This window comes from Dipodomys merriami, unplaced genomic scaffold (assembly GCF_024711535.1).
Source record: "Dipodomys merriami isolate MVZ:Mamm:240054 unplaced genomic scaffold, mDipMer1.0.p SCAF_400, whole genome shotgun sequence".
Classification (NCBI taxonomy): Eukaryota; Metazoa; Chordata; class Mammalia; order Rodentia; family Heteromyidae; genus Dipodomys; species Dipodomys merriami.
The window spans coordinates 305,358-560,000 of NW_027205605.1; the positions used below are offsets into that span (position 1 = coordinate 305,358).

Below are 254,643 nucleotides of genomic sequence, written 5' to 3' on the forward strand. Positions count from 1 at the left end.
GGGTTTGAACTCAGGGCCTGAGCACTGTCCTGGAGCTTTTTCTTTGTTGGTCGTGAGGCCTGGGTGCTGTCCCTGAGCTCTGCGGCTCAAGGCCAGTGCCCTACTGTTCGAGACACAGGGCCACTTCAGAGTCTCACGGACTTTCCTGCCCGGGCTGGCTTTGAACTGCGATCCTCGGATCTCAGCCTCCTCAGTAGCCAGAATTACAGGCGTGAGCCACCGGCGCCCGGCTTCCTTGAGCTTCTTCAGCTCAAGGCTAGCGCTCTACCATCTGAGCCACAGCACCACCTCCAGCCTTTTCTGCTTATGTGGTGCTGAGGAATCGAACCCAGGGCTTCATGTAGGTGAGGTCAGCACTCTACCACTGAGCCACCTTCCCAGCCCTTGACACTTTTTCAAATTGACAAAAATCTCCAATCTGGAGAAAAGTTGCAAGTGTAGTAGAATGCAGATCCGTATGCCCTCCATCAGTTGCTAATATTTTGTTAATATTTCATTAAATTGTTTGATGAAGTAGCATGTCAGCGCTAACTAAATACTGCAGCTGGCCAAAAGCTGGAAGTGAGGGTGTACTAGAGGGCTAGCCTTTTGGGCTTCTGGTCTTCAGCACACACACACACACACACACACACATATACACACCCCAGACCTGTTATGATATTGCATATATGAGTAACCCCCAATCACTGAACCTTTAAGTTATTTCCAGTTGTGAAGATATCTGTAACGAAGTTCTGCTTAGGACATTGTCCAGCCCTTCTCTCCCTTTCCTCAACAAAGCTCCAGGAGAGACACAGGTGGAGGAAAGGGTGGCTGGGGTCCAATCTCCTTCCTGGAGATGAAATGCACCCAGGGAGGGCTGGGAAGGTGGCTCAGTGGTAGAGCGCTTGCCTTGCATGCATGAGGCCCTGGGTTTGATTCCTCAGCACCACATAAGCAAAAAAAAAAAAAAAAAAAAGCCAGAAGTGGCGCTATGACTCAAGTGGTAGAGCGCTAGCCTTGAGCTGAAGAGCTGAGGGACAGCGCCCAGGCCTAGAGTTCAGGCCCCACGACCGGACACCCCCCCCCCAAAAAAAAGAATTGCACCCAGGGAACGTTCCAGTAAGACCCTCCCTCCACAGGCAGGCTCTGCTGTCCATCCGGCATCCCTGAGATACGAGGAGCCCCCATCACCAGAGCACTGAACTAGGCCCGGGCTGCAGGGACTAATACGAACCACGTTGTTATAAAGGTGAGGTTCCTGTTTTGATAAGGAACCTGCCTGTGTCCGGCTTCTTGTACTAAGTGAAAGTTCCAGTTCTCTGTCCCCTTCCAGCCCTCTCGCCACTTCTGCTCATGCTGTGTCCCCCCCACCCCCATTCATGCATATGTCTTCACCCGCCACCTCCACTCTACCCCCCCCCAATGTTGCAGCTTAGTGCCGGGGGGGGGGGGTCTGGCATAACGCAGGTGGCCCAGCCTGGGTGTGGTAGAAGGTATTGAATGGGTTCCACTCAGATCTGGGTGCAGTGCCATCTCTGCCATTTCACAATTTAACTTGACTGGTTTGGGGTTCACTCCTAAGAAGCTGATATCCTCAGGATCCCAGGGCATGGCAATCACTCATGATCCAAGACTCTGGGAGGCTAAAGCAGGAGGATCATGAGTTCAAGGCCAGCCTGAGCTACATAGCAAGACCCTGTCTCTCCCTCACCTCCCCCAATCATGTGTGATGCTATACACTGCTGTTCACTCAATGGGATGTGGGGAGTCCTTTTCCCTACTGCCCCCCCAAATATAGCTCCCCTTTGCTGCTCATTGTGCTAGCTAGACATATCCTGTGATTGAGTTCTGCTGGCAGCTGTACTTTCCAAATACAACCAAGACCTTGGCATCCAGCTAGGCACCAGTAGCTCATGCCTTCTTCCTAGCTACTCAGGAGGCTGAGTTCTGAGGATCACGGTTAGAAGCCAGCCTGAGCATGAAAGTCTGTGAGACTCTTATCTCCAGTCAGCAGCAGAGGTGTGGCTCAATTAGTCTGGGGCATAAAAGCTCAGCAACAGCTCCCAGTCTCTGAGTTCAAGCTTCAGTACTGACACAAGAGGAAAAAAAAAAAGAAAAGATCTTGGCATCTCATTGGCTTTTCCTGGAATAGGGTTTGATGTGTCTCCCACGGAAAGAACTCTGTCTCCTCTGGGGTAGCTGGGGGGAGGGGACCCATGACTGTGCTAGAAGCAGAAGTGGCCCACGAAGTCACTGCCACAACCAGCCAGACAAGGTCACAGAACTTCCTTTCTGCCCTGGGACCCCTGAGGGGCCTCAAGCACTTGTATGCCCCAAGACTGCCAAGTGCTAAGCAAGCAGGAATTCAGCTGGAGAGGCTCCAGGCTACACGAACACATACAAACATCCAAGCAGTCTTTCCACATGGCCCAGCCCCCATCTGATTAGCACAGGAAGGACCTGAGACCTGGCTACTCAAGCTAAGCCCCTCCCAAGTCCGTGACCCTCGGAAAGGAAAGACGTTTGGTCCCTTAGGCCTTTAATGTGGTAGATGGCTTGCAACGCAGCCGTAGCTAACCCATGACTAAGCAGGGTGACAGGAGGCTGGAAACCCAGCCACTAGAGAGCCAGAGACAGGAGGATGGTGGCTTCCAGGACAGATCCTCTGCCTTAAAAACGTATTATAAACCCAAGGGGCTGGAGCTGTGGCTGGGATAGAGGCCTTTCTGTCACTGAAGTACAAAGCCTTGGTCCCACCCTCTGACGTGAGCTGGCTTCGTCTATGGTGGCAAAAGCCTTCCCAGCCTGAAAAAAACAGCTCTAACTCAGAGTGCCGCCCACCAGAGCGCCATGACCAGAAGCTGCCTTCCTGGCCACAGTGTCCCCCTGTCCTGTTCCGGGGGGTCTTGGCCCTCTGAGCGTGCTCATCCCCCCTCCTTCATTAGACCCCAGTCCTGGGACGTGGAGAGGTAGGGGCTGCCGGCCCCACTGACCTTGTGGCAAGCCCCTGGCCGGACCTCGGAACTGCAGAGTCAGGGCCGAGCCAAGGGGAGGAGGACTTTGACTCCAAACTCAGCGGATTTGGAGCACTTCCCCAGGCAGCATGTGACAGGGTCAGAGGGCAGCTGACCCCAGAGCTGGCCTGGCCATTCCTACATGTGGATCTAGCTGTGGGTGCCCCAGTGCTGGGCCTGAGCAGTGCTGAGGGAGCCATTCCCATGGGGGAAGGGGAACACAGTGACACAGGTGGCATCTTGCACTCTGTGTTAGTCCTGAGCTGGGGCTCCCACGATGCCATCACACACCCCTCTCTCCCTCACTCCCCTCTCGAAGGCGGCACATGATCACAGGCACCTCAGCTTCTGCTGGAAGGCTGAAGGCTCTCGGGACTGTGTCTTTAAGGAGGGGCGTGGCTACGCTCAGGGGCGTGGCCGGGGGCGTGTCCGACATTGGGCGTGTCCGGGCGGGGCGAGAGCGGCGGGTTCGCGAGCCGCGGAGCCGCGGGGAGCAGCGGCGGGGCGGGGCGGGCGTGCTGGCGGATCCGCGGCCCCGGAAGGTCGCGCCATCGGCGGGGACCAAGGAAGGGAGGCCGCGAGGCCCGGCGGGTGGAGGCTCGGAGTTGGCAGATCCGGCGCTGGCCCGAGGTAAGAGGGAGGCTTCGCTCCCCCACCCCTGCGCCGCCGGCCTGGGACCCAACTTCAGCTCCTCAGCCGGGTCCCGACGGGGGAGCGCGCGGACGGGGCCGCAGGTCCGCGCCCCCCGCACCCCGGGGGTCCCCCTGGCTTCGGATCGGGCCTGCGCCCCTTCCCAGGCGCCTGGCTCGGGCACGTGCACGCTCGCAGGAGGCGCCGCGGACGCCACGGGCGGCCCGTGAGCGGCTGCGGTGCCCATTTCACAGATGAGGCCCCGAGACGCCCAGTGACCTCCCCGAGGCTGCACAGCGCGGAGCGCCCGGGACCCCTGCGCTCCCCCACCGTGAGTGGGGGCCAAGGGACGCTGCACCCCGCCCCCCCCACAGGTGAGAGACGAGCCCTGGTCCCGCCTCTCCCTCGGGGTCCCCCCTCTCCCTCGGGGTCCCCCCTCTCCCTCGGGGTCCCCTCCTTCTCCTCCCCTCAGCCGCCAGGACTCAGAAATGTTTGTGCCGAGACTGACCATAATGCAACAAAATCTTTAAACTGGTTTTTTTCAAGATCTGAGGATCTCTGTTCGAAGCCAGCCTCAGCTCTGAAACTCTTGTCTCCAATTAACCAACAACAACAACAACAACAACAACAAAAGCCAGGAATGGATGTGTGGCTCAAGTGGTAGAGATCCAGTCTTGAGTGGGAAAAGCTCAGGACAGCAATCAGGCCCTGAGTTCAAACCCCAGGACCGGCGCCAAAAACAAAGTCCATAGATCATGTGGAAAACCAAAAAGAAAAAAGAAATGAAGTTGGGCAGAGTTTTTCCAGGCGGCGTGTGTGTGTGTGGGGGGGGGCGGGGCTTGAACTCAGGGCCTAGGCACTGTCCCTGAGCTCTTTTGCTCAAGGCCAGCACTCCACCACTTGAGCCACAGCTCCACTTCTAGCTGTTAGGAAAATGGAGGAGAAAGAAAGGAAACAGGCTGGACTCAGTCTTCCACAGGCGGGACTGTTGGTTGAGAAAGCAGCAGGGGACACAGACTGTAGGTAGTGCTGGGACAGGAGCTGGGTTTTATGAGGTCTGAGCAAGGAGGCAGAGGCTAATAAAAAAGCCAGTAGGTCTAGGGAGGATGGAATGCTTACAGCCAGGCTTAGAGAGATTGCTCTGCTGGAGTCCAGCAGTCTTCACTTATCTTTGGTGGCTTTTTCTGGTATCTGTTTGCACCTGGGAAACAGGGTGGGAGTTGAGCCTTCTTAGTATCTTTGAATACATAGAAAGAATGGACCAAGAGGGGTAAAGGTCTTTGGATTCATAAAAAGAATGGGCCAAGAGGGGAGCAACAGGGAGTGAGGAGAAGAAAGATTCCCATCACTGGCTTCTTTGGTGGTTTAGTGGCGATGAGAGTCCCACCCACTTTCCTGCTTGCTGGGGCTGCCTTTAGATCTCAGCCTCCTAAGTAGCTAAGAATATAGGCGTCAGCCACCGGTGCACAGCACAGTTGACTTTCTTTAAAGAAGAAATGGAACCCCCTTTTGTGCTGAGGGAAGTGGCAGACGTTGGATCCCAGTTCTGGTCCCAGGCTCGGTGGCCTTGAGCAATTCACCAACTTCCTTATTCACCAACTTATTATTCACCAGCTTTCCTCACCAGAGGAGCAGTTGTTGGCTATGTGGCCTTCTGGCTGTGTGACCATGGGGTAGGTTGCCAAACTACCCTTAGTGCTGACCCCTCCTCCATAAAAGCTGCAGGAGCAGCTTTGCTCTGAGGGAAGTCAGATGAGGCAGCTGAGGCCCTGACCTCTCCGTGCCTCACTTTCCCCAGTTGTAAAGTAGGAGTGCTGGGATTAAATGAGATTCCTGGTGGACTTGTTGAGCGTGCACGGAGACAGTGGTTTGGCAACCTCTCCCAGGTTCAGGCTGGAGGCCTGTGGGCCAGGTGTACTATTCAGTGTACTGCTGAGCTCTTTCCGGGACTCCACCCTCGCCACAGGCTACATGACGAGGCAGTGGCCCAGACGCTCTCTCTGCTGGCCCTAGAGATGCCCATGCCTGGTGTTTTTGCTTCTGTGATGATACTGGGGCTTGGGCACTCTTTAGCTCAGGGCTGACACCCTACCACTTGAGCCGCAGCTCCATTTCTGGCATTTTGCTGGTGAGCTGGCGATAAGAATCTCACAACTGTCCTGCCCCAGCTGGCTCCACACAGATCCTCCCATGTCAGCCTCCTAAGTCGCTGGGATTGCAGGCGTGAGTGATCGGCACCCAGCTAGAGACACGTGGAGGGGGTTGAGGATGGGGGTGACACCATCTGCCCACCCCATACACCGGCCCTGGTCCTCTGAGGGAAGGGATGCCCTGGTGATGTGGGCTTCTACATCCGGTCCTTTGGTGGGGGAGGAGGGACTTTCCATCTTGGAAATGACCTTTCTGAGTCCTGGGACTCACAGTGACACTGTCCCCTTGTCCGGCCTTACCCTAGAGCTACAGCTGCCTGGCCCGTGAAAGGAAAGCCCGGGGTGAGGGTCAGGCCCCGGGGCCGATGGCTAGCAGATGGCTGGACCCGCTGGTGATGAAGGCAGCATCTCCTGGGACAGGAGACCTGTCAACAAGCGTCCACATTGGTTCCCAGTTTCCAGGCTCAGGTGTGAACCAGACCCCCATGGCAGACGTGAGTATCCAGGGTGAATCTGTGCAATGGACAACTGTTTCCCGTCCCTGTGTGTTTAGCATGGACGAAAGTGCCTGTCTTTGTGACACCGACAAAGACAGAGGGCTCGCCCAGGCTCCAGGGTAGGTAGGGTGCTCCGGCCCCATGGGAGGAGCATGGGGAGATTGGAGGTAGGAGCGTGCCCTCAGGCTCCGTAGGGGGCAGAGGACACAGCAGATCCTGGGTCCCCGCAATTTCTTGGCATCCTCCCCTCCCCCCACACCACAGCCCCCAGCGTGAGCCCAGGGTTTCCCAGCCGTACCTCCTCTGGCAGAGATCATGAATCTAAGCACGGGGTAACAAGTGGCCGCTTGCTGCCCTTTGAGCCATTTCACAGAAGGGGAAGTGGTTTGTGGTTATGTGGTGCTGCCTCTTGGGGCAGGGAAACTGGGGTGGTCCCTGGCTTTGTGCTGGGTCTGTCCGGGTTCCTGAGCATTGAGGTGGCATGGTGCCGGGCTCCCCACATTCTTCCCAGTCCTATCTGGTCTTATGAGGACATGGGGACTCGGAGGGTCGGGAGGTGAAGCTGGCCAATGGGGGGGGTTGGTAGCAGAGCCAGAGTCCTGGAATGTTTCTGAGCACCTACTACGTGCAGGCAAGCGCCTGCTGTGTGCGCGAACGGTGCCGAGGCACCAGGATGCGCTTTCAAAGCAACTCAAGAAATGACTCCTCCCCGCAGTGTCGCGCTGTGTGCACGCTGAACGTGTCTGAGCGCTGCGGGTTCATCCGGACCAACCCCGACTGCCGCACGGAGGGCGGCTACCTGGACTACTTGGAAGGCCTCTTCTGCCACTTCCCTCCAGGCCTCCTCCCTCTGGCTGTCACCCTCCACGTGAGTCCCAGCTTCGGGCCCTGGGACTGAGGAGGCCAGGGACCCCCCCCCCATCCACCCACCATGGGAAATAACTCACCCCTGCGGGCCCTCCCAGGTGCTCTGGCTTCTCTACCTGTTCCTCATCCTGGGAGTGACGGCGGCGAAGTTGTGAGTTTCGGCTCTGCGCGCATTCTAATCGGGCTTAGCGATGGGAAAGGGAAATCCCAAGAGGCCAGCATCTGGCGGGGGGGGGGGGGGGGGGGGGCGGGGGGCGCTTTGGGTTCCAGCATGGGGGGGCGGGGGGGGACGAAGCTGTCCTTCACGGTCAGCTGACCCTGGGCTTCCCTCCCTAGTTTCTGTCCTAACCTGTCGGCCATTTCCACCACCCTCAAGCTGTCCCACAACGTGGCAGTATCCTTCTTCCCCGTGTGGTCCAGGGTTCCAACGCCCTCGTGGAGGAAGGGGGGGGCAAAGGGCATGGGAGGGCACGGGAGGGGACGGCCTGGCACAGAGCCTCCTTGACGCAGCCCCCCATGGTGTCACTTTCCTGGCGTTCGGGAATGGCGCCCCCGATGTCTTCAGTGCCCTGGTGGCCTTCGCAGACCCGCGCACTGCCAGCCTGGCCATCGGCGCTCTCTTTGGTGAGTGTGGCCACGGCACGGGGGTGGGGTGGGCCCAGAGGGGCGGCTGAGCCCCAGCCCACCGTGCCCTGTCGCCCTGCAGGTGCAGGGGTGCTGGTCACCACCGTGGTGGCCGGGGGTATCACCATCCTGCGCCCCTTCACGGCCGCGTCCAGGCCGTTCCTCAGGGACATCACCTTCTACATGGCGGCCGTGTTCCTGACCTTCACTGCGCTGTACCACGGCAGGGTCACGCTGCTGTGGGCCCTGGGTGAGCAGCGGGGCTGGCCCCCCCCCCCCCCCCCGCAAGGTTTCTGGGGGAGGGGGAGGCGCTCTGATTGGCTGTGAGTGACGGAGACCCCACCCCGCTCCGGGAGGGGCGGGGCAAGCCAGGCTCAGGTAACCAAGGGGAAGGCGGAGATGGGGGCCATTTCCCAGATCCATCATTTTCTCTTACTGGTACTAGGACTTGAATTCAGGGCCTGCACTTGCTAGGCAGGCGCTCTATAGCTGAGCCACACCCCTTGCCTTATCATTTCTTCTTCTTTCTTTCCTTTTTGTTTTTGTCGGTCCTGGGGCTTGAACTTGGGGCCTTCCTGGACACTGTCCTTGAGCTCTTTTGCTCAAGGCTAGTGCACTCTACCACTTTGAGCCACAGAGCCACTTCCAGTTTTCTGGTGGTTAATTGGAGAAGAACATCTCAAGGACTTTTCTTCCTGGGCTGGCTTTGAACCTCAATCCTCAGATCTCAGCCTCCTGAGTAGCTAGGATTATAGATATGAGCCACCGGTGTCCAGCCTGATTGATTGATTTCTTCCTTCCTTCCTTCCTTTCTCCCTCCCTCCCTCCCTCCCTCCTTGCCTCCCTTCCGTCCATCAGTCCTTCCTTCCTTCCTTCCTTCCTTCCTTCCTTCCTTCCTCCCTTCCTCCCTCCCTTCCTTCCTTCCTTCCTTCCTTCCTTCCTTTCTTCCTTTCTTCCTTTCTTTCTATGTGTGTATGCCAGTACTGGGGCTTTAACTCAGAGCCTGGGCACTGTCCTTGAGTTTTTTTGTTCGAGGCTAGTGCTCTAACCATTTGAGTCATAGCTCTACTTCCAACTTTTTTGATGGTTCATTGGAGATAAGAGTCTTATAGAACTTCCTGTCTGGGCTGTTTTTTGTTTGTTTGTTTGTTTGTTTTTTGTCGGTCGTGGGGCTTGAACTCTGGGTCTGAGTGCTATCCCTGTACTCTTCAGCTCAAGGCTAGCACTCTACCACTTGAGCTACAATGTCACTTCTGGTTTTCTGGTGGTTTATTGGAGATAAGAGTTTCACAGACTTTGTTGCCCAGGCTGACTTTGAACCACGACCCTCAGATCTCAGCCTCCTGAGTAGCTAGGTTTATAGGCTGTTTGTTTTTTGTCGGTCGTGGGGCTTGAACTCTGGGTCTGAGTGCTATCCCTGTACTCTTCAGCTCAAGGCTAGCACTCTACCACTTGAGCTACAGTGTCACTTCTGGTTTTCTGGTGGTTTATTGGAGATAAGAGTTTCACAGACTTTGTTGCCCAGGCTGACTTTGAACCACGACCCTCAGATCTCAGCCTCCTGAGTAGCTAGGTTTATAGGCATGAGCCACCGGCGCCTGGCCTGGGCTGGTTTTGAACTATGATCCTCAGATCTCAGCCTCGTGAATAGCTAGGATTACAGGCGTGAGCCACTGGGCTTGATTTTAACAGTGCCACCTCTGCCTGCAGGAGCCTGGCTACAAACATAGTCCGCTAACTGGCTGCCAGCACAGAGGTTCCAGGCCTGCCAGGGACAGGGCACCACAGGGAAGAAAGCCACCAGAGCCAAACCCTCCCTATTCTCTCCTGTGCTCTGACGCTTGGGGTGAACTCCTCTCAGCCCTTGAGTGGAAGTGTGGAGATTGCTGGGTACCAGCCTCTCCTCCGCGATATCTGCGTCCTGAGGTAGCAGAAAGGGGAGATGGCCAAGAAAGGCAGGAAGGAGGGGAGAGCGTACAGGAGAGGGTCGCTCACCTGCTCAGATGACACTGGGCAGACCCCATGAAGGCCCACGGGCCACAGGGTCAGTGATAGCCGGCCCCTCTCCACAGGCTACCTGGGCCTCTACGTGTTCTACGTGCTCACTGTGATCCTCTGCACCTGGATTTATCAACGGCAGCGGAGAAGGTCCCTGGTCTACTCCATGCCAGGAACTCCCGGTAAGAGAGGACACGGGGACCGGGTGTCTCCCTGCCTGGCACCGCTGTCGCCTGTCCCCTAGGCCATTGTGCTCCCTGCCGAGTTCTTCTCTTCCTGCGTTTTCTAGTGTTCTCCCCGCACCATGGCCCGGCCTCTGGTCCTGACCCCCATCTCTGTCCACCCGTCAGGGCCAGCTTGCTTAGAACTGTCTATGACTAGACACTAGTAGCGCCCACCTGTAATCCTTGCCACTCACAAGGCTGAGAATCTGAGCAGGATCAAGGTTTGAAGCCAGTCTGGGGTAGGAAAATCCATGGGGCTCTCATCTCCAAGGAACCAGTAAAGGGCCAGAAGTGGAGGTGTGGCTCAAGTGGTAGAGCGCCAGTCTTCAGCAAAAATGCCAAGTGAGAGCATGAAGCTCTGAGTTTGAGCCTCACTACCAACAGGAAGGAGGGAAGAAGAGAGGGAGGGAAAGAAGGAGGAAGGGAGGGAGGCAGGCAGACAGGAAGGAAAGGAAGGAGGAAGCCATTCAGCAGCCTCACTGATCGGGGATGATCTTGAGCACGCGCAGAGGTTGCTGAGAAATCTAGAGCAGCTCAGGGCAGAGCAGGCGCCCAGCCTGTGTGAAGCCCTGGGCTCCATCCCCAGCAGAGGGGGGAGTCCCCTAGTCCCAGGAGGTCGTGGGCTCTGGGGCTGGGGGTCATTGCTGCCCGCTTCCTGCAGAACTGTCAGATTCAGAGGATGATCGGGTGTCATCCAACACCAACAGTTACGACTATGGTGAGTTCAGCTGGGGGTGGAGAAGAGGGGGGGAATGGGAACACCCCTGGTCCACAAGATGGTGCTCCAAACCTGCCCCACCTGGGCTGAGCCGTCGCTGGAGGTGGGGGGGCAGGGTCCCTCGAAGATGGGGCCAGTCACAGCCACCTGCTCCGCCCGGCACAGGTGAAGAGTACCGGCCGCTGTTCACGTACCAGAATAGCACGGCCCAGGTCCTGGCGGAGGCCCTGAGCCCGCTGGACTCTCAGAAGTGGAGAAACCAGTCAGTGTCCTGGAGACTGCTCAAGGTGCTCAAGGTACGGGGTGGGGAGCCAGGCTCTGGCTTTGTGACTGCACAGTGGCCCCGGGCCGCAACTCAGCCTGCGGGCACAGGGGCGTCCAGAGGATGCCGGCGACATCATCTTCACTTTGATCCCGGGCAGTAAGAGAATAGGAGTGCACAACCCCTCCCAGCACCTCCTTCCGCCTCCTCCCTGAACCCTCCTCCCGCACTGACACAGCTGCCCGTGGAGGTCCTCCTGCTCCTCACCGTGCCCGTAGTCGACCCGGACAGAGATGACCGGAACTGGAAACGGCCCCTCAACTGTCTGCAGCTGGTCATCAGCCCCCTGGTCCTGGTCCTGACCCTGCAGTCCGGAGCCTGTGAGTCCCGCCACCCCAGCCCTCCCAGGCCCTCCCCGTCCCCAGCCCTCCTCTTCACAGAAGCTGGGTAGAGAGCAAGCATTTCTTGTGTGCAGGAAGCAAAAAGAAAAAAAAAAAAAAAAGCAAGCAAGAAAGGAAAGAAAAATGTTGAGATTCCATATCAAATTCTAGATTTGGGCCGGGCATGGTAGCTCACGCCTGTCATCCTAGCTACCCAGGAGGCTGAGATCTGAGGATGAAGGTTCACAGCCAGCCAGGGCAGGGAAGTCCGTGAGACTTTTATCACCAATGAACCACCAGAAAACAGGAAGCGGCGCTGTGGCTCAAGTGGTAGAGCGCTCACCTTGAGCTGAAGAGCTGAGGGACAGCGCCCAGGCCGAGTTCAAGCCCCAAGACCGACAAAAAAAAAAAAATCTAGATATGGCATCTCAAGATCCAGGATACATTCTAGAAGGTGTCGGCCTGATTCCCGGGGACCACTCTGATTCTCAGGGGGTCCTTTGATTCCTGGGGGCCTATGGACACATACGCAGCCCACATCCTCTCTGGCCTTCCCTGCCCTGCGGGGACCAGCTGGGCTCGTGTCACCTGACCAGGTGATTTCCTGTCCCCACTGCACTGGACTGGGAGGGCCGGCTTCTCCCTTCCGCCTCGTGGTGACGGAGGAGACGCCCTCTGTGCTCAGGCCTCTCACTCCTGCCATTCAGGGTTTTCCGTACTGTCTCCCTGGAGGCTTTCCTGATGCTCCTCTCTGTCATCTGGGCAGGGACAGCAAGCCAGGGTGGGAGTTAGTGCCTGGAGGAAATGAAATCAGGGCCAAACTGCCTGAGCCTGGCCCCGGTTTTTCTTTTTCTCTTTGTCAGTCGTGGGACTTGAACTCAGGGCCTGGGCACTGTCCCTGAGCTTTCCTACTAAAGGCTAGCACTGTACTACTTTGAGCCACAGCTCTACTTCCCACTTTTGAGTGGTTAATTGGAGATAAATCTCATAGGTACTTTTGTGTTAGCTTTGAACCACTGTCCTCAGATCTCAGCTTCCTGAGTAGCTAGGATTACAGGTGTGAGCACTGGAGCCCAACATTTTTTTTTTTTTTTCTGATCCAGTGTCTTGTTATGTAGCCCAGGCTTGCCTGGGACTTGTGGTCTTCCTGCATCAGTCTCCTGAGTGCTGGGTGACAGGCGTGTGTCGCCAGGCCTGGATGATATTTTTCTTAGCTCTTTAAAAGAAATTATTTTAAAGGGGGAGGAACAGAAAAGGCACAATGCCTCTGTGGCTCTGATTGCATAAAATAGTATTTATTGAAATAAAAAAAAAAAAGGAAGCTGCTTTACCTCCATTAGCAGGACATTGGCTTCGTTTCTAAAACGAATTCGGGGTTGTCCATTGATCTCAGAATTGCCCCTGGAAGCCAGCCACCTGCTGGGTGCTGCGTACAGGGTGTGAATCCAGCCCCTCTGTGCTCACAGAGGTGACAGCCTGAGAGCCAGACCCCAGGAAGGACAAGAGGAAGGGCTCAAAGCATGGATCTGGGCCTTGGAGACGTTTATTGCCTTTGGTGCTGAAAAGCGTAGTAGGCTCAGAATTCTAGAATGTTCTTCCCAGCAGTAGGCTTTCAGTGTTTTGAGACCTGTAGAATCTTTGTAGCTTGTCCAGAGGTTGGTTTGTGGAGTGGCATGGCAAGAGCTCAGGAGCTGGCCTGGTTGTCAGTGGGCAAGGTTGGTTTGATCAGCACCTTCATCCCACTGAGAGTTCATCCATTGGTGATGCCTGGCTGGAGGGAGCTTCCTGAAGCTCATTGGACAGAGGCATCATGGTTGATTGGTGATGTCTGCCATGAAGGTGTGTGTGTGTGTGTGTGTGTGTGTGTGTGTGTGTGTGTGTGTGTGTGTGTGTGTGTGTGTGTGTGTGTGTGTGTGTGTGTGTGTGTGTGTGTGTGTGTGTGTAAAGGTAGTGTTAGCTATTTCCTGTTTCTGTGCCTATCTTTTCTTTCTAGTTTCTCTGCCCTCCTCCCTGTTAGCCATTTCCTGTTTCTGTGCCTATCTTTTCTTTCTAGTTTCTCTGCCCTCCTCCCTGAAATGCCAGCAGGCAGGGCTAGGCATACAGGGAGCTAACCTCATCGCCAAGCAATCCAGGCTCGCTGGGCTTCCCTCTGAGTATTTGCACCAGGCCCGCCCATCTTGCCTGGGGCTCTGGGAGGTGTAAGTAGAGACACCATCTCCTTCTTGTCCCACAGACGCTGTGTATGAGATCGGCGGGCTCGTCCCCATCTGGGCCGTGGTGGTGATTGTGGGCACAGGCTTGGCCACAGTGACCTTCTTTGCCACTTCCAACAGTGAGCCCCCCAGGCTGCACTGGGTGAGGGTCCCAGCTCTGTGGGTTGGGAGAGGGGGTGCGGGGTGGGGGGCTGGGCATAGGTGCCCATGGGCATCTCCAGGAGGCTTGTCAAGGGGTCACTAGCAACCATGGCAAGGGTACCTTCAACTTGGGGATTTGTCCCAAGTTTTGTTTTGGGGGAACTAGCTTCATTTTCTTGAGGTATAATTTACAGACCATGCAGTTCACCTGTTTAAAGCCTACGGTTGAATGGTATCTATCTACTTATCTATTTTTTGCTGCTACTGGGGCTTAAACTTAGGGCTTCACACTTGCTTAACTTGCTTGCTCACAGCTGATGCTCTGCCACTTAAGTCATGCCTCCAGTCCAGCTTTGTTGTTGATGGTGGTGGTGGTGGTTGTGGGGCTTGAACTGAGGGCCTGGGCACTGTCCCTGAGCTCTTTTGCTTAAGGCTAGCACTCTACCACTTTGAGCCATAGCTCCATTTCTGGTTTTTGAGTGGTTCATTGGAGATAAGAGTCTCATGGGGACATTTCTGCCTGGGCTGGCTTCAAACTACAATCCTTAGATCTCAGCTTCCTGAGTAGCTAGGATTAAAGGAGTAAGCCACTAATGCCAGGCTGCTCCCCCCCTGCTCCCCCCAATTTTTTTTAATTTTATTTATTTATTTATTTATTTATTTTTGGTCGGTTGTGGGGCCTGAAAGCTGGGCCTGGGCGCTGTCCCTCAGCTCTTCAGCTGAAGGCTAGCACTCTACCACTTGAGCATCAGCCCTACTTCCGGCTTTTTCTGCTTATGTGGTGCTGAGGAATCGAACCCAGGGCCTCATGCATGTAAGGCAAGCACTCTACCACTGAGCCATCTTCCCAGCCCCCCCAATTTTTTTTTAAAACAAAACTCTATAAACAAATGCAGCAACCCCTGGGAGGCTGAATTTACAACCATGTGATGAATTTTAGAAAATGGCTCCAGCCAGTGTCCTGGCGAACTTCCAACCTATGACACGGAGCTCACCCTCGAAAACACTCACTCAGTGACCGAGGCAGTGAAAAGGGCTACAGCAAGTGGCCCCCTCATAGTGTACAATGGACAGGTGCCCAGGGGCAGGAGATAGCAAGATTCAGGAGAATCAAGACATGAGCTGAGCTTTTTTTTTTTTTTTTTTTTTTTTTGGTCGGTCGTGGGGCTTGAACTCTGGGCCTGGGCGCTGTCCCTCAGCTCTTCAGCTCAAGGCGAGCGCTCTACCACTTGAGCTACAGTGCTACTTCCGGTTTTCTGGTGGTTTATTGGAGATAGGAGTCTCACGGTCTCTCCTGCCCGGGCTGGCTTTGAACCGCGATCCTCAGATCTCAGCCTCCTGAGTATCTAGGATTACAGGCGTGAGCCACCAGCGCCCGGCTTATGAGCTGAGCTTTTATTGAGCACCTGTGAACACCTGTTATGAATGAGGCGAGGCACGGTTATAGGAGGTTACCGAAGGGCTTGGCAGTGTCCCTGGTGGGGGCCGGCCTTAGTGCTAGGAGGCTTCTGTCCCTCCACAGCTCTTTGCTTTCCTGGGCTTCCTGACCAGCGCCCTGTGGATCAACGCGGCGGCCACGGAGGTGGTGAATGTGCTGCGCTCCCTGGGCGTGGTCTTCCGGCTGAGCAACACGGTGCTGGGCCTCACGCTGCTGGCCTGGGGGAACAGCATTGGAGGTGACTCGAGGCACAGCCAGTGTCGTTGTGGGGTCTGGGCCGCCGGCCGGGCCCCCAGCCCCGTGTCGCCTTCCCTCAGGGTGTGCACACGGTCTGCTGTCATTTTGCCCTGCCCCTTTTGCTGGGGCTGTGGGGGGGATGGCGCCAGCTGCCCCTGGATCAGGACACCCGTCTGAGGTCCCCGGGGCCCAAACTCAGTGCTCCCAGAGCCCGTCACAGTGTCCCCGCCCCCTACCCCGCACACTCCTTTATTGAGCTACAGCAGCCATTTTGGCCAATGGAGGCGGGAGGGGGCGGGGCTTCACTGCTCTCCCTCCCTCCCTCCCTCCCTCTCTCTCTCCCTCCCCCTCCTCCCTCCCTCCCTCCTCTCTCCCCCTCCTCCCTCCTTCCCTCCCTTCCTCCTCTCTCCCTGCACAGATGCGTTTTCGGACTTCACCCTAGCCCGCCAGGGCTACCCTCGGATGGCATTCTCGGCCTGTTTTGGTGGCATCAACTTCAGTATCCTTCCTGGGCCTCCAGGGTCATGGATCCCAGAGCCAGGGGTGTGCTCTTGTGCCCTGCCCCTTGGGGTAGTCTAGAAAGTTCTCTGAGGGGGAGCACCTGGGGCAGGGCTTATGGTTCCTTGAACCTCAGCTCCTGGAAATGGGCCACGGAGAGGACCAGACGCCAAGGGCTGGCGGATTCTTTGCAGCTGGTAAGCGCTCAAGATGGCGCTGCCTTTGCCCTGGTTAGCTGCCACGTGGTGAGCCCAGGTGCCCCAGGAAGGAAGGTGCGGCCCTCACGCCTGTAGGGGTGTGTCATGGTGTCAGTGGGTACCCTGCTCTCGGGCAGCACCTGCTCTCTTTGCGATGAGTCACCCCATGTGTGCTATGCAAAACAGCTGCAGACTGGACACAGCTGGTCAAGTGTGACTCTGCTCCCAACAGACTATAAAGCAGGCTTGGGTGCGGTTTCACCCCGGGGCTGTTTGCACAGCCAGAGATGGTGGCACACCTCTGTAATCCCTGCACTTGGGAGATTTGAGGCAGGGGGAGTTCTAGTTCCAGCTAGACCCCGCCTCCAACAAGAACCAAATGGGGCGGGGTGGTGTGGCCTGTGGAGTGGAGGGCCTTGGAGCCGCTCATCGGGCGGTCCCGGGGGTGCCTGGGCCTCTCGAGGGCCCTCTGTCTTATGGTGGATTGGACTAAAGGGGACAAAGAGGCAAAGTGAGGCCATGGACATGCGCAGTTGCTTCCTGAGCCAGGCTGCAGACATCCTGGTGGGAGTCGGGCTGGGCTGCCTGCTGCAGATCGCCCGGGGCCACACAGAGGTGAAGGTGAGCGCCAGGTGCGGCAATCCCTTTCCACGCGCTTCCCTGCACTCACGAGGGAATTCCAACCACCACCTGCGGTACGCAGGGAGAGACACACGGCACAGTGCATTCACTCCCCACGGCCACCCTCACCAGTGACAGCATACAACGTGGAGAACCAGATGCTCAGGCTCCCGGTCGAGAGGCCGAGCTCTGGTCAGTTGCCAGCAGGGCTGGGCCGGCTCTGCAGGCACTCACGCGGGGCCCTTCCTGGCTTTTCCAGTCTCTGATGGCTCCTAGGTCCCTGTGGCTCTTGGCCACTCTGGTCTGGGGTCCATCTTTACACAGCCTTCTTCCCTGTGTCCTCTTCCAGGACCTCTAGTCGCTGGATTGAGGGGCCACCCCATGTTCAGGATGGCCTCAGCTTTAGGCCCTAAATGATACCTACAAAGACATGCTGGGGAGAGCTTGCACTCAGCCTGGGCGCTGTCCCTCAGCTCTTTCACTCAAGGCTGGCGCTCTACCACTTGAGCCACAGCTCCACTCCCAGCTTTTTGGTAGTTAATTGGGGCTAAATCTCAAGGACTTTTCTTGCCCGGGGTGGTTGTGAATGGCACTCCTTAGATCTCAGCCTCCTGAGTAGCTAGAATTACAGGCGGGAGCCACGGTGCCCAGCCTGCCATCCAGCATCTTGAAAGAGTTGGCCTAAAATAGCCTAGAATAAAAAGATCTAATCCAAAATGCCAGGTACTGAATGGAAGAGAGAGAGGGAGGGAGAGGGTTTTTTGTTTTTGTTTTTTTTTTTTGGTTTTGGGTCCGGTCTTGGGGTCTGAACTCTGGGCCTGAGCGTTGTCCCTCAGCTCTTCAGCTCAAGGCTAGCGCTCTACCACTTGAGCCACAGCACCACTTCTGGCTTTTTTCTTTTTGCTTATGTGGTGCTGAGGAATCGAACCCAGGGCCTCAGGCATGCAAGGCAAGCGCTCTACCACTGAGCCACCTTCCCAGCCCTTGTTTTGTTTTTTTAAAGGAAATTCAAACAGAACTGTGGCCTTTCAGTGCTCACCCAGCTCTGTTCAACTCTTGCTTTGTCCTTCTGTCCATCTAACTGCCATCTCTGCTGTACTCCACGGGACGTGAAGGCTCTAGCAAGCTCACGAGTGCTTGGTAGTTAAAACCTTATCCGGCTGGCTGCATCTGACTGGGTGTAACAGCCGGGCAGCAGGGCGGGGCCAGGCCTCTGTGGAAAGTTCTCTTGTACCTGGGTAACTGCAAGGTGGGCCCCCGGGGTCCCCTCTGGCCCCGCACGGTGGGCAGCGGTGGACTGCAGCAAGCCAGCGTCTCCCTTTCCCCGCAGCTGGAGCCGGACGGACTGCTGGTGTGGGTGCTGGCCGGCGCCCTGGGGCTCAGCCTCGTCCTCTCCCTGCTCTCCGTCCCGCTGCAATGCTTCCAGCTCAGCAAGGGCTACGGCTGCTGCCTGCTCCTCTTCTACAGCAGCTTCCTGGTCGTGGCTCTCCTCACCGAGTTCGGGGTGATTCATCTGAAGGCCGTGTGACCCATGCTGCCTGGAGGTGTGCAGGCCGCACAGACTCCTGGGGTAGCTAGATGGGGTGACCGTGTACCTCGGCTGAGCCCTGGCCGCCGGGGCCCTGGAGACCGGCTCTGCCGGGCATGTGGAGTGATGGCAGAGCCCTCGGCACCCCAGGGCAGCCCTGCCCGGCCCTCCTCGCTGGGCGAAGGGCTGATGTGAGCCACTGAACTGTCCCATATGGAGTGTCCCAGTGGCCACGTTAAGAAACCCAAGATGGAGGTGGAATGAATGGCAACCTGTTATTGAACCCCGGGTGTCCAAAACACTCAGCTGCGCCCCTGCCTCGGGAATGGCCGCCACACGGACAGCGGCTGCGGACCCGGCCCTCCGGACCTGTGCACAGCAGAGCCTACCTGGGAAAGGAGAGGGCCCAGGGCCTTCCCAGGGTGGGTGGCCGGGCCTCGATTTTTAAAGAAGCAGTGTGTTTGCCTTCTGCAGTCAAGGGGTTCGACTGTCCTCCAACCCCCGCAAATAAAAACAGATGCAGTGCTTCAAGTACCCGGGATGCGGCATGCACCACCGCTGGCTCTTGCGTACCTGAGCCGGGTGCTGGCTTGGCCGCCAGCAGGGCTTCTTGGCAAAGCCTGGTGGGACCAGGGGTAGGGTAGGCAGGAACGGCTGGGGGCGCCCCCACCCCCAAGTCAAGAGGCAGCAGCCATGCCTACAAAGCAGAGTGCTTTTATTAATATGCCAGAAATCGGACCCAGTGGGTTTCTAGAGTAAGAAATCACAATGTACAAAACCTCGTGGCGTTGCTCCCATGATCTGAGCCGTACAAAATGATTGTCTGCCTGTGTGGAGTAAGGCTGGGGTGGGGGAGGGGAAGCGAGGAGGAAGGGGGGCCCCTGGCGGTGACCCTCAGAGCATCTATGCACCCCCGCCCCAGGCCGTGGTGTGGGGCTGTCAGTGGTCATCCCCGGGGGCCCACTGAGCCACAGTGGAGCCAGAGGCCTGAGCTAGGTCCCGTCCTGAGCCCTCCGCACTTAACTTCCTGGGGGACCCTGCTCCCAGGTCTGGGGCAGGCGTGGGCCGGTCAGCACCTCCTGCCTCAGCCCTGCCTTCCCTTCCCTTGGGACCACAGAATGCTCAGTCCAAGGCCGGAGCCCTGGGTTACCGGCTGCCCCTCCTCCTGCTTCCACAATGCCCGTTCCAATGCTCAAAGGCTAAAGGCACCTGCTTGTGCAAACTTCCTTCTCTGCAGAGAACGCTGTGGCCCGGGCTCCGGCCACGCTCCTGTGATGGGGGCAGTGTCGCCCCTGCCAGTCCTGGAGGACCAGTGCTTCTCAATGACAAGGGCTGGGCTTTACAGAGAGCATGAGTCCCCTCCTTCTACCCCCCCCTGGGGTCTGTGCCAGTGTGGCGTGGGGTGGGGGACCACTCAGGTCCATGGATCAGCTCTGCCCGCTCCTCTACAGCTGTCCCTGGTTCCCCCCCACCCCGCCTACCAGCCCCAGGAACCAGGGGGAAAGCCAGGCTGGCTGGGGTGCCCTCCAGCTCCCCACCCCAGCACATCCCCGGATCCGTGATCAGGACAGCAAGGCTGAAGATGCCATGGCTCTGACCCACACCCCCTTTGGCTGCCACCCCCAGCCTGCTCTGCAGCCGGGCACCGTCCCTACCCCAGCACTGCTGGGGTGCTGGGGAAGGTGGCTGAGACCCTCCCTGGACCTCTCTTGCAGACCCCCACCCCCCGACCCTGGGTGTGCTGGGCCCCTGAGCCCCAAATCCAGGAAGAGCGGCCATCCTGGGTGCCATGAGCGCCAGGACACAGATCCCCAGGACCTGGGTCCCCCAGACACCCTTCTGCTGGAACAGGTTAAGCCGTAAGTGGAGAGAAACATGGTGGAGAAACGCATTGCGGAAGCCGCCGGTCCTGGGCCTCCGGCCTGCTTCCTCCGCAGAGGCCGAGGCCGGGGACTTGGCAGCCGCCAGGGCCTGGGGGGCCGTGGGAGGCAGGATGCAGACTGGCACGCCAGTAGCTGCAGCCCAGCACTGCGGGCTGAGACCTGATGGCAGGTGTCTACCCCTCTGTCCCCAAAGGGCTGCCCTGGGGCCTCGGATTCTCTCATCTAAGTGGTTCTTCCCCGAGGGCCAGGCTAGACACCCGTGCGGGCCGTGGAGCTTGAGGGACGCGTGGGGACTTGAGCCCCAGGCCGCTGCAGCAGGCACGGGGGGGGGGGGGGCAGAGGTGGTCCCATCCATTCTTGAGGAGGGGGCTTCTGGATCCACCCCATGGACCCCCAGGCCCAGGCCGACTGCTGGAGTGGAGGAAGACAAGGGGAGAGGACCGCAAGGCGGTGGCGGCGTGCAGCCCTGCCTGCTCTGTCTCTAGGTAAGTCTGCGCCTGTGTGGGCACATGGGCACACGTCATCGGTGCGCCACGGAACGTAACACTATTGGGTTATTGCATAGAAGAGATGGCTTGGCGGGCGGGGGGGGGGGGGTGCCTAGGTGACCGTCTGGGAGCGCTGGCGGCTGAGGGGGGGCTGCTGCGCGGCAGGGCCTGCGACCTGGCTGCCGATCTGCTGAAGCGACTCCTGCTCGCGGGCGTGCTCCTCGTACCACTCCTGCACAGAGCGGGGCAGGGCTGAGCCGGGGCCACCCCCACTGGAGCGGCCCTCACCCCCACCGGCCGGCCAGGAATGCCAGGCACAGGACAGCAGGTCCAGGCCGAAGGGGGGGGCGGCGCTCCCTGCGCCCCAATGACCCCCATCTGCCCCCCGCGGCCCCGCTCAGGGTAAGAGATGGAGATGTTCACAACAAACCAGGTTGCCCTGAGTAAGTGAAGGGTCCGCCAGAGACCCAGACACCGGCAGCAGTGTCCCTGCCCCTGCCTCGGGGGACCATGGACCCCTCCCATCGTGCCCATGGGTACCTGGATCTCCTCCTGGTACATCTTCAGGCTCAGGTCACTCTTGGTCCTTGATCTCCGTCCCAGGAACACCAGGGAATTTTGCTATTGGAGAGCGGAGATGGTTAGACACGTTGCCAGGTCCGGCCACCCCAGAGCCTGGGTTCCCCCCCACAACCCCTCCCCCCCCACACCTGCGAGTGTCACCCACAGGAGCAGGAGGACACAAGGCCAATGCCCACTCCCGTGTCCCACCCTCCTACCTGGTATTTCTCCATCTGCGCCAGGGTCTCGAGCAGCTGTGAGATGTCGGAGGAGGCCCCCCGGCCCTCGCGGTAGAGCTCCAGGACGGCAAGCAGCTCTTCCTTGGAGATCTCTCTCTCCAGGGTGATGCCTCCGTCATCTGCAAGGGGTAACGGGGCGGGCAGCCGCAGAGCCCAGCGACCCTCCCCAAACACACGCCGGCCCAGTGTGCCCCTGCTCTGTGCCCCTTCCTTCCCTGCCCTCATCGGAAGGGCAGAAGAGCAGAGGGGACCCGGGAGGCGCCTCCCACCGAAAGGAAAATGGTCAGATAGCACGTGGATGGTCAAGGCAGGAGGCTTCTGAGTACAAGGCCAAGAAAAGAGAAACCCTGGCTCAAAAAACAAAATCAATCAATCAATCTATCCATCCATCCATCTATCTATCTGGTCAGCCTAACACAGGGCCTGTGCAGCTGTTGGTCATTCCCGGCGCTGCGGGTCCAGTGCAGGGAGGGCGGGAGAAGGGCAGTTTGCAGGGCAGCCACCCAAGGCCTCCTCCACATTTTCAGTGATGTGCCAGGCTGACTTTAGAATGAGATCACAAGCATCGGTCTGCTATTAAACATTTGACCATCACGGCAAAGAAGAGATCGGGACGGATAGGCCAGGCAGACAAGCTCAACCGCTAGTGGCTGGCAGCCAGATGGCCAGCTGGACATCCATAGAGAGAGAGAGAGAGAGAGAGAGAGAGAGAGAGAGGGGCTGAGAGCCAGCGGGTCAATGGTGCCAACGCCTGCCAAGGGAGTCCCTGCACAGACCTTCCGAGTCCTGGTTCTTGCGGCTGTAGTTCATGCGGAAGACAAAGGCCTCCAGGATGAAGGCCACAATGATGGTCATCACCACCTGGCCAGCAGGGAAGGAGGGCGTGGGTCAGAGGCGTGGCGGGCCACAAGGGTGCGGGGTGCGTGGCTGGGTAGACCTACCATGGTCACGATGTAAAAGGTCATGAAGTAGAGGCGGCTCCAGTGCGAGGTCTGCGAAGTGACACCTTCCTGGATGGGGGTGGGGAAGCCAGGGAGCATGCGTGGGGGGCAGCGCCAGGCACCGGCACCACGCATCCCCAGCTCCTCCCAGCCCTTCCTGCCCCACCTGGGAGCACAGGGACAGGAGTGGGGCCTCGCCCCACTGAACGTGACCCCTGGCCCCTCTCCCGGTGGCCAAGGGAGCCTGGGCCTCCACAGCTGGGTCTTTGTCTTAAGCAGCAAGGGACTTAGGAGAGTTTAAGAATTGGAAAAGAGGGCTGGGAAGGTGGCTCGGTGGTAGAGTGCTCGCCTAGCATGCTTGAAGCCCTGGGTTCAATTCCTCAGTACCACATACACAGAAAAAGCCAAAGGAGGTGCTGTGGCTTAAGTAGTAGAGTGCTAGCCTTGAGCAAAAGCAGCTCAGGGACAGCGCCCAGGCCCTGAGTTCAAGTCCTAGGACTGGCAAAAAATTTTTTTTTCCTTTGGAAAGAAAACCAGCAATGCTTGTCATACTGCTTCTGTAGGGGCAGAGCGCTGCTGTGGGGGCTGGGCTGGACTCCTGATCCCAGCTCCATGCTTCTTCAGCTTCAGCTCCCTGAGTAGCCGGGATGACGGGGGTTTGCTACCATGCCCATTCTGCCAGGCTCTCAATTTTTCTTTCTTTAGGTGGTGCTGAGGATTTGAACTTGGGGCCTTGCACTCACTAGGCTCGACCACTTGAGCCACATCTGCAGATCTTTTTGCTTTTGTTATTTTCTGACAGCCAGGACTGCAATCTTCCCACGCTGCTGGGACGACAGACGCATTCTGCCACACAGCTTATGGGTTGAGCAGGGGTCTGGCTGGCTTTTTTTTTTTTTTTTTGGGTCCGGTTGTGGGGCCTGAACTCTGGGCCTGGGCACTGTCCCTCAGCTCTTCAGCTCAAGGCTAGCACTCTACCACTTGGGCCACAGCGCCACTTTCGGCTTTTTTCTTTTTGCTTATGTGGTGCTGAGGAATCGAACCCAGGGCCTCAGGCATGCAAGGCAAGCGCTCTACCACTGAGCCATCTTCCCAGCCCCGATGGCTGGCCCTTTTGTTCTGTTCAGGTTGGTCTCAATCCTCCTCAGCTGGGTTTACAGGTGGGAGCCCTCATGCTCAGTCCCTTTCTGTTTTAGTTTCGAGACAGGGCCTGGTTCACACTGTGGCCCAGGCTGCCCTGGCGTCCGCCTCCTCACTGAAGTACCCCCCCCTAACTGCGTCTTCACTCTTCCCTCCGTGCTGGGGTTTGAACTCAGGGCCTCGTGTTTGTCGGGAAGGTCCCAGTCCTCTCTCTCTTCGTGTTTTAGATAGGGTCTCCCACAAGCTGGCCTGAGCCCCCCGGTCTTCCTCCCTCTGTCTGTCAGCGGCTGGCACCACAGGCCCGGCCACTGCTCCTCATCTGAACAGCTGCTCTCCAGCTTACAGGGGACGGGTTAAAGCCGCAAAGCCCGCTGGGGCGGGGGCGCCAGGATGAAGGAAGAGGTACAGGGATGAGGTTTCCCCGCAGACCCGTGCTGGGGGAGGAGGGGGAGGAGGGGGAGAGCAACGCCCCCCCCTACACACACACACACACACACACACACACACACACACACACTTACCATGATGATGTACCAGTTGTTGACCACCGTGAGCTCAAACAACGTCACTGCAGAGGGAGAGAGCCCCGGTCAGCCCCGCTCCTGCAGGCCCGGACGAGAGGCCCCTCCATTGCCTGCAAGCCACTTCACGGGGAGTCCCGTGCAATGGCCGGTGCCTCAGCAGCCTGGAAAAGCGCTCCCAGACAGTATGCACACCCGGCCTTGGAGCGCCCCTTCCTCTTGGGTTTAAATCACCCTAGGTTTCACCAGGGAACCCGAGGGCACGCGGGCCTGGGGGCAGCCCTGGCGTGGCTAGGCGCTGTGCCCCTCCAGCTCTGGTTAGAAAAGTGCCAGGCAAAGGGCCTGGCAGCCTGGACTCCCGCTGGAGACGGGGTCTCACACATCCCCGCTGTTGACACCCCTGTGGACCACCCCCCCCCCGCCCCCCAAGACCTGCAGGGCCCAAGCAGCACCGCCAGGCCCGCCCTCGCCACAGCCCTCCACGCACCAAAACTGCTGAGGATGTTGTCGAAGTTGTTGAGATAGTAGTAGCCCTCCTCCACCACGGTCCTGTTGCCCACCGTGTGGTTGAGCCAGCGGTAGGCGTCCGCCACTGTACTGGTGCTGCGGATGAGATGAGGGCGTGGAGCAGGGTCAGGCGATGCTGCTGCTGCTGCGCAGACGGCGGGCGGGCAGGCCAGGGCCTAGCAAGGGAGCTGTCCATCCTGGCCCTGTCTTCCTGCTCTTGGCTCTGTCCTGTTCCAGGGGGGCCCTGGGCTCCCCCCCCCCCGTCACCTAGCACCTCTCTGCAGCTGATAAGGCTTCCCTCTTCTCACTTCCCACCATGGAGGGAGGAGGCGGAGGGGGCAGGGAGTAGCTCCCGGGGGTGGCCTCACACTCAGCCCCGCTTCTCCCCTGCTTTGCCCGGTGCATCCAGGTTTGACCAGGCAACCTTGATTTTGGAGGACATTTTGTTTGCCATTCTCCTATCCCACCCCTCTCTCCCCCCACTTTTTTTTTTTTTGGTTGGGTATGGGCTTGAACTCAGGGCCTGGGCACTCTCCCTGAGCTCTTCTGCTCAAGGCTACCTCCCTACCACTTTGAGCCATAGCTCTACTTCCAGTTTCTGGTTGGTTAAAGAGTCTCATGGGAACTTTCCTGCCTGGGCTGGCTTCCAACCATAATCCTCAGATCGCAGCCTCTTGAGTGGTTAGGATTACAGGAGTGAGCCACCGGCACCCAGCTTCCACCCTTCTCTTTTTGAGATGGGGTCTTTCCGTGTGACCTGGGAGCTCTATCGTAGAGCTCCGTGACCCTCCTGCCAGGTGTCTGTCGTCTGTCTGTCTGACCCTTTGAAGCTGTCCAGCGAAGCTTGCAGGTCCTGCCTTCTGGATAGCGGTGGGTGGGAGCTATGGGATTCAGGATACTCAGATTTGGGGACGGGGGGTGGCCAGCAGAGACCTGGACCGTTCTGGGACTCAGATGCCCTCCTTGGAAGGCTGCCCGAGCCCTGGCTCTGCATATGCTGAGGCAGACAGCAAAGCCCAGGGAGCATGGGGCACGCGGAGGCTGAGATGGAGACAAAGCCTGGGGAGCCCGGGGCACGAGGAGGCTGAGATGGAGACAAAGCCTGGGGAGCCCGGGGCACGCGGAGGCTGAGATGGAGGGGAGCGAGCCTGGGGCACGCGGAGGCTGAGATGGAGACAAAGCCCGGGGAGCCCGGGGCACGTGGAGGCTGAGATGGAGATAAAGCCCGGGGAGCCCGGGGCACGCGGAGGCTGAGATGGAGACAAAGCCCGGGGAGCCCGGGGCACGCGGAGGCTGAGATGGAGACAAAGCCTGGGGAGCCCGGGGCACACGGAGGCTGAGATGGAGAGAAAGCCCGGGGAGCCCGGGGCACGTGGAGGCTGAGATGGAGATAAAGCCTGGGGAGCCTGGGGCACACGGAGGCTGAGATGGAGGGGAGCGAGCCCGGGGTACGCGGAGGCTGAGATGGAGACAAAGCCCGGGGAGCCCGGGGAGCCCAGGGCACGTGGCGGCTGAGATGGAGATAAAGCCCGGGGAGCCTGGGGCAGGCGGAGGCTGAGATGGAGGGGAGCGAGCCCGGGGCCCATGCCTGGGCGGGTCCCTGCTGGCCACTCACTTGCAGCAGTTGGGGTAGAGGAGGTCGCAGAAGAATTCCATGCCCACGATGGCGAAGGAGTAGTAGAAGGTGAGCAGTGTGAGGCCGAGGCTGGGGGAAGGTCAGCGTCAGGGGGAGGTGTCCGGGCGGGCGGCTGCGGCCCTGGCCTCAGGCCCCGTGGGACAGGCTTGCCCCCGGCCCTTGACAGGTGACCACTGGTAAGGGGCCTCATGGCTCCACTAGGAACAGATGCCCCTGGACCAGACCTGCCTCTTCCCTGTAAAGGCACCTGCGGGTGACTCCTTCCTTCAGGGGTCAGTGAGCTGACCGCCACCTGCCCTCCCTGCTAGGCCATGGAGAAGTGGCATCTGTGGGCCCGATCCAGTCCTGGAAGCCACTGAACCCCAGATCCAGTCCTTCTGATGATCCCCTTCACCCTGGCTACCGCCCCATCCGGCCCCTATGGGTGCAGGCCTTGAGCTACCGGGACCTGTGGACGGTACCTGGCCATCCGTGGCAGCAGCTCAAACATGGTGTCCAGCACGTTTCGGTAACGCTTCTTCAGCTTAAACAACCTGAACCCCAAGAAACAAGAGTCGTGCGCTGATGCCACCACAGCCTGCACCCCTGCTTTCAGATGCGCGGGAGCCTCGTCCACACCTCGCATGACGGACGTGGCTGGGGGGGGGCCCTCGTCTGCCTGGGCCTGTTTCCCTCACCTCTCCCGCAGCCCCAGGATGCGGGGCAGGGACCCCCACGGGGGGAGACGGGGTTCTGTAGCACCCCTCGCAGAGGTGCACAGAGCCGCCCAAAGCAGGCGGCTCCCGCCTCGCTGCGGAGTGGCAAGGCAGGGGGAGGGGAGACACCCGAGATATTCGGCAGAAGGAGGCGGCAGCGTGGAGGAACGAGGGACCCGGCCCAGGGCCACCAGCCCAGAGTCCCCCCTCCAGATGGGCACAGGATGGCCTCCGCCCGCCCCCGCCCCCCAACCTCGTTCTCCAAGGAGAGGGTAAGGTGTGGACACAGGTGGACTATGACCCTCTAGAGTTAGGGGGAAAGCCTGGCACCCAAGGCCTTGGGAACCCCCGGACCCGAGTCAGGACGAGGCTGTGGACAGAGCAGGGCTCTGCCAGCCCCTGCTGGTCTGGGAGAGCGGAGACCCACATGGTGGCTTCTCCGACCAGAGGCCATGCTGGGGAACACAAGGGGCCGAGGCGCTGACCTATGACCTGCCTGTAGGCCAGCGTTTGGACCCGCGGCCCCGCTGTGGGCAGAAGCCACGGATGCCGGTGTGCAAGAAGGTCCCCGCAGCCTGCACACCCACGGGAGACCCGGCCCCACCCCAGTGTCCCTGCAGAGCTGCCACGTCTGTGGCTCCTGCTCATGGGTCTCCCGGTCACCTCAGCAGCTGGAGGGGCCGCAGGACCACGATGAAGTAGAAGGGCTCCATGTTGAGCGCCAGGGCCAGCAGCCCCAGGAAGGCGAGAGCCGTGACTGAGAAGTCAAACCTGGGGGCGAGGAAAGGCCATGGGGGTCAGCGACCTTCAGGCTAGACCCCTGCCCCTCCCCACCCCTGCCCTGCTCCTGGTCAGCCCTGGTCAGTCCTGCCAGGACTGTGCTGTCCACTTACAGGTTCCATCCGGAGGACAGGTACTCCACAGGGCCCAGGCCGGCCACTTTCAGGAACAGCTCCACCCCGTAGACTGTGGACAAGAAGTGGCGGTCAGCAGCTGACCTGTGCCCTCGCCCTGCGTGGAGCGAGGGCAGCCGGGCCAGCCGGGGAGAGGCAGGGAGAGGCCACTTTCTGCTCATTCCCTTTCGAGAGGGGCCATGAGACATGGACACCCATCTAAGCTCTCCCGGCCAGCGCTGCAGCATGCAGCCCAGACACTCACTGGTAAGGAAGACCAGGGAACTCCAGGGCACGTGCTTGGGGAAGAAGTTTCCACCTGGAAGAGAGAAGCAGGCTGGAGACAAGCCCAGGGTGCCATGCAAGGGACAGGGGTGCGGGGGACAGGGGTGCCGGGGACAGGGGTGCGGGCTGCGCTCACCTTTCAGCATGAAGGTCTCCACCAGGACCCACACCCCGTTCATCGCCACCACCACGTCTGAAAGAGAGAGGGCATGGGAGAAAGGGGCAGGCCGGGCAGGCCGGGCAATCTACAGGCCACGGCTGCAGCCCCAGTTCCTTTCCAGGAGGCCCTGGACACTGGAAAGGACTCGTCATGCGTTCTCAATTCATTGTTAAGGGAGGGCAGGGAAGATAGAAGAGAAACTTCTAGACTAACAAGACTGAAGAGACCCAATAGTAGTAACATTGCATGTGTGGGTCCAGACTTTCCAAACACTTGGATCATCATCCCCCTCCAGCCCTCCTCCTTCTTTTGCTTTCTCTCTTCCCTCCTTCCCATCTTTCTTTGAGTCTCTAGGACAGAGCTGAAGGCCTGGCGTGTGCTAAGCACATGCGCACTCACTCAGCCGACCCAGAGCTAACACCACAACCCACAGGACGAACCTCTCTCACCCCTCCGCCATCTAAAACCACAAAGGACTCGGGAGGAAAGGGGCCTGGGGCTGTGGCGTGTCACACTTACACATGAAATACTGGAAGGCCGGGGATTTCACCAGGATGTTAATTCCTATGTGAAGGGAAAAGAGGTTACACTGGAAACTTCATACTCAGGCGAATGACCCCACGTGAGCGACCAGGTCCTGCGGCCCCAGGGCCACAAGGGAGGGGCATCCCGAGAGCCCATCTCACGGCTGCCCAGGCTCCGGGCAGCACCGGCCCATCACAGCTGCCCTGGGCACAGCCTGGCATTTCAGTACAATGAAAACTCCTCTGCCCATGGCCTGGCTGGGGCAACCACACACAGATCATGCGCTCTGTGCGTTTTCAGAAGGGCTGTAGGCCAGGCTTGAAGAAATTTCCAGAGGGCCAAACATAGTCCTCCCCGCCCCGCCCCCCCCCCCATGGTCCTTCAGAGCTGGTACAAGCTAAGGGTAGATGCCTGTTAAGTAAGAAGCATGCACACGTGACTTAAGGGTTTTGTCTTGGGGAAGGGCTGCCTCTTGAGGACTGGGATTATCGCAGTGCACCACCACGCTGGTCCAGACACTGGATTTCTAAATGACTGATTAGAGTCCTTCCCTAGTCCAAGTCCTGCCACTTCCTCTGCTCAGATAATCACATCCCGCCCCCCTCCCCACCCCCACCCCCCCACCCCTGTGAACAGACCCCAGGTCCTCTCCCCCCCCCATGGCTTCTGGGAACTTCCCTTACCCCAGCCGCTGAGCTCACCTTTGAAGATGAGGAAGGCTGTTCTGGGAAGCTCATCGAACCAGTGCTCTCTGTTTCTCTTTGCCTGCAAAGCAACAACAGGTCCCGGGCGATCAGAGGTCAGGCTGGAGCCCAGGACTAGGCCGGGCTGGGTGCCGGCCTCCTTCCCCACCTGCTCCGCTGTGCCAGGGAACGGCGTGGACACTCAGGGGTCAGCGCAGCCGGTCGGTGGCCTGCATCTGCCCCGCCCCCTCACACCCTGTAGTCACTCTAGGCGGGGTTTTTGTCCCCCTATCTCCCAGGGGAGCCGTGGGGCATTCAGTCCCCTGCCTCAGCCACAGAGATGCGAGGAGCCTGGCTGAAACCCTGGGCCGCTGGGTGAGGGTGGACGCGGGGGCCTGGCCTGGCTGTCCTGAAGGGTCTGAGCCCCGCTGACAAGGGCGCTGGGTCTTGGGGAACACCGCCCCCCCCACCCCGGCCTCCGCTCCCACAGAAACTCACCCTCCACTTCAGGGCAGCAACTTCGTAGATGTCATAGAAGTCTTTGAGGCTGTGGCAAGCAAAAGGAAAAGAGACATTGACCCCGCAGCCCCAAGCAGCACCTCGCTCGCCTGCCTGCCTGCCGCCGTGCATCTCGAGAGAAGAGGGGACAGCTCTCTGTGCCCAGGGCATCGCCTGCAGAGTCCCGATGTCCTCTGTTCCCGAGGACTAAGGTTATTCACTCTGCTCGGTCCGCTCAGACTGTGGGCAGTCCCTGGAGGGGCATGGACAGAGGCCAGGCCTCGCTGGGCCCCGCACGGAGCTCGCTCAGTCTCAGCTGCCCGCGAGGGGCGCCCCTTCCTGGTCTCCGCAGTGTGGAGGCCAGGACCGTCCCTGAGATTTCAGGCTCAGTCCTCCGAGCTGCGTGTGTGCGTGCAGGTGTGCTGTGTTCTCCCCCTGTCTCCTCTGGCTCACACAGGACGATCCCCCACCCCCAAAAGCTGGGACTTGAGGGGGAGCAGCAGAGCTGGTCCAGATGAAACACGCTGGAGCGGGGCTTCTGTGGCTCCCAGACTCCTGATGAACAGAGTCAGCGTGTGCAAAAGCAGCCTGCTGGGGGAAACTAGAGGCTCTGGCCGGCTTCTCTGCAGCCGTCCCACCGCCAGACCTGCCCCCCCCAGCACCCTCACCTGAGCAGCGGGGTGTTGCTCTGGCTCAGGGCCTTGAAGGTGAGGAAACGCTCCCTGGCACTCATCCGGGGTCTGTAGAAACGCATCAGGCCTTCGAACTGCCTGTACGAGATGCCGGCAGGCCTCTGGGGCAGAGGGGGCGGGAACAACAAACATGACAGGTGGGACCCAGGAAAACCCAGGACCCCACCGCCCCTCCCCTGGCAGCCACCCCAGGCCCGGCACGGCTCCCAGGGCTCCCGCGGGAGAACAGGGTGCTCAGGAGCCGCTGTGGGCAGCGACAGTGGGGCTGCGCCTCCTTACCCGCCGGCTGACGAGCAGGCGGTAGGCGTGCTGGATGGCAGTTCGCTTATGCAGCAGCAAAGACTTGAACTTGCGCTTCTCAATGTCGTTGAAGGTGTCAAACACCACAGCCAGGAGCTGGAGAAAGCACGGAGGCCTGACTGCCCTGTGTGGTGCCCTCTAGTGGCAGAGGCTGTCATCTGCCCCCAGGGAGGGCTTCTGTCCTACCACTCTATAGAGGCCCAAGGAGATACTTAAAGACCTTGTTATCAGATGCTTCTAGATTCTTCTTGCCACATGCATTCTCAATTGGCTGGCCAGGAGGCCCTGTGACCCTCCCCTCCCCAGGGGTCTGTTCCTCGTGTCACATGTGTGGTCCCAGAAAGAGAAGGAGCAGGAGAAGAAGGATGAGAAGGAAGTCATATTTGGAATCTCCTAAGAGCAACACCAGCTTCTTAAAGACACAATCAGCCAGGCACCCGCAGCTCACGCCTATAATCCTAGCTACTCAGGAAGGCTGAGATCTCAGGATCATGGTTCAAAGCAAGCCTAGGCAGGAAAATCCATGAGTTAATCACCAAAAAGCCAGAAGTGGAGCTGTGGCTCAAGTGGTAGAGTGTCAGCCTTCAGCCAAAAAAAAAAAAAAAGCTCAGACTAGCACCTAGGCTCTGAGTTCAAGACCCAGGACCAGCACTTGTGTATGTAGTGCATGCACATGCACACACACACACACACCATGTTTTGCATGATCAGAGTGAGGGAAGAAGAGAAGGAATTTGAAGGAATCTTTTTAGAAACACTTTTCTCTTTCAAAAATGTTCTGAGAAGAATTCTGTAATTCTTTCAACCTCTTTAAATGAATCCTCTAGTTTCCTATATAGAGAAAAGATAAACAAATGTGGGTTTTTTTTTTCTCCTTGGTAGTACTGGGATTTGAACTTAGGACCTTGTGCTTGCTAGGCAGGTGCATTACCACTTCAATCAGGTCTCTAGCCCTTTTTACTTCAGTTTTTATTTTTTAAAGGGTCTTGCTTTTTGCCTGGGTGGGACTGGATCATGATCCTCCTATTTATGTTTTCTATATGGCTGAGATGACAAGTACTTACTGCCACACCCAGCATTTACCGGCTGAGATGGAGTCCCATGAACTTTTCTGCCCAGGCTGGCCAATCTCAACCTCCCAAGTAGCTAGGATTACAGGCCACAGTCACCATGCCGGCACCAACAGCCAGCAGTCACCAGAGGAAAAGGCACCACAGTCCTGTAACTGGGACCTGAAGTAGGGGACAGTCTTGGGGATTAAGTGCTTGCTCTGTGGGTTGATGGCAGGTAGAAGGCATCCACTGAGGAGGTCATGCTGTACTCTGTCCCTACCACAGATATGAGCCACAGTAGGCTGGAACTCAGGGCCTGATTGCTGTCCCTGAGCTTTTTCACTCAGGGCTGGTGCTCTACCATTTGAGCCGCAGCTCTACTTCTGATTTTTGTTGGTCAATTGTGGAAAAGAGTCTCCTGGATTTTGTTGCCTGGGCTGGCTTCAAACTGTGATCCTCCGATTTCAGCCTCCAGGGTAGTAGCTAGGATTACCGGTGTGAGCCACTAGGATGGGGCTTTATTTTCTGTTTTTATCCTGGGCTGATTGGTGGCCAGGATGAGGGAGTGTCAGAAGCTCGTAAATGAGCATGAGGGGACACGGTGGCTCAGGGGTAGGCCCTGGGCCGGCCTGGCTAATACGAGCAAAAGCTTTGGGGCTCATCACTCCCAGCACTACCAAAACAGCAAAACCTCCAAGACTCTCTGGAAAGCTCCTCTTAGGTTAACTGTGGGTGTGAAGTGGTTGGGGCTCTGGCCCTATCTGCTGATGAGAGGGGCTCCTGGTGGCAACCTGGTATCCCAGACCTCACCAAAAAACCTAGTGTGCAAAGGGGCTTTCTGTCCTGTTGGGCAGATGTGTGCTGTGTCCAGTGTTCTGATGGTGTATGACTAACAGGGCTGACATAAACGCACCCCGTGTTCTCGACACATGGAGGCGGTGCTGAGACCCAGCTCAGGCTCTCTCCCAGGCTGCCCTGCACCATGCAGATCAGTCTGTCAGTCTGTCAGTCTGACCCAGTTTTGTCATCGATCCATTTAGAATTCCAGCAAGACCTCCAGGGAGCAGCGTTAGGCCGCTGTGCGCTTGTCGGGCAGAGGTATCATCAGTGGAGGCTCCTTCACTTGCTATGGGGATGCGAAGCTCCTAGGGCAGCCTGAGCCCCAACTCCAATACTATAGGCAGTGGCACTGTATGCTGGCCGCCGTGACCAGTGCGGGCCCTGCGGTCCTCCCAGGACAGTCCCCAGAACACCAGCCCTGACCATGGATGGGCCCCGACTCCCCGCCCGGATGCTCTGCCCAAAGGCCGGGGGGGGCCGAGGCAGCCACGCACCAGGTTCATGATGAAGTAGAGCTCGATGGAGAGGTACACGATGAAGAAGACACAGGACCAGGGGTTCCGGGAGTAGGAGGGCATCATGACGTCGGGGAAGCTGTATGGCAGAAGGTCACCACCTGTCTGCATGGCTGCCCCCGTTTCCCCCAAGGCCTTATGAAGGACAATCACCTCCCCGCCCCCATCACTTTGGGGGGAGGTGGGAGGGGGAACCCAGACTTACTTGGCCGTGGTGAGAAGGACAAACAGGCTGACGATGCTATTCTCCAGAGTGCTGAAGTACTGTGGGGCGGAGTGTGGGGGGGAAGGGGAGGAAGGAGCGGTGAGGCTCAGGGCCTGCCCCCCCTCCACGCCCCATCCTGCCCTGCCTCCTCCCTAAGGGCCGCAGAGCAGCGGTGGCGTGGGCGTGCAGGCCTGTGCCTTCCTGAGCTCCCAGCCTGGCTGACTTTGGGGCACATGTTTCCTGGGGAGTCACATGCTCGACTCTGCCGGAAGGCTGGGATGTGCCAAGCCCGGGTCCTGGAAATGTTTCTCCTAAGGACGGGAAAGGGGAGCCCCTCGGCTCTCCAGGAAAAGAATGGCTCAGGAGGCAGGGCGGAACACGTCTTCCTAATGTGGCCAGTCATCCCTAATGCGGCCGGGCACCTTGCCTTGAGGGTGAAGGGAGGCAGATGTTTGTTACTTACTGGGTCTGAAGGATTAGGAGAGAACAAGTAGAAACCTGGAAAGTGGTAGCCGAACAAAACAAAAGCTGGTTAGGGCACAGGTGCCAATGCCAGGTGTCCAGCAGACTGGACTAACGAGTGTGTGTGTGTGCATGAGTGTGTGGTGGGGCGCGCACATGTGTGTGTGTGTGCATGTGTGGTGTATGTGTGCAGCTGAGGGAGGCAACAGGGGACTGCAGAATCAAAGAAAACACGCGCCATCTAAAAGAAATGAGAGCTGCTCGGCCTGTGTGCCTGCTGCCACGCGCAAAGGCACCCAGAGCTATGTGTTTAAAAAAAGCCTTGTTAAAAAGATCTGTTTGCTAAAAATCTGTATTTTTACATCAAGTCTCATTTCAAAATGTTGGCTCAAAGTTCACATCGGGGGAGTGGATCCGGAGTCTGGCCTGTGGTCTGGCTTGGGGGGCAAATCCAAAGGGGTCCCTAAGTGACTCGATCAAGAACGGTGGCTGGTGTGGAGGTGCACACCGGCCGTCTCAGCATGCAGGAGGTGAAGGCTAGCCCGGGCGATTAAATAGCAAGAGGCTGTCTCAGAAAAACAGGCTCCTCAGGGCCATCTGGTCTACCACAAGAGGCTGTGAGGCTCCAGGAAGCAGAGGGGGGGGGGGCCGCCAGATGTGGCATCTAAGACTACATACAAGTGGGGATTTCCATGGTGTCTGCAGTGCCGGCCCCCGCCGCGCCCAGGAGCACAGAGCACTCACCCAGGATGGCGAAGATGAGCATGAAGAAGAGCAGCAGGAGCAGGATGTCCACGAAGGGCGGCAGGGACTGGAAGATCTGCCGCAGGTTGCTGAGGGGAGACAGGCCAGCTGACGGGGGGAGAGGGGGACCTCTCCCCACCTGCCACCTGCCTGGTGGGGTGTGTGGTGGTGGGAAGCGTGTGCGTGCAGGGCTGGCCTGCCAGAGGGAGCAGCCCCCGCCCCGCCCCCCACGTCCCAGGCCTCACCGCCGGACGCCGCCGCAGTACCGACAGTCCACCAGGAAAATGCAGCGCAGGGCACGGGTCACCCGCACGTGGGACGTCTGCCGTACCAACACCACGATGGCCTCGACAAACTGCACCACCAGCACGGAGGTCTGGGGGCGGCAGGGGCAGCACGGTCAGCCCCCTGCCACGCTCTCCAGAGCTCCCCTGTTTCCGTCTCTCTCTCAGGAGAAGAATGGGCAATGCGGGCTAGAACGAGGCCACTGCCCGGCCCGTCTGTACCCACGCTGCCCAGAGCTCCACCCGCACCAGGACGCCGTGGAGATCCTGGCGCATCTCCAGCTCCGCCAACCTGGGGACCCTCTCCTACACAGAGAGCAGGCTTGTCACACAGCTGGGCACCGCTGGACACGCTCCTTACAGCCCTCTGCTGTGCAGAGGACCAGATCTGCACGCGACAGTGGCACTTGCAGGTGCAAAGCATGAGATCTGAGCCCCTCTCTCCAGGCCTGACACCCCCCCTCCCCCCGCCACTTCTCTTGTGCCTGGCTGGCTGTGACACAGGAAAGGCAAGACATCTCCCTCAGGTGACGGTGCCAGAGACCCAAACAGAGCTAGAAGGGACCCCAGTGACACGGGGGCTCCCACATGAACAAAGACACAGGCTCCAATACTGAGATGGAGAGACACAAGCCTGTGTCACCGCATGTATCACTGCACACGCGTCACCTTGACCATGGTCCGCTTGTGCCGGATGAAGGAGTGCGGGCCCAGCCACCGCAGCTTCATGCAGAGTTCAAACACCACCACCATGAGGGCGAACAGCTCCAGCGTGGCGTGGACCTGTACCGGAAAGGTGGGCATGGGTCTTCTCGAAGCCATCCAAGGCCGCCTCCCACCACAGCGACAAAACCCTGGCTGCCAGCCACAGCCTGGAAGATGGAGCTTGTCCCAGACAGCTAAGTATAAACTTGACATTCAAGGAACAGACACAGGGAGGGAGCCGAGGTGTGCACAAAGACAGAAAGATGAAACTGTAAATGTAGACTTACTCCAAGAAGGACTGCATACAAGTTACGCATAAAAGATGAAGCAGATGGGAACAAAGGCTTGCAAACAAGAAATGAATGGAAAACCATCGGGGTCCAGTGAACATCTGGCTTCTGAGGCACAGCGGGCCACAAACCCACCTTGTGAAGAGGGAGCAGGCAGCCTGGACTGTACCTGAGCCAGGTGCGGACTCTGTCCCGGAGAAGACAGCCTGGGTGAATCCCCAGGCTTTGTCTGGAGTCTATTTGCAGGGCTCTGTCCTTCTAGACTATTCCCCCACTGAGCCCCCCGCCCCCCGCCCCGCCAGCACGGAGGGCCATGGCACTCCCGGACACTCACGTAAATGCCGAGCCGGAGCGCGGGGACGGCGGGCGCCTCGCACAGTGACAGCAGCAGCAGGAGCAGGGCGGTGAGCAGCTCCATCAGGTAGAAGAGGTGGTTGTGTGCAAAGAGGTAGGCCGCCAGCGCCTTGGCGTTCTTGGGGTGGGTGAAGAACTTGTCGTTGTTCTCGCCTTCCTGGAAGGACAGGGACTCTGGGGTGTGCAAGCCGGGTGTCTGGGGCCAGGGGCCGGGCCAGAAGCATGCCGCAACAGCCCCCACATGGACGATCGGAACTGCTGTTCCTCAGCTGGCACAAGCCACCCCACCCATGAAGGGACCCAAGAGAGTGGCTGGCTGCTGCTGCTTCAAACCACCTGTGGAACAGACTGGAAGGGTCTAGAGAAGGTCAAGAGCAGTGGGTAGTGACCTGACTCTGCAAAGCCTGAACCTCTCGCTATCCAAACAGAGGGCTAGTGGAGTGTGCTGGAGCATGCTTGCAATCTCAGCTACTCAAGAGGCTGAGGTCAGGAGGATAGAGGCTCAAGGCCAACTTAGGTAAAGAGTTCCTGAGACCTCCACCCCCATCCCAACCAATAGCTGGGTGCTGTGGTGCATGTCTACCATCCCTGGTGGGATCCCCCCCCCAAACAAAAAAGACACAGAAACACACACACACACACACACACACACACACACACACACACACACACACACACACACACACACACAGAAATGAGACTGCACCAGAAACCTGGCTCCTCCCCTCCCATACCAATGTCTGAGCCAGGCCTGGCCCAGTGGCTGTGTCCTAGAGAAAGGGCAGAGCCAAAAGCAGCCCAGGTTCCCATGGCCCAAGCCTTGGGAGGAAGCCCGCCAGCTCCTGCAACACCCCGCCATCCTTTGGGGTAGCAGGGGGCGTTAAGCCAGTCACTGGCTGGACAAGATGTAAAAGATAAACTGAGCCCAACAGAGAACAAACAGCTGAGCAGTCAACCAGGGAAGCTCTGGGGTCTCTGCAGGGCCTCCGTCTCCCCACCTCTGTGGAAGCTTCTGGTTTGATTTATTAACAACAAAACAGTTCTAGCTGTTATTGTTGTCAGTTGTGGGGCTTGAACTCAGGACCTAGGCACTGTCCCTGCCTGAGCCTCTTTGTGCTCAAGGCTAGCGCTCTACTGCCACTTCCAGTTTTTGAGTGGTTACTGGAGATGAGTCTATTTAACAGGGACTTTTCTGCCTGGCTGGCTTTGAACCGCAATCCTCAGATCTCAGCCTCCTGAGTAGCCAGGATGACAGGCGGGAGCCACCAGCGCCCCACAACAGTTCTTAAGGGTTGTCTTCCAATAGCTGGAGGAGTCACAGGCTCAAGGGCATGGATTTGAACTCTTGGATTTGAACAGGCGATGGCCATGAAGTCTCTGCCAACAGAGACGAAGAGGGATCTGATCATGCCCCAACCCCCAAAGGGGGTGCTGAGCTTGCTGGAGGGTGTCACAGCTCATGAACTAGATTAGGCTGGATGCACACCAGGCCTTTGCTCGCTGCTCCCTGGCCTGGGGACTCAGGGAACCAGGACTGCAGAGGGTGAGCGAGTTAACTGGGAAGGTGGGGGGGGGGACGACGGCACCCCATGGCATCCTCACGGTGCCTGGCTGCCCCACACCGCAGCTCTGCCGCAATCCCAACACAACCCTGCCAGACCATCAGCAGAAGCAGCCATGCTGCTGCTCCTGAGCTTTACTTATGAATTTGGGGGGTATTGGGATTTTGAACTCAAGGGTCTCGTGCTTGCTGAGCAGACATTCTACCACTTGAGTCACTCCACAAGTACCTTTTTGTGTTATTTTCAAGATAAGGACTCTCTTTATGCCTCAACCTAGTCTAGACTGTGATCCTCCTATCTGTACTTTCCTTTGCAGCTGGGATGACAGACTTGTACCACCCTGCCCAGCCACTGACTGAGATGGAGTCTCGTGAATTTTTATTACTGAGATGAACAAAAGGCATGTTGGCTACGAACCTCAATGCCCCCAACTGCCACCTCCAAATAGCTTGGATTACAAGCTTGAGCCACAGTGCTCAGCTACTGCTGTTATTTTTCAAAAGTGATGCCATTTATCCAGGCACTGGTGGCTCAAACCTGTAATCAGGAGGCTGATATCTGAGGTTTGCACTTGAAGCCAGCCCAGGTAGAAAAGTCTGTGAGACTTTTATTTCTAATTAAACACCAGAAAATCAGAAGTGGAGCTAATGCTCGAAGTGATAGAGCACTAGCCTTGAGCAAAAAAGCTCTGGGACAGTGCCTAGGCCCTGAGTTTAAAAAAACAAACAAACAGAACAGATTTTAAAGGTCATAAGAATTCCATCATCTGGGCTGGGAAGGTAGCTCAGTGGTAGAGTGCTTGCTTTGCATGAATGAGGCCCTGGGTTTGATTCCTCAGCACCCCATAAGCAGAAAAAACTGGAAGTGGCGCTGTGGCTCAAGTGGTAGAGCGCTAGCCTTGAGGTGAAGAGCTCAGGGACAGGGCCCAGGCCCAGAATTCCATCATCCTTCATCTTTAGCCAGCTGTGCAAGGCTAAGTGTGTATACACACATGCACACATAGATATGCACACACACATTTCATATCATATAACCACCCTGCACCAATGTCCTGTCACCACAGCACATGTCCCATTTCCCCACAGGTCTGTGAGGTGAGGCACAGAAATAAGGCATACAGAAGAAAGAACATCGCTTGATAGCCAAGTGGACAGCTGATGCATTGATTGAATGATTGATGGATCGACTGCTTTTCTGTTGCTCTGGAGACTGAATCCAGTGCCTTGCACGTGCTGAGCACATGCTCTTACCCCCAGCCCTGCCAGACAGCAGCCATGCTTGGCAGCCTCCCGTCTGCCCCTCTGAGAACTGGCTGGCATGAGCAGGAGGTGATCATGGTGGCCTGCTGCAGAGATTAGCCCCTGAAGAGCCCATGGCTTTTGCTTTTGCTTTCCTTTTGTTCTTTTCTTGGGGGTGGGGTGGGGTGGGAGGGTGTTCAGCTACTTGTGCTTTTGCTTAGTTTTTTTCCCCAAGGCTGATGATTTACCACTTGAGCCACAGCTCTACTTCCAGTTTTTTGGCGGTTAACTGGAGACAGGAGTCTCTCGGACTTTCCTGCCGAGCTGACTTCAAACCTCAATCCTCAGATCTCAGCCTCCTGAGTAGCTGGGATGACAGAGGTGAGCCACCAGTGCCCGTACTTATCTTTATCATCACTGTTCCTACCCACTTAGAGAAAGAAGGAATTGTTGGATTCCTGGATTCTTCCAGGTCATTCCACTTCTGTGCCCTGACCTGTTCCACCTCTTACTCAACCTCAGAGCAGTGATGTGCACGAGGAGACGTGCCAGATCCTTAGCAGGTGTGCCTGAGTGTCCCAAAGCCCCTCAGACATTCCTACAGGCTTAACCAGGGTCAAAGTGCATTTGTTCCGGAGCTTGTCTGTTACAGGCTGTTTGAAAACGCAAGAAGCATACAGAGGGCCACACAGGTCCCAAATAAATACCCAAATTTAATTAAATCTATTCTTTTTTTGTGTGTGGGGGAGCACGCTGGTTCTGGGGGCTTGAACTCAGGGCCTGTGAACTGTCTCTGTGCTTATTCTTGCTCAAGACTAGTGCTCAACCACTTGAGCCATGGCTCCACTTCCAGCTTTTTTAGTGGCGTATTGGAGATCAAGAGTCTCATAGACTTTCCTGCCTGAGCTGGCTTTGAACTGCGATCCTCAGATCTCAGCCTCCTGAGTAGCAGGCTAGGATTACAGGCGTGAGCCACCAGAGGCCAGCCTTTCAATTTCTTTTTAATGACAAAACAAATATTGTGTTGTCATTTTGCAGTGGGGAGTTGCATTAAAGAAAACAATAGGGGGGCTGGGAAGGTGGTTCAGTGGTAGAGTGCTTGCCTTGCATGCATGAGGCCCTGGGTTTGATTCTTCAGCACCACATAAGCAGAAAAAGCTGGAAGTGGGGCTGAGGTTCAAGTGGTAGAGAGTGCTAGTCGACAGCTGAAGAGCTGAGGGACAGCGCCCAGGCCCAGAGTTCAGGCCCCAAGACCGGACCCAAAAAAAAAAAAAAAAGAAAAGAAAAGAAAAAGAATTTTCTCACCCCAACACTCAGTTGACACCAGAAACTGCATTTTGAGTGTGTGTGCGTGACAGTACTGAGACTTGAACTCGGGGTGTAGGTATCCCTTAGCTTTTTTGCTCAGGGGTGGTGCTCTGCCACTTGAGCCACAACACAAATGAGGCTTTGAGGACGAGCCTGTGCATGCACCGCTCCCCACCCCATGAACATCAACTGGCTGTCTTTCTTCCAGCAGAGAAGACCGAGTAGAAGCAGGGGCAGGGGTGGCAGTCACAATGGGATTTCTGCACACCGCATGGAGCCTGGCAGGCGCAGACAGTGGCTGGAGATGCTCACCTGGAGGTAGATGGCTGCCTCTTGATAATTCATCTCCCAGTTGTGCCCAGTGGGGCTGGAGGGGGATGTGTCCACCCCAGATACCAGGGTGGGGGCGTGGGAGTCATGGATGGCCTGGCTGCCCCCATCTGCAGAAGAAGAGAAAGGAGTCACTTACATGCAACCCAGGCTCAAGACGCACAACAGCACATGGTGGTGGGAAAGAACACCCACGCGTGCACGCACACACACACACACAGATCCTTCTCATACAGAATGACCTGTTAGCATTCTGCTTAGCCAACTGAACAGAACTGGATTTGCCCCCTGGTCCTGGATCATCTTCTACTTTCTTCTACTTGACCCTGGCATCCTCTTCCAGGTCCCTGCCCTGGTTTACCTTGGCAGAAAGCCCTCTCCTGCTCTCGGTGCATGGTGTGGCTGTGGATGAACCACACCAGGCTCCAAAGCAAGTGACCCAGGCCAGGACACAGAAAGCAGTGATTGGTTCAGGCATGGGTGCTGACCCTTGACCAGCCAGTGAGGGCTGGACTTGGAACTTCTCCTGGACCAGACGGGAAGGAGGGGGGTTCTTTCCCTGCTCCGGCTGCCCAGGAAGGAAGTCAGCAGAGAACAGAACAATCACCAAGAGATAAAACCCTTCACTTGCCCAGCGTGAGCCGGGGAAGATCCTGCTGGGGTGGTTGAGCTGGGTTATCTCAGCAATCTGGACCCTCCTGTCACCTGTGGTCAACAGACACACTATGGGAGGACACTCGGCTTGTGGACTTCCTGTGAGAAAGGAAATCTGGATGGAAATCTGCTCCCCTGTGCGAGGTGGAGAATGGAGTGTGCACATTGATATTTGCACAGCAGCACGAAGCCAACATGTCAAGCTCACTAGCACATTGGAGAGGCCAGGGGACTGGCAGGGCTGGTAGGACAGGTGGATAACAAAGACCTCTCAAAGACCTTTCCAGATGTAGAAACAATCGTACCGGTACAACAAAGTGCACTGATTCAAAGCATACAGGTGTGTGTGTGTGTGTGTGTGTGTGTGTGTGTGTGTGTGTGTGTATGTGTGTGTGTGTGTGTGTGCATGCGCGCGTGTGTATGTGTACACCTGCCAGTACTGGAACTTAAGCTAAGGGCCTGGGTGTTGTATCTTCTCCTCTCCTCTCCTTTCAATCCATATTGGGGTTTGAACTCCCCGGCACCCTCAGCCCCGGAGGAGGAGAGAAGTCTAGACACACTGGAATGCCATCTCTCTGACCCTCCGCTGCCCAATGTCAACACAACGGGCTCCCGACTCCAATCTCAGAAACTAAGCCCTGGGCATGGGCAGGAGAAGGTCGCTCCACCACCTGCTCGCGTGGAGCAGGAAACGGGAGCCAACCACGGCTCCGGAGCACAAGCACAGACGGGCAGCTGGCTGGCGTGCGTCCTCCCTGACCTTCACACAGCAAGGCAGGAGCCAGCACCCCATGCGGCACGCTCGCGGAGAGCAGACGATGGGTGGGTGGGGGTGCGCTGGCACTGATGGGGTCACACAGTGCCACCTCCACGCCCCGAGCTAGACAGGAATGTCCGGGAGTGGCTGCCCTGAGACCCCCCTGTGGGGCCTCCCGGCCCCTCCTCTCACATGGGGGGGTCTCAGCCAACTGGCCACAACTTCTTCACAGCCTTTCCAAGACACCTGGCCCTCCTCGCCCACTCCCCCCACCCCCCTTCTCCCTCACTTCATGGCAGACCACATGGCCGGGTGGCGCAGAGGACTGTGCTCATGCCTCGGTTGTGTGTTCAGCCATGGGCTTGTCCTAGGAGAGGTAACCCCGGGGATCTTCTTTTGCCAATCATGGGACTTGAACTCAGGGCCTGGGCACTAGTCCTAATGCTCTTTTGCTCAAGGCTGGTGCTCTATCACTTTGAGCCACAGCTCCACTTCTAGGTTTTTGCTGCTTAATTGGAAATAAGAGTCTCACGGACTTTCTTGCCTGGGCTGGCTCTGGGCTGCAATCTTCCGATCTCAGCCTCCTGAGTAGCTAGGATGACAGGCACAAGCCACCAGCATCTGGCTCTTGGAAACAATTTTTTTTTTTTCTGTCAGTCATGGAGCTTGAACTCTGGGCCTGGGCGCTGTCCCTCAGCTCTTCAGCTCAAGGTGAGCACTCTACCACTTGAGCCACAGCGCCACTTCCAGTTTTCTGGTGGTTCATTGGAGATAAGAGTCTCACAGACTTTCCTGCCCAGGCTGGCTTTGAACCATGATCCTCAGATCTCAGCCTGCTGAGTAGCCAGGATTACAGGCATGAGTCACTGGCACCCAGCTTGGAAATAATTCTTAATGAAAACATGAATAAAACAAATGAGTCAGATGCCAAAAAAAAAAAAAAAAAAAAAACCAAACAGAAATAGAACTGTGGCTCAAGTGGTAAAGCACTCGTCTTGAGTTTAAAAGCTTAGGGACAGCATGCGCACACACACACACACACACACACACACACACACACACACACACACACACACACACACACACACACACACACACACACACACACACACACACACACACACACACACACACACAAATCGCATATTCAGTGCTGGTGGTCTGATTTAGTACAAATAGAGTGCTTGTCTAGAAGGTGCCAAGCCCTGGGTTCCATCCCCAAGCCTACAAAAAACAACAAAATAACAAAAAGGCTTCCGACAGTTGTCTTCTTCACTGGGGCATGTCCAGCAGCAGCGGGCAGCTCCTGGGCTGGGCCTCAGGTGGGCGTCGATGAGCCTGGCCGGCCCTGCCCTTCCCTCCGGCAGCAGCCCCCGGGCACACAGCGCCTCCACAGAGGTGCACAGTCATGAGTCAAGGGTACTTCGGCAGGCAGCAGGGTCACCAGGAGAGAGGGACTGGCACAGCTGCCCTGGCAACTGGCAGCATGTATGTGTTTATAGGAACAGGTGGGAAGGTACAGATGGCCTTAGAAGCAAGCCCAAATTTAGAAAGAAGCTGAACCCCTGAGGGGCCAGTAGCACCTGGAGCGGGTTGGTAGCTAAAGCCTTCTGCCAGTCCTGCCTGGAATGGGGCTTTGTTGGCACTCTGGATGCCCCCCCCCATTAATCTGTCTAGAAGCAACTCAGCTTGAGTGGAAGTAGCAAACAGGGCATATTTGGTGTGCCAGGCTCTCCTCTGAGAACCCTATCCGCATGGAATATGGGGGCACAAAGGGGGAGCCATCAGCGGCAAAGGCAGTACAATGGGAGAGCAGACCTGGGGGACCTACCGGGTCATGCGCACTTCCGGAGCATGGCTACACTGGCCGAGGGCTGTGCTCAGATCCAGCATGGCCCCTTCCCCCCACTCCCACCCCCGTGCAGGTCCAGGAGGAAAGAGCCGGGCACCACCGCCTGCACCTCGGTCTTTCACACTAAGTGACTGTAGCAATTTGTTTTCCCAGAGGTCTAGGAAGTACACGGTCTTGGCCAGATTTTGGGGGAACACACTAAGTGGGGGCTGTCCTGCCCTAAGTTGGGGGCACTTCTTGCTGCCTGTCTTGGACACGTGACATCAAGTCTGGAACAGCAGACCCCAGAGGCCAACCTCTTACAGACAGGGAAACTGAGGGCTGGAGAAGGGGTGAGAGGGAGCCCGTACCATGGGGCTGCTCCCCAGGATTCCTGAGCCCACCACAGCTTCCCTGCGCATGGCTCTGCAGCTGTGGCTACTCTCTTCTGATTGACGGGCTCAGCAGCTCTGACCTAAACCACAGACGGCGAGAGGCTCCCCTGGCAGGGGACGGGCCGCGGAGGGCCACGGGTAAGGCGCAGACAGAGGGACGAGGTCTCAGTGGGTGGCTGACAGCATGTTTGCCTTGGCTATAAGTGCTCATCAAAGAACAGCTGCATCAACACAGGATTTGGGGGCAGCAGGGGGCAGGGCTGGGGAAGTCAGGGAGCTCATTCCTCCCAGGGCCATGGCTGACCGGCTCCTGCCCAGTACTGGCTGTCCCAGACTGTGAGACCTCACCTCCTGGATAATGCTCGTCAGCGATCGTCACCGTGAATGGGTATCAAATGACAGGACATACACATGCGTGGCTCTCGTAGCATCCACCCCACTGGGGTAGGCCCACCCCTGGACTCCGTCTTTTGCAGCTGGCTGCTCTGTCCCTCCCACACCCAGGCCTCCTTGTTATTCTGCAGCCCTTCCCCCCCAGAGCTCATGCACTTCCTGTCCCTCTGTCCCCAGCAACGCAGGCTCCCTGGCATCTTTGGATCTTCTACCCAAAGGCTGCCCTTAGCCTCCCTTTAAAGGCACACGGCACCTATCTGGCCCCAACATTGCCCGGTGTTGCCTATGACTGGGGTGGTGGGGGAGAGGCAAAGGGTGGGGGGCTGTTTGTCAACTCCATGGGGCAGGGGCTTTTGTCTTGGTCACTGGTCTCCAGAGCCCAGGACCAAGTTGGGCACGATGCCTAAGCTGTGAACACCCACCCGAGTTGAACTAAAACAGGAGACCTTGCTCGAAAGATTGCCTGGTCCCTCCACAGGTATTAAACACAGCAGGTGATGGAGGTAGACGGGAGCCAAGCCAGGCCCGGCAGGACTCAGTCAAGAGCAGGCTCTACCGAGTGCCAAGGGTGTTAGCAAGAGGCTCGGTGTGACCTCTTTGTATTTTTTAAGATAACTCGTTTAAAGATTGGCTGCAGAGGGACTATTCTGTATAAGGGTAATTCGGGCAAGAGCCTGAAAAGAGAGAGAGAAAGGGGAAAAAAAAGAAAAACAAAACTCAAGCGTGAAGGGAAAGAAAAGAATCCCCGCTTGCAGGGCACACTTTGTTCCAGGCCCAGCCATTCAACCCTGCGCTGTGTCAGAGGACAGAACTTGGCATCTTCACCAGGCTCGGAAGGCAGAGCAGGGCTGAAGGGCCTGGGGCGACCTATGCTGCGGAGGGGCTTTTCACAAAAGCCACAGGTGACTCCAAAACCCACAAGCCAGCCAAGGCTGCCAGCACACTAGGGATCACGGAAAAGGCCTGATTGGCAGGCAGGAGGCTGCGGTGCCGCCCGGGAGTTGTTGGTATAGCCCAGCCAAGGGCACTGAAGAGGAGGGGCTGGCTGCCCTGGGATCTGAATCCCTGCTTGTCTGTTCTGCTCCAAGGCTGGACCAGGAGGACCGCGGCTGCCCCTTCCTCCTGCATTTCTGCCTTGTGTGGGCTTGGACACTGGCAGGAAAGAGAGGTCCAGGCAGAGACACACAGAAGTAGACGCCACAGTCTCCCTTTTCTCTCTCTAACACATGTCCTCTTGGCGACTTCAACAGGGCCGGCCGAGTCTGGCTGGGAAGAGGACACTGCGCAGCTCTGGGGAAAAGTTCCCCAGGGGGGAGACGTGGTATGTTGTGCTTCTGGTGCCCTGGGCAGAGGGTGGGCAGGTCTGCAGACCTTGGCCACTCAAGATTTATGAGCCTCCAGTCCTGAATTCCCTTCCTGGTTCCCTGGCCACAGGCCCAGGCCCATGGACTGGAGTCCCTGGAGGACGGTGGGAGGGAAGAACAGGAAGAAAGCCTCTAGGCCCACCGGCAATGGTGTCACAACAGCACAGGCTGGAGAAGCTCCACCGGAGGACGCAGCCAGCCCGGGGTGACCTGTTTGCGCAGATGGCCACGCCGCCGCCACGCTGATGTAACAGGCCCAGCCGCTCGCTGTAAACAGCTGGCTGCTTTGCATGCAGCCTCAGAAACGAGCCTGCAGGGAACCCCAGCTTTCCGTTCGCTGGAGCACAGCGTGTAGCAGCATCCTGGTGCTGCAGGATAAATAGAAGCAGTTTCCATATGCCGGCAATAAAGCCGTACCAGCGAGGAGAGAGGGAGGAGGGAGAGCGGGGATGGGAGCGGGCACCACCGCCACCCGGCAGGACCGGGTCAGCGAAGGCTGGGAAGCCACCGCAGGCAGGATCCCAGCTAGAGAGAGGTGGGTTTGGATGGTGGGTGTGTTGGGCAAACCCCACGAGCAAGGAGCAAGGTGGCAGAATGCAGAGTTCTGGGCCTCAAAGCGAGGAGCTGACCCCATCCTCTCCCCTTCCTCCTTTTGATCTCGCTCTCTTAGAGCTCCATGCCTTCTCAAACGCACATCACACACACACACACACACGCACACACACACACACACACACACACACACACACACACACACATCCTCCACCACAGAAATGAACTGCAGCTGGGACCCCCCACCTCCCGTTCACCCTGCCGTGCCCCCTCCTCCCATCGTTCATGATCCTCCTCCCCAAAGCTTCCGTCTCTTCACCCATAAACCGGGGGCTGGTGCCAGCTGTGCTCCAGGCCTCACAGGGACAAATGTGAACACCGACCGAGCACGAAGCCCCCCGGAAACGGTGCCCAGCAGAATGACAACGAGCCATCGCCCAACCGTGTGCCAGTTGTCACAGAGAGCCGCGCTCCATGGGAAAATAAGGCGGCAACGCTCAGGAGCTTGGCAGGCACTGAAGCGGCATGGTGCGCCCGGGCCCCCGGATGAAGGGGCACAGCCACCATGCCGCGCAAAGGCAGAAGGCACGCTCTCCTCCCTGGGCATCGTCTTCTTACTGCTAACTGGCTGCAAGATGGCGTGGAGGGTGGGCCCACGTACCGATGCACGTCAGAGAAGGCTCCGAACCCAGCAGAGCCCGGCAAAGATGCTGACCTCCAGAAAGGCGAGAGCTGGCGTGGAGCCAGCCCAGCTGAATGGCTGGCAGGAGCCCAAAACCTACCCTGCCAAAGGCTTATTTGTGCCCCAGGAGGAACGGAAGGCATGGCAGGATGAGCGCCATGGGCCATGCACTGTTCTAGAAGGAACGCTGGCTGAGGGGCAGCTAGGACACAGCCCTGTGCCCCCTGAGCAGGACTTAAGTGGCAGGGAAAGGGACCGAGGATCGTGAGCACTGACGATGCCCGGAGTAAACAGGGCAGCAGGGCGGAGAGAAGCGCAGGCACAAAGCAAACAAATGCCACTGTCTCCAAGGGCCTGTGGTGCCACACATGGTCCCTACCCAAACAGCCACGGAGATGTCTCTGTGGGTGTGACCTTCATAACAGGGACCCGCAACAGTGCCCCATGTGACTCCATGTGAGCATTCAGTCAACACCTACTGTGCACTTCTCCCAAGCCCACTGCTTCCCAAGTGGAGAGCTACTATCCCCGCCCCACCCCAGAGTCTGCTGGTGTCGCCGGGGGCTCTGTTTGCTCGTGCTTGAGTATTGACTGGACACTGACCACAGGCAGAGTGCTTGGGATACTGCCACGAAGGTTTCTCAGGACACCAGGGTTCACACACACATGCACGCACACATGCACGCATGCACGCACGCACATGCCAGCCTTCCCCTGCCGCTGCCGCACCTGTGCAAACATCTGTCCCACCTTTGCTTGGAAGCATCAGAAATGCTAACTGTGAGCCACACCGGGCAGAATGGGGACCACGGGAGTGTCAGCGGGATGCAGGGGGTGCATGCTGGCACGCTCCGAGCCCCTGCATGAGGCCAGTACATAACCTGTGCTCAGAGGACAGGTCTGGCTTGAAACTCGGCCTGCACAAAAGCTGCTGCCGAAGGTCCGCTCTGGTCCCTAGGGAGGGGCTACCACAGTCATTTGCCCCAGATAAGCAGTGCCCAATCAGGTGGTGGCCGGGCACCCGCACTTAGGGGAAGTGACAGGTGAGAGGAGGCTTCTACCCTGCAGAGAGCTTGAAGAGAGGTGAACCCTGGGTAAGCTCAGTGGCCAGGCACTGAGCTGAATCCTTTTTTCCTCTTCCTCAGTTTCCTTTTCTGTCTAGTATGAAAGAAAGCCCAAAAGAGACACCATGAAAAAAAAATCCACAATAGAGACTGGGTATGATATGGTATAGTATGGTATGGTATGGTATGGTATGTGGCTCATGCCTGTAATCCTGGAACTCCAGAGTTGGAAGCAGGGGGAACCTGGAGTTCCAGGCCAGCTGGGCTACATAAAGAGACTCTGTCGGGGCAGGGAAGGTGGCTCAGTGGTAGAGCGCTTGCCTTGCATGCATGAGGCCCTGGGTTCAATTCCTCAGCACCACATAAGCAGAAAAAGCCGGAAGTGGCACTGTGGCTCAAGTGGTAGAGCGCTAGCCTTGAGCTGAAGAGCTGAGGGACAGCGCCCAGGCCCAGAGTTCAGGACCCACAACCAGAAAAAAAAAAAAAAAAAGAGAGACTGTCATAAAAGCAACAAAAATCAACAGCTCCACCAAAAACAAACAAAAACAGAACAGCTAAGCATGAGAAAAACACAAGGGAGACCAAGAAGTGGTTCCAAAGATTGAGCAGGCCGTGGAGTGCTTGACTGTAACTCTCCCTGAAGTGCAGGGGGCGTGGGGGAAGAGGCCTGGCCAAGGCAAGGAAGGTAATGGCTGTGCTACAAGATGCTTCAAAGACTCGGAAACAGGAAGCAGCTCATATTCCCCAAGAGGAAGTCAGAAGCTTCCTCTGAATAAGAGAAAGGACGAGAGTTGCAAGTCCTCCAGGGAGAGAGGCGCTGGGAAAAGGGCAACACCACTGCTCTGTTGATACTGTATTATTATTTATACTGAAGAGGAGAATCTGATGCGAACACTATCAAACTTCCCTATGTAATCACTGTCAGTCCCCATTTTACAGATGAAGAAACCAAGGCTCGGGAAGAAACCAACTTGGCATTTTACTCCACGCTGCAACTCCCTCCCTCAGTAGATTGCGTGACTCAAAAGCATTCAAAAGTCACGTGCATCATTGGATCTCACCACTCCCCAACACATTCAGTCCTACAGCCCAGGGATTCTCTCCCAACTGCCCCGGTCAGGTGTCTTACTCCCTCTTATACTCTGGGACAGGGCCTGATCTCCAAGGGGAAATAGGAAAAAAAAAGAAAAAGAAAAAGCAATATGCAATAATATGCAATAGGAGGAAATGGGCCAACTGGCCCGGAGGCCTGATGGACTTTGGTTCTAATAAAACCTGAGCCCTGGCGAGGCTGGCAGACTGGCTCCAGCCTGTGCATAATCGCTGTGATTGCAAGCACCGAGGCGGGCCAGCCAAGTGTAACAGCCGAGCCGCAAGAAGAGGAGACCCACGAGAGTCAGAGAGAGAAGACATCATGCCTGCCGACGATCACCCTTCGAGTGCCAGCCAATGCATCCGGCAGCCTGGAGCGTCTCCAAGCCATTAGCCAACACCGTGCCCAGTTGCTCTGCCTGAACCGATTTCCAGCAAGAGCTACGGAACAAGAAAATAGCATGACGTGAACCCGTGAGCTACTGAAAAGACAGATTATGAAAAGAGAGAAGGGCAGAGTATAAATGGCCGTGGTGGTGGGGTGCTTGGATGTGCGGGGGGCTAAGCACCCCAGGCTGGCACAGCAATGACAGGGCTGGAAGCTGCGCTTTCACGTCTGACAAGCAGGCAGCTCTGGGGGAAGCAGGGCTGTGCCCTGCGTGGGCTATATCTGGGCTGATCACGTGCGCACAGATCTTGTCGTTACCCCAGATGGCTCCCAGGACTAGCTAAGCTGTGACACACACAGTCACCGGGGACACTGGGCGTTTCTGGTGACTCACCTCTCACAGTGCTGTCCCCTCATGTCTATTATTAAATGCCCAGCAGACATGTGCAAAACTACCACTGTGCAGAACAACAGACCCGCAACTAATACCCGAGAATCAGACTAGGCTGTCACTCTACCTTCCTGCCTCCTGTCTACCTGGCCATCCCTGACACCAGGAAAAAAAAAAAAAAAATGCAGACCCACAGGCCCAGCCCTGCTAGAGAGGCTGTGATTCACCAACCTGACTCTGGCTGTTATTCATACAATGAAAGCATTCTTTCCCAAACTCAGCCCTCCAGCACATATTTGAAATGACTTAATTCACCAAAATTGCATTTTCTTACAACCTTTAGGAATCTATCATAATGCAAAGCAAGGAGCTGGGGTGTGAGTGGCTCAGTGCATGGAGAACAGGGAGCGGGGAAGAGCAGGGTGTGAATAGTCACGAGGCTTGTGGTTAGGGAAGGCTGGGGAAGACAAGGACTCGGCTCTGTAGCTGCAGAACACCAAAGCAGGATTGCTCTGAGTCAGACACCGCCTCCCTGGGTGGTCAGGAGAGAAAGTGATTTGGAGCCAGGCGCCGTTAGCTCACACTTGTCATCCTAGCTACTCAGAAGGCTGAGATTTGAGGATTAAGGTTCAAAACCATCCCAGGCAGGAAAGTCCATGAGACTCTTATCTCCAATTAACCAGCAAAAAGCTGCAAGTAGAGACGCGGCTCATGCGGCAGAGTGCCAGCCTTGAGTAAAAGAAACTTGGGGACTGTGCCCAGGCGCACGCGCGTGCGCGCATGCACACACACACACTCTCTCTCTCTCTCTCTCTCTCTCTGTCTCTCTCTCTCTCTCTCTCTCTCTGTCTCTGTCTCTCTCTCTCTCTCTCTCTCTCTTAATCCTGGCAAGTGAGGCTTAGTCAAACCCTAGCGAATATAAACTGAAACCACTGCTAGTACAGCCACACTCCGTCCTCTTGCTTCTATAGCTAAACTACATGGAGGGTGAGATCTTTTTAAAATTTGTAATCCAAGTATTCAAACTATACTAGAACTGGACTCTTTCCTGAGGGCTGAGACAAAGAACCGTGGCTGCCTGGTAAAGAGCAGAGAGTGCTGGAGCTTGGCGGCTGGGCCCCCATCCACTGGGGTTCGGTCTGGGGGGAGGGGTGGACGCACAGGGAAAAGCAGGACTGCATCTGCTGCAGGGAGCAGCAGGCGTCAGGCTCTCCCATCAGGAGGCTGGCTCAGATTTGGAAGTCTCTTCTGACCCAAGGGCTGGGCACATGGGATTAAGAAGCGGAGGAGGGGCTGGCCGTGCTCAGGCGTGTGCCTCTGTAGAGGCCCCTGGATCCTGCTGGGGTACGTTGAAAAGGCGCCCCCACACCCAAGATGGGGAAGCCAGAGACAGCCCTGTAAGTGTAGAAGTGGCTGGACTTCCAGGCGGCCAGATGAGTAGGGCCAGGACACACCCACGCCAGGGAGGCCCTGGGGCTGGGCCGAAGCCAGTTCCAGAGAGCAAGACCACAGCAAGGCCCCAGCTTCCTCTCCAGCTGCCTCCCATCCTGGAGAGAAAAGGGGTCCCTCCCTATGAAGGGGACACCAGCCGGGCTTGATAACCTGGAAGCCATGCTGTAGGAAACAGCTTTGCCACACACACACCTTTAGCAGCTCTCCTGCCATTCAACGGGACGAATGCCTGCTTAAGACGAATCTCCCTGCTCGGACCCCTGGCACTAAAAATGGCTGGCCTCACGGGGCCCAGCCTGGGGAAAGCCAGGCACGGGGCTGATTACTTAGGGCATGCTGTCTTGCTTGAACCCGGAATGGTCATCTTATGAATGAGGAAGGGAAAGCTTACAGACTTCTGCCACCTGCCTGAGGTCTGGTAGTCTACCACCTCAGCTGGTTTGACCTCAGGGCACCTTACCCCACAACCTAATCTGCCCCTAAACCTGCCCCTAGCCCATCCCTTGCCTCTCCCAGCCCCGCCCCGACCTCTGGCCACATGTTCCCCTCTGCTTGGGACATCCCATCCCTGGACGCCATTTGTTCTCTGGTCCCCCAGACCCTCCTCTAGGAACTTCCAATTCCAGGCTGCAGGCACCAGGCAGGTGTGCAGAAAGTGGGAAGCTGGGGGGAGGGGGGAAGTACACTGCCCATGCTGAGACCATGCACTGGGCCTATGTGGGTAGTTATACCCGCCCCCCAAATGAACAGAATAGATATCAGGGCGTACCTCACTTATCCCCACTCCTCTTGGAAGGCAGCCAAGTGAATTTTCAGACACCACTTACACGGTGCTGGAGACACCCCCCCCCCCAGCCCGCCCCATAAAGTACTTCAGGATTCTCCACCACTAAGCACCGCCCCAGAGGTGGAGGAGATCAGGAGAGAGGATTCCTCAGGCTCACCCCACCCTGCCTCTTACCAATCCCCACCTCTAACCAAGCCCCGCCCCAACCAAGCTCCACCCACCTGCCCCCACCACCAGCCAGACTGGAAGTCCTCCACTGTAGCCCACAGAAACACGTGCTGGCCATGTGGAAAACTAGCTGCTCAGAGGATAAAAAGGTACTGATTTTAAAAAAAGAAAAAAAAAGAAGAAGGAAGGCTGGGAATGTGGCTTAGTGCCCAGTATGCATGAAGCCCTGGGTTCAATTCCTCAGTACCACAAAAGCAGAAAAAAGGCAGAAGTAGTGCTGGGACTCAAGTGGTAGAGTGCTAGCCTTAAACAAAAGAAGTTCAGGGACAGTGCCCAGGTCCTGAGGTCAAGCCCCAGGGCTGGCAAAATAAATAAATCAATAAAAATAAACAACAAGGGAGGGGGTATCAATGCTCGACAGGAAATGGACTCATTGCCTACTCATGTAACTATAACAACACTGTACAGCATCTTTACAATAAAACTCAAAAAATAAATTTAAAAAAAAAGAAGAAGGAAAAGGGCAGAGCACGGTGGCTGGGGACTATAATCCTAGATCAGGAGAAAATGATAGGAAGGATCAAAGTTAGCTTTGGCTAGGCAAAGTCAGCCAAGTGCCATCTCCAACTAACGCAAGCTAGGCCATGGTGGTAGCCACCTGCCTGCACAGGAAGCATGAGCAGGAGGATTACAGTCCAGGCTGGGCTGGTGGGAGTGACCTCACAGCCCTTTGTACAGCTTGCATATTGAACAGAAAGCAAAGGCAGAACTGGTGTGTCCGGTGTCTGAGATCAGAAGGAAGCAGCCAGTGACTGGGCTGCGGCCAGCAGCTGTGCTGCTGACACAGGAGTCGGCTGTCAGTTTACAAAGCAGAAGTCCTGTGCTTAAAATATAGGTTCTGACTGTGTGGAAGGCTGGGAATGTGGGGTCAGCCTGTGGTCCTCCATGACCACAACTCAGGGGCCGCTGCCCCCCAGAAGGCACAGTCCCGGGCATACCAGTGAATATCAACCCTCAGACTTCACCCTTCTCTGAACCAGAGCCTCAGAGTGAAGACCCACTGGTGGGGTTTTGTTCTGTTTTATTCTGAGACAGGGTGCTGTCTCGTCCAGGCGGCCCCATGATCCTCTTGCCTTCCCGTCTCCTGAGTGCTGGGATTACAGGAGTGCACCACTATATTCTAACCAAAGAACCACACTCTTTCGGCTAGGGAAGGACCCCCACCACCACACCCAGCATCACCAAAACACAAAGGGTTTCAAGTGCAACAGACAACACAAGTACCGACGGCCCCAATTCAGTCTAGGATATCCTCCCAGTAAGTCTCGATCGACGTCACTGTCACTGGGAGCCAATCTTGGGGGACAGTCCTCTAGCACCCTGGTCTGGCCTTCTTAGGCATCCCCAGGCTGGACTCCAAGCCTATTGTTTGTTCTTTCTGTCCTGGGACATAATCTATCACTTCCCACTTGCAACCACATCTCCTTGCTCCACCTACAACAGGCAACCACCCTAGCTACTACAACAGAGATCTGGGTTCGAGTGCTGACAAAGTGGCCTCGGGACCTTGGCTAGGTTCTGACCTCTGGGAGCCTCATTCATCCCCTCTAAGAGGATCCTGAAGGCAGCAACCTCAGATATCTGCAGGGAACCAAATGAGAGAGATACACTAAGCAGGAGCCCAACAGCTCTGGGTCATGTGGACACCACGTGGCTTCTTCCCCAGACCCGCCTGACCAGGGAGGAAAGAGCTTGAGCCAGGAAATGCCAAACCAGGGATTTGTTCAAGCAAGGCTCACAAGCGAGAGGTACCCTGGAGCTCCCGTGGAGTAGAGCCCCTGTGCTTCCTGGGTTGGTCCCTATGATGAGCCTAGGTTTCCTCCTGGAACCACTGGGCTCTGCACAGCTGGGGGGCAGCCCAGGCCTCAGGGTGCCCTCCCCTCACCCCACTCCCCCACCCCGAGTGGAGGCTGGGAAGTCAATATCCTGTCTCAGGTGATCAGAGTTAGGCAGCAGGCACAGCAGCCAACACTGCCACTGAGACACTACAGCTTCTGTGTGCTGAGGGAGAGATGGCATTCCACGGGGGAGGGGAGGACAATAGACAGGATCCCCCCTCTCCCCGCCCTCCCCCTCCCCTGCCTTCTGGGAGGAGGCAGAGAAAGGCTCCATTACAAAACCTCCACCACCAGGCAAGCTGGCTGCTTCTGCTTTTTTAAACTGGCATCACCCATGGCTGGTGGAGGCCCTTAGAACGCCAGGGAAATGAGTCTAACAGGGCCAAGTGTTTGGGCTCCATGGGAGGCTATGGCAATCTGATTGCTGCCCGGTCTCTAGCTGCCATGCATGGTGGCCCCCATGGAGCTGGGGACAGAGGCAGTGAGGGATGCAGGATGCCTGCTCACCACAAACATTCCAACACAGTAAACCAGTCTCTGGCCATCATAATGGTGTTGGTAACCAAGGAATCGCTTGAGATCTTAATAAGTCCCGGCAGCGATCTGACTTGGAGCCCTATCTTGATCTGATTATCATCCTGCAGGGAGGGGTCCGAGGCTGAGGCCTGGAGAAGCCGAGGTCTGTCCTTGTCTTCAGACCCAACTCCAGAGCCCCCATGTTCAGCTGCTCTGGCACCCAGGGCAGAACAAGCAACAAGAGCTACGCAAGTCCTTCAGGAGGCCTTCACTCTGATATGCGCCCCCGGGGTGCCTGGTTAAACTCAAGTCAAACTTCTGCAATGGGGAGTCCTTGGCTAACAGCCTAGCTGATCCCTGCCAGCTCTTCCTGGCCACCGTGAAGGAGCCTGGTACCAGCCTACCATGCTACAGAAAGACTGAAAAAGGAGCCAGGGACACTGGCCGTCCGCATTGCAGGCAACACAACTCACCGGGCATTGAGGAGACAGAGGGAGGGGCGCTCTGCTCTGTTCCTGGAGGCCTGGCCCTATACAGATTGCCACTTGGAGTTCCCGGTGACCTGCTCCAAGCTCAGCCTCCTCCAATCTTTTCCTGGTCTAGAAGATGCACCGAGTGACCGGATTACCCCAGAAAACCCTTGTGGGGGCCCCTGGTGCTCCAATGTGATCTGGACCACTGCCTGGCATGTCCTGAAGAGGCAGGGGTATGGCTAACTTGTCCCGTCCAATGCCAGCCCACGATCGGTTTTCCAGGTCTTAAACACCTCTGCTCCCACCCGCCCCCTTCATCAACCTGACACCCTGCGCGTGACTCACTCATTGGCATTCTGGCAGCCATTCTTACAGCCAGAGATACTGGAGTTTTGGATAAAATCCATCCTTACTCATGAACAGAGAAGAATTCAACCCTTCCAGTTTCCTAGAGGGACAAGGCCTGGGGCTGCGGGCAGAGGTGGCACGGCCGCGTTCCTAGAGATGTGCGTCTGAGGGAACATGAGGCACATGTGGGGGTGAAATGTGTACCCTCAACATTTCTATGTCCTAACCCCAGCCCCTCAGCATGTACTAGAGACAGGGTCTTTAAAGGGGTGGTCAGAGTGAAAGGCCCGATGGGTGGGGCCTATCCCATGAGGACTGGTGTCAGACCAAACTAAGGACACAGCCAGAAGGTGGCCGTCTGCAAGCCAAGGAGAGGTTTCCGAAGAATGCCTGCCGCTGGCCTCGCAATATCCGGAACAGGGATGTCACCCTCTGCGGCCACAGCCCCAGAGCGCCTGGCCCATGGCACTCGGTTATGGCAGCCTGAGGGGACTGGGACGGGGCATGCTGGTAGAGAAGCGGGGCAGGCCTGGCAGCACTGTATTCCCAGGGGCCACCAGGACTCGCTCCCCCGCCCCCCCCCAGGGGCCACCACACTCAGTGACACAAGGCCATGTCACCACCAACTCACTGACCGCCTCTGTCCACATTCTGCTAACCCCTTAGTGCCCTGAGGACACGCAGAAGCCATAGGCTGGGGTCAAGGGTAGTGGTTCCCAGGACAATGATCTGTATCCAGAGATGGGATTTCTTCTTGTGCCAGCATTGGAGTGGGGCTTGAATTCAGGGCTTGGGCACTGTCCCTTAGCCTTTTCCCTCAATGCTGGTGCTCTACCAATCAAGCCATAGCTCTACATCAGGCTTTTTGGTGGTTAACTAGAGATAAGAGTCTCACAGACTCTCCTGCCCTGGACAGCTTTGAACTGTGATCCTCAAAGTCTCAGCCTCCTGAGTAGCTAGGATGACAGGCTTGAGCCACCAGCATCCAGCTGAGATGGAATTCAAAGCACAGGCTTGGGAGCAGAGGGAGAAGGGGACACCATCCCTATCTGATCAGCACCTTCAGAATCTAGGCCCCAGGAACACAGCTGGGTTTATTTCAACCCTGCTGAGTAGCAGCAAGATACTGCAAGCACTAAGCTATACGACACAAAGATGAATGAGCCTGGAGGCCCAACAGGAGGTCAGACGGTAAAACAGGTAATTACTACATGGGAAGCTTCTGGGAAGTTCAAAAGAGACGGCGCCATCAGCAGGATTGTAGACAGAAGAGGAGGTGAGCAAACAGGAACTGACTTCCCAGCAAGGCAGAGTGGGGCAGAATGCCCAGGGGTTAGCTGAAGGGAGAGCTGGGACAGTAGGCTGGCTAGGGAGGAAGCGAGATCGGTCAGACAAGACGGTGAGGGACATTGGCTGGCAAGGGGAGTGACCAGGCTGGATTGGTGGCGGCGGTGGTGGTGGTGGTGGTGGTATTTGCTCTGTTTTGTTTTTTTTTTCAAAACAGGGTCTTGCCATGTGGAACACAAAGGCCTGAAGCTCCAGATCCTCCTACCTCTGCCTCCCGAGGGCTGGAATTCCAGGGGTGACCACCTTGGCCTGGCATGAATTTGTTTCAGAGTATCTGCCCAGACAGCAGGCGGAAGGTCAGCGCCAAAGCCATTAGAACAACATTAGAACACCTGCGGTGCTTCCCAGCCAGGCTTAGGTAGATTAGCAAGAACCCACTGGTTCTCAGTGCTTTTAGCAAAATGACTCCATAGGAGCCTGAGCGAGGAAACTGAGGCACTGGGCAGAAAGCCCGCTCCTTGGTGCTGAAGGAGGCCCGTCTTTGTTCTTAAGCAATAAGCCAGCAGCCACCTCCCATCCCCCCTCATGAAGGCCCCTCCTCTGAGCTGAGTGCTGTACCCTGCTGTACCCCCAGCTTCCCTCTCCTCCCTCTCCCTGTGCATGGTGATACGGGAGGGACGAGCAGAGGCCTTACCGGTGGCGAGCTGTGTGACCCTGTGTCAGCCACACAATCTCTAGCCACTGCGGCTCTCTCTTCCTCTGTAGACCACAGATAAAGAGCCATCACTATTTTGAGATTATACAGTGCAATATACAAATGGACTGCAAAAAAAAAAAGATACAAATAAAAAAATAACAAGTGCTAAGAACTTACACCCATGTTTATTAAGAGCTTGTGAAGAAAACCAGAGGAGGAAAAAGGGAGTAAGACAGGAAGGGGGAAAAAAAGGAAGGAGGAAGAGGGGAAGAAATCTGGAAGCCAGGCAGGCCTGACTTCCAATCTGTGCTCAATCACTTGCTGGCTGTGTGGCCTTGGGAAAGTTACTTAACCTCTCTGACCCATAGTTTCTCCCTCTAAAATAGAACAATATTGCCCCCCTTGCAAAGGACATCTTAGGAAGGAAATAAGGAATATCAGGAAGTCAGAGTCTCTGCTTTGTCAGTACTGAGTGGGGCTTAGGAAAAAGTCCAGCTTATGTTCTGATCAGCCTGGATCCCACCCAGTTCTGCTGCCCTAAGCAAAGAGAGTCCCAGCCTACAGCCAGCCAGCCCCCCCCCCCACGGACTCACCCCCAAGATGAAGGAGAACACTGGAGACAGTGGAGGCAGGCTCCCTCCCTGCTCCCTATGTCTGCCCTTGGGAGCAGATGGGCAGCTCCAGGCAGCATACCTGGGCGATGGCCAAGGCGTCTGGGTAGACAGTCTCAGGACCCTCACAACGGGCTAGTTATTTTAAGCCTCTCCAGAGCCCACGGCCTGAGCAAATGGCTTCGGGACGAGGCCCAGGAAGGTTTTTAAGACCATGCCTTCTGCCAGAAACACACTTAAAATGGAAAACATTTGCAGCTCGCTATCTCTCGCGGGTTGGCTTTGTGCTCAGCCTCAGTTCCCAGGAAGACAAAGCAAAGCCTCAAACCCTCAAATCAATGGACAGGAGAAGTGTTCACCCCGGCCCTGAACTGGCAGGGCAGGGTGCTGCTTCCCCGCCAGCAGCTTCACACAGGGAGGGGAAGAAGGCGGGGGAGGGGGGGTGATGTCTGATCCTTTTTTTAACGAGGAATATGACAAGGAAGCCAGCCAAGAAACAGGTTTGCCAGAGTCCCTCCACCAAGCATCCAGGACAAGGACAAGGTGCTTTGGGTAACGAGAGGCAGCAGGGCTGCAGGAGGGTAGGACAGACCCCAGACATATTACAAGGCTGGGGGTATGGCACTAGAAGCCCATGGTCTCCTAGCAACAGGTCCTGAGTCACAATTCAGGGTTGGATGTCAGAGTCCTGGCTTCTCCTAGCAGACCAAAGCCCCAACTCACCTGCCACTCCCTGAGCCACACACCCACTTACTTGTGCTTGGTACTTCCTCTGGGCCCAGGCCATTGGAGGGAGCCAGTGGGGCACCGCCCCCCTCATCCAAGGTCAGGATGAGGGGCACGTCATCATCCAGACTCGCGGCCATTTTCTCTGAGCCTGCACTCCTCAGGATGCGTCGTCCAGGGCTCCAAACAGTCGCTGGTATGAGATTCCTCGCAAAGCCACTGGCCCAGAGGTGCTTTTCAGAATCGCCTCCATCAGTAGCATCTTCTAAGGTTGGGGGATTAAAAAAAGAAGAAGAAAGAAAGAAAGAAAAGGAAGGATTATTATTAAATTATGACCACGACTGATGACGATGTTCTGGAATTAGGTAGCGGTGATGGCAGCACAAGCACTGAATGATATATGCTCTTCTAGACAGTGCAGCCTACCGCAGGTGAATCACGGCTAAATTTCAAAGGGTTATGGCCGTCGATGAGTGTTAAAATACGGACAATACTGAGAGGAACGGTGCACGACTGTAAATTGGGAGTTAGAGGCTAATCTGAGCTACACAATAAGTCCCTGTCTCAAAAATAAGTTTATTCAAAAAGACATTTTTTTAAAAAAGATAGAGAGGAGGGTAAGCCAAACATCAGTGGCTCACCCTGAAATCCTGGCTGCTCAGGAGGCTGAGATCTGAGGATTTCAGACCTCAGCCAGCCAGGGAAGATAAATCTGAGAGCTTCTATTTCTAATTAACCAGTAAGAAAAATGGAAGTAGGGCTGTGGCTCCAGTGGTAGAGCACCAGCCTTAAGCAGAATACATTAGGCAAGAGTATAAGGCCCTGAGTTCGAGTCCCAGTACACATTATCTCTCTCTCTTTCACATACAAAGGAAACACAAAGCAACAAAAAATCCTGAAAAGTTAAGGGTAACTATGTCTGAAAAATGAGATGAAGACTAACATTCTTCCTCTACCTTCATTACACTGATCTGTGCATGAATCATGCATAGATTTTAAAGAAAAAAAAATACAACCAACCTGGGAATATGGCTTAGTGGTAGTGTGCTTGCCCAGCATGCATGAGGCCCTAGGTTCAATTCCTCAGTACCACATACACAGAAAAAGCCACAATTGGTGCTGTGGCTCAGTGATAGAGTTCTAGCCTAGAGCAAAAGAAGCTCAAGGGCAGTGCCCAGACCCTGAGTTCAAGCCCCAGGACTGGCAAAAACAACAACAAAAATACAATCATTAAGAGTAGTTAAATCAGTTACCAGCGGCTCACACCTAAAATTCTAGCTACTCATAAGGCTAAGATCTGAGGATCACGATTCAAAGTCCAGGTAGGAAAGTCAGTGAGACTCTTATCTCCAATTAACTAGCCAAAAAAAGCCCAAGCAGGGCTATGGCTCAACTAGTAGAATGCTAGCCTTGTGCACAAAAGCTCAGGGATAGCACCCAGGCCCTGAGTTCAAGCCCAAGGACTGGCACCTAAAAAAAAAAAAATTGTTTGTTTTTTTTTTGATTCTCCATTCCCGTTACAGAAGGGGAAAGTTTTAGGCACAGAGATGTTAAGTAACATGACTGAGGACCCACAGGCAGACAGCCAAGTTTAAATTTTTATACTACACGCCTGACCTGAGTGCTCAGTAGGATCCCTACAAGTCCCCAGGATGTGTGTGTGGAGGGGAAATCTATACAAGTAAAAAGTTACACCAGGCCACTTAAGTTTATCCCCTCCTCCTCCTCTTCTTCAAAAACAACTTTCATTTTAGCGTAACTAAAAAGCCCCAAGAAGCCAGCTCCAACAGTCAAGATCATTCTGGACAAGGCTGAGAAACAGTACACAACGTTCTCTCCTATTCACAGGGGCTGGAAAAGAAAGGAAAGGGGACAAGTTGTTTTTGTTTTTGTTTTTGTTTTTGTTTTTCCAGAAGTGCCTATCCTTCACTCACAGTTGTAAAAGAACATTCAGTTCAGTCCAGTTACAAGTCTCTACATACGCATTCCTGTTTCTGGTTGGGCTACGACTCAGCACATCTGTCTAAAGACTTTTGAACTTGAAAACAGCAGCTGCTTCTGTCCTCAAGCTGCAGAGCCTCTGGCTTGAACCCGCTTTGCCTGGGTGATTTACTTCCTTTCTGGAATCCTCTGATGTGACTAGAGGAAGGGAGGGGGAAGCACCTATTTAAAGTGAGCAGATGTGAGTGTTGTTTTGTGTAAAGTCTGTAGCTCTGCCCGGCAAACTTCCTGTAGTTTTTTTTTTCTAATTTCCTCCAGATTTGGGGATTTATTTTGCTTTTAAATCTCACTGGGGGATTGGGAGGAGGAAGAAGAAATCCCAGATGAGATACAACCATTTGGCTGTCCTAAATCTGCTTCTCTTTTTTGTTTTTCTGGCTTAACCTTTGCTTGCTGGTTTATTGTTGTATTGTGGATAATTTGAATCATACTCAAAGAAGACAGGGTATATATGTGAAGTTCCTTGTATCCCTTGCTCGGCTCTGATAGTCTCATATTTGTTTAAGGCAAGAAACTCTTATTAATCCTCTCAGCTGATCAAGAACTGGCTAGAAATCCTAATCCTAGTGGCTCAGGAGGCTGAGATCTGAAGATCACGGTTCAAAGCCAGCTCAGGCAGGAAAGTCTGTGAGACTCCTATCTCCAATAAACCACCAAAAAAAAAAAAAAAAAAAAAAATGGAAGTGGTGCTGTAGCTCAAGTGGTAGAGCACTAGCCTTGAGCTGAAGAGCTGAGGGTCAGCGCCCAGGCCCAGAGTTCAAGCCCCACCACTGACAAACACGCGCACACACACAAAAAGAATATATTTCTAGATCTTGTAGTGATCGTAGCAGTTTTATGTTTTAACTGTGTAGTGTCTCACTTCTTTCAGGTCCACACTGTTTCAGTTCAAAGACTCTTAACTGGAGTGACTTTGGTCCCAACAGACCTTAACAATGGCAGGAAACTTTCTGGTTGTCACCACTTGACAGTGATCACTAGAAAACAGTGGCAGAGACGTCACTAAACATACGATGCCCAGCAAAGAACTATGTCGCTCAAAGTGTCAACCGCACTGCTGTTGCTAGAACGGACTTCGGCTAATATCTCCACCTTCTAGATGAGGAAACTGAGGCTCGGAGTGGTTGTTTCCCATAAGTAAATACCAGGGAAGTGGTGCTGACCAAAGTTCCACAACCACCTCCTGCTTAAACCACGACCCTTAACTAGTACTTCAACTAGTTCCTTAAACCTATCACTTTCTTGATTTTTGTTTCGGAGTTGTGGGGGGGGAGGGAGACAGACAGACAGACAGGGTCTGGCGATGTAGCTCTGGCTGGCCTCCATCCAGATCCTCCTGCCTCGGCCTCCCAGCAGACCCCACAGTCTCCCACAGGGAGCCTGGACATCGCTTGGTCCAGGCAGCGTGGACACGCACGCTTCTCCTCGGCCTGCACTGGGAATCCTGTCCGGTCCACTCGGGAGGCCCAGAGAGGGCCCGGGCGCTGTGCAAGGTCACCCGGCGCAGGGCAGAGTTGGCGCCCGGGGCTCCCTCTCCAGGGCACCCGGGAGGCTCTGTCCGGCCCCTCCCGGGCCCCCGAGGGAGGGGGCCAGCGGTCACCGCCCGGACGCCGGCCTCCCGCGGCGGGGTCAGCGGAGGACGCCGCGGAGGTCAAAGGTCGGGCGTGCTGGCTCCGCTCCACGTGCGGGGCGCCCGCGTGTGCGGGGGGCGCGCGGGGAAGGGGGCGAGCCCCCCGCGGGGGCCGCGGGGAGACGCGGACCCCTCAGATCCCTCGGAGCCCGCCCTGCCCAGCGCCCACACCCGGTGCCCGGCCGCGACCCCTTCCTCCGCGCCCTCTGACCCCTGACCCTTACCCTCTCCCACGGGCCAAGCCCTAGCACCCTTCGGATTCTTACACGCGACGCCCCGGGAACCCGGACCGCACACCAGGGTCCGCAACGCGCAGCCCAGGCCGCCGGCGCCGCCGCCAAAACCCGGAGCTCTTGCAACTACCACAGCGGCCACCACTTCAGCCGCGGCCACCACGGCAGCTGCGCCAGCTCAGCCCCCGCCTGTCGTCCCCTCCACCCCACCGGCACCGCCCCATTTCCCCTTCGCTGCCGCCTATTGGGCGCCTGGGCTGCCATGTCGAACTCTGATTGGTCAATCTTCCCGTCCTTCCCCAATCTCGCCCACTGCAGATGCAGGACTCATTGCCCGCCTCCCTGGGAGGGGGCGGGACCAGGAAGCTCCACCCCTTTCCCCCCCTTCCTCCCAATTTCCCCGCCTCACTTGTTCAGCCTAACCCAGACAGAGCCCCGAGGCTTTTCATTGGTGAAACGTGAGCCAGACCGTGGTTCTGATTGGCCTAATCGCAGGAGGTGGTGCCACGAGAGCGGAACGAGAAAGTGAATGGTGGAACGGAAGGTCAGTCAAACACTGAGTCCCGCCTTCCGGACTTGGCGGGTAACTTAGCAACGCCGAGACCACAGGGATTAGTGTGGGTAGAGGAACTTGGGTGAGTAACCAGGTGGGAAGGGTTGAGGCTGAGGGAAATGTGGGTGAGCAACCAGCACCCCGACTCTGCCCCCCCCCGGCTCAGGGCCCGCCAGCACCAAAAGCCATCCTCCTTTGGCCCTGTCCTACTGTGGTCCACCTGCTGGGTCCCCTAACGGGCATGGTACCCCTCCTGTGGCAGCGCAGGTAAACGTAGAAGTGGGGGTGAAAGGGCGGTTTTACACCCCCCCCCAGCTATCCACGCAAGGACTGTGGGATAGCATGCTATGGACTGCATCTTAAATTGACTATAAGATGTTTATCTCATATTATTATTAGTAGTAGTAATAGTAGTAAGCCTCGGTGCTGTCCCTGAGCTTTTTCACTCAAGGCTAGTGCTCTACCACTTGACCCACAGCTCCACTTCTGGTAGTTTATTGGAGATAAGAGTCTCACAGACTTTCCTGGGAGATAAGAGTCTCTCAGACTTTCGTGCTCGGGCTGGCTTTGAACTGGGATCCTCAGATCTCAGCCTTCTGAGTAGCTAGGATTATAGTCGTGAGCCACCAGCCATCATCATCATCATCATGATAATTTACATTAATAGCGTTTGAACTCAAGGTTGGTGCGCTATTTGAGCTACCCACACACACCTGTCTCTCCCCTCCCCTCTTCCCCACCTCCCCACTCCACAGCCTTTTTTGCTTTAGTTTATTTCTTAGGTAGAGACCACTGGTGCCCAACATGAACATTCTCTTTATTTGTATATTTTATTTTTAGTGTTTGAACTCATGCTTGCCAGAAAGGCACTCTAGCACTGAGCAACACCACTAGGCTTCTGTTGATGATGTTGTTATTCTGATTATTCTAAATAGAGTCTCACTTCTTGCACAGGAACTGGCTGGACCCATCTCAGTTTTCCTATCCTAGTTGGAATCACAGGGCCTTACCCCAACACTAAACTTCTTCTGTGGAGAGAGAGTCTCATGGAATTTCCTGCCCTGGCTGGCCTAGTACTGGAATCCTACTCTACTCACTGACTGAATCCTCTTCCCTCTGGACCACCCAACCACAGAGTTGGTCTTACTCTCCTGTCATTCATTTTTTAGTGTATATTAATTGTTCCAAAAGGTTTCACCATGGTATTTCACACAGGCATGTATTCTGTTTTAATCAGAAGACCCCTCCATTCTTGCTCTCTCGCTTCCTTCCCCTCCCACACCTATTGATTAATAGCCAGATTTCTTACACCATATTCGTACATGAGTGCAATTAATTTTTTTTTAACTCAGAGCCTTGCACCCTCCCTTAGATTTTTTTTTTTTTTTTTTTTGGGTCCGGTCGTGGGGCCTGAACTCTGGGCCTGGGCGCTGTCCCTCAGCTCTTCAGCTCAAGGCTAGCGCTCTACCACTTGAGCCACAGCGCCACTTCCGGCTTTTTTCTTTTTGCTTATGTGGTGCTGAGGAATGGAACCCAAGGCCTCAGGCATGCAAGGCAAGCGCTCTACCACTGAGCCACCTTCCCAGCCCCTCTCCCTTAGATTTTTGACTCAAGGCTGGTGCTCTGACACTCCATCCACAGCTCTACCTCTGGCTTTTTACTGGTTAATTGGAAATAAAAGTTTCACGGATTTTCTTATCCAGGCTGGCTTCCAACCATGATCCTCAGATCTCAGCCTCCTGGGTAGCTAGGATGACAGTGTCCAGCCACTCCGTTATTAATTCCCTCTCACTTCCCCACATATCTGGGCACTGGGGTTCTTCTCTTTTTTTCTCTCTCTTCAAGAAGAAAAAATTATATTTCATTTAGCTCATCTTTTTTTTTCTTCAAAATGTTCTGAGAGCAAAAGTAATAAAATATCCAACAGATCTATTTGAATGAAGCTGAGGTGTAATTTGCATGATAAAGATATATTTCCATTTATAAAGTTCATCAGCAGAATTAATGACAAATAAGGGAAGATCCAATTAAACTTCGCCATCTATTAACAATCTTGCCTTGCTCTCGGGGGCAGGAGTTTTAAAAGGAGAGGCTGAAGTTGGAAATGAATTAAATATTAAGGTTGGCAGCATTCAAAAGGACACGAGACAATCAAGAATTCAAGGAAAAGACAGTGTGATTTTGGTCAGCATGGTCAAATGCATTCCCCACCCCCAAATCTTAGTCACCTCCTTTCCCCCCTTTCCACCCCCCTCCCCCCCCAACCCCCACCCCCACACTTTTACATCTTCAGGCAAATGAGCTGTCAGGAACCGATAGTCGTCATCATAATCAAAGAAAACAAGTTTGCCCTTTAAAGCAAAAAGAGGTAATTTGGCTGAAAGCAAATTGGAAGCATTTTTTTTTTTACATTGTTGCATTTCCAGCCTCGATCTGGGAAAGATTCCGGCGTTTTGATTTATGCCTGAGAGCTTTGAGGGGACAACGGGGAGAAGCTCATCCATTAAATACTTTGTTCACGTTCTTTCCCACAGCCTGGGGGGCAAAGATCCTTCATCCTCTGAGAGGCTGGGGAAGCTCTGTGGCTGTCCAGCAAACTTTATTGTCAGGAAAAGCCTCCAAGGGACTCGGCCATCAATTGGGGAGCAGGAATTGGGAGGGGGTGAAAGCAGCATCAAATAATGCCCTTCTTGGCCTCCTTCCCCAGATCCCCTCAGCCTCAGGAGGCTGATTTGGGGTCCTCTGGCCTAGTTAAGGACCTGCCTTAGCATCTGGTCTGGCCTGCTTGTCTTGTCTTCCTTGTTCTTAGTCACATTGGGTATTTATTTGATTCCCTCCCCCTTTCACCATTTATTCCTGGGGATTTCAACGATTATTTCCTGAAGGCCCCTCTGATGGTGTGTTGTGAGTTGCCTGTGGTGGTTACACAGCTAAGGTTCTATTGCTAGCAACAGAACCTGACTGGCTGAGCCAGTCCCAGAGACTCTTGCCTCCCATTGACCAGCAACCTGCTGTAAGTTGAGTTGTAGCTCAAAGTGGTAGAGCATCAGCCTTGAGCCGAAAAAGCTAAGGCACAGTGAGTGCTCTGGTCCTGAGTTCAAGCCCTAAAACAGGCACAATTTGTTTTAAAGGCTTCTACATGTAGTTTGATGTGGTAGGAGTGCAGAGATATAAATTATTGGGCTTTCCAGAAAATCCTTAAACAAGTTGTTTTTAATTTGGTAGATTTATAGAAGTATCTGCAGACAGCAGAGTCCCTATATCCCCTTCATTCAGCTCCCCCTAATGTTAGCTTCGTGTATAAACATGCTTAAGAACTCCAGGAGCCAGGCTGACCCTTGTCATAATCCTAGCTACTCGAGGCTGAGACCTGAGGGTTGAGGTTTGAAGCCAGCCCAGATAGGAAGCCTGTGAGACTCGTATCACCAACAAAAGCTGGAAGTAGAGAGGTGGCTCAAGTGATAGAGTGCTAGCTTTGAGCACAAAAACTCAGGGACAGTGCCCAGACCCTGAGTTCAATCCCCAGTACCAGAACACACGCGCATGCGTACACACATACACAAAGTGACGGCATGCTGTTCTAGTGTCTGGCTCTTTGCTCTATTATTTGCCGTGCGTTGGATATCTGCTCCCTGCAGGTGCCTGGCCCAGGGTCACTGTCCTGCGGTTTCCTGGTAGGCTGGCCAGCAGGAGGCATGGGTGGTGGGAAGAGAGGAAGAAGAAGTCCCTGTTTTCCCAGCTTCTACTGGGGCAGCTCTTCTCTGGGAGCTAATGGCTGGGGTTTGAGCTCCACCTTGACCTGAGGCCTGAGCTCACCACTTCCTCCTGGCCAGTGGCTTTCTGCTAGACAGGGCTTCGCCTTCTCACAGTTGCCTCTCCTCCACCTTCCATTTTTCTTTTCTTTTTGTCCATCCTGGGGCTTGACCTCAGCGCCTGGACGCTGTCCCTCAGCTCTTTCTCTCAAGGCGAGTGCTCTCCCCCTTGAGCCACAGCTCCACCTGCGGTTCCTTGGTGGATCATGGGAGTTAAGAGTCTCACAGACTTTCCTGCCCGGACTGGCACGTTGAACTGCCATCCTCCTCCTGAGTGGCTAGGATGACAGGCGTGAGCCACCGATGCCTGGTTCTCCGCCACTTTTCTATCACTTTTCAGGATGTGACGTGACCCCTGCCTGACACAAGCAACTAAGACCCTCTGTCTCCCCTCCTCACACACCCCCATCCTGCTGGCTTGGGACCCCAGATGCTGCCACCGAGCTGAAGCCCGCCTTTGCTGAGAGGTCCTCCCCTACGGCATGGCCGCCATGGCCACCCTAGCCACAGCGGATACCACCACGTCTCTTAAAGTGCCACTGCTTCCTTTGCAGGGCTGCCAGAGACCCTAAGAGCCTGAGACCCAGCCAGTCGCCACCACCTTGTGAAGCAGGCTGCCGGTGGGATGGCCCTGGGCGTATTCGGCGTGACCCCGCTCTACGAAGGCTGGGACATCAGCAGAATTCGGCTGAAGACAGAGGAGCCTCTGAAGCCGGCTCACCCACTGGGGCCTCTGGTCCCATCCAAGACCAAGCTCACCACCATCGAGACTAAGCGCATCATGTCGGTGCTCGACGAGACCATCTACAAGGTGGAGCTGATCAGCTTGCTGTCCTACATGGAGGAGCAGCCCCAGGCCCTGGAGGGGGCGCTGCCGCCGGAGATCATGAATGTCGTGAAAGATCACCTGGACTTCTGCCAGGCCCTCCTGCAAATGGTCAGCTTCCTGCAGGAGAAAGAGAGGCAGACGGAGGAAGAGAATGGCCAGCAGGAAAGGTGGTACCACGACTCCCACACCATGGACATGTTTAAGACCAGTATCCCGATGATCATACAGCAGGTCCAGGAGACCACGAGAAACGTCCTGAGATGCCTGCTCAGCAACCCCTCGTCGGCCAAGCTCCTGCAGGAGCGGGCACCGGGCCGGAGTGCAGAGGCCCAGTGCTTCCTCCAGAGCCTGGTGGAGATGCGGGGCTTCCTCTTCGAGAAGCTTCTCACCAGCCCCATGGAGGTGAAGGAGAGGGCCCAGTTCCTGTACGACATCACCCGGAGGAACAACCGGAACCAAGAGCTCATCAATTCTCTGGAAAACGAACTGGCCGAGAGAATGAAGAACAGAGACATGGAGGTACTACTCTCTAGCGCTGCTCACACTCAGGAAGGAGCCACACCAAGCCTGTTTGGAACACTTAACATTGGAGGCAGGTCTTGAAAGGCCTATAGGCTGCTAGCCTCACGGAGATTGCAGTATAGAAGCTAAGTGTTAAAAAAAAACTCAGTTGGCTGGGCAAGGTAGATCACTCCTGTAAGCTAGGCTACATGGGAGGCAGAGGTGGGAAGATCTAGGCCCAAGGGATTCCTGGGAAAAAGTGAGAGACTATCTAAAAAGTAAACTAAAGCAAAAAGGGCCAAACCTGTACCTGCCTAGCAGACGTGAGACCCAGCATTCAAAGCCCAGAATCACCATAAACAAGGGAAATGACAGTACAACCTCTAATCTGGACTGGGCACCGTGGCTCAGGCCTGGAATCCTAGCTACTCGGGAAGCTGAGATCTGAGGATCACGATTTGAAGCCAGCCCAGGCAGGAAAGTCTAAGGAACGCTTATCTCCAATCAACCACTAAAAAGCCACAGTAGAGCACTAGCCTTGAATGTAAAAGCCAAGCAAGAGTGGAAGACCCCGAGTTCAAGCCCTAGTCCTGGCACACACTCACACACACACTCACATACACACATGCATGCACACACGCACACACTCCCTTCCCTAACCTGGTCCTAGCCAGGTTTTGGACACATCCTGTGCGTTATACTTTTTAACCTTTTTCTCTGATGTAACAGACACCAGAAATAAACTGGCTTAGCCAGAGTGGATGGGGGTTCCTCCGTCACAGAAAGGCTGGGCTGCCGTGTTGGGCTGCCATCATCTCAGGACCTGGGCGCTGTCCCTGAGCTTTTTGCGCTCAAGGTTAGCGCTCTACCACTTTGAGCCACAGCTCCACATGTGGTTTTCTGGGGGTTCATTGGAGATGACAGTCCCACAGACTTTCCTTCCCTGGCTGGCTTGGAACCACAATCCTCAGATCTCAGCCTCCCGAGTAGCTGGGAAGACTGGCGTCAGCCCCAGTGCCCTGCGGGCAGGTGCGTATTAATGGAGTCTTCGTCCCTCTGGCCCAGGTGGAAAAGGAGAACTTCGTGATCCAGGAACTGAAGAACCACCTCCACCAGGTGCTCAGGTTCTCGGAGAACACGCTGCTCCGCACGAAGCAGGAGGCGGAGAAGCAGCAGAAGATAGATTTCCGGGCAGGGCAGGCCAGACTGGCCAAGGTCCAGCAGGAGGTGCTGCTGCTGCGATCCCAGTTCCACAACTTGACCATGGAGAACTGGGAGGCAGAGCAGGCGCTGAGGAAGGTGGAGTGGGGAGCAGGGAGCCCCTGGGAGGGGGGAGGGAAGCACCCAGGCCCAAGAACTGGGTAGCGGACCGGACCGTGGGGCCTGGACGCCTCCAGCCCTGCAGCATGCCGTATCTCGGCTACAAACAATGATCACATGACGGGGACAGGAATGGAGTGAGACTCCCGATGGAAAGCTGGGACAAACGGAGCTCAGTGAACTGCCACTGCCGTTCTAGCCACAGTGGCTCAACTTCTGTTCCGCAAATGCCACGAGTCCACTCCTACCCCAGGACCTTTGTACCTGCTGGTCCCGCTGCCTGGAATGTTCTGGAGCCAAAGCACAGGCTTTGCCCACCTACAGCTCTGTGATGTTGGGGAAACATGGCAGCCTGCCATGGTCCCCTCACCTTGTAAAGTGGGAACTGTGAAGCTCCGTGGGGGGCAGGGATCAACAGACCTGCCCCCACGCATAGCACCTCTCTAACGACTGCTTTTTTGTTGTTGTTTTGGATTTTTTAGAAAAAATACAAAGTAGAGACGGAAATTGAGAACTGGATCCAGAAATACGATTCTGAGATGGGTGAGAAGCAGGTATCGAATCTTGTTTCTTTTTGGTACTTTCCCCAGGGTCCTGGAGAACTGGCGGTAAGGTCTAAGATCCCCACAGACCCCTGGACGCCCCCCTCCCCCTCCCCCCCAGCTGCAGGGATGAGCCTGGAGCAGGGCGGGGCCTCTGGGAGAAGGGCTGCTCTCATCTCCATCCGGTGTCCTGTCTGCATGGCTGGGAGGCAGGAGGGGGGAGCAGGCCCCCTCCTTGAGAGACTTGGCCAGCGTTACCCAGCCCCTGGCACAGGTGCCAAAGACAGGTCCAGCCTGTCCAGCCTGGGACCCTCACTCCAGGGATCTGACCCCCGGAGCTGGCCTCTGAGCCGGGGGGACTCTAGGCCATAACACCTGTCTGGGAACTGTGTGTACCCAGAATAGGGTCTGTGGGGAGCACTCAGGGGGTGGGAGCCCCCCAGGGTCCCCACCCACCTCAGAGACAACCCCTGTGTGGCCCTGGTCCCAACCTGGGGAGCATGGGGGTCAGACGTGCTGCCCAGAGGAAGGCAGGTCACCCCTCACGCTGGCTGGCGGGGGGGGGGGCGTGTGGTACTCTTATTTCTCAAGTCTCATCGAAGCTTGTGAGGCTGGTGTGCAGGGGGTCCTGGGGTTCATCCCCAGCACCTCCAAACAACCCCTGAATGCAGGCCAGTGAGGTCCTGGACCCAGGGATCTTGTCCTCCCAGCTCTGCGCAAATGCTTGGGGAATATTGGGGAACAGTAGTGGAGGGAAGGGGAGGCAGGGAGGGAAGGAGGCATGAGTTACAGGGGGAGAAATGTAGTTAGACCAAAGGAAGCACTCTGGAATCAGTCACCCAAAAGATCTGCCTGCTCTGGGTCTCTGTGAACCTGCCTGCTTCCATGTCAGTCGCCGTCCCGTGGCCCTGCTGTGTGCCCTACTGTGTGCCAATCGGGTTTGTGCTGGATTTCTGCGACTGTCACAAAACCTGAGGCAAACACCTGGAAAGGAAGGGAACATTGATTTATTTGGGCTTAAGGATTTGGAGGGTTCTAGTCAGTCTCCTGTTCTCCCTGCTCTGATCTCTCAGGAGGCCAGGCTGTGCACGCATGCTAGAGCAAAGCTGTTCACCCGATGGCAGCCAGAGAGCAGAGAGGGAGGGGCAGGGACAGAGGATAAGATGTGTCCCTCACAGCCATGGCTCCCTGGGAGCCTCCTTCCTCCAGTCAGTCCCCTCAACAGTCTACCCTTGATCCCAGTTGGGGCTCTGGAGGTCCAGTCTCCTCTCAACCATGACACCAACTGGTAGCTGGCCAAGCCTACTGGGGGGGCGGGGGATGACACACACATTTCACACACAGCCTGTAGAAAACAAGGTCATCTGGTTATCTGATCCCAGATGCACTTAGACTGGCAAGAATCTCTACTCAGATGAGGGAGAATGGGAGATCTGAAAGGTGGTATCACCCCAGCAGAGCTGGGGTTTGCAATGAAGCCAGCCAACTCCCAGGCCGCATTCCTCCCTTGTTCCTGACACTCACTGGGCTGGGTCCTAAATCAAGAACAGGGCCATCCCTTAAGCTGGGGGCCATGGTGGCCCCATCCCGCCCTTCCTCCCCGCAGGAGGAGATCGAGGAGCTGGACAGCATCCACAAGGAGGAGAAGCAGCAGCTGGCCGAGCTGCAGCAGAGGCACGATGTGCTGGTGGAGGAGTTCTCCCAGATCCGGGCAGAGCGGGAGATCACCTCCAAGAAGAGGATGGAGGCGGAGCGGGAGATGGTGCGGATGGTGAAGGCCGCCACGGTCATCCAGGCCGTGTGGAAGGGCTACCTGGTCCGCTCCATGCTCATGTCCAAGAAGAAACGGGGCAAGGGCAAAGGCGGTGCGGGCAAAGGCGGTGCGGGCAAGGGCGGTGGCAAGGGCAAGGGCAAGGGCAAAGGCAAGAAATGAGCCCCGCTCCCAGCGGCCAGGTTCCCCAGAGCTCCGCGCCGGCCAGACACAGCTGGTTTTGTCAGCGTTTGGAATTTGAAGCACGTTTGAAGTCATTTCTGTACCCCGACAAATAAACTTCTCTACAGGGCTGTCTGTGCGCCTGCCTCCCGTGCGGCATGCGGAGGGCGCGAATCCATGGCTGGATTTCAGTAGGAAGGAGACCCGTCCCAGTGCCTCCATCCCGGCCAGGCCCAGCCAGGCATGGCCACCCCGCATAGTGAGTGTGTGCTCAGCGGGCCCTGGCCACAGCCTCCCCAGTCCCCCCCCCCACACACACACACAGCTCACTGAGAGCTCGCAGGCCGGCAGCTGGTGGTGCCCAGGTGGCTGAACTATTTCTTCATCATTAATCGCTAGCATTTACCAAACTGAGAGCTATCACTTAGAGGCAAACCTGGCTGCCTTTTCTGGAAAGATCTCATCACCCAGATATCCTAGGCCTGTGTCTTTCTGTGTGTGTGTGTGTGTGTGTGTGTGTGTGTGTGTGTGTGTGTGTGTACATGGGTCAATACGTGTGTGTGTGTGTGTGTGTACATGGGTCAATATTGGGGCTTGACCCCAGGGTCCTGTGCTCTTGCTTGGCTTTTTCACTCATAGTCAGTGCTCTACTCCTTGAGCCACAACTCTACTTCTGACTTTTTGGTGGTTACTTGGAGTTAAGAGTCTCACAGACTTCCCTTCCCTTCGCTGACTTCAAACTTTGACCTTCAGATCTCAGCCTCCTGAGTTGCTGGGATTACAGGTGTGCCACCCAGGCCTGGCTGATGTGGCTTTTCTAATGAGCTCCCTGGTTTGCTTTGAGGAGAGTCAACACCCCCTGCTCTCCTCCCCTGTACACACACACACACACACACACACACACACACACACACACACACACACACACACACACACACACACACACACACACACACACACACACACACACACACACACACACACACACACAGAGGCAGGATGCTGGGATTCGGATTCTGAGTCTACTTGTCTGAACGAATGCTGTAATTTCTTTTTCATAGCCTGGATCCATGCATAACCTGGGTCTCTTTGACCCACCCAGGGTCCTGTGGCAGTTCAGAGTAGAACCATGCACCCAAGCACTCACACACCTGTCACTCACTGGCTGCCCTCCCTCCCCGCACCAAGCCCTGACCACTCTGTAAGGCGGGAAGTGTAGATTCACAGAGAGAGCCGAACAGGCCCGGGCTCAGGAAGGCCAGCACGCCGACGGGCTAGCGGCCCTTGCTGTTCAGTGACCCCAGCACTGCTTGAGGCCCGCCTCCACAGTCCCGTAACCCTCTCTCCAGCCACTGCCCTACGCAGCCTCATTAAATCACCTCAAGGGAGGAAAAAAACAGTAACACTCAAGGTTTTAATGAGCTACTAGTACGGTTTTGGATTTTTTTGGCCAGTCCTGGGGCTAGAACTCAGAGCCTGGACACCATCCCTGAGCTGCTTTTGCTCAAGGCTAGCTCTCTACCACTTGAGCCACAGTGCCACTTCCAGACTTTTCTGTGTATGTGGTACTGAGGAATGGAATCCAGGGCTTCCTGCATGCTAGGCAAGCACTCTTACCACTGAGCCACACTCTCAGCCCTACTGGTACGTTTAATATCCAGAAATAAATACATGAAGTTACAATGAACAACACCTGCTCCTCTTTACCCAGAGGCCCTTCTGCCTTCTGGGCCCTCAGAGCCTAGGATAACTCCTCAGGCCCCCAGACTCCAGGAAAGGAAGTCCCCACTGGAGGCTGGCTTGGAGGGTGGGAGGGGCCAAAGGCAAACCTTTGGCACTGACTGGTTGGATGGGGAGGGAGGGGCCCAAGACAAACTTGGCACTGTTAGGGAATGGGGCCGGACAGAAACCTCAGATCCAAATCCCCCTTCCCACAGGGGTCCCCGGGAGATACTAGTCTCCCGGAGGAGCCCAGCTAAGCTCTGTGATAAGACCTACTTCACCTCCAAGGGGGCTTTGGTTTCGGGGTAGCCGCCCGTGGCTGGGGGGCAGCTGGCACTGAGATACTGGCAGAGCGAGTCCGGGGAGAGAGCGGGGGGCGCCCGCAGGCCAGCCCCGCGGTGGAAGGCCTGGGGTCCAGAGGCCCATTGGTCTGGAGGGTGCTGGGGCGGTTGAGGTGGGTGACAGAAAACCCATCCAGGGACGACTTCTGGGAGTCAGCGGCCACACCCAGCTCCGTCTTGGAGGTGCTGGCCGGGTGAACGGCTCTCAGTGGGGTGTTCCTGGGGCGGGGTGAATGGCCGCTCCTGGGCGTAGCTGGTGGTGTCCAGAAGAGGGCGTGGAGCTTGGCAGGGTCCCCTTTGGCCATCCGGGAGGCCTCACAGCGCACACCCCCAGGCGGGGGGCCGAACAAGGACTCATCACAGAAGGTCGGGGTGTGACGGACGAGCCTGGCAGGGGAAGAGCACCACGGTGACTGGGGCGAAGGACCCCTAAAGCCCTCAAGAGCCACAGCCCCCGAGGGTTTTGCTGCCTAACTTCTCTCTAGCAGCGAGCATCCAGGGGAGAATTCCAGGGGCGCACAGGGGCAGCTATTGCCCCTCCCCCTCCCCCTCTCTCCTTCCTCCCCCTCTGTGGACAGCAGACAGGTCAGTCAGCACTGGCAATCACATTCTCAGCCTGGCTTGCAGGCTACAGGCCTGTCCTGCCCGGCAGTCACTGGACACCTGACACGGGAACTGGGTCCTGTTTTTTATGCCATGGATTGAATGTACCCCCCTCCCCCATGCAGACATTCTGACACCATCTGACCATACTTGGACCCAAGGCCTTCAAGGAAGTAAATTAAACTAAGTCATAAGAAGGGGGCTCTAATCTAATAGAACTGGTACACGTAGGAAGAGACACTGGGGGGGGCCACAGAAATGGAGGGACAAAGGGTAAACAAATGCAACAGCAGTACTCACTAGACACTCTGTTGGCAATGAATTGTACAATTTGTGGATGGGGACAGGAGGGAAAAACTGGGGGAAAGGGAGGGAAGGGGTAACATGGTCCAAAAAAGGAATGTACTCTTTACCTGGTTTATATAACTATAACCCCTTTTATATTACCTTTGTAATAACAATTTTTTAAAAGATTTCTAAAAAGAAGAGACACCAAGCCAAGCACGGTGATGCACACCTGTAATCCCAGCACAAAGGATGACCCAGGGCGGGTTGCTGGTGGCTCATGCCTGTCATCCTACCTACTCAGGAGGCTGAGAGCTGAGGATCGCAGGCAAGAGAGAGATTCTTTTCTCCAATGAACCACCAGAAAACCGGATGTGGCACTGTGGCTCAAGTGGTGGAGCGCTAGCCTTGAGCTGAACAACTGAGGGACAGTGCCCAGGCCCAGAGTTCAAGCCCCACAAGCAACACCACCACCACTAACAACAACCACAACAAAGACTGACACAGAAGAGCACCTGAGTCCTCATCTATAACGTCTGGACATGCAGTTCACAACCTCACAACCACCAACACTCCGTGGTACTGGGAATTAAACCCAAGGCCTCATGCCCATCAACCATGCTTACCCTTGGGCCACATCACCACACCCTTTTTATATTGAGAGGGGTCTAATTCAGTTAACTTTATGGGGTGGGGAGGGAGTGTGTCTTGAACTCATTAGATTCTTCCTCCACAATCTCTGAGTAGCTGGGGTTACAGAAGTAAATCACCACACCCAGCTACCACCAACATTTACTGAAACCTTCTTTAAGTATCGGGTTACTGTGCCAAACACTACATTTAATCTCTCCACAATGCTGCCTGGGTTAAGGGGATCATTGGCCTTGTTTTCTACAAAGCAGCTGCAGCTCAGAGAGGTCAAGGTGTTTGCCCAAGGTCACACAGCAGGCAAAGAACAGGCTGTAACAGGAACCCAGTGGCTACAGAGAACAGGAGTGCCGGTCCCCGCTGTTACCTGTATTTGTTCTTCTTCCTTGGTGTGAGTGTTGGGGTGCTGCCCCTGCAGGGGGTAGCCTCACTGCACCCCGGGGCTGCAGATGCCTGTGAGACTCCTGTGCTACTTCCTCTACTTCTGTTCTTCTTCTGCACCCAGGGTGGATCAAAGTCTGGTGGGGCAGGCCGGGTGCCTGCAGGGCTGCCAAACAACGTCTCATCCACGTAGGACTCTCTGGCCTTTGCCCGGTAGCCTGGGCATCGGTGCTGAAGGTGGAGGGTCTGCATGCCAGCGCCACGAGCGTCTTCACAATGCCAGGGGTCCCCGGTGCCAGCAGGTGCACTCTGCCTTCCAGGTCCCGTCTCCAGGGCTCCCTGTGACAGGGGTCAGGTTGGCTCAGACCACAGCAGTGCTAGGGTGAAGGAATCTACGTCTTCTCAAAGGGAAGCTGGCCCTGCAGACTCCTGGGAATGTTTGAGGACCTTGGAGCTGTCATGATGGGAAAAGGGGTGCCAGGGCTAAATATACAGTGAATAAACAAACACAAACTTCTAGCAGCCAGCCTGTACTTATACATAAGTATGTTGGTGCCAGGCCTTGGGGCTTGAACTGAGGGGGCTGGGCTCTGTCCCGTCTGCTTTGCGCTCAAGGCTGGTGCTCTACCACTTGAGCCACACAGCTCCACTCCTCACGGACTTCATTGCCCGCGGGTAGCTTCCAACTGCGAAGCTCAGATCTCAGCCTCCTGAGAAGCTAGGATGACAGGCCGGAGGCACACACACGGCCCCAGCCTCCACACATATCCTTCTGAACACCAACCAGAAATCAAACTAATTATGGTGGGAGGGAGAGGCAGCCAGTCTCTCTTCCTTCCCCGCTGCCCCAACCCTACGTCGGTCTACACACGGGGTGGGGGGGTCCCACGTGTACCTCGGGGAGAGAGCTTTAGCCGCATCGTCTCCTTGGATCCTCTCAGCAGCCCGGGACGGAGCTGGGAGTCCCTGCGTCCTGCAGATCACCGATCCGAAGCTTCCGAGGGCAGGATCGCAGGTCGGGCCTCTCGGAGGGCATGGCGGGGAGGGGAGCGCGCCCTGCTGCCCGCACCCAAGTCAGCGCGGGGTCCCCGCGCGCTCGGGCTGCTTTCCTACCTGCGCATCCTGGCTTGGGGGGCGTCGGATGCAACCTCGGGCGCGCCCTCGGATCTCCCGGCGGGGCCCAGGTGGGGGTGCAGCCGAGGTCCTAATCCGCGGCCCCGAAAGCCCGGGAGGAGATCGGGCGGCCCCGGCAGCGCAGGGGGTCCCGGCCACGCTCGCGGCACCCCCCCTCCCGCAGGCGGGCAGCGCAGCCCGGGCGCGAGCGACCCGCGTCCCCGCCGCGCAGCCAGGCGCCGCCGGGACCATCCGCGCGCCCGGCGGGGGAGAAACCTGGCGCTGACGTCCGGCGCTCCCCGCCCCCCCCCGCCCCGCGCGCGCGTGCGCAGATGGTACGTCCCGATGCCCCGCCCACTTCCGGGTTTGGAAGCCTCCCTTTCCCCGCATGGCGGCCGGCGAGCGCACAGCGGCCGGACCGCGGTCGCGAGCGGCCATGGCTCCCAAGAGGAAGAAGAAAGGGCTCCGGAAGCGCCGGGGCGCGGCCTTCCAAACCAGCCGCAGCGACTCGGAGGACGGCGAGTTCGAGATCCAGGCGGAGGATGACGCCCGGGCGCGAAAGGTAGGCGCGCGGGGCCCGGACGCGCGGCGGGGCCTCAGGCTCCCCGGGGGAGGCGCGCGGGGCCCGCGGGTCCGGGGCGGGGTCCCGGCTCGCCGCCCGCGCACGTGTCTCGAGGCCCAGCCCTCCCGGGTCCGGGGTTGGGGCGCTCGGCCAGCGGCTCTTCTGTCAGTTTTGTCCACGCGCCCTCATTGGCTGTCTTCGCCCAGGGGGCGGAGCCCGGTTACCAGCCAGCCAATGAAAAGTGCGGATGCGACAGGTCTGACTTTTGAGAGTTTGAGGCTGTGTTGAGAGTTGGAGTTTGAGGCCAGCGTACCCCCTTACCCCCACCCACCCCCTGGAAGTTTAACAACAAGCCTGAAAATGTTGACTGTCTGCTAGGTCTCCACCTGTACAAGTTTATCATGTGGTTCTTAGAAAAACTCTGTGGCCTGCGTAATTCTGTTACCCCCATTAGCAGAAGGGAAACTGAGTCCTGGGGGTGGTTTAAGAAACTTACCCAAGACCTCACAGTGGGACAGCCAGTGCCATTTCCACTATGGAGTGCCGACTGTATGCAAATGGGAGGAAACTGGAGGCATCAAGTTGGCAGAAGGGCTGCAGCTCAGGCCCTGGAACAGAAAGACCAAGTCTAGAGATGAGTAGGTGAGCATTATGTGAAGACAGGGCACCTCAAGGCAGGAAGCCAAGGAGACTTCCCTCCTCAGCCGCCCTCTCCAGTGCCCTGCCCCTCAGTAGGGATGCAGTGCTTGGGGATGATGAAGAGCTTAGGGTAGGCAGGAAGGAGCTTTCATAGGAGAGGTATAAATCTCACAGCACTGGCTGTGAGATGGGAAGCAGTCGCTAAGCTTGCTTACTTGCTTGCTTGGTTTCTGCCTTTCTTTCTTTCTTTCTTTCTTTCTTGTGTGTGCTTGAACTCAGGGCCTAAAAGCTGTCCCTTGGCTTTTTATCTCACAGCTGATGCTCTCCCATTTGAGCCACAGCTCCACTTCCAGCTTTTTGGTGGTTCTTTGGAGATAAGAGTCTCATGGTAGCTGGGCAGAGGAGGCTCACGCCTGTAATCCTAGCTGCTCAGGAGGCTGAGATCTGAGATCATGGTTCTAAGCCAGGCCGGGCAGAAAAGTCCCTGTGAGACTATTATCTCCAATAGTGAATTACTCGAAAAAGCCGCAAGTGGCGCTGTGGTCCAAGTGGTAGAGTGCTAGCCTAGAGCATTCAAGCCCCAGGACCAGCAGAAACAAAACAAAAGTCTCATGGACTTTCCTTCCTGGGCTGGCTTCAACCCACAGTCCTCAGATCTCAGCCTCGTGGGTAGCTAGGATAACAGGCTTGGGCCACCCCCTAAGCTTTGGTTTTAAGGGTGTGTTCACCATTGAAAGGCAGGCTGGAGGTTCCCCAGCGCTTCCAGGCTGTTGGTCCCTGCAGCCTTAGTTCTTGGATGCAGTATTTGAGACCTGGTCCTCCCATATCCCAAGCCATGTGCTTCCGAGTATCTGCCCACAAATAGAACTGATCTCTGTGCCCCCTCCCCTGGCCTTTCCCTTCCTGGCAGTTCAGACCTACCATCTGAGCAAGTGATGGTGGAGAGTGGCTTTCTCATCTGCCAACACCAGGACTGAGCCGGGATGATTTCAGATGCTAGGGTATACCGTGTATGTAACTGCGCCTTGCCTCTTACATCCTGGCAGTAGCCAGCAGAAAAGCAGAGACAGTCTGTGTGAAAGAAGAAAAGGTTTATACAAGTTGAATTCACAACTTTTGCCTGTCAGTCATTATCTTACATGGGAAATCCTGCCATCTCAGATTGGGTTATAAACGAAGCCAGGCGTGGCAGCTCATCCCTGTAATCCCAGCACTCAGTGAAACAGGGGGGTCACAAGTCCAAAGCCAGCCTGGCTTCGTAGCAGAATATGCCATCTGCCTCAAAAACATCTAGCATAAGAAGTATAAGTCGGGCTGGGTGCCCATGGGTCATGCCTATAATCCTAGCTACTCAGGAGGCTGAGATCTGAGGATCATGATTTGAAGTTAGCCTAGAAAGAAAGCCCATGAAACTCTTATCTCCAATAAACTACTCAGAAAAAGCCAGAAGTGGCTCTGTGGCTCAAGTGGTAGAGTGCTAGCCTGCAAACAAAAGAGGCTCAGGGACAGCGCCCAGGCCCAGAGTTCAAGCCCCAGGACAGGTAAAGAAAAATAAAAAGTATAAACTGAACTTTTCAGGATGTTCAACATTTTATGTATCTAGTGCAGCTCAAGAAGGATGAACATAGGAAGAAGTTTTTGGTTATTCTAGAATTCTACAGAAAAAAGCACCATACCTAAACACAGATTTTTTGGGGGAGGCTGCTGTGGATTGAACCCAAGCCTTGCATGCAGCACCAAGCATACACTCTGCTGAGTGCTGTTCCTCCAGCCCCAGGAGATGTTTTTGTTTTATATCTATTTACTTATTTAGTGCTGGTAACCAGTACTTGCATTTGGCTATCACTAGTAAATATCTGACATTTACTTGTATATAAATCTCACTTTATAGCTGTTTGTGGCTAGCATTTTTTTCTCTTGATAGCAGTTTTTATATAGAAAAAGATTAGAATCTTGGAGGAGACGGTTGAAATAGTGAAGCAAATTAGAGTCCAAAATGGGAAAGGAACAGAAAAGTCAAAAGGTGGAAAGGAGAGTGGAAAGTCCGCGTAGATACAATGAAGTGAAATGAAATGCTTAGCTATAGAGTCTGCCAGCGCACCTTGAGCTGGGCTCAAGGATCATGTTTGCAGAACTCAGAACCAAAGGCTAGAGGGAGAGGCTGCTTTCTGAGTCCTGAACTCTTGGAGCAGAGGCCTGTGGGGGGCCCAGGCTCTTACCTGAGGCCTTGCAGCTTGAACCCGGCAAAGTTGGGATCCTGAGCCTGCTGTCTATTTGAAGAGCCCACTCTGCACCTCGGCCCCAGCCCAGCCCAGTCCAGGAAGCTGTTGACAGAGAAGCTGTGTGATCCCTTGGAGAGACAGGAGGACAAGAGGACAGACCCCTCCCCAAAGGTGCTCAATGTTGGTGTCTTCTCTGTCCTTCACTTCCAGTATGGCCCTGACAGAGCACTGCCTGCCTTCCCCACTTCCGAGTGTACCTCAGACGTGGAGCCCGACACCCGGGAGATGGTGCGAGCCCAGAACAAGAAGAAGAAGAAGTCTGGAGGCTTCCAGTCCATGGGTGGGTAAGGGAGCTGGGCCTCTAGGGCTTTGGGGCAACAGGAGGTCATCCTGACCTCTGCACTTGGTTACTAATGTCTGTTCTGGGATTTGTTGTTTTTGTTTTTGTTTTGTCGGTCGTGGGGCTTGAACTCTGGGCTTGGGTGCTGTCCCTCAGCTCTTCAGCTCAAGGCCAGCACTCTACCGCTTGAGCCACAGCACCACTTCTGGTTTTCTAGTGGTTTATTGGAGATAAGAGTCTCACGAACTTTCCCACCCGGGCTTGCTTTGAACCGTGATCCTCAGATCTCAGCCACCGGCACCCGACTTGTTCTGGGATTTGGACAGCAACATCGGGAGGTTATTATGTTCTCTGCACTTGATTAAGGATGTCTGCCCTGGGCTCAGCATTGTGGTATAAGTTTGGTCTCTAATCAGTCGAGACCTTCTAGTGTGTTTGGGGGCAAGTCACAGGCCTGAGGCCAGGAGAACAAATGGAAGCAGAGACAAGGAGGGCTTACTACCTGGCAATACAGTTTTTCAGAGGAGGAAGGAGAAGGCCAGAACACCTGCTAGCAGGAAAGGAAACTGCTCTAAACACAGCAGCAGCTGCTGGAGCAGGGATTGAGAACGTGAGGAATTAGGAAACTGATGAGCTCTGCCCACCAGAGTATTAAAGCAACAAGGTGAATTCAACCTTAAAGAAGAGGAGGGGGAGGCACGGTGGTGCCTGAATATAAGCCCAGCACTGGGGAGGATATTGGGAGAATGCAAGACAAACAGGTGACTCTGTCCCAAAGCAACAGGTGAGGAAGAATGTCCCAGTCAGAATCCAAAGAAGGTCCGAGCCCCACCCTGTGTAAACCCCCACCATCTTATTTAATCTTGTAGTTTCTGCCCTGTCTCTATCTGTTCTTCTCATTGTTCATTGACTATACGGTCTTTCTTTCATCGTGTAACATTTCCTGTGACGCCTTGTGTCCCAGGCTTGAGCTACCCCGTGTTCAAGGGCGTCATGAAGAAGGGCTACAAGGTGCCCACACCCATCCAGCGAAAGGTGAGGGACTGGGAGGGCCCAGAGGGCTGGGGCAGGGGAAAAGGAGAGGCTGGGAGGGCCCGGGGATCTGGGCAGACCCTGACAGCACCCCCACCGGTGTCCTGCAGACCATCCCGGTGATCCTGGACGGGAAGGACGTGGTGGCAATGGCACGGACGGGCAGCGGCAAGACCGCCTGCTTTCTCCTCCCCATGTTTGAGCGGCTCAAGGCCCACAGCGCCCAGACCGGGGCCCGGGCCTTAATCCTCTCACCTACCCGGGAGCTGGCGCTGCAGACTATGAAGTTCACTAAGGAGGTATGTTGGGGTGCTGGGCGTATACCTGGGGGTACAGCTGGGGCCGGCTAGGAGCTGTGGGCAGACCGCCGCAGCCAGCCTCCCCCTCCCCCAGTGCCTCTCTCTCCCTTTCTCCACAGCTGGGCAAGTTCACCGGCCTCAAGACGGCCTTGATCCTGGGCGGGGACAAGTAAGGGTCCCCTAACCCCATGCTGCTGTCGCTCTACAAGCACTTCCATGGTCTTAGTAACAGAGAACCTCTGCGTGTTTTTACAGCCAGCCAGGGAGGGGGGTGAGGAGTGTGGAGACAGCCCAGCCTGGCATGGCACTGGCTCCTGGCTCCTACAGACATCCCAAAAGATCATGGATACTCCCAAAAGGTTTTAGGCTGGTAGGAATCAGGGAACCTGTGTGTGGCAATTCCAGGGTCAGCTGCTAGGTGGCACTGTGGGGAAAAGCAGCTTTGTTGCTTGCAACCAAGGGAGCCAGGTAGTTCATCTCTGGTCAGGACAGTGTCTCAGCCAAGCCTGGGTTCTGCTCTTGGACTTGGTATGTGGGCACACACAGGGACATTTGGTTACATGAAGGGGACATCTGTGCTGTCAAGGTGACTCCCCTTCTCCTCCCCAGAATGGAAGATCAATTTGCCGCCCTGCACGAAAATCCTGACATGTGAGTTTGTGCATTTGGGCTCCCTTCCCACATGCCCAGTGGCCCCAGCCCAGGGTGACCTGGCCTACATACTCCCTTCCAGAATCATTGCTACACCGGGCCGGTTGGTACACGTGGCCGTTGAGATGAACCTGAAGTTACAGAGCGTGGAGTATGTGGTTTTTGATGAAGCCGACAGGTGAGGCCTGGGTCTCCTGAGCCCTGTCAGAGTTGACACCGGATCTGGAGAGCTGAAGAGGGTTTTGCCCAGAGGCACTCTGGTGGCTGCACCCGATCTCCAGATGTGGGCTGGGGTGGGAGCTGATCCTGGGGTACCACGGGGTTTCATGTTGTTTAATAAGGACTGAAGAATAATAAAAACAATTAGCCTGTGGTTTCAAAGACACTAAACACAAACTTGGGGGAGCATGGGCTCCAGATCCAGGCAAGATAGGATCCAGGGCTGGCCCCACCCCTTTTCCGTGAACTCATTGGGGTCTGGGGGCCTGGCTGCCTCATACACAAGGTGGAGAGAACATAGGAGCCCCCAGGGCTGCAGCAAGGACCCCGCCTGTGCCTGCACAGACCTTGGCTGCACTGGTGTAGTTAGGGAATTTGGAAGAGATGGACAGGACACCAGGTCATGGCTGCCGGGACCTGCTGGGGCCGTGTGCAGCTTGGCTGTGATAACGGCGCCAGGCTGTACACGTGGCAGAGACTGTGCGGCCCAGGGTGCTTCAGACCTTTCCTGACCCTCCTGCCCTCCGCACTCCACCCCTTCCCAGGCTCTTTGAGATGGGCTTTGCCGAGCAGCTTCAGGAGATCATCAGCCGCCTCCCTGGGGGCCACCAGACGGTGCTCTTCTCCGCCACATTGCCCAAGATGCTGGTGGAGTTTGCCCGGGCCGGTGAGCAAGCTGGGGTGGCACTGGAGTTGGGGTGGGGCGGGGTCCTGTCCCTCCATAACTCCTCTGCGGCCTCTGCCTCCCACCACAGGCCTCACGGAGCCCGTGCTCATCCGCCTGGACGTGGATGCCAAGCTCAACGAGCAGCTGAAGGTGAGTCAGGACCCAGCGCCCTCCCCAGGGGGAGGTCAGGTTCACAGCCAGGACCCCTCGAGCCCACCTCCTGGCCTCTCTCTTCCCCACAGACCTCCTTCTTCCTGGTACGCGAGGACACCAAAGCCGCCGTGCTACTCTATCTGCTCCGCAACGTGGTGCGGCCCCAAGACCAGACAGTGGTGTTTGTGGCCACGAAGCACCATGCTGAGTACCTGACTGAGGTGAGCAGGGGGGCGGGGCGCAGGGGGCAAGGGGGCCTGGACTGTGTTGGGAAGGCCCTGCCTGGCTTTGGTGCTGTCATCTGGCGCTTGCGTGCATTTCCAGGGGAGGCCAGCAGGGGGCAGCACCAGCACAGATAGCAGTGAGGCTTTTTACCGGGGAAATTGGAAAAGGCGCCCTGACATCACAAGACAGTTAAAAACTGAGGTGTAGCTGGGTACCTGTGGCTCATGCCTATAATCTTAGCTACTCAGGAGACTACGATCTGAGGATCACGATTTGAAGCCAACCAGGCAGCAAAGTCTGTGAGACTCTTAATATCTAACCACCGAATAACCTGGAAGTAAAGCTGTGGTTGAAGTGGTAGACTGACAACCTTGAGGAAAGAAGCTGAGGGGCGGTATCTAGGCCCTGCGTTCCAGCCCCAGAATTGGGCAGTAAAGGAGGTTTTATCTGCCCGCAGTGAGCTGTCTAGAGCGCCCTTAGCATGGTGCGTGCCATGTAAGCCTCTGCTCCATGGCCCTCTGCGCACATGTGGGCCCCATAGTTTCCTGGGCTTCTTTTTGTTCATGTGTAGCGAGGCCTCTGTCCCCAGGCAGCAGCAGGAGCGTAGAAACCATCAGGTGCAGAGAGCAGTTAACACTTCCTCCATGCTCTCGTGGGTGCATTAACCCCTGTGGCCCCTGGCACCCAGATGCAGTTGGGCGAAGCGTCTCCCCTTGCCGCCAAGGAGGAATTAGCCATGGGCAAGTTTGGTAACTTCCCCAAGATCACAGATGGCTAGTGACAGCCTCAGGACAGGCTGGTATTCGCCACTTCTCTGAGGGCCCAAGCCCTCTGCCCATGCCGTCTCCTTTGGTGCTCAGAGAGCCCTGCGGAGCTGGGAATCCAGCCAAGGGTGCCAGGCCCCCAGCTGCCGCCTCTCAGCTCCCCCCTGCCTCTGGTTCCACACAGCTGCTGACGGCCCAGCGGGTGAGCTGCACCCACATCTACAGCGCCCTGGACCAGACGGCCCGCAAGATCAACCTCGCCAAGTTCACGCACGGCAAGTGTTCGGCCCTCATCGTGACCGACCTGGCCGCCCGCGGCCTGGACATCCCACTCCTAGACAACGTCATCAACTACAGCTTTCCCGCCAAGAGCAAGCTCTTCCTGCACCGCGTGGGTAAGGCCCTGGCTACGCACGCACACGGAAACTGAGGCCCAAGGAAGGGTCCAGGGAGGACAGGACACTCAGGAGGGCCTCTCCCTCTCTCATTCCCCAGACCTGTGCCTCTTCTGTCTGCCCTACTATGGGACATGGTGACAGTGCCATCTAGCCAGCACTTCGTTCTCTCAGCACCAGGGCCTGGTCTGTAGGAGGCAAGCGCCCTGCCACTGAGCCACGGCTTACCTCCCAGAGCCATGTTGGCTCCTAGTGGCCCAGTGGCCATGGTGGACTGTTCCCAAGTGGGGACAGCAGCTCAGGGCGGGCCCAGGCTTGGCCTGGCATACACATCCTGCAGTTGGCCTGGGCCAGTCCTGTAGGAGTTGGGGGTCCTTGTTCATTTTTGGTGGTGCTGAGAATTGAACCCAAGGCTTGGGTGGGTCAGGCAGGCACCCAGCTGCTGAGCCGCACCCCCAGCCTGCGGTTGCTTTCTCTCGCTGACGTGGAACCATCTCCTCCCACAGGCCGTGTGGCCCGGGCTGGCCGAAGCGGTACGGCCTACTCCCTGGTGGCCCCCGATGAGGTCCCCTATCTTCTGGACCTGCACCTGTTCCTGGGCCGCGCCCTCAACCTCGCACGGCCACAAGAGGAGGCCACGGGTGAGCAAGCCAGGCGGGGCCGGGGCGAGGAGAGCGCAGCCACTGGTGCTCTGTAAGCACCGATTTCTTCCATGATGATTTCAAAGCTGTGATCCTGGGACTCGAGGTGGGGAGGCAACGCGGGGGAGACAGGACCACAGGCCACAGAAGGTCCCTCACTGTGGCCCGTGGCGGGCAGGTGCTGTCAGCACGGACGGCGTGCTGGGCCGGGTACCGCAGAGCGTGGTGGATGACGAGGACGGCGGCCTGCGGAGCGCGTTGGAGGCGTCGCTGGAGCTGCGGGGCCTGGGCCGCGTGGCGGAGAACGCGCAGCAGCAGTACCTGCGCTCGCGGCCCGCGCCCTCGCCCGAGTCCATCAAGAGGGCCAAGGAACTGGACCTGGCAGGGCTGGGCCTGCACCCCCTCTTCAGTGAGTCCGACGTGGAGTGGGAGTGCTGTTGGGAAGACAGGCAGGCCCCGACATCCCAGCCCAACCCGTCCCCCCCTCTCCCCTCCAGGCTCGCGCTTCGAGGATGGGGAGCTGGAGCGGCTGAGGCTCGTGGACAGCATTAAGAAGTACCGTGCCCGGACGGTGAGTCCCGTGCTGCACACCTGCAGTTCTGGAGTCCACTCCAGAGCCTAGAGTGACCCTGCGGGGGGGGGGGGGGGGGGCTTCCCTCTGAGCTCACCGCCAGTCAGCTCTCTGTGGGTGTCTCCAGAGACCAATCTGTCCTGGAGAGTCTGTCCCTGAAGTGCACAGCAGGTCCCAGCGGTAGGCAGAGACCCCCCCAGGGGCTGTGGGCTGTCTGCACCCTGTAATGGTGAAATGCAGAAAACCAACAGCAGATGAGATCGGGAGGGATGCCCAGGAGGGTGCAGTCGGCTGGGGGGGGGCAAGGGGGGGGTTGGCTAACGGGATTGGGGGCCAGAAGGACGCGGGCAGGTGGGCAGTGGGGTTGGCTAACAGAATTGGGTCTCCTCCACTCAGACCATCTTTGAGATCAACGCCTCCAGCCGGGACCTGAGTTGTCAGGTGATGCGCGCCAAGCGGCAGAAGGACTGCAAAGCCATCGCCAACTTCCAGCAGGGCCGGCAGGAACGGCGGGAAGGTCCAGCTGGCCCGGCCCCAAAGGAGGAGCAGCCCGAGAAGGAAGAGGAGGATGCAGGGGAGAGTGTGGAGGTTGCTGCCGCCCACCACCGCCGCGCGGCCCGATCCCCCGGGGCTGGGGGAAGCCCGGCAGGCCACATGCAGGGCTCTGGGCAGTAATTCCCATCTCCCAGCCGCTGTGTGTGGAAGCGGAGCTTCGGCCTCCGTGTGCATTTAGGGGCGTGGCGCGCGTCCACCGCCCAGCCGGAAGCCCCAGGGGCCAGGTTCAGACCGAGCAGGGCGCCAGCACCATACACCTGCGCTCAGAATTCACCTCTGAAATGTCCTGGATGGGGGGCAGTGCTCCTAATGGAGCTTGGGTCTCATGCTGTCCCTCCGGCAGGGCCGCGCAGGTGCCCAGCTAATGCATAGAAACCCAGGCTTCAAAAGTTCCTGGAAGCCCCTCCTCCCCCCATCGGCTCTGCCTGGGCCAGCGGGCACAGGGAGGCTGGGCAGACGCCCCAGCTGCAGGCATGACCCCGGCCCCCCATTTGCAGGCCATCTTCTCAGAGGTCGTGGGCAAGAAGCGGCAGACTGCAGGCCCCAGCAGAGGAGCCAAGAGGCGGAGGGAGGAGAGGAGACAGCAGGACCAGGACTTCTATGTCCCCTACCGACCCAGAGACTTCGACAGCGAGCGGGGGTGAGTGGCTGGGGCCCCCGCGGGGCAAGCGAGATTGCCGAGCCCCCGTTAACCCTTCTCTCCCCGCCCTCCAGCCTGAGCGTCGGAGGGGCTGGGGGCGCGTTTGAGCAGCAGGTGGCCGGCGCTGTCCTGGACCTCATGGGGGATGAGGCACAGAATCTGAGCAGAGGCCGGCAGCAGCTCAAGTGGTGAGTGTGCTAGTGAGCGTGCAAGTGAGCAAGTAAGGCCCGCTTTCCCTAGGGCCAGAGGCCCTGCGCACTCCCAGGCACCTCCTGTTTGCTCACTGGTCTCTCCAGGCGGGCCTGTGACCAGCGTTGCTCAGAGTAGCCTGGCCAGGAGGACCAGCCCCTGCCCCTAACTCCCACTGGAGACCTGGGCTACCAGAGGGAGGTGGGAGGGAAAGGGAGCAGGCCTGAGCCTTCCCCAGCCCCATACAAGAGCCAGGCAAAGAAACCGCCTCCAGAGGGAAGCGTGTTCTCAGCCCACTCCCTCTCCTGCAGGGACCGGAAGAAGAAGCGGTTCGTGGGGCAGTCGGGACAGGAAGATAAGAAGAAGATCAAGACAGAGAGTGGCCGGTTCATCAGCAGCTCCTACAAGCGGGACCTGTATCCTTAGGTGCAGGGCCAGGGAGAGGAGGGGTGGTAGGCAGGGTCAGGTGGATTCAGCTGCAGCTCTTATAGGTTGGGGGTGTGTGTAGAGGAGGGGCTGGTGGGCGGGATCAAGCATCTTCCTCTAGGGGAGCTGGTGGGCGGTGTCCAGCATCTCAGCTCCTATAGGTGGGTCTGTATCCCCGAGGAGCTCGGGTAGGGGTGTCCCTGGAACTTCCTTAGCCTGGCCCCCCAGCTACCAGAAGTGGAAACAGAAACAGAAAATTGATGACCGGGACTCGGAGGAAGAGGGGACCTCTGACCAGCGAGGCCCAGCACGAAGAGGTGGGAGGAGAGGGCGTAGCCAAGGTGAGCCCCAATGTGGAGTGCAGGTAGATGAGGAGAAACTGAGGTACAGGGGCTGCAGATAGCCCCAGAGGTGGGTGGAAAGTGAGGGAGTGTCAGGGCCTGAGCCCTCCCCCACACACCCTTTCTGCTTAGAACCTTAAGGTAAAGTGACACACACAGCCGCCCTCCTCACACCCCTCCCCCCCCCCCCCACCCGTGGGCTTGTCCTGCCCCACAGGCACTGGTGGAGTAGCTCTCAGGCCCAGGTGACACCGTGGGGGAACTGGTGACTTGGGGTTGAACACATTCGCTGCATTAAGTCCCCACACCTAGAGGTGGGGCCTCAAGGTTAGGGTCTGGCTTTTCCACCTGCCACACTGCACTGCACCTACGTGTGCACTGTGTGTGGCCCCGTCCCCAGGGGCAGGGGAGGGGCCCAGCCACGTGGCAGGCAGGGAACCTGGCTACAAAAGCCAGCAGCCAAGGCAGTTGGTTTAAGGAGGAAGTTGGGGAGGATTTTTCCCTGGCATTGTGGGCTGGCAGGTGTCACCTAGGCTTGGCCCAGGTGACCACAGGTGATGGCCCAGCCTCTCAGCAGGCCGAGGTGGGATCGAAGCGGGCTATGTGGAGCTTCCCCTCCCCCCCCCCAGTGAGGGACCAAGGCCATTGGCTCATGGCCTTGCATGTGATGAGAGGAAGGGCCTTGCCCCCCCCCCCTCCAAGGGGCTCACTCGAGGTGGGAGAGGCTGGGTCACTGGGCTTCCCCTCCCCCCCAGGGGGGGCCTCTCCATGTCCTGGGTGGCTTGCTGCACACCCCCGAGGTGCTGGGGGCTGGCTGGGTCCTCAGGTTGTGAGTGATCCAGGGCTGCACCTGTTCCTATCACATCCTCTCCCCTTCACTCACACTAATTCTTTCCTGGCTCACTTAGGAGGGGGCATGGGGGCTTCTGGAGGAGACAGGAGTCACCCCAAAGTCTGAGCCCCATTCTCCATCCTGACAGGTGCATCTCAGCCCCCCGGCGGCCCTGGCAGCCGCGTGCGCTCCGAGCTCAGGACCAAGCAGCAGATCCTGAAGCAGCGGCGCCGGGCCCAGAAGATGCGCTTCCTGCAGCGCGGGGGCCTCAAGCAGCTGTCCGCCCGCAACCGCCGCCGGGCCCAGGAGCTGCGGCAGGGAGCCTTCGGCCGGGGTGCCCCGACCAAGAAGGGCAAGATGAGGAAGAGGATGTGAGGGACTGGCGATCCAGGAGTTTCTCATGATGGCTGCAGAAGTAGGCAGCCAAGAAAACCAGTGGTGCCTGGCCCAGAACACAGCAGCTGCCTCAACCAGGGTGGACACGTTGGGCAGGTCTTGAGGTGTATAGAGTTCTCCAGCAAAGCCGCGGGTCGAGACCTGAGTATGTTCTAGACTTAAGGCTTGTGGCCACATGGGTCTGCACCCTAAGGGGTTTTAATGGAATAAAGCTTTATTGAGTGCCTCTGGCAGGCCAGGATTTGCAGTCTTAGAACTAGGGGACAGGGAAACATCAGACTGAGCAAGTGAGCAGCCCGGCACGGTCCCCCCTCACCCATCTGGAGGAGGGGGTTCTGCAGGTGTCTCAGCAGATAGACCTGGAGGGGACCATGCACCCCAGCGGGCTCGCGACACTGGGAGCATACTGATAGAGGTGGTGTGTGGGGCCGAGGTCAGAGGGCACAGCCGCTCCCCCAACGTCCACACCTAGAGCTCTCCAGCCCCCACACTGCTCCAGGCTCCCTGGTACTTGTTTGGGGCTGTGAGGTCCCTCCCCAGCCGTGGGCCCAGGGTGGCCCCTTGCCGGTGCTTCTGCTCAGGCCACAGGGCAGGTGGGGTGCAGACACAGCCTTGTCCCCCATCACCGAGGCCTGCGTTTCTTGAGTGTTCGCTGTGTGGCTTCCATGAATCCTACAGCACGTGTGGCCGTGGCCGCCCCCTTTCCTGTGAGAAAACAGCTGGACAGGGCCACTCGGCCCTCTCACCGTGGGGTGCTGGCCCTCGATCTCCCCTCCGGTGCTCACCTGGGGCTGGGGGCTGGGTCTCAGGGAGGCTGGCCAGCATGGCGGAGAGGTCTAGGATGAACAGCTTCACCTGGGGGCGGGAGGCGGCAGCCCGGCTCACCCCTCAGCGGCCAGCTCCCACCCTCCGCCTCCTCCTCGGGAGATGGGGCCCCCCCTCCCCGTCCCTGGTCAGAGGGGCTGCGCGCTGGGCACCGACTGGGTCTGCCCGCCCTCTCTGGGGAGGCTGAGGTGGCCGTGGGGCCTCACCTGCTCCAGCTGCCCCTCCGTGTCCTCGAGGTCCAGCGCGGGCGGCTGCCCCTGGTGCAGGCACACCGCCTGGTACAGGCTGAGCGCCGACATGCGCAGGCGCCCCAGCAGCAGCGTCTTCTCGGCCGCCTTGCTCTGGATCTGCGCCCACTCGGCTTCCTGCGGGCCAGGGGCCAGGCCAGGTGACGGGCCTGGGAAGGCTGAGGCCGCCCCGGCCAGCCCCGGGAGGAGACCCCGCCCCGCCATGGGGAGGCCCCGCCCCGCCACGGGAGACCACGCCCCGTCCCGGGAGACCACGCCCCTGGATGAGGCCCCGCCACGGGGAGACCACGCCCCGTCCCGGGAGACCACGCCCCTGGATGCGGCCCCGCCCCGCCACGGGGAGACCACGCCCCTGGGTGAGGCCCCGCCCCGCGCACCCACTGCCGCCGGCGCCCCCGTGCCGCCTCCAGCTGCTCCTCCAGCTGCGCCCGCCGCTGGCTCTGCCGCAGCCGCAGCTCGGGCGCCTCCTCCCGCAGCCGCCGCAGCGCCGCCCGCGCCGCCTCCAGCTCCGCGCGCCGCTCCGCCTCCGCGCGCAGCAGCGCCGCCCGCGCGTCCGCCAGCCCCTCGACGCGCGCCACCAGCGCGGGCACGTCCTGGAACTGGGGCGCCGCCGCGGGACCCCCAACGCGGGCTCGGCCGGGCCTCGGGCGCCGCGGCCCCAGTCTCCTCCCCGCCGGCACCCGCCCGACCCGCGGCCCCGCGCCCCGGCCCTGGCGGTTCTTTGGCACGAGTGTGCGGACCGGAGCTTTTGCGCTCTGCTCCTTGCGCCCCAGCGCCGCGCCACTCCCGGCTTTTTTGCTGGTTCACGGGAGGTAAGAGTCCCATGGACTTCCCGCCCGGGCTGGCTTCGAACTGCGACCCTCAGCGCTCAGCCTCCTGAGCCGCTGGGATGACGGGCGTGCGCCACCGGCGCCCGGACGACTGCCAGCGATCCCCACCGATGCGCGGTGGTTCGTTTAATTCAAGCCGATTGTCGGGGCGCACGAGCGCGCACACACGCGCCCGCGCGCCCGCCTCGCGGCTCCCGCTCCTGCGCACGCGCACACTGGCTCACCTCGGGCAGCTGCTCCAGCGCTCGCTCCAGCAGGCGCGCGCAGGGCTCCAGGCGCCGCAGCCGCCTCTGCAGCCGCGCGCGCTCCCGCTGCAGCGCCTCCAGCTGGGCGCGCAGGCGCAGTGCCTCCGCCTCCAGGCGGCCCGTCCGGATTCGCTCCTCCGCCGCCCTCTGTCGCGCGCGGCCGCGCCGGGCCTCCGAGTCCTGGGGACAGCGGGACGAGGAAGCGGGGGAGCCCGGGGAAGGAGGCCGGGCGAGGGGGGAGCTGTCGCCTCCACCCGATCTCAGAATCTGAGATGAAGGCCCACGTTCCCGCCCCGCTGGGTGGGGACTTGTCCTCCGGGACCCCTCCCCGCCATCGCCACCCACCTGCAAGAACTTGTCGAAGCGCACGAAGGAGCCCTTTAGGGCCTGCTCCTTCTGCCCCAGCTGCTCCCAGCGCTGCGTCAGGGCCGCCGTGGCCGCGCGGAGCTCCTGGGGGGGGGTTGGGGTAAGGGGGAGGGGAGGGGGGCCTCTCCAGCCCCAGCCCGCCCCCCTCCTCCCGCCCCCTGCAGCCTCAGCCCGCCCCTCTCCCTGCGTGCTGTCCCAGTGCCTCTGTCTTGGCCTAAGACCTCACCTCCTCCAAGAAGTCCTCCTGGACCCCCACGTGGAGGCGGGGCTGCCCCGGCCCTGTGCCCACCCCCATGGCAGTGACCCCGGCCCCTCTGTTTTCCTCTCTAGCTTTTGGGTTTCTCCCGGGCAGGGACGAATGCAGTGCGCAGCACACGGTGCTCCTCCGGGGCGCACCGCCAGGGGGTGAAACCGGGGCGCCTCCGTGGGGAACACTTCTGGGCCTTGGGACTTGTTGGTCCTGTGCGTCTCCCCGCCTCTGCTGGGGACGGAGGTACCTCCTTCTGGGCCCTCAGACTCTGGTCGGCCTCCGCCAGCTCCCGCCTCTTCTCCAGGAGGCTCTGCCACGGCGGGAAGCGGGTCACGGTTTGCTCTGGTGGCGACCTGGAGGTGGAAGACAAGAGCCAGTGGGTGCAGCGGCTCACCCCAGCCACCAGGGAGGTGGCGATCAAGTCCGAGAGACCCCATGTCAACCAAAAAGCCGGAGGCCATGACGCACCTCTGACATCCCTTAGCTGTATGTAAGCTCCACACAACCATCGCTGGAGGAGGTTTATCTAGGGGGGAAGGGGCAGGCTGTCCAGCTGGGGTCCACGGGGAGACAGATGTCTCCTTGGTTAAGGCCAGCCCAACTCTGCCAGACCTGCTCAAAGCAGTGCTCACCCCTCCCCCCCATGCAACTTGGGTTGAACGCCTAGAACTTTCCTGGGGGGTGGAGGGAAGAGTGAACAGAAGCTGTTGGCCTGCTCTGACCTGGCTTGTCTTCTTTCCTTCCCCCATCATGGAGTGCCTCCAAAGATCAGGGTCCCAGGGACTGGGAGGGATGGGGGCCTTCCCAGACCTCTGCCCTCCCTCCCGTCCTCCCTCCCGCCTCTCCAGTTGCCCCAGCTCACCCAGGACCTTCTTGCAAGGCCATAGGGGAGTTCCGGGACAGGACCATCGCCCCGGCCCCGCCCGCCTCGCGGTGGCTTGGGGGGATCTGGAGGGGCTCGGCTCCCCCTGGGGGTGCGAGGAGTCGCAGGGGGGACTGCAGCAGCGTGCAGCTTGCGGGGACTCCCAGAAACCAGTGCAGCTTGCCCCGGTTGCCTGGGCAACCACGGGCACAACACGGCCTGGCGAAAACCCAGGCAGGAGAGTGGACACACAGGGGAGGGGCGGGGCTGGGAGCCCGAGCTGGAGGTGTGGCCTGGTGATGGAGCGCCTGCCCAGCAAGCACAGGGTGCCCAGTTCGATGGACCGCACACTGAGTCGCTCAGTCTGTTCTGCCGGCCCTCCGGGTGCCGTGGATGGAATGGTGGCAGGTGTGCGGACCAGAGGCTGGAGGGGGCTGAGCGGGCACCAGGCCCAGAGGTGTGAGTTCCAACCCAGAGGAGGACTGAATGGAGGAGAGAAGAGCGGGTGGGTGGACGGGCATGTGCAAAGGCCCTGAGGAAGTGGGTTCTGGCCCCCTCCTAGAGGAGAACAAAGGCCTATTTGTTGCAGTGTGGAGCTCAGGCTTGAAGGGCTAAGCCAGGGCTGCCACGGGCCAAGAAGGGCTACAGGTGATAAACCAGGGACCCGGGTCTGGGTGTGGGGAGAGGTGAAAGGCTGAAGAGCTCCCTGTCCTCAAGTTACTGGGGACCTCAGGAAAAAAAGTACCTTTTGCTCTGCATTCCCCTCTGTTGAGTGGGGTGCTGCTCCTGTGGGGGGGGGGTCCCCTGCCCTGCCCTCTGAGCTTCCAGCGTCTGTGCCGGTCACCCCGGGGTGGGGGTGGGAGAGTGGGAGGGGCTGCTGACCACAAGATGCCAACTCTCAGCCGGCCCAACCCTGGGCCTCTTGCCCCAGGGATTAGGACATATCCCCACCCCAGGCCCCCCAGGCCGGCTTCTCGGCCTCCCTCTTCCTCCCTCTTCCTACTTCTCCATTCCAAAGTGAGGGGGAGAAGCCCTGCCCACTGCCCCGTGGCTCTGTGCCTGAAATCTCCCGAGCCATGACAACGGAGCTTTGTGTCCGAGACAGAGAGGGCTCTCCCTGCCCTCTGATCAGCAAGCCCAGCCAGGGCCTCGTAGGAGCAAACAAGGGGGTCCAGGGGGGCAGGTTTGGCCCCTGTTTTTTGGGGGGCAGGAGGTCCTGGAGCACCTAACCCAGCAAGCCCAGCTTCAGTGCCCTGCTTCAAGGATGAGGAGGCCTGGCATGAATCAGACATTGTCCCTGACATTTAAGAGAGCAGACAAGCGTGTAAACCACGGGGAAACACACACACACACCCGGGAACCGGAGACCAAGGTCACAGATCCTGGCCTTCCAGGCCTGGGGAGGGGCCAGGGCACCGCCTCCTTCCTGCCTCTCCAGGTCAGGGAAGACTTCCTGGAGGCGGTGCCAGGCTAGGAAGGATAGACAGTGAGGTTCTTTTAGAAACCTAAGAGGAGAGGGTTTTTGTTTTTTGTTATTAGTGGTACCCGTTCTGGGGCTTGGGGCCTGAGTGCTACCCCTGAACTTTTGTGTGCAAAGCTTGTGCTCTACCACTGGCTTTTTGATGGTTAAGTAGAGGTGAGAGTCTCATGGACTTTCCTGCCGGGGCTGGCCTCGAATCATGATCCTCAGATCTCAGCCTTCCCAGTTGCTGAGATTCAGATCTCAGCCGCCTGAGTAGTGGAGACCTGGGGTGTGAGCCACTGCGTTTGGCTGGAGCACTCTCTTGTTATGTAAGGCCCTATGATGTCCGGTCACACTGGCTTCCTGAGCTTCACTTCCCAGCCCTGGGGGAAGCCATGGTTCGGTGAGGACTTGGTGGGAGAAGGGATGGAAAGGTTTTCTCAGTGGAAGGAATCTGTGGGGAGAGGCAGGGTGGAGTGGGTATGGGGCATGTGAGAAAAGCCTTGGGGGTGTTGAATTCAGGAGCATAGTTTAGGGGCTCATGGGATGGGGAGCTCTGGCCGTTTTGGGAGGTTGGGAAATGGACCCAAACACGGTGGGATTGGCCAGTTTCCGTGGGGTGAGTTCTCTCCTTGAGTCCAGCTCAAGTCCTCTAGGTGCTGGTGGAGCAGAGCACACTCCTCTTCAAGTGTCCATCAGGGCAGATGAAGCCAGCACTTGGTGCCCTGGCAGGAAGGCCAGGAGGGCTGGCAGAGCGTGGCCGGGGGATCTTTATCAGAAACCTCGGCTGGAACCAGAGCCCCGGATTCCTGCTGTGCCCCAATGTGGAGCAGTGAGGGGCTGTGAGGCGCACCTGCCCTGCATCCCTGCCAGCCTGCCACTCTGTCCCGGCTGGGTCCCCAGTGCAGCCGCCGAGTGAAGCCCAGTGTCAGGCCCAGGGCTGGAATCAGCCTTCCCCACTGTGGCCGGGACAGGTATTGAGCGCTTGCTGTCTACCAGGTGTGCTAAATGGCTGACATTCATTTTTCCCCACTCACAGACATCCTCCAGAGAGAAGTGCTAGCATGAGCTACATTTTACAGATGGGGAAACCGAGGCACTCTGGGCCAGCCGGACCTAGCATCTGCTCTTGTGTGTGTGAAAGAGAGCTTTTTTTTTTTTTTTTGAGTCTCATGGACTTTTCTGCCTGCCTTTGAGCCTCAATCCTCAGCCTCCTGAGTAGCTCGGATCACAGGCGTGAGCCACTCATGCCGGGCTGCTGCTCTTCACCCTGGCCAGCACCTCCCACAGCCGAAGCTTTTCACAGCAGCAGTGACAGGCGCCACGGGCGCTGACCTGCCCAGAGCTGGTGAGGCAAAAGCTGCAGGGCTGCCTTCACAGGGATCATCTAGTAAGCGCCTGCTGTGTGCCAGGAAGGAGGCCCGCTGGCTTTCCACCGCCCTGCGGATTGCCTTTCCTGAGGATCTGTGGGGCCATGGGCTCGCTCCCCGGTTCCTGGCTGGCAGCTTGGTCTGCACCCCTGACTCCCTCCCCTGCCAGTTGCTGCTGGTCATGAACCCTCAGAATAACAGGAAGTGTCTGGGCCAGGAGGAACACGGGGGCCGTGACCCCCGATAAGGGCCCTGAGGTCTCTGCAGCCTCCCAAGGGGCAAAAATGTTCAGACAGAGACCCAGGTGTGTGTGCACAGTGTCACCTGGGACCCAGTCTGGCAGTTGTGGTCACATGACCACTTTCACTTCCCCTTCCGGTGTACATTGATTTTGGGGTGCTCTGGACAAAGAGCCAAAGGAGTCTCACTACTTCTTTGGGGCCACTGCTCTTCGGCCCCGGGTCCTGGATCCCTCCTGGTACCTTGAGAGGTGATGAGCTTATGGCTGCTCTCCTGGACCCATTTCCCAGATGCGGCTACTGAGGCTAAGGAGAGAATTCCAGCGCTCTGAGTCCTCCCAGCCTGGCTGGGGAGGAGTCAGAGAGGGAGGAGGAGGAGGGAGGGGGAGGGCAGCCATTGGGCCACTCCCGGTCCTGCCAGTCTGGGTGGTGACTGCCACCCTCAGTTCGCAGGGCGCACCCACTGGTGTCCAGCCCTGACATCTGGGCTGGCCTGAGTCGACAGACCTGCACCTGCAGCGTCAGCAGATTGACAAACCGAGAGGGAGAAATAAGCGTGGGGGGGGAGGTCACTTTCTAGCCTGGACCAGGCCCTGCTGGACATTTAACACTTGAAAAATGTTCCAACTTGGACCTGTGAGGGCAGAGGAAAAAAAGAGGTCTGGACTCGAGGTGGAAGAAACACCTGGAGAGGCGATTGATAAGCCACACCCAGAAAGGACAGTAGTATTAAGCACCGTCTATGGTATCGATATTAAACACAGTCTGAGTGTGTGACTCGTCTCCTGCATTATCTTAATTAATTCTCGCCGAACCCTGTAAATAAGATAGGACATCATCCCATTGCACAGAGGAGGAAGTCAAATCGTAGCACAGAGAGGTGAGGCAATTTACCCCAAAACGCACAGCTACCAAAGGGGCAGAGCAGGATCAAAACTCAGGAAGGCGAGCCAGTTACTAACCGTGAGACTGTGGCCGCGCTATCTAAGCCCTGGGCACCTCCGTTTCTTTACCCGCGAGCTGGGGGCCACGGCGCAGGGCGCGCAGAAGGATAGGAGCAGAACAAAGAGAAGCTCTCAGACCCGTGCCTGGCACAGAGCAGACTCCTGGAGGATTGATCTCCCCGCCTTCCCCTCCCGCGCACTCCCCGGGGTTCCCTGGACACTCGGGGGGGGGGGGAGACCCCTCCCTCCACAGAGCCGACACCTCGAGAAAGAGAGGGAGGGAAACAGGTGATCGCCGCCCCCAGCCAAATTAGCGATAACCCGAGGCCACGCCCTCTGGATGGGGACCACGCCCACTCTCGACGGAGGCCACGCCCAACCGACAAATGGCCACGCCCTCCCACCGCAAGCCACGCCCCTGGTCGTGGCCACGCCCTCCCCGCTGCCAGGCTGGGCCGCTCTCCCGGGTCTCCGCCACCGTGCGCTCCGGCGCGCGTGGCTGGGGTGCCGGCAGAGGGCGCGCGAGGGGCTCGGAGGGCGGGCGGGGACCCTGCGGGAGGCGGGATCGGGGACGGCCCTGAGCCTCCCCCTCCCGCCCCCTGCCCGCCCAGTCGGTCCTCCCGGAGCTCCCGCGCCGCGGCGAGGGCTGGTGGTGCCCCCGCGCGCTCCGCCCGTCCGCCCGCCCGCGCGCGCGCCCGCCGGCCTGGGGCGCAGCTCCTACCTGTGGAGCCCGGCGGGCGCCCCCTTTCCTCCCAGGGGCTCGATTGCCTCTCCTCCATCCGGATCCGGCCCCTCGCGCCCCGCACAGGGGTCGCCGGGACCCCGGGGCGGGGCGCCAGGCTCGCAGCTGGTGGCATGTAGGCGCCCTCGGGGCCGGCCTCGGAACCCGGGCGCCCTCCTGCGCGCAAAGTTTGGGCCGAGCGCCATGGCCAGGAGCAGCTCCTTGAGTATCCGCGTGGTGGAGGGCCGGGCGCTGCCCGCCAAGGACGTGTGAGTGCCGGGGCGCGGGCGCGGGCGCGGGCGCGGGCGGGGGGCGGCGTCGGGCAGGCCCGGCCGGCCCGGCGCCCGGGCCGCGGGCGTCTTTGTTCCGGGATGTGCCCCAGGGGCTCTGGCCGGGCTGGGGAGGGGGCTGCAGACAGGTGCTGGGGGGATATCAGGGAACCCCCCCCCCAGGAGTCCATCCAGATGGTCCCGGTGCAAACAACGTTCAGTGTCACCAGGTGGCCTCCTGGGGTCCTTTTGACCCAGGGCTCTGAGACCCCCCCCCCCAGGTCTGGTAGCCGCCAGACCCGGGGTGACATTTCCCTAGGTGTCCAGCTGCCTGAAGAGGCCCTCCCCCTCTCCCTCCCCCCCCCCCAGGGCCCGTCCCTGCCACGCGCGACAGACCCGGCCGGGGTGGCTTGGGCGCCTCTCTGTTCCTGGCTCCCTCCCCCCCCCAGCTGAATCAGCAATTGCTGACTCAGCAGTAAAGGGGAGTCCCCCCCTTCCCCCCCACTGGCCTGGAGCCCAGAGAGAGGCTCTGAGGATGTCAGCACCTGAGGCAGGTGTGGAATCCTTGGGAGGATGCTGGCTGCCTGACCTTGAACTCAAACTCTTTGCGAGCCTTGGTTTCCCCTCTGGGCACTGGGGGCTGGGGGCGGAGCCACCATCCTGATCCTAGGGACCTTTGGGGGCTCACCTGTGCTAAGGTGAGCTGGGAGGCGGAGTCTTGGTCCTGATTGAGGGTGGGCTTTAGCTCTGCTGGGAGGGAGTGCTGTCTCCGTTTCTGTCTCTCTCTGTCCATCTGTCTCTGTTTCTTCCTCTCTCTCTCTCTCTCTCTCTCTCTCTCTCTCTCTCTCTCTCTCTCTCTCTCTCTCTCTCTCTCTCTCTGTGTCTATCTGTCTTTCTCTCTCTCTCTGGCCTTTGATTTCAGGAACCTTCTTACCACAGCACCCTGCCACTGTGGCCTTAGGGAGTTTAGCACCCCCTTTCTCAGCAGTCACCCCAAACAAATATACCTGAAAGAACAACAGAGCAACTAGACCAGTTCCCAGGCCACCCTTTCTAAGAATGAGATTAAGGACCTGCATCATCTCCATAATCCAGGGGTGAGGGCTGTCAGTCTGTCTGAGCCCTGTCTTCCATCCGTCCTGGTGGGTGGCAGCTGGGGTCCTGGGCCAGGACCTGCCTTTCAACCCCCACACCTCCTGCACAGGGGTTTGAGTCCCGTCTCATTCTAGCACCTCTGGGTCACGCTCACCCCCTGCCTTTCCCCAGCCCAGGAAAGAGCCGCACCCCAGAGCAAGGGTGGTGCGAGGGGTCCCCGACTGGGCGCCCATCCACCCTGCCTCAGTTTCCCTAGCTGGTGGCCCCCTTCTTCCAGACCATGCTGAGGTATCAGAGGAGGGTGGGGGCCTCTGGGAGGGGCTGCATTCTCTGCCCACCCCTCAGGCGGAGGGCCCAGACCCCAAAGCCACGTTCACAGCAATGGCCAACCTCGCCCGGAGGAGGCCACAGCGGATTTCAGAGTCCCGCCTGTGATTGGCCGTAGCTGCTGGCAGACATCCCAGGCCCCGCCCTCCATGCCTGGGAAACTGAGGACCGCAGAGACAGTTCCCTAGGATTTGAACGCGGACAGCTTCTCAGGACAAAACCAGACAGGGATCACCGAGGGGCCTCTTTCCCATGCTGCCCTGGGGCAAGGGCCGTGGGAGAGGCCAGGCAGGGGACAGGCCCATCCCTCCCGGCTCGCCACGCCACCTTGGCCTTACCTGATGGGATCCCGATAAGGGCTTGTGCGTCAGAGCCCGGGGCAGCTCGTGCTGAGCTCAGCTCCCGTGAGAGGACGGGGCGGGGGAGGGGCGGCGGCCCCCAGGGGGGCTGACCGCTGCCCTGGGCGCAGGGGATGGAATCAGCACACGCTCCAAACATCTGTCCACTCAGAACTCACCCCCCCAGGCCAACTCCATGCCAAGTGGGAGATAGAGGAGAAAGAGGGGTACAGACTGTTCCCCAAGAAGCTCACAGCTTGGTGTTTGAGGAAGGCAGATGGGAAATGCAGAAACATGGGGAGTGAGATGATTTGGGGGCTCAGAGGGTTTTGTGTGTGTGTGTGAAGATTGTGTCTTGCCATGTTGCCCAGGCTGGCTTCGAACTCCTGTTTCGCTGATCCTCCTGCCTCAGCCGCCCTGAGGGCTGAAGCATGGGTGGAGTGCAGGGCTTGCAGGGTTGTTTTTAGAGTCAGGGGTGGACAGGGCAGCCTCGGTGGGGAGGAGACTCTCGGATGGAGAGCTGCGTTGAACTCAGGACTATTCTTTTTCCTGGGACTTGAACTCGGGGCCTGGGTACTGTCCCTGAGCTTCATTTGCTCAAGGCTAGCTCTCTATCACTTGAGCCACAGCGCCACTTTCAGCTTTTTCTGTGTATGTGGTTCTGAGGAATGGAATCCAGGGCTTCATGCATGCTAGGCCAGCACTCGACCACTGAGCTACCCTCCCAGCCCAAGGACTGGTATTTTGAAAGGGAGATGGGCCTAGCTTGGTTGCCCAAGAGGAAATAGCATGCCTATTGTCGCTTCAGTTTTGAGGTTTGGATTCTCTGTAGGTCCATCCTTCTGAGGTTGGGGGATCCCCACCCCCAGGGGAGGGCAGCAGTGACCCCCAGGCACCATGGCAGGTTGGGCGTTCCTGGGCCATCCAGGGACCAGTCCATCATGCCCCCCCCATTTTATCCTTCCAGCCCCTGCCAAAATAATGTCTGGGCCCATTTACAGGGCAGTGAAGTCAAGGCCAGGAGTTGGGAAGGGAGGTGCCAGCCGGCCACCTTGGGGTCAGGGGCATGGCACTGAAGACCACTGGACCTAACCACGCGTCGGGGCTCTCACCCTTCCCGATCCTGTGTCCCTGTGTCCCTTTCTCAAGGGGTGGAGGGGGGGCAGGAGGAAGGCCAGGTGTCCGTGCAGTGGCTCCCACCCGCGTTGTGGGGGGTGACATCTTCGTTGCTGGACTGACCATGTGACCCCGGCTAAGTCCCCTCTCCCCCTGGGGCCCAACCTCCTCTGCCCGATCGATGAGGCAGATTGACCCACGCCTCTCCCAGGGCTGCGCTTTCGAGCCCCTCCCTCACCCCCTTGTCTTCGCAGGTCCGGAAGCAGTGACCCCTACTGCCTGGTCAAAGTGGACGATGAGGTGGTGGCCAGGTACGGAGTGGGCGGAGGGGCTCTTCCTAGACCTGCTGAATCCAGGAAGGGCAAATTCGTGTGCCGTGGCGCACACCTGTAGTCCCAGCATTTGGGAGGCCGAGGCAAGAGGATTGTGAGTTGGAGGCCAAACCTGGCTACCTATGAAGACCTCTGCCAACAATAACCAAAGATCTGGGGCGTGAGCCTCTCCCCGAGGAGGCCCGCCATACCCCGAATCCCACCATCCTCCCATGTTCTCCTTCTCTGGTGACTCAGCCGCCACCAGCCTGTGCCTCTCTCCGCTACTGGCCTCTCCGGGGCTGGCATCTCACGCTTGGCTGGACTGGCTGGTTCCGGGCCTGCCGGGTGCTGCGGGTGCCGGGGAGTGTGTGTGAGGATGAGTGTGTGTGTGTGTGTGTGTGTGTGCACATGCACATGGGCCCTCTGCACTCCCACGTGAGCGCTCCAGCCTGCCTGCGCGGGTGTGAGTCCCGGCTGGGCGGTGTGGATGGACCTGTGGCGGGGGCGGGGCAGGCGGGAGGGAGGTGGGTGGGCAGCGGCGGGAGCCCCGGTTCCTATGGAGACAGCAGGACTCAGGATGCTCCTGGCGCCAGTTCTGGTCCAGATGGGCAGGGAGCTGGGAGCGGGGAGACCCCGTGGGGAGAGGGGTAGGCCGGGGGGCCCTGGGCTGACCTCCACTGGTCCCTCCCACCCCCGAGAGCGGGCTGCTCTCAGCCCCTTCTGCAGAGTGCTTTTCTGGGGGACCTCAGACTGCCCCCCCCCGCTCCCCCATACACACACACTGAGCTCCGAGGAGCTGCTGGATCAGGAGCTGGGAGAAGAGGGGACCTCAGGCGTGGGAAAAGGCTGAGCGCGGGGAAGGGAGTAAGAGGAATCGTCCAGGGTCTGTCTGAAGGTGGTGCCCCTGGGCTGGGTCAGAAGCACAGCGTGTGTGTGTGTGTGTGTGTGTGTGTGTGTGTGTGTGTGTGTGTTGTGTGTGTGTGTGTCTGTGTGTGTGAGCACGTGGTCCCTGGCCATCCTGCGGTCTCTCTTGCTTTCCATGAATCTCAGAGTGCTCAGGTGTTCAGTGCTCCCTTGCCTCTGATGTCTTCTCGTTCTTTGAACTAAAAAAGACCGACTCCTGCCTCAGGGCCTTTGCACATGCTGTCCCAGCCATCTGGAACACTTGTCCTCTTTGCCGTTCCCTTTTGCCCCCCTCTCCAGCAGTAAGCATTCCTCAGGCCTCACCTCAGCATCTCTGAGCTAACCTGGTCAATGGCCTCTCCCAAAGGCCTTGGAAGGATGGAGACAGTGACTGGAGCTGTGTGCAAGCCCGTGTGTGTGTGGGTGTGGCTCGGTACATGTCAGCATAGGTGCTGCATGCTGTGTGTCTGGGTGACACACACAGGTATGTGATTCTAGAAGTTTCTGAGGACACCCTGTGTGTCTGTGTATGTGGGGTGCGCCTGCATCTTGGTCCTCCCTGGAGTATATGGTGTGCTTCCGTGTGTGTGAACTACACACACATGCTCATTCTCTATGAGTCTGGCTCCTTGGATGGGATGTGCACCGTGTGTGGACATGTGCGTTAGACCTCTGCATGTGTGCACAGGGCTCTGTAGGTGTGTGCACGTGTGAGACCTCTGTGTGTGTATGAGGTCTGTGTGTGTGTGTGAGATCTCTGCGTGTGTACACGGGGTCTGTGTGTGTGTGAGATCTCTGCGTGTGTGCACGGGGTCTGTGTGTGTGTGAGATCTCTGCGTGTGTGCACGGGGTCTCTGTGTGTGTGAGATCTCTGCGTGTGTGCACGGGGTCTGTGTGTGTGTGTGAGATCTCTGCGTGTGTGCACGGGGTCTGTGTGTGAGATCTCTGCGTGTGTGCACGGGGTCTGTCTGTGTGTGAGATCTCTGCGTGTGTGCACGGGGTCTGTGTGTGTGTGAGGCCTCTGCGTGTGTGCACGGGGTCTGTGTGTGTGTGAGATCTCTGCGTGTGTGCACGGGGTCTGTGTGTGTGTGAGATCTCTGCGTGTGTGCACGGGGTCTGTGTGTGTGTGAGATCTCTGCGTGTGTGCACGGGGTCTGTGTGTGTGTGAGATCTCTGCGTGTGTGCACGGGGTCTGTGTGTGTGTGAGATCTCTGCGTGTGTGCACGGGGTCTGTGTGTGAGATCTCTGCGTGTGTGCACGGGGTCTGTGTGTGTGTGTGAGAACTCTGCGTGTGTGCACGGGGTCTGTGTGTGAGATCTCTGCGTGTGTGCACGGGGTCTGTGTGTGTGTGAGGTCTCTGCGTGTGTGCACGGGGTCTGTGTTTGTGTGAGATCTCTGCGTGTGTGCACAGTCTGTGTGTGAGATCTCTGCGTGTGTGCACGGGGTCTGTGTGTGTGTGAGATCTCTGCGTGTGTGCACGGGGTCTGTGTGTGTGTGAGATCTCTGCGTGTGTGCACGGGGTCTGTGTGTGAGATCTCTGCGTGTGTGCACGGGGTCTGTGTGTGTGTGAGATCTCTGCGTGTGTGCACGGGGTCTGTGTGTGTGTGAGATCTCTGCGTGTGTGCACGGGGTCTGTGTGTGTGTGAGATCTCTGCGTGTGTGCACGGGGTCTCTGTGTGTGTGAGATCTCTGCGTGTGTGCACGGGGTCTGTGTGTGTGTGAGGCCTCTGTGTGTGTGCACGGGGTCTGTGTGTGTGTGAGATCTCTGCGTGTGTGCACGGGGTCTGTGTGTGTGTGAGATCTCTGCGTGTGTGCACGGGGTCTGTGTGTGTGTGTGATCTCTGCGTGTGTGCACGGGGTCTGTGTGTGTGTGTGAGATCTCTGCGTGTGAGCACGGGGTCTGTGTGTGTGTGAGATCTCTGCGTGTGTGCACGGGGTCTGTGTGTGTGTGAGATCTCTGCGTGTGTGCACGGGGTCTGTGTGTGTGTGAGATCTCTGCGTGTGTGCACGGGGTCTGTGTGTGTGAGATCTCTGCGTGTGTGCACGGGGTCTGTGTGTGAGATCTCTGCGTGTGTGCACGGGGTCTGTGTGTGTGTGTGAGATCTCTGCGTGTGTGCACGGGGTCTGTGTGTGTGTGTGATCTCTCCGTGTGTGCACGGGGTCTGTCCGGGCCCCGTCAGTATCGTGAGGTGCCTGTCCTGGAGGGCATCCGTGGGGCTCCGGACCGTCTGGGCCGTCGGCGGGGGGTTCCCCGGCGGCGGTGGCTGTCTGTGGGGACCCGGCCCAGCCCACTCCCCTCTTGCAGGACGGCGACCGTGTGGCGGAGCCTGAGCCCCTTCTGGGGGGAGGAGTACACGGTGCACCTGCCGCAGGACTTCCACCATCTGGCCTTCTACGTGCTGGACCAGGACACCGTGGGGTGAGTGGGGCGGGGCTGTGGGCGGGGCACGCAGGGGGCGGGACTTTGCTGGGCAATGGGCGTGGCGTATGGTGGGTGGGGCCGTGGTGAGCACAGAGGGGCGGGATGTGGGTGGGGAATGGGGCAAGGCAGGTGGGGCGGGGCGTGCGGTGGGTGGGGCTGTGGGCGGGGCCAAGGCGTGTCCCGGAAGGGGCGTGGCGTGTGGTGGGCGGGGTTTTGGCACGCGCAGAGGGGCGGGGCGTGTGGGCCGGGCGTCCGGTAGTTCGGGGCGGGCCTGGGGCGGGCAGGGTGCGCAGGCGCGGGGCTGGGGGAGGCGGTGGAAGGAGGGGTGTTGCCCAGGGCTGAGCGCAGCCCGTCTGGACGCCTGCCTGGCTGCACCGGCAGCTGGCGGGGTCCCAGGCTCACACCCCCCCCTCTGCAGGCACGATGACATCATCGGCAAGATCTCCCTGAGCAAGGAGGCCATCACCGCCGACCCCCGAGGTGGGCCGGGCCCTTCTGCGGACGGTGGTTGCATGTGTCCGGCGCGGGCCCGGGGCCTGAGCTGGGGCCTGGCGCTGCCCCTGGCGCGGCCGGCGCTCTGCCGCTGGCTTCTTGCGGGTCCGCTGGAGACGCCTGTCCAGGCTGGCTGCCGGCTGTGGCCCTCGGATCTCAGCCTCCCGAGAAGCCGCATCGTAGCGGGAGCCGCCGGCGCCTGGCTGAGGATGCTGCTGTCCCCGTCCTGGGCACCGAGCCCGGGGAGCGGCGCCTTGCGTGCTGAGCGCATGCCCTGCGGTGCCTGCTCATTTTTAAACACGTGTTGCTTGAAGTTGTTGTTATTGCTGGCGCTTCTTGGGATGTCCTTAAATATTTGACTCTGGAAACAAGTGGTAACGCACAGAAAATACCAAACGTCTTTGCGGGTCTCGAGGGCGGACGCTGCTGTTGCTCATGGTGGCCTGTTTCCTTGTGTGTGTGTGTGGTGACCGCCGGATGGGCCTGTAGATCCAGATACCTCGCTGGCCCAGCCAGAAATACAAGATCCTAGCCCTAAAATGACTCAAACAACAAAGGGGGTAAGGGTGGGGCTCCCCCGCAGAGCCGAGGCCTGAGTTCAAACCCCAATACTGTCTCCCACTGAGGGAGAAAAGATAGACCATTTATAAACAAAGCTGACTCCTCATTACTATAGGAGCTGAAAGACAACAGGATCTTATCTTCGAAGCATTGGAGAGAACAGAGCAGGGCTGAGGGATAGGGACTGTATTTCAAGGTGACAAGGGACACACAGCACACGGCTCAGAGCATTGGTCCGACCCCCATTGGCGGGGGCTCTACCCCCCGGGCAGAACCTCCCTGGCTTACCCTGGTCTTGTTTCTTCCCATCGACATGATGCTGATTACAGCCCCTATGTCAGACAGAGGACACATGACAGGAAAAAGTCCCCACTGGGGCATTTTTAGGCCCGTGTCTACGAAGCATCATTGTGTGTGTCCCGCAGGCATCGACAGCTGGATCAACCTGAGCCGCGTGGACCCGGACGCAGAGGTGCAGGGCGAGGTCTGCCTGGCGGTGCAGGTCCTGGATGACGCAGGTGGCCGCTGTCTTCGGTGTCACATCCGGCAGGCCAGGTACAGTCAGTCACCACCGAGGTGGGGTGGCCGTGGTCTGAACGTGGGCCTGGCCCCCTGTGTTTCCAGCTCCGGGAGCCTTGGGACCTCTTCTGTCCTAGGGGACTTCAGCGCTTGCAGCCCCAGCTCACTAGTTGCATGCTTTCTGGGCTAGGGAGGGGGGCAAATCACAAGTAAGATCTCCTTATTCCCTTCCTTCCCTCCCTGTGATTGCCAACCATGGGCCAATCACTGGGGGTGGATGATTGGACAGGCCAGTTGGGGATGTAGGAATCAAATTGTAATGGACAGAGATCCTCAGTTTATCCTGGTTTAAGCAGAACTGTCAGTTGGTTGGTTCATAGAACGGAGAGATGGCTTCAGGCATGGCTGGATCCAGGGGTTCAATCAGGAACGTGAGAAACTGGCTCTATCTTTGGCTGTGCTAGCTTCGTTCTGGGCTGGTATCCCTCCTGGTGGGAGCAAGACAGCCCCCCAGCCCCTGTCTGGCAGCTTCCAGCTTCGTGGCCAACAACTGGCCATTCCAAGCAATGTCCTCGGGCGGGCTCTTACTGGTTCTGTCTGGGACATATGCCTATTTCTGAACCAATCACATGGACCGACTCTGTAGACCTTATTGGTCATTAATGGTCTGGGAGAAGGGATTGGCTTATCAAAGTCTCGTGGGCCAAGAGGGCAGGAAGGTGGGTCTTTTCTCCTGAAGAAAATCTCCAGGAAGAGAGATGTAGGGCCAGCAGGGCCTCTAGGGGCCCCAGCCACCAGCAGCCATGTTCCTCTCCCTTGTCTTGGAGATCCCCTCCCTCTCCTCAGCCCTTGCATCCATCTGCCCCTTCCTCCCGGTCTCTGTCATCCGTCATCTTTTTTGTCTTTCCTCTGCTCCAGTCCTCACTTCTGGGCCTCTGGGCCTCCAGGTAGGAGAGAATAGATTTCTAGCTTTGCTGTGTGACCATAAAGCCCTTCTTTACCCTCTCTGAGCCTTGCTTACCATCTATAGATTTCAGTCCTCCCCCATTCCTCCAGCCTTGGTCCCCTGATGGAGAAGGACTGGATCAAGGAGGCCGGGAACCGGGTGGCAGATTCAGTGTGTGGCCCCGGGCTCCTCACCTGCCCTCTGCCCATGGCCCCCTCCCCACCAAGAGGCAAAGCAGGATCCTCGCCAGCAGGACAGGGGCTGACTGCTGTCGCTTAGCAACCATGTTGGCTCCTAGGAAACCAAAGTCTCTGGATGCCTGGCAAAGCAGGAAGCAGGCAGTCCCTCATGGTGTGTGGAGGGGGTTCCTGGGTTTGCGGGAGCCTGGTGAAGCAGGATGGAGACAGTGCTGGAGAGGGTTTTTGTGTTGCCATAGAAACAAGGGTGTGGTCTGTCTCCTGCAGGCTCTTGGTTCCTGGGCAGGGTGTGGGTGCGAAGATTTGTGGAATGAATAACCGAGCTGAGCACTCACACCTGCCAGGGGCTCCGCCAAGCCCTGGGCACAATGAAGTCATCTTCTGTGACCCTTGACCCCGAGAGGCCCCTGTGATTTTCCCCATGAGGAAACTAAAGCTCAGAGAGGTCCAGTGATTTCCCCCCAGTGTGGCCCAGCCAAGCTGGCAGAGGCAGGGATGTGATCCTTTGTCCCAGTCTGCCATCCGGGGAAATGGAGGCTCTCTGCCCCCTCCCTGCTACCCCTTGTCCTGCTGGACTTCCTGATGCAGACTTGACCGTTCCGTTGAGGGGAAACACATGAGTTGTGTGAAGTGACCAGAAGCTCGGGTTTGGATGGATGGACGTACAGACGGGGCCAGCTGGGTCTCCCTTGAGGCCCGTTTTCTGGGGGTCTGGGTTCTCAAGCGTCCTGTGTCTCTCCCCTCTCCCCTCCCCAGGGACCTGGCCCCCCGGGACATCTCTGGCACATCGGACCCGTTTGCTCGTGTGTTCTGGGGCAGCCAGAGCTCAGAGACGTCGGTGAGCATGGAGGGGGGAGCGGGCCAGTGCGGGCCCCGGTGGTGGGTGGGCCCTGTCCCCCCCTCAGGTCCCCCTCTGTCTCCTCTCTGCCCGCCCCCCCCACCTGTCACTCAAACACACTGTTTCTCACGCCAGATCATCAAGAAGACGCGGTTCCCGCACTGGGACGAGGTGCTGGAGCTGCGGGCCGCGCCGGGGACGGTCGCCCCACTGCGCGTGGAACTCTGGGACTGGGACATGGTGGGCAAGAATGACTTCCTGGGCATGGTGAGCCCCGCCCTCCGGTGCCCTCCATGGCGCCCGGTGCCTCTGGGACAGATGGGCAAAGGCCTCCTGGGCTGGGAAGGGCAGGTGTGCGGGCCCTGGTGCCCTGGCTGCCCCCAGCGTCGTGCGGTGTCATTGTCCCCTGGGGGACAGAGCGCTGTCCAGCAGAGCTGTGCTGATTCGGCCTTCCTGGTGGCTCCGCCCGGCTGAGCTGCTGTTTGCCCTGGTTAGGAAAGGGGAAACGGAGGCTCAGGAGGGCAAATTGGCTTTCTCAGTGTGCCATGACTTAGACTTGGTTTAGGTCTCCGCAGCCCCTCCCAGAGCACGGGGGTCTCCATCTCCCCACGTGTAAGGAGGGCGTGGCTGGGGTCCTACAGGGAGGCAGGGCTGGGACAGATGGAAGGACGGCTGGAGGTCGGCCCTGGGAAACAAACGGCAAATGGTGGGAGACATCTGCTCCCCGGTGTCAGGCCCCAGGGGGAGAGGGCCTGAGGCGTGAGGTGCGGGGTGCACCCCTCCGTCCCAAGAGGCAGGAGGATTGAGAGTTCCAGGCCTTCTTGGGGTTCAGCCCTGTCTGAGAAAGCCAAATGGAAAGGAGGAAACGTCTGTGTGCACACGTGTGTGTGTGTGTGTGTGTGTGTCCCCGCAGGTGGAGTTCTCCCCCCAGACCCTGCTGCAGAGGCCCCCCAACGGCTGGTTCCACCTCCTCCCCTTCCCCACGGCAGTGGAGGATGCCGGGTACGGGGCCCCACGGCCGCGGGGGCCTGCGCTGGACCCGTGGGCACCCTCTCCAGCCCCCACGGTGTACTGTGGACCCTGAGCCCACCCCACCACCCACCTGCGGAGCACGCACACCGCTCACATCTGCCACTGTCCATCTCTATGCGTGCGCGCGTGTGCGCACACCCGCACACCAGTCCTGTCTCCACGCACTTTCCCTGCTCATACCTGCCACACCTGGCTGTGTGGTTCGCACCTACAGGCTCACACCTGGATGTACTGTTCGTACCCACTCACACCTGACTACCACTCACACTCACACCTATTACTCACACCCACTCACACCTGGCTGAACCATTCACACCTGCATAAGTGTCTCACTCACACCTACTTACCCCCGACATACCGTTCACACCCACTCACACCGGCTCACACCTGACTGCCACTCATACCTGTGCACACTGCCTATTCCATGCACATGTGCAGAACTGGGCACCTCTGTCCCTATTTCTGCTGTCAGTGTCCCTTCACCTGCCCCCCGCCCCCCTCCCCAGGGCCCACACCCCTGGCCTCAGGTCCACACACCAGCCCCCCCCCCTCGCTGTCTCTCCAGGGGCAGCCTGGGCGCCCTGCGGGTGAAGGTGCGCCTGACCGAGGACCGCGTGCTGCCCTCCGAGTACTACCGGCCTCTGGCCGAGCTGCTTGAGGGGTCGGTGTGGGGGCCTGTGGAGGTGGGTGTGCAGACCGGCCAGGGTCAGTGTGGTGGTGTGCAGGTGGGGTGTAGGGGTGTGGGGGTGGGGGTGTGCAGGTGGGTGTGCAGGTGGGGTGTAGGGGTGTGGGGGGGTGTGTGTGCAGGTGGGTGTGCAGGTGGGGTGGGTGTAGGAGGTGGGGTGGGGGTGTGGAGGGTGGGTGTGCAGGTGGGGTGGGGGTGGGGGGTGGAGGTAGGTGAGCAGGTGCATGGGAGCCCTCGGCCCCGCAGCTCCCGGGTGGCATGGTGCCGGGGCAGCAGGTCACCTCTCCAGCATGGGGTCACCTCTCTGGGCCGGGTCCCCGCAGGAGGACATGGCCAGCCCGCTGGCGCTGCTGGAGGAGCTGAGCTCTGGGGACTGCGGCCGCGACCTGGCCACGCGGCTGGTGAAGCTCTTCCTGGGCCGCGGCCTGGCCGGCAACTTCCTGGACTACGTGACGCGCCGGGAGCTGGCCCGTACCGGTGAGCGCTGGCAGCCCGCACGGGCGGCCGCGGGTGGGGAGGATGCCGGGCTGATGAGGGGCTCCCCACACCGGGTGCCCCCAGTGGCTGAGCACGGTCTCCGGGCCCCTTCAGCTCCCTCTGAGCTGTGTCTGCGGGCGGGGTGCTTGGCTCTGTCCTGCCTGTGGAGTTGGGGTCTCTCTGATCCCCGAGGCTGGAAGAACCCCCCACCCCAGGTGACCGGGCTGAGCTGGGTGCGGCGCCTCTCACACCCCAGCAAATACACCCCCTGTCCTCCCAGCCGACCCCAACGTCCTCTTCCGTTCCAACTCCCTGGCCTCCAAATCCATGGAGCAGTTCATGAAGGTGAGAGGAGGGCGGGCGCCACCCCCATGCCTGCCCCCCCCCAGCCTGGCCGGGGCCATACCCCAGCCTCCCCTGTGCCCCTGCCCTCAGCCCCCCCCGTGACCCCACCCTCAGCTCGTGGGCATGCACTACCTGCACGAGGTGCTGCGCCCCATCATCAGCCGGGTCTTCGAGGAGAAGAAGTACATGGAACTGGACCCCTGCAAGATGGACCTGAGCCGAGCCAGGTGAGCTGAGCCACCCGGGGGCCTCCTGGGGCCCGAGCCGGGCAGCACGGCACCCTGCAGGGACAGCCAGGCTTCTGAGAACCAGGCAGGCTCCGGCCAGATACAAAGGACAGCAGGAAACCAAGGAAGGGAGGCAGATTGTCGACAAGCAGAAAAGTTTCTTGGCTATGATCTGTACTGCGGAGTGGCCCAAGACGGGAGGGGAGGACGGGTGACAGGCAGGGCGCCTTTGTGCAAAGACTCGAAGGTGGCAAGGGAAAGAGCCTTGTTGAGGTTTGGTGACAGAGAAACGGCAAGTGCAAAGGCCCTGAGGTTGGACCACGCGTGTCACACGCACGCTCTGGAGGCAGGGAAGCAGGCCTGTGGTGAGGACGGACAGGGAGGGAGGGCCACTCTGAAGAGATGACATTTAAGCTGACAGGTGTGGGCGTGGCCAAAGGCCGTGACATGGGTGTGCCCGGTGGCGGGGAGGGAGTGTGGCCTGAAGGGAGCCGGCAGGGGGTCCCGGGGTGGCCGAGCGGGCCGGAGACCAGGCTGCGCTGCTCTGCGCAGGAGGATCTCCTTCAAGGGCGTGCCCTCCGAGGAGCAGGTGCGCGAGACCAGCCTGGGGCTGCTGACCGGCTACCTGGGGCCCATCGTGGACGCCATTGTGGGCTCGGTGGGGCGCTGCCCGCTGGCCCTGCGCCTGGCCTTCAAGCAGCTGCGGCGGCGTGTGGAGGAGCGCTTCCCGGGGGCGGGGCACGAGGTAGGCGTGGCGGGCGGGGCCCGGGGCGGGGCCCGGGGCGGAGTGGAGGGCGGGGCCCGGGGCGGGGCCCAGGGCGGAGTGGAGGGCGGGGCCCAGGGCGGAGTGGAGGGCGGGGCCCAGGGCGGAGTGGAGGGCGGGGCCCAGGGCGGAGTGGAGGGCGGGCCCAGGGCGGAGTGGAGGGCGGGGCCCAGGGCGGAGTGGGGGGCGGGGCCCGGGGCGGGGCCCGGGGCGGAGTGGGGGGCGGGGCCCGGGGCGGGGCCCGGGGCGGAGTGGAGGGCGGGGCCCGGGGCGGGGCCCAGGGCGGAGTGGAGGGCGGGGCCCGGGGCGGAGTGGAGGGCGGGGCCCGGGGCGGGGCCCGGGGCGGAGTGGAGGGCGGGGCCCGGGGCGGGGCCCGGGGCGGAGTGGAGGGCGGGGCCCGGGGCGGGGCCCAGGGCGGAGTGGAGGGCGGGGCCCGGGGCGGGGCCCGGGGCGGAGTGGAGGGCGGGGCCCGGGGCGGGGCCCAGGGCGGAGTGGAGGGCGGGGCCCGGGGCGGAGTGGAGGGCGGGGCCCGGGGCGGAGTGGAAGGTGGGGCCCAGGGCGGAGTGGAGGGCGGGGCCCGGGGCGGGCCCGACGTAGGCGTGGAGGGCGGAGCCCGGGGCGGGGCGGGGCCCGAGTTGGAGTGGAGGGCGGGGCCGGGGGCGGGCCCGAGGTAGGTGTGAAGGGCGGAGCCTGGGGTGGGGCGGGGCCCGAGGTAGGTGTGGAGGGCGGGGCCCAGGGTGGGGCGGGGCACAGGTCGGAGTGGAGGGCGGGGCCCGGGGCTGGCCGGTGGTAGGCTTGGAGGGCGGGGCCCTGGAGGACGGGGCGGGGCCCTGGGTGGGGCGCGGGCGGGGCTCGGTGGGCGGGCCACACCCCCAGGCTGGTGCAGGAGGAGGCCGCTGTCCAGGGTCCTGTTGGGCGTCAGGGTAGAGACGGCCCCTCCCTGGGTGTCTGGAGGCCCCGGCTTCCTTCAGCCCGCTCTGCCCGCTCCCATGGGCTGCTGAGGTGCTAAGTGGGGTGGGGCAGGGACTTGGGGGGTGCAAGGAAAGGGGATGCCGGTCCCCCCGCCCAGGAAGCCCCGTTAGAGCCCCTGGAGGCCCGCTTTCCTAGCCCGCCAGGGTGGGACTCGGGCCCCCCGGGCACCCCGTATTTGCTCCGACGTGTCCCCCATCCCCACGAAGGGAGGCGCCATGGAGGCTGAGGCGGGCGGGGAGCGGGGCTGCGGGCCGTGGTCAGGGGGAGGCGCTCTTCCCGCTGCGGGCCTGGCCCTGGGGGCCCGGGCGAGGCCGAGGCACCCCCCCCAGCTCTGTACGCCCCCGGGCAGGCGCTGCCTGTGTGAACCACACCCCGGAACAGACACAGAGCCCACTGTCGGGGTCAATGCAAAGGGCAGGTGTGGGGGCGCTGGGGGGACGGGCGCCCGGAAGCGCCCCCCACCGCGGAGGAGGGGCGGCCGGGCCGAGGCTTACAGCGCGGCAGCCTCCACACCTGCCAACCCGGGCCTCAGTTTCTGCCTCCCAAAAATGGGCGTCATGGAAGTTTCCCTGAGGTTCTTTGGAGGATTCCATGCGATTGGAGATTGAGTGTGTCACTCAAGGCTCCAGCGCGCTCCTGGAAGCAGCGCTTTGCCGCTGAATGGCGCTTTTGTCTGTAGCTGGGCGGCCTTGCGCCTCAGCCGCCCGATGGGTGCAGAAAACCTGGCCCCTTCTCGTCGCCTCAGACCACAGGGTTGGGTTTGAGTCCTGCTTCCCGGACTCCTCTGCTGTGTGAACAAGTGTCTAGGCCTCTCTGAGCCTCGGCTTCCTTGTGTGGCACATGTCCGGGACCATGGTGCCTCTCTCCCAGGTCAAATCTGACTCTGTAGTCTTGATAGTTACCTCATTTTCCAGCTGGAGAAACTGAGACACAGGGAAGGAAGACCTTCCGGGGAGGATAGAATGGCCTTTCCCCTCCCCGCCCCGTGTGCTCCAGCACCCTCCTCTTTGTGGCCTCTCACCTGCTGCTGCTTTTGCAGGATGTAAAGTACCTGGCCATAAGTGGCTTTCTCTTCCTGCGGTTCTTTGCCCCCGCCATCCTCACCCCGAAGTTGTTTGACCTCCGGGATCAGCACGCAGACCCCCAGACTAGCCGCTCCCTGCTGCTGCTCGCTAAGGTACTGGGGGGCCAGATGGGGATGGGCAGTCATCTACATCTTAGTATGAATTAGTCCATGCCTAGCAATGTGAGGTTCTGGTGGGCCCTGGTGTGCTTGACAGATCCGGGCAGTCCTGGGGTGGCGATGGGGGATGCAGAGGAGAGCAGAAGACAGGAACTGGGGTGCGGATCTCAGAAGGGGAGGGGAGGAACAGGCTGTGCCCAAGCCGTGGGCCAGGCTGGGTCTCCTCCCTAGGGACCCTGGGAGCCAGCCCGGTTCTGGGTGGGCAGAGGGTCCTGGTCTGGGCCGTGACCTTCCCCCACCCCCCAGGCTGTGCAGAGCATCGGAAACCTGGGCCAGCAGCTGGGCCAGGGCAAGGAGCTGTGGATGGCCCCGCTCCACCCCTTCCTGTTGCAGAGCGTCGCGCGCGTGCGGGACTTCCTGGACCAGCTGGTGGACGTGGACGAGGGTGAGGTCCTGTGGCCAGGGGCCTGGCAGGATCCCCAGCTCCTCAGTGCTGAGAATGGGGGGGGGATCAGTTGGTCCATCAACAAGCATTTTCTGGGATCAGTGCTAGGTCTCAGATATGGATGGAGCCTGGGACCACCCCCAGCGGATGCGGGCTGTGGACCAGTGTCTGTTGAGTGCCCAATGCATGGTACAAACAGGAAGCACCAGCAGGAAGTGGGGATCAGAAGAGGGGAGTTTGGGGGGGAACAGCATATGCAAAGGCCCTGCAGTCAGAGGAGACTGACTGAGGTAGGAACAAAGGAGAGGTGAAGCCAGGCAGGTATGGCGAGGTGGGGCAGGATGTGGGTTTGACTTGTGAGCAGGAAGCACGTCCCCTCTCTCATCTCCCCACCTGACTCTCCCCTTCCCCAGAGAAGGGAAGCCCCACCCGGGCGCTGGTCCCGCCCTCCGAGACGGTGCGGGAAGGCTACCTGCTCAAGCGGAGAGAGGAGCAAGGCGGCCTGACCCCGCGCTTCGCCTTCAAGAAGCGCTACTTCTGGCTCAGCGGGGACAGCCTGGCCTACGCCAAGAGTCCTGAGGGGCAGGTGGGGCTCGAGCACCAGCCGCTGGGTTCCCCAGGGGGGAAACTGAGGCCCTGGATGAGGGGGAGCCACAGAATCTAATCTCCCAGCCAGGTGCTGGTGGCTCACACCTGTAATCCTAGCTACTCAGGCTGAGATCTGAGGATGGAGGTTCAAAGCCAGCCAGGGCAGGGAAGTCCATGAGACTCTATTCCCCAATAAAAAAGTGGTGCTGTGGCTCAGAGTGGTAGAGTGCCAGCCTTGAGCACAAAGAGACTCAGGGACAGTGCCCAGGACCTGAGTCCAAGCCCCACAACTGAGGAAAGAAAGGAGGAGAGAGCGAGAGAGAGGAAAGAGAGAGGGGGGGAAGGAAGGAAGGAAGGAAGGAAGGAAGCTCCCACAGTGCCCATGTTTAGGGGTGGCTTTGCTCCCTAAGGAGGAAGAAGAGGAGGAGGAGGAAGGGGAGGAGAGGAGGGGGAGAAGGGCAAGCGGGAGGGAGGGAGGGAGGGGCGCGGCCGCGGGGTGACTGGGCCCGTCCCAGGCGCGGGTCTCCCTGGCGGTGCGGCGCATCCGGGCGGTGGAGCGCGTGGACGAGGGCGCCTTCCAGCTGCCGCACGTGATGCAGGTGGTGACGGGGGACGAGGCTGGGGCCCAGCGCACCACCTACCTGCAGTGCAAGGTGAGGCGGGGCCGGCGGGGGCGGGGGGCGGCGGGGCGGCGCACCGGTCCTGACCGCCGCCTCGCTCCGCAGAACGTGAACGACCTCAACCAGTGGCTGTCGGCCCTGCGCAAAGCCAGCGCCGCCAACCCCGAGCGGCTGGCCGCCTGCCACCCCGGGGCCTTCCGCGGCGGCCGCTGGACCTGCTGCCTGCGGGCCGAGCGCGCGGGTGAGCGGCCTGCCGGGCGGGTGAGGGCCCCGGCCCGCGCCCCACTCACCCCTGGCCCCCTGCCCCCAGCGCACGCCCCCGGCCCGCGCCCCGCACACCCCAGGCCCGCGCCCCCTGCCCCCGGGCCCCGCCCCCGGCCCACGCCCCCTGCCCCCGGGCTCCGCCCCCTGTCCCCGGGCCCCGCCCCCGGCCCACGCCCCCTGCCCCCGGGCTCCGCCCCCTGCCCCCGGGCCCCGCCCCCGGCCCACGCCCCCTGCCCCCGGGCTCCGCCCCCTGCCCCCGGGCCCCGCCCCCGGCCCACGCCCCCTGCCCCCGGGCTCCGCCCCCTGTCCCCGGGCCCCGCCCCCGGCCCGCGCCCCCTGCCCCCGGGCTCCGCCCCCTGCCCCGGGCTCCGCCCCCTGTCCCCGGGCTCCGCCCCCGGCCCACGCCCCCGGGCCCACGCCCCCTGTCCCCGGGCTCCGGGCCCCGGGCCCACGCCCCCTGTCCCCGGGCTCCGCCCCCGGGCCCCGGCCCCGCCCCCTGTCCCCGGGCTCCGCCCCCGGGCCCACGCCCCCTGTCCCCGGGCTCCGCCCCCGGGCCCCGGCCCCGCCCCCTGTCCCGGGGCTCCGCCCCCTGTCCCCGGCCCCGGCCCACGCTCCCTGCCCCCCGGGCCCCGGCCCCGCCCCCTGTCCCCGGGCTCCGCCCCCGGCCCCCGCCCCCGGCCCACGCCCCCTGCCCCGGCCCCTGCCCCCGGGCCCCGCCTCCGGCCCCCCGCCCCCGGCGCGCGTCCCCGCCCCGCGGGAGGCCCGGGCCACGGGACCCCGGCCCCAAGCCAGCCCGGTCAGGGACGTCCCGAGGCTCGTGGCTCCAGCGATCCCCCAGAAAGGCAGGACGGACTGGCGCTGCGGCTCAAGGGGTAGAGCGCCCGCCTTGAGCTGAAGAGCTCGGGGACGGCGCCCAGGCCCAGGGTTCGAGCCCACGACCGACCACAACAAAACACACGAGGGAGGCAGTGCCTGCTTCACCTTCGCAGCCCCAGCTCTCGAGGGGCCAGCTGCGGCTCTGGGGAGCCCCGATCGCCTGGGACGCCCGGGGCGGAGGGCTTCGGGAGGAGCGCTCGCAGCGCCCAGGGGAGCGGTGGGCCGGGCCCGCGGCGGGGCGGGGCGGGGGTCAGGCCAGGGCCAGGGGGCGGGCGGGGAGTCTGAGGGTGGGGCGGGGCGGGGGGGTCTGAGGGCGGGGTGGTTGTCAGGCCGAGGCGGGGGGCAGGGGCGGGGCAGGGGGCGGGGTCTGAGGCAGAGGCGGAGGGGCTGAGGGCGGGGCGGTGGTCAGGCCGAGGCGGGGCTCTGAGGCAGGGGCGGCGGAGGTGGTTCTGAGGGCGGGGTTGGGGCGGGGCGTTCTGAGGCGGGGGGCGGGGTCTGAGGGCGGGGCGGGGCGTTCTGAGGCGGGGGCGGGGTCTGAGGGCGGGGCGGGGCGTTCTGAGGCGGGGGCGGGGGTGGGTCTGGGGGCGGGGCGTTCTGAGGCGGGGGGCGGGGCTGGGGGCGGGGCTGGGGGCGGGGTCTGAGGGCGGGGCGGGGCGTTCTGAGGCGGGGGGGGGGCGGAGGCGCGGGCCGGGTGCCTGAGGCGCGGGGCGCCTTCCGGTCGGCGTCTCCTGACGAGCCCCGCACGTCCCCTCAGCCGCCGGCTGCAGCCGCACGCACTCCGCGGTCACCCTCGGGGACTGGAGCGACCCGCTGGACCCCGACGCCGAGACCCAGGCCGTGTACAGGCAGCTGCTCCTGGGCCGGGACCAGCTCAGGTGGGTGACGCGCCTGCGCACGCGCGCGCGGGTCCGCCTCGGGTCCGAGGGGCCGCGCCAGCCCCCCCGACCCGCATCGCGCCCGTTCACTCCTGGTGGGAGCTGAGCGCCCAGGGCGGCCGGGCAGGGCCCGAGGCTCCTCCTCCCCTGCCCCCCGAGGCCGAGCGGGGTCTGGGGTCTCAGTGTCCCCCACTCCTGAGCGCCCCGCGCCCCCGTGCAGCCCTGGCCCTTCCGGGCCCAGGACAGAGGCCGTCCCGACCCACCGTCCACTGGGTCTGCAGCCACCTGCCTGGACCGGGCTGGGCACTGGTGCTCACACCTGTAATCTTAGCCACCCTGGAGGCTGAGATCTGAGGATCAAGGCTCTAAGGCAACCCAGGCAGACAAAACTGAGAGATTTTTGTTGTTGTTTTTGGTGACTAGGCTAGCACTCTACCACGTTAAGCCAGTGCCACTTCCAAAAGGAGGAGACTCTTCCAAAAGCAAAAAGCTGGAAGTGGAGCTGTGGCTCACGTGGTAGAACACTAGCCTTGAGCCAAAAAGCTCAGGGATACCACCCAGGCCCTGAGTTCAAACCACAGGACCAGCACAAAAACATGGTACGGGACTCTTAGTATGACCCTTAGGGTTATGGGAGCAAATCCAGGGACAGAGTTAGTTTTCAATACAGAGTAATAGGGATTATAAAGCTGTGTGACCTCAGGCAGGCTACTGTAATTCTGTGTCTCAGTGATAGTATCTGAGAACAGTTTCTGACAGCACTCGGCTCATGCCAGTTGCTGAGACAGAGGAGTTAATGACTGGGAAGGATGTAGGAAGAGGATGGTGGGACTCTGATCTCAGGTGGGGAGCAGCCAAGAATCTCCAGGCAGCTTTGGGATGTGGGGTTGGAGACCAGACTTGTCTGTTCCCTCTTCTTGACAACCAGGATGAAATTCCTGGAGGATCTGAACCCAGATCTAGCTCCAGAGGCCGACACTGGGAAGGATCCGGGCACCACTGACAGTAAGGAACAGGGGCCCTGTCCTCCCACCCCCAGCCCTGCTTCACCCCACCATGCATGCAGCCTCCAGTGCCCGCCTGCCCACCTCCTGATTCCAGGCTCATTTTGGGGTTCTCAGGGCAAGTCTGCAGCTTTAGGAAAGCAATTGGGCCTGGAGGGCTGGCGGCTTTGGGGGGACAGCTGAGTCCCCTCTGTGGCCCTTGTCCTCCCCCAGGGCCCCCCCCTGAGGTCCTGGCCCGGCAGAGAGCAGCCGCTGCCCACCTGCTGCAGGTGCTGGAGGACCTGGACCGAGCCCATGAAGAGTTCCTGCTGCGGCTCTGAGGAAGGCCGAAGCCGCCCTGGCACAGGGAGTGGGAGCGTGTGCGGGGCTCTGGGCTCTGGGCTCTGGGGCTGTCCTCCGTGCCCCAGTCCTGCCCAGGGCAGGGGCCGGGCCTCCGATCCCACAAGGCTTTGCTTTCTGGGTTGGATAAGGAACCTGACTGGTCGACCTGGAGTCTTTGCGTCTCTGGACTCACCTCTTCCTTACTCAAGAAGCCAGCCTGGTCCTGAGCTGCTGGATACGGCTGTTCCTGAAATCCTAATGCCTAGTCTTAGTGTCCCAGACAGGCACTCAGTGGGCCCCGTTCTTCCTGTTCTCACATCTGTGACCCCCCGTGCTTCACCAACCATCCAGTCCTACGTCCCTGGCTAGACCCCAACCCCCAAGCCTTTGGAATTGGGTGCCTTGAAGCAGAAATGCAGTTGGGTACCAAGTGTGCCAAACTCAGATCCATGGAGCTTGGGAAACGTTGGGCCTGGCTCCGCCCCCACTCCCTTCACCCCACCCTCTGTGCCTCAGTTTACCTTGTATAAAATGAGAAGGGAGTGAGCTTGGCCGTGTGGCTTTCAAACTGGTTTCTGGGTAGCTGGCCCTGAAGTCAAAACTCTACCTTCCACCCACCTCTCTTACGCTGTTTTCTAGAAGGTTCCTGGGCCCCACCTGACCATGGCAGCAGGGTTCTGGAGGAGGAGCTGCCATTCTCCCACTTCCCAGCGTGTGTGGAGGAGCACAGGGCTGGGCGTGTTAATGTAAGAGGGCTGAGGGCCAGATGGGAGCACATCCGACCTGTTGGGCAGCATCCGACCTGCAGGGCGGCAGGGCCTCATTTCTGCCTTTGTGACACTGGACAGAGGGAAGCTGGTGGTGCTATTCCTTGCATGACCAGCAGGGGTCGCCTGGTGCCGCCGGAGCTGCCTGCTGGCCACTCGGCGGCCTCCCCAACATTTCCTGGCCTCCGATCCCAGCTCACCCCTAGCTGTTCCTCAGGCTCTCACCGCCCCCCCCCCCCCCCCGCTCCCAGCCTGAGGTCCCCTCATCCCTGCCTCAGGGAGCAACGTGGGTGCGCTGTGCCCTGGCCCTGTGCAAGGAGGTCACTTGGGAGGGTGTCAGGCTCTGCCCCTTTCCTTCCTTCCCTCTCCTTCCATGGCATCACCAGCTGCCCAAGTCCCTGGCCCTTAGCTTGCCAATCCCTTCCAAGCCATCGTTCCTGAAGGACTCCCTCCCCCATGCCCCCCACCAGCACCACAGGCACCCAGCCCCCTTCTTGGCAGGTAAAGACTGGGCGAGGAGAAAGACCATTTATTTCTCCGCCCACAGTGGGACTGGTAGGTTTTCAAAAGAGCCATCAGCTGGCTTCCCTTTAAATCTTGGCTGACTTCCACCTGGGCAGCCACTCAACAGAGGCGGAGCTGGTGAGTTGCCTAGGCAACAGGCCTCTGGTTGGCTGGAGATGGTCAGCCGCCCACTCCCCGCCCCCCAGGAGAGGGGAGTTAACTCTCTGCTGTCAGCTCTCCTGTTCCCAAGTACAGGCCTGGAGGAGGCCTCCTCCTCTTGGTCCTGAAGCCTTCACGGAGTCGGGAGCGGTTTGGTGGACAAGATGGGGTGGGATGAAGAAAAGTGCCTTTATCTGGGATAGATGTAAGGCCGGCAGATCAGACGGGGAGGAAACGGGGGGGGGGGGGGGAGGGGGCAGGGTCCCAGAAGGACAAAGACCAACACACGCACAAAACAAGAACCTCTCTGCTGGCTCCAGTCCACCTATGTAAAGCTAATCTGGGGGTTTTGCCCCACAGGCCCACAGTGTCCAGTGGCTGGGGAGCAGAGATGCCACGGGAGGCGAGGGGTGACAGGGCTTCCTCCGTCCCTCGGGTCCATAGACCTGTCAGTGCCCACCTGAGTCGGGAGAGCAAACCAGTGTGGGCAGCTACCCCAGGAACACAGGTGGGACCACGTGGGGTATCATGGGGAGGGGGGTCTTTTCTCTTCTCCCCTGGTGTGGGGGGGAAGGTAGAGGCACGTGGGTGTGCGTGCATGTGTTCAACAGGACACGTGTTTGTGAGTGAGGGGTGGATGCTGGATGCTCTCTTTTTGGTAGGGATGTTTCTGTGGTTTCCAGCCCTCTCTCTCTCTCTCTCTCTCTCTCTCTCTCTCTCTCTCTCTCTGGCCCTCTCTGGAAGCTTCAGGTCGGAGTCAGCTGGCCTGGTGTGTGGCCATCACCCCGACTGCCACCAGCCAGGTCCCCTGAACAATTCCGGCTTTCGAAGGCTCCTCCCAGTGCGGGACCTGGGTGGCCGGGGCACACCTGCTGGAGATGCAGGGGCGAAGCGGGAGGGAAGGTGAGCAGCCTGGGCCTCAGGCCTTGGCCGAAGCCTCGGATACGCCCTGGGCAGTGAGCTCGGCCAGCACGTTGTCCAGGTAGCTGGCATCCGGGTAGCCGTGGCCCGTGAGGTTGGACCCGAACTCGGTCTTGTGGTGGATCTCGTTCCACACCACGGTGTCTGACTCTCCGGTGGTGCTGGAAGTGCCGATGGTGAAGATGAGCCTGCGCTCCCAGGCTGTGATCAGCAGTCTCAGCACCTGTGGGGGGCCGGGGCGGGCACCGGTCACCCGGGGCTCCAACTGCCACCCTGCCTCCTGAGACTCCATGTCTGCTAAGCCCTGCCGGCCTGGTGGCCCTAGCTTGTATTTGCATTGGACCCTGGGCTGCATTCAACAGCCACTCAGTGACCTACTCCTCTCTACCCCAAAGTTTCTATGAAAATCTTATTTTCTGGCTTCTCTTGTGTGTGCTGGTGGCACACAGATGTCATCCTAGGTACTTGGGAGGCTGAGACCTGAAGATGGTGGTTCAAAGCCAGCCCAGGCAAGAAGCTTCCTGAGACTCTTATCTCCACCCAAATAACCAGCAAAAAGTCAGAAGTAGAGCTGTGGCTCAAGTGATATAGTGCTAGGTTTGAGCACAAAAGTTAAGGGACAGAGTCCAGGCTCTGAGTTGAAGCCCCAGGACTGGCACACACATGCAGAAAAAGTCAAGTCAGACGACCTCCGGCATGGTAGTGGATGAAGGAAGGGCTTGGACTGCTTGGGTTCAAATCCCAGCTCTACCACTTCATGTCTGTTTGATTGCAGGCAAATGACCTGCCCTCCCTGAAACTTTGTATCCCTTTCTCTAAAACGGGGTAAAAACCTGAGCTCAACAGGCTGCTGAGATGGGGGTGTGTATGATGGAGGTGGGCAGAGCTGTTCAGGTGCTAGTTTGGGGGCCAGCAGGGACTGGGGGTCGGGGGGCCAGACCCACCTTCCGGCCCTTCTCGTTGTTGGGCAGATAGCAGTGGCGTGGGAAGCCTCTGGCGGTGAACTTCTTTCCCGGGTTGGGGTGCTCAGGTCCCTGCAGGAGGCACGGTAGCTTAGACCAGAGACACGTGGGGGGGGGCCCTCCGGCAGGGCCAGGGGGCTGCGGGGCGGGCGGGCCTCACCTGGATGCCCGTGGGGATGTCGTAGACGATGCGGATGGTCTGCGTGTCCGCGAAGCCAGGTAGCGAGTGTGGGATGAGGTGGAACTCCATCTTCCCGGGGGGCTGGGTCCCCGTCTTCTCCCCATAGATGGCCTTGCAGGTGGGGCATTGCAGGCTGCCGTCCTGGGGAGGGAGGCCGGAGTGAGCTCCACTGGGGTGCAGGGGGGTTCCCACCCCCCACGGGGCCTGGCCCACCTTATTTCCATTGGAGTACATGGCCACGAGGCACAGCAGGTGGTACATGTGGCCGCAGCGGCCCAGGCGGCCCACGAGCTCCGGCCGCACCCCCTTGTGCCGCAGCACGCCCTCGTAGCCCGATGCCGTGACCAGCCGCTCCATGCAGATGGTGCAGTCCTGGAGGGGCACCGAGGGAAACTGAGGGCTGGGGAGGCGGGAGCCTCCGAGGTGGGGCTGGCAGCACGTACATGTATCACACACACACACACACACACACACACACACACACACACACACACACCACAAGCCCTGTCTGTAACACCCATCTGGCAAATGGAGAGAACACAGCTTTGGTCTGTTAAATTCAGATCCATCAGCCAGGCCCCTGTCCGGTTGGATTAAAGGATTAACCACCCCAAAATGGAAACTTCAAAACATTTTGTGGAGGGGTGTGTGTGTGTGTGTGTGTGTGTGTGTGTGTGTGTGTGTGTTGGGGGGTGACCGGAAACTGTCAGCCATCTGAAGTGGACATGAAATTCAGGGTGTCTGTCAGGGCCCCCGGGGGGCAGGGAAGGCTGGAAGGCCTGGCCCGGGGGAGCTGCCCAGGGTGGAGTGCAGGCCGGGTTCTCTCCAGGCTGCCCAGGCCCATCCTCCCTGGCTGCTCACCTCATCCGGCGGGTTTTTCACCTTCTGCATGTATCTTCTGACCACATCCTCGGGGTTCTTACCTGCAGGGACACGGGCGGTGGGGGTTGGAGGGCGTCCACCCAGCGTCCACCCTGGTGGGCCTGGCTGTGGATGGGCCAGGGTGGGGCTGGCAGAGCCCAGGCCGGGGTGGCAGGAGGGTGGGTAGGTGGGCTCAGAGACAAGGGGGCAGGGGCAGGAGGGGCCGGGGGCTTACTTTTCTTGAGGTGCTTCTTTTTGGTCTTGCGGCACACGCCGGGCACGCCGGGCACGGGCTTCACGTCGCTCTTGCTCACGGGTGGCGGGTGCAGGACGGGTTTGGGGGCGCGGGTCAGGCACACGGGCAGCCCCGCGGCGCACAGCAGGATCCCGGTCATGCCTGGGGCAGGGTGGACAGCAAGGCCACGCCCACCGCAGCGGTCAGGGGCGGGGCGACACTGCAGGCCACGCCCCCATGGCGATCCTGAGCGGGCGCTGTCAAGCCACGCCCACCACACGGATACTCTCCTGCCATTGGTGGATTTAAGGGATGGGGTCCTGGGCCGCACGCTCTGTGATCCTTTGGCCAGGATAGTGGGCGGGGCTCCCCAGACTCCACCCACCTGGCTATGGGCGGGTGGGACACACCCCCCCCACAGGCCCCGCCCTTGCTTCCCGCCCTGGCTGGCCTCACCTGCTAGGGCCGGGTGCACAGGTCCAGTACCATTCAGGTTCTTCACGGGGAGCGCGGGGACCCTGCCGGGATAAGATGAGGCCACAGCTGGACTTGAACTCCATCAGGGAGGAACCCTAGTTTTCCTTCTGTCTTTGGCTTCTTCGCACCTGCCTGCCAGGCAGGAAACCCATCCGGCTGCGGGCCGGGACAGAGGGCAGGGTCAGCACCGCCTCCTCCCCAGGGCCAGGGGCTGGGCCTCCAGCTCTCCCTTTATTGGTCACAATGCAATTATTAGTGACTTCACATCTCTCAAAGTTAATGAAGAATAAAGGATGAATCTGGAGCCCCTGTCTGTCGCCCTCTCAGGGATTCAACGTAACTGAGCACAATAGAGCCTCCATAAGCCCTGCACGAGGACATATAGTTAGCAAAACAACAATCTCAGTTTCCAAAGGCTTTTTTGAGGGGGGGGGACAGTCTCATTATGTCAGCCAGGCTGTCCTGGAACTCATGATCCTCCTGCAGGCTTGGATTATAAGTGTGTGCTATCATGCTAGGCTTCCAAAGACATGTGGTCCTAGGCAGCCTATCTAGAGATGGAGGGCACATATACCACCATCCCCTCGTTCCTACCCTGGCAGGCATCACTAACCCATCACAGCTCTCCAGGCAGACTCAATCAATCAGGAAAGCTTGATACCTCTGTTCTACAGCTGCCCAAAGTCTGGTCCAGTTGAGGCCACTGTTCTCACTGGGACTGGGCAGGGGACCCCAAGAAGAGCCCATTTGAGATCATTTCTGGAATCCTGTAAAACCCAGAGCTCTGCCTTACAAAAGTCAGTTTGGCACCTAAGATGGAGGTTACAGCAGTCTGCCCACGGGGCTGTCTTTCATTCATCCACTAGTGAGCTGCTGATGTGGGGTGGCCCTGAGACTGGGCCCTAGCCTCCCACAGTCTGCGGGCTGTCCTCGAGAACTTCGGGTAGCCAAGTTCCCATGAGGCCGGGCGTGGGAGCCACAGAGGGGCCCCTTTTTGATGTGGGACACACAGCTTCCTCTGCTCAGTGAGAACTCTATCGCCTGGGGGCCTCCACCCTGGCCAGCCCTGCCTTCCCAGGCCCAGTCTGAGGAATCCTTTGAGTTCCTCCTGCATAGAGCAGAAGCCAGGCCTGGCTTCCTTAGGGCAGCCACGCAGTTTTGGGTCCCCCCTCTTCCTGGCTCCAGCACCCACATTCTGGGGGACCTTGGTTCTTCTTGTGCTGACAGTGTCCCTTGAGAAACAGTTGGAGAGGGGTGATTGGAATTTGGGGTTCAGATTGCTCCAGGGGCCTTCGTTCTCAGCTTTTGCACTCTCCTGGTCCCCCAGCCGGCTCTCTCTGCCTGAGCAGGGGGGGGGGTTGAGGGGGGGAGGGGGGTTGAGGGGGGGGAGGCCAGCGGTTCCCACGCCTGCCAGCCAGCAGCAGCCACGTGGTACAGACCAGACTGTGAGGTTTGGCCTCCCAGGGAGCAGGGCAGGAAGCGGTTCAGGTGGGGGCAGGGGGGGTGACCTCGGGGTGAGGCAAGGTTACAGCTCCGGGGCCAGGAAAAGGGGAGGAGGGGGGGGAGCTGGGGCCTGCCGGGAACCTGCAGGGGGTGAACAGTTTTGGATTGAAAGGACTTTTGAGTCCTTTCAATGTGCTACTTAGGAGGGGAAAAGTGCCTTATTCTCAAACATAAAATCACTGCGCAGGCTCTCAGGCTGGCAGAACGTCCACATGTGCCTTTGGCACCCATGAGGTTGGCAAGGTTGTGCCAGGCTGATCATGATTGGCAGGCCAGATTTTCAGATGCAGGTGCTTTGACATCTGGCCTTATGCCAACCCCCTTCCAAGACCAGGGGGGGTGACGGGTTGAGCAAGGACACAAGAGGGAATGCCAAGCTGGGCCTGTGCAGTCCCCTCCCCTCCCCCGGGGCTCCCAGTCTCCTCGCAGGGAGGGCCTGGCCTGTGGCGAATGGGTGTAGTCAGGCTGAAACGCATGGGGCTGAGCAAGTGTCTTAGCCTTCTGAACCCGTCTCCCAGTGTGAGGAATGCCAGCCGGGGTGGGAGTGAGGCCCTGTATGCCAGGGCTTCTCCCTGGCAAACCCAAGCAGGCCCGCACTGGGCTTCCCTCCCCCATGGGGTGGAAAGTCTGAGTGAAGCTCCGCTGTCTGCCCAGCTGTGTTCCGAAGGGCTGGACGGTGACCTGTGGGGGGGCGGGGCAGATCTTCCCCACCCCGTGGGTCCCTCGGGCCCACGCTGCCAGCTGGCTCTCTGCCCACTCCCCCCCCCCTCCCCAGGGCCGGTGGAAAAAGCCGCGGTTAAAGCTCTGCCTTGGCTGGCTGTGGGCCTCCAGGCCGGTTACTCCTCCTCTCTGTCCTCCCTCCCGGGCCCCCTCCAGAGTGGGACGAGGAGAGCCTGTCAGTCATTTCGAGTCAGCTGGTGGCTGAGCTTTGTCAGATGGGGAAACTGAGTCCAGGGAAGCAAAGTCTGCCTGATGGGACGTTGAAGCAAAAAGAGAGGGATGGGCTGAGAGGAAAGACGGGAGAGACACAGTCAGGAGAGAGGGACAGACAGAGGGACAGAGGCAGGAAGACAAAGAGGCCCACTTGCAGGCAGTTGTGGAGGGAGAGCCCCCCACAGGCCTGGTTAGGGGCGGACTTGGGGGTTCCTGCACTGGGGTCTCGCTCCAGGACCCCAGGAGGGGCTGGATGTGAGGCTGGCTCTCTAAAGAGAGCGTGGAGTGAAAACCAATCGGGCCAGGGCGGCCCGATCCAGCAGGGCAACCTCCGTCCGGAGGAAGAACGGGAGCAGGGCAGCGGCAGCGGGGTGAAGTGAGGACACACGGCAGGGCCCAGGGCGTGCGCGCGCGCCAGAGCTGCAGCGCTGAGGCAGGGTCTCTGCCCCTCGCTGTGAAGTGGAGCCGCTGCGGGATGGGGTGGGGGGGGGGCTCAGAAGGGGACAGACACACACACACAGGGACAGAGCCGGGGAGGAGAGGCCCAGCCCGCAGGCTGGGGGCAGGGAGGCCAGGCTGTCTGGCTCAGCAGGGACAACCCCCTCCCCCTGCCTCCAATCCCAGGCTGCCACGGGGCTTTCGTTGCCTTGGTAACTGTAAGCATCAGCCTGGAGGATGGGGTTGGCCACCCCACTCTCCCTCTCCCACCCCCCACCTTGGGGCCTCTCCCCCCCTCGTTCCCCCTCCCCCAGAGCTAGGGGTATTTTTAGCTGGGGCTCCTTGGCTTGGATTTGGGAGTTGAGGGGCTGTGGGGGGGAGGGGCTGGGCTTGCATGCCTGCAGAGGGTGGAGGGGCCATGTGAGGCCCTCCACCCCCATCTCCCACCTTCCTGCTGGGTGCAGGAAGGGCTAGGAGAGCAGGGGGAGGGCAAGGGAAATGGGGGCGCAGGCTAGTGAGAAGAGGATGTTCAATGATGAGGACACCCTCTCCTTCTCCCCACAGCTCAGACACACTCCATCTCAGCCCCCACTGTTTCTACAAGCGAGCCTCTACTCCTGTGTGGTCTCTGGAACCTTCTGAGCTCATCCTGCCTAGTGCTCTGCCCGGCAGGGCGGAGGCCATGCCGTCCTAGCTCCCTGGCAGACGCACTGGCCGTTCCCTCCACCCGCACGGCCTTCTGTGCACCTCCCCTCCTCTCACCCCGCCCCGCGGCCCCCACTGCCAGCCTGCGCCTCCCTGCACAGGTAGACTCTGTCATGGCTGTGTGACTATCTTCCTGTCTGTCTCTCCATCTGTCTGTCTGTGGGTCTGCTCACACACAACCACAGCACACACCTGGAGACTCAGCACGGCGCAGAAAAGCAGAGGAATTCCCAGCCCGCCCTGGAAGCCTGCCCTCAAACTCTCTCAGCAGAAAAAGCTGAGTTACCCCCGTGCATGCCTCGCACATTGCACCCCGGGATTTCTAAACTCCGTATGACCTGGGGTACCTTCCTCAGTGAAATCCTGTTGAAAAGAGTGAAAGCCCTGCAGAAAAGAGCCACTCCCCACCCCCCAAGAGAGCTGTGGGTAAGGCAGGAGACAGGACATGTATGACCTCCCTTCCCCAAACCCCATCCCAAGGCACCCCATGTGTCCCACCTGGAACCCAGTTTGAGAACCATCCTAATAAGGCAGAGGGGAGGGGCCACGATCACAGGACCAAGCAGATGCCAGACGCAACCCACAGGCCTCCAGGTCCACACTGGGCAGCCCAGCTCTGGGATCCTGCAGGGTGGGTGCTGCCGGAGGGTTCCCCACCTCCAGCCTCGCGGGCACGATGGGTCCCCAGAGCTGTTTGGTCATGTAGGAAGGAAACATGAGGAATCTGGGGCTCTTGGTGGTACCTGCAGGACCCTGGGAGTGCCCTCCCAGGCTTGTCTCCTTATCTTTAACTGGGGGTGATGACGGGTTTTTGTTGTTCTGGGGTGTGTGTGTGTGTATGCTAGTCCAGGGACTTGAACTTGGGGCCTGGGCACTGTCTCTCAGCTTTTTTGCTCAAGGCCAGTGTTCTACCCCTTTGGGCCACAACACCACTTCTGTTTTTCTGGTGGCTCCTTGGAGATAAAGTCTTTCCTGCCTGGGCTGGCTTCGAACTGGGATCCCCAGATCTCAGCCTCCTGAGAACCTAGGATTGCAAGTGTGAGCCACGCACCATCACCCGGCTTGTTTTGGTGTGTGTGTGTGTGTGTGTGTGTTACTCCCGGGACTTGAACTCGGGGCCTGGGCGCTGTCCCTGAGCTTTTGCGCTCAAGGCTGGCTCTCCACCACTTGAGCCACAGCTCCACTTCGGGAAGATTCTGGACTTTTCCTGCCCGGACTGGCCTGGCACGGCGACCCTCCGGGGCAGCAGGGACGGGGACGACGGCGCGCGGCCGGGGCGGTGTGTGCGCCCGCGGGCCCCGTCTTACCCGGGCGGGATGGCGGCGCGCGAGCCGGCGGCGGCGCGCTGGGGCCCGGGCCGGTTGAGGTTGTTCTGTCCCGGGGCGGGCGCGGCGTCGGGGGCGCCGGGGGGCGCGCGCGGGGCCGGCGTTGGCGGCGTTGGCGGGGGGCGCGGGCTCGGCCGCGGCGGCGGCGGCGGCGGGCGCGGCCCAGAGCGCGGCGCCCGCGAAGGTGGCGCTGGGGCGCAGGGCGCGCGCGGCGGCGTCGGGGGCGCGCGCGGCGGCGGCGGCGTCGGGCGTCGGGGGCGCGCGGCGGCGCTGCGAGGCCAGCACGGCGTTGGAGGCGGCGCGCGTGCAGTCCACCAGCAGGCACTGCGCGCACGAGCACGGCCGGCCGGGGCCCGCGCCCACCGGCCAGGACTGCGAGCGCGGCACGGCGCCCACCGTCAGCGGGTAGGCCAGGTCCAGCCGGCGGCGCAGGCGGCGGCGGCGGCGCGTCTGCCGGTTCATCTGCGACATGCTGCCGAAGATGATGAGGTAGCAGAAGCCCAGCGAGGACAGGTCGAGCCACGGGTGCCGCTTCTCGTAGGCGTTCTGGATGGTGATGCACACGTCCATGTCGTAGGCCGTCCACGCGCCGCCGTCCGCCTCCCACTCCCACACGATGCCCTTGCCCGGCGCCGACGACGGCTCGAAGAAGTTGCGGCGCACGGGGCGCATGGTGCCTGCGGGGGGGACAGGGAGACGGGGGGACAGGAGGACAGGGGGACAGGAGAGACAGGGGGACGGGGGTCAGGAGGACAGGGGGACAGGAGAGACAGGGGGACAGGGGAGACAGGGGGGACAGGGGGACGGGGGGACGGGGGGGACAGGGGGACGGGGGGGACAGGGGGACGGGGGGACAGGGGGACAGGAGGACAGGGGGACAGGGGGGACGGGGGGACAGGAGGACAGGAGAGACAGGAGAGACAGGGGGACGGGGGGACAGGAGGACAGGAGAGACAGGAGAGACAGGGGGACGGGGGTCAGGAGGACAGGGGGACAGGAGAGACAGGGGGACGGGGGTCAGGAGAGACAGGGGGACGGGGGGACAGGAGAGACAAGGGGACAGGAGAGACAGGGGGACGGGGGTCAGGAGGACAGGGGGACAGGAGGGAAGGGGGGACAGGAGAGACAGGGGGACGGGGGGACAGGAGAGACAGGGGGACGGGGGGACAGGAGGACGGGGACAGGAGGACAGGGGGACAGGAGGACAGGGGGACAGGGGGGACAGGAGGACAGGAGGACAGGAGAGACAGGGGGACAGGGGTCAGGAGGACAGGGGGACAGGGGGGACGGGGGATCGGGGACAGGGGGACAGGAGGGACGGGAGAGACAGGGGACAGGAGGACAGGGGGACGGGGGGACAGGGGGACGGGGGGACGGGGGATCAGGGACAGGGGGACAGGAGGGATGGGAGAGATGGGGGACAGGGGGACAGGGGGGACAGGGGATCGGGGGACAGAGGGACAGGGGGGACGGGGGATCAGGGGACAGAGGGACAGGGGGGACAGGGGACAGGGGGATGGGAGGGACAGGGGGACAGGAGGACGGGGGGACAGGAGGACAGGAGAGACGGGGACGGGGGGACAGGGGGGACGGGGGATCGGGGACAGGGGGACAGGAGAGACAGGGGGGACAGGGGGACAGGGGGACGGGGGATTGGGGACAGGGGGACAGGAGGGACGGGAGAGACAGGGGGGACAGGGGATCGGGGGACAGAGGGACAGGGGGGACGGGGGACAGGGGGACGGGGGACAGGGGGACGGGGGGATGGGGGATCGGGGACAGGGGGACAGGAGGGACGGGAGAGACAGGGGACAGGAGGACAGGGGGACAGGAGGGACGGGAGAGACAGGGGGGACAGGGGCACAGGGACAGGGGACAGGGGGGACAGGGGGACAGGGGGGATGGGGGATCAGGGGGACAGGAGGACAGGAGGGACAGGGGGACAGGAGGGACAGGGGGACAGGAGGGACGGGGGGACGGGGGGACAGGAGGACGGGGGGACAGGGGGACAGGAGAGACAGGGGGATGGGGGGACAGGAGGACAGGGGGACAGGAGGGACAGGGGGACGGGGGGACAGGGGGATGGGGGGAACAGGGGGGACAGGGGGACAGGAGGGACAGGGGGTCAAGAGGAACGGGGGGGGACAGATCAGCACACACAGGCCACAGGCCAGCCCTCCCCCTTCCCCCTGCCAGCTCAGGCAGGTCCTGGGGCCCCAGGCCAGGCTCAGCGGGGACAGGAGGTTGTGGATTGGGGTTCAGGCCGTGGCCCTCACAAAGGGGCCTGGGGAGGAAATGTGCTCACCAGGGCCCCTGGCCGCAGCCCTGCCTCACCTCTCTCCCCCCTCCCCCATTCTTCCCAGGTACAGTTCATTCATTCATTCATTCATTCACTCAGTGATGACTTCGAGCCCTCGATCGTGTGACCCTTTGGCTCGTGCCTTCCTGCACCCGTCCTCAGCTCACCCACCAGGCCATGCGTTTGTTCACACTTTCCCCATTCATTCAGCTCGGTCCTGAGCCCAGCACCAGCCCAGGCACTTGCTCGTGCCTTCCCGCGCTCATCCGCCATCTGTGTGTTCATTCATTCATCCCTTCTCTCACCCACCGTGCCCTCAGCCATCCCCCTTCTTGCCCTGCTCCTCCCTCATCCCGGAGGTCTTCTGTCCGACCCCTTGCCCTGCTTCTGCCCCCCTCCCTGCTAAGTGTAACGGCCGCTGGGCGGCCATTCTGTTTTATTTCCAGCTATAAAACCAGCACCTGAGGCGATGTCGGGTGAATAAAGTCCATTAGTTCATGTACCCGTAGCTTTGGGTTTTGGCCTCTTCTTTTTGAGACAGGGTTCTGTCTCTTTGTGTACTATCGCTCACTCTGGTCTCAAACCTGAGACCTTGGGGGCTGGGAAGGTGGCTCAGTGGTAGAGCACTTGCCTTGCATGCATGAGGCCCTGGGTTTGATTCCTCAGCACCACATAAGCAAAAAGAAAAAAGCCGGAAGTGGTGCTGTGGCTCAAGTGGTAGAGCGCTAGCCTTGAGCTGAAGAGCTGAGGGACAGCGCCCAGACCCAGAGTTCAGGCCCCACGACCAGACCAAAGCAAACAAACAAAACCCTAGACCTTCCTGCCTCTGCCTCCTGAGTGCTGGAATTACAGGCGTGCACTACCACACCCAGCCATGCTTTAGGCCTATATCCCTTCAAACACGGTCCCATCCTTGTTTGTTCATATCATCCTTCCTTCGGTAAACACCAGCCCCCTGTGGTATTTGCAGGGCTCCGTGCAGAGGGCTCCTTCCGGACCCACACCCCGCAGTGGCTCCTGGTCCCCTGACTGGGTGGGTACACCCCCCCACACCCCACTTTGAACACTGGGGCACTCCCCACCTTGGCTACACATTTGCCAAAGCTCAGCTTCCCCTGAGCCAGTCCCCATGGGAAGCCTTGCGCTAACCCCCACTAACAGTCCGGGATGCAGGACTCATCAGAGCCTTTGGCTTGCTCTAGAGTCCTGGGGCTGGCGTGGGAAAATTCCTTCACTGATTGATTTGGCAGGTCTGCCAGAAAGCTGCCCATGGCCTCCCAGCTGTGCGCCAGGCCCCCCGAGCCTGCCTATGCCACAGTGACTCCGTGTTGAAAATGGGGTTGGGGCTAATCCAAGAGGTTTGCCCCCAAACAGTTGCTGGGCCACAGGAATGACAGTGAGTTCCTGCAGAGCACAAGGTCCAGGTGGAAACCCCCTACCTCATTTCAAGACCTGGTACCCCCCACTTTCCAGTCCATGACTGGTCAGGTGACCCCATGTCTTTCCACTTTGGTCTTCTCATCTGGAAAATGGGCAGGTGCAGACCTTCCTCTTGGGTGAGCATCTCTGGGGGGGGGGTCCCCCAGCACCTGACCCAGGGATCTGCAGTGGGGGGGCGGTCCTGGTGAAGCCCACCCCTACTCCTTGCTCTGACCCAACCCACCAACTACTCAGCCAGCAGGGGAAACCGAGGCCCGGAGCTGAAGCTATTGATTGGAGAGGGGCAGGGTGTGGGCCAGAGGCTGAGCCCTGGGTGTCTGCCATACTCCAGCCAATCAGAGGAAGACTAACCCGGCCCTGGGCGGGGCCTGACGTACAGTTTCATTTATCATTTCTACTGAGCGCCTGTGTACTGATTTCTCCCTCATCCAGCGCAGGCCTGGGAGGGGCCAGTGAGGGAGGAAAGCCCAGATCCTGAGCCCGCTGTGCCTGGGTGCTGAGCTCCCCGCTCAGGGCCTCGGTTTCCCCAAGTGCAGAAGGAGGAACTGAGCTGAGGGCAAAGGGCGGTGGGGCTGGGAAGGTGGAGAGAGGCCTGGGTCCGGAGCCGGGTGGGGAGGGCGGGGAGGGGAGGGTGGGGAGGGCTGGGCCATGCAGGACCAGCCTGGTGATCCAGAGAAAAGCAGCTCGGAATTCTCTCGGGCCTGGGAGAAATCCTTGCTCGGCACTCGGCCCCTGTTCGCTCTGGAAAATGTGGGTAACAATTCTCACCTCAGAGAGGCAAGGGCAGAGGAGCACTGCACAGCACTGGGCAGACAAGTCACGATCCGTGATGCTAACTACCGCAGCTCTGTCCCATGTCACCCACAGTCATTGTCCCCAGCCTCAACGGTGAACTCCTTCGCATCCAACAAAGCCCTCTGTGTCTGCCCATCGCCTCCAGCCAGGGCTTTTAAAAGTTACTGGTCTCGATATCCTACGCAGGTTTAATATTTAATTTTAGTGGTACTGGGGTTTGAACTCAGAGCCCTATGCTTGCCAGGCAGAGGCACTTTACCACTTGAGCCACATCCTTAGCCCTTTATGTTCTTTTTTGTTCAAACTGGGTTTCCCTCTGTGCAAGGCTGGCCTGGGCCTTAGCCCTACTTAAGCCTCCTGTGGGGATGTTGGCGACACCATGTCCAGATTCTTGTTGGTGGAGATGAGAGTCTCTCGTGACCATTTTGTGCTGGTTGGTCTCAGACTTCACTCCTCTCCATCCCAGCCTTCTACTTGCACAGCTTTTATTCCCCCAGTGCAGGTGTATCTAGACACTGGCATTAAATGATTTGCCTTTGTTCCTAACCGCCCTCCCAAGGTGGGGCTTTCGGGAGATCAAGGATCAGGTCAGACTCACTGTGGCTTTCCCCCAGCAGGAAGGCCGAAGCCCATCTGATATCTGCAGCTGTGGCCTACTTGGCTGTCTGCAGCGGGAGACGGGAGAGCTAGGTCCTGGACGTGGGGTGGGGAGACAGGGGCCGCAGGGGGGAGGTTCCAGAGGTCAGCTCTGCTGCAAAGGATGCTGGGAGCTAGCCAGGACCCACCAGCCCCTCTAGGGCTCTATTTACCAGGCATCGATTTCCCAGTCTGTTTACAGGTACTTATTAAAGGCTGCGTCTCTGGAGTCCTTTTGAAACCGGATTGGAACCTGGAGAGCTAGAGTAATTAGGGCAGCCGCTCTTCTCTGAGCCCTGTGCCCTGCTGTGCCCGCTGCGTCCTGCGCCTGTCCATCGTCCATCTCTGTGACCCAGGCTGGCTGTGGACCAGGCCCCGGGGGGCGGGGCAGCTGGCTCCCTGGTGATCTGCCTAGACCCTGGCCCTGGATTGAAGCGCTGGTCGCTCCCCTCCTCCACAGACAGCGGCTGGGGCCTAGATTTGCCGATGGAACCAGAGAGCCAGAGGCTCCTGAGCCTGTGAAAGGCCGGCCTGGCTCGGGGCTCTGCCAGGGGCCCCCAGGCCCACCACACCCCTCTGGGCCTGGCATTGGACTGCTGCGTCTCCATGGCAGTCGGGGACCCCGGACAAGCCTCCACTTGCGGCCTGGTCTTTGTGTGCTGGCTTTTTGTTTTCACCCCTTCCCACTGGTCCTGCAAGAATGTTTGCTTGAAAAACTCCCATCTCTGTCCAGCAGCGGAGCTGAGAGTAAAGGGGCTTCGGTCTGGGTGGGCTGGGCTGGCTGGGGAGGAGGCTGGGGGGTGGGGGGGAGAGACACAGACACCAAGACCAAAGTGGGAGCCAGTGGGGGGCGGCCAAGGGGGTCAGAGAGACAAGCCGGAGAGACAAACGCAAAGCGGAAACTTGGAACAGAGACTAAGGCCCCAAATCAGGGGAGAGAGATGGGGAGGGGGCAGAAATGGCACCCAGCCACCTTCCTGAGCCCCTTCTGCGTGCCGCCCCTGTGCTCAACTCAGCTGCTGCCTGAATTGCACCCACTTTACAGGTGGGGAAGTGGAGGCCGGGGCAGAGGGGAAATCTTAGCCAAGAGCAGAGAGCTGAGGATGAAGCTCCACTGTAGATGAAGGAGGGTCCAGGCCTGGCCTTGGATGCGTCAGCCACGGGGACCTCACGACCCCAGTTTGCCTCCAGGATAGCCATGTGTGACTGCTTTGGAAGCTGGGCACTGATCTGATCCCCGCCCCCCCCCCCCCCAGCCTGATGCTGGGAGGACTCCACCTTCAGCTCACCCCACAGACAGAGGTCGGGGTCCAGAGCCACCTGCTTGACCCTCCCGGAGCTGGGACAGCCTCAGAGCCCAGCAGGGGTTCCTCCCTTTGGGGGTGGCTTCCTGGAGGGAAATGACCTCAGCTTGGGGGCCCCCCAGGGCCTGGGCGGAAGGAGGGCTGTGGGAGGCTGTCACGGGACGTCCTGTTGGGGCTGTGCTGGGGGCTGGGCAGTGGGTGGAGCAGCACCAGTGCCGGGGTGCAGTGGGGAGGCCCTCTGCACCCCACGTCCTGCGGGAGCCCCCTCCCCGGCCCGGGGATAGGCACACATGCTCTGGCTCTGGTGTCGGCACTTGCGCTGCAACGCCAATCTCAGCGCCCAATTTCTTTTCTGTCTCTTTTTTCTTTTCGTGCCCATCCTGGGGCTTGAACTCAGGGCCCGAGCGCCTGCCGTCCCTGAGCTGCTTTTGCTCAAGGCTGGCGCGCTCCCGCTTCAGCGCCAGCTTAATTGGACTTTCCTGCCCGGGTTGGCGTTGAACCAGGCTCCTCAGCGCTCAGCTTCCTGAGTGGCTGGGATGACCGGAGGGAGCCACCGGAGCCCAGCCCATCGCCCCACATTTACAGAGTGGGAGGCGGAGGCCCAGGCCTGTCGGGGAGCCCCGCAGAGGGTGCAGCCCGCTGGTCGGCCCAGCCCCCAGCCCCAGGCCCCCTGCCCGCTCTGCTTTCACAAGCCCACGTGTCTGAGAAGAAAACTGAGACGCGGAGGTTCGACCACAACAGAGGGGTATGGCCGAAGCGCGGCTCCTGGACTGGCCTCCCATGACCCTCTCCCTTTACCTTGGGGCTGATCGCCTGCAGGACTGGCTGCCCCGCCCCCCCCAGGACTAACTCGGGGCGGCTTGGCCGATGGGGAAACTGAGGCCCTGTGAGAACGTGTGGAAGCCGGTGCAGGGCACTGGCCGGGCGGGGCCACCTGTGGATCTCGGCAGCCTCTGCCGGACCGACCGCACCGACCGCGTCAATCAATACGGCACAGCTCGGGTTTCCCCCGAGCTCCTCAGGGACTCCTTAGGTTAAACCCCAGCCCATTAGTGGTTTTAGCTCTGTTGGAGTTGCCCCGGCTCCCAGTGGGCTGCTGGCTGCCAGGCTGGCTGGGGGGAGAGGGGGTGTGGGGGAGGAGGTGGAGGAGGCCCTAAGTTCTGCCTGGGGAAGGCTGAGGGGCTGTGGCACTGGTCCTCATGATTTCAGATTCTTACATGCACCGAGTCAGAAGACCTGGCACAAAGTCACACAGCTTTACACAGCCAGACTCGTTCCCAGGGTTTCTACCCTCTGCCTCCACGGGCAGCCTCAGGGCCCTTGCACAAACTCAGCCGTGATCCTGCGCATCTCAGTTCCACAGACACCAAGAGAACCTGCCTTAAATCCCTGGGCTCAGCTTCGAAGGCTGGACGCAGCCTGGAAATCCCGAGCCTCCCGAGTACCATCATGCCTCAGCCCCTCTGCCCGCAGCGTCTTTCCAGCTGGGAATGTGTCTCTGGAAGCGAGGCTCAGGTGGTAGAGCGCTTCCCAGCAAGGGCAAGACCCTGCGTTCAAACCCAGAACAACCCGAATGAAGCAGCAGTGAGCACACTTGAAAATCGGGGTGAGCCCGGGCAAGTGGAGATGTCCCAGATCTCTCCAGTATTCAAGGCTGTGGCCGAGAGACTGGCCCCCTGGGCGACGGGGCTGAGTCCCCGCCCTCCCCACACACGTTCACGCAGTGACTGGGCGCCCGCTGTGATCCAGGCGCTCGGGAACGCGGCCGTGAGAAAACCCCGTCCCACCCGCACTTCCGGTCCTCGTGGCCTGCACCTGAATCTGCAGCCTCTGTGTACATGGGGACACGGAGTCCCAGGGGGACGGACAGACACGTGGCTAAGATGGACTCACCGTGGAGAGACGGCGCTGAACTTGGGCCCTGTCACTACCCCAGAGCCTGAGGTCTCACACCTGCGCACAACAAACCCTCCATTTCCCCAGGGCCGAGGAAGCCGGAGGGTGGAGGCCCGAGGCCCGAGGCCCGGTGCTGCTGAGCCTGCTTGCTCTTTCTCAGGGAGGGAGAGCGGCAAAGGTTCGCAGTGGGCGCCACTGTCACCGGGAGAAAAGGCCTGGCAGCTGGCAGGGTCGTCAGTGCTGGGCTCAGGGCCTGCGCCAGCCGGGCACTGCCCTGGCACTGGCCATCCGGGAAGTGGAGGCTGCCTGCACCATGGGTGGAGCCAGAGAGGCAGGGCCCCGGGCCCCGGGTGCAGCCCCGGCCCGGCCTGGCCTGGCGGCTCGTTGGGACTCCACAGTCAAGAACTTCCCTGCGTCCTGGGCCCCCTACCCCACCCCCCAGGGGAGGAGGAGGGGAGGGGAGGAGGAGGGGAGGGGAGGAGGAGGGGTTTCACCAGCCCAATCTAAAGGTGGTGATTCTAGGTCTGGGGCTATGTCCAGGCCAAGGGCCCTGGCCGGGTGGGGTCAATGCGGGGGAGACAGCCATGCGTGTTCACCGCCTCAGACCGTGGAGAGGAGAGAGGCTGGGGCGGAATCGGGGGCCCCTGTACCCCGGGGAACGGCTGGGGACCCCTGGCCTTCTACCTGAGTGGTTATGCATGGGGATCATACCAGTCACAGCTCTGCCATCTCAAGTGCCCCTCCCCCTTCGCCCCCTCCCCTCAGCCCCACATCCCCCCACATCACCCCTCTGTCCACAGCCCCTCTCAGAGCCATCCCCGCTTCCAGCACCTTCCTCCTCCTTAGGTCAGACTGCACAGGTCTCGAGGGGGGTGGGCAGAGCAGGAGGAGAGACCCGGGACCTGAGCCCCACAGGCGGGGCTCGGGGCGCTGTCCATGGTACTCAGGGCTGGCGGACCCGGCCTGCATGGCAGCCCACCTGCTCCCAGCTGGGGCAGGGGTCCGTGCCCTGAGCCGGGGGTGACAGCGATGGTGATTAGTGGGCCCTGCCCCCCCTGCTCCCCCTTTCCAGCCCTCCCCTCCCCCCACTCCATCACCGGCCCCCTGGGGCTGTAATTAATGAGGCTGCTCCTGCCCTGTGGCTCTGGGTCCCTCAGGACCAGGCCGCTAAAGGGCACCAGCTGGCAGCCCCGCCTTCCAGGTCTGTGGGTCCCAGGGGACCCCTGTCCCTCTGTCCCCAGGGCCTGAGGTCTCCGCTGACACCTGCAGCAGGCCCTCCTCCCACAGGAAGACCTCCTGCTAGTCCCTGACCCCTCCACTGAAGAATTCAGATGTTTTCTCTACATGAGCCGACCCCCACAAAGATTGTTCTTGTGTTTTTCCTGTGTGATCTCATGTAGCCCTCCTGGCCATCTGCTCAGGTAGGAAGCGTATTTAGTCTTCATTTTACTGAGGCCCAGAGAGGTTAAGTGGTGTGCGCAGGGTCACCTAGACAGCAAGGGGCTGGGTTGTGTTGTTGGCTTTGTGCGCCCGAGTCAGGCCCAGTATTGGACAGCCACCACTGGCTGTCTGAATAGCAGGAGGCCAGCCAGGTAAGTCTACTGCCGGGCGTGGTGCCTCACACCTGCAATCCTAGCAACTCCGCAGGTTGAGATGGGAGGATTTTGAATCGAAGCCAATCCAGGCAGAAAAGTCCTGGAGACTCTATCTCCAAAGTAACCAGCCAAAAGCCAGGCTGGAGGCATGGCTCGAGTGGTAGGACACCAGCTAAGTAAGTCTGAGGCCCTCAGTTCAGACCTGAGTACTACCCCCACACACACACACACAAGAAAAATAGGTCCACAGAGGAGGAAAGAGAAATACAGGCTTGTGACGGGGACCCACAGCTGGTCCCCATGGTGTCCCTTCCTGACCTTGAAGTCAGGCCCAGCCCGGGGTCTCCCCAGGGCCCTGTAACCCGGGATCCAGGGCCTGGGGATCTCCAGGGCAACTGTGAAGGTCCCTGCCTTGGATCCCATCTGACAACGGCCCCAGCAGAGATCTCCAGAGACGCAGGAGGAAAGATCTCAGCCCCAGCAGGAACATCACCTTGTTTCCTATCCTTGAGATCTGTTTTTGGAAGCCTGGTTTCAGTGAGGACAGCTAGCTAGGCTGTGTGACCTTGGGTGAGTCACGCACATCTCTGGGCCTCTGTCTGTCCCTCCACCTGTGTCTCTGTTCTGGAAGTACTTTCCTTGGTGTGGGCTGTGTATCCTCCCTGCTGGTTCCCCCTTGATCCTCTCCTCAGACACCCCCTCCCCCCAGGGGTGGGGAACGGGGCTGCATAGGCCCTGAGTTACCTTGGGGAGGGGGTGGATGGCAACTAGGGCTGAGCCCAGCCATTACCTGTGCCCTCAGCCAGCCACCCACGCCCAGGGCAGGATCATGAGACACAAGAACAGGGGGGCCGTGAACCGCGACTACACCGGACACCCCCCCTCCCCCCCCACCCCAAACCAAACACTTGTTTCTGTGCAGCTCAGGAACCCAGAACGGCTCCAGCAGTTAGAAACCGTCCAGAAAAAGCAGCTGTGAAAACATGAGCTCGGGCCCGCCTGCCCCCGCTCCCGCCCCCGCGAGGTCAAGCCATGGTCCCCAACCCTCGTGGGTCTCACGTGACCTGACGGGGCAAGGTGGGACCTGAGGGAGAAGACCCGCCCCCCCCGTTAGAAAAGCCAGCCAGCTGCCCGATCTGGGCACCCACAAAACCAGGCCACGCCGCTGCCTCCCCCCGCCCCCCCTATGCTGAGGAAACTTAGCTAATTTTATCATTAGCAAATGGAGACCAAAACTTTGTGCATTTCAGCACAGATTCGACAAGTCTGGGTATCACAACTGCGTGCAGAACACATTTTCAAGGTGTTGGACCTCTCTCTCTCTCTCTCTCTCCCCTCTCTTTCCCTCCTGTTCCCCAACCCCCCTCTCAACAGAGAGGATCTGATTTGAACTCAGGGCCGACGCTCTGCTATTTGACCCCACCCCACCCCCAGCCCTGCTCCAGGAGCTGAGATCACACGTGTGATCGTCTGTGCCTGGGCCGGCTTGGCATGTTTGTCTCTTGCACAGATGCCAGGCAAACAGCTGGTGCTTGCGGGAATACAAGAGGCTCCGTTCTCTCCAGCAGTCCAGCACCCCCACAGCCGGGCGACGCCCGGGCCCATTTCACTGATCTGGAAACTGAGGCCCAGGGCTGCCGGGAGCCAGGCGCCTTCAGACTGCTCCCCGTGGCCCCAGAGGGAGGGAGACCTCCTCTCCCCTCCCCTGCTTGGCTCCTGGGGTGTCCTCCAGCTCCCCTCCCCCCAGCACCCGTATCCCAGCCAGCCCCACAGGTCTTTTACCCGTTCCCCCATTGCCAGGGGTCCTGGCGGATTCCCAGGGTCTGCGGGCAGATCAGTGTTTTCCCTACTTCTGGCTAACAGGCTTGGCGTGGGCCTTGGCTTGGCATTCTGGAAGGGGTCGGGGGGAAGTGATGAGTCTGAACCTCTGGGGGACCCCCTGAGGGCCGAGCGTAGAAGGGGTGCTACTGAGAGGGACAGGGATCCAAGGTTCCTCGGGCAGGGCTGGCTCCACCTTGCAGCTTCCCGACCCAAGTGAAGGCCGCACAACGTCCGCTAGCACCAGCTCTGACCGCAGAGCACCGGTCACCCAGCCAGGCCCCGCCCCCTGCCCCCCACCATCCAAGACCCAAGGCAGCACGAGGCAGGGTCGGCCGCCGCTTCCCAGTCCCTGCGAGGCTCTTGGCCTCCCTGTGAGACCGCGGGCGGGGACTGGACAATGTGACCCCTCTCCTCCCAGGATCACGCTCAGAGCCCTATCCCACGGCTAGCCGGGTTTGCACGCCTGCTCCGCACGCCCGCTCCTTGCTCCAATTTCGTCTTGCCCCACCTTCCCTGTTCACTGCACGTCAAACACAATGCATTTGAATGGAAGCTGTTCCTTCCGACCCCAGGACCTTTGCACTAGCTGTTTCCTTCTGCCCCACACACTGGCCTCTCAAACATCACTTCTTCAAGCTCCTCTGGTTTGTCCTATGCTTGCCGACCTGCAATGGACGATCCACATGATTCCCTGTTCACTTTCTCACGGAAGGTTTTCTGGTATAGGCCTCCTATTAAGGTCTGCCCAGCATAGCACCGTCTGACACACAGGCGGCCAATGATGATAGGATAGAATAAGCAAATGATCACTGCGACTCGACCTCAGCCAGTGCCGGGGGCTGTGGGGACACAGATATGAAATGGAGCCATGTGTTAGGCCGCTATATTCTTGGACCGCGCCAAGCTCCGCTCCGGGCCTGGAGGCCTGCAGGAATGGCGGGTCTCCCGTCCACGGCCGCCATGCGTGGCTAGCCTGCGGGCCTGACGGGCGACGTCACTACAACAGAGCAGGGCCTACGCAGCCACGTGTGGCCGGAGGGGGGGGCAGCCCAGAGCCCACGGTCGGGGCCACAGAACGGCCGGCTCAGGCCGCAGCGCAGCCCGGACGCACGGGGGGAGCTGGGACAAAGACACCAGAAGCTTCCTGCTGGGGGGACAGGCCCCAGGACAGGGGCCATGGGTCCCCATCGCCAGCCACCTGTCACTTCATCACCAATACCATGCCGTCACCTCTCCACACACCCCACCGCGCCACCGAATCAGCCGCCAATGCCACCGACTCCAACAGCTCCACCAGGGCCGCCATGCACGCCCCCCTCAACCGACGCCTCCACCTCTGACTCCCTCAGCCCTCTGTGGCTCTCAGGATGCCCCACTCCACCGGCCGGCCACCAATGCCACATCCCCACCGCCCCACAACCAGTCCCCGCCACCGCCAGGCCACAGAGCCCAACTGCCTGGCTTCCAACCCCAGCTCTGCATTTTAAATCTCTCAGGGTCCCCGGGGGAGGGACCCCGAGTCTCGGCCTGCCACGCTGACCTGCAGCTGCGAACGCAGTAGCACTCCCACTGCCCGTGGTCTGGGGAGGGGGGGAAAGAAAAAAGACCCACGGAGCTGGGCCTGGGGGCTCACACCGGCCATCCTAGCGATGCAGGAGGCCCAGGTCTGAGGATCGCAATTCAAAGCCAACCCTGGAGCAGGGGGAAGGAAAGTCGGTGGAGTCTCATCTCTCCGTGACCAGCAAGAAGCTGGACGTGGAGCTCTGGCTCAAGTGGTAGAGCACCAGCCTTGTGCGTGGGGGGGGGAGGAGCACAGGGACGGGGCCTGGTCCTGAGTCCCGTCACACACACACACGTGCACACACACACACACACCATCTCTGGTAACTGCTCAGCTGTTTCTTTGGCCTGTGGGTGTGTCCATTGTACAGGTGAGCAGGGTGAGGGGGTGCGGCCTCCAGGCCTGGGCCTGGGGGGGGGGTCCCGGAGGGGAGGGAGGGAGGGAGGGAGGGAGGGCGGGCGGGCGGTGCTCACCCGTGTCCTGCCGGAACTGGTGCATGGACTGCAGGTCGATGATGTAGGGCACGAGCTGCGCGTCCACCTGGCCCAGCACCACGGAGCCGCGCGCGTCCTCCTTGAGCACGCTCTCGATGTGGTGGCTCACGGTGGCCGTGTAGGGCCGCCAGCGCCCGTGCTCGTTCAGCCACTCCCACACGACCACCCGGGCCACGTTCTGCGGGGGGAAGCCCAGCCCTCCGCCGGCCACGGCGCCCGGCGCGGCCCGAGCCATGGCGGCGGCGGCGGCGGGGGCGCGGCGCGCGCGCGGGGGGCCCGGGCGGGCGCGCGGCGCGGGGCGCAGGCCGGGGGCCTCAGGCCCGGGGCGGCCCCCCGAGCTGGGTCAGCGGCCGCCCCCGCCCGGCGCCCCCCCCCGCCGCCCCCCGCCCAAGGCCCGGCTCCGTCCCGGGGCCCCGCGGCCCGGCCCGGCCTCCCCGCGGCGCCCCGGATCCCGCGCACCCCGCGGCCCCTCTCCACGACGGGCCGGGCGGCCTGGGCGATGGCGGGGCGCCCGGGAGAGGGGCGGGGGCCGGGGGCGCGGCCCGCGCGTCCGGCGCGACCTGCGGGAGGGGGGAGAGGCCTTCAGGGGGCGCGCGGGCCCTGCGCGGCGGGCGGGGGTCGGCCCGGGGCGCGGGTTCCCGAGCCCGGCGGCCCGCAGCCCCCCCCCCCAGCCCCGGCTCGCCGTCCCCCCCCCCGATCCCGGCCCGCGCCCGCCGGGCCCGCGCGGCCCTGCGCCCCTCGGGGGTCGCCGCCCGGCCCGGCCGCCCCCACCCCGCCCTCGGCCCCGCGGGGCGCCGCCGGGGACCCCGCGCCGCGCTCACCGCCTGGCTCGGGCGCGGCCCTTCCCGGCTCGGTCTCCGCCCCGCAGCTCCGGGTCCCCGCGGAGATCGGGGGTCGGGGGGACCCGGGAGAGAAGAAGCGGGGGAGCCCTCGGTCTCCCAAGGCCCCGGCGGCGCGACTCAGCGGCCGGCGGACCGACAGACCGACCGACGGCGGACGGACGCGGGAGCCGCGGGCGGCGACGCGGCGCCGGGATCCCGGCGGGGGCGGGGCGGGGGCGGAGGAAGGGGCGGAGACCGCGCCGGGCGCCCCGAGCCCCCGCCGGGCCCGCCCGCCGCCCCGCGCCGGGCTCCGGGGCTCCGGGGGCGCGGGGGCCGCGGGATCGGGGCCCGGCCCGGACCCCACCCATCGCCGCGCGGCCCGGGCGCTGTCCGCCCCGAAGGAGCTCAGCGCACGCTGCGGGGCGTCCGGAGCGGCTGGGGGCTGGGCCGGCCCGCGACCCTGCGGGGGGGGGGGGGGCGAAGCCGCGGGACGGCGGGGGAGGGGGAGGGGGAGGGAGGAGGGGGGGAGGGGGAGGGAGGAGGGGGGAGGGGGAGGGAGGAGGGGGGAGGGGGAGGGAGGAGGGGGGGAGGGGGAGGGAGGAGGGGGGGAGGGGGAGGGAGGAGGGGGAGGGGGAGGGAGGAGGGGGAGGGGGAGGGAGCGCCCCGTGGCCTCGCGGAACCCCGGCAGTGCCCTGCCCTGTCCCCGGGCTCTGCCACGCCGGCCCCTTCACCCCCCACGCCGGCCCCTTCACCCCCCCACGCCGGCCCCCCTTCACCCCCCACGCCGGCCCCTTCACCCCCCACGCCGGCCCCCTTCACCCCCCCACGCCGGCCCCCTTCACCCCCCCACGCCGGCCCCTTCACCCCCCACGCCGGGCCCCTTCACCCCCCCACGCCGGCCCCTTCACCCCCCACGCCGGCCCCCTTCACCCCCCACGCCGGGCCCCTTCACCCCCCACGCCGGCCCCCTTCACCCCCCACGCCGGCCCCTTCACCCCGGGCCCCTCGGATGAGGGGGTCAGAGAGGCCCCCACGTCCAGGGAGGGACGGGCGCTGCTGCCTGAAAACAACAGGTGTTCAATCGCCAGGTCAGCGGCGGGCGGAGGGGAGTGGGGGGCAGCGGGTCCCCCTTCTCCACCAGCTGAGGACACACACACCTCTCACACACACCACACTCACCATATACACACACCACACTCACCATATACACACACACCACACACACCATATACACACACCACACACACCATATACACACACCACACACACACCCCTCACACACACACCACACACACACCCCTCACACACACACACCACACACACACACACCACACACATACCACACACATATACACCACACATCACACACACACACCACACACACACCACACACACACACACACATACACACCACACACACACACACACTCACCCCTCACACACACACACCACACACACCACGCACGCACACACCCCTCACACACACTCACCCTGGCGGCCTGCAGCCTGCAGCCTGCGTGTGTTTAGATTGGGGAAGATGAAAGGTGCACTGTCCGTCTGGACACACACCGGGGTCACTCTCGCAGGGCCTGTCCAGCTCGGCCCACACGCCCCTGGACACCCCCGAGGAGCTGGGGTGACCTGGCTCCAGGCGTCTCTCCAGCAACCCCCCACGTCCTCCTCGGTCCTCCAGGCCAGCTAGATGGGCTGTCCCAGCTCGGGCTGCAGACAGGAGGGAGAGGCCAGGCTGGGCAGGGCCGGGCTGGGGCAGGGCCGGGACAGCCTGGAGACTCACACAGGGGCGCCCAGCGGTGCGATTGTAGCCAGGCTCCCCAATGCTTTTCTGGGGGACACAGAGGTGCCACCCTCCTTACCAACGACCAGAAGTGCTCAGAGGAACCCAGGGCTCTGGACTTCCTGCCTAGGCTGTCACAGCCCGACCACGGTCACCTCTACCAGGAAGCCTTCCAGGATCTGTCCCGTGTCTGTGTTCCTTGATGTGATTTATCCACGTGGTGCCAGCCACTCCGAGGGCCAGACACAGGGTCCAAGGAGGGGTCAGAGGTGGATCAGAGGTTGGGCCCGGGGCGATTTTTGGGACCCCACTAGCACAGGCAAGGGGCAGGAAGGAGAGGAAGTCCACCCGACGTGGCCATGTGGCCGGAAAGAGTCCTGGCTGTGGCTCTGGGTGACGTTCACCTCCCCGCCAGACTCCCTGGGGAGTATTAAAACTGTCCCATGCACAGGCTGTGCCCCCAGAAACGGATGTCGTAGGCCTGGTCTGGATTTCTTTCTTCTTTTTTCTTCTCTTCCCTCGATTTGAGGAATTGAAACCGAGAGAGCGCTGAGTGGGCGGCGGCACTCAGCCCTCAGGGCCTGTGTGGGGGCCATGCACTGGTTCATTCAGTCTGAACCCGTTTATGGAAGCTGGGTATAGGGTGGTTGCACACACCTGTAATCCCAGCTCCCCCTTGAGGGGGAGGAAGAACTCCTGAGTTCCAACTCAACCTGGGCTGCATCAGGCATTATCCCCATTTGACAGCCGAGAAACCGAGGCCAGGGAGGCCCAGGCCTGGAAGCCCAGCTCTGGCTGACCAGGACGGGATGGGACAGCCCCATCTCTTCCTGCTGGGGGTCCCACTCCTTCCTGGGCCTCGCTCGCCTCCTCTGTCACCGGCTACTTTGCCCTTCATCAACCTGCAGCCTAGAAGCACTGGACCTCCTGCCTCAGCTGGGGACACAGGGGAAGGAATCCAGAGAAAGAAGGGGCTGAGGGCTGGAGGAAGCATGGGGTGGGGTGGCAAGGAGGAGGGAGGAGCCGGTGTGGCCCCAGGACCCTGAGCCTTTCTTTCTCCTCTAGAAATCACAGCTTGGGGTTGGGGCGGGAAATGAAATGGGTGTGGGTGCAGAGCGCCCCCTGGTGACTCATTCTGGTAACTTGTTATTCTGGAGCATTTTATGGGTCATCACTTATTATTATTATTATTGTTATTATTATATTTTTTGGTCTGTTGTGGGGCTTAAACTCTGGGCCTGGGCACTGTCCCTCAGCTCTTCAGCTCAAGGCCAGCGCTCTACCACTTGAGCCACAGTACAACTTCCGGTTTTCTGGTGGTTCATTGGAGAAAAGAGTCTCAGGGACTTTCCTGCCCAGGCTGGCTTTGAACCGGGATCCTCAGATCTCAATCTCCTGAGTAGCTAGGATTACAGGCGTGAGTCACTGGCACCTGGCTTCAACTTCCTTTCTCTTATGGTAAAAATGCATCATATAAGAGTCACTGACTTGATTCTCTGTGAGCTTACAGCTCAGCAGTGTTGAGCCCTTGGGCTCCCTTCCCGGACCCTGGCCACGCAGCTGACACCCGCTGGCCCTCTGCTGTCCAGGGACAAGTTGAGTTTTGTAGGCAGGACACACCAGGAGATCCCCCAGCATGGGGGGGGTGGAGGGAGAGCCGGGGTGAGCGGGATCAGAGGCTGAGACCCGGGGAGAGGCCCAGGACTCACCTGAATGGGACCTTCCCGGGCTCTGTGTGTTTGCCGCTTGTTTGAGTCTCTACACTGCGTCCGAGCACAGTTGCTCAGATGGCAAACCAGGCAACAGAGGCCCTTGTCCAAGGTCACTCAGGCCACGCTAGTGAGTGACCATGGACTTGCAGGCTTACACAAGGCTCGTTGATTGCCTTGCCGTCCTGGAGGTCAGACAGAAGTCCTGGAATCAAGATGTGGGCTGGGCTGGCTCCTCCCCGGGGCTCTGAGTGCGAATCCACCCCTCCGTGGTCCCCCTGCTGCCCTCTTTGGCTCCTGCTCCCGCCACCATCTTCCAGGGCCAGGGCTGCCCAGGGCCTCTCTGTCCCCACTGCCCATCCCCTGTCCTGCCGCCCTCCTGGGGACCTGCAGTGAGGGCATTGAGACACCAGGCCATCTGGTGACCTCGCTTCCTAGACACCACGTTCAGTCTCACCTGCTCTACCCTGGGAGGCCACGTGAGCCTCGCTGTGGGATTTCCATGTGGATGGGAGAATGCCTCAGCCGCCACCTCCTCCTCCTCCTCCTCCTCCTCCTCTCGGTCCTCCTCCTCCCCCTCCTCCTCCTCCCAGTCCTCCTCCTCCTCCTCCCCCTCCTCCTCTTCCCCCTCCTCCTCCTCCTCCTCCCAGTCCTCCTCCTCCTCCCTCCTCCCTCTCTTCTCTTACCCCCACCCCCACCCTGCTGAGGGTGGAACCCAGGACTTGGTGTATGTTAGTACCACTGAGTCACGTCCTCAACTCTTCAGATGATCCATTTTCTCTGAATTTGTTAGCACAGTCCCCCCCCTCTTTCTCTTCCCCTCCTTTCCCCCCGGCTCTGTTTTGCCAGTCCTGGGGCTTGAACTCTGGGCCTGGGTGCTGTCCCTCAGCTCTTCAGCTCAAGGCTGGTGCTCTACCACTTGAGCCACAGCACCACGTCTAATTTTCTGGTGGTTTATTGGAGATAAGAGTCTCACAGACTTTCCTGCCTGGGCTGACTTTGAACTGCGATCCTCAGATCTCAGCCTCCTGAGTAGATTTTGTGTCCAGGGCCTTGTGCATGCTGAGCATGCAGTCTGCCCCAAGCCTCGTCCACAGCTCCATCTCTCTCTCCCGTTGGAGTGGCATCAACTGAGAATTTGTTTTCTTTCTTTCTTTCTTTCTTTCTTTCTTTCTTTCTTTCTTTCTCTTTTCTACTTTGTCTCGAGACAAGGTCTCCTTGTGTAGCCTGGGCTGGCCTCAAACTGAAGACCCTCCTTCATGTGGAGACTACAGGAGTGTGCCACCACACTGGCTGAGCTGTGGGTTTGAGAGGCGACATTCTCATATCCGTTCTGCAGCCCTGCTCAGCCTGTCCGCTAAGGGCTTCATCCACCGGTAATGCTGGACTGCCGCAGAATGAGGACGCTTCCCATCATCTTGTTATTCTTTCAGTAGTTATACAATTCTTCTGTTAAAAAGTAATTTTTCAGGCTGGACGTGGTGGGTCACATCCTTAATTTTTAGCTGATTAAAGAGGCAGAACTGGGGAGGATTCTTGTTTAAGGCCAGCTGGACAAAAAGTGAGACCTCCCCCTTAGTAACAACAACAATAAACCAAGCATGGTGGTGCACACTATAATCCCAGCTATGCAGGAGGCATGGTAGGAGGATCACAGTCCAAGGCTGATCCTGGCCAAAAGATGAAACTACCACAAAAATAACAGAAGCTGGGGGTGGGGGGCAGTGGCTCAAGTGAAAGAGTGCCACCTTGAAAGTACCAAGTTCTGAGTTCAAGGTCTAGTACTGCTGCTAATAATAATAATAATAGTGAGGAAAAGAAGAACAAGAAGTAGTAATAGTAGAAGAAGAGAAAGAGGAGGAGGAATAGGAAGAGGAGGAGGAAGATGATTGGTGGCTCATACCTATAGTCCTAGCTTCTCACGATCACAGTTCAAAGCCACATCAGGAAAGAAAGTCCGTGAGACTCTTATCTCCAATTAACCACCAGAAAACCGCAAGTGGCCCTGTGGCTAAAAGCTGAAGACTGTTGGCCTTGAGCAAAAGAGCAGAGGGCTAGCACCCAGGCCTGGAGTTCAAGCCCCACAACTGACAAAAATAAACACGCAAACAAATAAAGAAAAACTTCATGGGCTGGGAAGGTGTCTCGGTGGTAGAGCGCTTGCCTTGCATGCATGAAGCCCTGGGTTCGAGTTCTCAGCACCACATACACAGAAAAACCCAGAAGTGGCTGTGGCTCAAGGGGTAGAGCGCTAGCCTTGAGCTGAAGAGCTGAGGGGCCGCGCCAGGCCCTGGTCGGCCGTCATGCTCAGCCTACACTTGGGACGGCAGAGGGGAGCACACCGTGCCTGCGCATCCGCCCCGTCCCCTCTGTGCCAGGTCGGGGCCCAGCAGTGGAGGGCGGTGATGTTGGCGATACAGGAGGGTGGGGGGAAGGAGACAGGCGGCTGTGATCTAGAAGGTTCTCAGCACAAACTCAGGGGGTGGGGAGAGAGGCTCTTGGAGCGTGTTGGGTGGGGGCTAGCGCTGCCCGCCCGGAGCTGATGGCTGGCTGGATCATGGTGGTCTCTCAGGGCACAGGGTAAATGACAGCTCTGCAGCTTCCGTGTCTGCACCGGCTGCAGACACACAGACGGAGAACTCTGTTTTTTTTTGGTGCCAGTCTTAGGGCTTGAACTCAGGGCCTTGTTGCTTTTGTGCTCAAGGCTGGTGCTCTACAACTTGAGCCACCACTCCACATTTGACTTAAAAATTTATTTTTGGCGGTGGCTAACTGGAGAGAAAAGTCTCCCGCACTTGCCTGGCCTGGAAGCCACTGGGGGGGGGGGGATGTTTATCTCCAGCAGGGGCTTCACCTGGGGCCAGGTTTGCTCTGCGAGGTATTCATTACCCCTGGTGGCTGTACACGTGGAGCAAGGGGCCCAGCGCAGAATCGCCCTGCAACAGCGCCGCCTGCTGCCAAGTGCCGAGAGGAGCAAGGCCGGGGCGTTCCCCGCGGCCCTGCTGCCCGGCGGCCCTGCTGCCCCGGCGGCCCCGCTCCCCCCCTCCCCCCCGCGGCCCCGTGAAAAGCAGGGCGTGGGGACGAGGGCTCGGGGCCTTCCCCGGCCCTAGGTCCTGGCAGCCCGGGCACCCCTGCTACCCCAGGCCCAGGCTCCGGCCCGCGGCCATCCGGGCCTGGGGTCTGGACAAAGCGTCCTGTGGCGTCCACGCCGCCCGCGGGGAGCGCGGCCACGGAGCTCAAGTCGGGACGGCGCCCCAGCCGGGGTTCGAGGCCCAGGACTGGCCAAAACCGAAATGAATGAAATTAGAAAAGCGCGGCGCGCCTGGGCCCGAGCTGCATGCGGCTGCGCGTTCCGCAGGCCCCAACCCAGGCCGAGCCCGAGCGGCCCCGGAGCCCCGCAGCTGCCCAAGTATAGGGGGCACCGAGCTGAGGTGAGCATCCCCCCCTACCCCCGGTCCCCGCTCCAGCCCGCCTCAGCTCTGCCCTGCACCTGGGACCTCCACCGCCTCCAGCAGGATGTCAGGGATCCTGGCCAGGCCCTGGCCGACCAGCTGCAGGCCGTGCTCCTGGGGCCTCAGGTGGTTCTGGATGAACCCCTCCAGCTCCCCCCCCCCCCCCCGGGCCAGCTCTCACACCTGGGACCCCCAGCTCCCCATGGCTCCTGCGGGCAGCAACTGTAGCGCAGCAGAGCTGGGACTACACACGGTCACTCAGGGCCCGGCCCTGCCCTCCGTGGTATGCCCAGCAGGGCCAGCGCGGGAAACTGAAACCGGGGCTGCAGCCTCCAGGAGCAGCTCTCCTGACCTCTTGTGCCTCTGTTTCCCCGCGTGTGAATGAGGAGGAGTTTAGAGGAACAGGGCCGTCCCTCCCCTTCCCAAGGCCCAAGCAGCTCAGCCCCAGGGAGGGTGGCGAAGAGAGAGACTGGAGAGGGATGGGGCTTGGCCACTCAGCAGGGCAGAGGTCACAGCCAGCGCTCCCTCCTCCCTATGATGAGCCCAGGCCCCACAGGACTTGGGGTGAACTCTCCCCTCCCGCTGCCCCCCGACTCCACAGGGCGCAAAACAGGTCAGAAGGAAACAGACAGGAAACTTCTGTATCCCAAGTTGAGAAATGAAAGTCACAGAAGGCTGGAGGCTGGCCAGCTCTGCTCAGACGACCTAGAAGTCAGTGATTATAAAGCAGCATTTCTGTAGGAGTGGCTGGCGGTGGCGTGGAAGGGCCTGCCAGGGCGGGGATGGTTAATCTGTTTGTCAATGCAGGTCAAGTTCCAGGTCTTGATCTCAAAGTTCAGTATTTTAAAAGAAAAAGAACAATCCTCACAACCCTGAGATACAGGGACCCCCATTTCTAATGAATAGTCAAAGTGTGTCAGCCGGGTGTGGTGGCTCACACCTGGAATCCCAACTCAGGAGGTTAAGATCTGAGGCTCCAGGTTCAAAGCCAGCTAGGGCAGAAAAGTCTTGATGAGTCATACGCATGTGTGTGTACACACACACACAGAGTCAAGAAACAATATGCTATCTGCTGCTGTTTTTATTTGCTGTTACTGGTCCTTGGATGACACCGGAAGCTGTGGCAGAGGCCCGTCTCCCTGGTGGCCACGGGGCAGGGCCCTGGGCAGCTGGCTGAAATCACAGGAGGGTGCAGGCCCAGGCATCATCCTTCCCCTCCTGTGCGAGTATGCGACGGGCCACGGCGCTCTCCCTCTGTAATGAGGAACAGAGTCAGCGCAGGAAGCCCCTCCCCCCAGCTGGGAGCTGGGCGCCCCAGGGCCCTGAGGGGGTGGATGCGAGCCCCAGCTTTAGGAAGGGGGCAGCTGCCCTCAGCCCCTCCGGGGTGATCTGTGCAGGGACTTCCCCAATGTCTCCCCCACACACCTGTTTGCTTCCCCATAGGCCACACGGGGGTGCCTCACCCTGCACCCCTGCACGCTCTTGGGCCTTTCCTGAGCTGAGCGACCTGGCCCAGGTCATCCCCATTTGTCACACAGTAAGTGGGGACAGGACAGGACGCTATGGCCCTGGAGTGTGCTGACCTCGAGCCTCTGCCCCTCCACTCCTTAGCCAAGGGTCTCGGAAAGATGCTTCTCCTCTCTGGCTCTGTCTTCCTGACAGCAAACTCAGGGCTGGTCATGAGAGGATATTTTTGTGTGTGCACTAGCACTGGGATTTGAACTCAGGACCCTTGCAATCTTGATTGACTTTTCTACTCAAGGCTGGTGCTTTAGCATTTGAGCCATATCTCCACTCCTGGCTTTTTGGATTTTTGCTGGTTCGTTGGAGATAACTGGCACGTGGACTTTCCTGCCCCGGTTGGCTTTGAACCTTCATGATCAGATCTCAGCCTCCTGAGTAGCTGGGATTACAGGCGTGAGCCACCACACCCAGCGGTGACAATACAGAGTGGCCCTAATATTGCCCCCCTTAGTAGATGAGAGATGGACAGAGAGGTGAGGTGCTAGGAACTCTCAGACTGGGGCCCAAAGGCAGCGTGAAGTCAGGGTGACCCTTCCCAGCAGTCATTCCCTTGGCATCTGAGCCCGTGTGCAGGGGGGCAGGGCACGGACAGCAGGGAGGACTTGCGGGGGGGGGGGTGTCTCACCGGTACATCCCAGGAGTCCACCCAGGTCCCATCGAATGTCTTCACGCACGGGAAGTCCAGCCAGCATCTCGCCTTTCTTGCCAACCGACGCCAGCCCTCTGCTCCTCCACCCACGTTTCCCGTGGGGTCAGCTGGGTCCAGAATCACAGGCCTGCAGAGCGAGGAGGAGAGGGCCAGCCAGGCACTGGGTGCTGCCCAAGGTGTTGGGTGTTGCGGGGGGCATGGCCAGGGGTGTGGCCAGATGGGGGCATGGCCGGAGGCAGGGCTAGGCCCGGGTGTGGCCAGGGCGAGGCTAAGTGGGTGTGGCTGGAGGCGTGGCCAGAGCGAGGCTAGGTGGGGGCGTGGATGGGCGTGGTGTGATGGAGCTGGGGCGGGGCTCCCTGGGGTGCGTCCCCAGGCCTGACACCTTGCCCACGGCCTGGCAGGCAGGTCTGGGTACTAAAAGCCTCCATCTCCCTTTATTAGAGACGACCCTTGACCCGCGGTGACCATGCAGAGGCCGGTGCCTGGGACTTGAACTCAGGGCCTCCAGCTTTTGCTTAGGTTTTTCAATCAAGACTGGTGCCCTGCCACTTGAGCCACCTGTCTGCTTCCGGCTTTTTGTTGTTTAATTCGAGATCAGAGTGGCTCGGCTTTGTCTGTCCAGGCTGGCTTCTAACTGTGATCCCCAGATCTCAGCCTCCTGAGTAGCGAGGATGTCAGGCGTGAGCCACCAGCACAGGTGGTCATGTTGCCTTGTATTTGCCTTCGTTAGTCTTACCAGAAACTTCGATTGCCTAGGGACAATTTATTATGATTAATGATTCTTATTGTTGTTATTAATGATGGCTGTAGACACTGGGTTATTCTGCTGCAGTTCTAGCTGTCTTACTAGTTTCCTGTTGGGGTTTGGACCGTCTTTAGGAGCTGGAGACAAGCGATGGTTCCCACCCAGTGTGTGCAGGAGGGCACATCTGCAACTCCATTTGCATAAGGCCCCAGCAGCTCCCAGGGGCTTCCCTGGGGGGGGGTGCAAGGGGTGGGTGGGGCTCGGTCTGGGGGTTAGGAGGGTGCCAGCTACCTCTGTTTGCTGAGCTGCCCGGCCACGTAGCTAGAAATGAAGGGATCTTGCAAATCGTAGTACACATCCCAGCAGATGCAGAGATGCTCATGGTCCAGGACCAGTTCTAAGACGGTCTGGAACCCCTGGGCCGTGTTGAATTTGGTGCTGCTACTACCACATTCCCACGCGTGGACGGTCAGCAGCTCCAGGGCGTACTGTGGCGGCAGCGGCTTCCCCAGCTCCTCCTTACACTGCGGAGACCAAGAGCAGCCAGGAAAAAATACAGAGATGCTTAGCTTTTACTAAGTCCATTTCTTTCATAAGCAGGATGCAGCCTACTGTCACACACACACACACACACACACACACACACACACACACACACACACACACACACACACACACACACACACACACAGGGAATGTTCTGCTCCAGGGAAGGGGAGCTTGAGACCAAAGGGAATTAGAAGCCATTTGGCCAGTTAGACATTCCCCAGGTAAAAATGAGACTTGTCATTAACAACCCAACATTAGACATGGCCGAAGAGAAACTTAGTTAACTGAAAGGGATATCTGAGGAAATATTGGAAGAAGGCGTGGGAAGATTCTCTCTCCCTCCCCTCTTTATTTTTCCCTCTTACATCATCTTTCCCCGACCTTCCCTCTCCCCCTTCCTTCCTCTTCTTTCTCTTCTCTTCTATATACTTGTTTTTTCTTTTCTGTGTCATTCGTAGGGCTTGAACTTGGGGCCTGGGCACCCTCTCTTAGCTTTTTTACCCCAAGGCTGGTGCTCTACCACTTGAGCCACAGCTCCACTTTCTGGCTTTTTTGGCAATCGATTGGAGATGAACATCTCACAGACTCCTCACTGTGACCCTCAGGTCTCCGCCTCCTGAGTAGCTAGGATTACAGCTGTGGGCCACCGGCCCCTCTCCTTCTGTGTACTTGTGCTTGCCTTCCCTTCTCCCTCCTCCTCTTTCCTCCCTCCACCTCCTCTTCCTCCTCCTCTGCCTCCTGGTACAGGCAGGCTCATGGGGGGGGTCAACGGGGGGGGGGGACTTACCAGCTGGTACCAGTACTTGACGAGGCGGATGAGGCTCTTCACCTTGGTTGGGCGCTGCTTCAGGAAGTTCCTCTGCAGCTCCGTGAAGCAGGTGGAGAACTCGCCCTCTCTATGCCGGGCGGTGCACTCCTTGATGAGTCTGATGTAGATTTCGGGGTGGGGTTTGTAGTCATTGGTGACATGACCTGTTAGGACGAGATTCCTGACTTTAAGAGGGAGGATGGGCAGACTCTCAGACCAGGGGGCCCGGTGGGAAGAAAATCATATTTCATTATCTGATCATTATCTGTCATCTTGTGGCGGGTCATGTTTTGGGCAGCGACAGTGGCTCTGGAAGACAACAGAGTGGGAAGACGCCCGATCGCCATGACTCCCGTGACTGTGGCCGCGTAGACTGTAGCAACAGGAGCTCATCAGAATGACAGCACCGCTGGCTTAGGTATTTTCTGGACTATATATGTAAACAGTTTCCAATAGTAGAAGTTGAACCAGAGCTCAGTGCAGCTAGGCAAACTCCACTGCTCGGGCCAGGGCCCAGCCCTTCTTTTCTTGTCTGAAGACAAAGTCTTGCTAATTTTGCCTAGGCTAGTCTTGAACTTGTGATCTTCCTGTCTCTGTCTTCCCAAGTAGCAGGTAGTATTACATGGTATGCTGGGTTTTGCTTCACTTGTGTGTGTGTGTGTGTATATGTGTGTGTGTGTGAGAGAGAGAGAGAGAAAGAGACAGAGACAGAGAGACAGAAACAGAGACAGAGAGAGAGAACAGAGAGAGAGGCTGGGAGGGGAGAGAGGGAGTCAAGGGGCTTGAACTCTCTTAGCTTTTTTATTCAAAAGCTGGCACTCTACCACTTGAGCCACAGTTCCACGTCTAGCTTTTTGGTGGCTAATTGGATATAAGACTCTCATAGACTTTCCTGCACTGTCTGACTTTGAACCTCCATCCGTAGATTTCAGACTCCTGAGTAGCTAAGATTGCAGGCCTGAGCTACCAGCACCTGGCTCCTTATTTTTGGTGACCATGAAACTCCTGCACCCATAAGACCACCCAGCGTAAAATATCTTTTGGGAAGGTGTGTTTTTACAAAATCAAAAGCAAAGATAAAGCTCAGCTGACTGTGCCTTGATTTAAAAAACACGGGCATTGTGGGACTGGCTGACTGGAGCTTTTCCACACCAACTGGGCTGTGTGATGTCCACTTGGAATTTAAGTGGTTTTTTTTTTTCTTTTGGTTTTATTTGATCGCACTTGATCAAAACTACGTGGAACAAATCCATGAATGAGAGTCAACACCCACCGGCCGGGCGGGGTTTAACAGTAGCAGTTTTCTCTGAGACCAGAAGGTGGCGCTGTTTCCCTCAAAATTAACTATCACCTGAATTCCTTGCTTGTGGGTCCGCTTGGTTCTGGGGTGCCTTCAGGTACAATTGGGGAACTAAGGTGTTTCATGATGTACTGTTAGCCAGGTGTGCTGGCTCACACCTGTCATTGTAGCTACTCAGGAGGCTGAGATCTGAGGACTGCAGTTCAAAGCCAGCCCAGGCAGGAAAGTCCATGAAATTCTTATCTCCAATAAACCATCAGAAAACTGGAAGTGGCACTGTGGCTCAAGTGGTAGAGTGGTAGCCTTGAGCAAAAGAAGCTCAGGGACAGTGCCCAGGCCTTGAGTTCAAGCCCCAGGACTGGTAGAAAGAAAGAAAGAAAGAAAGAAAGAAAGAAAGAAAGAAAGAAAGAAAGAAAGAAAGAAAGAAAGAAAGAAGAAATGTCTCTGGCTCTAGACTGTACCAATTTGCCACCTACTGCCCCTCCCGAATCTGCGGAGGGAGGCCAGCCTGTAGGGTTGGCTGCTTACCCAGGGTGTCGAAGGCCGGCAGGACGTCAAACTCTATCTGCTCCTGAAGCCTAGAGGAGCTCAGCACGAAGCTGAGCGCTCGGGGGTTGGCCCAGGAGTGACTCTGGAACTCAAACTCCACACCCAGCCATTTCTCCCTTTGACATGCTATCAGCTGTGTCCTGATCTCGGCGATGAATTCTCCCCGGCGTGTCAGCTGATCCTCAAAACTGGTGAGACTGGTGAGGAAGACGACCAGGTCGGCGTCAGAGCGGCCCCTGAGGGAGGTGCCTTTGCCCGAGGACCCGCCCTGCAGGAAGAAGACACCGCAGCGAGGTGATGCCTAAGTAAAGCGCTCGGAGACTAAGTAAAGCGCTCGGAGAGATCACTAACATTCTCACGCACTAGCCACTGTTCAGAAGCTGCCACGAAACATTTCCTCCATGGTGCTGGGCACAGGGGCTCAAGCCTGTGAATGTGTCTGAGAGACACACCCATGCTTCATGCTTGCTGGGCAAGCGCTCTACCACGAAGCCACCTTCCCAGCCCTTCCTGGGAATTCTTGTCCCCCACCCCAGTCAGGTGGAAGCGAGCTTACCTTCACCACCTTGGACACCCGCACGGGGGAGGTGGTGTTCTGGAAACATCTTTCCTTCAGGAAATCGCAGATAATGTTGACAGCTTCTTTGATCTCCTTTCGGAATGTTGTGTTTGGCAGGAGATGGTTCTCGATGAATCTGTCTAGGTCCCTGGCGGAGGTGTTTCGGAGGTCCATTTCAATTCTCGGCTGGGCTGTGAGAGCGGTTGGCAGCGCTGTTCTGGGCACCTGTTTGCTGCTTCTCTTCTTCTAGCTGCTGGGGCTGGGCGGGGTCGGGCTCTGGGTTTCGTTTCCTGGGGAGGGTGGAGCAAAGGACCCAGCTTCCTGATTATTATACTGCCTCTGGGGCTGGCTCAGTCACCCCAAATTCCCTCCTGCCTCAAGCCACCAGCCCCACCTTTGTGTGGACTGTCACCCCCAGATGGTGCTTTTCAAGAGAAATCACACTTTTGAGTTTCCTCATATTGTACATTGAGTAGAATGACTGCATTTCGGTGGGCCAGGGGCTGCAGAGCAAGTGTACACTTTCAGGACCTGACTGCTGGGATTTTAACCTCTGTGTACAAGTACTTAATAAAAATAAACTTTGGTAATCTCTTGTGAATTTTTTAAATTAGAAATTGCATCACATGGCGGGCACCGGTGGCTCACGCCTGTCATCCTAACTACTCAGGAGGCTGAGATCTGAGGATCACCGTTCAAAGCCAGCCTGGTCAGGAAACTCCATGAGACTCTGATCTCCAATAAACCACTAGTAAGCCGGAAGTGGTGCTGTGGTTCATGCGGTAGAGCGCTTGCCTTGGGCTGAAGAGCATAGGGACAGCGCCCAGGCCCAGAGTTCAAGCCCCACGACCGACAAAAAAAAAAAGAATCGCTGAGAGAGATTACAAGGCCCAGAGTTCAAGTCCCAGAACTGGCAGAACTGGCACACACTTACGTAACTGTGAGGAAAATGGAGAAGAAAGGACACACCGGACTCAACCTGGACAGGCAAGGCTGTTTACTGAGACACCACGAGGGGCGGCAACGCTCTGGCGGGAACAGAGGTTGTGCAAAAGAGTAAGGCCAGGGTTAGGCCTGTATCAGGCCAAACAAGGCAGCAGGTCTTTTCAGGAAGTGGGGGCCTCGTGGTTAAACCTGGCTGGGGGGGGGGTGTGAGAGGGTGAGAATGGTCCTTCAGTAACTGTAACTCAACAAGAAACATTAAAAACGAGAGAAATGCAGGCAAACATCATCCGTCGCTAGAGAGCCAGGTAAGGTGGTACCTGCCTGTAATCCCAGCCCTCTGGAGGCTGGAGGCGGGAGGATGGCAAGTGCAAGGCTGGAGGCAGACCCGGTCTCACAAATCATAAATCACCGCAGAAGAGCCAGACCAGGAACCTCTGCAAGACCCAGGAAACAACTGGAGAAAATCTGGTTCTTTCCAGGTTGTGACCCCATGTCCTTCAAGAAAGGGAAACAGGAAACTATACTAACTATACGGGCGGCTGGTCCTTGTTTGCTTGGGTCAGGGGCCCGTCGGGTCCCGAGCATTTCCTCTGAACCCCACCCCTCCACACCCCAGGCAGCACCAGCCCTGGCAGGGCCTGGCCCATTCTACCTCTAAACATTCCCTCTCAGCACATCGGGCCGGGGCCCAGCAGGCCTGACCGCCCTGGGGAGGGTGAACTCCCTGAGTTTCAGAGGCCACGTGCCTACTCAGATCCATGGGGCGTGCACCGGGCACACGGGGCCCTGCCAGGCCCCTCCCTTCTCCCTGGCCTTGGCGGGCAGAAGACCAGACCCCCAAATGCTGCTCCTTGGAATGCGCGTGGCCAGCCGGGGTGGGATGCGGCCAGCCGCCGCCCTCCCTGCTGAGCCGGGACCTCACGGGTCTTTCTGCCCTGTCACCCCCTCTCCCACTTTCTGTCCCAGTGTCCCAGAGACGTTTCCTAGAGCACCCGAATGACACTCCTCAGAAAGCTCTGGGAAGCACTTACTGCTGTTCCGTTTTCAGGAGGAGGAAACCGAGTTTGCAAGAGGCTGCGAAGCTGGGGGGGGGGTGCAGTTCAACTCCCTAATTAACACGGGTGCCCAGCTGCCTTGAGCAGAGGCCTGTGAGCCGGGAACAGGCAGGACCCCCTCATGCCAGCCCCGCGGCTCTGGGCACTCCTGACAGGACCGCCACAGCAGCTGCCCAGCTCCACCCACTGCTCCAAACAGCTGATCCCAGATCTACAGCATGACCCCGGGTGACCTCCAGATGACCTTGTGTTTCCACCAAGGCCAAAGGGGGAGGCTTTCCCCAGTGGCCTAGCCACCAAGCTTAGCCTGTGATTGGTCAAACATCCATGCAAATAAAGGACATAATTGGTCAAAACACAGTCTTTCATGTAAGTAAGGGACAGCTATGATGGTAGCAAGACCCTTCATTTACAGGAGGGACGGTGCCATGATTGGTGCAAACACAGTCCTTCATTTGCATGATGGACATGATTGGTCAGACACAGTCTTTTATTTGAATAAAGGACAGCTGTGGTCAAACATAGTCCTTCATTTGTATAGTCGGCTATGATTGGTGCAGACACCCTGGCCACACCCCCTTTCTATGTAAGCAGGTTGTTTAGCTCACTTTTGGAGTGTGCTGAGAGACTTCCTGCTGTGCTTCTCTGGTGTCACACCAGATCCAGTGATGTTTTCTCTAGGACTTTGCTGAGTGTTCAGAGCCACAAGTCCCTGGCTCCTAAAGCCGGGAGCGATGGGCCCCTGGCTGGCAGGGTTTGGCGCTGTGAGCCTCTGGGTGTGCCAGTCCAGCCTGGAGGCCTCGGGCACCCGAGGGCCAGGACTGCCAGCCCTAGAAGGGTGCCATGGCCACGGGCCTGTGTGTCCTGTGCAGGGAGAGCACGAGGGCCTCTCAGCTGGTGGGTGACAGGATTAAAGCAATCAGGAGGCTGGTGTGACTTGGGGACAGGGTCTTTCTTGGCACACTACGTTGCCTCTAGCAGAATGTTTTATTTCAATGGCGACAAAGCACAGGATTAGCCGGCACTCATGGAAACTTCCCTCCGCCACTCTGAGCCGGCCAGGCCTCCAGCCCACGCTAGGAAGGACGTCAACTCCCTTCAGAATGGAATCTAGGTTTCTTTAACGGTGTGCGGAGGATCCGGGGCCGCTCATGGGCACTGTAGAAAGAAGCTGTAGGGACCAGTCATGTCTGCCGGCCTCGCAGGGAGAGCGGCACGTGTTTGGACAGGCATCTGCAGCCCGGGCTGGCCGCACCACCTAGTGGTACAGGAAAATGGATCCTCCTGAGGGGAGTTTTCAGTCATTGTAGAGGAGATAGTTCAGACAGACACCTGGCCCCGAGGGTTTAACCACATTTGTGGGCAGAACTTGGCGGTTTGGAAATCCAGGTGATGCTCAAAGGCCTCCTACAGGAGAGCGGGGTCCTGGTCCGAGGTGGGCGTCTCCCACACTACCCCAGCCCACCTGCCCAGGCCTGAGACGCACCCAGCCACCCTGCTTCCTCCTCAGGAGCCTCCGTCCTGGCCCAGGCAGAGCTAATGGAAGCCAGACAGGAAAAGAGACAGACCCCGCAGGTTTCCTACTTTATTTTTGGCTACATCGTCACTGGTGGCGGTCCTTTGCGCATGCACACAGGAAAGGGAGTAGATTCGCCCTGGGAGGGGGTGGACAGAGGACCAGCTGGGCGTGTCCGGAGATCAGGAGTGCCGTGAGCTTGCTGCATGCTGATGCCAGCGCCAGGCCCGGTGACACCGCAGCATGCTTTCTCTGAAGGGGAACCCTGGGCTGAGTGGAGCTGCAGGGACCCAAGCCCAAGGTCAGGATCAAGGTCAGGAGGGAAGACGGTGACCACCTGGAGGCAGGCGGAGAGCTTGGTACTTAGAAAGAGCCCTCCCGTAACGTGTACGGGAACTGCGGGTGAGGGGCTTTGGAAGATGGGGGTTTGGGACGCGGGTTAGAGAGCTGGTCTGCTGGCCCCCGTGGGGAGAGCACGAGGGGGCGGGGTGACCCTCAAAGGTGGAGGAACCAGGCTTTTCTCACGGGGCAGCCACGATTGCCTGAAGCCAGCCTCCCATGAAGAATGGCCGCCTGGATCGGGGATGAGCAAAAGCCCTGGGCAGCGCCTGTCCTTGAGTTCTCGTGTCTAATGATTCGATGGGACGGTGGGAAAGAGACGGAGGCTGTGGTTCTGCGTGAGCGACGGGAGAGAGTTGAGGAAACAGAGTGGAAGAGCTTTGTGCGCTGAACCCAGAGCAGGGAGCGGAGAGCTGGCGTCCTCTCTCTGGCCTGCGCCAGGCCTCCCGCACTCTCCTGGAAGGCCGGGCTGGCGCCGCTCCTCTATGGGGCTCCAGGGGTGCCGCCATGGTCCCGGGCTGCGCCCACAGACGTGCCAGCAGCGTAAGTGGGTGCCCTGGGGGGTGGGGGCCCCGAGGGACTCAGGGCTCATTACCCTGAGTTTCTCCCAGTTTGCTGGCTGAGGCGGCTGGAGGCCGGGGTTGATCTTCTTGCTTGTTTGCTATGTTGCCCCCTTAGAAATGAGAAAGGAGGAGGCCAATGGTGTGGCAGGGACTACAGGTAAGAGGAGAGAGGGGAGAGGCTGGGCGGGAGGAGCTCACTCCGGGGAGGGGACAGGAGAGGGGGGCAGAGGAGACAGGAGATGATGGAAGCCGGCGTTGGTGGCTCACGCCTGTCATCCCAGCTACTCAGGAGGCTGAGAGCTGGGGATCACGGTTCAAAGCCAGCCTGGGCAGGAAGGCCCATGAGACTCTTGTCTCCAATAAAAACCACTAGAAAAGTGGAAGTGGCGCTGTGGCTCAAGCAGTAGAGCGCTCACCTTGAGCTGAAGAGCTGAGGGACAGCGCCCAGGCCCAGAGTTCAAGCTCCACGACCAACAAACCACAACAAACCCAAACAAAAAAACAACAACAAAAAAAGAAGATGATGGAGCAGATTGAGAATGTCTGGTGCTCTGGGGGGGGGGGGGGGAGGGGGAAGGTACCTGGAAATGGAGGCAGCCCTCCTGGCCACTGGGGGTGTGATTCGGAGGGACGCATGTTCCATCTCTGCCCTCTGTCCCCACTGCCCCCCCCCCCCAGGATACAGGGAACAGACTGTGTGTGTGTGTGTGTGTGTGTGTGTGTGTGTGTGTGTGTGTGAGAGAGAGAGAGAGAGAGAGAGAGAGAGAGAGAGAGAGAGTCAAGGCCAGGAGGGTCTAAAAACAGTCCCAAATGGTGAAGAACCTGTCATTTACCACCCGGGAAGCCCGGTGCTGCGAACCACCTCTTTGTAAACATCTCCCCCTCCGGATCCCTTCTGCCTCACCCCGGGGGACCAGAGAGGGGCAGCGCTCAGAGCCCCAGCATCGGGAGCGGAGGTCTTTGGCAACGGTGTCCAAGGTGAGGGAGGCCTCAAAAGCAGGCTGGGGAGGGGGGGTTCAGCCAGGGACAAGGGGGGGGGGCACAGAAAAGAGACCAGAGTGCAGTGGCGCTGGGCTGGCTGGGTGGGTGGAGGTGGGGCGGGGCGGGGACAGCGGGGGGCGCGACGTGCTAGTCGCTGGACACGTGGTTCTCGTTCTGTAGCTGGTGCCAGCGCTCGATCTTCTTGTCCTTGTTTTTCAGACACTCGTACCAGTGTTTCAAGCGCTCGCCCTTGGCTGAGATCCCCAGCTGGCAGCCTCCTGGGGGAGGCGGGAGAGAGGAGCAGGTGGTTAGCTCAGAGGGACACAAGGACACTTGTTCTAGTCGGCGGGAAAATGGCCACCCAGCAGCAGGGCTGGGGGGTCCCTGGTCCTCCGGGGGCTGTGGTGACTGCTGCTCACGGTGCCCACCATGCCCCGCCCCTGCCCTCCCCTCCCCTCCTGCGTCACAGCCTCAGAAGACTTTCTAGAAACCCTCGCCCTGCACCCACCCGTCCGGAAGTCCTCGTGGACTTCCAAGTGCTGTCCCTGTCTGTCACCCCTGCTGGGCCCAGCTGGGCGTGGGGACGGGGAGCAGACCCCACCATCTGCAGGCCACTCACCGATGTAATCGTTGGACTTGCCGATGTCGTAGTCCCAGACCGAGATGTCCAGTGACTTCTTGGCCAGGTCGCTGTGTTTGATGTCATAGAAAAACTCCTGGGTGCAGTGCCGGGGGGGGGGGGTAATGAGCGGGAGGTCAGTGGCTGGGGCTGGGCAGCGGTGGGCATGGGATTCCTTCCCCGCCGAGCCCAGACCCCTGCTCCATAGCAGGGGACCCCGTTACAGATTCAGGTCACTGCAGGTCTCCCGGGCCTGCCTGCCCCCGCCCCCCCCCCCCCAGCTCCTCAAGGACCCTGGAACTCTGCCCCTCCCTCCTGATAACGGCTTCAGAAACGGGGTACATTGAATACTTCATCTGATTTTTAAATAAAAAAAACCATTGTTCTTATATACGTGATGTACAAAGGAACAATCTGATCTTTAAGAAAGTAATGTTGCTGGGCGCCAGTGGCTCACGCCTGTAATCCTAGCTACTCAGGAGGCTGAGATCTGAGGATCGTGGTTCAAAACCAGCCCAAGCAGGAAAGACCGTGAGACTCCTGTCTCCAATAAACTACTAGGAAACCGGAAGTGGCGCTGTGGCTCAAGTGGTAGAGCGCTTGCCTTGAGTTGAAGAGCTGAGGGACAGCACTAAGGCCCAGAGTTCAAGCCCCATGACCCACAAGAAAAAAAAAAAAGAAGAAGAAAGTAATTGTTGGGCTTAATTATAAAACTCACTCGTGTTCATTGTTAAAACAAATAAAAATAAAGAGGCCAAAAAGTATCCACCCATAACGCAGCTCCTCGAGGCCAGGGTGTACCTGTGTGTGGCCACGCTTTTTGCCAGTCCTGGGGCTTGAACTCAGGGCTTGGGTGCTGTCCTTGAGCTTCTTTTGCTTAAGACTAGCGCTCTACCACTTGAGCCCCAGCACCACTTCTGACTTTTTCTGTGTATGTGGTACTGGGGAATCAAACCTAGTGCTTCATGCATGCTAGGTGAGCACTCTACCACTGAGCCACATCCCCAGCCCAGTGGGTGGATACTTTATAAAACAAAATACCACTGAATGCACCACATGGCGGCTTCGCTCTTCCCTTTATAACACTGGTAGAAATCAGCCAAGCGTGCAGGCTTCTGCTCCCTCACTGGCTGCATGCGGGGCTGGACCCTCACAGCTCAGGGTTCAGGTTGTTTTCAGTTTCCCACTGCCACAATGCTACCCCCAAACAGCACCCCAGCAGCTCAATCATACGTCCACCTGTCCACAGTGATTTATTTTAGATCCTTTCCAAGCTCGGGGTTTCTGAGCTGGAAGTAGTTTAAGATGGAGTGGGTGGTGGGTTGTTTGTGCGCCACAAGGAAGTGGAGCATCGGCTGGGTACCGCGAGGCATGCCTGTAATCTCATCTCTTCAGGAGGTGGAGGTAGGAGGATGGGAGTCAGAGGGTGGTGCCGGCAAAACACGCAAAAGGGCTTAAATATATACACGCATGCGCATGTGTGCGCATGTATGAACGTGTGTATGTAACACACAGACACGGGCAACATTGTTCTTTCCTTCAGGAGAAAAGCGGGCGTTGCAGGCCGGGGGGGAGGCGGCTTTTGCTTGCTTCTTTGAGACAGGCTCTCTGTGTAGCCCAAGCTGGCCGGGAACTTGGGCCTGCCGATCTCAGCCTCCCGCGTGCCGAGATCACAGTCACGCTCAGCTAGAGGGGGTTTGATGGGTACCTTTGGGTACCTTATGAAGCTGCAAATATGTAACTCTCATCTACTCCCCCAATAAGTGGAGCTGTGTAGGCTGTGCAGGTTTTGGGGTGTTTGGGCAAACCTTCCGGGCATGCGCACCCATGCCCCATGCGCCCCACGCTGAGCACCAACGTGGTAAAGTTTCTTATTTATGACTCATTGAGTTTCAGGAGAGAGTAGAGCCAATGGCGGGGACCATTACCCAACATCTCGCCCCTGGCAATCTTCCCGGAGCCCGACAGAGCGCGGAGCAGCCTCACCTCATTAAATTCGGGGTTCAGGGTTTTCTTCTTGATCTGAGTCTTGTGCTTGGCTTTCTTCCCCATGTCGGGTTTCAGCCACCTGGAAGGGGACAGGAGGGCGGCCGGGGGGTGAAGCAGGAGGAGAGAGCCCAGCACCCCACACGCCGAGCCGCAGGGCTGTGGAGCGCAAGCCCACCGCAAGGAAATGGCCACAGCATGGACCTGGTGCCAGAGCGGCCACTTCATACCCAGAAACGAGGGCCCAGAGGGACGGAGGCCCAGCGACGGAGGGCCGTGTCCCAGGCCCACAGCTCGGAGCCACGCCCAGCAGCCGTCTGTGCTCTGAGTGCCCCTTCCTCTGCTCCTTAGTCTCCTTCCTTGCCCAGGGCTTGCACATACAGACTCCTTTATCTAGAAGGCTCTTCCCCAGTGTGGGCACGATACCTGGTACATGTCAGGTACTGAGTTAAGTGTTTTCAGGGTGAAAACACCCTGAGACAAGGGTGGACAAAGGCAAATGCTCACTTTTGGAATGTCCACATAACACTCCTATTTGCCAATAGGGTGTCTCTGTTAGGAAGTGTTTTGCAGTAAAGTAAACAAAATGCACTTAAGCTACTCAGGGTTGGGGTGTTTAGATTCTGACTTGGGCTGCCACTGGCTGAACAGTTTTGAATGTGCCTCAGTTTCCTGATCTGTAAGAGGGCAAGCTTTTTTTATTTACAGAACTGATTTTGAAGGTGTATGTGTGTGTGTGTGTGTGTGTGTGTGTGTGTGTGTGTGTTACTGGGCTTGAGCCAAGGGCCTTGTACATGCAAGGCAAGCTCTCTACCACTGAGACACATCCCCAGTTTTTGCCTTTTTTTGTTTTTTTAAAGAAGAGCTGAAGGAGCCAAATACCTGCTGGGACAGGGACTAACAGGGGCGTGGCTTCTGCTGGGCTGGATGGATGGGGCGTGGCCTCTGCTGGGCTGGGTGGGTAGGGGGCGTGGCCTCGGCTGGGATGGATGGGGGCGTGGCCTCTGCTGGGATGGGTGGGTAGGAGGCGTGGCCTCTGCTGGGCTGGGTGGGTAGGGGGCGTGGCATCTGCTGGGATGGCTGGATGGAGGCGTGGCCTCTGCTGGGCTGGGTGGGTAGGGGGCGTGGCCTCTGCTGGGCTGGGTGGGTAGGGGGCGTGGCATCTGCTGGGATGGCTGGATGGAGGCGTGGCCTCTGCTGGGCTGGGTGGGTAGGGGGCGTGGCCTCTGCTGGGATGGATGGAGGCGTGGCCTCTGCTGGGCTGGGTGGGTAGGGGGCGTGGCCTCTGCTGGGATGGATGGATGGGGGCGTGGCCTCTGCTGGGCTGGGTGGGTAGGGGGCGTGGCCTCTGCTGGGATGGATGGATGGAGGCGTGGCCTCTGCTGGGCTGGGTGGGTAGGGGGCGTGGCCTCTGCTGGGATGGATGGAGGTGTGGCCTCTGCTGGGCTGGGTGGGTAGGGGGCGTGGGCTCTGCTGGGATGGATGGAGGCGTGGCCTCTGCTGGGCTGGGTGGGTAGGGGGCGTGGCCTCTGCTGGGATGGATGGATGGGGGCGTGGCCTCTGCTGGGCTGGGTGGATGGACGCGTGGCCTCTGCTGGGATGGGTGGATGGGGGCATGGCCTCTGCTGGGCTGGGTGGGTAGGGGGCGTGGCCTCTGCTGGGCTGGGTGGGTAGGGGGCGTAGCCTCTGCTGGATGGATGGGGGCGTGGCCTCTGCTGGGATGGGTGGATGGGGGCGTGGCCTCTGCTGGGATGGGTGGGTAGGAGGCGTGGCCTCTGCTGGGATGGGTGGGTAGGAGGCATGGCCTCTGCTGGGATGGGTGGATGGGGGCGTGGCCTCTTCTGGGCTGGGTGGGTAGGGGGCGTGGCCTCTGCTGGGCTGGGTGGGTAGGAGGCGTGGCCTCTGCTGGGATGGGTGGATGGGGGCGTGGCCTCTTCTGGGCTGGGTGGGTAGGGGGCGTGGCCTCTTTACTGAGATGGATGGATGGAGTATGGCCTCTTTTCTCTCCAGGACTGAGATTTGCTGTTAATGCAGCTCTCTAAGGCCAGGGTCTGAGTGGTTACAGGATGAGCCCGGACAAAGCCAGATTGCTCCCTGGTGCTGGGGTTCTGAGATGCTGGCGGGGGCACACAGCCGACTCCCTGGGGTATACATAGTATATCATGCCAACCGCTCCCGTCCAGAGCTCTGCATGTGTCATGTGACACACGGGCCTGATGCCCAAGGTGTCACCCCGCTTCACTGTGCTGCCCTGGGCAGGCTCCTTCCCTCCCTGGCCTCTGTGTGCGAGGACTTGGGGGTCAGCCCCCTGGTCCTCCAGTTCATGGAGCCTGGGCCCCAGCTGCGGACTCACAGCTTGACGAACGGGTCTGAGTAGCCGTTGGCGTCCATGGCGGCCAGGTGCACGCAGCGCACGATGCCCACGATGAGGCCGCCCTGCTGCGTGCTGTACATCAGAGACACCAGGATCTTCCCGCGCTCCTCCACATCCCCCAGGCGCTCCACCTGCTGCGGGGAGGGGAACAGGGTGTGTGGACCCGGGGCAGGGATGCGACCAGCGCAGGATCAGCACCATGGACAGCAGCCACCTGGCGGGCCTCTGCATTGACCAGAGGGTGAGAGAACGCTCCAGCCAGCCCCAGGTCCGGCGGCCCAGACCCTCTGCTTTCAGACAGGCGTGGGTGGAGCTTTGCCCTGGCTCTGATCTGTGGCTTTCCCTGGCAGATGGCCCCGAGGTGTAGAGCAAGCTGGAAGCACCCAGCTGGAAGAGCCCGAGCCTGCCGGGGGCCATGGAGGGAGGAGGGGCCGCTGCTGCGGTGCGGCAGGTGGGCAGCTGTGGGGGAGGGGGTCTCGGACGAGGGGAGGGAGGCCAGCGCCCTCCGGAGCAGCTCGGGCCTCCTCCCCTCGGTGCTTACCTCCTCCTCATAGAGGGCCATGCCGCGGGCTGAGCCGGTGGTCCCTGCTCGCTTCATCTTGAGGAAGGAGACAGAAAGATAGTCAAGGTTGGCATGGAATGAACCGGAACCAGCCATGCCCTGTGGGACAGAAGCCCCTACCCATCTGACCCCCTTCATGTCCTGGCTGGCACGATGGATAGACCCAGGAGCCACTGATCCGGGCAGACCCCAGACCATTGTCCTGCCCACCTACGGCCCCAGGGCGGCCCTCGATGGCTGCGCGCTGCGACTCTCCTTCCTGTGTCTCTCCCTTTACTGAGCGACAGAGGCAGGACCCCGCCCTTCACCCCGAGGCTGCCCTGGGGGATGCTGGCCCCCGGTCAGTGCTCAGAGACCGCGGCCTCGGCCCCCGGGGGGCCACCCCAGCCATGCGGGCACCCCACGTTCCTCCCCGAGATAAGGCATCTCAGGGAGCCCTCTGCAAAGCGACGTTGGAAAAGCTCTGCTGGTGACATGCTCCTGAAAACTGGAATTAGTCTTTGTTCTTTCTCAGGGGTCGATGCCACGTCCTGGCCCGCAAGCCATGGGGGGGGGTGTCCCCACAATCGCTGCCACTCACGCTCTGTCCTGGTGATTCTCACACAGCCACCCCTTACACACGTGCACACAGTCATGCACACACGCACACTCCTAGGGGTTCAGTCCTTGGCCCAGGCCTGGAGTGAGAAGAACATGCCAATGGGACTTTAGGCCCAGATGTGTTCAGAAAAGTGATGGGCCGAGGGGAGCAGCCCTGGTGCTTAGGAGCCACGCCCCGTCCCCTGGGACATGGCCACCGCCGTGTTCAGTTGCCCCTCAGAGCTGCCCCGGTGCCGACCTGGGGGAGGGCAGCAGCTCCCGCCCCGTGGGACCTCGAGGGGGACACTCACAGGGATCACCCGCTCCAGGCAGATGTTGAAATTCTTTCTCTGGTTGGGCTTCAGTTTCTTGAGTGAGAATCGGGTCTCCCCGATGAACTCATTGTGGCCAAACTTGTCCTCATCACACACCGAGATCCTGAGGTAGGCGGGAAGGAAAGTAGCAAACACTGAGCTCCTACTGTGTGTGGAGAGCTCCCACTGTGTGCTGGAGTCCCGCTGTGAGCCACAGCTCCTGTGTGCCCGGAGCTCCCACTGTGTGCCAGAGCACCCACTGTGTGCCAGAGCACCCACTCTGTGCCAGGAGCACCCACTGTGTGCCAGGAGCTCCCACTGTGTGCCAGAGCACCCACTGTGTGCCAGGAGCTCCCACTGTGTGCCAGAGCACCCACTGTGTGCCAGAGCTCCCACTGTGTGCCAGAGCACCCACTGTGTGCCAGGAGCTCCCACTGTGTGCCAGGAGTTCCCACTGTGTGCCAGGAGCTCCCACTGTGTGCCAGAGCACCCACCGTGTGCCAGAGCACCCACCGTGTGCCAGAGCACCCACCGTGTGCCAGGAGCTCCCACCGTGTGCCAGAGCACCCACTGTGTGCCAGGAGCTCCCACTGTGTGCCAGAGCACCCACTGTGTGCCAGGAGCTCCCACTGTGTGCCAGGAGCTCCCACTGTGTGCCAGAGCACCCACTGTGTGCCAGGAGCTCCCACTGTGTGCCAGAGCACCCACTGTGTGCCAGGAGCTCCCACTGTTTGCCAGGAGCTCCCACTGTGTGCCAGGAGCTCCCACTGTTTGCCTGGAGCTCCCACTGTGTGCCAGGAGTTCCCACTGTGTGCCAGGAGCACCCACTGTGTGCCAGAGCACCCACTGTGTGCCAGGAGCTCCCACTGTGTGCCAGAGCACCCACTGTGTGCCAGGAGTTCCCACTGTGTGCCAGGAGCTCCCACTGTGTGCCAGGAGTTCCCACTGTGTGCCAGAGCACCCACTGTGTGCCAGAGCACCCACTGTGTGCCAAGAGCTCCCACTGTGTGCCAGAGCACCCACTGTGTGCCAGGAGCTCCCACTGTGTGCCAGGAGCTCCCACTGTGTGCCAGGAGTTCCCACTGTGTGCCAGAGCACCCACTGTGTGCCAGGAGCTCCCACTGTGTGCCAGGAGCTCCCACTGTGTGCCAGGAGTTCCCACTGTGTGCCAGAGCACCCACTGTGTGCCAGGAGCTCCCACTGTGTGCCAGGAGCTCCCACTGTGTGCCAGGAGTTCCCACTGTGTGCCAGAGCACCCACTGTGTGCCAGGAGCACCCACTGTGTGCCAGGAGCTCCCACTGTGTGCCAGGAGCTCCCACTGTGTGCTGGGATCTTGCACAGCACTGGAAGAATGTGGTGTGTGTAGGAATGAGGCACTGCCATCCTGTCAGACTGCAGCCCTGCTGCTGCTCTTTCTCTTAATGGCTTCCCAGTAACCACTCCCTAGGTCCCTGGCTGCCCGGGGTCACAGCCTGCACGTGACCTTCACATTAATGGAACTAAGCAGTATATATCTTTAATGTTTTCTAACCTTATTTTGAAACAGGGTCTCAGATCCAAATCCCCCTGCCCTGCCTTCTGAGTGCTGGGATTACAGGCGTGCCTCTTTTATGTGTGGCTTCTTTTACTGCACATTCTTTCTGCAAGACAGCCACATGCGGCTGGCGTCTGCACTAAGGGATGCAACTAACCACGAATGGAAACTATTTGAAATAAACATCGCACTGCGCCAAACACGTATGGCCTTTCCTCATCAAAATCCCCTCAACAGTGTTAGCCTGGCTCTTCACACGCCAGTTATACTGCAGCAGGGGAAAAGTATATGGAGACACGGGCAGACTCCATGCAAACAGTGCGCAGATTTACAGAGGGACTTGGTACCCCAGGGATCCTGAAGGCAATCCCCACGGACACAAAAGCTTGGGTGAGTGTGTGTGTGTGTGTGTGTGTGTGTGTGTGTGTGTGTGTGTGTGTGTGTGTGTGTGTCAGTGCTGGGGCTTGAACTCAGGACCTGGGCGCTGTCCCTGAGCTGGGTCACTCAAGGCTAGTGCTCTACCACTTGAGCCATAGTGCCATGTCCAGCTATTTGCTGATTAGTTGGAGAGAAGAGTCTCACAGACTTTCCTGACTTTGAATCTTGATTCTCCGATCTCGGCCTAGTAAGTGGCTAGGATGACAGGCGTGAGCCATGGGTGCCTGGCTTTAGAAATACTTTGGTTTTGTAAAGGTGAAAAGGAAAATGGAGCTATGCAGAGGCTGTTTTAAAGCGTGGCCCTGGGAGGCTGGGTGTGGGGGTGGGGGGCCTGGGCCCCTCCCCCTGCCTGTCCCCCCTCCCCTCCCCCCCTCCCCCCCCCCTCCCCCAGTAACCCAGCAGGCACCTGAGCGTCTTCCGCTGCATGTCCTCATCGGTGATGCCGTGGTACACCAGGGTCTCGTTCCAGACCGGGTTCCGTGTGTTCCGTAGGGTCTTCGTCCGGAGCTTGTTGGACTACAGCCCGGAGAAATGAACAGACAGACAGAAGCCTGCTTCAGCGTGGCAGGCTCTGAATCCCATCCTAGAGGGCATGTGGGTGGGGGCGCTGCCCTGTGGGGGTGTCCAGGGCCTCGGGGCTCCCCAATGCACGCACCCAGGGATGGCATCCTGCAGGGGGTGACAGCCCTCAGCACCCCATCCCCAAGCTGTCCTGTGGGGACAGAAAGCAGATTCCTTCTCCCCCCCCCACGCCCCCCGTGACATGCTCCCTGAGTCTGTGAAGTCTCCTGTGTTGCCCTGGAGGGAGGCAAAATCCTTTCATTTTGTTCCAAGAGAGAAGGCTGACAGGCCATCATACACAGACAGGCGGCCTGGTGGTGGGCCTAACTCATACTAGTGTGTAAATGACTCCACTGGGCTGAACCGGATGCAGGGGTGTGGAGGGGTGGATCTTGTGGCAGTAGATGGTATGGGGCGGGGTGTGTGTGTGTGTGGAGGGGCCTGATTAAGGACAGGTGAGGGATCATCTTTAGTGAAGAGACAATGAGGCTGGGTGTGTGAGTGCATGTGTGTGTGCGCACGTATACACGTGTGCATGCCGTGTGCAGTCTCTGTCTTCCCAGGCATCGGACGCCTGCAGGTATATTCCCAAAAAAACTGCTGCCCTCCATGTTGTCAGCACAATGAAGCAGCACACACCCCAGGAGGGCGGTGTGCGCCCGGCCCGCTGCCCTGTGGCTGCTCAGGCCAGACAGCAGGCCCCGGAGGTGAGCGGGAGCCGCTGGAGGCCGGAGCACAGGGCGGGGGCAGCGGCCTGGACCCGCCCTGGCCCAGCCCCGGACCCCGGCCCATGCCCCGGACCCCGGCCCGTGCCCAGGACCCCGGCCCATGCCCAGTGCGGTCCTCTGCTTGGCCCCCTGGATGGGGTTCTGCTGCTCGGGGCTATTTTGGGCTCCGAGCTGTGAGCCCTGGGTGCCCGCCAGGCCGCTGTGGCAGCCCGGGCCATATGGTACCTTGCTGGCCCCTGGCAGGAGGTGCAGCTTGACGTAGGGATCAGCCAGGCCATTGGAATCCATGGGCTTCAGTCCCTGGGAGAGAAGGTGATGTGTGAGGGCCCGGTGGACCGCGGGCTTGGCTGTCACGGGTGGTGGCAGAGCCCCTGGCTTCTGTCCCTCTGTCTGTCTCTTCCAGAGAGAGAGACAGAGACAGAGAGACAGACAGAGAGAGAGAAGGGCGCGGTGCTGTGGAAAGGGCCTGGGAGTCGGGTGGACAGGGTTGCCAGAATGTCACTCCCAGGCTGTGTGGCCTCAGGCCGCTGTCCTAACCTCGCTGGTCTCAGGGTCCCCTCCTGGCACTGGGGACACAGCACAGTGAGAGTCGAACGCCATTTCCCCTGGCTCTTCCCACACAACCACCAAGGCTCTGATGGGAGAAGACGCCCGGGAGGTGGGGGTGGGCGAGAGGAGGGGGGTCGGGAAGATCCCAGGGCGTGGCGCCCGCCCCAGCACCCCACGCTGAGACCTCAGGCTCTCCACCACGCCGTGGGCTGCGAGGGGCTGTGTGCGGGGTGAACTTGACCTTGTTCCCACAGCCTGCAGACTCCGGGGCTCAGGCACTGTTCCCCTGCCCCCTCCCAGGCAGCGCCCGGCCCCTGCTGCCCGTGGTGTGGGCGCCCCTGGGACCCCACTTCTGCTGCTGTACCCTGATGTCTACATCTGCAGAAGCACAGGGCAGACATGGGAGTGGACCGTGCTGTGGCCATGTCCGCTGCCAGGCCAGCCTGGCGTCCCCTCCCTGGGCCCTCCACGGTCCCCTGGCTCCCAGGAGGGGGCCGCACCCCTGCTGGACCCCCAGGACGGGGGCCGGGGCCCAGGCCAGCAGCACCCACCTTGGCCTTGATAATGGTGCACTGCAAGGAGCTGTTGTCCTGCTCGTAGAGAAGGCTGAACTCCAGGGCGCCCAGCGTGGCTGGGCAGCACAGGAAGAGGACGGACGACGTTTGGTTAGACATGCAACAAACACTCCCTGGCACTTACTGAGAGTCCAGCCAGGCATGAACCTTCACCGGGGATATCCCACCCTGACGGTGACCTTCCCTGTTCATGATGCCCTTCCTCAGGTGCGATGACCTTCCCCCAGGTGTGATGACCCTTCCTCAGGTGCGATGACCTTCCCCCAGGTGTGATGACCCTTCCCCAGGTGTGATGACTCTCCCTGGGTAATGGCTTCCCCTGGTGTGATGACTCTCCTCAGGTTTGATGACCCTCCCCCGGTGTGATGTCCTTCCTCCAGTGTGATGACCCTCTTTGGGTGTGATGACCTTCCCTGGGTGTGGCAATCTTCCCTGGGAGTGATGACGCTCCCTAGGTGTGATGTCCTTTCCTGGGCATGATGACCCTCTTTGGGTGTGATGACCCTCTTTGGGTGTGATGACCCTCTTTGGGTGTGATGACCCTCCCCGAGTGTGATGACCCTCCCTGGGTGTGGATGACCCCCCCCTGTCCTGTGTGATATCTTTCTCTGGGTGTGATGACCCTCCCCCAGTGTGATGACCCTCCTCAAGTGTGATGACCCTCCCCGGGTGTGATGACCCTCCCCCGGTGTGATGACCCTCCCCGGGTGTGATGACCCTCCTCAAGTGTGATGACCCGCCCCGGGTGTGATGACCCTCCCCGGGTGTGATGACCCTCCCCCGGTGTGATGACCCTCCCCTGGTGTGATGACCCTCCCCCGGTGTGATGACCCTCCCCTGGTGTGATGACCCTCCCCCAGTGGGGCTCCCTGAAGTGCCACCCACTGGCTTCATCAGAGTCGTAGCTGTTGGCCTCCTCCTCGTCCTCCTCGGGGGGTGGCGGCTGGCGGGCGGGGGTGGGGGCTGGCTGGGCGGAGGCCGCAGGGACTTGGGGATAGCGGCCCGGCGGGTGGGCCCGGTCCTCCCTGGCTCCAGCCATGGCGAAGCCCTCGGCTGCCCCCGTCCTGTCCTCCCGTGGTGGCCCGGTGGCCCCTGGGTGGCCGGGGTCACTGGGAGCCCCCTCTGCAGGGAGAACGGGAGAGGACGGGAACGCGATGATGGAATCTCCATTTCTGGGGCGGCTCTGAGCACAGCTCCAGTCCCCCCAGAACCAGGGGACCCCGGAACATGGCCGCAGATACGGCAAAGCTGGCCACACAGGACACGGTGTGGGGGGTGGACAGTGCCACGCAGGATGCGCTGGAATGTGGGCTGAGGGACCCAGGGCAAGTGACTGAACGTCTCTGAGCCTTAGTTTCTCAATGGCGCCGGGGGAATGTCCCGCTCGGGAGGGCTGGCTGCCGTTGCTCTGATGGCTGCCAATGGCGGTGGTGTTGGGGCCGTGAGTGATGGTCACTGGCCCTGAGCCTGGGCCCAGTGAGTTCCCCGGGGTATTCACATGTGGGTTTGCTCAGTTCCCTGACACCCTGTGAGCTAGGTCCTTATACTAGGTGAGGAACTGGGGGCTCAGAGAAGCTCAGCCACCTGCCCAGGGCCACACAGCAAGGCGGTGAAGCAGGGCCGGAGCTCAGCCTCATGGTACGGCTTTGCGTGCCTGCTGTCTCAGCTCGTGTCGCCAGGGGCGGTCCAGTGTGTGCCACGGGGGTTGCTCAGCCCTCCCCAGGCAGGAGTGGGGTGCAGGCCAAGTTGGGGAGGCCCAGCCACTCAGGAGGAGGTGCACTTGCCTGGCCTCTGCTCTGGAAGGCGTCCTGCTGGTGCTGGCGGGGCTCTGACGGCCCCGGGGGGCCCTGAGGGGAGAGGGGGTGTGGTGGGGGTGTGTACCTCCTGCTCTCCTCTCCCCTGTCCCGCAGGGCGAGGTCCCAGCAGGAGTCCCCCTAGGGGGCTGGGGGTCAGGGAGGCCAGGTTTGAGGACTGTGGGGGGGGGGTGAGGCCCAGGGGCAGAGCTCGGCCCAGGGTCCTATCACAGCACCCCAGCACTGTGCGAGCTCCCCAGGCCTCGGCATCCTTGAGGCAGTGCTGGTGAGCTGGGGTGGGAGGGAGACCTGGTGGGGGATGAGGTGTCCCCCCCACCCCGCCTGCTCCAGGCCCAGGGCATCAGGAGGGTGCAGGACCCAGCGCTGGCCGCGGCTTCTCCCCAGCCCCCTCTCTGTTTGAGGGCTGGAGGGCCGGGCCCTGGGGGGGCGAGGGGCCCGTGGCAGGCACCTGGCTGTGCGGGCTGAGGGGGCGCTGGGCTCGGCCCTGAGGCTGGGGTCTGTCTGGAGGCCTGAACGGAGTTGGCCCGCCTCAACCCTGCGGGGAGAGAGAGGACAGAGCCGTGGTGAGCACAGGGTCTCACGAACACACACACAGATGCACAGACACAGACACAGACACACAGACACACACACACAGACACACACACAGACACACACACACAGACACACACACACAGACACACACACACAGACACACACACAGACACAGACTCACAGACACAGACACACAGACACACACACAGACACACACACAGACACACAGACACACACACACAGACACACACACACAGACACAGACACAGACACAGACACACAGACACACACACACAGACACAGATACATACACACAGACACAGACACACACACACACAGATACATACACACAGACACACACACACAGACACACACACAGACACACACACACAGACACACACACAGACACACACACACAGACACACACACACAGACACACACACAGACACAGACTCACAGACACAGACACACAGACACACACACAGACACACACACAGACACACAGACACACACACACAGACACACACACACAGACACAGACACAGACACAGACACAGACACACAGACACACACACACAGACACAGATACATACACACAGACACAGACACACACACACACAGATACATACACACAGACACACACACAGACACACACACAGACACACACACAGACACACACACAGACACACACACAGACACAGACACACAGACACACACAGACACAGACACACACACACAGACACGCACACACAGACACACACAGACACACAGACACACAGACACACAGACATACACACACACACACACACACACACACACACACACACACACACACACGGCCGCGCACACGCAGCAGGTGGCAGCCGGATCTCCACAGGAGATGGTTTCCGCCCCGGCTGCTCCTAGCTTTCCTCTGTCCGTGCCCCCGTCCTTTGCTCTGCTCAGAAGCTGGGTGTGCGGCCCCTGCCTGCAATCCCAGCCCCGGGGAGGTGGAGGCACAGGACCACCCGGTGTGTGTACGGAACGGCCAAATGACCGCGTAGCAATGGCACTGAGAAGGTTTCCACTCAAAACAGCTGGCCGGGGGTACGCATTGCCACAGGCGGGCCCTGAAGGCGTTTCCCTGAGTGAAGGAAGCCAGGTGCAAAGACAGGCGCTGTCTGACTCCTCTAAGTCAGCATGGAGAAGAGTCACGTTCCCAGAGACAGGGGGAGGGCAGGGGCTTCTGCGCTCCTGTGCTCCCCCCCCCAGAGGTGGGAAAAGGGGGGGCACTGTTCAGTGGGCACAGAACTGCAGTCTGGATCATGAATGCGTCCTCTGCAAACCCGTGCATGTGCTTCATGCCACTGGCTAAAACAAGAACCGTCACATGGAATATGGTGCACATAGCCGAGCCGGTGGCTCACGCCTGTCATCCCAGCTACTCAGGAGGCTGAGATCTGAGGACTGTGGCTTGAAGACAGCCAGGGCAGGAAAGTCTGTGAGATTCTTATGCCCCATGAACCCCCAAAAAGTTGGAAGTAGAGCTGTGTTTCAAGTGGTAGAGTGCCGGCCTTGGGTGGAAAAGCTCTGGGATAGTGCCCAGGCCCTGAGTTCAAGCCCCAGGATGGGCACCAAAGAAAAAGATATATATAGTTTATAGAAATCATAAAACCGCACACCGCATGCTAGGTTGTAGTGAGGGAAAGCGAGCACGTGTGTGAAGCACTGGAGACTTGACGGCAGGAAGCAAGCACACAGCAATCATTCTGTGAAACCGCAGACGGATGGGTAGTCTTTCTCTGCCCCCTCCCCCGCAACCACAGGCCCGTGACTGCGTCTGACAGCAGTGGGTATGTGCCCAGTGCATTTGCCTAGCAGAAGGGGAAACTGAGGTGCTAAGCCATGGACCATGATTTAGAAAGCCAAGAGCAGAGGGTAACATGGAACCTGAATGTTCAGGTCTGCAAACCTCTGTGCCCCTTGCTACACAGGCAATGCCACCATGCCCAAGTTTCTCAGGGCTGTGGGACACAGATCTGTCCAAACTAACAGGTTCCTCAGAGGCCGGGGTTAGCCGGTGTTGTGGTTCACACCTGGGAGGCAGCGGCAAGAGGATGATGGTCTGAGGCTGGTCTGGGCGAAGTTAGTAAGACCCCGTGTGGCAAAAAACAAAAAAGCAAAAGGACTGGGAGCGCGTGTAGCTCACGTCTCTCCAGTGCTTAGTAAACATGGGGCCCTGAGTTCAAGTCCAGCATAGAAAAAAAAATCCAGGGACCAGAGACTCCACCAGGAGTATAGCAGCGGTCATCAACGCCTTGGCCTTGCTGGCCACCCCGTCTTCACTGACAGCAGCGGCCAAGGGAAGGAAGAACAGGGGTGTTTGGAGGGAAGCGTCCTCACTTTACATAAAGCTGGGAGGCTTTTCTCTCAGGGGGGCAAAAACCAACCACGTTTATCTCACATGAGCGGTGAGGGCAAGAGGGACACAGCCAAGGTGACGCAGGTCTGGAGCTTTAAGCGGTCGTGAATCTCATCCTTTGTCTACCGTAGACGATGACCAGAGTCGAGCTCGGAGCACTGTACAGAGCAGGTGCTCAGTGAGCGAGGACGCGCCCATCCCCCCCGCTCCCTGCACCGGCCGCGTCTCACCTGCCGGGCTGCGGCTGGCGTCCCCAGCGCCTCCGCCATGGCCCACGTCCCGGCTCTCTGGATCCCGGGGTGGTGTGTTCATCTGGGCCTCAGAGGCCCTGCGCACTGGAGGCCCGTAGCTCCCTCGCCCAGGAGCAGAGGCCAGGCCGGGGCCTGGCAGGAGAAGCAGGGGTTGAGCAAGAGAGAGGGCAATGGAGGTCTGAGCAAAAGGAATCCGGGACTAAATTTACCTGTCTTATGACCAAGACTCCTTCTCTCCTCAGTGTCACCTGGAAAGAGAGAGAGGGAGAGGGAGAGAGAGGAAAACATGGGAAGCACCGGTCTTGTGGAGTCTGGAGAATTACTGGTTAAGAAGCCCGCAGAAGGGTTCATCGACCCATCCTGAGACCATTCAGAGGAACCAGTGTAGTGGCATACATCTAGAATTCCAGCTATCTAGGAGGGGAGCGTGGAGGGATCACTGTCTGAAGCCACCTCAGGGGGAACCGAAAGGGAGATTCCATCTCAATCTGGGCACGGCCGCTCTCGCCTGTCTTCTTGGCTCTTCAGGACGCATAAACAAGAGCGCACTGTGGTCTAAGGCCACAGCCCAGGCAAACATGTGAGACCCTATCTGGAAGGTAATCCAAGCAACACAGGCTGGAGGTTGTGGGTCAAGTGCTCAGCAAGCGCAAGACCCTGAGTTCAATCCCCGATATGGCCAAAAAGAAATAGACAAGAAAAACAAAGGCTTCATCCCCATTTCTCCCCTGCTCTGTCTCCTACTTACAAGTCTCAGCATTTCCTTCTTTTTTGCTGTTGTTGTTGCCAGTCCTGGGGCATGAACTCAGGGCCTGGGCACTGTCCCTGAGCTCCTTTGTTCAAGGCTAGCACTGTACCACGTAAACCACAGCTCCACTTTCAGCTTTTTCTGTGATTAGAGATAAGAGTCTCACAGACTTTCCTGCCTGGTCTGGCTTCGAATAGCGATCCTCAGATCTCAGCCACCTCAGTAGCTAGGATGGCAGGCGTGAGCCACCAGTGCCCAGCTGTGTGGTAGTTCCTTTACAGGCGCAGCAGAGGAGCACACGGGTGAGCTTTGAACAGTTGCACGACACGATCTTTGCAGCCGAGAGACCAGCAGCTCAGGATGCTGAGTGGGGTGCCTTGTTCAGGGCTGTGTCTTCTGAGGACCTGGTGATTCTTAGCAAGGAGCAGAAACTGCTCATGCTTTGCCAGGAAGAAAGCATTTGCTGAAAACCTCAGGGTGTGTGTGTGTGTGTGTGTGTGTGTGTGTGTGTGTGTGTGTGTGTGTGTGTGTGTGTGTGTGTGTGTGTGTGTGTGTGTGTGCGCGTGCACGTGCATGCTGGGCCAGGCTCTGTGAGAAATCACCTTATAGGAGACACCCCAGAAAGCTCCCACTAGAACCTTTTTTGTGGAAGCACCCCCGGAGTCACCAGGCAGGCCACCCATGCGCAGTTTTCCCTTCAGTGATTACCAGGACGTTATCTGGCCAGTCCCAGTGGTCTAATCCTATTAAGACGTGTTGTTACTGTGATTGCTTTTTTAAAAAAAAATTTTTGCCTTTCACTCCTACTCATTATCTTAATAATGAATAATTCTTGGTCAGGGCACAGTGGCTCCTGACTATAATCCTGGCCACTCGGGAGGTGAAGATCAGGAGGATCATAGTTTAAGGCCAGTCTGGGCAAAAAAAAGTTCCTGAGATCCCTCCTCCCATCTCAACTAATAAAAATTGAGCATGCTGGTGCATGACTGTCATCCAAACCACGCTGGGAGTGTAAATAGAAGGATCATAGTCCAAGCTATAGACCTAAAAGCCTGTTGTTGTTGGTTTTTTTTTAAAACCTAAACTCAAAAGAACTGGAGACATGGCTCAAATGAGACAGTCCCAGTACTGTCAAAAAATATTTCAAGCTGGGCGCCAGTGGCTCACGCCTGTCATCCTAACTACTCAGGAGGCTGAGATCTGAGGATCTTGGTTCAAAGCCAGCCCAGGCAGGAAAGTCTGTGAGACTCTTATCTCCAATAAACCACCAGAAAACTGGAAGTGGTACTGTGGCTCAAGTGGTAGAACGCTTGCCTTGAGCTGAAGAGTGCAGGGACAGCGCCCAGGCCCAGAGTTCAAGCCCCACGACTCACTAAAAAAAAAAGAAAAAAAATATTTCCATAGTAATGACACCATCAACAGTAGGGATAAGTCTCTTTGGCTACTTTCATTTTGATTCATCTTTCACATTTCTGTCTGGAGACAGTACATAGCCCAGGCTGACTTCAAACTTGGGATCTGCTTCCACCTCCTGGGTGCTGAGACTAGGTGTGTACCACCACGCCTGGTTCACCTTTCCTTTTTAGTTAGTCTAATTTCAGATTTAATTCTAGCTGACAGAAGAAATAGGAGGATCCAAAACCATCCTCAGTAAGCCTCAAGCTTACAGTATCTTTTGAGGAAGAGATCTCTCAATTTTGAGTTTTTAACTTCTCCCTCTTTTAGATCTCTAAATGTCCCACTAGGTCTGAGGGCCAGACTGCTTGGCTTCCTGGCTTTTCTGGAGAGGGTCCCCCATGCCACCTTCTTGGAAAAGGTGAATGGCAGGCTGTGATGGAGAAAAGGAACCTTGACTCAAATCCAGCAGCAAGCACACAGTAGAATATGCTGCAGGTAGACCAGCTGGCCAGGAGCTGTCCTTGGTGCTGGAGAGCAGCCTTTGGGTCCTACCTTGGGTTGAGGGTCGGACTGCCGGCTTGGGTTCCGAAGTGTGCTGCTCCGAGCCGGGCTGCAGGGCCTTGCTCCTCGTTATAGGCATGGGCTGTGGAAGGACCTGTTTGGGGAAACCCTTGAAGAACCATGCTCCAGATCGTTTCCACACCTGAGGAGAGAGGGAGGGAGGGAGGGAGGGGTGAGCTTCAGCCTTTATAAGCCAACTTTGATCTCTGCTCCACTGCACATTGGTACAGCAACTCCCTCCATCTCTGCAGGAGTTCACTCCATGCCTCAGTCCTGCAAACTCAACACCAACCGCTGGTGGTGTCTGCAGTGGAGAAAGAGGAACATGGGAAATATGGAGGGCTGGCCCCACAGGACACAGCGTGTATGGTGTGGTCAGGGCTGTGTGGTGAGGTCAGGGCTGTGTGGTGAGGTCAGGGCTGTGTGGTGAGGTCAGGGCTGTGTGGTGTGGTTAGGGCTGTGTGGTCAGGGCTGTGTGGTCAGGGCTGTGTGGTATGGTCAGGGCTGTGTGGTCAGGGCTGTGTGGTCAGGGCTGTGTGGTCAGGGCTGTGTGGTGAGGTCAGAGTTCTGTGGCGTGGTCAGCAATCTGCAGTGTGGCCAGGGCCGTGGGGTCGCGGCCGGGGCCGTGGGGTCGCGGCCGGGGCCGTGGGGTCGCGGCCGGGGCCGTGGGGTCGCGGCGGGGGCCGTGGGGTCGTGGTCGGGGCCGTGGGGTCGCGGCGGGGGCCGTGGGGTCGCGGTCGGGGCCGTGGGGTTGCGGTCGGGGCCGTGGGGTCGCGGCCGGGGACGTGGGGTCGTGGTGGGGGCCCGAGGCAGGACTCACCTCCCTCTGCTCCAGGCAGATCTTGCAGAGCCACACGGGGTGCGGGCGGTTGTTGGTGGTCTCCACCCCACACTTGGTGCACACATTCTGGGGACAGAATGACCATGCGATGAGCACACTGGCGCGCCAGGCCTGAGCAGGGAGGGGCGGAGGGGACGGCCTGGGAGAGCTAACCACGGAACCCCAGGATCTCTCAGTAGATGGAAAGATCCAGAACTGCACTTTCCGTGTCCTTTCTCCCACGAGAGAGGCCAGTTGGACTCAAGCCCTGACTCGAATCTGACTCTCCATCACAGGAGCCTGAGCCTCTCGCAGCGCTGAGGAGGAAACTCACCCCGAGTCCCTGCTATGGGGCCTGAGTTCCCCCCATGCTCAGACAGATTGCTGATGCACGCCACAAGAGGAGGCTGTCTGTCCATCTGTTTTTATTTCTTCTTTCCTGCCCCAAAGGATCCAAGACAGCCCTGACTAGGACTGAAGTCCACAACTCACCAAGGAGAAGAAAGTTAACTAACTGTGCAGCTGGACATTATATTTTGGGGCTGCATTTCCTGGCGGCCAAGGCAAAAAAGGAAAACCTGAGATGTCATGAAGTTTTTGCTACAGGTTGATGCAGCAGCTGTTTCAGAATAGACAAAGCTCTCCCAGCACCCCATTCTAAGCCAGTGGGCGCTTAGACCCACTGGGGGATCAGCAGGGCCAGAGCGAGACAGGCCCTGTGCCCTCAGGCATCAAGAGTGGAGTCTGGGGAGAGGGTCCAACAGGCTTGGGGGGAGGGAGGTTCCTTAAGTCAGGGAAGAGGACACTGGGGGCTGGGTATGTGGCTTAGTGGTACGGTGCTTGTCTACCATGGCATGAGGCCCTGGGTTTGGCTCCTCAGCACCACATAAGCAGAAAAGCCAGAAGCGGTGCCTGTGGCTCTGGTGGTAGAGTGCTAGTCTTGAGCCAAAGAAGCTCAGGGACAGCGCCCAGGCCCTGAGTTCAAGCCCCAGGACTGGCAAAAACAAAAACAAAAAACAGAAGACACTGAAAGCGATGACATTTACATGTATGGCACATTCCATACTGAACTTTCTAAGCCACCACCAAGATCCTGGCCAGATCCATCACCCCCATGTTCTCCGGTACTCCCCAGACCCCCAAATCCATCCTGGATGGAGCTCATGGAGGACCAGAGGGACTTCCACAGGGATGAAGTAGGCTCAGGATGACCCTGGGGGACAGTTGACCTGGGGGGGGGGAGGCCTCCCAAGGGAATTCAAGGAGCAAGCTCCATCCCCCCGGCCCCACCCCACGCCCCACCCCACACCCTGACCAGGCCCCTGTGGTGCTGAGCCAAAAAGGGGTCCCCGTACCTTCTTGCAGTCCTCGCACACCACACAGGTGGAGCCCAGCGTCCCCAGCTGCTCCCCGCACAGGATGCAGCGGTTCACGCCGTCTCCCGCCACGTTCTTCCTCATGTTCTCCAGCCGGTCCACCAGGCGCCTGCGCAGAGACGGGGCAGTGAGGACCTCACCCCCCCCCCCGGCTGTCCTGGGGGCCAGCTGGGTGCCCTTCACCTCCTGTGCTGTGCCCTGAGCACCTGCAGGTGGCCGTGCCAGGAGACCGCCCTGCCCAGCACCCACCAAGCCCACCTACTCTGCGTGAAGACGCTTGCTGAGCTGAGCAGGTGCGCACGCCTGTCATCCTAGCTACTCAGGAGGCTGAGATCTGAGGATCACAGTGCGAAGCCAGGCTGGGCAGGACCAAAAAGCCGGAAGTGGAGCTGTGGCTCAAAATCTCAGGGACAGCGCCCAGGCACTGAGTTCAAGCCCCAGGGCGCTCTCTCTCTCTCTCTCTCTCTCTCTCTCTCTCTCTCTCTCTCTCTCTCTCTCTCTCTCTCTCACACACACACACACACACACAGTTTCCACATTCAGCATCCAATTCCCAGGAGTCCTGTCTACTTGCTAAACTATCTCACAACAAGCACTCCTGCCCGTGCATTGATTAAAAGGCATTCTGGAAGACATAAGGACAAAGAGCAGGGCTGAGCCGCGTTCGAGTCTCCTCCTGGGCCCCTGGATGGTGAGGAGCTTGGTTCTCTGAGGCTCTTCTGGACCGGGCTTGGTGCAGATGGACGAGCCGCACTGTGACTGCTCAGTGCAGCCCTCGGGGACCGCAGGCCTGAGGCACCCAGACACCCCCTCTTCTCTGAACGCAGCAGAAGGGCCTCCGGGACCCCCCGGGCAGTGTCTGCGCAGCCTGGCTTCAGCGCCTGCTCGGCCACGGAGAGCAGTTAGCGGCCGCCGTGGGCAGCCGTCGCTGCGGGCCGAGCGTCCCCACAGGCTCCCTGCCTGCGTGGCAGAGGCAAACGCCTGGACGCGTCCATTGCTGCATGTGCCTCGGGGCCGAGGTCTTCGTGGTACCTCGGGTTCCCCCGTTCTCCTCTCCTCCCCTCTCCTCTGCCGTCTCCTATCCCTGTCTTCGGTTGCACTGGCATTCCGTTTTGTTTTGAGACAGGGGCTCACCATGTCGCTCAGGTGTGTCTGAGTTACCCAGTTACCCAGGGTGGTCTCCAACTTGCCTCTCTCTCTGCCTCCCATGTGCTGGGATTCAAGGCAGGCACCCCCAGCCCTGGCCTCCTGAAGCTTGTCCGGGGGGGCTGCAGAGACTATGCACTCATTTCTCAGCGCACACGCGCATGCATGCTCATGGGTGGCACGGGTCCACAGGCAGCCCCACGTGCCACGGGGGGCTGCGCATGCAGGAACACGCCTTGCCCCGCGTGCCCATGCACAGGCCGCTGCTCTTGGGCTCCCAGCCCCAGCCGCTCCCCCCGAGGGCCTGAGCCAGCTGCGGCGGCCCGCTGCCCGCCTCTCCGCCCGGGTCCTCGGGAGGGCCAGACGCCTCAGAAACATCCCGGTATCTGACATGCACCCGGAGCAGACAAACGAACTCCCACCGCACCAGGACGCAGGCGTGGTGGGTTTATAGCCCGAGATGAAGTGAATGGGGGGGGTGGTAAAAGCTGGGGTGCCACCAGCTGATAGAGCAGCAGCCGGCCGTGAGGCCGCAGGGATTCAGAGAGGAGACATGGATGCTGGCCACCCACCTGTCTGCCTATCTGTCTGTCTGTCTGTCTGTCTGTCTGTCTGTCTGTCTGCCTGCCTGTCTGCCTGTCTGTCTGTCTGCCTGTCTGTCTGTCTGCCTGTCTGTCTGTCTGTCTGCCTGCCTGTCTGCCTGTCTGCCTGTCTGTCTGCCTGTCTGTCTGTCTGTCTGTCTGCCTGTCTGTCTGCCTGTCTGTCTGTCTGCCTGTCTGTCTGCCTGCCTGTCTGTCTGTCTGTCTGTCTGCCTGTCTGTCTGTCTGTCTGTCTGCCTGCCTGTCTGCCTGTCTGTCTGTCTGCCTGTCTGTCTGTCTGCCTGCCTGTCTGCCTGTCTGTCTGCCTGTCTGTCTGCCTGTCTGCCTGTCTGTCTGCCTGTCTGTCTGCCTGTCTGCCTGTCTGTCTGTCTGTCTGCCTGTCTGTCTGTCTGCCTGTCTGTCTGTCTGCCTGCCTGTCTGTCTGCCTGTCTGTCTGTCTGTCTGCCTGTCTGTCTGTCTGCCTGTCTGTCTGTCTGTCTGCCTGCCTGTCTGCCTGTCTGCCTGTCTGTCTGCCTGTCTGTCTGTCTGCCTGTCTGTCTGCCTGTCTGTCTGTCTGCCTGTCTGTCTGCCTGCCTGTCTGTCTGTCTGCCTGCCTGTCTGTCTGTCTGTCTGTCTGCCTGTCTGTCTGTCTGTCTGTCTGTCTGCCTGTCTGTCTGTCTGCCTGTCTGTCTGTCTGCCTGTCTGTCTGTCTGCCTGCCTGTCTGTCTGTCTGTCTGCCTGTCTGTATGTCTGTGTGTCTTCTCCCCTCTCTCTCTTACACACACTATCAGTTACAGAGCCACGCTGCATCTCTCTGTCTCATCCTCATTGCTGGGTAGAGGCTGGTACCCTGGGGTTTATTAAACCTGGCACTAGCCAGACGCCGGTGGCTCACGCCTGTAATCCTAGCTACTCAGGAGGCTGAGATCTGAGGATCGCAGTTCAAAGCCAGCCCGGGCAGGAAAGTCTGTGAAATACCAGAACACCGGAAGTGGCGCTGTGGCTCAAATGGTAGAGCGCTCGCCTTGAGCTGAAGAGCTGAGGGACAGCGCCCAGGCCCAGAATTCAAGCCCCACGACCAACAAAAACAACAACAAAAACCTAGCAGTTGGGGAGGTTGGGGTTGGATGGTCCACTGTGAGCAGGGAGTCGGCTCCTGGCGGGGACTGGCCCGAGGCTCCAATGGGGCCTCTGAGGACCTGTCCTTAGATGACAGAGGGCCAGGCCAGGGCGAGGCCAGCGCGGTCAGCCTCGCCACGCCGTGTCTCAGTCAGGCAGCAGACCCGTGCACCTGTTCCCCCCGTGGCCTGGGGTCACCTGACCGACAGAGCCCCGGCCTCTGCACCCTGGGGATGCCAAGCGGGGAGCGGGAGGGGGTGGGGCCTGGCTAGCCTGGTGGAGCCGAGCAGGGAAACAGAGGTACCAGAGGCCAGTCACTTGCCCAGGTCCCCACGGCCATCCGGCTGCCAGGAAAGCGATGTCTGTGTCTTGTATGGTGCTTTTGTGTGGGGCCGGGCTCCTCTCCCCTCTCTGCCTGTCCTTCCCCGTCCTGAAAACAGAGCTGAGAGACTATGCAGCGGACAAGTGTAAATGGGACAAGGAGGAAGGAGGACGCGGGGGAGACAGAGGTAAAGAACCTGATACCTGAGACCCGTCTAATTTAGAGACTGCTCTGACTCCCCCAACCATCTGTCAGTTGCTTTCCCCAAAGGCAATACCGGAAGTTCAAAGTCTGATGCGGCAGCGTAAAGGCTGTGCGCCCTGGGCGAGTGGCTTGACCTCTCTGAACTCCCACTTTCTCAGCTACAAAACAGAAGCATCTGCCTCTCAGCAAGGACAAATGAGGATGAAAGGAAATAGACTGGCACCGTGCCAGGAGAGAAATGTTTCTCTCTGGAACATTCCAATAGGGTTTACCAAAGAATCGCCGTCCCATGACCACGAGCTGTGTGACTCTGGGCAAGCCACGTAAGCTCTCTGAGCCTCCGTTTTCCCCTGTGCAGTGGGAGCGATGAGGCTGCCGTGTGGAGCGCTGAGCGCAGCGGCAGTGGGGGGCGGGGTGCTGTGTGAGTGGTCTGCTGAGATTTTTTTTTCCTCCTTAAAACTAAGAACAGAGTTGGACAGGGTTGCAGAAAACGTCTTGAGTTCCTCTGCGGTTCAGAGTCCCCCAAACCCAACGATGTCGACTCAGAGACGTGCACAGACACACGCGTGTCTCCATTACCCGCACCCTTCCCTGGGCCCCGGGCCGTGGGCAGCAGGACTGGAACGCTGGGTCAGGAAGGCCGGGGGGGAGGGGGGGAGGGGGTTCCTTTTAAAAGAATAAAGTGGGCGTGGCTTGCTGTCTCCTGTCCAATAGGAAAGAGGTTTAAGTACACAGGGCAACCTGGGAGATTTATCACATGTCTCCCTGGGTCCATATTCTGGAACAATTCTGTGTCAACAAGATGGTGGGGGGGGTGGGGAGGGGAAGGGGAGGGTGTTGTCCCCCAGGTGGGAGCCAATAGGAATGCAACAGAGTCTGAGCCAATCCCCGCCACCCCCCCCCCCCCCCGTGTCTCTCCGGCATCCTCCTCCATCTACGTCTAGATGTCAAGGTTAATGACAAGCCCTAATTGCTTTTTCAGGTCCATCTGTCTAGGAAAGCTGACCTCGGATGGCAGCCACCTTCCCTGCGTGCTGCCAGACGCCCTGGCCAGGAAGAAAGATGGAGACAGGGCGGCCTGGCTCTTCCCAGACAGTGACCCGCAGGCCTCTGTCCTCATACTGGTGGGCCCCAGCCCCACGGACACCGCTCCGACAGCCCCGGGGCTGAGCCGAGGGAAGCGTGGAAGATGCCCAGCCACCTCTCACCCTGAGCCAGCTCTTGGGCGTGGCCGGTGTGTGGTCAGGAATCCGAGGCCAGCCCTTGAGGGGGAGGTACCTCGTGGAGTCAGGAGCACTGTTCCCAGAGCCAGCCCAGAGGGGCCTTCCCTGTGGCCTCCGGCGGGTGAGCTAGGCCGACTGAGCCTCACCTACAAAGTGTGGCTGATGACAGCGCCCGGCTGGGGTGAGGTCAGATGCTTACCACACAGGGCTGGGCACGGAGCCGGCGCTGAAGCCCAGCCTGGGTCAGTAACAGTGTCCTTACACCCGGCCCAGATGGCTCCCACTCAGATAGTTGGAGGGAGAACTCAGCACCACAGGGGCCTCTGGCCCGGGGCCTGGCCCCAGAGGGTGCCGCATCTATCTGCAGGAACACCTGCGGCCCAAGCTCCTTAGGAGAAGCCCATTTGCACTGAGGCACGGCCAACAATGCGGTACGGGGTCTCCCATCCCTGCCCCCAAACACTGCAGGGGCTGAGCAGGAAGGATCTGGAGAACCACAGTGACCTACGTGACATTTGAGGAAAATGAGCCCCCCTCCAATCTCATGGATCTAAGAGCCTCAGGTTTCTGCAGCGGGGCCCGACGGCGCTGTTTGCAGTCTTACCGTTCATTATGATTATTGGTGGCACTGGGGTTTGAACACAGGGTCTCACAGTTGCCAGGCGGCTGCTCTTCCACTTGAGACACACCCCAAGCCTTTAGGCTTTAATTTTCAGATAGGGTCTCGATTTTTACCAGAGTGGCCTGGACTTCCACCTCTTCTTTCACTAGCTGGGACATCAAGTATGTACCACCATGCCCAGCTTCTGAGTAGCTGGGATTACGGACCTGAACTACCATACTTGGCAAAAGATCTCTCTCTCTCTCTCTCTCTCTCTCTCTCTCTCTCTCTCTCTCTCTCTCTCTCTCTCTCTCTCTCTCTCTCTCTCTCTCTCTCTCTCAGCGGTACGAGGTCCTCCACTTGCAAGGCAGGAGCTCTGTCACTTGAGCCACGCCCCTCCGCCCTCCTGCTTCGCACGAGATGCTCTACCTGGCTTTCATCTGCCTCTGCTCTGATTCTGTTCCAGGGAGGGTAGGTGAAACAGGAATGAGGGCAGGCAGGCGCTTAGCAGACACAGATAGCGGGCTTGCCTCTGGGAATGCTGCCAGCCAGCCTTGGCTGTTGGGAGACTGCAGAGAAAGAGCTACATCTAGAATCTTCTGGGGGCTGATCCTCCATGCCAGCAAATCTCAACAAAGGTACCTCCTGTCGGTGTGGGTTTGGCCCTGCGTCCCTGGACGCCTCTCAAGTCTCCTTCAGGGGAAGCCAGAGGCTGTGGGATGACAGGGGACGCTTGCCAAACTGGAGTCTCGGGCACAATTGTGGACCAGAGAGGCGCCAGAGAATGTCATAAACGAACCTTGTTTTTCTTCTTAAACGTACTGCGAAATAGCTGCCATGCTTCACTGACTGTGGGCTCTGCAAGAATGCTCTGCATGCTAACCGAGTACTCGCCAAGAAGGGTGTGCTAATATTACCCCCACTTTGCAGACGAGGAAATGGAGGCACGGGGAGGTGAGGTGCCAAAGGGACAGAGGTGGAATTTGAACCCAGGTTTCTCTTAACTGTGGAAGCCCACGTCTGTGTCGGCCACCATGCCACCAGCTCGGTGGGAGCATGCTAAATCATGGGGGGAGTGGGCAGGGACCCCACCAACTCTATGTTGGAATGTTCCAGCTAGGATCTGCTATGTCCATGGGGATCCCCATAGCTTCACCTCCGGAAGCTGCCTCACACTGAGCCTGGGACCCTGGCTGCAGCTGACTGGGGATAGGACCCTGGCTGCAGCTGACTGGGGGATAGGACCCTGGCTGCAGCTGACTGGGGGATAGGACCCTGGCTGCAGCTGATTGGACAAAAGATAGCGCTGGATAGAAGCCAGCCAATCGACATATTTTCCTGGGAATCTGGACTCTGACTGCAGTGATTGCATCAGGATAGCACCCAATATAAGCCAAATAATCAGGGTGCTTTCCTGGGAAATTGGTTCCTGGAAAGATTCTAAATTTCCCACCTACTTGGCCACAAGGTGTGGAAAAGATATTGGCATGCTCTTCATACTTACTACTTGGCTGGGCAACTACCCGGCCTTGCCTGCAGTGAACACTATCGGAACTTCCCCCCTACTGTCCGCCGCATGAGAGTGACACGTGATGCTCAAAATCACCCTGTGGAGAGTAACCCGCACAGGTGGTCGCCCCATTTCCCAGCGCCCACTCTCCAGCCCGTTCACACACCCCCCGTTTCTCTCCAGCGCGGTCCTTGCACACATCACACATGCTTCTACCACACCTCATGTCTCTTCCACACACACAAACTATCCCCGAGCCCCCCTTCCTGTCTTCCTCCCTTTTCCTGAACACAGACGAGTCCCGGAGCCCAGCCGAGGTCTGGACACACATAACCTCACTGAACCCTTCACCGGAAGTTGGTGGCGGGATTCCTGTCTTCTCCTCCAGCCAGTGAGCAAGCCAGGATTCAGAGAGGCAAAGGCGCCTCGGATTCCAGTGCTCACAGAATCCATCTCTCCTGCTCTTGCTACCTTCACTGCAGATATGCGCTCTCTGGCTGACTCTCTCTAATGGATACAGAATTGTACATATTTGCGGGGCACAGTGTGACATTTGAATACATGAATATAACACATAATGACTGTGGTAACTGACAGGTTTAGCACCTGAAACATTTACCATTAATTACTGAAAATCCTCTCCGTTCGCTATTTTGAAGTACTCAGTGAGTTACCAACCCAGCTGTGCAGTAAAATGTTAGAAGTCATTCTTCCTACTCTGCTAGCACCCTTGACCCAGTAACTCTCCGCTCTCCATCCCCCTCCTCTTTGTTCTCAGCCGCTGGAAACCACTATGCTATTCTCGCTGTAAGATCAATTTTAAGCTGGGCATCGTGGCACACACCTGTAATCCTAGCTACTACCCAAAGCCCTATTCAGTCCTCAGTAATACCCCCCCCCACACACGCATGCATGCACCTGAGCACACATACAATCAGCTTTAGTTTTTTGTTGTTGTTGTTGTTTTTGTTTTTGTTTTTTTTGCCAGTCATGGTGTCTGCTACCACTTGAGCCACAGCACTACTTCCAGCTTTTTCTGCTTATGTGGTGCTGAGGAATCGAACCCAGGGCCTCATGCATGCAAGGCAAGCACACTACCACTGAGCCACCTTCCCAGCCCCTCAGCTTTAGTTTTTTGCATGCAAGTGTGAACCACTGTCCTTTGACTCTGTCCCACAGCCAGAGAATTACTCTCCGCAGCCATCATCCCCTAAGGGCCCAGGCTCATGCCCACTGCACATCTCTGAGCCTGCCAGGACAGTCTCTTGATCCCCTGTCCCCAGACCTCTCCTCCCTCTTCTTCCACACCCCCCTGACATGAAGCACCTCACCCATCCTACTCTCTCCTTTATCCTTTCTCTTCTTCCTGCTCTTCCCCGCCCACCTCATAAAGCAAAGATTCCAGGCCCTACAAGTCACAGACGACAAAGGCACTGATCATCCCAGCCCATCCGACACTGCTGCCCTGGCCCCTGCCTCAGCAGCCTGGGGAGGGGGTATGACCTCACCCAATTCTCTCCTGCTCCATCTCTTCCATCTTCTCTGCCCGAGCAATGACTCTGTTGATGATTTCCTTCTCCTCATCAGTCAGCTCTTCTTGCTTCCTCTGTCTGTCTGTCTGGGCACCGGGGTGGACGGACCAGCCTGCCTGTAGCCTACAAGGTAATGGTACAGTATGAGGCAGGACAGGAAGCCCAGGGAACGGTGCCCAAGACAGGGAAATCTGAGACCCAAGAGCCTGGGAAGATACAATGGCTGGGAGACCTGGTCAAAGGGATCGAGTCTCTAAGCCTCAGTTTTCCCATCTGTCCAATGGGTGCACACCCTTCCCCCGTCCTCTTCCCATGGGCTTATTTTGTACAGGCAGATACTCCACACTGCCATCTACAGGAAACTCTGGAGCCTCAGGAAGATTCCAGAACAGGAGAACCCTCAAGCCAGAGGGGAAGCAATTCTGCCATGATGCCATTTGCAGAAGATAGGGGTGTCTTCTTGCTCTTGAGGAAAGACCCCTAAATTCCTGAAGTTTTCAGGCCCCACAAAGACACACTGGCCTCTCAGAGATGAGCTGGGAGAGTTGAGGAAGGGAGGTGGAGAGGCTGAGGCTTGCAGGGGAAAGATCCTGACAAATACCTGGAGCAGAGGGCACAGACAACATGTATGACAAGGGAAGGAAGGCCAGCATGGCTGCCCCAGCATCACGCTCGCCCTCATGTGTGGCCTGGAGGCCGACTCTGGGCCGGCTCTGTGTGGCCCACTAAAGACAGCAGAGGTGGCTCTGAGGATCACTGACTGCAGGGGAGGCTGACCTCAGCACCCACGGGGGAGGGAATTCACAGTGCCTGGCCTAAGCCACTAGGCTTGAAGTGATGATTTTGCTACAGCCTCGGGTCCCTGGGAAACCAGCCCACTTGGAAGGTAGAGAAAGTCTGACATGGAGCTCCATCTTCAGAGTCTGTATGCAAATTGCTCATTGTCAATGACAAGGTAGAGGAATTAGATCAAAGAGACAGGCAAGGTACTAGGAAAACAAGAGTGGTACACAGAAAACCTCTGGGACACCATCAAGAGACCAAACCTACAAATTATGGGTAGAGAGGAAGGAGAAGAGATATAAGGTAAAAGCATAGAAAAAAACATACTCAAGGAAATATTAGCAGAAAACTCCCCAAACCTGGGAAAGACAGGGTCACAGGCATAAAAGGCTTTGAGAACGCCAGGCATGCAAAGATCAGGAAAGAAATAGCCCTATGCATACCATAATGAAAACACTAAATATACAGAGAGCAAACTATGCAGAAGTAGAAAGAAAGTATATGGAAAGCTATGAGAAACAATAAAGTCAAACTCATCAAAACAACAGAAACTTGACAAGCAAGGAGGTCATGAAATGATACATTCCAAGCCCTGAAAAAAAATAACTGCCAGACATGCCAAGAAATGGAAACGAGTTTTTTTAATTGTTATTATTTCGCTTTTGTTTTCTCCTTTGTCCTGTTCTTTACTTCTGTACCTTTTGTATTGTATGTAAGTTTGTCTGTTGTCTGGAGGTTAAGAAATGGTGAGGCAAAAGGTGAACAAATGGAGCAGTGATACGCGCCACATACTATGTTGAAAATGAACTGTACAACTTGTGGAGGAGGGGGAAAACTGGGAGAAACTGAGGGAACAATGACACTGTTCAAAAAGAAATACATTCAGGGGACAATGGGGAGGGAAGGGATAGTGGGGAGAAAAAAAACAATGGAGTGGGTAACAATGTTTGACAAGAAATGTATTCATTGCCTTAACCCCTCTGTACAGCATCTTTACAATAAAATTTTAAAAAGAGAAATGTACTCATTACCTGATTTACGTAACTGCAACCCTTTGTATGTCACATTTACAATAAAAATAGATAAATAAATTAAAAAGAAAATAAATGCCAGCCTGGACTAATGCATTCTGTAAAACCATCATTCATCATTCAGAAAATAAAACCACCTGTGATTTAAAACACACACACACACACACACAAACCTAAAGGAATCCATTACTGCTAACCAGTACGACAGAAGACACATAGAGGAATTCTATACACTGAAGAAGAAGACAAACACAAACAGGAAATATAGGAAAGAACAAATCCCACTAGAGGAGTACATTGGCAAATGTGAATTAGAAAAGCAAAGATCTCCTGAAATACTACAAACCTTCCAAATGAACACTGAATGTTAATAGTTTCGATTATTCAGTCAAGACACAAAGAAGGTAGGCTGGATCAAAAGGCAAGATGCAAGCAGTTGTGGCCTACAGAAATCCATCTCAGTGACAATCACTGGCCAAACCCAAAATTAGCAGGTGGAGTGAAATAACAAAGATGGGCCTAGAAATTAATGAAATGGAGGCTATGAATATTACAAAGCATCAATGAAGCAACAATAAATAAGATGGATAAGCTCTTAGCCAAACTGACTAGAAGGGGGTGGGGGTGGGGAGACTCAAATTAATAAAATTAGAGATGAAAATGGGGCTAGCACAACAAATATCACTGACATCCAGAGGCTCACTAGAGAATACTGTGAACATTGTATTAATGTAAATTGGAAACTCTCTTAAGAAATGGATACATATCTAGATTCATTTGGCCTGGCAAAAGCCATCCAAAAGGATTTAGACCCTGAGTATGTTTACAAAGTGTCTATCATACCTTTCTTCTTCCGCTCCCCACTTCCGTTCCTGGCTTGTACTCTGAACCCCCCCCCCCACATTTCCTGCATTTTCAGAGCAGCTCCAGGCCCTCATGGACCCCAGGGGCGGTGCTAGCCTGGGGCCCCACACAGGCCCTCAGACACACAATCCGACTGCTCAATGTCTGCTCATGGTCACTGTCACATGAGCTGGGGTGGCTACAGGGTCTCCATCTGCAGAAGAGAGTGGAGTGGGGGGTGGGGGAGACTGTGCCCCCTTTTGGCCCTCCCCCCACCCCAGCTACTCCACATCCCACCTCCAGTGACCAATAGTTCCTTCGGTGTTGGTCAGTGTCCCGCTTGGTGCCCCTGGGAGTCTGCGAATCTCCTGTGGATTTCCATGTTTTGATTCAAATAGGGAAACGCAATGGATTCTCAACCCTAAGCCTGTGCTCTCAAGAGGGGGAGGGGGGCTGGGGCTGTGAGTCAACGTGGGCACGGGAGGCCTTGGGACAAGACAGTGCTCCCATCCTGGCACAGGATGGCAGCCAGGGTCCAGTGCTGGAGCTCATTAAGAAATGCTGCAGACAGAAATGCTGCTCACCTGGAACAAGTTCCTCAGAGATACGCAGAGACCCCCCTGTGACACCGGGGTTGGGGGGCCTCCCGTGAGCCAGACTGAACCCCCGTGACTTGGGGCAGATCAGGTCTGGAGCCCCCGAGCTCTGGTCTCGGTGGCTTTATTTCTTGATTGGCTGGTTTTTGGTGAAAATAGTGGCTCAGGTGCTCATGGGTGGGATTGGCTGAGGAGACTGTACCAAAATGGTCTGCCACACAGCCAGAGCTGACGTATACAGGAAGCTTTTTAAAGAGTCCCTGCACCTACTTCAGGTCAGTACTGTCTTAAATTATAGTGGTGAGGAGTTCCCCGTGATATTTTTAATGCCCTGGGCCATCAAGGGTCTTTCTCCAGCTCTACTCTTATCTTTCCTTAAATGCTTAGCTTTGGAGTAAAATATTATTCAAAGAAGAGCTCCGCTGGCCGGGCGCTAGTGGCTCACGCCTGTAATCCTAGCTACTCAGGAGGCTGAGATCTGAGGATCGCAGTTCAAAGCCAGCCCGGGCAGGAGAGACCGTGAGACTCCTATCTCCAATAAACCACCAGAAAACCGGAAGTGGCGCTGTAGCTCAAGTGGTAGAGCGCTCGCCTTGAGCTGAAGAGCTGAGGGACAGCGCCCAGGCCCAGAGTTCAAGCCCCACGACCGACAAAAAAAAAAAAAGAAGAGCTCCGCTGTTAATGGAAGTCTAAAGTGTACCGCAGCCGCCCTGCTCTATCTCTGGATGTCTGGCCTTCAAGAAGGACGGGAATGGCTGCGAACGGTTGGTAGTGGACCATAGAGCAGGACTTCAGACCCTGCCATCTGGTGGCTCCCGAAGCCCCTGCCCCTGCCCGGGTGACCCTGAGCTGCCAGGGGCCTGGGCTGGCCGTCACTACAGCAGTCACGAGGCTGTAGGCGGAGCCTGGCCTCCTCCACCGCCGCCCCTCACACCTGCCTCTCCACTTCCCCCACAACCCTGACATAATAAATACCCGCCAGATGTCTCTATTAATAAACTAGAGCTCCCCAAAGGCGTGGGATGATGGAGTGCTGTCGGGCCACAGGGCTCTGAAGCCTGCCTGCCACAGCGGCTGGGAGGCACTAAATTCATTCTCTCCTCCCTCTCTCTCTCTCTCTCTGTGTCTTCTTCCTTCTCTCCCTGCTCTGCCCCAGGATGGCAAACTCAAGCAGGTGTCCTCATGAAGCCTCCCTACTGCTCAGTGAATGAGATTTTAATGAATCTGGATGAAAGGAAGGAAGGAGAGAAGGGAGGGAGGGAGGGAGGGAGGGAGGGCAGCCTTACTCCAGTATGTTTTGCATGTGCTCAGGTACAGCAAAGCCCTCCCAGACAAAATCTACCCCAGCCAGACTAAAAGGGGGTGCAGAAGGGCTGCTGTGGCCCTCAGAACGGCCCACCTCCCGGCCACACTGAACCCCACCTGGCTCTTGTGAAATTCTGCGGTGGCTCTCACCGGTGGGCTCTGCACCCGCGTTCCTCTACGTGTTCCCACACGTGCTCCTACATACAACTTCTTCCAGAAAGTTCTCTCATTGTGGACCCCCTCCCCAAGTCTGGACTAGGGGATATTCTTTGGTTTCCCAGAACGATAGCTCCTTGCATGCTAGAGTGGAGTGGCTGATTGGCTGCTGGTGGGCTGGGTCTTATTTAGTTTTTAGTGGTACTGGGGTTTAAACCCAGGTATTCAAGATTGCTAGGCAGGTGTTCTACATTAGAGCCACACTCTGATCCTTTTGATTTGTTGTTTTTCAAGCAGGATACTGCATTTATACCCAGGCAAGCTTGGACTGTGATACTCCTATTTACACTATTTAGGGCTAGGGCTAGGGTCAGGGTTAGGGCTAGAGTTAGAGGTGAGAGGTTAGGGTCAGGGTTAGGGTCAGGGCTAGAGTTAGGGTTCAGGCTAGGCATTACCCCTGAGTAGCTGGGATTACCTTGCTAGCTTTCCCTGGCTGAGTTGTGATTCTCACCAGCATTCTGGCAAGGCAGGCCTCACACTGCAGTGCTCTTTTCATCCAACTACTGAGTAGCCAGGATCATGGGGATGAGCCACCATGCCTGGCTTGATTGCACATTCATAGTCTCTACCAGATAGCACTCATATTTTGGTTATATCTCTATGCCTCATATTTAACATGCCTGTTAGTCTATAGTAGATATTCTCTGTATATATATATATAATATATATATATATATATACACATACACACATATATGTTTCATATACGTATATATACTCTGTATATATACAGCAGGGCAGAGACAGAGGAGGCCTGGAGAGGAAGCAGTGGACCATATCACAGAAGGTTCAGCATACACTTCCAGCCTAACATTCAAGTGAACTCTCTGGGTCCAGAGACTCCTTCCCTGCCTCCCCCCTGGCCAGCAAGAAGGGAAGTCTGTGGTCTCAAACCCATTTCACAGACCAGAACAATGGGACTCCAGGAGATGAGGTCAGAGCTCAAGGTCACAGTGGCAGTGAGTCCCCGAGCCCATTGTGGAGGTGACAATGTCTGCTGCTCGTGGACAGGGCCCCACACCCCATCTGCCACGCCCATTTACTAAGTCCAACCAAATGCACGGGCGTGGTGAGCACACCTAGGGCCTGTCAGTCACAGCGCTGTGCAAAAGTCAGCGTGACCTCCAGGAGGTGGCAGAGCCGGGGGTGGGGGGTGGGGGGTGGCGTGGCATCTTCTGAGCTGGACTTTGATTGGTAGCATCGATTGATCGCATTCATGTTTTCTTGTCTAAGAACCCTGTTCCTAGGATTGGAGGTGTGGCTCAGTTGGTAGAGTACCAGCCAATGAGCAACCCATCAGGTACTGAGTTCGAGCTGCAGCCTCACACACATACAAAATATAGAATGGTACTTCCAATAAGATGCTGGAGGTGGGGTACAGTACGGTCATCAAACTTGCTACCCACACATTTCCAACAAGAGCTGGCAGGGTGTGCCCCTAGGGAACACTTCCATGCCCTCCCCAAGGGCGAGATTGTTTGGGGGAACTGTTTTAGTAACCTGGATTTTTGTTTTGTGCGATCTCTTCTAACCGGCCCGGTGCACGGACCAGCCAAGCTCCATAGTGCATAGGAAAAGAAAAGCGTCACAAAATACTTACTGTTCCTTATCACTGCAGGCAGGCAAAGCAGGGAGAGAAAGAAACAACGAAATGTAAGGTAAGAAATCAACAATCCCAGAGTGCCGGGGCGGCAACAAATACCTTGTGGGCACAGCCATGGCCTGCCTCCATCTTCTCCCGCCTTGGATGTGTCACTCCTGCGCAGCTAAGACATGGCCGCTTCCCTGCAGGGCTGCGAGCCTGACCGCTCGAGTCAGCGAATCACTGAAGTGGACCATCCTTTGTGTGGGAGGAGACGGTTCTAGGTGGTCCAGAACACGCGCTGCCAGCTTCCTTTTGCCTTCTGTCATTGCAAATGCTGGCGCACTGGGTGCACGTGAGTCTAGCCCTGAGCCCTGAACCCCAGAATGTGTAGGGCCCCAGTTTGAGGGAAGGGAGTCCTTCTATTCCCTTAAGTATGCAAACACAGGCAGGGTGTCTTTGTGCCTCAGTTTCCGTGTCCCATTTCCCACCCCTCTGGCTTGTGGACTTTGTATCTAGAAATAAACATCCCCCTTCAGAGATCTGCTTCTCTCCCTGGGACTCTCGGCCAGGAGGGCTGCCCCGCTGTCCCATCTGGTACTGTCCTTCCTTTGTGGATGTACAGGTCCTGGGGCTTGAACTCAGAGCCGAGGCCCAGCCTCTGAACTTTCATGCTCAAGGCTAGCGCTCTACCAGAGCTCTACCACTAGCTTTTTGGTGGTCAGTTGGAGATAAGAGTCTCCCAGACTTTCCCAGGCTGAGCTCCTGAGCTCTCAGGCTCCTGAGCAGCTAGGATAACAGGCCTGAGCCACCCCACCTTCGCACAGCCATTGGCTCCTTTCTGCCCCGGGCGAGGCTGGGTCCACCTGCAATTCCTAGGCCCGTGGAGGCCAGCAGAGGCCCCATCTGCAAATCACGCAAGCAGGAAGTGTCTAAGGCTAGCCAGCAGTTAATTAAGACTCGGATCCCTTCAATTCCTGGAGGAAGATAGGGGAATTAGCCGCATTAGCACACGGCCGGCGAGACAGCCTTGGGATGGCTGTGCTCTGCCCGTTAGCATTTATCAAAAATTCATTTAAGTATCTGGGAGCGTGCGGGAGCGAGCGAGGCGGCTGGTGCGTCTGGAATGACAGGCTTCGGTGCGCATGCTCAGGAGGACGCTGCGGGAGCCTCCCCTCCACGGTTGTCATGCTGCTGATTTAAATGGCAAGGCGGGTTGTTTGGCTTCATCGCGACTGAAATAAACCCTGATGGATGGGCTTTTAATGAACTGACAGTTCTTCAATAAAAATAAATATTTTACCCCAGCCACCCTCCAGGCAGCTGTTTATCTTACAGACACACATTTTTTTTTTGGCAGATCAAATATTCTGTGCAAAGTAAGTTTGGTTCCAAGAAGGCATTACGGGAAGGGAAACTTAGCGAGAAGCTTCTGTGGGGAGAGGAACCGGCTGAGTTCCACCGTGTCCTCCAAATGGCGCTCTTAGAACCCGAGGTTTTAGGCAGAAGTGTTTGGCAAGCAGGCAGAGGGCTTTTACTTCAGAGTAAATGGATGGGCGGGAGGGGAGGGAACAACCAAAACTCTCACTCAGAGACAGTGTGAGAGCCACAAAGGCAATGCCAACTACTCAAGAGGTCAAGTTAGCAAGACCCCATCTCAAAAACCAAGCTGCATGTTGTGGTGAATGCCTGTAATCCAAGCTGTACAGGAGACAGAGGAAAGAGGATCATGGTCAGAGGCTGGCCCCAGATGAAAAAATGAAATCCTATCTGAAAAATAAACAAGCAAATAAGGGCTCTGGGCACAGCTCGAGCAGTAGAGCACCCGTCTAGTAAGCAGGAGGCCCTGGATTCAAAATGCCAGTACTGCCAAAAGAAGAAAAGGGAAAAAAAATCCTCCCCCGAATATCCTCGTCAAATTAAAGTGAATGCTTTAAACACAGCTCGGGGACCGCTCGAAAATAAAGGCCTCCTCTCTGCTTGTTCTCAACACAAGTAGGCAACACAGACTTCATCAAAGTGCCACATTTTTTTCTCTCCCAAAGACTCAAGTTATTAAAAAGAAAATGGGGGCTGAGGACAAGTTGGAAAATGACTATCCAACACAGGATTTTTATCTAGAACATTCAGAGCCCCTACACCTCAATCTCAAGGAGAAAAAAATGGGACACGTGCCCCAGTGAAGCAGCCGGACCAGTGACCAGAGGTAGCCGGCCAGCTGGGCCTCCAAGATGCACAGCCAACTGGGAAAATGGTTCAGCAAAAAGGTTCTTGAAAAGCCCAGCCAAGGCTGGGTGCAGTAGCACCTGCCTGTAATCCCAGCACACAGGAGGCTGCAAGTTTGAGGCCAGTTTAGGCTAAATGGCAAGACCCTGTCAAAAACAACAACAACAAACAACAACAAAGCCAGGCGGGGTGACAAGCTTATAACCAAAATTTCTTGGGAGGCAGAGATTGGGGGAATCATGATTCAAGACCAGCCTGGGCAGAAGTTCACAGGACTCAGTCTCAACTAATGGCTGGGCACAGCGGCGCCCTCTTGCAATCACAGTTCAGGCTAGTAAGGCACAGAGTGAGACCCCATCTCAGATAACTAATGCAAAATGGGCACGGAGCACCTGCCAACCAAATGCAAGGCCCTGAGTTCAATCCCCACTCTTTACAAAACCAAAGGCAGGTTAAACCAGTGCCTGCCACAAGACCGTGGTATGTCACTCCCAGGTAATCACTGAAGGGAAGTCAGGTCATGCTCAACACAAAGGCTACCTGGAAACAGTCCAAATGTCTGTCAGTGAAAAAGGGACACACGGTTGATGTGCAAAAGAACATGGTCACTCTCCATATAACTAAAGCGAATGAAAAGTACAGATATGTACAGGCCAAAAGTAGATGTTGTGTGGTTCCATTAGTCTAAAACCAATATAAAATTAATGCTATTAAAATAAAATTCTAGGAAACACAAAATTATAGTTACAGAAATTAGTGGCCACCTTGGGATGGGAGGGAGAACTTTTTGAACTATTATATATACTCATCGTCTTGGTTATTGTGATGGCTTCATGGGTATACATGGACGTTTGAAAATTGTAGAATGCTACTTCATTTTAAAAGTGTACTGTTGAGGGGCTGGGAAGGTGGCTCAGTGGTAGAGCGCTCGCCTTGCATGCCTGAGGCCCTGGGTTCAATTCCTCAGCACCACATAAGCAAAAAGAAAAAAAGCCGGAAGTGGCGCTGTGGCTCAAGTGGTAGAGCGCTAGCCTTGAGCCGAAGAGCTGAGGGACAGTACCCAGGCCCAGAGTTCAGGCCCCACGACCAGACCCAAATATAAATAAATAAAAGTGTACTGTTGAATTTACATGCATTATATCCTTTTGAGATAGGGTATCAATCACTATGTAGACCAGGCTGGCCCTGAACTCATGATCTTCTTGCTGGAATTATACTCATGTACCACCACACTCAGCCTAATTACATCTATATAAGACCATTTAAACAACTTTAAAAAATGGCAGCCAGGTACCAGTGCTCATACCTGTAATCTTAGCTACTCAGGAGGCTGAGATCTGAGGATCATAGTTCAAAGCCAGCCTGGGCAGGAAAGTCTGTAAGACTCTGATCTCCAATAAACCACCAAAAAGCTAGAAATAGAGCTATGGCTCAAGGGATAGAGTGCCAACCTTGAGCATAAAAAACTCAGAGACAGTGCCCAGGCCCTGAGTTCAAGCCCCAGGACAAGAAAGAAAGAGAAAGAGAAAGAGAGAAAGAGGAAGGGAGGGAGGGAGGGAGGGGGGAGGGAGGGAGGGAGGGAGGGAGGAAGGAAGGAAGGAAGAAAGAAAGAAAGAAAGAAAGAAAGAAAGAAAGAAAGAAAGAAAGAAAGAAAGAGAGAGAGAAGGAAAGAAAGAGAGAGAAGGAAGGAAGGAAGGAGGGAGGGAGGGAGGAAGGAAGGAAGGAAGGAAGGAAAGAAAGAGAGAAGGAAAGAGAGAGAGAAGGAAGGAAGGAGGGAGGGAGGGAGGGAAGCAGAAGGGAAGGGAAGGGAAGAGGGAGGGGAGAGAGAGAGAGAGAGAGAGAACACACATGCACACGCCCGCTTCCAGCTCCCCGTCTCCCATCTAGTCCGTAGCTTTATTTGACAGATAAGGGAACTGAGGCTGGGGATGAGGCGGAGCGCGGCCTGTGTCCGTGGTGAAAGGGCTCAGATTGAGCTAGAGCCCGGGACGGCTCTGCCGCGCGCCCGCTCGCCCCTTTCCTCTCAGCAGGAAGCTGAGAGGCCCACCATGCCCACGGCAGCAGGGACCCGCACATTCCTTCTCTCCCAACCCCTGCCTGGAGACCATGAGGACCCCCCACCCTCCCCGGGGCCCCCAGACTCACTTTGCTTGCAGGGGTCGGTCGCTGGGGTACATCCAGCGGCCGGAACTACTGCGGACGGCAGTGTCGGTCATGGCGGAGGGCTCGCGCACCTGTAAGAAGGGACCGAACAGAAGTTACCACTCCTCACCTCCTCACCCACGAGGACAGAGAAGAGGCTTTCCTGTTGTCCACGGGTCACCCTGGACCCGCGGAGGGGGGATCAGACCAGGGCCAAGCACCCCCACCCTCAAACCCCAGCCCTCCCCAGGTCTTCCCTCCCAGCTCCCCTCAACTCTGTCCAGCTGTGATGTATGTCTTTGGCCTCTGCTTCTGATTGGCTTCTTTCAGTGGCCAATGGGATGGTAGAGAATGGGAAGTAATCAGAGGCTTGAGGATGCTGGACCTCATTTAGAGGTCTGCTTTTAGAACCTGCAGACAGCAGATAAGAGGCCCAGGCTAGCTGGCAGGAGGAGAGATCGCCCAACCAAGATCAGCCGAAGACCAACCCAATGGCCAACCCAATGGCTGAAGAATCATGAGATACACAGTAGGGTGGTTTGTTGTTATGCAGCAAGTACTGGCTAATCAAGCAGCCTGTCATGGCAAGACCATTGCTGGGCCTTTGGCCCAGAATCCTGGGCTCTAGCCCCATCTCCCTTCTTTCCTTTCTGAGTCTGGCACACTTTCTCTACTCTGGGTTTATTGAACTCCCCACTCTGTGGGCCTGCCCTGGCGGGAAAGAGCTGGTGAGTTAATGCGTGAGCAGGGGCCTGGTCAGGCCACCATGCTTCTGAAGCCTCAGCAAGGAACCTCACTGGAGGCTGGGGCTGGGGCTGGGCCTGGATTCCAGGCTGTTTGTCTGTCTAGAAGTCACCTGCACAGCCCTGGGGGTGGGGGACAGGCAACATCACCTCAGTTTTCCATTGGGAACGGATTCCTTTCTCAGTATCCATCTTTGTAGTTCCAAGTAAAGCTCACCCAGCCCTGACCCCTGGAAGTGGGATAATGGTCCACTTTCCAGCCAATCAGTGATGAGTTACATTCCTCTGTCTGTTGTGATTGGTGGAGGGAGAGGCACATGACCCTATCTCGGCCAATGAAATCTTCTTCTGAGACTGTGGCTAGAAGTATGTGGGAAGAAGCATTCCCCAACCTCCCCCATGGAGCCTCTAAGCTGGTAAGACAAACTGCTGTCATCATTTTCTCCACCGGGCAGAAAAAGCCTGCCAGGATCAAAGCAGAGCCAGTGCAAGAAAGGCTGATCCCTGATGATGCTGTCAGGAGGCTGGACACCGCCGGGCCTGAGTCTGTGCTGGCTGTGTTGTCTACCTCCTTTTTTTCCCCCTTGAATTTGTGCTGTTGCACCTCTCCTGAGCTCTCTCAGGAGACAGCACTGTGTGTCTTCAGGGCGAGACCATGTCACCTTACAGCAAACAGGAGGCCCAAAGGCAACCAGAACTGGTGGGGCCTGGAGAAGATTACATTTCACCCCGACTCACCTCAGCGGGCCTGACTCCAGCAAGCCACCCTCCCCGAGGCCTGCGAGACCTCACACCGATGATTAAAATTCCGCCACGATAAACAACGCTAATTAAAAGCAAAACTAAGTACTTAATAAGACAAATGAGGTGGGATATTAGAAGTCAGGACGAGAGCTGGCATTAATTAAAAACAAAGACTAATTCCTTTCCTCTTTAAAACAGACTCTGGAGGGGATGACGGTTGGGGGGGGCGGTGTTTCTAGAAAAATAGCTTTAGCTTTTACTAATGTGGGACATGCTAAGCGGCAGGCACAATCTCCTGGGGTCCCCCTCCCGTGGTGGGCACAAGCATGGTGCGCGCGCGCACACGCGCACACACACGTGTGTGCCTAATGTGCATATGCACACACGCACACACATTTGCACACAGGTACCCACATGCACACACTCATCACACATCTCTACAAGGCACACATGCACACATAGTCATCCTACACCTCCTAGCCACATCTATCCACAGCCCAGCGCTTCCCGACCCCACCTCCCTCCATAACATTCGAACCCAGAGCCCCTGAACTTCAGCCACCCAGGGTCCAGCTGAGGCCACTCCCCTGGGCTGTGGAGTCTCAGTCGTCCAACACAGCTTCTCCCTGCTTGCATGAATACGAGGTGGTAAAGATCCACCGCCTCCTCTGCTCCTCTCCCCTCCCCGCTCCTCCCAGCGCCAGGCTGAGGAAGGCAGCAGGGAAATGGAAGGTACCGCAAAGTCGCTGGCCTGCCCTGCAGGCCACCCACCCCCAGACACCAGGATATCCGGTACTGCTGAGGGTGGAACCTGGGATTCCCACCCGTCTCCCCACAGCAGGAGCTGCAGACAGGTGTCTCAGGACGAGTTTGAGCAAAGGAAGCCACCCGTGCAGTCCTGACATGGGTCCCCTGGGCACCCAGGGAGCCCGGTCATTTGTGGGTTCCTTATTGATGAACCTGCTGGCAGATCAGGTTTGTTTGTAATCCCCAGATCAATACCAGGGCTGTCCTGGTGGTCACTCACAGTTAGCAGGAAAGAAATCTGAGTTTCCACCAATGTATGACCCCGCTCCCAACCGACATCAACCCTCAAGCTCCCGTCCGGAAACTAGTTTCATGTCCAGGTCTATTTACTGCCACTGTATTTTTGTGGGGTGGGGGGGGTCATTTTTGTTTTGTTTTGTTTTTGTTGGTCATGGAGCTTGAACTCTGGGCCTGGGCACTGTCCCTGAGCTCTTCAGCTCAAGGCTAGCACTCTACCATTTGAGCCACAGCACCACTTCCAGTTTTCTGGTGTTAATAAGAGTCTCTCGGACTTTCCTGCCCAGGCTGGCTTTGGACTGTGATCCTCAGATCTCAGCCTCCTAAGTAGTAGGATTACAGGCATGAGCCACTGGCACCCAGCTGGGTTTGTGTTATTTTGAAGTGGTGATCTCGCTGCTTGTTCCCCAAGCATAGCACTGCAGCGTGCAGTGCGACTGCACCTGCCTGCGGCAGATGAGCCTCGTTCAGCCATGAGCTTCACTGCCGTCAGCCACAAGTTCGACACTAATGAGATCGACGCTATCTGTTCACTAAGGGTCTTTCGGTAGGAAGGTACACACAGCTGGGTTATGGACCACCCCCCTGATGATGATGTAAGCAAGACAGGAATCCAACCCTGTATTTCTCCCGGAGCGATGGCTCAGTTTCTGTAGAACTTGGGAAACAGGGCTACCACCAAAAGTGAGACCTGACCGGGTCTCTTATACATGTGTGAATACAGACATATTATACCAAATTATTATTGTATATTACGTTACATAATTTTTATGATGTAAAATATGTATCTTATATGAAACACAATTAGCATCATATATAATTAACGTATAATCATATAATATAAAATGTCAACGATTAATATATCATGTCAAGTAATAATACATTATTATATATTAATATCAGATGGAGTACATATAATGCATGCTATTAATATAAAGGATGTATTCTATAATATATAATTTATAGTATACTATTATTTTATTTTTTGTTGGTCGTGGGGCCTGAACTCTGGACCTGAGCACTGTCCCGCAGCTCTTCAGCTCAAGGTAGCTCAAGGTAGTGTCCTACCACTTGAGCCACAGCACCACTTCCAATTTTTTTCTGCTTATGTGGTGCTGAGGAATCGAACCCAGGGCCTCATGCATGTGAGGCAAGCACTCTACCACTGAGCCACCTTCCCAGCCCCAATAATTTATAGTATGTATCATATACATTATACATTATCAATAACAGGCATGCATCACATACAATACAGAAGTAGTGTGCAAAGTGTAAAACATCATATTTATAAGCAATGATCTATATGATAATATATAAAATATAGTGATATGCAATAAAACTATACTAATGATACTACTATATTTATGTTGTAAATAACTTCATATTTCTGTTAATATGTCCTGGTATTCTAACATAAACATATTAACAATGCTATCAGTGCTATTCTCTAGCTGACACATGCGATCACTGTAGGCTTAGCTCTCAATATAGGGTGAGTGTCCGGACAGGTGCATTGGCTCTCGGTATAGGGTGTCTGGACAGGTGCATTGGCTCTCGGTATAGGGTGTCTGGACAGGTGCTTTGGCTCTCGGTAGAGGGTGAGTGTCCGGACAGGTGCATTGGCTCTCAGTATAGGGTGTCTGGAAAGGTGCATTGGCTCTCGGTATAGGGTGTCTGGACAGGTGCTTTGGCTCTCGGTAGAGGGTGAGTGTCCGGACAGGTGGTTTGGCATGTGGGGGAGACAGGGACAGACAGTGACAGAACTGATGCACGGAGGGATTTTGAGGAAGTGCCTGATGTCTGATGTCGGGGCTCCCTTCTGGGACAACTTGACCCACGAGAAGCCGGAGGGCCCAAGGAGGTAAAGCGGGAGGAGCTGCTGGAGTGGTGTGGAGACTCAGCAGGGACCAGCAGCCACTTAGCGGGACCCAGCACGCGCTTTCCTGCAGCCTGCTCAGGAGGCGAAGCAGGGCCGGGCAGCAAAGGCGTTTGTATGTGCCACGTCCGTCCTGAGGCCCGCACAACGTGCTCAGAGGCAAAAGGTTTGCAGCCAGCTGAGGGTGGGCGCGGGAGCGCAGCCTCAGAACGCAATGGAGGTCTCAAAGCTGAGGCCAAGCAGGGACTGGGCCTCTTGGTACGGACTCAGCTGAGGCTTTGCCTGTCCTGTGATTCTGAGCTTCTGTGGGACTGGACACAGCTCCCCCGAGCTGCGTTTCCACGAAATGCTGGGGCTAGAATCATACCCCCAGATTCCTGCCTCAGTTTGCCTCTGCTGGCAGCATGGTCTTAGCGTAAACCCCACAGTGGGGCCCAGTGCTCAGAATCCACAGGAAACGGTAGCAAGCTGGGGAGGGGGAGGGGAGAGGCTCCAGGCTCTCTGCATTTCCTTCTCTTGTTTCTCTCCGTTGAGAAAGAATCCTGTGCTCATGAGAACCCCAGCGCGCCAGCTGCTCGCTCCTCCACCCGCAGCCCCACCCCGCGGCCTGCAGTGCAGCTCGGACTGAATATTAGATCAGACCACCGCTCCCCCAGCTGCGGCCGGCGCCCCGGCCATCCTGGTATCGACGGGGACTCGATGTGGTTTATCAGGTGACAAATGATCCATCGATCCGGCTGCGGAGCTGGCTTTATGGAAGACCTTGGCTTTCTTCCCCATCACCCAAGAACTTCAGCGTCTCCCCCCCACCTCCTGCCCCCAGCCAGGCAAATTAGAGCAGCCCGGAGATGGACTAAGGTTTCCAGTTCGAGCAAGGGGCATTAGGTCAGCCCTGTCAGTGCCTGTGTCATCCAACCAACAGTTCCTGAGTGCCGGCTGGGTGCCAGGCACTGTGGGGTACAGAGACCGGGTCACTGCAGGAAGTGATCCCACCCTGTGTGGCTGATGCTCTCTGGGGGAGACACTTGGTGAGTGAGATTGATTGGGGAGGAGAGGGGAGGGGAGGGGTGCACAGGGTGGGGGGAGGCCTGGTCCTGGGGAAGGGGTCACCACTCCAAGTGAGGTGGGCAGAATGGGCCTCGTGTGAAGATCTGAGGGGGACTTTATCGTAACGGGTATCGTAACTCCAGGTCACTCAACCAGCTACTCTGATTTCTGCCATGCCTGACCTGCCACACCCTCTCCATAGACCACGGAGCACTGTGTACCCCGACATCTGAGAATGCTCAGGCCAGGGAGCGCTTCGAACGCCCCTGCACAGGAAGGCAGGCAGCTCGCCCACTGCAGTACCGGCTTGGAACTCAGGGCTTCCTGCTCTCCCACTTGAGCCACGCCTCCAGCCCAGGCTCAACCCCCTTGTTTTCCAGATGCTGGCTTTGCCGTGGGAAGTCCTGCATGGGTCCCTCCAGTGCCAGGCAGGCCGGGACGGGTGGTCGCCACCTCTTGCCTTGCAGGCCAAGCAAGGGGTCACTCCAGAGACCGCTGTGGTTGGCAGGCCCCCCCCGGCACCCCAGCATTCTGGGGCTGAGGACCGGGGATCCTGAGTTCTGGGTCAGCCTGGATCACACAGTGAGGTTCCTAAGGAGACGCTAACCCTGACATAAAAACACATTTAGAGATGCAGGTCCGTGGTCGAGTGCTTGCCTGGAAGACACAGAACCCCAGGTTCTATCCCCAGCACCACAAAAGAAAAAAGAAGAAAGAGAGGAGAGAGAGGGAGAGCAGGAGGAGAGGAAGAGAGAGGAGGAGGAAGAGGGGGAGGAGGAGGAGGAGGAGGAGGAAGAGGGAAGAGGAGGAGGGGGAGGAGAGGAAGCATGGACATACAAATAATCTCTGTATCTGTACCTGAGGAGGCTTGGGATGAGTGTGGGGAGAAGAGGGGGCGGCGTGGGAGGGGCTGGGGAAATGAGAGACAGGAGGGGCGGTGCGGGTGGGACAGTGGGAAAGGATTCTTAAGGCCACCGCAGGGAGAACCGTGCGGGGGGGGGGGGGGGAGGGACTGGGGGGGGAGGGGGCTGGGGGGAGGGGGCAGGACGCAGGCGCCGTGGACCACACAGGTGCTTTTTGGCAGCACCTTGCCCCAGGGCCTCCCCGCAGACTCATCCCGTGGCAGCCCCGAACACGGCCTCTGCCACCAGGGGCTGGCAGGGCCAGGCTGCTGGCTTACGTAAGGCTCTGCTCAGAGCGGCTCCATTCACAAGTCTCCGCGTGCCCTGCGGCCGCTGCATGGCGGAGGGGAGCAGGGAAGGAAGGAAGGAACAGAAGCGAGGGGAAGAAGAAGGCAGCTGGGAGACTGGGGGAGGAGAGCTTTCTGAATAAACCCTGCCCGGATCCATCAGCACAGAGAGGGTGCTGCTGCCAACATGGCCTCTTCTCCTTGGTTCATGGCAGCTGGGCGGGAGGGGGGGGCGGGGGGCATGCTGGACTCCGGCCGGAGTCTGGGGGGGGGGGGATTCATTACAATGAGAATTAAGTGGGGATTATATCATTAACACTAATGACTGGAGAGACAATTACCTCGAGGAGGCTGGTGACATGCTGGTGACAGCAGCCCGGAGCCTGGCACAGCTGCCACCCTTGGCCCCACCAGGGAGCAGTGCTTGGTGGAGGAGAATGGCCAGGGGGCGGGGTGTGGTGGCTGCTCTCTGCTCTGCCCCTCGGCTGACAGGCCGGGGGTCCTTCCCAGAAGGACTCAGCCTGTGGCACTGGCAGAGGGAGATGGCACAGGTGGCAGGTGATGTCTTGATTCTGGTCCTGTGCAGCTCCTTGGGGACGGGGGCGGGGGCACCGGGGATCTTATCAGAAAGCCCAAGGCCCAGTAGCAGCTCATGCCTGTAATCCTAGCTACTCAGGAGGCTGAGATCTGAGGATCACGGTTCAAAGCCAGTCCAGACAGGGAAGTCCGTGAGCCTCTTATCTCCAATCCACCACCAGAAAACAGGAAGTGGCGCTGTGGCTCAAGTGGTAGAGCGCTCGCCTTGGGCAGAAGAGCTCAGGGACAGCGCCCAGACCCAGCGTTCAAGCCCGATGACCACCACCAACAAAAAAAGCCCAAGGCTCCCAACGCACTTAGAACTATGAGAAGTCACTCCTGGAAAAAAATGTTTTGTATTCTCAAAAATGCCATTCAGGGCTCTGTGCCCTGAATTCTAGGACCAAGAACTGCCTTCTAGCATGTTCCCTGGCAATTTTGAGAAGCAGAGAATGACAAGAACCATCTGACCCAGACTAAGCAGGTCCCGGGGGTACAGGGGGTTCACCCCACAGACCCTGGGGGTGCCAGCAGCCCTGATGCCTTCCCTCTGCAGAAGGCAGCTCGGGACTCCAAACAGCGGCTCTGCGCCTTCTCACTAGAGTGTGAATGACGAAGGCTGGCCATGCCACGCCATCCCAAAGCTTCACACTTCGGCCCAGAGCAAGGCCTTAAGACAAAGAAGGACACTTCAGTGCCAGAGTTTCAGTGCGTGTTTGAGACAGGCCTGTAAGCCTGCTGAGCCCCTCCCCGCAATCATATTGCATCTGCAGCCACCTGCTTTAGCCCTGACCCAAAGGGGCCCTGCCCTTGTCACGCTGATTTCTCCTGTCCGTTGTGGTGCCAGGGGAGCGGCGGGTGCTCGGGAAGTGCGCAGCACGCGCTCCAGAGCCGCCGGTGCTCTCGCACTGCAAGCCCCCCCAGACCCCGTTCTGGGGACTCATCCTAATCCACGGGCGCGCAGTGAGCACCTACTGCATGCGTGCAGCTGGACCGGGAGCCTTTCCTCAGAGGGACCCGTGCATGAGCCAGTCCATTAAGACTTTGCCACTGGTGGTTCATTTAGCAAGTCAGCATGGAATATCTGCTAGGGGCCGGCCCTGACCCCCCCCCCCACACACACACCGGAGGGGACACAGGTGCGGCCTTGAGTACGGCACGGTGCAGCCCCCGGGACCCCTAAATGGACGGCTCCAGCAGGAAAGCCCTCCGGGGCCTCCTGGAGGAACCCCACGCTCTGAACACCGAGGGGGGGGGGATGAGTCAGCAGAGGCCCGGGGACTTGTAGGAAGAGCAGCAGGCGGCTCTTCTCCTCGTGGATCCGTGGATCCGGTCCGGGGCCTGCCCACCCCTCCCGGGGCTGCCCTGCCGCCCTCTCAGAGCCTCCCGAGCCCCGGGGGGAGGGGCCACCATGCCCATTTCACAGATGGGGAAGCCGAGGGGCAGCCACTGCGGAAGGACCTCGGCTGGGCCAGTCCCGAGTCCCTCCTTCCCTCCCGGGGTCTCAGAGCCGCACAGCCAGCCCAGGGGTGGTTACACTCTAACCAGCATGGGGGGGGGGGGCTTTCATGGGTGGCTCATTCCTCGCCAGCCTCCATACCCAGCACTTTGCCCACAGCAGCTCTGATCTGCACCCGAGGCCATCACGGCTCCATGCTGCAGATGGGGAGACCGAGGCCTGCGGACGCGAAGTGGCGCAACTAGAAAGTGCTAGACGCAGGAGCTGAGCTCGTGAGATGTTTCCACGGGGCTGTTCTCAACCATTCCCCCACGCCACCTGACCACACATACTGGAAGAAACTCAGAGGCTCAGAGATGTCAAGGGCTTTGCCTGAAGTCGCACAGCAAGGAAGCACTAAAGTCAGAATTGAGACCCACGTGTGGCTGCTCGCTCCCGGGGTCCCACTCTGCAGCCCCTGGAGGAGCAGCAGGAGGCACCCGGGTGGGGACGGGATGGAAGTTTCTGCAGCGCCCTCCCCCTCCTCCCTGCCCCACGCACCCCGGCTGCATCATTTAGATTCGCCGGCTCCAGCCCACCACTCCTGGGTCCCGGGTTTATTTTTATCTCGGGTTCAGCCACAGCTCTTCACAGAAATAAACCATGCAGCCTTCTCGTCAGCTCCCAACATGCCTGCATCTCTGGCCAGCTCCCAGTCCGCGAGGACACAGAGCAGAAGCTGGGCCCCCTGTGCGGTGGGTTGGTTGGTTTGTTTTTTAAATAGAAAGCGCAAACTCTCTCTGAGCTGCACAGAGAGGAAAGGGTTAAGTAGAGAGATTGTCCCATCTTATAGAGACTCCCCCCCCCAAGGCTGACCACCCCAAACAAGTGGAAGGGGATCTTCAGACCACCAGGGAACGTGGACTCCGTTCCAGCACCCCCTGTCCCGGGCTGCGGGGGTGATGCCTGGGGTCCTGCCTGCACCCCAGGCCGGGGCAGCAGCACAAGTGGGGCTTGGGGGGTACAGGAGCGAGGGGATGACACCCCTGTCTCCACGCTGTACACTGCTGTGCCATCCCTTACTGTGCAATCTTGGGTAAGTGGCTTTCCCTCTCTGACAGAAGTTAGAGCAACACAGTGCTGACCCTTCCCAGAAGTGCATGAACACACACACACACACACACACACACACACACACACACACACACACACACACACACAGAGTCCTGGGGTCTCTGGAAGGGTCACTTAGATCAACTGCCTCATTGCAGATGGGAAAACTGAGGCCCGGAATGATCAGGCAAAGCTGGGACTCGGATCTCCTGGTCCACGTCCAGGTAGGGCTCTTTCCAGAAGGCTCCGTCTCCCCCTCCCTGGTGCACCACAATGCAGCACTTGGGCTGGAGAGGAGGGAGGAGGGAGGAAGGAAGAGGGAGGAGGGAGAGAGGCGCCTGGCTCTCGGCTCCCCTAGGAAGGGAGGGCCGCTCAGAGCTGCCCGGGGCCCTCCCATCTGGACGGTGCAGTCCTGGCCTTTTCAGCTGGTCTAGCACGCAGTGCCTGGGACTATTTCCTACCTGCCAGCCATGCTACCCAGACGTCCCTGTGGCTCCCTTCATTGCCCCTCAGGTCCCAAACACCCCCACCCTGTCCACAAGTTAGCAGGGAGCCCCAAAGGTCTCCCCTGTGCCCCTGCTGCAGGGTCAAAATCTAACCCTTCTGGTGTCACTCTGGTCAGATCTGTGGCTCATTACTTCTACCAAATTTCTTCCTACCACACCTTTCCCAGCCCAGGATCCCTGGGAAGAAACTGAGGCAGCTTCGCCCTCAAGGTCATGTAGCAAGAGGAGCCAGGATAAGGGCCGGGGGGGGGGTGGAGCAGGTCACTGGCACTAAGCACCAGGCAAGGCTGGCTGCGGGCATCTGTGTCCTGTGCCCCGGGACCCGCGTGTCTCTGGACGTGGGGTCGGGGCGGGGGCCTCGGGACGCCACCTGTATTCCAGGCTTTGCAGTCCCTGGAGCTGAGGTTCCATTCCTTCTGCCTCTCTGTGCAGGTGCCAACAGAAGCCATGACTGGGGGGCTCCAGTGCCCCCTGTGATAATAGCAGGAATGCTAAAAGAAAAATAACAAATAAAGCCATTTCTACCCAGAGAGGCGGCTGCGATGAAAGCAAGCAAAGGCGTTTTCAACTGGAATGGAGCTTGGAGGTGGTCATACAGGACCACGGTCTCCTGTTCACTAACAGGTTGGAGCCTGCTTATCCCATGCAGAGCTCAGGAAAAGAAAACTATGTGGGGTACAGTGAGCCGGATGCGGAGCCGGGGCTGCGGGCTGAAATGCTTCTTCGAAATCGGAACAGGCCACGTCCCCCCTCCGCAGGTGCCCGTGAGGCGGGCGGCCAGGCCGGAGTCCATGGGGGGCCGGAGCACGAAGCGTCCTGCGCCCCATTGCTCATGACAGGTGATTCCACCTGTGCAAAGCCAAGCGCGTGGCCCCGGTGGGCAGCTGCTGCCCCCTCTGGCCATTCATTCCACGCAACACACAGCCCCCCCGCCCCCCGCTTCGTGGCCCCTGAGTCCCTCATCACAGACAAACTACAACCACCCACCTTGCAGACCCCACCGCAGTCAGACCTCTGAGCTGTCCCTGGAAAGGGGGTACAAGCTCAGACAGGTCCCAACCAGCCCCGGCCAGTATCTCAGGCCAGGGTTAATCTTGCTTGTCTTTCAGGTGATGCTCGCTCTCGGGTGCTCACCCACAGCCCCGCCAGGCCAGGCTGGCAGCCCCACAAGGGGTTAAATCACTCCGAAGACGGCCAGTTAACTCTCAGCACCTCTGCTGCAGGATGAGGGCACATTAGGCAGAAGTCGCTGTTTCGATCGATCGCATCACCCCGAAAGCCTGAGCACATTCCCTCCCCCTCCCTCCCCGGGCACCCAGCCGGAGGAATCTCATCTAGCTTCGGGGTGCCGCTTTGGTGACAGAACGCTGCAGACGGTGGGGAAATAATGAATCCTTCTGCACAGCGCTCACCCCCAGCCCCCGGATCCCGTTCCTCACCAGCCCGTGTCCACACGGACACCCGGAGCCCCCGTCCATCTGCAGGACCCGGGAGACAGGACTTACCGCAGCGCTGGAGGATTGCGGGAGACTCAGGGAGCCCAACGCCGGCCAGCGCCCCCCTTCCCCGCCTCGGCCGCCCGGTGGGGAGACGCGAAGTTCCCGTGACTTGGTTGGAAAGCTTGGTGGAGGTGCCTGGAAGAAAATTGTTCATTTGACTCTGCTCCTCATCCCCAAATAAAATCTCAAGGCATCAGTGCGTGCGCACACACACACACACACACACACACACACACACACACACACACACACACACACACACACAGAGTAACTACCTCAGAGCATGCAGTACCGTCAGCTCAGTGGACAGACTGTCTTCCACATGAAGGCTTTTGCTCTTTGACTCTCTGTTTCTCTTTGTCTGTCTGTCTCTGTATCTGTCTCTCTCTCCCTCTCTCTGTCTCCCTCTCTGTCCCTCACTCCGCTCTCGCTCTGCTCTCTCCCGTCAGCGTAGGCAACTCCAAGCAGCAGACGAGTCGACCGCTTCCCCAGTGTGCGGTTGGGCTGTCGCCACTACTGCAAAGCGCTGTGCGATCCAGGGAGGGGCCGCGGCTCCCGCCTCTCACCCGTGATTTATATTTGCAGTGCCTGGAGGAAGAGAGGTGGGAGGCCGGCAGGGGAGAGGCTGAGCGCCCCGAGAGCCGGATGGCCATCGCGATTGGCGGTCAGCACCGCGGACAGCGCCACGGCATGGGAGGAGGGGCGGGGCCGGAGGCGAGCCCGGGAGGGGAGGCAGAGAAGTTAAGTTATTGGACGGTGAGGAAAGAGAAGGGGAGAGGCCCAAAGGATGGAGGCTGGGACGGCGTGGCCTCACACAGCCAAAGCCACCGTCAGCTCTGCCACACACACCTGCTCTGACACCGTCCCCACGGGAGCAGAGAGCCACGGCTTCGTGGTGCCCACTGCCCCTCTGCCCCTCTACCCCCTGCCCCTCTACCCCCTGCCCCTCTGCCCCTCTGCCCCCTGCCCCTCTACCCCCTGCCCCTCTGCCCCTCTGCCCCCTGCCCCTCTACCCCCTGCCCCTCTGCCCCTCTACCCCCTGCCCCTCTGCCCCTCTACCCCCTGCCCCTCTACCCCCTGCCCCTCTGCCCCTCTGCCCCCTGCCCCTCTGCCCCTTGCCCCTCTGCCCCTTGCCCCTCTGCCCCTCTGCCCCTTGCCCCTCTGCCCCTTGCCCCTCTGCCCACTGTCCCCTCTGCCCCTCTACCCCCTGCCCCTCTGCCCCCTGCCCCTCTGCCCACTGTCCCCTGCCCCTCTGCCCCTCTGCCCCTCTGCCCCTCTGCCCCCTGCCCCTCTGCCCCCTGCCCCTCTGCCCCCCTGCCCCTCTGCCCCCTGCCCCTCTGCCCCTCTGCCCCCTGCCCCTCTGCCCCCTGCCCCTCTGCCCCTTGCCCCTCTGCCCCTCTGCCCCTTGCCCCTCTGCCCCTTGCCCCTCTGCCCACTGCCCCTCTGCCCCTCTGCCCACTGCCCCTCTGCCTCTCTGCTCGGGACAGTTCAGTCCGAGTGTAAGAGTTCCCCCCACCCCCACGGCTCCTCTGCCCCCCCCACTACTTTCTGAGTTTAGCCCAGCCTGCCCAGCTTCACCCACACTGCTGTAGATTTCTGATGGGCAGCCTCAGGCCCCGTGGAACTTGGGGTGCAGCAATTGGGGTGGGCTGTGGGACAGGATGGCTTTGTTCAGTAATCACCTAACAGGTTCTCGGGCGGCAGGTTCAGATCCCACATGAGCTGGGAAAAGCCACGCCTCCAAGTCCAACCCGTAAGCAGTGGGCCTGCCTGCCTTGCTTTCCCAAGCCTGGGAGAAAGGGGGCTCAGAGGCCCGTGGGGCTCCTGCGACCCGCAATCCAGCGCATCTTGGCAGAGAGGTAAAGAAATGGACTGACAGCCGACCATGACGGCGGGCAAGGCCCTCAGCATGTGCCTTGCGTGGGAGAATTTGGGGAATTCTAAATTAGGCAACAGAGCCTCAGCCATCCCCAGACACCAGGCTGGCATCGAACAGTCACAGAATAGAAGTGGGGAAACGCAGAGGAGTGGGACCCCTGGGTTCCCGTGGGATGGAGCGTTCCGGATCTCCAGGGCCTCCCTCAGGCTGGAGAAAGGAATCCTGTCTGCTCAGAACTTCTCTACAGAGTCACGCTCTACCCGGAACTACGGCCAGTCCCACGTGAGTCCCTGTGCTGAGTTCTCCCCTGAAGAATCCGGACTCAGCCAGGCCCCGGTGGCTCAGGCCTGTCATCCTAGCTACTCAGGAGACTGAGATCTGAGGATCTCAGTTCAAAGCCAGCCTGGGTGCTTTGGCTCAAGTGGTAGAGCACTAGCCTTGAGCTGAAGAGCTGAAGACTCAGGGACAGTGCCCAGGCCCAGAGTTCAAGCCCCATGACCGACAGAGAGACAGACAGACAGACAGACAGACACACACACACACACACACACACACACACACACACATGAATCAGGATTACTTATGTGGGGACAGGAGGGACTGGGAGGGAGTGAGGGAAGGGGTGACATTGTCCAACAAGAAATACTCTCTTTACCTGACTTATGTAACAGTAACCCGTCTGCATATCACCTTTATAATAACAATTTTTAAAAACACATACACTTGGGTGACCAAAAAAAAAAAAAAAAAAAAGAACTGGGATTTGAAAAGTCAGAATAGAATCCTCGAGACCAGCCAGGCGCTGGTGGCTCACGCCTGTAATCCTAGCTACTCAGGAGGCTGAGATCTGAGGATCATGGTTCAAAGCCAACCTGGGCAGGAGAGACCGTGAGACTCCTATCTCCAATAAACCACCAGAAACCCGGAAGTGGCGCTGTAGCTCAAGTGGTAGAGCGCTCGCCTTGAGCTGAAGAGCTGAGGGTCAGCGCCCAGGCCCAGAGTTCAAGCCCCACGGCCGACCAAAAAAAAAAAAAAAGAATCCTTGAGACCATCTGAGGTTGATGATGATGACAGTGGTGGTGACGGTGATTATGGTGGTAGCGGCTGAGGGCCTACTCTGTGCCAGACATTCTTTGTGTCCCCATTTTACAGATGAGGAACCCGAGGCTCCAGGGGTGAAGTTTCTTGTTCAAGTCCACACAGGACGTGACGTCACAGGAATCCAAGCCACGTGTGTGATTTCCCCACCCATCAGGACGCCCGTCCCTCAGAGTTGCGCTGTAATGTGTTCTTCAGGGTTTTGTTTTGACAGGAGCTCATGGACCATTTTCCGGGGAGAATCTGCGACATGAACCCGGCCCCACCATCTTCATCGATGCAGACGCAGAGGCTCTGGAGGCCCAGAGCTTGGGAAATTTTGGGATTTTTGGGTGCAGAAGGTGACTTCCAGACACCAACCCTCCTCTCCCCGAGAAGCATCAGGCTACACAGAGCCTGCACAGAACATTTGGTCTCATCAGGAAGAACCCCAAACGGCAGCCCCTCCCGAAAGCCTCAGCACCCACCTTGTGCCCAGCACAGGGCCTGGGGCTTCCGCCCTGTCTCCAGTCTTCCTGGCTATGCAAGGCGGGTGCGGCGTGGGGCAGAGAGGACTGAGGTTCAGAGACTGGAGGTGAAGCCCTGGGATCACACAGCCGAGGAGCAGAGGCAGGGATGGAAGTCTCGTCCTGCCTCCCGCTCCAACGCCTCCGGGTTTTACTCCCCTGTTCTCAGACCAGGCCCCTGAGAGGCCCCTGAGCAAGTGGAAGTGGGGTGGGAGAGATGCTGAGTTGACTCCCCCCAGCACCCGAGCCTGTTCTCAACCAGAACCAAAAGCTCTCTGCTGCTTTGCACACCAGGCATCTGTCCAAGCCTTTATGGAAACAAAGGGCTACGTGGCCTGGCTACACCGGCGTGCAGCCCCCCGCCAGGAGCGGCCCTCTGGAATGGGCTCTGCTTCCTCAGGGCCCCAGGCCCCACGCCCACCCCCTCTCCAGCCCTGTGTCTGCGTGGAGAGGCTCTGCGGTGGGAGACGCCCTCAAATCAGACTCCTGCGGCCTCTGTGCGCCACCCCGAGACCCACGGCACCACTGGAACTCCGCAGACAGATTCCTCCAGGCCGGGTCTCAGAGCATGGCCGTGCCCCGGTTCTGTGGCACGGTCCCCCCTGCCGCTGGGCGCATGGGCCACGGGGATGCCGGGATGGGTGGAGAACCGCTGCCCGCCACACCTCGCGTGCCCTCCTCCCCACCACCGCACCAGGAGAGAGGGCCCCCGCGGCCTTATTTCCATCCTACAAGTGATAGAACCGAGACCCCGGGGCGCCTAGGGCGAGCAGCCTGGGGGCCCCATGCCTCTTGTGGGGGGGGACAGATGTGTGTAATTAGGCCCTCCTAGAGGCCTCCTAGAGCCCTCCCTCTGGGGTGTCAAGTTGGGTGAAGCGTGGTTTGGCCATCTTAGAGGTGAGGGAATGAGACCAGAGGGGTCAGGTGACTTGCCCAAGGTAACACAGGAAGTGGGGGGGGTATGAATCCGGTTTATCTCGGAGCCTATTGCTCTTCTGTCTTCCAAGATGGGGGGGGGGGTGGTTCTGAGCAGGCCCAGAAGCAGAAATGTCCCTGTCACACTTGGCAAATGCATGAGGCTGAATAATGGCTCCACATCCGGGCACCCCAGAGGGGTTGACCGGTCACCCTAGTGCGGGCAGACGCACGCAAGGCCCCCGAGGAGGAGGGTGACGCGGGCTTGGCTGGGTGGCCCCGTCTGGCTGGCTCTTAGAAGAGGGTAGAGGGGAGCAGGAGTCAGAGGGCGGGGTGATGATGGAAGTGGGGGGGAGGGAGGGGGAGGGGAGAGGAGGGGGCGCATGCGGCCTCTGGGCCTGGCTCCGGGCAGGCCGGCCGCTCTCCACAGCCCCTGCCGACGCGCTCAGTGCAGATGCACACGGAGCGGTGAGCTGGGGAGTATGAAATGCAGACAGGACGCATCCACGGGCAACGAACGCCGCGGGGGACCCGGGGGCCACCCGAGGAGGCCAGACGCAAGAGAAGACGCACGCTCCCAGCTCGGGCACCACCGCCCGGCTGCGCTGCCACCCTGGGCTACTGTCCGCCCCCAGCCTCCAGGGATTCACTGTCACCAGGAACAGGAGGCCCCACACTAAACTCCTTCCCCCGCCTTACAGATGATGTTGGACAAGTTGCTTCCCCTCTCCGAGCCTTACTAACACCATCTGTAAGGCGGGGGAAGGAGTTCGGCGGTAACACACCTGCAGCGTTAGTTATGGGGAGAGCAGCCAGGTTGATCAAGGGCTTGTGTCATAGTTCGGCGCCCAGTACAGGAATCTGCGTTACTGTTAGATTTCTATTGCTACTTTGTCAGGGAGACCCCAGCTCTGCCAGGCCGCGAGCCAAGGGAGAGATCAAAAACGGACTGGCAAGAGCTGGTAGAGACCGAATGAGGTTACGTCCACAGAGACCAGGAAGTGGGCAGGGCTGGGCCGAGTCACAAGGCCTTCCCCCCCCCCCCCCCCCCCCCCCGCCTCAGTACCGGCTCCAACATCTGGGAACATCTCCCTCCAGGGAAGTTCCTCTACATGGCTACATCGCGATTACGTAACCCTAACCTGACATGACAGATCCTCAGCCGGCCAGGGGAAGGAGGGGCAGCCCTCAGCACTTGGCCGTGCAGGGACCATCTTTCAGGTAGCTAGTGGGCAGAAATCAAGGTAAACAGGGGCAGCCTCTCGGAAGGGCGAGCTAGCTCTGTGCTCCGAGCGTGGCAAACGCACACCCACACGCGTATGCACAAGAGGCTTACCACCGGGACACACTGAAAGCCACCCACAGGTCCACTCGTGCAAGGTCATTTGAAGTGGTGGTATCTGTGGCTCATGGCCCACTAGAGGACTTGAAACAACTCCCATATTACAAAGAAAATTACAGACTATAGCCAGGTAGGGTGGCACCTGCCTGTAATCCCAGAACTAGGAGGCTGAGGCAGGGAGACCAAGAGTTCGAGACCAGACCAGACTGAGCTACAGAGCAAGACCCTGTGGAATAGCCCAGCACCGAAGCCCATGCCAGAGGGAGAGAGATGCAAGCTTCTGACTCCAGTGGCCATGATTAGAGCACCTGAATGAATCCAGCCCGGCCTGAATCCCCTGCACTCTTCTATGACCTGAGACATTGCTCGCTCATCGCCTCCCCTCTTCGGCCTGTGTGGAGTTGCGTCTATTTCCTGGCATGAGCTCTGGCTTCTGGGAGAGAAAGCACAAAGTGAAACAAACGTCAGGGCGGGAGCAACGAGTTCTCTTCGCTCTGCTCTTAGTGATCTGCTTTCGGGGTGTCACCGGGAACAGAGAGGCAAGAAGCCACAAGCGAAGCGGCAGCCGCTCCGGCTCCCGTCTGCTGTGTAAAGGAGGCTTCTCTGCAATTAGAATTTCCAAATATAATTTCCTCTCACTTGATAGCGCCTGGTACCTAGACAGCTTCTTCTAAAAATAGGAGGAGTGAAAATCTGTCTGTTTTCTCATGAATCACTAAGACGCTTCATCTCCGGCTCTTCTCGTTTTTGGGGGGGGGGGTGGCGCTCAGAGGAAGGTGTTTCCCCTACTTCAAAAAAAGAAAAAAGAAAAAGCTTCTTCGGGATTTCGGCCAACACATTTGTTCTACTCTTCACCCGAAATGTGGATTCTTGGTGCGAATGTCGGTGTCTTCCTCAGGAAAGGGGCGCTGACGTCAGACCTGGGACAGCAACTCCACTTGAGGGTTTTCCTGCGTGGAAAAGAGCCGCGTGGAGCCGGGCGCTGGCGCCTCACACGTCTCTCATCCTAGCTACTCAGGAGGCTGAGATCTAAGGATCGCGGTTCAAAGCCAGCCCAGGCAGGAAAGTCCGTGAGACTCTTATCTCCAATGAACCACCAAAGGAAGTGGTAGAGCGCTAGCCTTAGCACAGAGAAGCTCAGGGACGGCCCCCAGGCCCTGAGTTCAAACCCCATAATAAACCAAAAAGAAGAAAAAGAGAAGAGGAGCTTGGTAACGCAGTGATTCTTGGCTTGGAATAAACAAAAGCCCGGCACGGCCAGGGCTGGACACGGACCTTTTCTCCCAGCTTAGCATAGAGAACTTGTGGTGCTGGAGCCAAGTGGACAGAGACTTAGCAGCCTGTCTACACTCCCACCCCAGGCCCCATCCCTCTCTTCTAGAAGTAAAAAGAAATGAAAGGTTCACAGTCAGCCGCCTGTATCTGTTGGTCATGGCCGATCACCCCCTTCCTTGGGTCGGCAGCGGAGTGAAGGCTGGGTTGCATGGCCTCTATTTCAGATGGACCTCCATCCTGCTCAGAGCTTTGATGGCAAAGCCAAAGGCCGCCTTCGTGGTCTTTAAATAGATCTCTGCCCTGACAGCTAACGGCCCACAACGCTAACACACAGTGGCATCTGAGTTTGAAAACATCAAGGAAGTTTTTCCTCCACTGACCTGCTGCTCTCTGCAGAAGGCGGGCAGTCAGGAGCAAGGGCAGCGGACAGGGATCTGAGCCCCCACACCCCCTGAGCGGATGCCCGGGCATGAGGCCGGCTGGGAGGAACCCCCACTGCCACCGCCACCCCCCGGCAGTGTGGCTTGGCATTGCCACCTGGTCTCGCAGCCATGCCCATCAAAGGACAGGCAAACCAGGTTCGGCTTCTGCAGAGACGCCATGCAGCACTCCCCCTCCTCCTCCCCCTCCTCCTCCCCCCCATCCTCTTCCCCCTTTTCCTCCCCTCCTCCTCCTCTTCTTCCTCCTCTCCCTTTCCCTTCTCCTCTTCCCTCTTTTCCCCTTCCTTCCTTCCTTCCCTCCTTCCTTTTCTCCCTCTCTCTCCTTTTCTCCTCCTTCTCCTCTCTCCTTTTTCCTCTCAGACTCTAAACAGCACCAACTTCCTTTTGTTTGTTTTTGAAACAAGTTCTCACTACCTAGCTCAGACTAGTCTTGATCTCCTGATCCTCCTGCGGCAGCTTTCAGAGTGCTAGGGTCACAGGTGGCCACCACACCCTCGTTATACTGTGTGCTTTGAAATGCCTTCGCAGTCTTCACGGGTTTCCACCCTGCAAGGAACGGGGAGGTGGTGGAGTACGGCATGGGGTGATGGCAGTGGAGCTGGGCATGAGGCCGAGAGCTGTGGAGGGCCACAAGCCAAGGGAGAAGCTCCAGGGGCCACGCCTGCCTCGGGCTCTCAGCCCAGCCCTCTCAGCCATGACCAGGATTTTAGTGGCTAGCTAGAATGGTCTCTTCTCCCAAATCACGTATTAAAGCAATGAGCCAGGCACGAGTGGCTCACCCTGTCATTGTAGCTACTCAGGAGGCTGAGATCTAAGGATCTGGTTCAAAGCCAGCCCTGGCAGGAAAGTCCATGAGACTCTTATCTCCAATAAATCACCAGAAAACCGGAAGTGGTGCTGTGGCTCAAGTGGTAGAGCACTTGCCTTGAGCTGAAGAGCTGAGGGAGAGCGCCCAGGCCCGGAGTTCAAGACCCATGACCACCACCACCAACAACAACAACAACAAAAATTAATCATACTAGCTCATGATCCTCACAAGTTCCCAGTGACCATCTGAGAACATATTTCTGATGCCAATTTCTCTGCTCCCTGTTAAAAACTTTTAATCCAGCTAGGTGTGGTGACTCACACCTATAATCCTAGCTACTCAGGAGCAGAGATTAGGAGGATCCTGATTTGAGAGCAGAGGGGGCAAAAGCTTTGTAAGAACCCATCTCAAGCAATAAAGAAGTTGGGTGTGGTGGTGTGTGCCTACCATCTCTGCTATGGGGGGGGAGGGGAGAATGAATGTTGTTGAAGCATAGATAGGAGGATCAAAGTCCAGGTTTCCCTAAGTATAAATGGAAGACTTTATCCAAAGACGTAACTATCCAAAAGCCAAAAGAACTAGGGGGCATGGTTCAAGCATTAGAGTGCCTGCCTAGAAGGTATGAACCCCTGAGTTCAAATATCGTATCAGTACTGACCAAAAAAAAAAAAAAAAAAAGAATTCAGTATATCAATCCACTGGACTATGGATCTGCTTTTTCCTTTCTTTTCTTTTTTTTTTTTTTTTATACTCTGCCAACCTTCTGGTGCCTTCCACAGCCTCAGGGCGTGGGGTTATACGAGTGGCTTTGTTTAAGTGGTTTTCCTCAGCCCCAGCCGCTGCCCCCCTCCCTCCAAGGCCCAGTGAGACACAGCGATGAGGCCAGGGCCCCCAGGAAAGGCCGGTGAGCGGGCGTGCTAAATATAAACATCAACTTAAAAAAATTATAAAAACCAACCACCCCCGCTCGCAAAGAGCTTTCATGTCGCTCTCCGGGGATTAAGACATTGGAAAGTCGGAAAGTCATTTAATCTCTGCATTCAAATAGATTCCGTCAGCCTGGAAATGGGTTTTGTTCTTTTTTTTTTTTTTTTTTTAAGAAGAAGAAGATGACAGAGCTGCAAAGTGAGGAAAAACAAACAACCAACAAAACCAAACAGATGTGGACTACGCCATCGCAGACTCCAAGCTGGGGTCAGATCTCCTGACAGGGGCGAAGATGAGAAGGGTTTTTGTTTGTATCACCAAAGCAAACCCAGAATCCCAACATTTTCCTTCTTTTTCTGTCCCTTAAAACAACATCCCAGAGAATGATGTCCAAAACCACTTCTGGGTCACCCACCAGCCCCTGCGGCTGGCCGGACCCGGCCCAGTGGGTTTCCGTCTCTCTGATGAACCCCGGAGGTTTATTGGGCCTGTCGTTCTAGTATGGCAGGGAACTCTGGAGCGGAGCTGTGAGGCCTGGAAAGAGTGAAGAGACTGAAGGCCATCTCAACAGCACTTGGAAGGCTGAGGGCTGGGGGTCTGGAAAGATCAAGGCAAGACAGACAGAGGTCCGAGTTTCTAGCCTACGTGTGAGCCGTTTGGGCACCCAACGTTTAAGACCTTGGAGACAAGGTGGAAGTCTACGTTGAGGCTGGAGTGTTTCCTGCTTCCCTCCACTTCCTAGGACAAGGGGTCAGTTAACCCTTGCATGCAAACTGCGTCTCACGCAAAGACAGATGGATACTCTAGTTCTCTGTGGTCACCTCCCTTGTACTGAGCTAAATAAAAAAGCTTGTAACGGGGACTCGGGGTTCAAAAGCCCAAGCGCTGGACCCCTGGTGACCCCTTTCCTATCCTTTCTCGCCTTTCTCAGTACCTTGTTATTGTGCTGGTCCTGGTTGCAGACAATGACGTAGAATCGACTCCCCTCCTCCCCCGCCCCTGCCCCGCCCCTGTCCTCTCTCCATCCCATTCCACTCCGGGAGGACCTCACGTCCATCTGTGGTAGAATTGCCACCCCAGAACACCTGACAACAACAAGCAACCAGTGAAAGAATTCAAATCACAAGATTTTCCACGCCACCGAATGAAAGGCGGAACTGTGTTCCAGTCTACGTTCTCTGTCAGGTTCTTTTCTTTGAATTGAGACAGGACTCAGCCTGTGTGGGACTCCCATGACATCCATCGGATCCTGGATGTGGTAGTAAGTTGGACTTGTTTAAATGTCTTTGCTTTCAGAAGAACACATCTGTAATTTGGGCCATATGGGAGGCTGCGGTAGGAGGACCACTGAGGCCCAGCCTAGGTGATATGATGTCCACAGCTGGCACCAGTGGCTCACGCCTGCCCGGGCAGGAAAGTCCGTGAGACTCTCATCTCCAATACACCACTAGAAAACCAGACGTGGCGCTGTGGCTCAAGTAGTATAGTGCTTGCTTTGAGCTGAAGGGCTCAGGGACAGTGCCCAGGCCCAGAGTTCAAGCCCCACAACTGACAAAAAAAAAAAAAAAAATTATGCCCATGTGAATGGAAAAATAAGGAAAGTATCAAGAGCTTGGGGTGTGGCTCAAATGGAAGAGAGCCTACCGAGCAAACGCAAGGCCCTGAGTTCAAACTTCAGTACTGCCAAAATATATACATATAATAATAAATAGAAATATCTAAAGTATACAGGATACCTGAGAGACACAGAGGGGCAATGGGGATGTTAAAAATGTATTCCTGTATCACTTGTGCAATTAAAAACTATTTCATAATAAATCTCTCCCCAGGCTGGGCGCCAGTGGCTCACACCTGTCAGGAGGCCGAGATCTGAGGATCGCGGTTCAAAGCCAGCCCAGCGGGAAAGTCCATGAGACTCTTATCTCCAATGAACCACCACAAAACTGGAAGTGGCGCCGTGGCTCAAGTGTTAGAGCACTAGCCCTGAGCTGAAGAGCTGAGGGACAGTGCCCAGGCCCAGAGTTCAAGCCCCACACTGATTTTTTTTTTTTAATCAATCAATCTGTCCTAGAAAGATTCAGAAAGAATAACCTGACTAAAGGTCATTTGTGGGAAATACACATTCACAAAACAATGCTATATACATGGTTCATGATCCCCAAGTCTCTTTCTGCTCCTCCTTTGTTCCCCACCTTAATTTTGAAGCCAGCAGCAGTCTGCACGTCTCCCAACACCAGCGGGGGAGATAATGGTTTTGCAAACTAAACGTAACGTGGTTAGATCTCAACAAGGTTAGCAAAGACAATTAATTTCAAAGCCATCCAACTGACAGCAATGCACAAATTAGCTTTTGCATCAGCTTTGGCAAACTAATTTCATTACCATGAAGAATCCAGTAGGGGTTCTGGTATCTTTAAAAAAAAAAAAAGAGGGTTCACTTCAAAGTGAGATGAAAAGAATTTTCTAGAACAAGTCTCTAATTATACTACAAGGATGATGTTTGTCTCTAAAACTATCGTCCTATGGGGATAAGCCAGAAGGAAGACAGAATCTCAAAGAAGTGTCAGGTTAAAAAAAAATGCTACAAGAGGTACCCATGAGAAGCAGATAATAAGATTGAAAGTCTTAGAAAGTTTCTTGTAAGTTATCATAAGAGTTAGCATTTATTCATTCAAATGTACTGTGGCAGCTACTGACTGGACCCCAGGGATGAGACACAGCACCTTCCTTCTCTCACATAGCAGATGCCAGCCTGGAGCTGATAACACAGACAAATTACTTAAAATGACCTGGGCAGGTAGGTAGGGAGTGAGGGCAGGTGAAAGGTTTCTATTTTAAATGCAGTGAGTGCCCAGAGAAGGAATCTCCAAGAAAGCAGCATTTGAGCCAGCGGCAGCTAAGGGGAAAAAAGGAACGGCAAGTGCAAAGGTCCTGAGGTAGAAATATAATGGGCACACATTTGAGCAGTAGAGAGAGACAATACAGCTTGAGCGAGGAGTAACAGAGAATCAAGGAGATTAAAGCGAGAAAGGAAGCCAGGAGCTAGACATGCCAAGCTGGGTAGGACTAAGCTTGGTAAGGACCTTGTCAAGAGATGAGAGCCATGAGAGAGTTCGGAGAACAGGACTGACAGCCCACTCTGACAGGGAGCAAGGGGAGAGGTGGGGAAATCAGCCAGGGGACACTGCCAGAATCCTGGGGAAAGATGGCTGGTTGTGAACCGGGGATTCAGGTCGTTTATTTCTGTTTTGTTCAACTGAGATATAATTCACATGGCATCACAGTCGCCGGTCGAGGCAAATCATTCTGTTGTGTCTAATACATTCACAAGCTGCTGTAACCATCCATCCTCTCATGAACATATCACAGTGGGGTGATTGTCTCCAGAGTGCCCCCTACAGGCCTCCACTGGGCACCACACCCCCAGCGTGGGCTCTTCCCTCCTGATCCTATTCCTCACCGTCCCTTCCTAGGAAATCCTTCCCACGCGTTGCAGAGCAGCTTGTGGGCGCTAACCTAAGACAGGAGATGAGCGGAACCGCTGCTGAGCGAGCACTTACTGTGTGCAAGGCAGTTGTAAGCGCACCACACACGCATGAGCTCAATGAGCCCCATAAGCACCCTGCAGAATGGGTGCTATTGTCGTGCATAGAGACCTGAGAAAATGAGGTGCACCACACCACACCCACGTGGAAGCGGGGCACCAGTCCAAGCTCGCACAGTGGGTTCAAGGCGTTGCTGAGATTTGAACCCAGGTAACTCGCTCTCAGGTCTTGCCTCTTCACTGCTGCCTGTGTAGATGGAGCCAGCTCCAAGTGGATTCATGCGGACGGCACAGCAGGATGCTTCCTCAGCGGATACTGCCCTTGCTGCAGGGGAACGTAATGGGAGGGGGGAGGTTCATGGCAGCTCAGAACCCAAAATTACAGCCGCCTTTCTTTCTTCTGAAAAGCTAAGATTTTGACATAAAAGAGTCGTCACACACACAGCATCACTTTCCTCTGGATATTGTTAGAATCCACATCTTTTTGTTCCCCCACAGACAAGCGCCTCTCTGGGCAGCTGGGACCAGGCTGACAAGCAGTAGGGCATTTGATGAATGGAGAATTTTGGTAAATACAGAGCCTTGGGGGGGGGGGGGGGGGAAAGGCGACTTCTCTCTAACCAGCTGCTGAAAAATTCCTCGAAGGGTAAACCAAAGTCTCTGTGAGGCTCAGACAATTGTGCAGATTGAGCCAGCACAAGCCAGGTAGTGGATGGTCTGGGGGGTTCCATCTCCCCCACTCCCCCTTAACAGGTTGGCATCCATCAGACACCAACAGGGAAAGCACACACCACTGGAAGTGTTCCAAACACACAAAAGTGAAAGCTGGAAATCGGTTCTGTGAGGGATGAGGTGGAAAAGGAGAAATAGGAGCCAAGAGGGAACGGTGAAGCCACTTACAGTAAAAAGCTACAATGTGTCCCCCCATGTGGCTGGGCAGACAGAGCCAGCATGACCAGAGCCAGGTCCACAGCCACCCGGCAGAGCTGGGCCTGAAGGGAGACGGGGGAAGGCCCACAGGTAGAAGGAGGCCAGGAAGGTAGAGAGAGGAGAAGCTGTCCGTCCCTCGTGCCTGCAGATCTCCGGCCGGGCCTCCCACTGGCCACGGAGCCTGGGCCGCGCAGCTCGAAGGCCGCACCCCTCTCCCCCTGCGTCCGCAGGCCGTGGGGGTCTGGGTCAAGCTCAGGACCACCGCCCTGGGGGCCCATCTCTGGCTCTCTGGCCGCCTCCCCGCGCACCCGCGAGGCGTCGGGGCCTGCACCCCTTCCTGGAGGCGGGACCCGACCCGGGGGCAGCGGGGGCTCACCTTGCCCCAGAGCCGGGGGGGGGGGTGTCTGTCGTTCTCATCTGCAGTTGCCACCCCTCCTCCCGGAACCACTTTACCCCACTCCCTCCATCCCCGTGGCTGCCCAGGCGATGGGCACGTGGCACGCTTCCGTCCAATCAGCCCGCTCTATCCTCCTGGCCACTGATTGGCCTGAGGAGAGGCACGGGAGTGGAAACGGTCCAATCAGCCAACCTCCTGCTTACCAATTGGACTGTGGAGGGGGGGGGCGTGTGACTGGAAACGGTCCAATCAGCCTGCTCCATCCTCCTGTCCATTGATTGGCCTGAGGAGAGGCACGTGGCTGGAAATGGCCCAATGAGAAGCAACCTCTGACTACCGCGCGGTACTAGCGTCCCCGGGATGGAGCGAGGCCTCCAGCCTGGGCGAGCGCACCCAGGGGCGGACACCCGGGGAGACGGTAAGAATCCAGCCATACCTGACGTCGACAACACTAGATCCTGACCTCCTAGAGCCCCGTGCTCTACCGTCATGGCCTGAACTTCCTCCAGAGCTTCTAGAACGTTCTCTATTCACCCGAATAAAGGGCGATGCCCGGTGGGCCTTTGTTCTCCTTTCTTTTCCCAAACGTTGTAGGCTTGATTAGCTGCTCCTTGATCTCCACTCCACTTTAACCATCTTCTCGAACTTCCCACGTGGGTCTGTGGCTATTGGGACAGACTGTCCTGGAGTCGGTGAGTCACTCGAGGTCAGCCGTACCATTTGTCTCCCTCAAACAGACAGCCACCTCCATGACCATTATCAACCGCACTGAGCCTAGCCAAGTGCTGAAAAACACTTGAATTGTACTTTAATTTTCTACTTGGGGCCAACTGCTTACTCTAACTGTCTTGCAGATGCACACTCTGGGGCTCAGAGAGGCCATTCGACATGCCAAGGTCACACAGCGATGAAGAACAGAGCTGGGACTTAAATTGGAGTCTCAGAGGTGGCAGCTTTCGCCGGCTGGTCACAGTGATCATCAGGAGTTGGGGTCAGACAGGAGGCACGGAGGATCCCCGGCACTCCGTTTCATCTTGGTAACTGTGGCGTTTTGTTCAGAGGCTCCCCAGCTGGGGTGTGGCCGTCCGAGGCTGCGGTAGGCACTGTCCCGGCTCGGTCCAGGCTGCTGTGACTCAGCACCTGGAAATAGGCTCGGCTTTAAATAGTTCTGCTTTGCAGCTGGGCCATGGGCTGACCAGTGACTTAGGGGTCTCTGAGAGAGCCAGGCGAGGTATCCCCTGGGGGTCAGGTCCTGCTCTGGAGTGGAGCCAAGCAAGGGATTGTGTGGCACTGGAGGGCCAGGAAAGATGCACCCTCCAGCTCCTCCAGCCCCTGATGCTGGAGATGGGTCTTTGTCCTTTGACCACCCCCTGTCTTTCCATTACAGCCCCATCCTTTCTCCAGGCTGCTGCAGCCCTGGAGGGGTGGGGGGACCCCTCCAGTTATGGACAGCTATACATCTCCTATTCCTCTATACATCTATAAAACTGGAGAGCAAGTCTATCTCAGGCCAGCTAGACAAATGTAGGTGACTTCTTCCTTAAGAAATTTTTCCCAGGCTGGCTGATACCTGTCATCCTAGGTACTCAGGAAGCTGAGATCTGAGGATTGCAGTTTGAAACCAGCCCCGGCAGGAAAGTCCATGAGACTCTTATCTCCAATAAACTACTCAGAAAAAGGTGGGATTAGTGCTGTGGCTCAAGAGGTAGAGCGCTAGCCTTGAGCACAAAGAGGCTCAAGGACAGCGCCCAGGCCCTGAGTTCAAGCCCCATAAATAACAAAAAAGAAAAAGGAAAAAAACCTTTCTGAAGGGCTTATCCAGTTTTTTTGTGTGACTTTGAATCAGTCCTGGAACCCAAAGGAATTGGGTTCAAAGCCCAGCTCAGTCATTTATTAGTTTGGATTATGACTCAAACACCCAAAGTCTCCTGGATAAAATGGTGGCAGTCCCAGATCCAAGGGATGCCGTGAGAATGAAGTCTTCTTTGAGGAGCCATCTCAGGCCTCCTTGCTGCCAAGATGAGGGCATCCCAGATAGAACGCACAGATGCCCCACTCTGAGTTTCTTCTCTGTCCTAGCCGGGTTCCTTGAGAAACAGAGCCAGAGCTCCCATGCAGACATTGGGGGGACGTCACCCAGGGAGGCAGGAGCCAGGAGGAGGGGACACAGAGGAAGTCCCTTGGGGGAATCTCTCAGCTATGGGGCAATTGCGTTGTTTGCTTTCACAGATGTTTCGAGAGAAACTGCATCTGGGGATGGGAACAATTTATCCACCATCTGTCTCCACCTATATTGGGTTTCGTTCCTTCCCTCTCTCATGGGGTGTCACCTCCCCAGACTGCTGGCTTTCCTACAGGAGGGCCACCCATATGTCCCCGCCATGCCTCATGCTCCAGGGAACAGGATGCGGGGGAGGGGGAAGGTGCATGGCTAAGGCTGCCAGAGCAGGAATGATAGACAAGGGCAGCCCTGAAAGATGCCACCACTGACTCCAAGGCCAAGAGAACCGCCGGTCCTGCTGCTGTGACCAGAAGGGAGGCTGGGACATGGCAGACAAAGGTGAGCAACCAGGATCACCTCCCTTCTCCTCATCACAGAAAGTCAACCGCTCCTGACCTAGTAGCTAACACTTGTAGTCCCCTCCCAGCCACCTGTGCATGAAGCAACCACGGTTTCCAGTGTCTTTACTCCAGTAGCTGATTAGTGGGACCTCTTCCATCACCCAGCCTCCCACCAGGGACCTCCCTCACCCAGCCTTCCACTGTCAGAAGAGGCTTCTGGGCAACACTAGGGCTCTAAACCAAAGATCCCAAGGGAAAGCCACAGCCATGCCCAAGCTCTTCTGGCTACTGCCAGGGCTCACATGGACTGCTGGTGTTCAATGTCCCCTTCTTTTTTGGGGGGGGGTCAGTTGAGGGGCTTGAACTCTGGGCCTGGGCACTGTCCCTCAGTTCTTCAGCTCAAAGCCAGAGCTACACTACCTGAGCCACAGCACCACTTCCGGTTTTCTGGTGGTTCATTGGAGATCAGAGTTTCATGGAGTTTATTGCCCGGGCTGGCTTTGAACCATGCTCCTCAGATCTCAGCCTCCTGAGTAGCTGGGATGAAAAGCATGAGCCCCCGGCGCCCCGCCAGTGCCCACTTCCGAAGTCCACTTTCCCTCATAGCTGTGGTTATTCAGCAGAGGTTGTATTGAGTGAATCAATAAGAGAAAGGCAATCTCAAAGAAAGAAGGCTGAGGGGTAATGAATAGACAGTTCATAGAAAGAGGAACTCCAGTGGTTTGTGCATCTGAAAAGTCTCCATCCCTCACAAAGAAGAGCAAGGCAAATTAAAACTCCACTGAAATATCATTTCTTCCCCACCCAATGGGCAAAAATCCAAAAGGTTAATAATATGCTTTGCTGGCGAGGCTGAGCGGAAATGGGTATTTTCAGACATATGCCACACTTCTGGGTACCAGGAATTAGGCCTTAGACATCGGCAGGGCTCATTCAGCTGACCAAGACAGAGGCTGAGCCCAGCCTCCTGTACCCACCCAGCTTGTCTTCCCTGACTCGTTCCTCCCCCAAGAAATCTGGTTTGTTTCTGTGAAACCATTCATTCCAGGGCCTCCTCCTAGGGTCTACAAAATGTCTCTGCTTCCAGCTGGAGCTGGTGGAAAGAATAAACCTAAGAATGGGCTCCCAGGACTCTCTTCTGTTGGCCAACTAGGGCTATAAGAAGTGGCTGGGATGAGATGTTATATCTAGTCAGTTATTGGGGTTTAAAGTCCAGGTCTTGCACTTTCTAAGTAAACACTCTTATCATTTGAGTCATGCCCCCAGTCCTGTTTGCTTTCTTTTTTTAATAGCAGCATACTTTTTTTGCCCAGACTAGCCTGGATGGTAATCCTTTTACCTACACCTGCCCACCTTGCTGGGGTGACAGGAATGTGCTACTGTGCCTGGCCAAGTGTGAGTTTTCTCTTTTGACAGTGTCCCGGTGTCCCCAAGGAGCTGAGCTCTGAGCTGGGGATGGATGCTAACTCCCCAACAGGGCAGGGCAGGGCAGATTTCTCTTGGTACTGATTTGGAGGTGAGGGAGAGAATCCAGGCACCCCATCCCGAATCCCTCACCTTTCAGGGAAGGTGGGAAGGCTAAAGTCCCTGGTCAGTACACACACACAAAAAAGATGATGTTTGCCTAGCCAGGGCCCTTCTGAGAACAGAGATTGTATCTCTGGAACATTCCACGAGAAACATTCTAAATCAATTGTGCTTAGACATCAGTAACAATCCACCTATGAAAAATTCTCCCTCAAGGGCACAAAGATAGATGTGCAAGGATCTTGGGTGTACTGTTTGTAAAGCAAAAGCCCTGGATTGCATCCAGATGGCTGTACAGAGCACCAGCAGTGGAGAGATTACAGTCAAGACAGTGGAGTGTACACGCCATTCAAAGAATGGGGTCACTGGGAAAAGATGACCAAAATAGATTGCTAGACAAAAAGAAATGACAGGAAATCTTTACTGGGTATGATGCCATGAATAAATATACACACATGTGACCTCATCAGACAGTACCCTATAGGATCTATATAGGTTTTAATTTTTACTGTACATAAATCAGGGGGAAAAAACAATGTATGCACACATCTCGGTTCTTTCTTAAGAAGCAATAGTTTTTTAAAATTGGTTTTGCAAATTAAGATTTGTCCTCTAATACAATGCAATACTGTATGTTTTTACTGAAAAGACTTTAAGCCAAAGTAATGGATTGCCAGTGGTGGTGATTTGAGTAGAAGAGATATATCTTTGCATAGATGAGAAAAATAAACACAGCAAATGCACTTATGCATAGAAAAGCTAGAAATAAATACCTCTTTGGGTTTAGGAGGGAAATAATGAGGTGAGAATGAAAGGTGCCAAAACTAAATAATAGATTTCTATAATTGAATTTTTTACTAGGGGCACATATTACTTTAGTCACAGGAGACGATAATGGTGGAGAAAAAAATCTTTCTGCAAGCCATACCTTTTCTGGAAAATAGCGCAAACTCATTTTATATTCAGAAAAATTGAGGGGCATGTCACAAGTTAGCAAGTCAAGAAAATTGGACTTTCTTTGTGTTTTTAAAATAGAATTTCATTGTCTCAGGATGATCAAAGTACTGTGTACTTGATGCATAAATTAAATTCCCAAATAACATGGAAAGTAGACATCAAAAGTTACCCCTTAGAGACAGAAAATCAGAATGGAGGGCCGACATCCCCTCTTCAAAGCAACACCCTCACTTTAGTACTGCCTTAAAACCCAATTCTGTCCACTTCTTATGTAAAGAGCTTCTCTGCGTATCAATAACATTCAAATATCATCCTTAATGTCCACTGTATGTCATATCCATTGTTGCAAGGGTAAACTGGTTGAACATTTATATGTTCTTTTCTTGCTTATTTAAACAGTGGTAGGAGGACAATTCTCCTACATATATTTTCCATACTTGTCTGATTATTTTAAGAGGCTGAATTCCTAGAAGCAAACATTTGCTGCATTGAGTTTACAAACATTTATCCTATGATCCCTGCGGCCCTGTTTTCTCAGAATTATCAGTGCAGTTAGCATCTACTGAACAGGGAACTGGTGCCAGACCTTGCACTCACTCGCCTGCTGAGCTATTCTATGGGGCTGGAGTTTTGAATTGCCTTCATTTTATACATGGGTAAACTGAGGCTCGGCGCCACCCACCTGGAAACTAGCAGGGTGGGGATGGGGGAAGTGTATGCAACCCAGTCTGTCTGCTTCCAAAAAGTGAGCTCACATTTATGGCCAACATCCTCAACTTCCATTGGTCCGATCTGCCCAGTGTGCTCTTTCTGAGCCAATAACCACAGTCAGGGAGGCGGCAAGGTTATGGTGATGATCAACATGCCCAGCTTCCCATTGGCCCGACCTGCCCTGTGAGCTAACCTTGAGCCAATAAGCATGGTCAGAAGGTGGGGTTATCTGATGATCAATATGCCCAGCTTCCCATTGGCCCAGCCTGCACCACGGAGCCAATAACAAGACAGGGGGCGGGGTTATGGTGATGAGTTGACACCTGAGTTGTATCTTGTACTTCTAGATTCTGGAGTAAGGAATCCTCCAGAAGCCAAACACAACTCAACAGGCATGGAAGGAAAGTGAACACGGGAGTCCTGGGTGGGGGGGGGGGAACTCTCCTGGGCTACACCCATCTCTAAGGCTGCCCGCACCAAGGTCTGAACAACCCCAGGTACTCCACAGAGTGCAGTGTAAACTTAGCCCTCCATGGGGAAGGTGAGAGCCCATGCCACAGCAGCTCCCAGAGGAGCCACAGTGGGGTTGTGGTCCACTGTTTGTTTGTTTGTTTGTTTTTCCTAGCTTCTCGTGTCCCTATTTGGTCCTGGGACCATAGGGCAGAGGAAAGATTTCCTATGGAGTCTAACTTGGCATCCAAGCCATTACCAGGTCCCAGCCCCCATCATGGCCATTGGCCATGAACCATTAGCCCCTAACCAGGGAACTTGGTCCAGCCCAGACACATTCTCCAGAGAGCAACTTGCAAACTTTCAGTGTTCTGAGGGCTCACAGCAGCTCTCCCCGCTGAAGAGAGACGACCTCTACCTCCCGCTGAAGGAGACAAGAGCCTCCCCCCCCTCCCCCCCGCGTGCGTTTTTGCACTCACATCCACCGCCACAGCGAGCAGACCGGAATGCAATCGTCCACCACCACCCCACCGCGAGACTGTCCTGTGGACTTGGACATCTGGACCCCTCAACCAGAATCCTTTATTAAAAAAAAAAAAAAGAATTCAAAAGGCCAACTAGGCAAACAACAGGGATTCTTTTTAAATCTATGTCTTTCTAAGAACACTCACTATAAACCATAAAATATTGGTCTGGTTGAGAGATTTAACAAATAAACCTTCCTCAGAAGATGGAAGATGTTTGGTCTCCTTTCAGGCCTGTTAATGGAATTTGTGTAACAATGCTTTATTTACTGATTTAATTAACCACCGCGCAGCTTTGCCAGGCTGCGTGTGAAAGTGGCGAATGGCTGATCTCAGTGAGGTGTGCAGCTTACTGCAGGGCAGTCTGGGAACCAACAGATTTCTACCTGGTCTCTTTCGAAGTGGAGAATCCCTGCAGTTTTTCAGATGGGGCCTGGTTCCCCTGAGCTTGTGCAGAAAGGAGATAGAAAAGGGCCTGAGTTTAGCTGCAGATGAGGAAGCCGGAGCCCAGGAAAGACAAACACCATCACTTGGAGGACAGACACTGGCTGCATCTCCAAAGGCTCCAGCGCTCCAGCTCCTGAGCCCAACTTCGGGCCTCTTCTGCTGAGAAAATAGACAAAATGTGTTTCTGCTCCCAGTCGGCTGGGCTTGGGGTGGGGGTTGTTGGAGACAATGGATTGAAGATGGAGGCAGAAGAATTCCTATGCTATAGAGCCTTGAACTGGTACACTCCCTCCCCAAGATTGGCCCTACCCTAACCCTTCTCTGACCCCAACCCCCACCTTACCTCTAACTCCCTAACCCCAAACCCTAACTCTGGAAGTTTTTGATATAATGCATGAAAGGTTACTTACATAGAAGGAATCAAATTTGCCAAGCAGGCAACAAATGAGTGAAGGAGGTGGGAGGTGATGGACGTGGGGGAGGGGTGGAGACCATGGCCAACGTGGGACTATGTGCAAGGAATATGCAGTTGATTCATCCTCAGATTTTTAATGTGACACCAAAAATCCCAAGTGTTATATAGGGGGAAAAAAAGGATATCATATGATATCTTTCTGCTTTTAAATCTTGGGGATTCATGGTATTGAATCATTGAAGCCCCAGGTGAGCCAAATAAAACATGTCATCTTCCATAGGTTTGTAACCTGTGGTGGCAGATGTGGTCATTCATTCATTCATTCATGCCTTCACTCATTCTTCAGAGTAAGTGGTAGGGTTTCTAAGTGTTTCTATACAATAGGACCACTGAATAAGCTTTAAAATGTGAACCACCCAGGTGCAGTACGGTAGCAGGCACTGGGACACAGTCCACACCCCTGTTAACGGCCGTGGGTGAGCTGGGTTTGCGAGCACTGTTGCAGAGAGTCAGGCTGTGTGCTGCACACCAGGAGCATGAGGACGACCCCGGAGATGCACCCCCTGCCCTCTCTGGGCTCACAGCCCCGGTACATAGTCAAACTAGCACCCAGACGACTGCCCCCCAAGGCTAGTCTCCATGGGTCCGGGACACATGCTGGACTACATTTCCCAGCATCCCTTGCAGTTAGATGAGGTCATAGGTCTACATTTGAGCAGAAGCCATGTGAGTTATTTCCAGGGGTGGCCCAAGAAACCCACCCACCCCCGCCCCATATCTGCTGCTCTCTGCTCTTGAACCCCTCTCTACAGCAAGGAGAGGTGCCTGGATGCCATGAGCGAGGATGGCAGAGCTGCTGGCAGCCTGGGCGATGGGCCATGAGTAACCATGACAACCAATTATGACACTAAATGCCCTCCACTCAGTGAGAGCGCAGGGGCCCCAGTGTGCCCAGTCTAAGCCTTTGGTTTCCACAAACCTGAAGCCTGAAACACAGAGACAGGTCAAGGGCAACGGCTTGCCAAGCTCAGGCTGACTCTAATTTGTAATTAACACCTACTATGTGGAGACCAGGGCTGGACACCGCAGGACAGCAGAATAAACAAGCTCAGAAGCGGAGCGTGAGCTCACAGCGTGCCAGGCCTGGAGTTTAGCCGTCCTGGACTTCTAACCTTCACAGGTGCCAGGCAAGAAATCTGTTGTGTTAGGCCACTAAGATTTAGGTGATTTGCTACTGTGGCCTGGGGAAGCCAGATGCACCGGGGTGGCCCCCACGGCAACCTTGGTCCTCCAGGCAGAGGGCTGTCAGGGCAGGGCTGCCAGTGGAGGGCACGCTCGGAGGAACATGGCCCCACGGACAGGGCCAGGATACAGCTCTGCTTCCTGTCGGCTCTCAGAACTGCCCGACTCGGGGAACAGACCTGTATTTAAATTCCCCTAGCTGGCTGTTGCTGAGATCTTGACTACGACTCATCAATCCCATTGCCTGAGGAAGTCTACACACTTGTCCTTGGGTTCTGGCACATTCTAGAACATTCCAGAATATTCCTCTCCCTACATTTCCACACATAGCAGAGACCTGGCCCTGTCCGTCCCCTTGGCTCATGGTACCAGAGATGCTGCTGCTTCCGATATGTGAGCTCCAGTCACCAAGCCAGCAGCTTTGCCTCCTCTTCAGACTCTCAAGTGAACACACATACACACACACACACACACACACACACACACACTGTGAATTTCTCATCAAGTACCTAGATTTGATCACTATGCTGTTCATCAAATAAATAATTGTGCAACACCCCATAAATTTGTACAGCTGAACTAAAATATGAGAGCCAGACACCAGTGGCTCATGCCTGGAATCTTACTACTCAAGAGGTTGAGATCAGAAGATCTCAGTTCCAAGACAGTCCTGACAGAAAAGTCTGTAGAACACCATTTCCAATTAACCAGGAGACATGGCTCAAGTGGTAGAGCACCAACTATAAGCAAACAAGCTGAGCAAGAACATGAGGCCATGAATTCAAGCCCCAGTACTGGCAAAAAAAAAAAAAGGAAGGAAGGAAGGAAGGAAGGAAGGAAGGAAGGAAGGAAGGAAGGAAGGAAGGAAAGAAAGAAAGAGAAAGAACATTTCTTAACAATGTTACTTTCAACAAAATACTGCACAGACAGGCTAGCTTCACAACAACATGAGCCCCAGTTCTCAGCCACTGCAGACATCATCGGTCCCAAAATACACATTGGCATGTCTCTTGGATTTGAGGGCTCTGCCCTCCTCCTATCTCTTTCCCCCCTCAGCCCTGTAGCTTTGGGGAAGACTTAGAACAGGGGATAAAGGCTCATTCTCTCCAAACTGTCATTAACACCATTTTCCAAACAGCACTGCTCTACACCAATGAAGAATTCCGGGGGCTGGGGATGGGGGGGTGAGGGTGGGGAATCAAGTCTTGGCTTCTTGCTCTCAATGGAAAACTTGGGTGAGTTTGGAGTTTGGAGGTTGGGAGGCTTAAAAGTAGAGGACAAGGAGCCATCTAAGAGGAGAGAAGAGGAGAGAATGGTCCAGAAAACCAGGAGGAGCCTAAACCATGGCAGAGGGTGGAAGTCCAGGAGTCTCTTCCACTGGAGAGAAAGTTCTGGCAGGGAGGGTGGCAAAGGGATTGTATCATCCAAGTGCTGTCCCTTAGCACTTTTTCTTCCAAGGCTAGTTACCACTTGAGCCACAGCCTCACTTCCAGCCTTTGGGTGTTTAATTGGAGATAAGAGTCTCACAGACTTTCCTGACCAGACTGGCTTCAAACCCTGATCCTTGGCTCTCACACCTCTGAGTAGCTAGGCCTGAGCCACGGTACCTGCCGCCATCGCATTGTCTTATCTTGAGCCCAGCCCAAATCTTCAGCAAAAGCTAGCTACTCGCAACTGGCCTGTTGTGACCATGCTGAGACCAAGAAAAAAAAAGTTTGTATAAAACAAGACAGAGAGGAAACAACAAATGAAGGCCTCAGAAGACAAGACGTGATCCAGCTGGAATGCCACACGGGTGCCGCAGGGAATTCTGAGGCTTCCCACGCCAGCTGGGATGGGAAGGGAACCCTTGTGTTTTCATGGCCCAGGGAGATGGTCCACAGGGAGAGGGAACATTCGTTCGCGTGCCCCGCCAGGGTCTCTCGATCGCAGTGAGGAGAAGATTGGGCTGCACCTCTGTTGAGCTGCAGTATTCATTCCATGCCTGCCTGCCAGACAGTGAAGAAGCCAGAATTAGCCAGCATCAGATATGTCGACAGCTGCCATCCATAACTGCATCTCGCAAGACTGATTTATAAGATGTCCTTATGTCTCGTGATGGCACACGGGTCCTCAGAGATCCTGAGAAATTCTGGAAAGTTCAGTGTTTTCCCTGCATTCTCTGTGTGTGAGGTGTGGGGCCAGTTTGCCTGCTTGGTGAGAGAAAGCAGAAGGGAAGGGAGGGGAGGGAGGGAAGGAGGGCAGAAGGGAGGGAGGGGAGGGAGGGAGGGAGGGCAGAAAGGGAGAGGAGGGAGGGAGGGCAGAAGGGAGGGAGGGGAGGGAGGGAGGGCAGAAGGGAGGGAGGGGAGGGAGGGAGGGAGGGGAGGGAGGGATGGAGGGCAGAAGGGAGGGAGGGGAGGGAGGGAGGGAGGGCAGAAGGGAGGGAGGGGAGGGAGGGAAGGAGGGCAGAAGGGAGGGAGAGGAGGGAGGGAAGGAGGGCAGAAGGGAGGGAGGGGAGGGAGGGAAGGAGGGCAGAAGGGAGGGAGGGGAGGGAGGGAAGGAGGGCAGAAGGGAGGGAGGGCAGAAGGGAGGGAGGGGAGGGAGGGAGGGAGGGCAGAAGGGAGGGAGGGGAGGGAGGGAGGGAGGGCAGAAGGGAGGGAGGGGAGGGAGGGAAGGAGGGCAGAAGGGAGGGAGGGGAGGGAGGGAAGGAGGGCAGAAGGGAGGGAGGGGAGGGAGGGAAGGAGGGCAGAAGGGAGGGAGGGGGGACAGAAGCTGCTAGACTGAGCCCCTGGCCTTAGCCCATGTCCTACACAGTCATTCGTATGCACAGACAGGAGCAAGCCTTCTCCAGAGGTCCTGCGTGCCGAGTCTTAGTGCTAACTATAGACTTAATGACACTGCTGAGTGTGTGTTCTAGAAAACTCCTACCCTGCTTGGAGACCCAAGCCGGGAATGTTATTCTTACATGTCAGAAGCCCAGGCCCAAGGAACCAACTCCTTGGATCATCACAAAGGCCTGAGGTGAGAGAAAGAAATACTGTTCATGCCCCCATTTTACAGAGAGGACAAGTCAAGGCCGGGAGAATGGAAAGTCGTCTGACAGGCGTGTCCGGCAGGATCACGTCAAGAAATCAGAAACCCTTTCGGAGATGCAGGTGGCCCAACTCCAGACACCCCACCACCCCGCCACCCCCCAAAGCCTGTGCATTGCAATCTATTTGGTGTCTGCACCCTGCAGGTCCCATGCTGTCACCCCGAAGAGCCTCTGTGGGACCCTCCCCACCAACCAAGACAAGACTTAAGGTCGGAGGAGGAGGAGGGTTCGAGCCCCAAGCTGTGAGCAAGGTCACGGTACATAGAGCCCTGCCTGCTGGCTGAGCTTAAAAGCATGCTTAATCCAACCTGTTTATCTGATGGAAGCCCCCGCCTGCAAAATGAACCTAAGATTGTTCACGGCCCGCTGGAACCCTGTCAGAATCATCAAGCACGCGCACGAGATCGCAGCGCTTTTATGGATTTTTTTCCCCTCTTTCTTTTCATCCACCGCCTCACTGAGCAAAAGAAGAAGAGAGACAAACCAGGGCGCGGATGGTTCCCGTGATTGAAATATTTGCTGTCTCTGGGATCCAAAGAAAACCTTTCCCTATAATTAAATGTCATTTTTCTAGAAGACTTCATTAGAGAGCCTTCAAGGGAGAACCCCCCCCCAAGGGGTATGCCATGATCCCAGCTCTGAGACACCTAAATCGGAAAGGGAAGAGAGAAGGGGGGCAGACACCACAGAGCCCAGAGCTCCCCAAGGGTCACAGCCTCTTCCCAGGACAGAAAATGACCAGAGCTTCCCCTGACTCCATCTCTTCTGATGTCCCCGGGCCCCTGCCCATGGGTGATTAAGCATTTAGAAGACAGCTATTTCCGGTCACCCGTGATAGAGGGCTGGATGTTCACTGAGCTCCGAGGACACAGGGTATTTTGTAATTGATTGGCGTTCTTGAAGCCGATGAGACATTGTCACTGTTCAGACATCTAATGGACACAGGGGGAGGGCAGTTCAAAGAGCGAGTGGAAATTTACACGTGGATTTTTTTCCTCCTCTCCCCCCCCTCCCCTCCCCTCTCCTGTCTCTCCCCTTCCCTTGCCTCCTCTTCTCCCTCCTTTTGTCTGTCTCTGTCTGTCTGTCTCCAGTTCACACACGTGGCTTTGGAGGGTGGAGCTTCCTTCTCTCAAAGGATAAAACACATCCCCATTGCCATCGGGCTGCTGGGCCTCTCCGATCTCAGAACACAGCACACCCAGACCCCAGAGGAGAAGCCACTGCAGGGCCAGGAGCTCCTGCAGCACAGCTTAGCTCGGCTGTTTTCTTTCCTTTTTGCCACTCATAGCGTCTTTGAGGATTTGCTGTTGTGTATGTTTGGGACATGAGGACATTTCGCTGTGGTTTCCCACATGTGCACACAGTGTGCTTTGAACACGTCCCGGGACTTGAACTCAGGGCCTGGGTGCTGTCCCTGAACTCTTTCACTTAAGGCTAGAGCGCTGCCACTTGTGCCACAGCTCCATCTCCACTTTTATGTGGTTAATTAGGGATAAGAGTCTCATGGACTTTATTGCCTGGCTGACTTGGAACCTCTATCCTCAGCCTCCTGAGTAGCTAGGATTACGGGTGTGAGCTACCACGCTTGGCATGGGTCTGCTATCTTTTAAATGAGTGCACAAATGCAGATATATAGCATGCGTTCCATCACTTGCCCTTGCCTTACTCAAAGCAGACATTACTAATCAATCCCAGCACTTTTCCTACAGTGCCTGAGGAGGGCCTTAAATCCTCATCCTTCATCATTTCCAATCAACACAAATGGGATTTGAGAAAGAGAAAAAAGGAAAGAAAACACACAAAAAACACCAAATCCTGTGACTCAGCACTGAATTAATTGGAAGTCTCCCCTTATTGCTCAGGACACGTAGAAGGGGAGAATCTCATACTTGAAAATAATTTAATTGGACTTGTATTCCGGTAAGCAATTCATCCCAATACTGTGCGTTCAGCAGTATGCAAATGCAGACCCTCATCAGCCCCGTATAACACAGGGCCATGGACCTACCCAGAGTCCTAAGCTGCCAGACTCCATCCTGTCTGTGTCTCTGTCACCTGCGGATGGCTGTGCACGCAGCTGACTCTGACCCCAGCAAACCTCAGCTCCTGCGCATGTCCCTCGCCGCATAGCCACGGCTTCTCACAGCTCACTGAAACGCGTGTTACCTCATGGCTCATCTCTGACATTCACAGCTGGGCCTGCCTTCTTTTGGGAGCCTGTAGCTCACACCTGTAATCCTAGCTACTCAGGAAACTAAGAGCTGAGGACCACAGTTCGAAGCCAGCCTGGGCAGGAAAGTCCAGGAGACTCTGATCTCCAATGAACTCCCAAAAAGCCAGAAGTACAGATGTGGCTCAAGGGGGTTGAGCACCACCTTTGAGCACAAAAACTCAGGGGCGTTGCCTAAGCCCTGAGTTCAAGACTTAGTACCAGCAAAGAGAGAAAGAAAAGTTTCTGGGGACAGGAACACCCCCCCATCAGCTGTGGCCTCTTCCAGGTCCTCTGCATGGAGGAGCTGCTGGGTCCTGTCCTGCTACAAGTCCTCTGAGCAGAATCTACACCAGCACTTCCGGGGTGACCACTCTGGAGCCCCAGATCAGCCCCACAAGGGAAGGGAAGGCTCTTGTTACCGTATTTTACACATGAGGGATCTCAATCTCGGTGTCATAAGGCAATGTGCCCGCCAGGGTTTGAACTCAGGTCTCAGCAAGTGAGCCACATTTTCCTTATTCATAAAGCCTATAGTTATGGGGCATCCGTTATACGCCTGGCATTGCCAACTTGGCATTTTGTACTTTGCAAAAATCACGATTCTCAAAATAGCCATCTAACTCTATTGTTTAGTGTTTGCCTGCTTTCCCCCCCTCCCCTTCCCCTACCCCCACCCCCGCCTTTTTTTCTGGCAAACTAGGGAATCTTTCTCAATACAAATATTTTCTAAAAATATGGACTGAAATAAACTTGGTTGATAGTTGAGGAAAAGAAGATAAAAAAGAAATGTGCTGTCTGCTCCTTGCTCCGTCGATTTTTACACACACCCATCCCGCTCCACCATTTTTGAAATAACATTGACCTAAGGAAGGTGCACGTCAATAGACACCAACACCAGCCAGCCAGCCAGCACCGGGTGGCGGCCTGCACTTAAACTCACAACAGGCAAGACAAACGCCATGGGTTTGGTCAGGCGGAGTCAAATGGAGGAGATAAAACACAAACATGGCCAGAGGTCAGTGGCTCACGACTGTCATCCTAGCTACTCAGGAGGCTCAGATCGGAGGATCACAGTCCAAAGCCAGCCCTGGCCAGGAAAGTCCATGAAACTCCTATCTCCAACCAATCACCAGAAAACCAGAAGTAGAGTTGTAGATCAAGAGGTAATAGGCTAGTGTTCAGCTAGAAAGCTCAGGGACAGTGCCTAGGACCTACACACACACACACACAGAGTGGGAGAAGATCTGGGTGAAGTACATGTGTGTTCTTGGGTTCAAGTTGGGTACAATTTTCAGCTGGAACACGAGCTCCGATGGTCTGGGAAGAGAGAGCTGAGCGCAGGCCTGCAGCCTTTCCCACGGTCCACGTGGACCCGCTGGTCTGCCAGCCACCTGCCTTGGGCATTTCTTTCCTGGGACTTGAACTCAGGGCCTGGACACTGCCCCTCAGCTTCTTTTGCTCAAGGCTAGCACTCTACCACTTGAGCCACAGCGTCACTTCCGGCTTTTCCTGTCTATGTGGTACTGAGGAATCGAACCCAGGGCTCTGTGCATGCTAGGCAAGCACTCTACCACTAAGCCACCCTCCCAGCCCTGCCTTGGCCATTTCTAAGCAACCTTCAAATCCAACGAAGTAGCTTCCTGGGCATGGAGAATCACAAGGACAGTTTGTATGGGGAGGAGAAGCCAAGCCGCTCCCTTGGGTGGAAAGCACTCTAGCCCACTCCATTACCCACAGCCCCACTCTCCAGAACAGCCCTGGATGGACACAACGGCCTGTGCTGTCCAGAAACAGAGGAGACAATGGAGAAAGACAACACTCTTCCTGCAGAGACGGGAGGGAGGGCCGGGGCTGCTGCGTACCACAGGGAGCCTGCCATGCGGAGCCCGGGGGCCTTGGTGGCTCAGAGAAGCCTTCAGACCCTCTTCCCAGTGCCCGTCCCTGAGACGCCCAAGGGGGGGGACTGTGTAAGTCCAGCCATGAGCTCACACACGGTGGGTTTGTAACCATCACCTGGAAGATCCAGATGCCCAGACTTTATAGAGGCCAGGATGGAATGGCTGGCAAGGGCAGCAGGTTTGGCCACCTTAACACCGAGTCCTTCCACACCCGATTTTTTTTAACTCATCATAATTATGATTACTATCGTTACTAGTAGTCATCATCATCGTGCCAAATCAAGCACTGAACTCTCAACCCTCCTCCTGCGTCAGCCTCCATAAAGAGCCGGGATTCCAGGCATGCACTACCACGCCCGCCCGCAACGGCGCCCACACACGGACCAAGGCTGTTGAGCAGAGAAAGGGTGGTGGATGGCAGCTCATTCAGCACTTAGAAAGTTCCAGAAGAATGTGTTGGATCTGCCGCTCTATGGAACTGCGTCACTCGCAGATGCTTTCAACACGAACGCTTGCGGAGGAGGTCGCATGTGCCGGGAAAGAAAGAAGGGAAGCAAAGAAGCCAGGGGGAAAAAGACCAAAAATGAAGACGGGAGCTAGGCAGAAAAGGAAGGAAGGCCAGGCAGGATAGTTAGTCTTTTGCTTTGTTGTTTTGTTGTTGCTGTTTTGACTCACACAGAGCCTAATTGACAATGACCATTTTCAGCGTCTTTCTGCTAACTGTGCCCCAACTCGCTTTATCCTTCCTCCAGGATGAGCAGCTCCAGCCACGACAGTGACCCCACAGCCCCTGGGGACCCTCAGGCCCGACGCCACTGCCCCTGGGCTGCAAGGGGAACTCAGAAGCCAGACTGCTGGGTCCTTCGAGCCTCCAGAGACCCCTGGGGTCTGGGGGGCTACGGAGAGCCCCCCACTGCCCATCCCTGGTTTGCCCAGGAGCGGCGGGTCCAGTCGACGACCCTGCAGAAGCCCAGGGCTGACCCTGGGTCCCAAGATGAGCCGGTCACCTCTGTCATCTCTCCCTAGATCCAGACAAAGGATGACCGAGGCAGCGTGAGCAGAGGGACTGGGATGTTCCAGATTTTTCCCTTGGCAGCTCCAGGTGGAACTGTGGCTTGGGGGCCCCTGACTGAACATACGTGGGCCTCAGTTTTTCCCCCTTGCCCCTGAAATGGGGAGAAGAATCGCTCCAGAGTGCCACGGTGAGGGCTGAGAGGCCGCTCCCTCCCGCCCAGCGCTCCGCCGGGATGTCCCCTCCCTCCCCAGTTCTCGTTCTTCGTCCAGACCAAATGCACAGTGCTCCACACACAGTGCTCCACTGAAGATGTCTCAGGCCCCGAGTTTGAATCACTGGTATAGTCTATGGCCATCCCACCTCAAACAAACCCGATCTTGTCAGACCCCCAGCACAGAACTCAGCGCCTAGCACGTAGTAGGTGCTCAGCAAATAGCTGTGAAATGCACGAGCAGTACAGAGCACACACAGTACCTGAGAGAGCCAGGATTTCCCGACAGCAACTCTGCTGTCACTGTGAGAACTCGCGCCAGTCCAGGACTCCAACAGCGCATTTCTTAAACATCTAATATGGCAGCTAACATGCTAGTCCGTTTCTTTTTGGGGGGGTGGGGGGGTCCAGTCGTGGGTCCTGAACTCTGGGCCTGGGCGCTGTCCCTCAGCTCTTCAGCTCAAGGCTAGCACTCTACCACTTGAGCCACAGCGCTACTTCTGGCTTTTTTTCTTTTGCTTATGTGGTGCTGAGGAATCGAACCCAGGGCCTCATGCATGCAAGGCAAGCGCTCTACCACTGAGCCACCTTCCCAGCCCACTAGTCTGTTTCTTAAAATAAGCCTCTGAGCAACATGTGGTGGCACACATCTGGACTCTGTAAATGCAGATCAATGTGGGTGTGCAGTGAGATCCTATCTCAAACAAATGATGGTAAATGCCAGGGCCGGTGGCTCACGCCTGTCATCCCAGCTACTCAGGAGGCTGAGAACTGAGGATTGTGGTTCAAAGCCAGCCCAGGCAGGAAAGTCTGTAAGATTCTTATCTCCAGTGAACCACTAGAAAACTGGAAGTAGAGCTGTGGCTCAAAGTGGTAGAGTGCTAGCCTTGAGCAAAAGAGCTCAGAGACAGCATCCAGGTCCTGAGTTCAAGCCCCAGGACTGTCAAAAAAGAAAGGAAGGAAGGAAAGAAGGAAAGAAGGAAGGAAGGAAGGAAGGAAGGAAGAAAGAAAGAAAGAAAGAAAGAAAGAAAGAAAGAAAGAAAGAAAGAAAGAAAGAAAGAAAGAAAGAAAGAAAGAAAAAGAGAGAGAGAGAGAGAAAGTGCTGAGGTTTCTATCACTTGTAATCACTCATCTTCAGGAAAAGGCACAGAGCCAAGCACAGTGGCGCACACCTGTAATCCCAGCATTCGAGAGACCTATTCCTATTCTGCGGGAAATCAAGTCAATGAGAAGGGAATTCTGGTCTGTGGACTGTGAGCTTCTGTTTCTGCCATCTTTGAGGCCATTTCAGCACTGGCCCTCGTTCTTCGCGATGTGGCAGCCATCTTAGCTGAGCGTGGTAGTTCATGCCTATAACCCCAGCTACTCAGAAGGAGGAGGTTGGAGAGACTCACAGGTCTATGCCAGAAAAATGGCTGGCCAAAACTCAGTGGGCTTCTATCTGAGAAGCAAACCAAAATCAAAGGCCCAAGCGGTAGCGCGCCTGCTGAGTATACAAGAGGTCCCGAGAAGAATCCCCAGGAAAACCAAAACTAAAACCAGCCAACCAGCAGAAGATGGAGTCAGCCGCCTGCCCGCCCCGGGGAGGCCACAGGCCCTTTTTTAACTCCTGGCCCTGAGAGGCTGTGCTAATAACCGCCTGCCTTGCCCCTGGGGAAGGAAAGGTGAATTGAGTTAGCTAGGGATAGCTGTGTTCATCTCTGAAACATAAAGCTCTCCCTGCTACACGGAGGTCCCCAGAGACCTGGCTGGTCATGCTGTAAGTGCCCAGCGATGTGGCCAAGGAGAAAATCCTAATTGCTGCGATTTGTTACCCACCGGCAGCACGCCGGCCTCCCAGGGAAGCGACACCTGCGCATCTTCATTCATGCTCACAACCGCTCTGTTGGCTAAAACCACAGGCTTTGTGACCACGTGATCTGGCTGGAGATCCCGACCTCTGTGGCTGATGAAGCCACCTCAGGTCCCGGCTGTGATCTTCCTGGACCCCAGTTTCCTCATTGTCAGAGTTGGGGGGGGGTAAAGCTGTCGGCTGAGCGGGTTGGTGACAAGTCACGGGCAGAAGGGACTCTAAATCGGTCTCCATAGTCTCCGTGTAGGTCATGGAATTGATAACAATGGTCAATGAAAAGGCACAGAGCCAGGCATGGTGGTGCATGGTTATAATCCCAGCAATGGGGAGGATTCAAGTTTGAGGCCAGCATCTCAGAGAGGCTAATTAACTTGGCTCAAGTCACATAGCTCCTGGATGACAAAGGCAAGTTCAAAGCCAGGTTAGCCCATTGTGGATGACTTTAAAATTGCACCAGAAGAGGGTCTTCATGCACCCACAACTCTGAGCCCAGGACCCCCACCTCCTGTGCAGCTCTACCCTGAAGAAGCTCCCAGGAACCCCTAGGGTACCAAGGAACACCAGGTTTGAAGACCTGGCCCTCTTCACAGCCCTTAGCAATGTGAAGCCCTTATGGGTGTTCAACAATGCAGGTGGTGGCCTGTCGGGGACCCTCTGCCTACAAGTTTGTCTTCCATACCCGATGAACTAATACAAGGTCTCTGGGTTGTAATCCAGCAAATCAAAGCCTCCTCTACTCAAATCTCAGGGTGTGAGGATGGATGGATGGATGGATGGATGGATGGATGGATGGATGGATGGGTGGGTGGGTGGATGGATGGATGGATGGATGGATAGATGGATGGATGGATGGAAGAATGAATGGATGGATGGATGGATGGATGGATGGGTGGGTGGGTGGGTGGATGGATGGATGGGTAGATGGATGGATGGGAGAATGAATGGATGAATGGATGCATGGATGCATGGATGGATGGGTAGATGGATGGATGGGAGAATGAATGGATGAATGGATGCATGCATGCATGGATGCATGGATGGATGGATGAACAGGTGGATGGATGGGTGGAAGAATGGAAAGATGGATGGATGAATGGATGGATGGAGGACACAATGACCTACTTTATAAATTCTAAAATGCTTCTGATGCTCTAAAAGAAAAGTGAAACACTGCAATTAAGGATGGACTATTATCTCTTAAAAGATAAGCTTGAATATTAAGACCCAGTTTCAATTAAGTATTAAATCTGCTGTTTTCTAACTTTCTCCTCTACTTGAGCATCCATGGTTCGCACAGGGCACATGCATTCCCCAAGAGTCTGCATTGCCCTCATATTTATCACAGTAGTGGCCACAATCCACACTTCATTAAGTCAATAGATTTGTATACCATCAAACTATAAACATCTTTCTACACATGATTTATCTCTCTTTTTTAACTTTCTTAGAATATATCACCAGGAATATAATTAATTACTCTCTCAGAAGAGGTGGTAGAAATTTCTACTTGCCTGTCCTCTAATATTGGTTCTTTTTTCCCATAATAGGATTTTTAGATGGACATATGGCAATCTGGAAGGAGGACTACATTTCCCATAATCCTTCATAGATTCTGTGGCCAGGTGATCAATTCAAGCCAATGGGATGCAAGCATGTGTGTTACCAACATCTTCTGAGGCATGTCCTTAAAGAGATACAAGTCCATTTTTTGTTGGTTGATTGGTTTTATCCCTTTTAACTGACTTATATGCATGTAATCCTAGCTACTCAGGAGGCTGAGATCTGAGGATCACAATTTGAAGCCAGCCAGGGGAAGGAAAGTCTATGAGACTTATCTCCAATGAACCAGCACAAAGCCAGAAGTGGAGCTGTGGCTCAAACGGTAGAGTGCCAGCCTTGAGAGAAAAAGGCAAGTGAGAGCACCCTGGCCCTGAGTTCAAGCCCAAAGGAAGGAGCGTGTCTCTAACAATGTCACCAGTGTCTCCATACCAGCCAGAGCTTTTATCTGAGAAAGACATAAACAATCTCATTCAAGGTGTTGATTCTTGGAGTCGCCCCGGTATTCAACCCAACTAGTGCAAGGCACGCTCGGCTCTCTGGCTCCTTATCTGCACATTTTCAGCATGACCCTTGCAAACAACGTATTTATTGCAACAACAAACAATTGGGCAGTTGCAGGCAGTAGGAAATTAACACCCCTCCCCCAGCCATGCCCAGGCTCCCGGGTGCCCATCAGTAAGCCGTGGACCAGCCCAAGTTCAGAGCATGGGAGTTTCCAGGTCAACTTGAGCTATTGGGCCTAATGGGAATGAAGACAGATCTTGGAATAATCTAGAACCCTAGTGTTGATGCAGTGTCTGTCCCTAAAGTAAGATGGGAACCAAACAGAAGCTAGCACGGAGATGCAGCTCAGCGGCACTCAAGGGCGACTTTTGTCCTCAAAACTTTTCCAGACACACAGGCGGCTTAGTTGGTATGCAGGTGGTGGCTGGCCAGACAAAGCCATCCTGTGTGTCCCAATTGGAGTCCCTTAATTCCCTGCAGCTTTGCTCTTCATCTCAAAGGCAAGGAGTGGCGGGCGGGGAGCTGGTTTTTGCTCAATGGTGACCTGTGCCTTCTGCAGCTAATGAGCCATTAGCTCCAATCAGTTAAAACGACCACCGCCTGCTGTCAGGTCTGGATGGATGAACGGAACAGGAGGACGGACCTTGGCTCCTGCATCTTTGTTCTCCCTGCATCTAACGCCAAGTCCCTTCTGTGCTGTATTTCCATCTAAGACGTGGATCTCCAGCCATCTGGGAGACAGACTACATTTCCCAGAGTTCCTTTGCATGGAGTCATGGCTCAAGTCATAGAGCACCAGCCTTGAGAGAGGGGAAAAAAAAGAAGCAGCAGCCAAGTGCCAGGTGCTGGTTGCTCATGCCTGTAATTCTAACTGCTCAGGAGGCTGAGGTCTAAGGACCACAGTTTGAAGCCAGCCCAGGCAGAAAACTGTGAGACTCTTATCTCCAATGAACTACTCAGAAAATACTAGAAATGGCACTGTGGCTTGAGTGGTAGAGTGCTAGCCTTGAGCAAAGAGAAGTTCAGGGACAGCAGCCAGGCCCCATGTTCAATCCCTAGGACTGACATGCACACATGCATACACACAGGCACACACACACACACACACACACACATACACATACACAGAAGCCAAGCAAGAATATGAGGCCCTGGGTTCTGGGTGCCGAGGCTCAGCTGGGGACATGCATGGCTCGGGGAGATGGTCAGCAAATACGCAAGTTTATAATGATTGTGATTACTTTGGGTGGCAGTGGACATATCAGTTGTGTGGGGTACAGTAGTGTTGTTTTGAAGAAGTGGCCAGGGAAGGAATCTCTAGTTTGAAGTCTGGGGGAGCATGGCCAACAAAAAGGGGAACAGGTGGGCCATGGGCCAGGGCTGGCAGGGGGAGAGGGGAGAGCTGGAGGCCACTGGGGTGAGGAGAAACCAAACCACAGCACCCTTCCACCAAGACAAGAAGTGGGACTCCATCTTGGGAGCAGAGTGAGCCTTTGGATACAGCAGGAAGTGACAGGAAATGTAGGTGATGTAGGCCTGAATGCCAGACAGCACACACAGGGCCTGAGGAAATGTGAGTCAAAGGACGTTTGCTTCTGATGTCAAAGCTAATCGGAACCCGGGGTTAAGGTCATCAGACAGGTCCCAGACCTCGATAAGGGCTAACAGAAACGCAGGAGGTAGATACAAATGGAGGTCCATGGACAGAGCGGCCCTGGGCACTCATTTGCAGCTGAGCAGGACTCAGTCAGTCTGTGCTCTCTGTCCTGAGGAGCAGAGGGCAGATTTGCATGGGGAAACACAGTCAAAATTGGTGGCAGAGAGACTGAGACTCAAAGCCGACAGAGGTAGAGGGGAGTAGGGCAAGCTTTAGGAGGTGGGACCTGGTAGGAAGGTGAGCCACTGGGGGCATCCTTGAAGCAGACACTGGGATCTCCCGCCTCTTCCTGTCTCTCTCCTCCTACTTCCTGGCTACCATGAGATGAGGCACCTCCTTCACCTTGTGCTCCTACCATGGTGTACATGGCTGCCAGTACACGGCTGCCAGTACACGGCTGCCAGTACACGGCTGAGGAGCTGCAGGTGGGGGACTCCTGAAATCAAATACACCTCTCCTTTTCTTAGATGTTTTGCTCTGATGATGAAAAGTTGATTTGGAGGATGTATTTCCCAACTTTTCTACAAATAGTTTGACAAAGTTTTACTTAAATAGAGAGGAAAGACAAAAAGGGGTGAGTATCTCTGCTGTCACCCCCCACGTCCTTGGAGGAGAACTGAAATGTTCTAAGGGAAACATCTCTCTCCTCTCTCCCTCCTCCTCCATCCTCGCCTCTCCTAAAGGGGTAAAAATCCATGGGGCCCACCACAAAAGATCCAGATTGCTCTACAGCTCAGTATTCACAGGACTCAACCTTTATCCCCAGAAAACCTGACCCATGAGCTTCAGCTTTTATTACTTTGTTTGCTTTCCCAGCTCTGTTGCAAAGATGTTTATTTTCAGCCACACAAAGTGATCGATTTTCTTCCCCTTCTCCTCACTCCTGCCCTCTCCTTGTCCCAAAGTGCCTTTGAAAGGCCAGGGAGATCTCAGAGCTGACTAGAGTTGGCTGGACACACCTCCTCATTCTCAGTTTTGGTTCTGTTTCCATATCTTTGTCTTGAATGATTACAAGTTGCCATAAAATAATAATAATAATAATAATAATAATAATATATTTCAGCAATTCTCTGGCCCACATTAAGGCAAGTTTGCGTCTAACACTCAAAAATTCTCACCTACCTAATGGCCCAGTGCTTCATCCAAACCAGCAGCGTGAGTGTGGTTAGTTTGGTCCCCTAGCTATGTTTTAGTTAGCCATATATGTATATATGTATGTGCGTGTGTCCTGCTTTACATTAGAATTCAATTGCTTAACATGTTTTCAAATCAGAAGAATTTACTCCTGGCTTTTCTCAAGAAAAGAATGCCTGAAGGGAGGAGAGCCTGGAGCAGCACAGGAAAGCACTTCAGACCTCCGCTTGGAGCTCAGCACGGGGCAAGGGCTCCCCTGGCAGCCACAGCCCCCACCAGGCCCCACTGTCTCTCAATCCTATGGCCGTGTCCCAACTGTCACCCATTCCTCATACCCGATCTGAGTGACTTCTCATTAGAGCAAGTTTGAAGGCATTATTCCCTAACTCTCCTACAACCGTGTGTGTGCTTTGAGAGGAGAAGAAAGCTGGGTGGAGCGTGTGGCAGAGAGCCAGCCACGGCACCAAGAGGCCTGCAGTTCAGTCTTTGCTCCACCGCTTCCTAGCTGGGGTGTGGGGTGATAAACACCCTTTCCCCTCAGCCACATTCTTGGGCATCTGACCGAGGTGCCAGCAGAGGAACGGAGCTTACTGCACCTTAGCAGCAAGTTCCAGAAAACCTATTCCCAGAGGAATCCCAGGACCCCGGCTGTGGGAGCCAGCCCACCCTAGGCAGGGCAGGTGTGTCACCTTCTGTGGCCCTCCTCTGTCTCTCCCCAAACCTGGCCATCTCTGCGTTCCAGGCCTCCAAGGACAGCTCACGGCCATGGCCATGTCTCTGTCCTCATACACACGGATCAGCACCATGGACAGCACACCGCCACGCCAGGGTGCAGCACCATGAACAGAGCACTCCCCCAGCTAAGACAACTCCTGGATAATAGAGCTCCCCAAAAAAGCAGGCCTGTTCCCCACCATCCTCCCACTTCTTAAGAGCTGTGAGGCTGCAGGTGGAACACAACGGTGGTATGTTTGCGTTGGAAAGGAAGGCCGACCCTGCTCTTACTGACATTAGAAGATATAATCATCCTCACTGCCCGGGCTGAGCAGGCTCCAGCCCCTCCTCTGGGAGAGCTCAGCTCCTGGGCCTGATCAACTAGGGTGGAGGTAGCTTCCTGCTCCTGCTGACCTCTGTGTCTTAGTCCCTTTTGTTTGGCTATAACAGATTATCTGAGCCTGTGTGCTTCAAAGAAAAGAGGTTTCACCCAATGCTGGGAGCTCATGCCTGTACTCCCAGCTACTCAGGAGGCTGAGATCTGAGGATGGAGGTTCAAAGCCAGCCTGGATAGAAAATGTCCCTGTGAGACTTTTATCTCCAATTAACCACTCAAAAACCAGAAGTGGGGCTGTGGCTCAATGTGGTAGAGCACTAGCTTGAGCAATAGAGTTCAGGGACAGCGCCCAGGCACTGAGTTCAAGCCCTGTGACTGACAAAAGAAGAAGAGGAAGAAGAAAGAAGAAGAGAAAGAAGAAAGAAGAAGAGGAGGAGGAGGAGGAGGAGGAGGAGGAGGAGGAGGAGGAAGAGGAGGAGGAGGAGGAAGAGGAGGAGGAAGAGGAGGAGGAGGAGGAAGAGGAGGAGGAAGAGGAGGAGGAGGAGGAAGAGGAGGAGGGAGGAGGAGGAGGAGGAGGAAGAGGAGGAGG

General features: G+C 57.7%; 10 protein-coding genes across 19 annotated transcripts; 4 read left to right on the forward strand and 6 right to left on the reverse strand.

Annotated features, from left to right (window-relative positions):
- The first annotated feature begins 3,509 nt into the window (after positions 1 to 3,509).
- LOC138806558 (mitochondrial sodium/calcium exchanger protein-like) lies at positions 3,510 to 18,750 on the forward strand. The gene is made up of 17 exons (XM_069991974.1): positions 3,510 to 3,626; positions 3,881 to 4,000; positions 6,082 to 6,270; positions 6,989 to 7,141; positions 7,239 to 7,291; positions 7,477 to 7,534; positions 7,635 to 7,764; positions 7,847 to 8,014; positions 9,837 to 9,944; positions 10,648 to 10,704; positions 10,870 to 11,000; positions 11,205 to 11,346; positions 13,580 to 13,701; positions 15,223 to 15,376; positions 15,794 to 15,874; positions 16,627 to 16,691; positions 18,022 to 18,750. The coding sequence occupies exons 3-17, from the start codon at positions 6,142 to 6,144 to the stop codon at positions 18,217 to 18,219; spliced, it is 1,749 nt and encodes a 582-aa protein (XP_069848075.1). The 5' UTR covers positions 3,510 to 3,626; positions 3,881 to 4,000; positions 6,082 to 6,141; the 3' UTR covers positions 18,220 to 18,750.
- Positions 18,751 to 18,917: 167 nt separating this feature from the next.
- LOC138806559 (two pore channel protein 1) lies at positions 18,918 to 63,314 on the reverse strand. Of its 2 annotated transcripts, none has more exons than XM_069991977.1 (28): positions 63,137 to 63,314; positions 59,310 to 59,546; positions 40,738 to 40,865; positions 36,298 to 36,474; positions 35,638 to 35,751; positions 34,930 to 35,060; positions 34,685 to 34,773; positions 33,942 to 33,976; positions 33,479 to 33,537; positions 33,253 to 33,352; positions 30,846 to 30,962; positions 30,543 to 30,667; positions 29,875 to 29,923; positions 29,395 to 29,458; positions 28,688 to 28,732; positions 28,145 to 28,201; positions 27,989 to 28,042; positions 27,724 to 27,796; positions 27,494 to 27,601; positions 26,597 to 26,668; positions 26,115 to 26,204; positions 24,480 to 24,595; positions 23,993 to 24,039; positions 22,332 to 22,400; positions 22,167 to 22,251; positions 21,370 to 21,509; positions 21,131 to 21,211; positions 18,918 to 20,822 (listed from the first exon to the last, which is right to left on the reverse strand). In XM_069991977.1, the coding sequence occupies exons 2-28, from the start codon at positions 59,419 to 59,421 to the stop codon at positions 20,703 to 20,705; spliced, it is 2,457 nt and encodes an 818-aa protein (XP_069848078.1). In that variant the 5' UTR covers positions 59,422 to 59,546; positions 63,137 to 63,314; the 3' UTR covers positions 18,918 to 20,702. The 2 variants fall into 2 exon arrangements, with proteins under 2 accessions (XP_069848078.1, XP_069848076.1); XM_069991975.1 differs by having other exon boundaries at positions 63,179 to 63,286.
- Positions 63,315 to 63,514: 200 nt separating this feature from the next.
- On the forward strand, positions 63,515 to 72,762 carry LOC138806560 (dynein regulatory complex protein 10-like). Of its 4 annotated transcripts, none has more exons than XM_069991979.1 (5): positions 63,515 to 63,689; positions 68,065 to 68,858; positions 69,906 to 70,139; positions 70,643 to 70,714; positions 72,309 to 72,762. In XM_069991979.1, exons 2-5 carry the CDS (start codon positions 68,136 to 68,138, stop codon positions 72,633 to 72,635), a joined length of 1,356 nt encoding a protein of 451 aa, XP_069848080.1. In that variant the 5' UTR covers positions 63,515 to 63,689; positions 68,065 to 68,135; the 3' UTR covers positions 72,636 to 72,762. The 4 variants fall into 4 exon arrangements, with proteins under 4 accessions (XP_069848080.1, XP_069848079.1, XP_069848082.1 ...); XM_069991978.1 differs by lacking the exon at positions 63,515 to 63,689 and adding an exon at positions 63,721 to 63,780; XM_069991981.1 differs by lacking the exon at positions 63,515 to 63,689 and adding an exon at positions 63,721 to 63,780 and having other exon boundaries at positions 69,906 to 69,956.
- Positions 72,763 to 74,267: 1,505 nt separating this feature from the next.
- LOC138806562 (RBPJ-interacting and tubulin-associated protein 1-like) lies at positions 74,268 to 77,968 on the reverse strand. Of its 2 annotated transcripts, none has more exons than XM_069991982.1 (3): positions 77,511 to 77,968; positions 76,602 to 76,954; positions 74,268 to 75,085 (listed from the first exon to the last, which is right to left on the reverse strand). In XM_069991982.1, exons 2-3 carry the CDS (start codon positions 76,865 to 76,867, stop codon positions 74,635 to 74,637), a joined length of 717 nt encoding a protein of 238 aa, XP_069848083.1. In that variant the 5' UTR covers positions 76,868 to 76,954; positions 77,511 to 77,968; the 3' UTR covers positions 74,268 to 74,634. The 2 variants fall into 2 exon arrangements, with proteins under 2 accessions (XP_069848083.1, XP_069848084.1); XM_069991983.1 differs by having other exon boundaries at positions 76,602 to 77,069.
- A 116-nt stretch (positions 77,969 to 78,084) lies between these two features.
- Positions 78,085 to 90,713, forward strand: LOC138806563 (ATP-dependent RNA helicase DDX54-like). Its single transcript, XM_069991984.1, has 20 exons — positions 78,085 to 78,290; positions 81,362 to 81,491; positions 82,456 to 82,526; positions 82,634 to 82,822; positions 82,942 to 82,991; positions 83,432 to 83,473; positions 83,556 to 83,651; positions 84,238 to 84,359; positions 84,448 to 84,509; positions 84,602 to 84,733; positions 85,686 to 85,896; positions 86,403 to 86,537; positions 86,716 to 86,946; positions 87,035 to 87,108; positions 87,505 to 87,696; positions 88,161 to 88,303; positions 88,378 to 88,491; positions 88,804 to 88,908; positions 89,147 to 89,259; positions 90,240 to 90,713. The coding sequence occupies exons 1-20, from the start codon at positions 78,117 to 78,119 to the stop codon at positions 90,464 to 90,466; spliced, it is 2,613 nt and encodes an 870-aa protein (XP_069848085.1). The 5' UTR covers positions 78,085 to 78,116; the 3' UTR covers positions 90,467 to 90,713.
- Positions 90,714 to 90,716: 3 nt separating this feature from the next.
- On the reverse strand, positions 90,717 to 94,296 carry LOC138806566 (cilia- and flagella-associated protein 73-like). The gene is made up of 8 exons (XM_069991989.1): positions 94,114 to 94,296; positions 93,499 to 93,604; positions 92,981 to 93,085; positions 92,615 to 92,815; positions 91,938 to 92,159; positions 91,519 to 91,677; positions 91,273 to 91,342; positions 90,717 to 91,192 (listed from the first exon to the last, which is right to left on the reverse strand). Exons 1-8 carry the CDS (start codon positions 94,158 to 94,160, stop codon positions 91,110 to 91,112), a joined length of 993 nt encoding a protein of 330 aa, XP_069848090.1. The 5' UTR covers positions 94,161 to 94,296; the 3' UTR covers positions 90,717 to 91,109.
- A 4,493-nt stretch (positions 94,297 to 98,789) lies between these two features.
- Positions 98,790 to 120,409, forward strand: LOC138806564 (rasGAP-activating-like protein 1). 3 transcript variants are annotated; one of them, XM_069991986.1, is made up of 21 exons: positions 98,790 to 99,118; positions 102,249 to 102,305; positions 105,517 to 105,630; positions 106,052 to 106,113; positions 107,112 to 107,241; positions 109,105 to 109,186; positions 109,322 to 109,453; positions 110,100 to 110,188; positions 110,784 to 110,901; positions 111,227 to 111,380; positions 111,661 to 111,725; positions 111,840 to 111,952; positions 112,505 to 112,697; positions 114,727 to 114,864; positions 115,177 to 115,315; positions 115,729 to 115,901; positions 116,503 to 116,556; positions 116,629 to 116,764; positions 118,418 to 118,538; positions 119,467 to 119,543; positions 119,756 to 120,409. In XM_069991986.1, exons 1-21 carry the CDS (start codon positions 99,054 to 99,056, stop codon positions 119,860 to 119,862), a joined length of 2,319 nt encoding a protein of 772 aa, XP_069848087.1. In that variant the 5' UTR covers positions 98,790 to 99,053; the 3' UTR covers positions 119,863 to 120,409. The 3 variants fall into 3 exon arrangements, with proteins under 3 accessions (XP_069848087.1, XP_069848086.1, XP_069848088.1); XM_069991985.1 differs by having other exon boundaries at positions 98,791 to 99,118; positions 116,419 to 116,556; XM_069991987.1 differs by lacking the exons at positions 98,790 to 99,118; positions 102,249 to 102,305; positions 105,517 to 105,630; positions 106,052 to 106,113; positions 110,100 to 110,188 and adding an exon at positions 106,365 to 106,685 and having other exon boundaries at positions 116,419 to 116,556.
- A 735-nt stretch (positions 120,410 to 121,144) lies between these two features.
- On the reverse strand, positions 121,145 to 143,900 carry LOC138806565 (E3 ubiquitin-protein ligase DTX1-like). The gene is given in 10 exon segments (XM_069991988.1): positions 121,145 to 122,437; positions 123,159 to 123,248; positions 123,337 to 123,498; positions 123,571 to 123,729; positions 124,219 to 124,280; positions 124,454 to 124,615; positions 124,910 to 124,971; positions 129,817 to 129,944; positions 129,946 to 130,511; positions 143,655 to 143,900. Coding segments are annotated over 10 exon segments (1,641 nt in total). The 5' UTR covers positions 143,680 to 143,900; the 3' UTR covers positions 121,145 to 122,212.
- An 8,615-nt stretch (positions 143,901 to 152,515) lies between these two features.
- Positions 152,516 to 158,398, reverse strand: LOC138806568 (2'-5'-oligoadenylate synthase 1-like). Its single transcript, XM_069991990.1, has 6 exons — positions 158,133 to 158,398; positions 157,556 to 157,844; positions 155,707 to 155,891; positions 154,662 to 154,894; positions 153,602 to 153,752; positions 152,516 to 152,706 (listed from the first exon to the last, which is right to left on the reverse strand). Exons 1-6 carry the CDS (start codon positions 158,307 to 158,309, stop codon positions 152,632 to 152,634), a joined length of 1,110 nt encoding a protein of 369 aa, XP_069848091.1. The 5' UTR covers positions 158,310 to 158,398; the 3' UTR covers positions 152,516 to 152,631.
- Positions 158,399 to 161,704: 3,306 nt separating this feature from the next.
- Positions 161,705 to 229,123, reverse strand: LOC138806569 (rabphilin-3A). Of its 3 annotated transcripts, XM_069991992.1 has the most exons (23): positions 229,032 to 229,123; positions 215,267 to 215,579; positions 214,998 to 215,126; positions 203,220 to 203,308; positions 198,867 to 198,878; positions 192,469 to 192,615; positions 184,237 to 184,366; positions 182,882 to 182,968; positions 182,053 to 182,203; positions 179,564 to 179,602; positions 179,334 to 179,486; positions 176,617 to 176,703; positions 176,139 to 176,201; positions 175,240 to 175,476; positions 174,331 to 174,410; positions 173,456 to 173,530; positions 172,348 to 172,457; positions 169,966 to 170,092; positions 169,055 to 169,111; positions 168,493 to 168,647; positions 166,140 to 166,221; positions 164,154 to 164,250; positions 161,705 to 163,812 (listed from the first exon to the last, which is right to left on the reverse strand). In XM_069991992.1, exons 4-23 carry the CDS (start codon positions 203,288 to 203,290, stop codon positions 163,682 to 163,684), a joined length of 2,091 nt encoding a protein of 696 aa, XP_069848093.1. In that variant the 5' UTR covers positions 203,291 to 203,308; positions 214,998 to 215,126; positions 215,267 to 215,579; positions 229,032 to 229,123; the 3' UTR covers positions 161,705 to 163,681. The 3 variants fall into 3 exon arrangements, with proteins under 3 accessions (XP_069848093.1, XP_069848094.1, XP_069848092.1); XM_069991993.1 differs by lacking the exon at positions 229,032 to 229,123 and having other exon boundaries at positions 215,284 to 215,617; XM_069991991.1 differs by lacking the exon at positions 229,032 to 229,123 and having other exon boundaries at positions 215,267 to 215,617.
- Positions 229,124 to 254,643: the final 25,520 nt, after the last annotated feature.

Coding starts and splice junctions, on each gene's coding strand:
- LOC138806558 (XM_069991974.1), top strand. CDS start 6,142: ATGGCTAGCAGATGGCTGGACCCGCTGGTGATGAAGGCAGCATCTCCT. Junction 7,292..7,476: donor GGAGTGACGGCGGCGAAGTT/GTGAGTTTCGGC, acceptor TTCCCTCCCTAG/TTTCTGTCCTAACCTGTCGG. Junction 15,875..16,626: donor TTTTGGTGGCATCAACTTCA/GTATCCTTCCTG, acceptor GCCAGGCTGCAG/ACATCCTGGTGGGAGTCGGG.
- LOC138806559 (XM_069991977.1), bottom strand. CDS start 59,421: ATGGCCGCGAGTCTGGATGATGACGTGCCCCTCATCCTGACCTTGGAT. Junction 28,202..28,687: donor GGCCTTCCAGTATTTCATGT/GTAAGTGTGACA, acceptor TCTCTCTTTCAG/ACGTGGTGGTGGCGATGAAC. Junction 28,043..28,144: donor GGAGACCTTCATGCTGAAAG/GTGAGCGCAGCC, acceptor TCTCTCTTCCAG/GTGGAAACTTCTTCCCCAAG.
- LOC138806560 (XM_069991979.1), top strand. CDS start 68,136: ATGGCCCTGGGCGTATTCGGCGTGACCCCGCTCTACGAAGGCTGGGAC. Junction 68,859..69,905: donor TGAAGAACAGAGACATGGAG/GTACTACTCTCT, acceptor CCTCTGGCCCAG/GTGGAAAAGGAGAACTTCGT. Junction 70,715..72,308: donor CTGAGATGGGTGAGAAGCAG/GTATCGAATCTT, acceptor TCCTCCCCGCAG/GAGGAGATCGAGGAGCTGGA.
- LOC138806562 (XM_069991982.1), bottom strand. CDS start 76,867: ATGCAGACCCTCCACCTTCAGCACCGATGCCCAGGCTACCGGGCAAAG. Junction 75,086..76,601: donor AGGAAGAAGAACAAATACAG/GTAACAGCGGGG, acceptor TTCCCCTGCCAG/GCTCGTCCGTCACACCCCGA.
- LOC138806563 (XM_069991984.1), top strand. CDS start 78,117: ATGGCGGCCGGCGAGCGCACAGCGGCCGGACCGCGGTCGCGAGCGGCC. Junction 84,360..84,447: donor GGTGGAGTTTGCCCGGGCCG/GTGAGCAAGCTG, acceptor CTCCCACCACAG/GCCTCACGGAGCCCGTGCTC. Junction 88,304..88,377: donor GACTTCGACAGCGAGCGGGG/GTGAGTGGCTGG, acceptor CCCGCCCTCCAG/CCTGAGCGTCGGAGGGGCTG.
- LOC138806566 (XM_069991989.1), bottom strand. CDS start 94,160: ATGGTCCTGTCCCGGAACTCCCCTATGGCCTTGCAAGAAGGTCCTGG. Junction 93,605..94,113: donor GCCTTGCAAGAAGGTCCTGG/GTGAGCTGGGGC, acceptor TTCCACCTCCAG/GTCGCCACCAGAGCAAACCG. Junction 93,086..93,498: donor GTCTGAGGGCCCAGAAGGAG/GTACCTCCGTCC, acceptor ACCCCCCCCCAG/GAGCTCCGCGCGGCCACGGC.
- LOC138806564 (XM_069991985.1), top strand. CDS start 99,054: ATGGCCAGGAGCAGCTCCTTGAGTATCCGCGTGGTGGAGGGCCGGGCG. Junction 102,306..105,516: donor GACGATGAGGTGGTGGCCAG/GTACGGAGTGGG, acceptor CCCCTCTTGCAG/GACGGCGACCGTGTGGCGGA. Junction 114,865..115,176: donor CCCTGCTGCTGCTCGCTAAG/GTACTGGGGGGC, acceptor CCCACCCCCCAG/GCTGTGCAGAGCATCGGAAA.
- LOC138806568 (XM_069991990.1), bottom strand. CDS start 158,309: ATGGACCTCCGAAACACCTCCGCCAGGGACCTAGACAGATTCATCGAG. Junction 154,895..155,706: donor TCAAGTACTGGTACCAGCTG/GTAAGTCCCCCC, acceptor TGGTCTCCGCAG/TGTAAGGAGGAGCTGGGGAA. Junction 153,753..154,661: donor GGGCAGCTCAGCAAACAGAG/GTAGCTGGCACC, acceptor CTCGCTCTGCAG/GCCTGTGATTCTGGACCCAG.
- LOC138806569 (XM_069991992.1), bottom strand. CDS start 203,290: ATGACCGACACTGCCGTCCGCAGTAGTTCCGGCCGCTGGATGTACCCC. Junction 179,487..179,563: donor GAGTCTTGGTCATAAGACAG/GTAAATTTAGTC, acceptor TTCTCCTGCCAG/GCCCCGGCCTGGCCTCTGCT. Junction 173,531..174,330: donor GCACCATTATCAAGGCCAAG/GTGGGTGCTGCT, acceptor CTTCTCTCCCAG/GGACTGAAGCCCATGGATTC.